At 33.0% G+C, this 288,358-nt stretch overlaps 2 protein-coding genes and 2 non-coding genes across 7 annotated transcripts in view; all 4 read right to left on the bottom strand.

Annotated features, from left to right (window-relative positions):
- LOC125068889 (breast cancer metastasis-suppressor 1-like protein) overlaps nt 1–113,767 on the bottom strand; it is a 120,685-nt gene extending 6,918 nt beyond the window's left edge. The window contains exons 1-3 of the mRNA XM_047678249.1: nt 113,476–113,767; nt 112,657–112,807; nt 111,398–111,491 (exon numbers count right to left, since the gene is read on the bottom strand). Of these exons, the coding sequence (XP_047534205.1) occupies nt 111,398–111,491; nt 112,657–112,807; nt 113,476–113,677 (447 nt within the window). The 5' untranslated portion in view covers nt 113,678–113,767. The remainder of the gene's footprint in view (nt 1–111,397; nt 111,492–112,656; nt 112,808–113,475) is intronic.
- Nucleotides 7,624–7,695, bottom strand: Trnad-guc. The gene has a single exon. It is a non-coding gene; the product is annotated as a tRNA-Asp (tRNA).
- A 4,144-nt stretch (nt 113,768–117,911) lies between the features above and the next one.
- Nucleotides 117,912–284,635, bottom strand: LOC125068892 (protein PALS1). Of its 4 annotated transcripts, none has more exons than XM_047678253.1 (20): nt 284,016–284,635; nt 283,646–283,761; nt 271,158–271,215; nt 252,334–252,467; nt 246,613–247,073; nt 202,886–202,998; nt 196,611–197,266; nt 192,949–193,074; nt 126,099–126,288; nt 123,208–123,431; nt 122,726–122,896; nt 122,347–122,455; nt 122,041–122,138; nt 121,570–121,774; nt 121,364–121,496; nt 121,008–121,174; nt 120,594–120,758; nt 119,942–120,073; nt 119,269–119,450; nt 117,912–118,754 (listed from the first exon to the last, which is right to left on the bottom strand). In XM_047678253.1, exons 1-20 carry the CDS (start codon nt 284,149–284,151, stop codon nt 118,572–118,574), a joined length of 3,759 nt encoding a protein of 1,252 aa, XP_047534209.1. In that variant the 5' UTR covers nt 284,152–284,635; the 3' UTR covers nt 117,912–118,571. The 4 variants fall into 4 exon arrangements, with proteins under 4 accessions (XP_047534209.1, XP_047534212.1, XP_047534211.1 ...); XM_047678256.1 differs by having other exon boundaries at nt 192,949–193,071; nt 197,175–197,266; nt 284,016–284,628; XM_047678255.1 differs by having other exon boundaries at nt 197,175–197,266; nt 284,016–284,626.
- Nucleotides 284,636–284,956: 321 nt separating this feature from the next.
- Nucleotides 284,957–285,028, bottom strand: Trnaq-uug. Its single transcript has one exon. It is a non-coding gene; the product is annotated as a tRNA-Gln (tRNA).
- Between the last annotated feature and the right edge of the window lie 3,330 nt (nt 285,029–288,358).

The following is a 288,358-nucleotide window of genomic DNA, read 5'->3' as shown; positions in this document are numbered from 1 at the left end:
TATTGTGATGAGAAGAAGGTTATTCTCAGAACTTGCACAATGCCTAAATCAATTTATTGTAAATACATAAAATTATTTAAAAAAATTCAAAGACATTTAATGTGGTATTCAAAATAGCATTATCAATCTTTACAAAAACACTATCAGTGTAATTTGACCTTATAAAGATTTAAAAATAGCACATTTATATATAGATTACATTTACTATATTTAATATTAACGATCATTTTGAAAAACGTTGAACTGAAGATAATTCAATTATTTTAGACATTCACGAAGGTGTAGTTGGAGTCGTGGGCGAATGTAAATTCAGACCGAGTAGCGAACATCCGATACTGATGTTTATTCATTGTTGAACTAACCTTTGAACTTCGACGAGCGACTCGTGTTAAACATCAATATATTTTTATACAAGTACTAGCACGCTCGCTTCGATTAATATATAATAATACTTTTTTGGGAGGTAACAAGGAAACTGCGTTATGACCTCCAGACTACCTTTCCCCACTTTCTGCCAACATTTTTTTATATAAGGTTTTATTTAAACTATTTTTTATTACAGTTTCAATACATGCGGGATTTTTAGTAACAATTTTATTTGATACATAATAGGTACATAGCGAAATAAATGTCGTTTCAACCTCACACCTCTTGTTTTTGGAACGAAGTTCTTTTGCGCGGCTTCCAATAGAGTGAACTGGCAGAAATGTTTACGTAAGGAAAGCGTTACGCCCTCTCCAGCCTTTGTCTCTCTTGTCTCCATCTTTGTCTATATATTGTATATAGTTTTATATAATATTATTCAAACGTATTTTTTAGTTGCTGTTTTAATTCACACATAATTTTAATAACAATTTTGTCTTTATATTGTAATAATTCTCAAGCATTGTTAACTTATTTTATTGTCTCTTATTTAATACATATAGAAAGCAACTTCGTTGAAAGCAGGTGTAACATGCCACCACTCGTTTTTTTTATTAAGGTTAGTGATATTCTATTCTATCGTCTAAGTCTGAATTGACTTCTATACTTCATTGGAGCAATCGTTAGAGCGTGATTTCGTTACAAACATCTGAAACCCATTTAATTTATTATTATATTATAATACTTTGATGCACAATCAAAGCAATTTAGCAAAATTGTTATGTTGAATTTTTGTTATCATTAAAATAACAGTTAGTTTATACTTAAAAGTCTTATATACATTTCATGCATTTGTGTATATTTTGTTAATGATTGAAATTTAGACAAAGTATTTATAATATTTTTAAGAGACAGAGATAATGTATATAATGTTTCCAATGTTTTCCATATCTTCAATATATAAACATTTTATACAGTATTATCATTTAGTAATTGATAACATTTATGAATAAAAATTGGTCTAAAAATTAAAAACTACCACGGCAGAAACCTTTACACAAGTGCAAAACTAACAATTGTACAAAGTTTAAACACAATCGGTTCAATGATGCATCAAGGCATGTTACGCGAACGAAGACAAGAATTTATACTAATACAAATACACGGAAGAATTTGGTATGAAGCGAGATTTAGTTCCAAGAAAGGAAATACGCTTCTTTGTACATAAGCCCTATGTCCGACTGTTGGTCGAAGTCCTTGCTTTCCTTTTAAAAAGAGCATCTAAGTTTATATAATTATATAAATTTTATTAATCTAATCGACCGATGGGATGCAAATAACTCTCCAATGGAGATATAACAGGAACACGACTAATGGCTTTAAATGGCCAAAAATCTAAAGCCGGCTCGCTTTAGAGTATAACATTGACGACCTCCGTGGTCGAGTAGAGTGTTTTCATGGGTACGCCACTCTGAGGTCCCGGCCGAGTCGATGTAGAAAAAGTTCATTAGTTTTCTATGTTGTCTTGGGTCTGAGTGTTTGTGGTACCGTCGTTACTTCTGATTTTTCATAACACAAGTGCTTTAGATGCTTACATTGGGATCAGAGTAATGTATTTGATGTTGGCCAATATTTATTTATTATATATATAATAACAGAAAAACTCCGATACGTTTTGTTTCTTGATTACAGGATTATATACCTTGCCACGGCTCGAATAATTATATATAATTTCGTGCAGTTGTGTGTACACAATTATATATCGAATAAAAAATTATGATTTTTTAATTGATGACATATATCCGCAAAATTCATAAAATAGAGATTATATTATATTTCGATATTAAATTCAATTCAAATCTTAGTTTAATGGCCTTTAGTTGTAATTTCAATATTAAATATATACATATATATGAAATTCAATGACATGACAGTTTAACGGGCGGCCGTGTTTAACGTTTACGGGTGCGTTGAGTAAGTGTGTTCAAAATAATAATTTCGTGCACGGTAGTTAGTACATTTATATATGTTTAGTCTTATTTATTTTAGCCGGGCGAAGCCGGGGTTTCATTTCGTTATTTAATAAATATAAAAAATATTTTATGTAAAGAGTACATAAAATAAATATAAATAGTACATACTTCGTTTCTGAAGATCAGAATAACTACTTTCTGAATTATAACTAAAATTACAGACTTATTAAGTTTTTGATAATCGATGCTTATGTTATAAAGGGCTAAGAGTGTTGGATAAAAGTTTCTTATCTCGAAAGCTTTAGAAATGGGGAAAAAGACATTCAACAAAACCTCATACATATATCGGATAAAATAGTTCCATAATTTCATTGAAGACCAATTCATTATGAATTATTTTATGATCGCGTTTTATCATTAACGCATGTATAATGGTACAAAAATAAACTTATTATAATATATGAAATATAAATATAATACAAATGACAAATTCTATTAAATTAATAAAATTTTACTATTGTATTTAATATATGTTCTTATTAAATTCATGTTACTTTTATATCAATTCATTTATTTAATAAAGTAATCATCAGTGCTAACAAATATAAATGATAGGTATCATTATTCGAAAGATGGGATGGAGACTCCTTTGGCAATACCTTGAAAATAAAAACAAATGTCAAAAGAAGTTTCATCGACGACTGTGACATGACGTGTGTTGTCATTGGCATAATAATGACGTAAACTACATATGTTTCATATTTAATATGTACAAAAGTGTGTATCTGTGTGTCTGTGTGTATAAAAGTATATATAGTAATGTGTATAATAATTTATCTAAATGATTTTCTAATGGATATAATAACAAAAATTAGCTTTTTGCACTTTATCTCCATGTGAACTTTAATTGTACTAATTTACATATTCCTCCGTTCGCGTAATTTTTGTAAAAAGGGGAACAAAGTTTTTGCTTCAAGTATTGATAAAGATGCCGCGATTTCGTTATTGTAGAATGAGTGCCACAGAAGTATACATTAAAATTATAGGTGAATACATACATAGACAAGATACTTTATTAAAATTATAGAAATCTAGCGACCCGCCCCGGCTTCGCACGGGTGCAATGCTGATACTAAATATACTACAGAATAGGCATTCTGTACAATATTCACAGTTTTTCAGTCATTAGACAATACAAGCCGCTATGCCCCTGTGTTTTAAATCTGTAATATCTTCGAAAATATTCATTCAAATTACATACTGTAAAGGGCCATATTGGTCTATATTAAATTCACAATGTATTTAAGGTAACTTAATTGGATAAGGATTAATGTTGTATTGCTTAAAATCGCTTCGAAAATAAGCCATTATTTCTTGTAAAAATAAAAGGATAAAAAATAGTTGTTGTGGGCTTTCCTTAAGAGATAGACATATACTATCCCACTGCTTTTTAAGGCGTATAATACTGTAGTACATTATTTTGATCTGTCTCGTAGGGTTAAGCCAGCGTTTGCAATCGAAGCGGTGCTTGTTTTATTCTAAGCAAACAAAAATATTATTTAGTTTTATCACATACGTAACTACGCAATGAAGATTTCAACCAACAAATTCGCGATTTCAATACCTTAATAACTGCGAAATTAATCAAGTTCAGTCGAGCGTAACATAACTGTAGTAGGGCTTGAGCTACTCTGCGCGGGCAAATTCAAAAAACGTCAACCGATTTAAAATTATAAAGTTCCGGGTAGATAAAACTAACTCATCGGGTATTCCTTGTCAAAATAGAAATACTTTACACTATAAAATAGCCAATATAACTACAGCCACAAGGGATCTTAAATTCCGTGGTAGGCGCATCGAGTGAGTTTCTTGCCACTTCTTCTCGGTAGAATCTACATTCCGAACCGGTGGTAGCTTTACGTTAAATAGTTTGTTAAATGACGATTCAAAAGTGCTTGTAAAAGCCTACTTGAATAAAGTCTATTTTGATTTGATTTGACGGTATAAAATTATTATTTCTTACACCGTCAGTGTGCGGAGACCACTAACTTTCAGGTGGTCAAAATAATTAAATATCCTGGTCTCTGTGGGATTTGATTTATAGCCGGTTGTATTAACCCTTGCGTATTAAATTGATTAACAATAAGGTAAGTAATTTCTTAGTAGATACCAAACGTATCATGTTTATAAAATTAGTCAATATTCGTTTGACAACTTTTGTAATTTAATGATACCTTAACGGTAGTGCCAACAATAACTGCACCAAGATTTAATTAAATCTTTTTTTTGTATATTGTATGTAGGAGAATGGGAAAATAGTCCACGTGAGTAGTAACCACCGCTGATAGACGTTGGCGCCGTAACAAATATCCGTCCTTTACGTCGCCAAAACACCACCAATCTTGTGAGCTAAGATGTCCTTTGCGCATTTACACTGGCTCACTCACTTCAAACCGGATCATCAACAGCAACGCATGACATGTGTAAATAAGCATTCATTTATGTACATAAGATACATATCAATCAATAGATCGACGAATGTAAATATATTACGATAGGAAGGAAATATTATACTAATACAGGAGATGTTACTTGTAATGCCTAACTGAAAAAAGCTATTAAACTAATATATATAAAACTTAAACCAGAAATGCAGCGCGTTCCAGAGAAGGTATTAGTGTATAATATTATTATATACATAAGTACGATTAATTGCGCTCCCTTTCTGTCTATTTAATACTATTGTAAAATTTAAAGTCATTATACGCTGCAACGATTATAATAAGATATAATTTATCTTTTATTTAAAATATCCAATAACACAGAATAAACACGAAGGAGCTCTGCCATCACAAACGCTGATTCTATCTACAGACAGTTTAATAATAATAGCACTTTTTTTATTGGACTAATGCATACGATGTACATACCGTACCAAAATACGTACTTTCTGATTTTAAATTATAATCATACAATTTATTTTTGTTTATTTAGTGATTTAAACTTTTAAAGTATTAAATTAATATTTACACTCAAATTACACTTCGCAGTTTAATCCGCTTTGAATTTAATCTATATAGAATTTCAACTTATTAAAATAAATAATTAATATTAGACCTTTATTAAAGATCTGATTACGTAAATGATATTTTAAATATTGCTCACGTAATTCTTGAATACATTTTCTACAAGGTTTTTACGTAACTCTAGCCAACCTAAGGTTTAAAGGAGGCGAAAATAGCTGCCGGCGAACACCTGACTACTTTGTACTTGCCCTCAACTCTGCTTTTTTGCCTTTACCGTGACGTTATCTTCTCTATTTATAGACATGACGTTGTCTAATTCCTTTTTTTTAAAACGTAAACTGAGATGGAATGTTAAGGAAATTGAATAAAATGTTTTACTCAAAATACTTATACAATTTAAAAATAGATTTATATGTTTATATATAAGTAATGAGGAAAGATAGCATTAATATTAAAAAATAAGATAAAATAATTTCATTTCATTATTTAAATATGATTATTGTTACTTACTTGAATAAAGTGTCTGCACAACTTATTAATAGCTAATACTGGATATTAGTTATCATACATGATTCAAAAAATGTTTCGTTTTGCTTACAGACGATAGGATTCTACGAGGCGTAATATAAAAGCGTCGTTATAAAAAAACGTTTCATAAATTTCGAAGTCATGTATGTGACTTCTACGGCTCGTTAATAGTAACTCCAAAACGACAGGTTACTATACAATGAAGATTAGGTGAATATATTAACCAGAAATACTTATATGGGTATGTAGCTCACTCAAATTAATTTATTAAATATTTAAATCTGATATTAAGGTCGATAAATTTAAACAGTACAGTACAGTACATTTTACATTTACAGCCTGTTAATGAGCCCACAGCTGAGCTTAACCCTCCTCTCTTTCGTTTGGAGCTAATTCCATCACGCTGCTTCAATGCGGGTTGGTGAATATACGTGTGGTAGACGATGTTTTCCTTCACCGCCAAGCAAGACATGACTAAAAAACACAATTTAAGTACATGAAAATTCAGTAGTGCTATAAAATATAAAAATCGTATAAATTCCCCCTCATATATGTTAATCGAGATTCTTGCAACCCACATTTGAACAAGGATCATTATTTAAAAGCTATGTTAGATTAATGGACGCTCGTGGAGCTAACTGTGATCCAACTATTTGTTTCATTTATCGCATTAATTAATCGTAATTCAGTTGATCATATTTTAAACTGAACACTGATTATTTGTATGTATACATTTATTAAATCACCAATAAAGTAGACGTTTAAACGAAACATATACAAAGTAATAACAATAATAATCACAATGAATTAAAAAATAAATCTATGACTTTTAATAAAAAAAGACAATCGCATTTGAAACCATTTATATCTTTTACCTATTTCATCTAAACAGCGGAGCTTAGTGTTCTTGTGATCCGGTCTGAAGGGTGAGTGAGCCAGCGTTGGTCATATCACAACAGGCACGTAACATTTTAGATCCCAAGATTGGAGTCGCATTGGTGATGTAAGGAAGAAATAAGTGTCGCTTATAGGGCTACTGTCTATGGGTGACCCATTACCAAGTCAAAAAATAAAACTTTATATTAGTGAGCTCTTGAAAGGACCTTTGAATTAATGTAAAGTCCACTAGTTCAGAATTTAGTCTCCATGGAGAATATCCGACATAAAACTCAGTAGTTATTCTTTTCTATCTAACGTGCGTTACATATAATAATGATGTATATACAATTTAATTGTTATATATTTGATCTTATAAGCAAATTAAACGATGAGGTCTGGTCAAATTAAGACGTATAGGACATATACCTAACACCTTTTTAAACTCACGCAGATGAAGCCTCGGTCAAAAACTAGTATCAAAGATCATATAAGGAAACAATAAAATCAAAAATAAAGGCGTTTTAAATTATTATAGCAATTCTAGTTTGGTTTCATCGTTACACATAGTATTACAAAAATACAATTCTATATTTACAAAAAAGCTCCTTAATCGAATTCGAAACCGTAATCATTTTTCGAGATGCGCTTATTTTAGACTATTCGTCAGTAAAGACTGACGATGAACTACCAAACCAACGTGACAAATGCTAATGTCGATACAAGTTCAAATTAAAATTGTTGTCATATAATAATATATTTATGTTTTTTTCGCTTGGTTATATGTATATATAAAAATATTGTAAGATATTATTGAAAAAAAAAAATATACTAAAAAAAATAATGGCAAAATTAAACTCCACGGCGGGGAATCGAACCCCGGTCTCCCGCGTGACAGGCGGGGATACTCACCACTATACTACCGAGGATGATGTACGTTGAGCTAAAATACACGATCCTTATCAACTTGCACGAATAATATATCCACGTCATTTATCGCAAGCCAGACTCGCATCATTTAAATACTATTAATATATTACGTATAATATGCAACATTGTAACTGCTTTTACATCCACTAAGTGTTATATTTATAATATATATTTACACATATAAAACATTAAACTTGTATTTATTACTTACTGTTTTAAGTTATGGAATTTTTAACAAGTATATATAACTAAGAAATATAGTTAAAAATATACATACTTCAGATATCAGGAGTAGCAATTTTGTCGTTTAAAATCAATATAATAAAATATTGATTCTCATATTAAATATATATATATATATATATATATATACTGTATCATACTTCTGGCACACACATATGATATCCATTGAAAACAAGCGTTGAGGTATAACTCTCAACATAGAAACGACTTGTAGCCAATTCGTTGCGTAACACTGCGCAATAAATCGGCTATAACGTTAAACCATAGAACTAATTCTATATTTATTTTAAAATAAATTATTAATTTATTTTTATTTTATTTGTATCAAATTGGACTGCGATTTAGATGTCAACATCTCATATACAACCAGGCTATTAATAGCTTTACGTTAACAAAATATGTGAAGTTAGATTGATATCATTCTGTTTCTAAGTATTGTTTCATGTTAGTTCCAAATTTAAAAAATTTCAAGAACTGTACTTTACCGGTCGATGATATTTGGTTATAGTTCCGGCTGCAAAAATAAATAATACAGATATATGAATACACTATATATAGTTCCGTGTTATTTATTATGCAACTGACAACGTCGGTCTGAAAACAGGATTAGCGCGGCGGAGTAAGCCCAAACCCTCCTCAAATAAGAGGCCTTCATTAATCTGAATTGAGTCCCAATTATAAAGTTCAATTTTATTTCAAAGATTAAAATTACCTTTGTCAATACCTTAAATATAAAGTATTTCTTACTACAATAGTCATCTTGAAATTAAGAGGTGTTTTCTTTCTAAAAGTATTTCATGTAAATATTATTTTATTATTTTGTTTCACGTATATATAACTTTTCGACGGATGAGAAAAAAGTTGACTCATGGAATGACTCATAACATTTCAAAACGAGTCGGAAAATTGAGCTATTTCACGGTGATTATTCAATTTTTTTTTCCTCTAATGCTGACCTGCCTTAGTCAAGAATATAATTTAATTGAAAAATAAAAATTGGTATAAATAAAATTCTGTTTACAGAGCGTTGTTTAGTAAGGTTCTACTATTCGACGTGATTTATTTTCTGTTGTTCTTGACATATATTTGCTAATAGCAGGAATCATATACAAACTAGGTCACCTGACGTCAAGGTTTTCTCCGTCCACAGACATTGGTGCTGTTTGCAATAGAGAATACTTTTTACATCATTAATAGGATCTAAGAATGTACTTGGTAACAGGTCTTTGCGTAAGCACGTCTGAGTACCACCAACTGCACATTAGGTATCTACCCCCAAGGTAACGCATATTTAGTATTGTTGTTTTCGGGTTTGACGGGTGAATGAGCCACTGTAACTGAAGATACGAGGAACACACCTTAGTTCCCAAGGTTGCTGGAGTACTTCAAGGAATGGTTAATATTTCTTACAGCGCCAATGTCTACGGGCGGTGGTGACCGTACTTATCCTTAAAACCGAAACACATCAACACAATTTACTTAATTATCTTATGAGTATATCATGGTATAAGAAATGTATGAAGTGTCGACAGAATTATTTCTGAACAAGGACTATGCAAGACATGTAACAAAAACTTTTTCTTCTAATAGTTTTTCTTTGTAAAACCGGATCATAGAGTACTAAGTATCGATGTTTTCGTTGGAATAATTGATGAGTGGGACTACCCAGACAGGGTTCCACGAAGCTCTACCCAGCTATATATATATATAGTCATTTATATTTTACGAATTGCAAATATAGTTTTAATTCATTAAATATCATAAAAATCTATACGATGCCGTTTTTGGTCTATGAGTTCACACACAGTTCTAATAATCAGCTTCTTATTGTAAAAAAAACACATTACCAAAAACAATGACCGCATCGGTGCATTCATTGTGTGTGTGTGCGTGTGCCAATTGGATTATTTAGCAAAGGGTAAATATACATGGGGGTTCACTTAAATCGTGTCTCATGGATGTATATGGAATAAGATTAAGCATCAATTAAAACTTTTTAAAGTAATAAATCCAGTGTTTAATATGCCAATAGACGGTATGAGGTAAAGCGTGAGACCAATTGAGTATTTTACGCCGTGCCTAATTAATAATGACTACGGATCGTGTGACTAACTTCACAGCCGACATCGTTCGCTAGAATGGGAGCAGAGAACTTACTAACAAATTAAAAGGGGTAGCGTATGAACGTGATTCAACTACTTCTGTGATATTTTATTATATTATAAATGTGATATCTGTTTGTATTACGATTATAAACAGTGACGGTCATTGTAGAGATCACTAACACCTAGACCGATTTAAAGGTCAATACATCCTTCCTGGGGCATGATACTCGTATTTACTCGTATAAAACGATTCCACGGTAATTTTAAGTTGGATTATTAATCAATTTAAATGAAACTAAAATACATTGACATATAAGGCATATTACCCATTATAAGACTATAGTAATGATAAAAAAAGGCGTATAGAGTTAGTATTTGTTGATTTCCAGGCAGGATATACATATATAAATATAATTGTGTTTGATTTACATAAACTCTGTAATTTAAATGCGGGAAAAGAATAACTACTGAGTTCCTTGTCGTTTTCTTCCGTTCTCATTGTCAGCAGAATCCACATTCCAAACTATATTCCATATCATGACGATACAGAAGAGCTTTAAAGAGTCTTTGCTTGAACATAGAATATTCTCATTTTGAATAATTGGGTTGATTCTAATGAAAAGTATCGACGTTGAGTTACGTCGTAGGTTAGGTTAGGTTTTTTTATTTATACTATAAAAAAGGTAGAAGGAACTTCCTGCTCGTTTGCCACCAATAACATTAAAAGAAATGATGATTGAAATAAAACTAGTTTTTTAACGGATTTAATCGCGTATATTAATTATTTTATTTTAACATCCCGACGTTTCGAGCACTTTGCAGTGTTCGTGGTCACGGGCAGACTCAAACCGGCGAATTTTATTTGATGTTTCCAGTCCGTACTGGTTCACATAATGTTGTCTTAGATTTTCGCGATTATTACACATTGAAATAAAACTAGTTTTTTAACGGATTTAATCGCGTATATTAATTATTTTATTTTAACATCCCGACGTTTCGAGCACGTCAGAGTCTGCCCGTGACCACGAACACTGCAAAGTGCTCGAAACGTCGGGATGTTAAAATAAAATAATTAATATACGCGATTAAATCCGTTAAAAAACTAGTTTTATTTCAATGTGTAATAATCGCGAAAATCTAAGACAACAGAAATGATGATGCCTATATAACAGATTTTGGCCACCGCGGCGCTATTTTCAACGTATACTCTGCAGGACACATTGCAGTGTACAAGTACGTGCATAAACACAGGTTCATTCTCTATACCCTTACTCTCATAGTCTGATAGGACGGCGAATTCACATACACACTTCCAGACCTCCAGACAACGCTACCCGACAGAAAACCTAAATCATTTTTATCAGCTTGAGCTCAGGACCTCAAGATATGCGGCTTTATATCTTTTATAGGAATGATTGGAAGAAAATAGAAAAATTTGAAGTTTATACCGCCTCACTTCTGTGAAACATACATATTAAATGCGTTGAGATAAATTTGTACTGTTACGTACATGTATCTGTTTAATGTTGTTCGACGGTATAAAAATGCCCATTTTTATATAATGTACTAGCGATCCGCCCGACTTTGCTCAGGTGCAATGCTGACACTGAGTATATTACAGAATGTCTTTATATACAACTTTCACGCTTTTTATGTCATTAGACAATACAAACCATTTTGTCACTGCATTTTAAATCTTTAAAATCTTCGAAATTATCAATTTCAATTATATGCTGTCCTTTACAGCATAATGTATTTAAGGTACTTAATCGGATAAATGCTATTGTGTTTAATATCACTTCGTAAATAAGCCATTATTTCTCATAGTTTACACACAACAGTAAACGATAAGAAATGGTTATTGTGGGTTATTCCTAAGAGATAGACATATCCCAGTCAACCAGCGTTTGCAAGGTAAGCGCAAAAAAGAAGTGTTTATTTACGACATCACATTAGAAACCTGTAACATACCAGTGTTTCTCTACTATATTATGCATGTGTTATACATATAAACCTTTCTCATGAATTACTCTATAATAATGTATAACCACATCAAAATCCATTGCGTAGTTTTAAAGATTAAAACATACACAGGGACAGGCAGCAGCGGGAGCAACTTAGTTTTATACTATGCGATGCACAAATATATTTTAGAAACGAGTTTTTTTTAAACATTTCTAACAAATTACGATATTATATTGTGTACACTTAGTTGTGCCAAATCTAAGCTTAAACAGTTGGTGTGGAATTGGTTTAAAGATTAGTCGTAAGATTGGACCCACACATACAACTGGCGAAGATAAATAAAATCTTGCAAAATCAGTGTTAATATAAAACAGACTGTTTTCATTTCACAACATTTTAAACCTATTCATCACTCTTGTGATTCACGATACGTGAACGTGTTCCGTATAAAACTGTGAGTCAGGAGGATTTACGCAGAGGACTCGACTCAGTGCAATGACGTCAGAATTAAAGATATCTCACCTTATTATTTTAGGGGTGTAATAAGACGCCAGTGTATATTTTATATTGTATTCATATGTCCCAGCCACAAGGGACATGACATCTTAGTTCCCAAGGTTGGTGGCGATGTAATTAATGGTTAATATTTCTTACAGCGCCTTTATCTATGGGCGGAGGTGACCACTTCCCATGAGGTGGTCCATATTCTCGTCTTACAACCTCTTCTCTTGAGGAGAAGCTTTGAAGCTTATTACACTACGCTGCTCCATTGTAGGTTGCTGGATATAGATAACACGATGTTTTACTTCCCCGCCAAATACAGGACAAATTAAGAAAACTATACACGAAATAAATTAAAAATAAGAGCTTACGGTGCTCACTAAAGTTTGAACCCACAATCTTCGATTATGGTTCGTTTATTCTAATCAACAAGCTATCTCGGATATCAAATAATTTGATTTACAAATGTATTTCTACATTATATAAAATTTACGATGACGTGTTTATTAATTTTAAAACATTATAATTTACTAACTAATATACAAGCATAGTTTTATTCACGACTGTTGCACACTTGATATAAAACTTAAGTACCAAATTTATACGAGTAGCTAAAGGGAAAACACTTTGAGTTAATTACTTCTTAACGTTTAATTGACTCAACTTAAACGTTTCTTGGATGTTTAGTGAATCTCTCATTCACTCATCATAGATTCTCCTCAAAGTGCAGGGACATAGCGGTGCTATGTCCCTGCACTTTGACTCGGTCAAAAAGCTATGAATCTTGTATATAATGACATTCTGTAGTATATTTAGTATCAGTATTGCACCTTTGCGAAGCCAGGGCGGGTCTCTGGTATTGATTTAAAATTTAATCAAACTCAATAAATAATGTAACCATCATTTCAATTATCTGTCTTATAAAACCATGTAGTGTTCTCACTCAAAGGGGAAACTTCAAGGCATCTGGGAGAATAATATATGTAAAATGTAGGCTTGCTAGTATAACGTAGTTTGCCTCATTTTTTAACAATCTTTATAACGTCTGGCGGCAATAATGGCCCACGTAAATGGTCTGGCAATAATAAATATCAATTTTTGATAATATTCTTAAAGACATCTTGAAATATGACCCTTTCTACTTTAAGTTACAGTAAGGTTTTTACACACTTTTAGTTCGCGTTACCTGTGAAAGGGCCCCGCTTTCGAGTTAGTAAGTACTCATACTGTCTTAACTACATAGTAGATTAGACATCCTCAAAATATCAGCTTTGCTAATATTTTGTAGGTCTGGCGGCTCTGGGATCTTACTCTATAATTGACGCTACAGATTTAAGAAGTTTGACGTGAATTGGTAAAAATTTATTCACGCGTATTATAAGGAAACTTACATATTGAATATTTACAAAGGCTTATCAGTAACGGACGTGATATCAGAGGAGATCTCGATACATTATCAGATATCATTATCTCTTGAGTGATTATAACCTGCTTTATCCGACGTAGTTCGTTTTTTTATAGTTTCGTTACGTATTCAGTCATTATTTTTTTTTATTATTAAAGCGCGACACGTGTTTGTTATATCGTCTAATTTGTGTGTCGAAATGATATGCATTAATTTATCTTCTTTATCTTTTTAATGTAGTACCTAAATGAGATATAAGTATATAAGAGAAATAACCAATGTATATAAAACTTATACTAGAAAGCAAAAATTTTAGTATATAATATTATTATATACGATTGCTGCACCTCGCAGTTTCGCCCGCTTTAAATATATGAACTATTTTCATGGCAAGCGTCATGAACGTTTTTCACGAAATTTATTTTATGTTATACGCGACACTTAATAGCTTAATGATTTCTACGATAAATATGAATACTAAATTAACTAATATTTCAAATAATATTATAAACATAATAATTTCATAAATCGTTTTCATTGATTTTCATGAAGGATGTATAAATTATTGATCTGTATTTCAAGTTGAACTAATAAAAGTGAAAAAAGTCTGCAAATGCCTCTCTTCTTGAAGTTTAGAACGTATTCCACCTAGCTGCTTGTGTGCGGTTTGGTGAATATACGTGTGGCATACATTCGACACATGCAGGATTATTTACGATCCTTTCTATCACCGCCGAGCAAGGGATGGAGTATATACAAATGAAAGCACAGTTTTGCACGGATTTGAATACGAAATCTTCGGTTACGACGGTGCTCGAATCACTGGACCATCTCAGTTCGGCAAATTATATAAAAGACATCATATAAAAAAATCTTAGGACTGATGATTATTAAAATGACATTATATGTAGGCCACAGGGCATTTTAGTCTAATTATCTGATTCACATTACATAATTTTGGAAGAGATCGTTTGAGTTTGAATTGAGTGGTATCTAATTATAAAAGACATGTTCCTTTTACGTTTAATTTTATTAAACTTGTTACATGAAGATTCAAAAATGTTTTCATACCTCGCGTTCACTGGAGTGAATTTAATTTAAATCATGATTTACATTGCTGTAATAATAAGCCTTACTTGAAGACACTTGGGCAAGTGCTTTCGAGTAGTCAATGAACGATTGCGCGGCGGAAAAGACAGGGGTTTTCAAGAGTACATAATATGTATTTAGGATTCTTTATAAATTTTACTCTTTACTACTTTGTAAAGTTAATGCATGTTTTTATTCATTTTACGCGATTTTCCGATTCCATTGATTTTGTACAATTGTTACTGGCGTTAAAGTCGGTGTAAAGTTTTTCCAAACTATCAACGTTCATATTTCAGGTTGCTTTGGAGAATTTCTTAACAGTTTTATGTTTCGAACTGGCACAGAATTGTGTGTATTATTGATGAACATAGCTCAGTGTTCTGGCGATCTCTCTAATTTTAAGCGATTTATATGGCCCAAGCCTTGATCCGGACATTCACAACGCGCGTCGCTCAGGTTCTACGCACTCTGTCCTGAATAAGCATATCTGCTCATATGAGCTAGCTTTAAGGGGAAGTTACCACAATAGTTTATTGCGTTTATTTTTGATTGTTCGTATGTCATTTAAAGCTCTTAACCTTAACAGAAATATAATCAATGTCACAATTATTTAAAGTTCGTCCATAAACTAAGTTAGCAAGAATCAATATAGTATATCGATCTTTGTTTTAAATTAGTCGATTGTTTCCACGTTTGTATAGAATCCTTATTGTATAACTTTTCTAAATTTAATAAGAAAATGTTTACAGTTTGATAAATTTTCCTTAATTAAATATTATAACGAGATTTAAAAGTGAGACTTGAGCGTCTATTTCGATTTTAAGGGAACCCGTTTACGCCTTTTATTCTTTTCAAAAAAAGAAAAATTTTTTACAGGCTCCGTATATTTTAATTATTTGTTTATTTTAGTATAACATTGTCTGTATGTAAAATTAAAAAAAAAATACTACGCAAGAATTTCAAAAAATCAAAATAATAAATTAGTTTTTAATATTTTTACTAAAATTGTATCTTACTTAAGCGTACATATGAATTACATTAGTTATAGTCATTTTCTAATTTATGTAAATTACCATATTTTCTACGTCATTGAGCTCGTAGCACCGGTTAAGCTACGAGACTGCTACGAGCTACGAAATTTATCGATCATTATTTTTATGAACGCAATAAAGTTGCATTTCATATATTTTTCATGTCATAAATATAACGAAAGACTATCGGAATGTCATATGTTATGACATTCGGATAGTCCTATAGTAATAGGGACGGAAAGCCATGCGCTAGGCTCCAACTTCAAATCGAAGTACGACTTGAGTCGATCTCATTATATACTTATTTATTCGTAATTATTTATCTATCGACTTGAATAATATATCGAGATATAAAATATTATTTCTGTCTTCCAATGTTATATAGAATAGCAACAACATAATACGCTTTAACTTATGCAAACAAAGTCAACGATTAAGACAAAACAAATTACTATATTGGCATTTATTGTTGCCTTACTCTCTCCGCAAACGGTCGTAGCGAATAACCGTAAAGCGAATGTTATATAGCATATAACCTTTCTCATTATATATTTATTTTAGAAGTTTTTGAAGCGATAATTCTTTTGGCACGTTTTGAAAAAAAATACGGGTGAATTTTATAATACGCGCGCACTGGGGACATAGAAACTACCTGAGGAGTACATGAGTTCCTCGCTAAGCTGTGAATTTTCGCTCGAATAAACATCTTCACATCTAATCTTATTTATTAAAGTTTTATAATAAATTCATATATATGGATGTTTTAAAGTGTGAGTGAAAAAATAATAATAATTTTATTAAGATTAAGTACATTATTATTGAATTGTAATTTATTATTTGTATTAAATTAAAATCTATTTCCTATTACACCGAAAGAGTAGAACTTCTCACACGCGCTTTTTTCTCGCTGGAAAAACATATTACGCGTTTCCCCCACGTGAAGTGGGTGTTCGCCGGTGCCCAGGACGACCCTAGTACACCGGAATACCCACTAAAATTGAAATGCCTTACCCAAATAGCAGTTTGGAGTAATTAATGAGTGGATGGTACCATGACTCACGTGGTCAAAGCAACAAGTGAACGATTTATAACTGGTAAAAAACAACTGTACATTAACTGGAAACACCAATTGAAGTATAACTTTAGATTTCAAGCACTTTTAAATCGTCATTTTGCAAGGCTTAATTAAATTTAAAATCAACCGATTCGTCTGTACAAATGACAACGAGAAAAACCGCCGAGAGGCTCAGTAATTCTTTATTTCCATCAATGAAATGACATGGGTATGTTATTTTAATAAAACAAAAGTTATTTCATATTATACATGAAAACATAATGACTACTGTTCACGTTTTTTTATTTACGTAAATATGACGGCGCATGCGTAACGCCATATGTTGAATTACGTCGAAACTTGATTTGACAACTACTCGTCACTGTCAAAATCTAGGGGATGTGCGTCGTGTAGATGGTTAGCGCAGATATAATGGCGGCATTCAACTGGGAAGAGAGTCATCGTAAACGTACCACAAATACGACGAATCGCTTTTGTTCCGTGTAATATACGATAGTTTTTGTTAATTTCGATTCACTTGTTATATAAAGTGATCATCGTGACTCCTATGCGATTGCTTCCACAAGTCATAAATCATGGTTAATCCTGATAAAGGTTATCTCTCGCCTTTATATATTTAGGTATAGAATATAACGCCTGATTCGTTATGTCATGCTAATCGACAGAAGCAGTTTCACTCATCGTATATCATGTCATATTGGTATCGTCGTTTATAATTCACAGACATTTATTTTAAGAGCAATTAACTAGATCAGGTAACTGATTTTATTTATATCTTGGCATCATATGCTATATGCTCTTATACGAGCGACGCACTAAATCACAGACAAGTAGCATAAAATGTCAGTTATACAAGTTTAATCGCTGTCTTTATTGCTTTTAATTATTCATTCTTAAATTTTTGATTGAACAAAATTACACTACAACGCGCAGAAAAAAATAAGTTATATTTAGATTAAATGTGCCCGCGACTTCGTGAGCGTTGTTTGAATTTAAGTTATTTGGATATTGTAGCGTGATTTTATTTTTATTCTATTTATAATTTTAAAATAAAAGTAGCCTAAGTTACTCCTTATTACATCAGCTATCTGCCAGTGAAAGTCCTGTCGAAATCGGTTCAGAGAATAGCCGGAACAAACAGACAGACAAAAATTTAAAAAAATGTTATTTTGGTATATGTACCGTGTATTGTATACACGGTACATATAAAAATGAGTTTTTTAAATATTACGAACACACTCAAATTTCAGTAGTTCGGGATGGCAAAATAAAATTATGTTTTACAATGATGTTCCAATCTCTCTATATTTCTTTACAATCATCCAATTGTTTTCCTTATGACAGCTCAAACATTTTTAAAATAAGAAATAGTGTTACATGCCAGTATTAAATGTTATTCCATATAAAATAATATTAACTAAAGTTTTATAATATGTAATAATAATAATAATGTGATATTATTAATGATATAATTGATTATGATATTCTATGACGTACCACCGTATTGGAGGCTAGGGCTAGTCTCTAACATAGGTAATCTAAATTAGAAAAAAATAAAATAAAAACAAATACATGCAGACATCGCCGTAAGCAATCGCTAGTATACATTTAAGGGATCGACTTCGACTCGTATATGCCACAACTTTGTTTATACAGTACATAATATACGCAGAACATCTGCACCGGGCGTTACGCGCTTGCGCGGTTGTCCGATCGATTCGCTCCTTTAAACTAATTCCAAGTTATACATATTCGTATATAAATATTATAATTTGTTTTTGTGTACGCGATTTAACATTTCAAGGCATCACTTACACGAAATATCTTTATAATACGCTATTACTCCTTTACGTTAGTAAATATATATCTGTGAGTATAATTATTGTTAATATAAAATAAACTAGCCGAGATGGCCCATTGGTTAGAACACGTGCATCTTAACCGATGATTTCGGGTTCAAACCCAGGCAGGCACCACTGAATTTTCGTGTGCTTAATTTGTGTTTATAAATCATCTCGTGCTCGGCGGTGAAGGAAAACATTGTGAGGAAACCTGCATGTGTCTAATTTCAACGAAATTCTGCCACATGTGTATTCCGCCAACCCGCATTGGAGCAGCGTGGTGGAATATGCTCCAAACCTTCTCTTCAAAGGGAGAGGAGGCCTTTAGCCCAGCAGTGGGAAAATTTACAGGCTGCTAATGCTAATGCTAAAATAAACTTAAACGAAGATAGTTGATGCGAACACTTTAAAAAGTTTCGACGATAAAGTTTTTATTTATCCTGTAAATAAGCCTTATTATATGTATCTATAAAATAATATATCTGTTTAACCTAAGACCATATAATTACAATAATGCTACTACAATAAATTTTACAAATTCTGTGTTATTTATACTAGAACTATAAATGTATTAAGGGTAATGTGAAGCGATACTTTTTATACGGAACACCCATTAACTTTAATTACATGTACTTCGAGTTTGACTCGGCGTGTCGGTAAATAATCCAATTTCTCGTAATGAGTTTTAGTTGTTCATTCTTCTCGTCATAAATACGTGTGAAGACATTTAAAGTTGCTCTTGTATATTAGCTTTTGAATCATTAATAACGAATTTCAGCCAATATGACAGCAATATTATTAAGCGAATAATGTTTAAATAATCGCATTTATATAAAATATTATGCCAATAGCTTTCTGTTGTTCCTCTTACAAGAGTGCTGTTCCGTTTTTACCCAGAGTATCGATTGCGATTCAACAGGAATGGTACTAGCATTCTTGCCACCATTCCACGCGGTCCAAATTTATACAGTAACTATTTTTAATTCATATTTGTATATATTTAAGAACTTAATGTTAATTATTCTTATGTAAATATATTATTAAAGTTAAAAGACAAAATATATTAAATTCACTACTCCTAACGTAAAACGTGTAAAAGCAAATTATATTTTAAATAAGGATTATCTGACGTTTTAAGAAAAACAGAATTCCATGCTATCGCTTTATATTATATGCGAATAGATTGGCTAGCAGAGTCAGCACTACAACCTTCGTAGTTAATAAAACTGGACTGGACTGATGTTGATACGGTTCGCTTGGTGTATTTTAGTTATTTCCGTTGTATAATGCCCCGTGATCCACTCTGCGGAAATGCGGAAATAAATTTAACGATTGTCACTTTTTAATGACATTTTCAAATCTGCTTGATACTGTTATGAATGTATGCAAAAACTAAATATTTTTCTAGATATTATGTTGCACATACTTACTACTAACACTGGGATCTTGTATAAAATCATAACGCCAATTACTCGATTATAAAAGGCTAGTAGCTCTTTTGTTGGACAAAGCATACTTTTCTATATCAGGATCCTTCAAAAACGTTCAAAAACATTCAATTGAAAAATTTAGGAGAACTGATAAGGACCGTCAGTGTACTAAGCCATATTATTAAACTAATGATTTTTTCAAGATAAAAAATCATTAGTTTAATAATTTGGCTATGGAACGAAACGATCACCACTAGGCTATTTCAAATAAATAGGTATAATTTTACTATTGTATGAAATATATAATTGTAAAATATTACGTAAAAAAATCGCTTAGTTTCTTTCGCAAGTTCTTGTCAAGTCCGAGGTGTTTATTTTGGAACCAGTGGGTGGATTTTGACAGTCAATAAGCCTGTAACGCTTCTATATATTTAATAAAGATTTTTGACTTCTTTTTTTACTGTTTACAACACTTATTTTCAGGAATTTAACTATAAGTCAACCATATGAGGATATGTTTTGGTAAGGATTGGTTTTACACAAGATCGCTTTGTAAAATTTATAACTATATATATAAGTTTAAATGTAAATGACTTTGACCTAATGAGAATAAATATTCATTAACATATTCATAACAGTAGTTTACAAACATTGAAGTAGAATTTTCCCTCGATGAACGAAAAGATTTGTGTGTCATGTCAGAGCTAGTCGTATAGTGTTAAACTTACAGGATACTGCAAAAATAATTTTATTTATAAATTGTCCGAATACGCTGTTTAATAAATATTTTTTTTTATTAACATTACATTAACAGCCTGTAAATTTCCCACTGCTGGGCTGAGGCCTCCTCTCCCTTTGAGGAGAAAGTTTGGAGCATATTCCACCACGCTGCTCCAATGCGGGTTGGTGGAATACACATGTGGCAGAATTTCGTTGAAATTAGACACATGCAGGTTTCTTCGCGATGTTTTCCTTCACCGCCGAGTACAAGATGAATTATAAACACAAATTAAGCACTTGGAAATTCAGTGGCGCTTGCCTGGGTTTGAGCCCGAAATCATCGGTTAGGATGCACGCGTTCTAATCACTGGGCCATCTCGGCTCCACCAAATGAAAAAAAAAACGGTAAAATACCGTTTCAAATACTTATAGTAATAAAAATAACCATGCTAATTTAAAATCTTCTTTACGATGCAGTTATTTATTAGTCCACCTAAATTCATCAGAGCACCATGTAAATTAATTTGGAAGCCAGAAGCTATTTTTTTTACGAGGGATAGTTTTTGAAATTATGAAAAATCTTATATATTTTATATTTATTTATATACTTATAAAATAACATGTCCTGACTGACCGATTTATCATCGCCGAGCGTAAACTATTGAAGTAAGGGTCATGAAATTCGGCGAATAGGATTTTTGGAAATTCTACCCTGAAACTTTATATTTTGGGATATTGATTAAAAATGTGTAGATATGTATTAAAGCGTTTCTGCATAAGGGGCGAAATATTCACCAATATCGTATACGAAGTACTTAAATTAACGTAATATTTTAAGTTAATCTGTAAGTATATTCAACTTGCACGCTAGAAACGCCGCGGGCAACATCTAGTTAGTTAATAAAATAGTAAGTCAGCGTTATATATTTTTTAATGTAAATTTATAAATATTAATTAGCGACTGCTTTAAGAACCTACATCGCGAGTGACCATCATAATTCTCTAACAATGAAGTGTTGAGAAACACGTTGAGATCTTTTCTTATCTTGTTTCAGTTCCATCCGATTTTACTATTATTATAATTTTCATGTGAACATAGGATTTAAGCAATTTTGTCAATATTTAATAATATTTAAAGATAAACAATATAAATAAATAAATAGAGTCGTGGCAAGGTATATAATCCTGTAATCAAGAAACAAAACGTATCGGAGTTTTTCTGTTATTATATATATAATAAATAAATATTGGACAACATCACATACATTACTCTGATCCCAATGTAAGTAGCTAAAGCACTTGTGTTATGGAAAATCAGAAGTAACGACGGTACCACAAATACCCAGACCCAAGACAACATAGAAAATTAATGGAATTTTTCTACATCGACTCGGCCGGGAATCGAACCCGGGACCTCAGAGTAGCGTACCCATGAAAACCGGTGTACACACTACTCGACCACGGAGGTCGTCAAATAATTATATTATTTATTTATATTTTAATTACTGATATTAATATTAAAATATTTAGTCGTTTATTAAACGTATCATTATATATATCATTCGACGATTAACTATTATTGAATCGAAAAATGAATTTTTCGATTCAAAAATAGTTAAATAAATAAATAGTAGAATAGATTTTATAAATTATTATTAAATATACGTTTTGTCTTCTTTTAATTCCAATAATAATTTAATTATCAGTGTTTAAATTAAATATCATGAAGGAATTCCATAAAACTAAAACCATACACGTTATAAACGCATCTTTTAATCACATATATTTGTATATAACATGTTCGCAGCTTTGCGGTAACCGCTCAATCGATTTGTACGATTTAAGTGATATTCTGTTAAGGTATGTTCTAAAGTCTATCAGACATTTTTCTTAATTATAATAAAGCTTTCGTTATTATTTTCAGAAAATTGGTTACATATTATGGTATTAAATTCAAACAGGAGGTATTCTGATATAGGTATTCGGACGGGCAAATGGGCTATCTGATGGTATGTGGTCACCACCGTTCACAAATAATCCGCTGTAAGAAGTATTAAACATTCTTTACCTTTACCCTTGGGAAGTAAGTTGTTATGTCCCTTGTGCCTGTATATTGGCTCACTCACTCATTTTAACGATAATGTTAAAATAATAGTTGTTTTAATCGTATGTGGCTAAGCCAGAGACTGCTTGTTAGCTTGCATGTGAACACAATCATTTAGAATTTGAAGAGATATCTTAAGGAAATTTGATAAATGACGTGCGTGTATATATACATATATCTGTGCGTCATATGAGCCTAGTGACGTCACGAATGATGATAACGACGGTCGGCATCCAGCATAATGTTCCTAGGATCCTATTAATGGAACTTGATAGTTCTTTGTTACATTTCAATTAAAAACTTTGTAAACGAATTATGTCAATCCGATACTGTATAAATTTCACATTGAACAAATGCTTCAACTGCTTTTCATATCCGTTTCGAAAACTTTTACAATCAAAAAGTGATTCATAGGAATAATATTACTTTTAAATTACATAATTATAATATGACAATTGACCATCGAGTAATTACTTAAAAATGTATATTTTGAGTTAAGTTAAATAAAATTTTGGTGAAACTAAATAAAAAAAGCCTTCAATTTCATGCATTAAAAATTAACCAATATACATTAAATTATTATGTATGAGTAATTATTGTAATTACATATCTACAACTGAAATAATTTAATATAAAAAATATTTGCCGACACAGGGCTATAGTATCGTATAGCTATAGTACGTGACATCGCCGACAAGCTCCAAGAAAGCTGGCTGTCCTGGTTTGGGCACATCAGAAGAAGATCTCCAGAGTACATAGGAAATTTAGTGACCAATATTACCGTTACAGGGTCAAGACCCAGAGGACGACCTAAAACCAGATGGACAGATGAGGCCAGAAAAGATCTTAGTTAATTAGTTCCTGCAATGTTACTGAAAACGATACGTCAAATAGAGCGAAGTGGAAGTGGAATAATAAATGCACAGGAGAGAGAGAGAGAGAGAGAGAGATAGAGCTGTGATTTCATATTTATTACGTTATTTTACTTTTCCAATAACGATATGGAAACATAGCTCGTGTCAAATGTCAGCTGTGATTAATATCACAGTAAGAAATAATACTTTATCAACTCCGTTGAAAATCTACTTACGGTGAAGCGTGTATACTTTAATGTTATAATTATTATGGACAACGTCTTGTATCATATTTTGACCTTAAACGATCGACGATCGTGTGTTTTGAATTTGTGTGACAAATTTAACATTTAATAAATTTCCATTTGGTAATCATTAGAATTCAAGTTCTTTAATTATCTCGATTACTGTAACCACAATTACCGTGTCATGTTAAAAATGTGTCGGTTCGCAGTCCAGCTTCAAAGTCCAAATATAAACACGAAACTCTTTAAAATCTATAAGTTTGGGTTGTTTGTCCAAGTTTTGTACGTTTTATAGGACTGGTGTGTGTTCATTGTAACTTACGGGTTTTCATTATGTATAGTAATATATTTCTCTCTTTAATTGTCATTTCTATATACATACATATATATTTAAAGATTAAAATATTCGGTACTCAAGTACGGACGCGAAGGCTAAACGCTTTCAAATGATCACCAGTATATCTAAGATTTAATTAGTAACCAGCAAAGACCGACTATGTGACCGCCGACAACAAAGCACAATAAATTTATTGCTCGGACTATATAAAAAAAAGTCACAAATTTAGGTCGATTCAAAGATTCGTAATACAGATTCAAAAGCAATAACTTCAGTCTACGCCTAACATCTTGTAAAAACAAACGAAAAAGTATTAACACGTGGTTAACAACTGAGTTACACCAACTACGTGGCAATTATCCCTGGAAAGCGTCAAGTATGAGTGAGTCAATTTAATTACCAAGGATATACCATAACTATACATGATGTAATGGTTTTTATCAATGCCAAACACAAACGAACTGTTAAAGTGGGGCATTTCGTAATCTGCCTCACTATTTAAAAAATGTATCTCAAAACTTTTTGAATCAAAATCATTCTACATTTAGGGCACTCTACCAAAAAAAATAGACTAGACAAAAATCAGAGCGTTGTATCTAAAAACAATAGCAGTTTTTATCACATAGTAATCAAGTTCACAAAGGAGAACAATACCGACAGTGACGTCACTCGACCCCATAGCCCAGTTCCGCTAACGAGATATCGACTGAAGGATTTACGTTTACGGCAAACATTGGACGAATTGTATAAGGAATTACCTTATTGTATAGTTTATAATTTATATAATATCCGTTGGTGGACAAGCAAATGGGCCATTTGATGGTTAGTGGGCGCCACCACCCGTAGACATTGGCGCTGTAATAAATATTAACCATTCCTAACATCACCAATGCACCACCAACCTTGGGAGCGAAGATGTTATGTCCCTTGGGGCGTAGTTACACTGGCTATACTTAGCCTTCAGACCGAAACACAAAAATATTGCTGTTTGGCGCTAAAATATCTGATGAGAGTTTGGTATCAACCCAGATATTAATCCGTAACAAATATTATAGTAAGTTATTATAATAAACTACCCTGCACTGATAAGATGGAAGCTTTACAAAGTTAGACGAAGTTCTGAGTATTTCAGACGAAGATATTCTTATTTATCTCGGGTTTTGGGAATTGGAAGAGTAACAAGGTGTAACGGAAAGTACGTAAAGAATTCGGTACTGTATTTGACCTCCAGTCGTAAAGGATTTTTGTTGTAGGTCGTCAAGGAAGAATATGACAGTGTCGGATACAAGATTGCATTTCAAATTTTTATTTACTGAAAACGGATAAACTGGTGGATTAATACCGTGTGAAAATAAATTAAAATAGATTTCATATACATTTTTCCCATATAATTTTTTTAAAGTTACGTAACCTTTAACCTTATCAAATAAATTACACTAAATACTAAAATAAATTATTTGCATTTTTTTCTCTTTCTGGCTCGGGAAGAAAGTACTAAAGTCGAAATCTTGGTGTAACAAGTTAATGTTTATGTTTATCTTGTATGAAAAAATGACTGTTTTCAGTGAATACTGTTTTCGCTAACCTTTGCTCACAGTAAAAGGTTGATTTTTTATTCATCCGTTAAGAAAGCAAAGTGTTAGCCTGTAAATATCCTACTGCTAGACTCCTTGATTAGAAGGTTTGGAACTAGAATAAGCTCGGTATTGTTTACGGATACGAAGAATTTCATTGAAAATAGACACATGCAGGTTTTGACAATATATTTTCCTTAACTTTTTTTTAAGGAGGTGTAAATTTGTGCATGAATTTAAAGAGTTCAAACCCGTATAAACACTACATCTTAAGGTATATTTAAAATACGTCTCGTGAATATGGCAAACAATATAAGGAAACCTATATGTATCGGATATAATTCTACACGTGTATCCCCACTAACTAGCACTGGAGCAACAACTTTACAGGCTACTTTATTTATTTTTAATTTGTTCGGTATTTCTTTTAGTTTAATTTTCTTCAATGCATTAATTATTATTATTAAAGGAGTACAATTTAGAAAATGATTGATATGCGAAGTTTAAACGAATGAGGTTTATGCGTTAATCGTTTGAAGTCGTAAATAAAAGGCAACGACGACACCCTACCGACTCATATACGCTCGTAACGAGTTCATTTTTATGTTAAGCTGTTATGGTAATTTATAGCCACGTAATTAGACTTGGGTTCGTACGTACGTTCATTGGTAACAATTTCTTGAGGGCTTTCATTGAGGTCTGTATATGTTCATACAATTTTATTGCCTGCCGATTACAATATATTTTTTTATTTTTATTTACAATCCTAGTTAATAAAATTACATTACAAAAATCCAATTCGAGATTTTATCATTTACCTAATGTTGGGTAAATATTATTATAATAAATGATCACACCGTCTTATCCATATCTGACCACAGATAAGATAACATAATTAGAAGCAGGTTAGATGTTAATAAAAAATATAAGTAGACATAAATCAAAACCGACTAAATATTTTTTTAATATCGTACACTATAGGTCAGAAATACGTACGGGCCCGAAGAAATATATAAGATATACGAGAAATATATTATTCTAATTTGCCCATGCGTTGTCAATCATGGAAATTAAGATGTTAGGTATTTTTTGCTTGTATTTAATGACTCACTCAACCTTCAAACCGGAATATAGCTATTGAAATAATTACCTCACCGAAAGCTAGTAACTAAATTAAATAGAACAAAAATCAATCCATATACTGTCAAATGCTTACCGGAATCACTTGCAATTTAGAATATGAATTGGATAAAGTTTATCGTTATTGCTTTGTTGCTAAGACTTCAAGGTACAATAACTACAAATTTATTCAGTATAAGCCTTCAACGCAAAGGACTCTCTTATATCTAGTAGTTACAGAAATCAGCTCATTAAGGTTCCAGTTAAACATATACAAATATAGATATAACATTTCCAATGTATAGATATGTTGAAATTCTTACTATTGTTATAAATGCGAAAGTGACAGCTGTTCGACCAATCATGATGAAATTTTTCGTAGCTGTCGTGATATTGCTCCAGCTCAAGATCAATGGTATCACTTGTCGTCTTACAAAGCACGATGTAATATACATTTACATGTGTTTCAATTTACAAGTGAGACACACGCCGTGCACCGATCAACATTACTTACCCGCACGTGAGAGCGCTCCAATACATACAAAGGTTATTCGTACTCATTCGATATGTGAAACAATTTAATCTCCTCAACAACTAGAGTTTCATAATTTTTAAAGATATTTTATAATATCTTTGAGTTTTAAGCAATAGGGCGGCGGGCAAGTCACCAACGCCCATAAATAATGGCTCTGTAAAGGTTATTAAGTATCCCTTGTGCTTGAAGTTCCACTGGCTCAATCACCCTTCAAACCGTAACACATTTTACATTACATCAGCAGCCTGTAAATTTCTTACTGCTGAGCTAAGGCATCCTCTCCCTTTGAGGAGAAGGTTTGGAGCATATTCTACGACGCTGCTCCAATGCAGGTTGGTGGAATAATTATTTATTAAAACGCATGCATCTAAACCGATAATTTCGGGTTCAAACCCAGGCAGGCACCACTCAGTTTTCATGTGCTTAATTTGTGTTTATAATTCATCTCATGCTCGGCGGTGAAGTAAAACATCGTCATCATCGTCATGTGTCTAATTTCAACGAAATTCTGCCACATGTGTATTCTACCAACCCGCATTGGAGCAGCGTGGTGGAATATGCTCCAAATCTTCTTCTCAAAGGGAGAGGAGGCCTTAACCCAGCAGTGAGAAATTTACAGGCTGCTAATGTTTACATAACTACTTATACGGATGAATCCTTAATCTTAGAAAAATACATATAACATTAAATTACATAACGTATTTATAATATTGGAAACTCTATAGACATTATCAATATAAATATGGATCCTGTTTGGAAATGTTCGATTGATTCAATAGTTCGCTGTGTCGGTCTCAAATCAAATCTAATCTAACCTTCGAGAACATTTAATAAGAACGTCTTTTAAAAAGAAAAATGACTTACTACTTTCCATTACCGGTAAACTATTTATAAATAGCTTATTATGTATTTTAATTCCAAGGTAAGGTCTGTTTTTGTGAACGAAATAAACATTATTATTCTTATTAATTGGCAAAGCTAAAAGTGTCTGTGAGATTTTATTATAGAAGTGAACATCTTGCCTAAGGCAATATGAATTGGCTTTTGTGGAGGCCGAAACTCGGTGGTACAAGTTTATCTTGACTTGGCGTTTAAACAAGGTTTGAGTCTCGAGCTCGAAGACTATTTACAATCTCCCGACGAGTTTAATAAATGAACCAGTATTGTTTATATGTACAAATATAGCATAACCATAAATACCACAAATATATTAATAAATATTGGACAACATCACATACATTACTCTGATCCCAATGTAAGTAGCTAAAGCACTTGTGTTATGGAAAATCAGAAGTAACGACGGTACCACATACACCCAGACCCAAGACAACATAGAAAACTAATGAACTTTTTCTACATCGACTCGGCCGGGAATCGGACCCGGGACCTCGGAGTGGCGTACCCATGAGAGCCGGTGTACACACAACTCGACCACGGAGGTTGTCAAACAGAGTTAACGTCCGTTAGCTGTGTGACTTACTTTTTGCTACCTACGTATGTTGCGGAGCTATTGTAACTCATTTACGTTCCCTCGCAGGTAGCTAGGGATGACAAATGAGAATTTCACGGGAGCGTTGAAATCTCTCAAAGTGTGGTATCATGAGCTTTCATTATATCGTCCAAGGTGAAATCAAAACGCTGTTGATTTAATATTAAGCACGGTAGACAGTAAAATTTGTTGTCTCAGCGTTAAAAACCAATGTAATTCGTGTAATCTTTGTACCGTTGATAAATACCGTAGTCTCAAGGAACATCAAGAAAGACTTCCATTTAATTAATATAAAAAGGACATATAAATATATCTTATATTCAGAATATCCGAAGTTAAAAGATTTTTAACAATCTATAAACATGCGCTAAGCTCTTCTATTAGATAAAGTTTTTGATTTAACATAAGTTAACGTAGTCATAATGTAAGCTAAATAAATATTGATCCATCATGTCAGGGAGTGCCGACTAACTAGCCGCTTGTGTGCTACAAATAGTTCATTTTGACGGTCTAACCTAGCAAGTCTATATCAAATCGCATGAAATTACACTTCATTCACGTCGTAAGGAAAATATTTATCTTTCATAACGTGCAGGAACATATGTGTTATATGGAAAAACGAGATATGAACGAGGACTAGATATAAAAATGAAAATATTGATTCGAGTTGTCATTTATAAGAAATTTAACGCTCTATTCGATGTACATCTTCACTCTTTTACACCAATTAAGTTACATGGTTTTGTAAAATACAATTGAAATCATATATCCTGCCTGAAAATCAATAGCTATGAACTCCAAGCTTTCTTATCATTTAGTCTTTTGAGAAGTAATACGCCCTTTTTTGTTTCAATGAGATTGAATAGCAAAGTAATTAAATTCCAAAATTAATTTTTTTTAATTTATTGCGACTTTCTTTAAAAACTTTCTCATTACGACGACATTATGAGCTTTGACTAAGCTTTATATCCTATAGTCTTTATAAGACTAAATTTTATATACCTACTTTTACACATTAAAAATAATTTTTTTTTTTTAATAATTACGTTTGAAATAGTTCTCGAATTCCGCATAAACGAATAACACTATTAGTGAGAACTGATCGCAAAGCTATTTTAGCTTAACAACTAGTAGCAGAGAATTAGTGTTTCGTTTGTGTAAAATTTGAAAAGAGGATAATTCATCCTCGCATCAATTAAACTCGTCAATTGAATTCCGGTTGAAAATATTAAAGACCATATTTGCTTACTTTTATCACTTATGAATATCATTTAGTTTTTATATATTAATTTGCGTTCATTTAAAGTATTGTTGAAATATTTCATTAACATAGCAAAAGGTACACCATGTTGTCATTCAAATAACATATTTTTAACATTCATTGTTGTAATTACCACTCGTAAATATAAAATAAAATAATTAGTCGATGGGCGATTCACAATTAACATAAATTAACAATAAAATTGTCGACTGTGTCAATTAAAATATATAAAGGAATATGTTAAAAATGCATTTAAAAGCGAATTTAATTTTGATAAACATGATCAAGAATGAATATTAAAATACGTGTCGAAATGTTAATTCGTTCGTTTAAAACGCTCAGACACATTACTGTAATTTAATAAGAATAATATTTAAATATTTATTACATAATTTTAAAAAAAAACTTTAGTTATACATATGTATCCTATGTAAATATTTTTTTATCTGTGGTCGTAAAATCGAATAAAAAAAAATCTAGAAGAGGTAGACGTGATTTGGACCCATTTGGGGTTAATAAATAAAGGACGATAAATTTTCTATAAACGCAAACAGAATATTACATCAAAATGAACGCGTATCACAACAGTAGGACTTTATGTGTATTTAAAATCCATCTCGTGCTCAGTGAAGGAAAACATCATAAGGTTGTGCACGTGGTGAATGAGAAACTGTCACGTGCATTTATCAACCTACAATTGAGCAGCAAACCTCCTCCTCGGAAGGGAGAGGACTTTTGTCCAGCAGTGATGATGTTTCCGTCTTATTCGCCTCGTCTACCAAGTATGAGACGACTTGGACCATATTGTGCACAAATGTTCCAACCCACATTTACTCTATTAAATATTTTAAAATTTAAAATAGAATCTTTACAGTCATTTTTTTATATTTATTTTTATAGTTACCCTGTTATGTAATGTTTATCATTTTAATGTTACTCTACTGTTACTTACTGTACTACTAAGTACTTAATACTGTTTTAGTTCTCGTGGAGATATCAATTCAAGTTACTTAAACTTTTAACTTAGGTCATTTTTTTATTGTCCGAGAATGGCGTTACAATCCTGGGCAATTTCGACACCTAAACAAACAAACTTACGTGTTGTTTCCTTGTACTAATGTGTTTATACATTGCCTTTATCAGAGACTTTGGTGAATTATTGTTAGCAAAGTTTTTGATTAGTTAGACGATGCATTGTTTCCTCAATAAGATGTTTTTATTAGTTTCGATGAGGGGAGCGAATTTAGTTAAGACGTCAGGACATCATCATAAGATCATATATATATATATGTATAATACACATTCGTTTTAGAGATTTATGTGTATTTTTTTTATATATTAAAAGTGTATTTAATTTACACTTTTTTTGTTAATCTTATCTTAATCTTCTTCTTGTAGATTATCGAAAAATTTTGAACACCGCATACTGTTTTTAATATAATATTTTAATTAAATTATAAGCCACCTAAATTATTATAAGCAATGGAAATTTAATGCGTTTAACAGTATGTATTTGATGGCTTTATGCAAACTCTTTTGGGCTAGTACCACCCGCTCATCCTATATTGTAGCATCAAGCACGGAAACAGTATTTTTGTGTTCCCTTTTTTTATATAGTGAGTGAGCTAGTGTAACTACAGGCACAATAAACATAACATCTTAGTTCTTAGGGTTGTGGGCGATTTGGTGACTATGTGAACAGCAACAATGTTGAAGGGCAGTGGTGATCTGCCAAGAGGCCTATTTGCAAGTTCACTTGGCGGTAGGCCTTTGTGCAAGACCGCCTGGTTAGATACCACCCACTCATCAGATATTCTACCGCCAAACAGCAGTACTCAGTTTTGTTGTGTTCCGGTTTGAAGGGTGAGTGAGCCAGTGTAACTACAGTCACAGGGGACGTAGCATCTTAGTTCCCAAGGTTGGTGGCGCATTGGTGATGTAAGGAATGCTTAATATTTCTTACAACGCCATTGTCTATGGGCGGTGACCACTTACCATCAGGTAGCCCAATTGCTCGTCCGCCTACTGATATCATAAAAAAACGTCCGCCTGGTGAAACGACATTAAAAAAAATGTTTACATTTATTATATAGTAACAGTGAATACAATTTTACAGTGACATATATAATAATTTATCATTTTTAAATGAACGTTATTATGTACATTTAAATACTCATATTAACTCCCACAAGTTGAAAGAAATCTCTTACAGAGATTAGCTATGCTTTGTAAAACAATTCTCGCTTTTTATATTTTTAAGAATATGTTAAGTACATAAATAATAAAATTGACTGGATTATAAGCCTTAATACGGATCATGTTCAAAAACGATGACGGAACCGGAAAAGAAAAGGCTTTACGTTTAAGTTAACATGAAAATAGCCCGTAAGTAATTGGAGTAATTATGTTAATTAATATATGTTATCTTTTAATTTTGTTTAAGTATTGGTGGGCATTAAACGTATACAATATAATATGTGTTTTGAATAAAATTCGTCATCATGACAACATATATAACGGGTCAGTATATTGGTGAACATAGTTTTAGATAACTGTATTATGAGAAATAATATTACCAAATATACATACGTAGTTAAAAATTTGTGTAAATCGTGTCCTAAATTTAGAAAAAAAGTATACATAACAAAATAACTAGTATTAATATTTAGTATACTGCTATAAATATAAATAATATATATATATTAAGTACGTTGTTTATATAAAATAGTAAATAATAAACTAATCATTATTCGTTCACTCTTATTGTATTTATGAGGTGACGACGTTTTGTTTCAGCTGCACGGAAAAGATTTGTCTGACTTTACGATCGCACTATTGCCCGACTTCAACACTAAAAGGTGTTTTTAATGGCAAATCTTATAAAATAATTAATACCATTTTACATATGTCCAATGTTATTCATAAGTTTTAAATTTCATCATTATATAAGACTTTATTATTCTGTCACTTGGATTTCTAATAAGATAACGTAAAAACAAAATGTACCCGAGACCGAAAATTGTTATCAGTTCACAATACATAACTACTTGGCTATATATCTTGATCTCTCATTCAACAAATGTCCGCGGAATGTTATACTTGATTACTTCCAGACAGGATATTTTATATAAATTGATTTGTATTTATATGTGATAGATTTGATTTCCTTTGCCATTTTTTCTTGGTACTGGAAATTAACCGATGAAATAAAAATTAAATGAGAACACTCTTTACTGTACGCCAATAAAAACAAACGTAAGTCACATTCAAGAAAGATACACAAGATGCGGCCTTATCGCTGAATCAGCCATATATTCTAGGCAAACTTGAGGGTAAAGGAAAGAAACAGAGGTAAAAAAGGTAGCGATGGTAGCTGTAATTATTTGTTTAATTAAATTTAAAACAAAATAAATTTAATAGAACTCTGTAAAGTGACTATGAATGTAAATAAGGCTTGCAAGAGCCTACTTGAAGTGAGTGTAATTTGATTAGATTAGAACGGAGAACGGTCGAGTGTTCAGATATTTACTTGGTGCTTTTGCAATTGTTTTTTCATTAAAAGTATAATATTTTAACATTATGACGTCATTTATTAACGACTTTCCTTCCATATGAGCCGAAAGAAGTAAACAAGGAAAATTACAAGGATAAGTATTAATAATGTGTTGAATTGGCAAAACAGTTACAAATATAGATTCGATCCACTCCTTCCCCACCCTTATAGTCAAAATTAAGCCCTTTGTGAATGTTATATGTTTCTAAATTTAGATAAAATACTCAAGGGGAAGAATACTTTCAAATAATCATTATGAATTTTAAAAGTTAGAACTTTGATCAATTAAATGTAATTATGACATATTGTATTGACATTTATTGTAATATAGTTTAGTTAATAGTATTTTAATTTATGTATAACCTTTTAATTCCGTAGTATTGAACTTCCCCTCGTGTTTTGACCTTCTTCCAATGACATAACCTTTTTCGGAAGGAAAAGGTAAGCCTGAATAAACAAGTGCCGTAGTTTTTTATAATAAGTTATTTATTAGAACACTAATATGATGGATATCAAAACCGTTTTTAGGATTGTTATTTTGTAAATTATGAAATACACCCACCCACGAACAGCTTCCCATGAAAATTATCTTTAATACATTATAATAAACTTATTAACACTTCCTAGGACAGTAAACGCGTATATACGTCATAACGAATTACATATCGTGTCTAGAGCATTAAATTACATTAAATGCTTACCTATCGTGTCTAGAGTTAATGCAACTGAAAATGAAATTATTAAACGATTTAAAATAATATTCAGTGTCGTACTGGAAACATTGATATAAACGCTATTCTAACAGATCAAACTAATATTTTAAATACAAAAATCAAATTCTGTTTTGTTTGTTCACGACTAAGCCAATATACAGATAGTAATGTTTGACATAGAGATCTAGAGACTGCATGGACCTACTCCAATACGGGGATATACGGAAAAAATAAATTTGACGCTGTTCGCGATAAATACTTGGTAGCTATCAATTGCATTCTTAAATGAGTAAGCTCAGGATATTTCTAAATTAAATATATACACATATATTTAACTGAATTTATATAAATATAATGATAATCACACATTAGTCGAACTTCTCTCGTGTTAGTCATAGTTAAGTTTTATGTTTATCTAACATTCTGATTATATTAAAATTTACATCCACCAACGAAGTAACGAACGCCATCTAGTACTACGAACATAATTTTGTGATGGCTCATAACTCAGACAGCACATCAGGTACTATAGGCGACAACGGATAATTATAATCAATTTAAATTGTAATAGCCTTTATAGCGAAACGTTTAAGAGTCATTTTCGTATCAATCCATCTCAGTTTATGTATGTAGGTGATCGAGCGAGACGCGGCGCGCCAAGTTAATAATAATAAAGAAAAAAACACGCGTCTGTCGAGGGGTTAGCTTTGCTCGTTGTAAATAGACACTACGTGCGTCTGAATACGTTCATACGTTATTATATTACCTCGAATCAAATGGAATGGATGCACAAACTTTCAAATATCACAAATTATAATTTATTTACTGTGCAGTTACGGGCAAATTGAATTGTAAAATTTAATAGCGACGTATTTGAAATTCATAAGAACGTGTTGATTGATGACCGTTCTTTGACTCTTGTGGCGGTCGGGCGTCTTCGTGAATGTCCGCCGGCGCTCGGCTAGCGGCTCTTTTCCCTGCGCGGGCGCACTTTCGCTACAAAAATAAACTCCTTGGCAGAATATCAAGGCGAGCCTTCGTTTTTAACGATATTCAACGATGTTTATGGGCAGCCGCGTCCATTTAGAGATGGTATAACGTTATTTGATTCAAATGGCAGTAGTTTGTGGCAACAGTTATTATATTCACCTAACATATATTATGAGCGCAATGAATTGTGCTATCGATAGTTTTTTGAATACCTATAAGATAAAAATAATTTTACAGCAACGCATCACACATATATGTTATTCTATATAAGTACTAAGTAGGTATATAAATAACGATGAGTTGGTTGTTAATCTTTATAAAACAGGCAGGTATTTAGGTTTTATTTTGGAATAAAAAAATACTAATTTTCATTCCATTTAATTACCTAACCATACCGTTTGTTCAGCAACGTTTTAAATTATTCTTAGTATTTTGAGTCATGTCAACGTGATGCATTTTACATTCCCAAGTCTTTACTTAGTTTAGTTAGTTAGTTTTTAGTCTTCAAGTCTTGCCTTTAAAATATTTATCGAAATATATAAAACGATTTTGGCATCAGATTTCGTAGTATTAAGTATAGCATACAACATTGATTCTAATTAAGCCATGTCGTCAAATATCTGTTCCTTGAAAATATTTACATTGACCATAAAATTAAATGTAAGATAGTTTTCCTTTTTCCACGAAAATCGACATCCACGATTAAATACATATGGAAAGAATTTCTAAAGACGAAAGACGAGTAGCTGCTGCTTCAACATATTTGTAACAAAAGTAGTAAATGTGATTATTAAAAAATCAAGGTAAGGCAGTTCTACATCATTTTTAGCATTTTCTATCCTATGTTCGTATTTATTTCACACTTGATTGTGTACGTGAAGGCTTTGATACTCCACCACAAGCAACCCGTTTGTTACTCCACCAGAATACGAAACGATCATTAAATATACTTTATGCAAATAGAGCCTACTAACAGACATTTTTAGATTATTATATTACGAGATCGAAATAAATGTGAAACTGCCACCGTTTCGAAATGTAGTTTATTTCGAGAAGAACCGGCAAAAAACTAAGCTAGCATAATATAGATAGCTGGAACTTACAGTAATATTATGCGAATTACAATTTACACAACCTCTAAAAAATTTATGTACTTTTTTATCATTAATCAAATTTATTAAATAAAAATAAATACGTTTGTAAAAAAATGTGTTAGGTTTTAAATAATATACTATGTATAATAGTACATATAAAAAAATCAATGTTTTCACGCATCGCTCATTCGATTGAATTGAAATTTTGTATAACTGTTGTATCGTTGAATTAAAGTTGTTGTTGTTGAAATATATGTCGTTTAATAGTTGTAAGTAAAGTTTAATCATCACTGTACGAATGCTTAAAAAATTATAATATATAACAGTTGAAACTTGGTAATGATGAGAGAAATTACAAGTTATTTATATACATGAGCAGCCTGTAAATTTCCCACTGCTGGGCTAAAGGCCTCCTCTCTCTTTGAGGAGAAGTTTTGGAGCATATTCCACCACGCTGCTCCAATCCGCATTGGTTTGTGTTAGTTTCCCGCGGTATTCGACAGTCTAGCCTTATATGTCAATATAAAACTAGTATTTTGGTGTTTGGAAGTTTCCAGCGTTCATACTTCCTATGTCTATGACATTTGTCGTGTTCTTAATCAGTGATTCCAACTCTTCCGTAGTATTACTGCATTAGCATTAGCAGCCTGTAAATTTTCCCACTGCTGGGCTAAAGGCCTCCTCTCCCTTTGAGGAGAAGGTTTGGAGCATATTCCACCACGCTGCTCCAATGCGGGTTGGCGGAATACACATGTGGCAGAATTTCGTTGAAATTAGACACATGCAGGTTTCCTCACGATGTTTTCCTTCACCGTCGAGCACGAGATGAATTATAAACACAAATTAAGCACATGATAATTCGTGTTATTTATATAATAGCGTGAAAATGGAGCCTGCGCCAATAGAAAATTATTATTATTTATTGAAAAGTGAGGGCGGATATATCGCTTGATGATTGTGTAATACTTCATTCTTCTCATGCGAAGTCGGACCATTACAGAGCTTAAAATAAATGGAAATAGCAGTAATGGTTCATTCTGTACTCTTAATTTCCTGCCTTTATCCCAATTTTATTTTATTTTCTTCTATACTTTTCCTTATGATATCGTTTTTCAAACAATCCATCCATCGTTTCTTTGGTGATCCCCTTTCTCTATACATCCACGTTCATGCTCAAGACCTTCCTCACAACATGGTCCTCATTCCTCCGCATAACATGCCCATACCACGACAGCCGGTTTCCACATAGCTTCTCGGTTACCGGTGCCTCAGTTCATTCTGTACTATAATTTAATATTATTAAGGATCCAAGTGACTAACTGCTCAAAACATAATTTGTATTGCAAAAGAGTACGTCGAAACAACAGTGTACTCTTTAGTATTAAACATCCCCCAAATTCGATAGGATAGCAATCCGACACGTCTGGGGTTCAGACACAAGACCAACAGCTTTAAGTGCTTGACAATGTAAACTGCTCAAATCCGCTCTGCTACTAATAATTTCTTGACAGAAGGATTCGATAATTTTTTTAATACATGGTACGTCAAAAAACCATTTGTGTTCTTGTTTATTTATTTTTCTTTAACGACTTTGACTTCATATCTTATCAGCCTCATCTGTCTTATTAATATGCTTAACAATATTAGTACAAAGACAACTTTATTAATAAAACTAAACTCAATCAATGGTACAGAAATAATTTGAAAAAAGTCGTATGTTCGTTGAATAGGACTCCTATAATCAAAAATGTATGTAAGCTTCGTGCTGGTAATGTTAACGTCATTAGTTGGGGTCGAAGAAGGTTAAGACTAAAGTATACAGCCGCACGCAGTATTGGAAAAGGTTGAGGAGTATTTCTTAGTATACAACTGATATTATAGGATTTTAGGGACAAACCGTCCTAGATTTTAGGACATTCAAGATTGACTGTTTCGAAATATTCCATTGTGTTTAGAGGGCATCTTGTAATTATATTTTTTTTTATTTTATTTATTTCCTAATATCAATGACTAAAATAAGATGTCTGTGCAAATACTATATATGCCTATGTATATATTTTCGCTACAACAAAAATAAACATTAAACTCGATTTCCTATTTATTAATAGTAATTACTAATATATATAGTATTAAACATATATCAAATATAGTTACTTGTATTAAAAATTGTTTTACATTTTCTACTTTTCATTCATCTCTGAAACATATGAAGCCTACAAGTGAAGCAATGCTTTTTATATATCAAGTTCACTTGTCCGGCTTTATTACAAAAATAACTTGAACGTTACTTAGATAAATTTTAATCATAATTTTATTTATTAAAATCATATATAATTGTCTATCACACTAATATATATTTCATATGAATATGGATTATAAAATGCACGTGAACGTACACGTGAAGTGTGATGCATTGAAAAGTTTGTATTTATCGTAATTTATTCTAAAAAAATCAATACTTTTTCATCTAAACGAGACAAAAGTACTAGGTATTTATACTAAAAACTCCCTTCAAAAATTTGCCTTCATGTACATTTAAAATAAAAATGTCTTTTACTCGGAACAAAAACAATCAATAAATAGGTTTAACATATTTTCATAACAATTGACGACATTTGAACAGCCTTTTTGAAGTCGATTAATTTATCTATTAGACGGTTGTCTGAAACACAAATTCATATACATATGTGTTGAATCACGATAATTGACAGACAATAGGATTATTTAAAAGAAAGTTTTAAATTAGCATTAAATGGCGGAAAGGCTGAAATGATAACAATAAACGTGGGTACGGCCATGAAATACGAAGAGATGATTGACGCATTCTAAATACAATAAAGTTGATTAGGGAAGTAGATAGCTACAGAACAAGAGGCAAAATAAAGAGATAAATTCTATTCGAGGCAGAAAATGTTTCAAAAACGACCAAGCGAATCGAACATGTTGACGTTAAACGAAAATCGCAGATGTTAAGTTTCTGTTTATCATCAACAACATCGTGAGAAAATTTGCACTTGTGTGATGACATTCCTCTACATATGTAGCCACTGACCCCAGCGGAGTAGCATGGAAGGAAACGCCACAATCCTATCCCCTTATATGACGGGAGACTTGTGCCTAGAAGTGAGACATTTACAAATTAAAATTTTTTTTATTTTTATTTCACTATTTTTCTTATAATATCATAAGCGAATTTTACTATAGTTCTATGATTGATAGATAAGGATCTGATTGATGTCTTTCACACGTCTAGGTTGAAAACTATGAAACTATTCGGACTTAAAATAAGAAAATATTATATGTAATATTTTAACTTTTTAAACTATTAAAACGTTCATATGAATAAAAATGTTGATATATTTTCCCATATGGTTTCGTTTTTTCGCTTACTCACGTGACATACGTGGTATGACAAATCAGTGACGTCAGAAGTTTGCTTTGTATTTTATATAACAAAGCTGTTCTCGTTTTCGTATACTAAATATATATGTAGTTATTTCATACACTTTTATTTTATTCGAGCGAACACAGCGTGATGTAATGAGGTTCAAAGCTTCTACTTAAGTGGGTAGAAGACGTTTGTTCGGATATTTTTTATATAAATATAATTGAATATTCGCGGGATATTACTATAAATAGAAGATAAATTGTCCATAAAAGAGACTACAGGAAAAATCTGTTAATGTAAAGGGTTTAAACTTTGACTGCCCGATACAAATGATTAAAGTAACAGATTGAAGTAGACTTATACTCTGAGAACAAACTCGAAACGCCTCAGAACACGATCAGTGCGCTAGCAGAGATTACCAAGATGGCGTTATATATAATTGTTTTGGGAACAAAGGTAAATAAACAAACTTCTCCGTGCGGTTTCACATGCTCGGCCGCTGTTTACCGTAGCTTGATGTTACTTTTGTTGGATATAATCTTTTCAATGAATTGACTATCTAAAGAAAAAAGTTTCGTTACAATTCGGATTAGTTGATCGTCAAATAAGCGCGTACGAACGAAAAATTTAATAGTATAGACTAATATCATCTTGCGTCAGAGCGAATATTCTAGATAAATGATGATATTCAGTAACATTTGAAGGCTACTGAAACGAGAGCGAGGCTCATGCGAGGCATATCGGGGGACCAATACGAGCACGTTTCATATCGAACGGAGCAGATGCAATGTGTACAACGGATATTGAAACGTTTTTAAAATTAAGTTAAATAATTTATTCACATAATTTAATGTCCACTTTTCATAACAGCGTTTTAGTATTTTTTCCCAAATATAGGATTCAACATATAAGATAGAATTCATAGACAAAATTTGCCAACATTTAATTACACTACAATTATTAAGACATTTTTAACTTTGCCGTTTCATAAATTCAAATCAATTGTAAAAAATACATTGATAAAGAAGGCATATTATTCGATACAAGATTATATAGATGATGAAAAAGCGTGGAGTTAATACTTGTTGACTTCCAGGCAGGATATATTGCATAGACATACAAATGTATTTAACTAACATGACTGTATTTTTAAATGTTGAAAAAGCGTAACCTACCGAGTTTCTTGCCGGTTCTTCTCGGTAGAATCTACAATCCGAACCGGTGGTAGCATAACTTAATATAGTTTGTTAAATGACGATTAAAAGCCTACTTGAATAAAGTATATTTTGATTTTATTTATGCTCCGCTATATAGTTTTAGGCTGTGTATGGTTTATACTTGGAACTATATTAAAAGTGATTGAATTTTCTTCCTATCAGTAATACTACGGAAGAGTTGGAATCATTGTTTAAGAACACGACAAAGTCATAGACATAGGAAGTATGAACGCTGGAAACTTCCAAACACCAAAATACTAGTTTTATATTGACATATAAGGCTAGACTGTCGAGTACCGCGGGAAACTAACACAAAATCTGCTCAGCGCCGTGTGTTATATAAACTTTGATTAACTTTATTTGAATAAATGTGTAACTTTGTAATACAGTAGGGAATCGTTCGTTATACATCCGTATAGTAAGTCAGACTGCACTCCAATTGAAAGTTTATTTTGTTTGTTTTATGAAGTCGGATACGATGTTTGAGTTAAGATCTAATGAGTCTACTTGGATTAATTTTACTAATTTAATTTTCATCCACGTATAGGAAAATATATAATGTATGTTGTATGTTTTTTCGCAAGCCTGTCTGAGTAAGTACCAATCACTCATCAGATATTCTACCGCGAAACAGCTTAACTTTAGCTTAACTTTAACCGGCTTAAAGGGTAAGAGTTACTACAGACACAAAGGACATAACGTCGTAGTTCCCAAGGTTGGTGGTACAGTGGCGATGTAAGGAATGGTTAATTTCTTACAGCGCCAAGGTCTATTGGTAGCGGTGAACACTTACCGTCTGATACTGGTTGAGTTAATTGAATAAGAATTTGCTTTATAGGTTTTTGGACAATGATCTTTCTCCCGTTCCTATTTCTCTTGACTCCGGTACGAACATTCGGAGATTATAGTTTTTCAGATGATAAAGAAAGTGCTTCTAAATATACTACTGTGCTAAGAATTATTCTATCTAACTAATAATTCTATCTTTTTGAGTTTGAGTTTGAGTTTGACAAGTAGGATTTTAAGAGTACTTTCGAATCGTCATTTACAGGATACATGAATTTAGCATAACTAAGGAGTTCCTTGTCTTTTCCACCAAATAAATAACATATATTTATTTCATGTATCCTGTAAACGACGATTCGAAAGTATATGTATATATAAGTATTAAATATACAAGTAGGATTATATGTATATCTTATCTGAAAATCAACAATAACACCCAAACTTTTGATCATCTATATAGTCTATGGTATTTTTATTATTTAGTAATTGGCAACATCTTCGGATTTATTTTATAGAAACAAATTCATTGATATTTGGTGCATTTATATATAAAATACAAAAAAGAAACCTAATTTAGAAAATAATTAAACACAATAAATATTTACCTTTCATATGAACGTAAATTAAATCAGCTGTAAGAGAATTATGAACAAGTAAATATTTGGACAGCGAAGAAAATTAAAGGCACTCATGTGTTTACCTTTGTAAAAATTATACTAAAACATGTAATGTATCGAACTTATTTACATTAAATCCTTCTAAGACCCAAACGGCTGTGTTGTTGATCCACTTTAGAATGACGTCATTATGCTGTTGGTAAACCAATATACAATTAAATCATTGCACATTGTAGATAAGCGTGGAGACAGATTTTGTTTTACGGCAGTATATAAGTTCTTGTTAAAAATAGTTTTATATGAAAACTCTCATTGATTAGTATAGATAATCTTTTAAAATAAGCCTGGAATGATGAATATTTTAATTACAATATATTCAAGGAGGCTATTATATACGGTATTCATGTGAAAACACCATTAAATAGATCAATTAAACAGAATTGCCATATTAATTCAATGCGAATGTCGATCATATTAAAACAGTCCAGATTAGTAACGTCACATCTAATATTAAAAACTGTTAATAAAAAAGAAAGATCAGTATAAGACAAAAAAGTTATTACAACATTTAAATTAAAATAAATCTGTTACGATAAATTGTCAAAATCTGGATGTAGTTTTTCGTTTATTATTTAAAAAAATATATCCAAATGATCCAAATTGAATCATTAGACAATGTAGACAATGAAATTAAAAACTGTTTATGCCTCAATCATAAATTACCAACTATCAACTTAATACAATATTAGTATTATTAGTAGTAGCGTTAAATAATCTTAAACCAAATATCGGACGTGACTCTATGCCACATAGGAAGGACGTGAAAACTATCTAAATATCATCTGTGGTAACGAGGTTTAATGTTCAAGACGAACAGAAATATTTACAGGCCAGCGTGATAGCGCAGACATTCTTATATTATCTGAGTAATTATTCTTTCAATTTTAAGTTACTATGTTTTATGAAGTATAAACAATATTTATTCACTTATTAATTTACAACAAAACAAATAATCATTCAGTACGAATTATATTATAATTCGAAAACAAAAGAAAAATAATACAATAAAATTAGCAAACCTAATGAAATTATGGTTAAATGATTAGCTTACAAGTGTCTATTTTCAGATTCAACGGGTTCGGAATATAGATTCTATCAAGACGAAACGGCAAGAAATTCGGTAGATTCTGTTTTCTACCAAGTTTTTTTAAACATAGGCCTATCAATTAGAACACAATTAAATTTATACGTCCTGCCTGAAAATCCACAATTACTAACTCGACGTATTTTATATAGTCTTTAAATTTAAAATCTTACATTGTATATACCATTTGTGTAAATAAAATTTAAAATAAATAATGGGCATGTAAAATTAATGAATATTAGAATTAAAAAGTTGAAATAAATTATTCAAATATTCTGACTATCAAAAAATTATAAACATTTTAAAAAACAATTAATTTGTTATATAAAATTAAATATTGTATAATTACGTACGGTGTCCGTCATGATGCAAACGCGTCAAAGTCAGCGACGTAATTTCGAAAATTATTTTATTTTTTCTTAAGAATAATTATTCAAAATATTTTTTTGTGTATGTATATTTGTTATACTTATATGACATATCGCAGCATAGAAAAATATATATTTTAAATTTTATTTTATATATATATAAGCGTTGATAGAGGAAAGTCTTTAAAAAAACGTTAAACTAAACAAACCTAGTAGATAGTCACAAACATTAGCATCATCATTTAAGCGATTATAGATTACATTTATATTTTATTGTTATCGGAGTTTGATCTTTCGTAGAAGTTTCATTAGGGTCATATTAGCACACATAACAAGTGACCTTTACATATTTTTTAGAAATAAAATAACATGCATAACACGGAGTAATTATTTAATTTGTTACGTATTCTAATTAACTTCAATGGAATGCACATTAAAGAACCGCATTTGTTATTAATTTAAAAGATAAACAAATTAAGTCACCCCCACATAAGTTAATTGATACTGTAAGAATTAACCAATCGTTACATGGTGGACACACCATGAGACTCAAGATATTATTTTTATTGCTTATTCAACTGAGACATTATTAATATTTAGTTTATAACTGACGAGGATGGTGATTGACCACTAATCATTTTTGTAAGACTTATATATTACAAAACAATATTGGATTTTATTATTGTACATAGTTACTGTACTGAACTCAATGGATAAAACTAACATCTTGCCAATCTTTTTAATCTAACATACGAAAAGTATATCGAAATATATACCTGACATTTTTTAAATATTACTTAGCAGACGAGCGCATAGGATACGTGATTGTCCAACTTGTCAATAAAAACTGGCACTTCCGAAAGTTTGAACCCTTAAATTACACCTTAAATACAGCTAGCTGCGGAATTTAAAACGTACCTATAAATACAATGACATACTCAATAATCAAACCGTAACACAGTAATACCCAGTATTGAATATTTACGAAACCCATGGAAAAAATTGTTTATCTTAAAAAGTGTGTGTGTGTGTAAGTTGGCAAGGCTTACGATTTAAGTTATGACACAATATCAAAGTTTGTACCTACGTACATGTTAATATTATTTCAATGACAACGATTGTAAAGAGCGTGTTTATTGACTCGCGGGAGCGGAGGTCAAGAATTTTATCGGATGAAACATTATCTAAGAAATGACTACAAAATTTATTTGAAACATAATAGACGTTATTGCGTATTTTCTGCTGTTATTGGGGATTAAATTAGTTGCAGAATGCTTGTAATGGTTACGTGAATACCACGAAAAAATGAGAACCTTATTGGTAATGTTGGGGTACAACCTGTCTTAATCTGCATACCGATAAGCTTTCAATCTACTACTCATATACCTTATAACCACAGAGTCAAAACTATACCTATTCTCCTACCTTGACTCTATAGTGTGTGCAGAGCGATTCTGTTCAAATTCACTTCGTATTTTCACTCTTGAAATCTTGACGACAACTTTACGATGATACGTCAATAATACGCGTGTAACCTATATTTTTTCTAAGTATAAGAGTTAATATCGCTTCTTATTACAGAATAACTCAACAGTCGTTAGAACAAGTTACTCTTAACCAAAGAGTTCAAAAGCTGGCACAAATCCGAGCTAGCACCATTAAGTTTACAATTAATTCTAATCAATATAATATTATTTATTTATAAATAATATCGTGCCATCATGACATCATGATATTTTCTTTTAATGGCGACATTAAAAGAAAATATCATGATGTCATCACCTACATAAATAAACAGCCTGTAAATTTCCCACAGCTGGGCTAAGCCCTCCTCTCCTTTTTTTTTTGAGGAGAAGATATGGAGCACATTCAACCACGCTGCTCTAATGCGGGTTGGTGGAATACACAAGTGGCGGAATTTCGTTGAAATTAGACACATGCAGGTTTCCTCACGATGTTTTCCTTCAGCGCCGAGCACAAGACGAGTTATAAACACAAATTAAGCACATGAAAATTCAGTGGTGCTTGTCTGGGTTTTAACCCGAAATCATCGGTTCAGATGCACGCGTTTTAAGCACTGGACCATCTCGGCTATCACCTGTCATCACCTGCATGTATCGAATTAAAATCTACTCGTGAACCCAGCTTTCTGTATTGGAGCACCGTGTTAGAATAGGAGAGGAGTACTGTACTCAGTAAGACATTACAGTCTAGTAGTATTTTTGTACTCGTAATTTCTGATATTTAAGTATGGAACAAATATTGCAAAACATAAATAAATGAAAAGGATCACGTGATTAATAAATTGAAAGGACATATAACGACGTATTTACTTTGACAAAGATTTAAGATCCTTTTAAGGAGTGTCTCATAGTTAGTTCAATGTAAGGAGTACGTTATGCCTTATATAATCGCTATGTCTATTGCCAGATATGAGCTGCACGTGGATCAACCACCTTCCTGTTTTCTACCTTTAGTTATAAAAAATAAAACAATCAAAATGAGAAACGAAGATATATTCGTAGGTCTTATCAGTGAGAGACATATTCATTTAAAACTATTGAACACTTTTTTTAATAAATGAATATTATTAGTCTAATAGTATAATAAATTTATATTAATCTCATAGTCTAATCTATATATCAAATATTTTCTTTTTTATTCATAAACTACCTTCCCTATGGTAGAATTTAGGTAGTATTATTATTGAAATTATATATATTATTATAGCATATATGTATATGTTTTAGATTGAAGAAAAAACATAACATGAAAGATTATTTTTGTTTTCCGTCTATGAAGTTGAAATCCTCGATTGAAATTTTCTCTAATATAATATGCATGTGTTATATGTAAACATCCCCCTATCACCCAGAATTCCCCCTTGAATCGCTCTGTTTATTGACGAATATCACAATAAAATCCGTTGCGTAGCTTAAAAGATCTAAGCGTACAGACGGAAAGCGATTTTGTTTTATACTATGTGGAGATAATAATAATTCGATTGTAGTTAATTAATTATCTACGTAACTTAATTGCTGGAAAACAGTAACTTCAAGTTATTAGCCGGCTCAGGTTCATTTCACATGTTTAATGTTTACACGGCAACGGCTAGGCTGATTTGGATAATTTCGATATATCTGTATCCAGAAGGATCACCAGATAGACCCAAAGTTTTTATTGGAGTGTGATTCATTTCGATAACTTGAAATGCGTTACATAATATGATCATTAATTAATTTTAGTCTTTAAGATCCCATTTCTGCTCGAAATCCTATCGTATTTTTTGGTACGATTTTCTTTAAACCGGATTCTATCTATTTAATTCCGACTGTTTGCATAAAGTTACAATCTAATGAAGTGTAATCATTCCGATATCGAAAAAAAAAAACACCATAAATGTTTAACTTTACATACATATTTCGAGAATAGAAAATATTATACTATTGGCTAGCTTACAGTATCGTCTGACGTAAGTTATACATTATTATTATTCGTATGACGAATTGCTAAAACATATTACATCGTAAAAAGGGATAGGTCGAAGCTAAGCTTAGCTTATTATATTACAAATCTTACTATTTAACCTCACATTAAAACTTTCATTATTATTTACTAATACGGTCTAACAAAGGACGCGTTAAAATCGTGTCACGTACAGGATGGGAATCGTCATCGTCCGAAAACATATCATATCTCGATAAATACCATTAATTAATCTGATAATAGAATCTGAGTGCAGATTATAAAAAAAAAAAACGTGTATATTAGTTCGTTTACCTTAAATTTTAAACTTAAAGTTGTATGCAATGTTAAGTTCCAATGGTGGGTCGAGCGGTTATTCTCCGACCGCGTCAGATTGACTTTAGAGGGCTATTAATCTGCGCTGGGCAGTATACAGAGCTTTCAATGATATTTAGATTATCATCTGAATGGTAATCATCCGAATAATAAATATGTACGTCCAGTCTGCGTCACTGCTGTGACGGATAGTGAGTGGTCTTGATCATGTTTAGTAAATTTGTAACAAACGTACCTATTAACTCAATGATAATGGCAATGGTTAAACGTAACGATTCAATGAGAGTTAAAACAGTTTAGGTATCGTGGTTCTAAAGGTACAGACAAAAGCAAAAAAAGTAGTCTTAGTAATCGATTTCAAAACTTTCAATCCTTTGGGTAAGAAACACAAATGTATAGCTATAATTTTGTACTTGCTGCCAATCTTACTACATAACTGAAAGTCAATTTAATTTAACAACCATTTCCAATATTTCAAAGTTTATGAAATAAATATGCATACAGTTATGCATTCTTTTTTAATTGTTGCAGGAGGCTCACCTGGTGGAAAGAGACTACCAACGCCCATGGACATCTGCAACACCGGGGGGCTTGCAGGTGCGTTGCCGGCTTTTAAGGAAGGAGTACGCTCTTTTCTTGAAGGTTCCCAAGTCGTATCGGTTCGGAAAAACCGCCGGCGAAAGTTCCACAGAGTGGTTGTGCGAGGCATAAAATGTCTTAAAAATCGCGCTGTTGTGGATTTTCGGACGTCTAGGTGGTGCAAGTGTAACTTAGAATTTTGACGAGATGTCCAAAGGTGAATCTAATTGTATAAAATAAAAATTAGACGTCTCATTAATGACAGTACGAAATTTACAATGAGTGAATTTATTACATAAAAAACTATTTATCTTAAGAAAAACATTCTGGCTTCACCTCATTTATAACAAATTAATCATAGATCGATATTGTTTATTTTCAATATAATCTTGAATATCGAAGAGCGTTTAAAACTACATCAGTACCGTACCTCAAGTTACTTAAGCACCAATAAATAATGTATATTCCTTATGATAAGAGTCTTTAGGTAATAAAATATAACTATGTATTATCTGAGACAGAGTCGTTACAATAAATAAACAAGTGAGTACGATCATCAGTTTTTATGACACCGCTTATTATTGCCGAGATCAAAATAAAACGTTAAAACTATTCAGAGAAACGACTTTTTATGTTTCCTTTACTTTACTTTAATTTCTTTGATTTGCTTTTCTATGCTAGTATTTCTTTGACTTTGTTTAATATCAAATCAAAGGAAACAAAAACGAAATTTGAATAATAAAGCTACTGAAATTCTGTATTTATCTACGTTTCGTTTCATAGCTTACTAAAAATTAAAAAAGAAGCTTATGAATCTGAATTCAATTAAATATTTTTTTTTTCGAAAAACGTATTTATAAATATTTTAGAATTAAGATACTGGCTTATATAACTATGAAAAATTATATGTTATGAAATTAAATAAAAAAAAAATACCAACAAATTGATAACTAGGCAGCTCGGTGTCATATAAAGCGGGATTATTGATGGCAACATTGATAGATGGAGAACTATTGTTCAGCTTGAAATATAATTTGCTGATTAACCTTTCATTAACAAAATCGTGAACAAGAGGTGACTAGTGACTTGGCGGTAGGGCTTTGCGCAAGCTCGTCTCGGGAGGTACCACCGACTGATCAGATATTTTAAAGTTTGTAGTTACAGCAATACTTAATATTACCGTGTTACGGTTTGAAGAGTGAGCCAGTATAACTGCAGGTACAAGGGATATAAAATCTTAGTTTCTAATGGTGGTGTAAGGAATAATTTATATTTCCTGCTGCGCTAATGGGCGGCGGTAACCACTAACGATAAGGTGGCCCGTTTGGCCGTCTGCCTTACTTCTTCATAAACAAAAGACAATTGCATAGAAGATATTAATCCACACTATGAACCAAACCCTTACTATGAAAAATCTCGACAACTCTAATAAAAGGACACAATCAGGCGCAGAATCAAAGGCATTGATTGTAAAACTGCTAAAGTAGTATGAAAAGCTTTTAAGAAGGCTTTAAGTAATTCAATGACCAAAACACGACATCTTATACCGCGTTTTAGGATTTGCTCGTCAGGTGTAAGGCATAAAAATGTAGTTTATGTCTTTCTTTGGAGTTTGTCCTTGCTTCATACAAATTTAAATCAGACAGACAGACGGAGTTACTTTCACGTTTATAATATTAATAAAGGTGTTACCAATAGATCCATTACGAAAAATAGTATATTTTGTCATAATGTCTGAATAATTATGCCCTGTTCAAGTCAGCTTGATCTTTTTGACAGACGGGCTAGAGATTAGAAACAGAAAATATAACTTTTTTTTTTACTTATTTTTACAAAAAGAGTTATACCGGCTAAAGGGACCCGAACCACTAGCCAAAGAAACCCCAACCAAAAAGGACCCCTGTTCGTAACAATAACTTAACAATGATCTTTAATAAGGATTTTTGTAATCGATATTTGTAGCTAGCAGTTACTGCCTGTTATTCACGTCCCTACTGTCCGATGCAACATTGCACAAGCGTCTATTTTTTCAGTGTTTCTATTTAAATTTTACATGAAAGCAATAAAATATAATAGAAAAAGTCTTAAAATTTTCGGATAACGCTTGAATCTTTTGGAACTTTTGTATTATAATTATATATTTTATTAATTATTTTTACAATTTTTAAAATCAATAATAAATTAAGAAAATAATATGTTCGTCATTGCAAAGTTATGTCGATCAGAAAAATTTACATCTGTCAGAAAGATGCTAACTTGTACAGGGTATAAACAAGACAAATTTGTTTTTAATTCTGAGGAAAGAATAAACGATATTCGTTTATTAATATATTTAATATATTTCACAGGATTATATAATAAACTTCATATCTCAAATCTAAAAATAAAAGACATTCTTAGTAGTATATATGGGCACGTATCAGGTTGATTTCTAAGTTAGACCACGATAATATAACCTTTCCGCTGCCATAAATTAAGTACGATTTCAGAAGATTTAACAGTTCGTTATCCTTATCTGCTCGTGATAAGGATAACTCATGATAGTTGACGATGACAAACAGATCTATACCGTATAAAATGTTAAAAACTGTAAGTGGGATTACGTAGAAATAGGAAATCATGAATATATATATGATGAGGTCATGCAATTGATAATTTTGAAAAACATTTTTTTTTAATAGAAATCTATGTTACATACAGACTTTTTATATGTAATATAAGACTAGCTGAACCTGCGGCTTTATCGGCACGATATTTATAAAACTTAACCTATAGCACTCAAGCCGTCTCCCCCCCATTTTATACCCTCGATGGGTGAATTAAAAAAAGGTAGCGTATATCATTCCCCGGGACGCAAACTAACTATGGAGTTTCGAGTCCCGGGTGTGGAATGGACCAAGTTTTATCAAAATTTGATATGCGTTATATAATTGAAACACCCGATTAAAAATAACTATTTAGTTTATTTAAAAATAACCAGAGACTTGGGACTGCGTGTATATTAAAAATCTTATCGTTGTGTAAACACGAATTGTATCCCTTAGAATTGAAACCAGGCTAGGGCACTTAGTCTATCAAGTTAGTAACTATATTAACGAGGATGGTTGATAGTAAGTATGCCTACTGGTAAATCAATCGTAAGTGTTAATAATATTATAGAAATTATTCTTATTTACGTGTCTCTTCACTCCTGACGTTTATAAATACTGAGGCTCTTTTTATTTTCAGGTGCAACCTACGAAGCCCATTTTGGACAATTTATATATTCAAATAAGGAATATTATTAGAATTCAAGATTATTTTTTCCCTCAACTTTGCCCATCAGAACCAGTAGCAGCAACTAGTGCCAATCATGCCTAAGGACGTGGCAACTATAATAAATTACTTATATATAAGTGATAACTTAACTAACAGTAATCGTATGATAATATACTTTTATATATATAGTTAAGATCCAAACAGACTTAACTATATTGTATATAGCTGTATAGTATATCAAATTGTATGTTTTTTTTTTATTTTATGCTTAATTCCTATATTACTAATAATTTCGTACGAGAAAAGCATATTCAGCTATTTAATGTAAAGTATTTATATATTAAATAAGCCAAGTAAATCAATAACTTACTTGGTGGTAGGGCTTCGTGCAACCCCGTCTGGGTAGGTACCACCTACTCATCAGATATTCTACCGCTAAACAGCAGTACTCAGTATTGTTGTGTTTCGGTTTGAAGGGCGAGTAAGCCAGTGTAACTACAGGCCCAAGGGACATAACATCTTAGTTCCCAAGGTTGGTGGCGCATTGGTGAAAGCAATGGTTAATATTTCTTACAGCGCCATTGTCTATGGGCGGTGGTGACCACTTACCACCAAGTGGCCCATTTGCTCGTCCGCCGACCGATAACATAAAAAAAGTAATTTATTAAGTAGGTACTTAATAAATTACTTTTACAAAAGTATTTAAACCGACGTACCTACAGTATTCGGTGATGCGCTATTTTGGTGCGCGTATGCCTTAAATGTTGTAATTAATCATTTTAGCGATTATCGCGCATCACTGACATTTCACGATCGTGTACAGTTATCGTTTTCGCTCAGAGTGCTCCATGATATATTTAAAATATACTACAATTAACATAACAAAGCTATAATACATGGTGGAAGAACTTTGTGTAAAGCCGGCTTAATGCCACCCACTCATCAGATTGTCTACCGCCAAGCAGCAATACTTGTGTTGTCATGTTCTGGTTTCAAGGGCAAAGGAGCCAATGTAACTACATGTCCAAGGGATATAACATCTTAGTTCCCAAGGTTGGTGACGCGTTGGCAATGTAAGGTATGGTTTAAATAAAATCCAGCAACAGTGTTTATAGGTAGAGGTGACCACTCACCATCAGGTAGCCCATTGTCTCGTCCGCCTACCTACCTATGTATTGTATAAAAAATAAATAATTTGAAAAATAATTCAATATGATACTGTCTTTTGGTGTATTAGGACACTTACCATGAAGTGGCTCATTGATCCGTCTGCGTTCCAATTTTAAATATATATTTAAAAAAAAAACCTGCATATATAAGCCTATGCAGATAAAAACCGATTTAACAAAGTATAGTAAAAAAAGTAATCGTTTTTTTCCTGTTTAGCGCAACTTGCAATATAACCGTGTCAGCTAATTCGGGTCGCGCTAATGGTGTCGCCAGCCGACAGATTTTCAACTACAATGTTCTGGTTTTCGTCACAATTTTTCCGGTACGTGAATCGGAACAGCACTTCCATACAAATCCAGATTGTTTAGTATTATATTCGATTTGTACACGATATGTGTGATTCCAGCAGAGTAGAACATAACCACTCAAGTTCAACCCGTGGATGTAGTAAGAGAATTTTTACCTAAATACAAATATCGAAGCTCGTCAGCGTTTCGACTAGGTAATTGACGTCGGGTTTTCCCCGCATGAAGAGTTGAACCCAGATAGTTAAACGGGTAGAAATATTTTGCCCTTCAACAATGCTTGCTATGCTTGCGGATAGTACCATGTCGCCCGGACGCCTGGTTTGAAGGCCTCCTTTTTCTCAGATACTCGGAGCGCTTTTAGCTTTTGGAATATGCCAAATCCTTTATATGCAGTTTATACACTACACTCTTCCATAGACACCATTATTGTACACGTAATAAAGTGGAAATTGTATACATATTTTCAGTGAATTGTGTATTTAATAATACAGTAACGTTATCAACCTAAGACACATCAAAAGAGGCGTTTCACCAGTATTGTTTAAGCCATTACATCTCGATATCTGTCACGTCAGCCTTAACAATTTTCCAGCTCACCAAGCAATACCGTCTGACCAACAATAGTACTGGCATGTACTGCTCCTCATCTTGCTTTTGGACACCATTGTTGAACTCAGAACCTTGCACATAATCTCGTTTATTCATCCCGCACATTTTAGACTAAGCGTTAACCAATTCCCTACGTCTTGTAATTTATTTCTACATTTTCAAAATATTTCGTTGTTTATTATTATTATTACGCATTGATTATATTTGTCTTTGTTTATTACTATAATAAAAAATACACTACAATACATCTAAATAAAACATTTTTGTGGTGTCTAATTGAATAAATTACGAAACCAATATACGTAACTTATGGAAATGCAGCGCTTTTCGGAAAAGGTATTACTATGTATGTAATATTATTATATAAGAAGAGTGACTAGACTATATACGTGACAAAGTGTGTTTCAATCAATACATATCTTCCTTGGTTAGTGACTATGTTAAATTTTAAGAAACCTTGAAGTCTCTTCTTATCTATCTAAATCTTGACCGCCTCTGTGCAAGCCCGTCTAGCTAGGTACCACCCACTCATCAGGTATTCTGCCGCCAAGTAGCAATACTTTGTGTTGTTGTGTTCCGTTTTGAAAAGTGAGTGAGCCAGTGTAGAACAAGGGATATAAAGGACATAACATCTTAGTTTCAAAGGTGCATCACCTCGCATTGGCGAAATGAGGAATGGTTAATATTTCGAACAGCACGTCTATGGGCGGTGGTGACCACTTAACATTTTGCCGAGCCGCCTACTTATATAATAAAAGAAACTTAAATATAAATAACTATGATATACTTATAACATTCGCTCGGAAATCTTTCCGCTATCAATAAAGCAATAGTACATATGGCCTAATTATTACTGTAATTAAACGTATAATGCTAATTGATTAGATACTTTTTGTTTACTTCGTTGAATACACAGTAGAAACGTATTAAACAATTCGTTATAAAAATGCGCTCGGTTGCACATATAACATAATTTCAATTGAATATCCCGATTGTGAGCAAGAAACATATTGTTTCTTATTACTCAAATAAAATGAAAAATAAAAAAAAAACACAAAAAAACTTTATGAACCTATTTGAGTAAAATACATAGTCGTATAAGTATAAGTAAGTAAGTATCTGTATTTATTTATATTATATAACAAATAAGTAGAAATAATTATATTTTATCTAAATCGCTCGATTACGTCACGCAAGGAATGCAGGAAAAAAAATCATTACGTCTTATATGAAAAGTCAATTTGCCTATATTAGTTACTAATAGAAAAGTTTAGCAAAGTCATCCTGTCTCACTGCGAAGGCTCGTAAAATGCAAATCTTCTAACGGAATCCATCTTGTAGAATGTTGATCAGCGCGAGCCTAGTGTCGCCATCTGTCGATTCCTTCCGACAACGAGCGTCGATTTATTGTATTTTTTATCAATAATTTATCTGTGACCTGTTTTATTCGATTTTCGAAGTTTTGTTATTTGCTTTACAAATTGACTAAATATCGTCATTTTTAATACACTTAAAAAATATGAAACAAGTACATTTTTTTTTAAGTAGGTACTACAATGAAATATTTTAAATAAATGAAATTACATTAACAAAGGTAGCCATTTTCTTATTGGTAATAGTTATCACAAACGTAAACAAACGCAGGTTAAGTACTTATATCAAGTCAAATTTCTAAATCAAATGATTGGTAAAGAAAATTTAAAAAAAAAGAGTAACGAGTCTGTATTAATAATAAACGTAAATTTTCTCATATAAAACAAAGTGATTAATTACTTTGCAGTCACATGCGAGTTGCAACTTTCATATGACCTCTAAACGATACAATCGACACACGTGAAATACCTACATGAATATAAAAACCACGCTGCTATGCTCAAATAATTGACTATAAATCAACGAAGACGGTTTCGAATCTAATTAATAAACAAAAAATTTTTCCTCATTAACCCTTTCATTTAAATGTAAAACTTGAACATATTCCGCACGTGTAATGCTAAACGTGACTCAGATAACTAGATTATACCAACCTTTCATATAAGCTAAAAATAGAACGAATACGTATGCAACGATGCATTCAATAAAAATAAAATATACAAGTTAAACAATATACAGTCCAGAATTCAGTAAAAAATATTTTTACACGTTTCCTCGTTCGAAGGATTCGAAAACGGAACGCGTTTCATACCATCGGGAGTATATAAACAAAATGGCGGATTCGGGTAGCCGGGCCGCCCAATGCACTCGTATTATCGCCCGCCATATCGAGAGGCGACTTGGCAACGCAGCGGCCGCATTCTTGCAGATGCGCGGCAACGTCGCAAGCGCTTCGCTCAACCCGTGTGCCTTTGTGATGTGACGTCACTTGATAAAACGTTCGCTATGTGAAAATGTCCGGTTTCCGAGCGCTAAATGCGATTTATTGTGGATGAAAATCGACCATCAGCGTGGATCGCTTGGCCGATCGTTTCGTCTACACCCATACACGACACTGCGGGGGTTGTTCGCTTTCTAGATTCCTTTGAAAATTAGAAAGCGTTGCAACGCACAAAGCGGCTGCATATACAATGGAATTTATTTATTTCGCAGTCCTATAATGTATTGTCTGTATTTTAAACAGAGATCTGTGTTTGTATGCGGGACGCGACTCGGTTATCTGGACGTATAAATATCAAACGCGATTAGCATAATATTGTGACGTTTAACGTTTACGTATTATATAACGAAAATAATTTGTAACTATGTGAATTTACTTAATGTAGACGACATCTAATAACGTTTTGTTTCTTAAGACTATTTGTTAAAAATATACCATGAAATGTTATCTACGTTAAATATTAAATACGTGTGTTTTAGATCTAGAACTAGATAAATATTGTATATAATAATAAACCAATAATAATATTGAAGATAAACTTACGCATTAAGAAATGACATGGATCGAAATGGATAGATATTAACATATGTAACTTGTTAACATATTGTTGAATTATATAAAAAGGAGCACAATGATGTACATTATATCGTCATTAATTTTAAATTTCATGATCATCGTATTCAACTTCGTCAATTTAAGTCATATAATCATAAAACATTAACACTGGGTTCAAACTGAGAGAACAAGACAGAACTATATCCTCTTTGCATTAGAAACGTAGGATGGGCCCAACGGAGTCACTGCATTTTTTTAAATTAATGAGAAGACGCAAACGTCTTTATCACACCTCCGAGTGGCTAAGTCAATCTCTAAGATAAATAGATAGATTCATTAATAATAATAATACAAAGAGATGGATGGATGAGAGTGGTGAAAACGGGTGCATCTTAAGCGATAATTGCGGGTTCAAACCCAGGCAAACGCCACTAAATTTCCATGTGCTTATCATTAAATTGTATTTAAAATTCATTCCGTGCTAGACAAGAAAGAAAGTAAAGAAAAACTTTGTAAAGACATCTGCTTAAGGCTTAATTCAATGAAATTCTGCCACACTTATATCCACCAACACGCGTTACAGCTTGTCCTCGAAGGAAGAGGAGGTGTTAGCCCAGCAGTGCGACATTTACAAGCTGTTATTCTAAGCAGTAAATTCTTTAATATTATTATCTAAATCTAGAATATTAAAAAAAATCAAAGAGAGTTTTGTTTCCCGTTAAGCTTAGGATCAAGGTTCGTCAAATTTGAAGAATATTTTAGACTAGACTATGTGACAGAGGTAACGTTTACAGTTATGAACCCGAGAAAGAATTAGTAAATTATATAATTAAGATATATACGTATAAAGTTTACAGATGCAATATAGATTATATACAATTTTATAGAAAACATTTCGCATTGTCGATAAGGATATTTTTTTCTTCAATTTCATAATTTCTGCTAAGAGAACCTGAATAAATTTTCATGTGAATTAAACTAGGGTTAAAGTGATGTTCAAAATATTGTACTCCCGTATCGTTAAGAGTTTATAAAAATGAAGTGATGCAGAGGAATTACGTATATCATCAAAATGACAATACATGATAAGTTTGTACCGTGATGGAAAGGTCCTGCTGGAGCGGGACGAAGCGAATTTTGTACAGAGAAACTCTCGCATGTGCGTCGTATATCATTCATTGCAAGGAACAATACAAATTAATACTTTTTTTAATTCACCTCTCGAGAGGTAAACTTGGGGATGAAGGTTTCTGTGCTATGAAGTTTTATAAATTCACGCAGGTAAAGCCGGGACTTCAGATAGTACTGTATAAGGAAACAATTGCTTTTTTTTTGTCGTTAAACATGTTATTATGAAATATTTGTTAAGAAGTAACAGCCAGGTAATCCCACGGCTGGACAAAGGCTACTGTTAATGAGAAGCTTCAGAGCTTAATCGACCACGCTACTTGAGTAATAAAACCTAATTTTTTACCGTGTAATTTAAAATTATTACTTATAACTTTTGACTTTGCGACAATCTCATCTTCGTTTATATTTACTTTTCGCGTTTATATGTTTGTTTGTTAGTTTGTTCGAGTAAAATCTTGCAAGTTGAATTAGAATCATTTCCTCTTATCCTACAGAATTGAAATTTTACATATCGGTCCAGTTCCGATGATAATGCTTCTTCATATTAAGCATGAGCCGATACATTCAGAATTGACTCCAGGCGAAAGAACTCATCAACGATCGATGTAGACTAAGCTAGTTTTAAAAAACATTATTTCTATTTATTTTTCAATCAGACTTATAATATCAGACTTCTTTTCTTGCTTGGCAAAAATAACCCGAGATAAAGTTAGCAAAGATAGATCCGAAGTGCTTATATTTTAAAAACTTCAACGATAGTGGAGAATCTATTTCATGAATTATATCAGTTACGTCGCGATCTGAGGACAAAGTTTCTTGAAATGTTAGAAAAAGTTGAGCTGAAACCTCTGAAAATAGATACGTATACAAAGTCCACTCTTTGTGCAATTAAATTTATAAAAGAAAAATGTTATCTATACTAATATTACTTAAGATATAAAGTTTGTTTGAATGTACATAAATATGGATCCATTATATTTATATCATTGAATTTTCTTTATTAATGCAAGCCAGGTGCTAGTTGGAACATAACAAGAAATGCTATTTAAATGAATGTGTTATCAGCATTATGACCTACCCATATTTACTGAGAACTGTTTGAAATGTTTTTGTTTTCAGCGGCAGCGGTGCGAAATCGAATGATCGAAAAATTATATTAAAGCCAAGTTAGTTAATAGGCTAATTTTATTTTATCGCGGTTAAAATTAGTCCGAATATATGTACATACATATATCAGATTAAATTATATGGAATAAACGATTTCTGGATCTCGTATTAATTTATATTAATTAAAATGTAATTTACCCAATGTTCAATCTTTCTTTTTTTATTAATAAAATATTCTATTTTTTTTGTGATATATCAAATCACATCAAATCAATGTAATTCAAGTGAATCAATTTAATTAAATTTATTCAAAATTAAAATTTTGAATCGTCGATATTTAGATACCGCCACCGTTTCGAAAAGCAGCTTCCAGCGAGAAGAAAAGGCAAAAAACTCGCTTAGTTGCTCTTTTCAAATAAACAGATTTGCAATGCTGTTTTTTACAATAATTAGTGTCCTGTGCTGGAACCCGAGCCTAAATCCAGGCGTTTTTTTACTAAAATATAATAGTAATAAGTAGCCACCACTGGACATTGGTACTGTAAAAAATATTAATCAATAACGCGCCACTGAACTTGGTAGCCAAGATGTTATGTCCCTATTTAGTTACACTAGCTCACTCACTATTCGAACCGGAACACAATAATACCAAGTATTACTGTTTGACGTCAGGATATGATGAGTGTGTAACAAGTCCTACCCAGATGGGCTTGCACGAAACCACTAGTAAACTTATTTAACATTGTTAGTTCTAATAAGTATAAAATCAATTTTCCTTTGTTTTGTCTTGATTCGGATTGCCGTTCCATCAGACTATGAGGGCGAGACAAAGTAGAGTGCATCTGAGTGAGTCTACGCACATATTAGTAAACTATAATATTTAATTCAGCGTTAACTAGTCTAGATTGAGAATTCCCAACTAATTACCTCCCGGACAATTTATTACTAAAAAAAAAATAACTCACTCAACTGGTATTCAATTAGTGTGCTTAAATTAGTGAGTCGTCAGTCGTAGCCAATTATAATAAATATTCTACGGCGTAATTAAGTGTTTATTTTTTTTTAAACAAATGCACGCACGAGTATCCTTCTTTACAGACTGTAAGAAGTATCTTATATATCTTATATCAATATGTTTATTAAGTATTTATATTTTTAATATTACAGGAGTACAAACACACACACATCTAAGTTTATAATACAAACATATTTTAGTCTTCCAAAAGACTGTCCAATTATAATATCACTTTAAAATTCATTTGTAATAATTAAATATTGATTTTAATTTTTGCTTTAAATTAAAACACATTAATAATTATTGAATAGAATATTTTCTACCGAATATTGGGGTAACGCTACAGACTGTATTAATTCAACAAAAACAGATCTATTTATAAACTCAGAGCTCACGACTCCCTTCGGGATGTTTCTTAAGTTCGTATAACTACGGCTACACCAAAATATAACATTGTTTTTTCATATTCAAAGTGATATTATGATAGAAACACTGTTTCTAAAGAGGAAGAGTTTTGACAAAAGAGTTTCAATAATGTCTTGTTTCCTCCAGGAAGTTTTAGACTCTAGAGGAATGGTAATCCATTCTATTGTAAATGAAAATATCAGCGACTGTTACACTACTCAAGAAACTTTGTTACTTATTTTCAATGTTGTATAGATCATTTTTGTTGTTTTATAAGATTCATTATTAATATTTATTAAATAAATTCATTGCTAATAATTTTAATCTTTAAAAGAGTTACACACAAAAAAAATAAAGATTTTTTTTTTTACAAAGATTTTTTTAAAGTCTTGAAATAGACTATGAAAGTTACAAAATATTTAACGAGAACATCGTGACGTCACATCCTTGTTCTTAATTGAGCGACGCCATTTAACTTCAACTAGCGCTAACGTGTCGAGATTGTCGCTATTGCATTAAAAGTGACGCAAAAGTTGCAAAAATAGATAAAGTCCAAAGTTCCTTTCTATTTAGTATTCTTAGAAACAATCACAAATTGTGACGCATTTAGCCAAAAGTTTTATACGGTTATATTGTTATTATTATATACGTGTACAGCAATGACGAATTTTGATTGTGATTTTTATACAATCATATATATGGTTTCAAGATCAATATTTCATTCTGTACCAAATCTCTAAATTTATTTCGATTACGATCTTTCATCATTGAGATGTTATACTGAATTTCCAAAGTTAAAGTATTATTATATATACAACACTCTTTTTTATTTGATGTATGGGACTCGTCGTAAACTAACATAAGCTCAACTAAATATATTGGCACCCTTTTCATAGTTCTACTATTTCACATACCTACCTATCCTTACTACATCATTAAATCTGCTCAATGTTACAAATTATTGTACGGTTGTATTGATAAGTGGTCACCACCGCCACCGAATAGACGATGGAGCTGTAAGAAATATTAACCATTCCTTACATCGCCATGAGTAGGCTGCTGTTTAGCGGTAGAATATCTGATGGGGAGGATGATGTGGTAGGCTTGCACAATGTACCTACCACCAAGTAAAGATATTAGATTTGCAGTAAATATTAAGTTAGAAGGAATTAAAAAGTATCGTTCATTTCACGATTTCAGCCACGACTGTTAAAGTACAGACAACTACGTAATAAACGATACAATGCATAAGTGTAAGCAAACACAGGTGCACTCTCTATTTCCTCACTCTGTTAATCCGACGGGACGGCCATCAGACACGTACGGGGAAATTTTATTAAATAAAAAATTAGAACTTTATTAGAAAAAATCGACGAATGAAGTAAACCAGTATTGTTTCAATTAAATTATAATGATAAAAATATATTGTAAAAAAACAATGCACAGAACATTGTGATCCATGAATTTAGCGAGTTACAAAAAAATATAAATAATAGTGTTAAATGCATGTATTCGTAAATATGACTTGCGTGTGTATGATGTGTGTATATTTGACTTATTTTTTTTTTAAATAAAAAAACAATACACGGAGAAAATATTTCCATTAATAACAGTTATTGTATAAAATTATTAATTATAAAACTTTATCATTCAATCAATGCGACATATATTTTGTTAAGGAATTTTTCATTTTATTCCACTTGGTGGTAGGGCTTTGTATTATATTCTAACACCAAAATGTAATACTAAGTATTGTTGTGTTCCGGTTTAAAGGGAAAGTTAGCCAGTGTAACGACTGACAAAGGGGACATACCATAAGAACAAGTATTTTATATAATACATTTAATGTAAATATATGTACTAACTTTGTTTATTAGTGGTTGTTCGACAGAATGTATATGAAATCAAATACACTAATATTCACCACACAAATTGCTAGAACGAGTGAAGTTTAACCATAACGGTGAAACGTTAATCTAAATGACCTCCTATTCCACTTAACACTTATAAGGGTTTGAGTATTGGGTATATTCACTTCACATTGAGTCACACGTAAGTTGCAACGGTTACGGCTAACTTTGTATTTAACTTTGGATAAATGTATTAAGGTTGGAATTTAATTGATAACAATTTGAACATTTGTTTTAGCATGTTAGACGTTTTTTGTTTTACAAATGGGCCACGGGTAAGTGGTCACCTCTGTCCATAGACTGGCGTCGTAAGAAATTTAAATCATTCCTTAGATCGTCAATGCGCCACCTACCTTGGGAACTGAAATGTTATGTCTATAGTGCTTGTAGTTACACAGAATCACTCATAGATCGTAAACTCATTTGGAATTAAAAACTGGATAATAGATTAAGAATCAAACATAAACATTTGCAATCACTATAGGATAAGGTTTCAAAAAGATATACATAATCTGTTCGGTAACTTAGAAAACAATGTAAGCCTAGTATGTAGTAATAAGTAAAGAAAAAGCCGCTAAATATTCCACTGCAAGTCTTAGACATCTTCGTTTGAAGATAGAGTTACAGAAGATGCAGATAGGTGGAAACAGATATGGTAGAAGTTCATCCAATAGATGCATAATAAAAATTAGCATATTAATGAGCACTAAAGTTAACACGTGAACATTCAGTGGTGCTTGCCAGGACTTGAACCAACAATCTTAAATTAAGATTCAGATTCAGGTGTTCTACCCAATGGGACGTCTGAACTCTTAAAAGGTTAATAAAATAACCAAAATGTGTGTTATAGAATAAATATAAATTATTTACTTGACTTTATATTAAATACCATTTTCAAAATTACCTATTTGGATAGATAAACCGATAAATAGTAATAATTACGGTGAAACTACAGCAAGGCACGGCCAATCAATAGTTAGATACGGCAAATTTACGAAAGCGTGTTATTTTCCGCGACAGCTGATTTTTATTAATACTTATACTACAAAGAATTGTCACATTTGACCTGATGAAACTACTTTTAGTTTTACAGATTAAATAAATGTGATATTTCGACGCTGCCTGCTTGGCTATTGTAGTTTAAGGTCTTTTTGGGTGACGTAAAAATGTCGTCTTGACTTATTTCGACCACGGTGGCAAATCTCAACGGACTAACCAACTACGAAGGACATTATAGTGCACACATGTGTACGGGTGCACTCTCATAATCCAAATGAATGGCAAATTCGACACGAATGGAAAGAGATGATACTTTGTACATATTTTCAACTTCCATACTCCTACTGACTGACTTTGAGAATTTCTCGAATGAAAACTCAATAACTTTCTGCTCGAATAGGGGTTTGGACTCATGACCTTGGGATATGCGGCTTTACATCTAGCCACAAGACCAACGAAACAGGCAGGCTAAAAAATATATGTTACGACGTAAAACGAACTTTTAATTTCCTTAACTTACTTTTATAATTCGCTTCTAGAAACTACCCATTAAAAATGAAAGATAATAAAGATAACGATCGCTTACAATAGCGAATGTTACTATTTGCGTATCATACAAAATAAGTCATTTATAGAGAAAAAAAATACTAATTTCCATTTCAAGGTTTAAAACACAACTCGCCAAACAGGACGTTATGGTTCGTTTTTACACGACCGCGAGACGTCGAAACCGGATATTGGTTTAATAAGCTCGTAGACTTTAAGTCAATAATTTTGACGAAATAAATGTCGATTATTTTTAATAATAGTCATTTTGCAGCTTCTACTAGGCTGTATTTTACGGCCGTGACGGTGTACAGGACGGTCAAATGGTTAACCTCATGGTATGTGGTCACCACCGCCAGTAAAATTTAAGAATACACTATTAGTACACTATTACAAATACTTTATAATTTGCTTTAAATTCAGGCAAAACTTTGAAACGCTGGCGATTATAAAATTTGTTATTTAATCTGTATCTTGAACTTTTATTTTCATTTCTTTACGATATGCATGATTCGCTACATAACATTTAAAATATATTTTATAAAATATAATATGTACTTTTGGGATATGAAAATCTCAATTTTTTTTTTTTTTTTTTTATGTCCTAAGGTACAGTATATATATAGTTATATATATAGTTTATGTATAGTTTCTCAATTCTTAGAGATACTCGTATACGTGTATCAACCCAATAAAAATGTTTACACGACAAGGGGCGTTCAAGTATGTCATCCACTCATCCAGTCTCTGACAAAAGAAATCGGAAAATTATATTTAATAGGTACTATGATTGAATATAAGATAACAAAAGCCCAAAACAATTAGGTATTTCTACTAAATATATATTGTTTAATATAAATTTATCTATTTTTATTGTACTACCAAATTTCATTAATTATTTCTTTAGATATTTCCAACCATAACAGGAAAAAAGGCAAATAAACAACATTTGACAGCAAATTGACGAGATATCGTTAGTCGAGTCCTTGATTAATCTATGATATTCACTATGAATTTGCGAAAAATATACGTTTTGAACGTCGACGAAACCGTTATCGGAATTTTGGAAGTAAAATTAAAATTGAAATAAGTGGTTAAGTGCAGTAGTGTTGTATTATAAATAAACATATATAAATCATAAACTCTTAGTGCACAATATAGCTGAGTTATTAGCAAATCGCATGAAATACGTAAATCTAAGGTTTGTTTATCTTTTTCCTTCTTCCACTGGAATAGTCTAGTCGTATGGCCTAAGCCATAGGTTTGGTAACAATTTTCATAATTTTTTAACATAGGATGGGGAAAGTAAAAAATAACCAAAATATAAATTACGCTTTACCTGAACGCCTTCACACACGTAATTCTATAAACATTAGATGTTGGAGAGGACGGATTATCACCTACAGCCACACAAAACATAAACATATTTAATTACGTAGACTACACTGCACTGAGTTGTCCTTACAACATTTGATGGATGTTATAAATTCATTATGAACTTTAGTATTTCCCTGCCTTGTATACTAAATTACAACAAAACATTTAACGCAGTAATTTTTTTTTATATTTTGTTTAATCATTGTCTCCATAATTTCTGTTTTTTTTGCATATTTTCTATTTGAAAGAATATTATTCGTTTTTAATTAATATTTGTTAATATTTGCAAATTAATGAAATCTTATGATAAAAAAGAATTAAATAAAGGTACACACAAGATTATATCATTACATAGTATAAAACAAAGTCGTTTACCGCTGTCTGTCTGTCCCTGTGTATACTTAGATCTTTAAAATTACTCAACGGATTTTGATGCGATTGTGCGTTTTTTTAATAGATAGAGTGATTCAAGGGGAAGGTTTATATGTATAATACATGCACAATATAGTAAAGAAGCACTGATCATTTTAGAGGCTTCTAATGAGATGTCGTAAATAAACACATTTTTTCGTGCTTACTTTACAAACGCTGGCTGAACCCTACAAGATAGATTAAAATAATGTAGGTATTACAGTATTGTACACCTTAAAAGGGTCTACAAAAATCCGCGATGGTATATGTTTATCTCTTAGGGATAACATAAATAACCATTTTTATCCTTACTTTATACGTGAAATAATGGTTTATTTTCGAAGCGATTTTAATCAATATAGTATTAAGCAACAGCTTAAATACATTGTACATTTAATATAGATAAATATTGCCCGTTACAGTATATAATTTAATTGCATATTTTCGAAGATATTACGGATTTAAAACGCAGGGACATAGCGGTTTGTATTTTCTAATGACAAAAGGTTTGTATATAACGACATTCTGTAGTATATTTAGTATCAGTAGATATTGTACCTGTGCGAAGCCGGGGCGGGTCGCTAGTAGATGATAAAAAGCTTGAAGTTAATGATTATTGATTTTCAGGCAGTGTAAATAAATTTAGACATAATTGATTACCTATTTATGTTACTAAGTTGGTTTAATAAATAACTACTAAGTTTCTTGTTTGTTACTCTTCACATATTTAACGTATATTTTTGTTTAACTAAATAAGATAAATGTTTTATCTAAATAGGCGTAGGCAAAGTTACTCAAAGTTCATTACGAAATTGAACGAGATTATAATGTAAATAAAGCTGAAGCTAAATCATTTTGCAGAAGCGGCGTAAGGCGTGGGTGATATTAGTTACCGCCCACGGCTCGGCGCCCTAAGGGACCCCGTACAGAAAATGCTTGTGCCTCAATTTTTATGTTATATAAATACCAAGGCTACATTTATTTGTGACGTAATGTTAATGTCAATAAACCTATTAAGTCCCACGTTGTAGAATTTAACAAAAGATTTCGAGAACATCTTTGTGTTATAAGTGATTAGGAATTGCTCCATCGCGCCCAAAATGTTCAACTTCAAATATAAAATTATATTATGTGTAAATTTAATTTGTTCGAAAAATTAATAGTCTAGTGGAGATTCTCTTCAGCCTTCTTCCAACGTCTGAAGCCAAGGCAAATGGGATATGTAAATCTTAATTTTATTAATCCTTATGCCATGGCTTTAGTGGTTATCATTCCTAGGTTTATATACATAAAAAAACACACAACAGGACGTTGTGATTCGCTTTAATAATGAAATAGAAAAGTTCAACTGTATTATAAATTCAACATAAGCTTTTCCTAAGAAATAACGTTAAAAAATCTCACGTCAAAAATGGTGTATTCTCAGATCAAGTCTTTAATTTAAACACTAACTAGTAGAAACGACATAATTGATTCAAACATGAGCTCTTGCAATTAATCGTAGACTTTGGCTCTTACCTCGATTTCATAACATCATATAAATTTACGTTTATTAATACAAAGCTATATGCGCACTGCGCAGTCAAACGTCTATGAAATTAGCAAAACGGTCGAATGACCATTTAACGATAGAACGTCTTGTGTTTACGAAGTAGAGTTTTACAAAGGTTTATTTAAAGGTAGGAACACGAAAAGATTATATACATTTTCAATTTATTTTAGCATCTTGTAATTGGTTTTTAGGGGGAGACGCACTCTTTCGATTCAAAAACAATTGATGTGTAGGTTTAAGTATTTAAATTTTAAGCACACAAATTATTTTAAATCGATTAATCTGTTGTTGATGTTATCAGTGCACTATGGACCATTGTTTAAATTTTACGTATACAATATTTATGCTTACTTTTTCTTATTTCGATTATATCTTGTTAGTTAATTCAATTAAATGAAAACTTTGTACCTATCCACTCATTATTTATTCTATCGCCAAACAACAATACTTAGTACTGTTGTGTTCCGGTTTGAAGGATGAGTGAGTCATTCATAGTACGTACCATAGAGTAATCATCATCATTGACTTTTGTATATAAAGATATACAAGTTACACGAAAAAAACACGAGGGTTAATGTAGCTTAAAATACATTGTTCAGTTTTTGTGCAAGCGGGGCTGCGCTGTTGCAACCTATTTCTATACATATATATAACATACTCTTATATAACACATACTATATATTTACATAACATAAATACGTTCAATAACAATGCGTCAATCTACAATTTACAAATAGTGTAATCTAAACCCCAAACATTAAGTTTTCAGTTAAAGTAACCACGCTTAATGACATAGGTATTAATTGTCCAGGTACTTTGATAAATAGAGAATATATCTTACTCTATGATACTAGAATACAGCATAATGAATAGTTATAAGGACAGCAACATACAAACAGAGTACGAGAACAGAGGTTTCTTAGAAGAGTGGTTTGGAAATTGTTATTGAAACGTTGTTTATGAAAACAAAACGACGTGAATTTCTTTGATATCATTTTATACACTTTTTCATTTTATACAATTTTTTAAGTATATACAATATAAAAAATCGCCGCATTTCAACGTCTGTCTTTCTCAAACGTAATGAATAAAATTAAAATATATACTTTATTCGAGCACTTTTGAATCGTAATTTTAAAGGATTCTATTAAATTTAACTACCACGGGTTCGCAGTGTAGATTCGACCAAGAAGAACTGACCAGAAACTCAGTACTCTTTTCCGACAACCATAGACTATAAAAAACAACAATTGAATTATTGTAATAATATTACTTATCCCGTGTGGAACACAACGAATACTGTGACGGATATGAGACTACATAGTATATTTTACGACCGATATCCTAGGAAACTAGAGCTTAAGATATTTAACATTGACATATACTAAGCAGTATAAGTCCCACTCGTAATAAACTTTGTAAAGTGGGTGTACGTATCTATACACATAGTATCGTACTCTTTTTTCGAATGTTAAATTCCCGATGTCAGAGTGAAACAGAAAGATAGAATTCTATGTTTAATTAATCACTCAGTACACGTTTTGATAGCGTAACATGAGGGTCATCTGATGGAAAGTGACTACCACTACCGTTGCCAGTCTTTAAAAAACGAGTTGACTCTTTGCCTTAAAAATCGCACTGTTGTCGAATCGAGGTGATAGGATTATATTTGACGCGATATCCGAAGAGGAAGTTCACATTTCTTTTTATGATATAGCTAGGCGTACAGGCAAGTGGACCACTCATAGGCATCGTTGCCTATGAGTGGTAAGAGCGCCGTAAGAAATACTTTTTTTATGGCATATGTTGGCGGATGAGCATATGGGTCATCTGATGGTAAGTGATCACCATAGCCTATAGACAATATTGCTGTAAGAAATATTAACCATTCCTTACATCGCCATTGCGCCACCCCCATGAGAACTAAGATGTTATGTCCCCTGTACCTGTAGTTAAACTGGCTCACTCACCCTTCAAACCGGTAAACAACAATACTGTACTGCTGTTTGGCTGTAGAATGTCGGATGAGTGGATGGTACCTACCCAGACGGGCTTGCACAAAGCCCTACCACCAAGTAAGGGTTGACATACTTTTATGATATACAATAACACAACTTGTTTATAAATTATATATGGATTTTTATAATGTTTATAAAGATCCATTAGTCATCATAATACTTCGAAATCCAAACATACAGTACAAAGAGTTCGCCTTTTAGGGAGATTCTTATCTCACAAAACATCTTGACCTTTCAAAGGAACAAAGACACATCGGATGGCCGTTTGTCAATTGAAACGTGTTTCAAGGTGTTTATAACGCTATGATAGATAGATTCGCTAATGGCGATACTTTCAGTACTTATCATTGAACCTACACGACACATAAGTTAAATTAACCTATATTAAGGTAACCAGTACTACTCGTCGCGGCATCGCCCGTGCATATATGTTAGTATAAAAGAATATTTTATCTTTGTCTACTTCAGAATGACAATCGAACGGACAAAGTTCTCCTTATATGTCACGTCTATGTGTGTTAGGGTTTTTGCATTAAACGTCATACAATCGGGCCCTCCTATAGTTAAGAAGTATCTGCTCGCGGTTTTGTCCATGTATGAGGGGATAGGGGCCACTGAAATTTTGACTACGTGTTATTCAACGTTCATAATAATCGGTTGAGTAATTAAGCGCAACAAACAATTTATCTTTGGCATTTTAAATATTACTTAGCATTATTATAAATATATACATAAAACTATATAAAAAAAAATGCATTAAAATAAATTCGTCCTGCAATTAAATTAAATATATTATAATACAAAACAAATGTCAAGAAATATGCAAATGTCAGTTACATCACTAGTCGATGTGTTTTCAAGTAGTAAAGTGAGTATTATTGCTTTAATAACGTTATATACAAAGTACATTGGGTGACTATTGCTCTCGGTTTTGCAACGAGACTAAGACGAGACTGACTCGAATATCAAATTTAATATTTACTTAGCACTAATTACAGAAAAATATTATTTTATGGAGGCAGTGGAGTTCAAGAAGGCAAGTTATTCAATACAAAATGATTAACAGCATTTGAATAATAATTAAGTATTAATTTACAAAGAGATTCTGCAAATCAACTTTAAATTTGATTATCTTAAAACGGCAGTATTATAATGAGCTCATGAAAATAATTTGGAAGAGAGAAATGTTTCGTACGCAATTACTTTAAAATTTTTAGTTAAACGATCAGTTTATTTATGGATACGTACACTATATGTTTGGGTTTTAATTTTCAACAATTTAATACAAACGAATTGTCCTCGTCATTACGGGACACTTGGTCACCGCGCTATTACTATATTATTCAATAACTTTGTATGCAATGTTTCTGTTTCTCTCTTAAATGTTTATTTTAAGTATAACAAAACATACTACAGAATAAATTATTTTTTATATCATAATTTTTAGCATATTACTTATTTACTTACTAAAAGCCACGGATTATTATACAAAATATAAAGTTAGACTATAAATACAAAGTTCAAAGCGTTCAAAGACAGCTTGATTAGATAGTGCTAGGTACGCTAAATTGGAAATAATACAATTCATTATAAAAAGAAAAAAATATGTAATACTTAATGTGTGTAATTATTTAAACAAAAATAAAAAATAAAAGTTCTAAACGAACATAATGAACGAGTATAATCGAGTGTTAATAAAATAATAATGGAACATACAATAACTTATATTTATATTAAAAAGACTCTCTATGTTTGGACGCGCTTATCTCTGAAAATACCAAAACGTTTTGAATTACTATTTTTCCCTTATCCATTTATTACTGACTAGCTTGAGGAATAAAACTTTAATTATTATTAATAAATGCAAAACAACATATTTTACTTGATAATACGGCTCTGTGCGAGCCTATCTAAGTACGTAACAAACACTGATCAGTTACTCTACCGCTAAACGTCATGACTTGGTATCATTGTTTTGATTTAACTGGTGTGTGCCACTGTGATTACTCTCAGTTTTCAAAGTTGGTTCCTTAATTAAAAATATAATTTAAAATTCTCATATTTTTTAACGTTCAATAGATTTTTAGAAAAAAGTAAGAAAAAAGTAAAAAGATACGGCTTAAAAAAAACAATTATTTACATACGTTATTTTTAATTTCTATAAAAGATTATGCCCAATTAACTTATATAGCTATGATGATGAGTTTTATGTAAATTTTACATGTATATTTTATTAAGTAACTTGCAAATATCCATTTGGACGGCCAAGTGTGAGACGCGCACGAAGGGTTCAGCACCATTATCTATAAAAACGGCAAAAAATCTTGGCTGTTGTATGGGCGCACCACTTAAATATATATATATATATAGCGGCAACAGAAATGCATCTGTAAAAATTTCAATTTTCTAACTACCATGGTTCATGAGATACGGCCTGACGGGCAAGTCGACGGATGAACGGACAGTGGAGTCTTAGCAATAGGGTCCCTTTTACCCTTTTGAGTACGAAACACTAAAAGGCGGTTATCATGAAATCACGGGCTGACACTTTAATTTTATTATATATATCTCTGTATATATATATGTATATTAACGTGAAGTTGTATAGTTTGAAACACAGACTATACAACTTCACGTTACGACCCTAACGAGCAGGTCGGTAACCATAAACGTCAAATATAACATATTTAACGGCGCTGTAACCGCGGAGCACGGCGAGGTCTAAAATAATTGTCATAATTATAATTTCGCATTGAAGAATAACGCCTATAACCATTTCTTTATTTTTATTCATAGTTTATATTCAATGAACAATATAAACAGTATCGTTTTTTATTCTTACTAATATTATAAAGGCGAAAGTTTGTATGTATGGATGATTGTTACTCACGCAAAAACTATAGGTATAACACGAGTATGTCTCATTTTAATGAATACGTTTTATTTAAATAGATCAATTATTGTCAAAATATCTAGTGACTTTTTTAGGAGTATAGTATCACGGTAAACACTTAGAAGTTAATATGGGTTGATTTTCATGCAAGATATATATGTATAAAAATATATGGATGTGATTAGGCACGTAATATGATGGATGACATTTTTTAACTATTGATATATTCTCGGTAGACTTTAGCTGGGAGCTTTTGGTTATTTAAAAAGTACTCCTAAGAGCTCACTTGAGTGAAATTCAATGGCATACGATCCAAACCTCGGGATGTATCCTTATATATCCACAAATAACTATGCGAAGTGAACTAGGCCGTTAAAGCCATAAAAGTTGTTTCCTTGCTATGTTATATATTGACTGCTTCGTTGGTCATTAAATTATGGTATTATGATAAGGGGCACAGGCTTGGGGTACATGTCAGTCACCTCCTCGTGGTGTACCCTGGGCAACGGGGCCGGCTTGAGCTTGCTCGTCGGCCACGGCTAAGACTGGCGGGAGGGATGCCGCGGGGCTGCTCCTGGTACGTCCCTGATCGGCGTCAGGGCGGACCATGTGAGTGGCCTCGTTGGCTAGGAGGGAGTGGGAGGGCTCGCTACTCGAGCCTCCCAGGTGTTTTACACCGGCGGTCAGCGGCGGAGCCTACCATCTTATCCGCCGCAGGGCGTCAGCTTCGTTGACGCCCAGCCTCCAGTGGCGGACTCGGGGGAGTTCGCCACATTCCCGCGTGGAGGATGAGGGGGAAGGCGCGCACTAGGCGCGCTTTCCATGAATATTCAGCCGCCTTACGGCGGCTGCCGCTGTTGGGGTCGCGGTTGCATGTCCTTGGCGATCCCGTTGCCTCACCACTCGGCGGCATGGTGGAAACCCGAGGATGGTTTTAGTGGGTAGGACAGGGCATTAGCACTAGCGTGCCCTGGCACGGGGCATTAGTTCCCGGTTGAGTCCCACATACCCGTCGCGGTCCCCCGACCGGGCGGCATGCGTAAATGCATTTCCTCCTCGTTAAACAAAAAAAAAAAAAAGGGGCACAGGCTTGATAAGGGGCACAGGTTCCTAGGTTCTGGGTTCAACCCCAAGTCGGGTCAATGAAAAGTTTTTCCTTCAAAAAGTCTCAGTAATAGCCCGAAGTCTGGAAATTGGAAGTGTGTACACTCCCGTGTCTCGGAAACTACGTAAAGTCGTTGGTCCTGCATCTGAACACTTTCCAGTCGTATCGAATTTTTTGATCTTATTATGAGAGTGGCTTAATTGCGAATAATATGTCCTGCGTGGTTAGCTGGTCTCCCATTAGGTTGGCAGCCGTGACGACTTCGACCGGACGATATCACAATATTAGTATGGACAAACTGACTTTCACGTAAATGACATTAGTTAGTTCAATCGATTTTATCATATAACAATAAAATCAATTAATAAAGCAAATGAGATTAAGCCATGAATATTTTCGATCGTTTCGTGCGATTTGGCTTAAAACACTGTATTGTAATTATTTGTCAAAGAATTTCGTATGTATTCTGTACTTATCTCATTATTAAATTTGTACATAATACGCGCAATTGTATCCTTTATCATGACAATTAATATCATAGATATGTACGGAACCCAACCAAATCTAAACTAATATTATAAATGAGAAAGTACTCTGTCTGTCTGCCTGTTGCTCTTTCAGAGACAAACCACTGGACTGAATTTGTTATAAAGCAGACGTGAACTCCAAAGAAGAGCGGGACAAACTTTTTTATGACTAACTCCTAACGACCAACACCAAACGATCGTAGTGGTACCAGCTCCAAAGACCCTCAAGAAGCTAAGAGGCTTGTGTGCAGAAGTGAAACATGCAACTGTTATTTTTGAATTATACGATTAAAGTATATTAAATAGATAATCGTAAATACCGTTTAGAGTCCTGAATGACAACAAACTAAGAAGAACAGTATTCTGTATCAGATTTAAAATGTTTCATCGTGAAAGGTCATAATAGATTATCGAGTAAAAAATCGCTTAAAGTGATATTTCCTCTCAAGTGACCTCAAAGCTAACGAAAAAGAATTCATATATGGTATTTCAAATTTTAAAATCAAGTTATGGTATTAAATATTAGTTCTTACAACATGATGTTCCATCGCTTTCCATCGGAGTCATTTAATCACTCGTAACTCGTAAGTGGCGCACAACGGTTGAATAACTTCTTAGAATGCGTGAGAATCGACGCCATATTGTTTCTGTATATACCGTATCGTTTTGGCATAGTTTTGATAGAGAGATTATTAAGTTCAATAATCTGGTATGAAGGATCTTAATAACTTAAAGTAATCTATCGCTTAATAAATAAAGCACTTAGCTTAGCACTATTGAATCGTTATTGTACACAATTTAAATGACTATAAAACTACCACAGATTGAAAATATATGTACAAATACAGAATAACAAGCGAAAGCAACTCAATAGAGACTCTGTTTTGAAAATTAAATAACAGTACTTTGTATTGTTGCGCTCCGTAGTGCGATTCTAAGTAGTAAGAATTCACTTCTCACTCGTGAAATGAAAATCGATTTGCAATGATACGTAATTTAGATTCGTGTATCCTTTAAGTTTTATAATTGTTGTCGTCAATGTCGCATATCACATTCCGACATTTTACGCTCGTGTTCTGAGGTGAGTTTCGAGTTTCTTCTCACAGAGTAGCTCTACTCGTGTGTAAGAGTTTGAAGCGTATGAGAAGTGAACACCTACTCCTGGAATAATTTTTAGAGGAACAAGATTTCGAATTATTTTTCATCAGGCTGCATTGCTTTAGATTTTGTCTCTTTGGAATTTCACAGAATACGAGATGAAAATACATATTTAAAAAAAAACGTGCATAATCGAATTTGAACTTGTTACATTCGGTGAAGTCCATGTGTTTAAACGTGTTATAATCAACAGCAAAACAAACAAAGTACAATTCGCTATATTAAAATATATTCTTCGTTTAACAAAATTAATCGAAATAATGAAAAAGAGTAACTACCGAGTTTCTTGCCGGTTATTCTGCGGTAGAATCTACATTCTCAACCGTTGGCAGCTTTACATTTAATTCAACACTATATGACAATTTAAAAGTGCTCTTATAAGCCTACATGACATACAACAAACGACAAATTCAATATTGCGTTAAGTAAACTATTTTAACATTCGCAGTACGAAATAATTATTATGTTGGAGTAAAAGGATTGTAATTTAAAAAAAGAAACTTCGTTACATCATTTGAACAGACCATGGCATAGGCAGAGTGCGTATACCATTTGAGTTTCACTTTTGATTACGACGACGTATCACCTACCATGCATAAAAATTCGACGACACAAGGATGGTAGGCATGCGGATACAAATTTATAAGGGTTGTTATTTATTCGAATTACGATATTTATGCAAGAAGTGTATTAAACGTTTAAAAATTACAAACATACTTAGTTATAATTTTGGGATCGAAAAAAATCTGATGCGGAAAGCATCAGATTTTTTTTTAATAATAAAATTATTAATCGATATTATTATTAGCAGAATATACCAGGTAGGAATAAGCTTATTTGTTTTTATATACATATATCGAGTTTCATCGCGTTCGGTTGAACGATATAGGAACGTATGTGTTGCACCACCATCTAGCGGAGACTTGCACCAAAGTGGATAGCAATACATTTGTCTACATATATTATAGTTTACTCCAGAGTGATTCCCAAATCACCCATCACGGTTGGTTATTTTTAAGAGAAACTAGCCAATTAAGTATTGAGCAAAGCATATTAAAGTACGCAAGTGTGTACGCAAAAAGAGGTGAGAGTTTAGGACCAAAGGCTTTACGTGTTTTCAGAGGCACGAGAATATCAATACTTCTAAACACTGAGCTTAGAGTTCCGTCATTATCATCGCCAGTCCGTTTCAGTCCACTGCTGGACAAAGACCTTTCAGCCACGAAACTGAGCTCGATCTTCCACTCTCCTCCTCCAATCGCTATCCGCTGCTTTGGGAATATCATCAACCCTCTTAGCGGAAGTCACATGTAAGAGAGAACTTCCCGAAAGAAAATCTCAGCACCTTTAACTAAAAAAACATTCGAAATTTGAATACAGTACGTCGAGAATCGAGATCAGCAAACCTAAAAGCAAGCCAGTAGACTAACGAAGTAGTTAAGTTTTTATAAATATAAAATTATACTTCAATGCATCATAACCGTAAGATATGTACGTATAGAAGCTCTTTAACAAAGGATAGTCCATTAATGATAATTACATTAACGTTGGACAATCTAAATTACTTATGTTTATGTTGCGTAGAGTAATAGTCAGCCAATATATAGGATTTATAACTTCACTTATAAATAATTAATACATTATGTATTTTAATTGGTGAAAAGTAGTTTACTCTGGATTTTCTAACGAGTTCTTTATTTAATTTAAATTACGAATCGTCGGTAAGTTTATATAAAAATAAATCTTGTAAAATAATACATAACCACTTTTAAATTTCGAAAATCAATTATATTTCTTGTTATAAACCTTCTTGATCAATGTAATATTTTAATAATTTTTGGATTCGGAAGGCAGAACAATAAAATAGTCATCTGGTGGTAAGTGGCACATCTCATTGCCACTACGCAGAGATTGAAACCACGAGATCTGAGATGTAATATCCCTTGAGCCTATAATTACACTGACTCGATCTACTGACCGGAACATAACAATTATTGATTTTTTGTGTGTAGAATAAATTATATATAAATATCTTCCCTAACCTTTCTTCGAGACCTTACACCGTGAGCATAGTATATACTATTATTAGCATTAGCAGCCCGTAAATATCCCACTGCTGGGATAAAGGCCTCCTCTCCTTTGAGGCGAAGGTTTGGAGCATATTCCACCACGCTGCTCCAATGCGGGTTGGCGGAATACACATGTGGCAGAATTTCGTTGAAATTAGACACATGCAGGTTTCCTCACGATGTTTTCCTGCACCGCCCAGCACGAGATGAATTATAAACACAAATTAAGCACACGAAAATTCAGTGGTGCCTACCTGGGTTTGAACCCGAAATCATCGGTTAAGATGCAAGCGTTCTAACCACTGGGCCATCTCGACTCTTATATTGGTATATACTATATATAACAATTAAACCCATAAACAATTATTTAAATAACCAAGCAGTTTCTCGTTACAGATTACAAGGGCACGTAACTATTAACTAATTGGAGTAATAAGTACGAGTGTTACGGACACTTGAATGAAGCGAAACGTAAAATACGTTTAATATTGAAACGTTACGTTTGAAAACTCGAACAATGAAATATAAATAATTTATTCTATCCTTGAATCTCAGCTATACTTGTTTCTTATTACACAAATAATAAAGATGTATATTTTGTTTGTTTGTCTCGCAATTGTCCAAAACACTAACTGATTTGATATGGAGCTCTTAGTATTAAGATACTATAAGTAGTATCAAGACCAATAGTCTATATAGTATTATCGTTTTTGTATTCTTTGTTTCATAGCTTGCCCTGTCGATTTAGTTGTAGAAAAAATGGCAGAAGTTAGGAGCAATAAAATTGTTTCTAATTTATCTCGTGTTTAGCACGGAAGGAGAACATTGTAAGGAAATCTGTGTGTGTTGGTTCTGTCGCAAAAACATTCAGTAACCTTTACTAGACCAACATTGAATAATGAGCTTTAGCGCTTCTTCTTGTAAGCGGTCCTTTTGTGTTAGAATTTGACGGAATACCTTTAAAGTCCCCACAATCTGCGTCAGATGAACCAATGTGAAATAAAAATGAAACTCCCGTTGAAAACCCTTTTGTATGACTAACTGGATAAGAACATTCCTTTAACCAATTACTCTAGCGCTAAATAGGAATGTTTTGCTACGTTCCGGTTCGAAGGGTGCGAGGGCGGTCTAATTACAGGTACAAGAGACACACAACTTAGGTTCCACGGTTGAGAACTCGTCGTTAAAAGATATATTAAATGCTTCATACAATGACATTGTCTTGTAATTGAAAACAATTATCTTGTACCAGTTCTTTTGAAAATCTAGTTAATAAAATCGCTTTTTTGATTTACGCTGACATAAATAGCTCTGTGGACTTCTTACACTATTTTATTTAAGTACTTAAGGTTAAGGAATTAGATATGACTTAATTTTAAAATAGCAGAAGGTTCGAACCTGAGACTGCCATAGTCGAACGATAGAAGCTCAGGTATAAAACTATTTTTAAATGAATATCTTGTATTAGTATAAGAAGGACAATTTTTCTGTCTGCCTCAACCGAACGTCCCTATGTTTGAAATGCGGATACAATTGAAGGTATATGAACGTATAAATATAATATCTTAATATTTAGGAATATTCTAAAATAAACAAAATATTAGAGGTGAGCTTACAATAATTCGCAGAGCTGAAAATGGTACAGGTTTTAGATAAGTATACTATTACAAATGCAATATCAAAATTCACCCGCCTGCTTTTTTTATGTTACAGGGGGCAAACGAGCAGGAGGCTCACCTGATGTAAAGTGATTACCACCGCCCATGGATATCTGCAACACCAGGGGGGTTACAGGTGCGTTGCCGGCCTTTAAAAACATTCAAAATCAAAGGAGATCTTTTTTAGTATATGTTTTTTAACTTTTTCTCGTAACCTCGTAATATAATACAAAAAATAAAGATCAATCCATCCACTCAAGCTTTTTAAACTATCACAGTTCTGGACAATAGTTTCTTCCAAGGAACATGGGTTTTAGTCTAAAACTACGCCATATTACAATTTGCAGGTTAGTGGGCATATGTACATAATATGGAAGAGTTTCATGCGTAACCAAAAATGCAAACAATCGGAATTGCAGGCACAAAGAACACGTTAAGACTTAGGGTGTATGTCACCCATCCCACACTGTGAAGGTAAAGTAACAGTGTGGGATGTAACTGTACTGATGTTACACTTAACGTATGCGTTTACTTCGCAAAATATTTTAATGCACCATAAACGACAATGTATGTAAACACAGTCGTAATTCGAGCTCCCCTCCACTCGGTGTGGAAGCGGGCTCAAGGAAATATAATCACAGACCAAAAAGGGATCAGGTGCATGACGAATGATATACAATAAGATTGAAATAATCCAGGAGGTTATTCAGAATTTCTTGCACAAATAACAAAAAAAAAAAAACATTTTTTAGTCTAACCTGGCATTCGAACCAATGACCTTCGCCATAATACCAAAGAAGCAGTTGCAGCAGACAATATAACATAAAATATTTCCTAAACGTTTAACTTGTAACATTGTATCATTAATATAATAACTCAAGTATCTTACTTCAAGTATTTATCTATTCTGCAACGGCTAATTATAAGGTTCGACCCTTTACTGCAGCCGTACTTACGCAACGCAAATCCTAATTTCAAGTCATTCGTGAGACTATCGACCTTGAATCACAGGCAAGGGAATTATACTACAAAGATACACGAAAACTTTTTTTTAATATAAGCTGAAAAAAAAAATCAATTTATTAATTAAATTTGTTAGTAAATACGAACAGTTCCATATGCAAAAATTAATTAAAATTTAAAAAATAATATTATTACATAGTGACGCTAATACATATATGAACGTTTAATACAATAACATTCAGATCCAAGTTACAGTTGACACCTTGACAAGACAATGCTGTATGTGGCTTGAACTAATGCAGGAGTATGACGTCACGGCTAAGTACCATCCTTAGTACTAGGAGTGCATAATTACCAGCCAGATCATTTGTTAAAAGTAGATGTTATTAAGCGCTAGTGTGTCACTACAGGGTTAAACATGACAAAGGAGTATAACGTCACGGTTGATTAGCATGTTCCGTAGGTACTAGGAGTACATAATTATACCAGCCGGATCATAGCTTGAAGGAAATTATAAATTACATAATGTGATCGGTGCGGTAGGTTAAAAGCGACGAGAAGTGTTACGTCACGGCTGGGTAGCATTGGATGTACTAGGAGGACATAGCTCAATAGAAGCATTGCTTGAAGCTATGACATTATTTTAAACGTCAAGTGACATGGTAGCATGGCTTACAGGTGGTTTGAAATGACACTTGGATTTAAACGTAAAAAAATAATATACGAATATTCAAGAAAAAAAAATAAACACGAATTGATAACCTTCTCCTTTTTGAAGTCGGTTAAAAATCAGTTTTACTTAAAAGAGCACATAGAATATAACACAGATTTCCAAGTCTTTTACAAAACATAAATACGAATAACATAAAAATTCATAGAAGAAATACTTTTTTTTTTCTATATTCGACGAATTGTCCGTTGTTAAAAGTACATATTTAAATTATGAAAAGAACGCGGTTGTCCCGTGGCAACTAAGTCGGTACCGCTATCACCTCTCTGAACAGCGACTCAATCACGGGGTTAGGTAAGCGCTGGTTCTTGCCTAACTCGGAAACAGGGCCACATAAGTCTTCTAGATACGTAGGTACACGTTAAGACGTGTCAATTTATTTTAATTCATTTAAATATTTAATTGCAAATTTTACGTATACTAAATACCTACGTAAAATTTGCAAGTACATGTGACAGAGATGATTTGATTTGATGATTGATATTTTTAACCCGAAAAAGTTTTACTAAAACGTTACACGTTTTACGTTGCATTCAAAGACGAGTTTATTTCAAGAAAATGCGTTTGGACAGTTTGAATTTGAACAAATACAACGCAACAAATACAATAAAATCACATCGGTTGATAACACAATGCAACTATTGGACAATCACAATACTGGGCTCAGTAATTATTACTGCTCAACACGATAAATGTAACTTGATATACCTTCAAATATCCAAACACTCATAAACGCCGATCTGCGAAGTGAAATCATTATTTTAGATCTCAATTAGAACATATTATTCTGCGTCAGATTCAACAAATAAATTATTCCGAAGGAAAACTGAAATAATGGAAAATATTGAACTGACTGTGTCCTGGTTCCCCAAACCCCTAAAACCCTAATATACACTGGCTTTGAATGATTAAATAAGAATCATTTGAAGATGATGATGACAGATTTATCTATTTTAATTTTGTTCGATTAAGTTTCGTACCGTAATTCTTATTATTATTCATTGTGATATAGAAATAAATAAATATTCTATTCTTGTTTGCGTCTCTCATAGTCCAATTTTAGTCCCAAAAATATATATGTATTCCACAAATATAAAGCTAATGGCAATTATATTTTGGATAACACAATTATTTGAGGACTATTTATCCCGCACACTATTGGATCTGACCTCGTTTGCGTTAAAAAATCAACAATTAAATGTTTGACGATAAAAAAGTGATTAGAGAATATAAAGTAGCAATGATTTATAGTAAGGTATCTTTAAGTTACATACATTCTTAACATAAAGGTAAGATACAAGGAACATTTAAAATAAGAAAATACTAACTAATATATATAATTAATTTAAAAAAAGAAACGATATAGTAACAAAAAGTCTTTGTTTTTTCGCTCCGTTGGCCAATAAAATTAATTATTATGTACATATATACTTTTTTACTTCCCGTCTTTGTATGAAAGCCTTGAAATGTGGAGTAAGATTTAAGAAAGCTACGCAACCTTCGATTACAATCAGCTTATTGAAAACCACGATAACTCTTTTCCTCATGACCATTTTATGTAGTAAAGTGATATATTTCATACTCAAAAATATAGGTTTTTTAAGTAAATTCCGTCTTTATGAGAGATTGTTGATTCAAGCGAATTAAGAGTTTAAATTGTATTTTTTAACCAAAGAATTCTTCAATTACATTTAAAAACCACACAAATAATCCTGCGTTTTACGCTTCGAGAACGCTTTCTCGATTATTTCGCAATTCAACTAATAACTCACTATGCCCAAGCACTGAATTGAAGTGCATTTCAAAACGGGTAGTTTTTTTTATAAAATAGTTTGACCACTGACCATAGACATTAACGAAATTATAATCATTCTTTGCATCGCTAATGCATCACCATCCTTAGGAACTAAGATGTTATGTTCGTTGTGTTTATAGTTATACTGTCTCACCCACCCTTCCAACCGGAAAACAACATAAGATTATTTTATTTGCAGAAATCATTTAAAATCAATATGTTACATTGTACGGAAAACACTCAGAGGGACTTTTATAATATCAAGTTATCGGGAAGTGGGCAATACATCACTGAGTGATAAAGTAAACTAAGAAACTGCTGAACGTCTTTTATAAAAAAATATGCAAATTAGCCACAAAATAAAACCCATCAAAAGTGCAAGGATGATAGTTCAATAAACATATTACCGGATTATCGGAAAGAATATACATTGAGAGAAGAAAATATATGGACCTCCTGGAGACTATGAAATTATGAATAGACTAAAATTTAAAATATTCAAATCGAACGAGCCGTTTTCGAATAATCATAGAAAATAAGTATATATATCTCTGCCATTTAAAGTCGGTTGATAAAATATGTCTATAATAAAAACTGTTATCACTCACCACAAACCACAGAACCATTTCCCTACATAATAGTGCATCGATAAAAAAAATCAACTTTTATTTTAAACGTACGAAAATGTGCTTAAACGTGACGAGATCAAACTGTATTATTTATTAATACATATTAAGTAGGTAAATTACTTTGACAATAGGACATGAACAAACGAATTAATAGATGTTTATTATCTTTATTAAAACAACATTCATCTTGATATATGGAAGTATATTGATAAGACTATTTATTCTCATAAAGTAAATACGTACACAAATACATAATATAAGTACTTATATAGGTATTATATTCGGATAATATAACCGCAATGGTATTTATCAATCGAAGCTATTAATGATGTTTTTAATACTTAATAATAATATTATTATATTTTCCTTAAAAAACCATGTAAATGAATACGACGGATGAAATAAAAAGAAAACGATTCGCAAATTGGGACAAACTCGTTGCGCGAGCGCACAATAATCATTCATGTGTGCGTGGCGAGGGTACGTCACCTTGACACGAGGCCCCACGGGGTACTATATCTGTCCCACTCCCGCTGACGCGTAGCCGAGGCACACGAGCGAGACGTAAACATCCCGTAGACGGACGCTTTCAGAAACGCTACGCGCCACACGGCCGCCATTTTGTTGTTCCTTTTGTTGATAGATTATTTTAGGAGCCTCTTCAATGACTTTTTATTTTATTTACTTCACGATGATGGGATTTATGGGTATAGCTTTTATTTATTTTTAGTTGTATACCTGCTGTTAATATGGATAGTTACGTCATTCGCATCGCTTTTCGATTAATTGATTATTCATAGTCCAATTATGAATACTTGAATGCGTACAAGAACAAACGTGGCACGTTCAAAGCGTTAGCTTGTAACATTTTCAATCGTTGTCATTTTACAACTTACTCGCTTGCTTAACTTTACTCTTTACCTTTATTTGCTTGTTAACTTTTGACCTTAAAATATTACAACAATTTCCCAAATGATAACAATCTTCTTATACAAAAATATATTGTTAGAAACGGGTATTATGCAATCGTACCACGCTTATGATATATCATACCTACATACTTATATAAGTATATCATTTGGGTAACAAAACATAATATACCGCTATCGTAACATTTATCTTACTACAAACACGAAACGAAAACTTCAGTAAATCGCGCATTTAAATATTTTTAGATATGTCTAATTTTGTCGCCTGAAAGAAAAAAAAAACAATAATTATAGAAACTTTTTTCGATACAACTAACGCCATCTAGCGTGTAACTTGGTAAACGGGCGCGGCAAGGTTACAGACCGATGTCTCTCGTCCGTATTTATAGCGTACCTAATGTAATTTGCGTCCCAGGTTCTTTATATTTAATTATGTCAACGTTTATTTCGGTTTTTAATGGTCGTTGAATATTTGCTTGGACGTTTAAACAATTGCTTTAGATTCATGTCGCTTACTCTTTGCTACATGAAACGTGTTTTTTATTGTATGTACTCATATATGAACTAAATCATTGTGTATATGAATATAAGTTAAATGTTTAATCGCCAAATGAGCAGCTAAATACTCCATTTTATAATCCTTAGCATATTTTCGGTAATTTTTTAAAATATATAGAATTGGTCAATGTAAATTGTAATGAATATTACTAATGGATATTTTATTTCATTTTTCAAATCATTTATAAATTTTTATTAATCGAGGAACTTAAAATATACATTTTGCGCTAAGATAGTATTTTAATTGTTGTGTTGTGTTTGACATGTTTTCTAAACAATATTACCAATCTCTTAACTTTTACAGGTCCAAGTTTTCAATGTACTTAACAAACAGTTTTCAATGTACTTAAAAAACAAACTTAATAATAAAAAAAGAGTTGTTTTACGGTTCGCTAAAGATTGTTTCACAAGGAGAGTTTTTAATTTAAAGAATTAAGTAAGTATTTCGTAAGTGTTACGAAACATTACATAACAAGTACTCGTATTCGTTATCGTCTAAATACAATTTGGAGTTAAAACTTAATGGGTAATTCTATTTAAAATGCCTTTTATCAGAAATAATCACGTAGCCGACATGTGGCTCCGATACGTTTATCGGAGCCTTGTTGACACTGATGTCATACATTAGTAGTATGTTGTGATGAACGATGAACCTCGCCCTGCCCTTAAATATATATATATATATATATATCTAGCCAAAAACATGTCTACATTTCTCTCGATCATTTTGTTTTAACTAATATTAATTTCATTATATATTGGAATTAATACAAATTAATTACACATATAAACTTAGTACAATTATATAATTGTCCTAAGTTTATTAATTAATTTGAATACTATCTTAACACTTGTAATAACGTAATTTCTGATTATCCTGTAGATTAAATGTAAGAGAAGGCTTTCTAGTAACGAATATTTCACCGCTAACACAATTTTAATGCATAAAGTTTTATAAACAAATACAATAATAATATCTTGAATATTTGGTCCGTATGAGAAAACATTTGTTTCAAACAAAGGCCGTTATACTTCGTTTTGGAACTCGAAACTCTGTTTTGGATGTTTTTAATAAAATAGGAATACTTACCGTTGCGTCATAATGTATGTAGGTACTACAATGTTACGTATACATTCACAAATATGGATGATTTTAATAGAAACAGCGACATTCATTGTCTCGAGAAGTAAAGGTAAGTTTACACTTCAAATTACCTACTAAAGAGTCAATTTTTATCCTCCCTGGATCAAGGAATTCGTTTCTATAAGTCAAAATACAAAATCAAAATATACTTTATTCAAGTAGGCTTTTAACAAACTATTATAAAGCTACCACCGGTTCGGACTGTAGATTCTACCGAGAAGAACCGACAAGAAACTCAGTAGTTACTCCTTTTCAATGTCTAAAAATACAGTCATGTTAGTTAAATACAATTATATTTATGTTTGGTGGAATATGGAATATGCTCCAAACCTTCTCCTCAAAGGGAGAGGAGGCCTTTAGCCCAGCAGTGGGAAAATTTACAGGCTGCTAATGCTAATGCTAAATATTTATGTTATGCCTCCTGCCTGGAAGTCAACAAGCATTCTCCACGCTTTTTTTTTCTCCTCTTTAGTCTCCGTAGACATTTTTAACCTTTACTATCATTAATTTTATATCATATGTTAGAAGTTCGTATTGTTTCTACATACAGGACATATAAATTAAATTGTACATACTTGACGACGTAATTAATTTCAGAAATAAAATAACTATGGAGAATCTATTGCTGGTTCTTCTTGTTAGAATCTACATTCCGAACTGGTAACTTTACTTTTAATACAACATAACGATTCAAAAGAGAAATTTTAGAAAGACTAAAAGTCTTTTCGTTCACAATCTTTTCTTCCTGCGATCGAATTTCTAAAAAGTATATAAAAAAATTCTAATTTACAACATAAAACCAAAGTAGGGTAGACTGACTTCGAATGAAAGACGCGATATTTTTAATGAAAACATTTACCATGAGACCATAATTATTATTGATACTTTGGTTAGGACCTTTGCGAGCCCATCCGGGTACAACCCACTCATCAATTATTTTAAAGACCGCGATCAATACTTGAATACAATGTTTCACTAAACAACACGTTGTAAATACAACTTGTTGACATCTAGATCTCATTTAAGGGCACGCATTGACAGTATCAGAAGAGTTTTACGCTTTCAAACCCAGGCAGGCACCACTGAAATTTCATGTGCTTAATTTGTGTTTATAATTCATCTCGTGCTCGGCGGTGAAGGAAAACATCGTGAGGAAACCTGCATGTGTCTAATTTCAACGGAATTCTGCCACATGTGTATTCCGCCAACCCGCATTGGAGCAGCGTGGTGGAATATGCTCCAAACCTTCTCCTCAAAGGAGAGGAGGCCTTTATCCCAGCAGTGGGACATTTACGGGCTGCTAATGCAGGGTTAAATTATTATTGGGCGTTGGTGAAAATAAATCCTTTAACCATACAATTTTCAAATGACTTCCCAGATTGAAAACCGATAATTAGACAGATTTTAGAGTACTAGTAATGTGTGGTCTTAATATTTACTTAATTTCATATCACCCCTACTAACCGTTCCACCTAAACATTAGGCTGGTTTGGGTATAACAGTTCATGTCCACAAGGGTCAGGATTGATACTGCGGCTTCATAATTATTTTTGTTCTGAGGCAATATGACAGCATTAATACCAAAGATACTGCTAAGTGATATGACTTATTGTTTGAACATATTTAACCTATAAACTGACAACTTCCTTTGTTAATAGTGCTTTACAAAATAATTATGAGACCTTGTTTCGTTCGACGAGCTAGGAATAGAGTCACCCCATCTCAAGCCTTAGAAGTCGTATTGTAACTAAGCGCATCCGTCAATGGTATTAGAGCTGGGAAATTGTACCCAATCCCAGAGCAAAAGCATCTCCATATGGTACGTCAGACAAGCCGTTCCTATAAGTCTATTTCCAAAGAGTATTTCGTTATTTTTATTTGATCGCAATATTGGGTTCTATCACCACGATTATTGAAAAAAAAAAAACAATAATTGATCATAATGAGTCAGACAATTATATATCATCACATGACACTATCGAAACCTCTTTATTGTAGTAACTTCGATAATAATTATACGCTAAGAAAACATAACACTCATAAACGTATGCAACTAAAGTAGGTTGTTATGGTATCTGTCATCAGTAGACGAGTTTGCCGATTTATGCTGATTCCGCAAAGCAATACGAATAATTCATGGATCCAGCTCCCTTTGTAAGTCAAGTTGAGTTTTACTTAAATTTTTAACCATTAGTAGTTCTTTGGAAGTGGATTTATTTTAGTATACTTGAAAAATTTAAGAAATATATTTAATTCACAAGAGTATAAATAAGCGTTAACAGTGTTGGCCGAGCGATGATCGATGAGAGTCGCAAGTTCAATCTTGACCTCAAGCAAAATAAACTAGCACAAGCTTTAAGCTCAATTAAAGGTTTAAGAGAAATAAAGAATTTCCTTACAAAAATTACTGGTATAATTAAAAAAATTATAAATTATAGTCTTCTTATAATATCGGTCTATATTTTGGTCACGTCGTATTAAAAATTTTACGACTAGGAAAAAACATCCTAGTTTCTTTGATTGAAATTTTTTTTCAGATATTGGGTTTTTTTGTATTCGCAGGACATAAACTTAAACAAATATGGTAGTCCGGATAAATACATAATAAATATAGATAAACGAAGAAGGAGGCTAATGAAGTTATATTTAAATCCCAGCAAATATTAGCTAAAGTAGTAAGTGGTCACCACCGCCATTGACACTAGAGAAATATCAAGCATCCCTCACATCGTCAATTCGCAAGCAACCTTATGAATTAAGATGTTATGACCCTTGTGTGTGTAATGACGCTGGAGTAACTACTAAATATGTATTTGGAAATAGAATATGTGATGAGTACCCAGACAAACTTGCACAAAGCCCTACCACCAAATAAAAGTTTGTAAAGACGATTCTAGCACATTTATTCAAACATAATTATTTAAATAAAATTTGGTACGATGTCAGAGCTATTGTTTTGTTGATTTTGATGTAAAACAATACCTAGTATCTCCTCCGAATAAATTTTGATACTATTCATGTAACTTGTATAACTACTCTGCTCCTCGCCCTCAGTAGGCTTTCTTTCTTAACATTTTTCAATAAATTGTTCTCGTAGTTACTAAGGCTACCGATTTGAAACATATAAACTCTTCTTCTTTATTATATAGATTATAATTTAATTATAACCTAAGAACATATCTAATTATATAACTTTTTTTTTTTATCTTACGAGGAACTTAACAAATAGTTCCTCGTAAGATTAAAAAACTCTTGGCGTACACGCCAAATTAAAAAAAACACTACTTAAACAAGTTGGCATATTGCAGTACGAAGAAATATTAAAAAAACATACAATTACAAATACAGATTTTTGTGTAATGTTTTAATATGAAACTTGATACAATCAATAGAAAAGACTTGATAGATATTGTAAGGCTTCGTTTTTCTCGGAACCCTTAAAGTAGCCCTGTTTCGTGGAAGCGATGTGAAGCCATTCCTTTCAGAGTTATGTGATGAATACAATTCCTATGTGATAATATTTTAGACTTTATTGTAATTTTATTTCATCATTAGTTTTTGCGCCAATCCGGGTAAAAGAAACGAAAATAACCTCCTGAAAATAAATCAGGTATTCCTTTATGGTTTAATAAATTTCGGATAAATTTAAAATTTAATCGATTTTCAGAAGATACAAAATTAAAATAGAAAAATAATAAGGCAAAGCTAAAAATGTAAAAATACGATAGTGACCGCAAGCAGTCTGTCTATCTATGGAATGTCACAGAGACGTTCAGTGATAACCACATTTTGCTAATAATAGTTGACATCGATAGTGTCCACGCTGTGCAGTAGTTTGACTGGTGAACAGGTAGCCGATCTATGTAGCTTCTCGGCTTTCAATAAGAGTTTTGAAATTTTATCATAAGTATAATTTTAACTAACAAATCTTCCATGATTTCTTTTTTTCATAATATAACTAGCTAATATAATAATATACCGGGTCCGGGTGACGTAAAAAATATTTGCATTCCGATCGCAACACCACCTCCAGTAGGTGATCTAAGCCGAAACTCACTCAAATACACACCAAAAAAAAACCATCGAAATCACATACTTTCATAGGAGTTCAGTTATATGCACACGAACTTATTAAGTTACTGAAGAAGAAGGTTATAAGTTTATCCTTACCGCTCGTATTTTTACTTTATGTATGTATTATTATGGAATAAAATAATTCGGTCTAGTGGCAGTTTAACAGTCTCGGAATGCACTTTCTTGCGCTTGATCTTACTCCGCTGCGGATTAACGTCCCACGGTCATGATCATGAAAGTTGTAGAGTAAACTTTATATGCACACGCCTGCACTATAACGCATCCGGTGTAGTTGATAGGATACAGTTATATATAAGTATATAAAAAACAGTTGGAAAATATTTAGTACATTGCTTCCTTACACCGAGATTAGAATCCATCCTTCAAGAATGCTTCCTTCGACTCTGTAGTGTATTTACAGTATAAAACTGCCACCGCAGGAACTACTCTTTTAAAATCTACATGAATTATGAAAACTTATGGGTTTTTTCATTAAAACACCAGCGACCCGCCCCGGCTTAGCACGGGTGCAATGTTGATACTAAATATACTACAGAATGTCTTACAACGTTCACAGTTTTTCAGTCATTAGACAATACAAACCGCTATGTCACTGCGCTTTAAATCTGTAATATCTTCGAAAATATTCATTCAAATTACACACTGTAAAGAGCCATATTGATCTATATTAAATTCACAATGTATTTAAGGTAACTTAATTGGATAAGGATTAATGCTGTATTGCTTAAAATCGCTTCGATAATAAGCCATTATTTCTAGTAAAAAGTAAAGGATAAAAAATGGTTATTGTGGGTTATCCCTAAGAGATAGACATATGTCACATACCATCGCGGACTTTTTGAAGGCCTTTTTAAAGCGTACAATACTGTAGTAAATAATTTTGATCTATCTCGTAGGGTTCAGCTAGCGTTTGCAATGTAAGCGCAAAAGATGTGTTTATTTACGATATCACTTCAGAAACCTTTAAAATTATCAGTGTTTCTCTACTATATTGTGCATGTATTATACATATAAACCTTCCTCTTATATCAATCTATATATTAAAAAAACCACATCAAAATCCGTTGTGTAATTTTAGAGATCTAGTGTTGTGTAATTTTAGAGGTAAGCGACTTTGTTTTATACTATGTAATGATGATGATGTGTCGTCGAACGAGCAAAGGGGCCTGATGGTAAGAGATCACCACTACCCAGACACCAGCGCCGTTAAAATTTTAACCATCCCTTACATCACAAATGTTCCTTCAACCTTGAGAACTAAGATGCTAATGTTATGTCCCATTGCCAGTAGTGTGGTTACAATGGCTCACTCACCCAAACCGGGATACAACAGTACCAAGTATTGCAGCTTGGCGGTATAATATAATATGATCAGTCGGTGGTACTTTCGCAGATGGGCTTGCCCAAAGCCCTACCACCAATATTAATTATATTTATTACAGCCATAGACCCTAAATCACTTGTATGTAATGTAATGTAATGTATTTGGGTTGTTTCCTTTCATTGATTTTTCTAATTGAGTATAATATATATAATTTAAATTAATCCTCCCTTTCTTCAAAAATATGAAATATTTATAATATTATAATAAATCATTAAAAACTGTTTTCTATTACTGAAAATATATCGTCAAGCGTTAAAATGATTCATTTGCGAAATGCGTTTTAAAGTTTTAACTTTGCACTGAATATATAAAATTTGTATCTGTATTTTTTAAGGCGTGTAAGTATAGTAAGTCTGCAAATATTTTACTAGTGGACAAAGGCGTACGTTTCTCGTAAAGGAAAGGTTGCTGTTTCAATGGGTTTCCCATCCCAAGCCCATTCAAAACACTTGAACACACATCGGTGTTTAATCGGATTTGAACTCAGAACTTTTGTCAAATTAGATTCACGTTTACTAAAAAGGTATATATAGCTTTATGACAATCTACTGGGAACAGATTCAGAGCTACTCAATGATTCTGAATAGTTGAAATCTACTCCTACTATACGGTAACTATGTGTTAGAATCATCAAGAAAGGCAATTGTTACCTTTTTGTTAGTTGGTAACTGTTAAAGACACGAAGTCTGTTACTATATATTGTATTATACTTTACAGAAAATTATCAAGTCAAGAAATTTATATTCTATTACTTTTTATAATAAATTTTATATATTTCGTAATATATTACTCCTTCTTTATCTTATTAATTACTTTTGTAAATATTCATTATTGTTGTTACTTGTTATTAGTTAGTAGAGGTCTCGGTGTAAGGCATCAGATATTTAAAATCAATGATCGTTGATGTGTGCTTTAATAAACACTGAATTAATAAAGTTAAACAATATTTTTGTATTTTAATTTGATTTCATAACATATATGCTATATACAACAAGATTATTTTAAACTTTTTATTATATTGCGCGCAAAATATAGACCGGCACTTACGATTACACCAGCTACACCCACGCACATTTATAATTAGCTTGATTTTGAATGAATAGTTATAGCAATTATATTGTGCGACAATATATATAAAATATGCTTTCGTAGAGCTGATAACAATTTTCTTGAAACTATTTTTACCCTCTAAAATTTCTAGGAGTACATATGTATGTATGAACTTTAAAAGTAGAAAACGAATGTTGGATCGATACGAAACAAATCGAAATACCTAAGCGAAATAAAAGTAATCTTGTATTTTATGCAGTCGTTTATATTTATAATTATAGTATGGCCCACTACTGGGCACGGTCAGATCTCACATACCCTGAGCCCTGTATTTGGGGGAAGTGCTACAGGTATTTTCAGCACCATTGTGCACTGATCTATTTCACAAAGGGGTTCGTCATTCGTGATCGGGATTTACGAGCTTCAATTAAAAAAAAATACAAATATAAGCCGAAGGTTCCCTTGGTGCTGTATTATTTTAGCTGAGCACGTCATTAAAAAATCTTGTGCAAGATAACTTATGAACAAAAAATATAAACAAACTATTCTTTGCTTATTTATTTGAAAACGATTACCGAATAAAAAGGTTTTAATGCAACTCAAATAAGGCCACTTTATTTACACTCAATCATTAAACAATATAGGTAGATTTGAAGTTTTATACATACATACCCTGTTTAAATAGTATATAGCATTATAACATAGCTTTAGCTAAATTTAAGTAAATACGAAAAAAAACCTATACCTCAAATCTAACCTTTGTTCAAAAGCATTTTACAATAACTCGTACGAAACTTCGAGTCATCATTCTACAAAATAAATTAAATATAAGCTTCCTACCACTCAATAAATATAATATATTCCACCAAGTCGAACCGAGATGATATCGTATATATTCGTATATAATACATGAAAATAAACGATTTCTAACTCCAAGCTTCTTTAAAATCTACACGCTCTATACATACATATACAATACTAATAAGTCAATACTATAGACAATACTAATCGAAGTAAACATATAAGCTTTCATGCATGGTCGGTACAATATATTTTAATATGTTATAAATATGAATACGAGAAAATTAATCGGTATTGATGGAGCTGCAGTTTTAATACAGTCATACCATGTTCTGAAAACGGTCGCACGGCCCCGGGTCTGTTGACCCGTCGCTTGGGCGTTGAACCAGCCCGTAACGCGATCATTCACTCTTGGGGGTCACTTTTATTTGGCACGATGTATGCCTCGTAGTATTTATATAATTCTTAATACGTACACACGTAGTTTTACAATTGTAGAAAACACATATTCATAAATACCTAAGGCAAGTTTCTTTAAAAGGAATGATTCATCTCTAATATATGTAAACTTTATCAACATATACATACATATTTAAGTTTATCATTCCCTATCGTGACTAAGATTAAATTAATTTTTTATTGTTTATTATAATTTGATCAGTCATCGATTCCTGTCTTCATTTGTTTTGTGTAGTCATAAATTAGTTTTATATAAATAAAAGATAATTTTTAGATATTAGTTATTTAAAATTTTTCAGACATCGATTTTTTTCCGATATAAAATCGAACCGAACTCTTATGACAATATATAAGAAATTAATAAGCTAAAGTTTATTACGAATTAAAACAGAATAACAATTAAAAAAATATATTAAATTTCTCGACCCACGTCCGTGCTGCCATCTATCGCCAAACATCTAAAGTTGTAAGATATAATAATAGCTATACATACATTTGACGATTAAATAATAATATTACATTTTATTATATGTGATTAACAAATGTCATACCATCGATGAAAAAGAGTTACCTATAAGTAACAAGTTTCATTCGGAACTTAGGTTACATTTGACTTATCTTATCTTATAAGACGACATTTTCAAAAGACACGTGTTTGAATGGAATACCATCTATAGTAATGATAAATGAGGAAGTAACTCTGTCTGTCTTTCTCCCTTTCACTACCAAACTAATGAACCGAATTTAATGAGATTTTGTATGAAGCAAACTTGAACTCCATGAAAGGACAAGAACAGGCTACTTTTCTTGCCCAATACATGACAACCAACCCCTAAAGCGCGAGCGAAGCCGCGAGGGACAACTAGTATTACATATTTGTTTGTAATAGGAAACACTAAACGGTTATAAATAACTGGATTGAATTCAATTTATAGTGACGTTATTGCTTTCGTACGAAATATTTTATGACAATATTAACTGTGGCGGGAAAGAATAAAAAAATAAAGATATTTTTTTTATTATATGTATATATATATATATATATATATATATATATATATATATATATATATATATATATATATATACATATATATATATTAATATATACATATATATATATTTAATTAATTATGAAGATCTGTGCTGTTTTGGAAAGAACATTTATTTGATTTATACTAATATGATGACGGCCAAACTACTGAACCGAGTTTCATGAGATTTGGTGTGAAGCAAACTTGAACTCCAAGGAAGGTTACGCATGACCAATCTCTAGAAAGCGAGTGAAGCCGTGTTCTACAAGTAGTTATTACATAATTCGCCACTTCCTACCCTTACCGTCTGGGTGGGTACCGCTCACTCACCAGTAATTCTACCGCTAAATGTCAGCTCGTAGAACAGCTCTGAAGAATGAGTACGCCAGTGCAATTAATTTTGCAGATTTTGCAACTAATTACAGTTGCATAATATCTTAGATGCCACGAACCACGGTTCGTCATTGCGCCGTTTATGGTGTAATAATCCTTAATATTATTGTAAATGAAGTGAGGTTGTTCGTTTGTTACGATTTCACGCCTTAACTACTTAAATAATCATGATGAAATACCGTTTCAAGGTTACAGAAAACGAGCATACGGTACACCAATCTCATCAGCGGAGATAAAGTGGTTTCTATTTATAATTTATCATTTTTTTTTTATGAATTTTATGGTGCCCTAGTTGAAAAATAGGTTAGGCTTTTTTTTTTATTCCGAATAAATAACGATTCTATATTAAATAATGGTTCTTGAGATTATGTTCAATATGATAAGATTAATAATACATATCAGTCTTTTTGTACATGTCATTGTTATTTTAATGACTATTTTGTTACAACTTTACAAAGCTGTAAATTTACAACTTAAATTTACCATGGACGAATACGCATAAACATTGTCCCTATCAATTAGATAGACGCTTAACGTGACAGATATACATATAATAAGGTATTTAGTATTAACATCATCATCTAGAGTTTGAGATAGAGAAGAAAAAAAAGACAGCTATACAAGCAGCAGTTTAAAGTAGTAACTTTACATTCAAAAGAAAGAGACAAAGTACAACCGTGTTTTAAAAGGGGTACGTAGGGACACGACCAAATGGGCTACCTGATGGTAAGAGGTCGCTATTGGTCATAGACATATTTTAAATAAGCGATATAATTTGAAACCAGCTCGATTAAATCTACGTTGACATATGGTTTAAAAAACAGACGTAACATTACTCTAGATTCTAGAGGAGTCTTTGTCAAGTCGAAATTGACATAAATTAAGAATTTATGTAATTTAAATTTATGGCTGTAAAATGTTATTTATAAAATTTTATATATTTTTGATTCAGTTATGTCAAAATTAATTGTAAGATAAATTTATAATACTGCAAGTATTGGCGTAAAGAGTGAGCCTGAGCGTGTGTCAACGCCAACCGCCCCGTCCTGGGCCCAACGCCTCGATATTTTCATAGTTCTCTTTAACGTAAGATAAAAAATAGTTCTTATCTTCGGTATTTATATATATATATATATAATATTCTGACGGCGGTTATTTAAAAAAAGCCTGGACGCAACCGCCAATCATTAAAAGCCATTAAAAGCCGTGAACGTTTTTAACGTTTTTAACATGTTACATTAAACCATAAATTAATTAACGAAAGAAGCGTTAGTTTAAAAAAAAAAGAATTCTATTAGAATTTATTATCATACCAAAGAGACTAACTAAAACTATTGAAATACGTTTAAGTAATGGGTCCGCAAAGATTCGACAATTGTATCCATTAAATCAGCTGCTGGATTAAGAAGATAGTACTTAGCCGTAACGTTTTGCCCTAATTAATTAATTTTCTTTATGTATATAAATATATTTGTGATTTGAAATTCGCGTGGTTAAAGAGACTTGATAGAAATTTGCCGTAGTTGACAGATTGTTTACATCGCACTAGAATTCACAGTGCGGCCATAGTCGCCTTTTACTATAGACATTTTTGAGATTAACAAATCTGCCCTAGAATAGTTTTCCTGTATTTGTTTCTGGGACTATTATCTGTCGACATTAGAGGCTATATCTCTAAAACTAAGATAACCTAAGTGTGCGAAACTATAATAATGACTAAGTACCATTTCAATGGGATATGCAGATTTGTGTCAATTCGTTAAAAATAGGTAAGAAAAACCATGCAATTACTGCAAATTATTGAATCAATACTAAAAAAGAAGAATACTATGATAAAAACACTTGCACAATTGAAGGTCAAGCTCACGTGGGTAGAAGCTTGATAATTCACCCTAACTGCTTACCATTTAAGAAATAGAACTGAGCAACGTTTATAAGCAAATTAATTGCATATTTTTTTATTTTGAAATTTACAATTATATAAAAAAAAGTTTGATTAATAGACTATAACCAATGATTAGATATTCAAGCTTGTACAACCGGTATGAACCGGTTTTTTATATGCATTTTGTTACACCGAAGATGTTCTAAGTACATCTATTAAAAAGTAACAGAATATGTACTAAAAAGTAAAATAAAGCTCAGTAGTACATTTTATTCAAAGATTGTACACAATTTTGGGATAATACTACAATGTGCAGCCCAGGGAAAGTAGGGTCCTATCGCGCCACAAATAAAAGCCATATAAAAGGAACTGCTGTATGTTTCGCAATATAAATAATTTAATTATTTAATATAAATGGTGACAGATTGCCAGTGGAGAAATAATATACACTAAAAGTCCCACCTACATAGTACAGTAATTTGACAGTTTCACTTGAAAAGTTTTCCGGGAACTTGTCAGGTAAAAAGTGGAAACGCAAAGTTCATCGAAGGAAACTTTCCAGTTACCCGTTTTGATCAGCAGATAACTGTTCTATTAGTCTTAAAATAAGTTTGTAATTCAAATGCTTAGTAGCGACTTCAAACAATTTTATAGTACTTATAAAACCTTATAAAAATTGAGCTAATTTCAAATAATGAATCTATTGTGTGATATGGTAAAATTATATAAATGTTATTGAGTGTAAACATTGAAACAATTGTATTGCGTTAAACTCAAACTCAGCTCAAATTCCTTCATTCAATATGGAAGCATTACACTTACTTATCAATAGTCAAATTAAACACTACCACCGGTTCCGAAAAGAAAATACCCTGATCTGAGAACCGGCGAAAGAGACTCAGCGGGTCTTCTTTTGTCAAATTTATTAAATACATATATTGAATATGAATAGAAATAGCCAGGAGGCGATCGTTTAATTCCCAAGCTAAGAAAACTGTTAACTTAAGCTAAGAAAACTGTTTAATCCGTAACATAAAATATGATAGTGAAGTATCAGTATAAGAATTTGAGTTAACTTATACCAGCTCTTAGTAACGGACAACATTGAACGAAATTATAATTTGTAGGACCAAGTAAATTATTTCAAAAATAATCATAGTAAACATACATTTATGACATTGTAATACACACGGTTTTTCTGGATTCACTGAAAAACTCTTTGCATGCACATATAGCTGTTCTGGACGGTTTCACCTACTGGGTTAGCGTTACTGCCGTTACTCCGCCCCATCAAAATCAAAACATTCTTAACTCAAGTAGACTCATAAAAGCACTTTTATCGTGACGTTAGAGTGTTGAATTAAATGCAAAGCTACCATAATAAGCAGGCTGTCAAATGCAAAAAGGGTTATCGAAATCGAACTGGTAATTCCTGAGTTAAGTTCGTTCAAACCAATAAAGTCTACAGCTTTTAAGAGCTTACAATAGGTGAGTATGCTAGAAACACTAATAATTTCACGCACAGATTATATACAGTGACATATGCTAACGATCTAAATGTAAAAAATCAGCGATGATAGATAACATAACTACTACGATGAGATAAAAAAGATACTTACAATTAGTGACAGAAATTGTTCAAACTACCAAAAGGTTGCGACATTGGTTCTTTATATTTGCAAAGGAATCATATTTTATTTATCAATCTGGAGACACGGCCTTGTCAACGAGCCAAGCGAAGCGCAAGGGCACTATTGAACATATAAAGTTTTAAGCTCTTATTCTTTCGATTTTAATGATATATAAGAAACCCAGACCTCGTCACTGATGATCATATAAATTATTAGGGTATTTCCGAATTTCCTAGACATTTCATTTTTGGTATGTATGCTATTATTAGTATTTAATACTCTCATACAACTTATCCGTCCAAAAATAATAAAATAACAATACTTTATCTAAGTCCGAACACTGCGTGATAAGGATTCTTAGATTGTATACGGTAAGAATTGAACCCGAGACTTTCACAACGCTAAACGCATAGAGATCTAAACGGTACGTAGATACCAGATAACGGCATACAAACCCGGATACCAGAGCTACGGTAAACAAAAACCGTTGAGCTATTGCGGCTTAGAACATAAAATATTTGTGTAGAAAAATGCTAAACCAGTTAACACAAGGGCGACTCTGGAAATAAAATTACAGGCACAGGGAGTCAAAATATGACACAAATATGAACCAATAATTGCTCAATAACGTAAAAATTACTAATTGCACGTATGTGATCTTAACAAATTAGTAGATACTTAGATTATGAAGTTATATTTATTTAAGGACTTCGTCTACGTGTTACTTAAAATTGCTATTAAAATTAAAACTTCTATCCTACTTGATATTATTTAGATTTTAGAGTCTGATTTGAAGGTGCATATATGAATATTGATATATATATATATGTATATGATAATACATTGTTAAATGACAAATAAACAGTCACGTTTAGAGAATTAAAAACATTTTTCTTTTTTTTTTAATTTAAAAGTGACGTCCCAAATTTGGGCAACGATTTCCTCTTCTTTTTTAGAAGGGAATTTTGAGCTAACTTCACTACAACACGCTCCAAATGCGGATTTGTGGGAACATGTCCAGCACGATATAAGTACAAAATGAAGCTCGTTATTTTAGTATTTCTTGCCCCAGGTTTATACTCAGAATCTTCGGTTTAGATTTACGTGTTTTAACCGCTGGTCCAATTTTAAAGTTGAGAGATTAAAACAAATCATAGAAAATATATAAAGTACGCTGTCTCTATTATACGAGAGTGTTCATTGATATACGACCAAAGAGAAAAACACGCATAACCCTGTAGGTGCTTTCCGTTAAACGCAATAGTGACGTTGCCGATTTCCATCGAGCTTCTATTGACAACTTATAGACGGAATTAATATTTTTTTGAACATCACATAATGGTAGGGCTCTGTGGGTCACGTACTACCCATATATCCTACCGCCAAGCAATACTTAGTATTGTTGTGCACCGAAGATGTTTTGAAGTTTGAACGAGCCAGTGTGACTACAGACACAAGGAATATAAAACCTCTGCTCCCAAGGTTATTGGCGCGTTAGCCACGTAAGGTATTGCTAAAATTTCTTACGGCGCCAAATTTACTGGGCAGTGGTGACTTACCGTCAGTTGGTCAACCTGGCTACCTATGTATTAAAAATGAACCCCGAGCTTATTACGAGACCAACGCGAAAGAAAAGTTAATATAAGCTTACGTACAACAACTGCCAGTGTACTTGTATGAAGTTTAATTAAATTCGGTTTACTCGAAGCACTTACTCAAGCACGATACGTTCAGACGAGAGCTTATATTCAAACAAGCTTAAGTGTAATTTGTATACAAATCGGAATGGTTCCGAGGGACAGATAAGACATGAGTTCTGTCGGTTCCCCCACAGAGCTGTGACATTACTTATTCATAGAAACATCGTTATAATTAAGTTAAGGGGGGATTAGATTGTTTGGAACGCAATTTCGTCTGTGATTTCGTTTATACTTATATTTTAGTAATCAATATAATCAAACGGCAATACAAGTGTATTTAAATTTGGAATATAATTTAAAAGATTTCCTTTTTAGATAGTAAATAAATAAATAAATAAATAAATAAATATTGGACAACATCACATACATTACTCTGATCTCAATGTAAGTAGCTAAAGCACTTGTGTCATGGAAAATCAGAAGTAACGATGGTACCACAAACACCCAGACCCCAAGACAACATAGAACACTAATGATCTTTTTCTACATCGACTTGGCCGGGAATCGAGCCCGGGAACTCGGAGTAGCGTACCCATGAAAATCGGTGTACACACTACACGACCACGGAAGTCGTCGTTTTTAGATAATCTTTAACAAAAATATTTTTGCTGGTATTTTCGTTGCTTGATGTTTTGGCTTTATGCAGATTCTGATGAAAGCCTTATTCTGTTATGTTTTACAGGCAGAAGCAACATAAATACCATTTTAGTCAACATCGTTAGCCGCGCATTTGCGGAGCCTCACATGAATTACGGTGACCACGAGTGATCCATTTTCCCATATATATAAAATCAAAATATACTTTACTCAAGTAAGTTTTTACAAGCACTTTTAATATCGTCATTTAACAAACTATATTAAGTGAAGCTACCACCGTTTCGGAATGCAGATTCTACCGGCAATAACCGGCAAGAAATTCAGTAGTTACTATTTTGCAACATTTAAAGCTACAAAGTCATGTTAGTTAAATACACTCTTATACGTATATTATACATCCTGCTCGGAAGTCAACAGCTCAGCAGAAGTATTAGCTCCACGCTTTTTTATCATCTATATAATCTTGTATCGAATAATATGCCTTTCACCAATGTTTTTTTTACAAATGTTTTGAATTTACGAATCGGCAAAGTTAAAAATATCTGCGGAGATTCATGAAAGAAACTGATACCTTGCCGCAAGAAGGATTAATCGACTTTATATATATAAAACAAGTTATCCAATTCATGGATTTCGGGACTAAGAGCTGTTGAGAAATATTAACAATATGTGATTGACATCGTTAGAATCGTCTGTAGTCATTTACTTAATACCTTTCCTTGTTCTGTACAAGAGCGATTTCATCCACGACAAGGACAACGAAAACATTAATGATTCATGGTATGATTACTTTATATGTAGTGCGGTATATACTTTTATTTTATTAACTTTCAATCTCCCAACCTCCATTATGTAGACCATAACACACCTTTCGTCGTCTTTGGCGTATCTTTAATTAATTTAGCTAACTTTTTGTAGTTAATGTCACAATTTTAATTGCCTATTATTATTATTTGCGTACATCATTTTATTTTATTTTATTATTAAGGACAACTTACAAAACATACACCATTTATAGTTTAAAAATAAAGGTAATTACATTTTTAGCTTAGTGTTGTTTCAATTTAAAGTTATCACGGGATGGAAAAGGACAGTTTTATCTATTAAAGGACAGTTTTATTTGTTAACGCTGTGTTAGTTGCGATATTTATTTTGAACAGTTATATTAATCCCTTAGTTAAATAACTTACAGTTAACACAACAGGAATGATTCATTAATTTAGTCCATTAAGCCTAAAATACCCCAAGGTAATTTATCCGTCGCCTTAAAATTTATACCAAAGAACAATAAACTGCATCTGAATACAACAAACCTTCGACATAAAGCATTAGCGGACGTCTCGTGTCATCGACACGGGCCATTCATGAAGTGTGACGTCACATCCGGCGCGTGCGCATCACGGCCCATGGTAGGTACGGTGCAATAAACACGATACGAGTTATATTTATGAAATTATGTTTTAATTGAAACAAATTTCCGATTTTAAGGATACCTTTTTATGTAACATAGTAAATAAAAGATTATTTTATTAATAAATTAATGTTTACTTCTAAAGAGCAAGTGTCATATCGCTTGTAACTCGATAATATATTAATACCAAACCCAATTTTGCACTTTTGGTACAAGCTATAGTTTATTTTGCCTAAATCAAATAAGGAATATAAACATAAGTATTATTATAATAAACCCTCCGAATAATTGTTATATAATGTAACCGGTGGTTAAGTGTTGCTTGTTAAAAACTAAAACGTATTAGGAATGTTTACTTCGGTAATCAGTAAATATCGATTATTATCTATTGTAAGTACGTACAAATAAAACTATATTCGTATTAAAAAAATGTTACACGATAACAATCAATTGTTTTAGTAAGAACGAGATGAAGAAGAAAAGCTTAATTGAAAGACGAATATTTTACAACTGACAAAAGTACTTAATCTAGACATAAAAAAAAATATAACAAAGAATAAAATAAATAAGAAACAATAACTGCAATCGTATCTCAAGTAGATGTAACATTCATCTTCCGAGGTTTGTTCCAAACCCAACGCTGATTTTTAATGCTACCCGTTGTAACTGTGACGTTATCACGTTAACGACGATACGACGACGATATTTCGATATAACGACGTTAGATGAATAAGCTTAGCCCGCATAGAAAATTATTACAAACATGAGAAGCAAAGATAAGCTTCCGTCACTCTCAAAATGCGATCAGACGACAATCCAAAACAAAAGGATAGAGATCTCTCGCAGTGTCGCGGGCTTGATTTTGAGCTGCTAAGAAGAATGTCGAAGAAGAGCCGATATGGTCCAGTGGTTAGTACGCGTGTATCTAAACCGATAACTGCGGGTTAAAACCCAGGCAAGCACCACTGAATTTTCATGTACTTAATTTGTGTTTATAATTAATCTCGTGCTCGGCGGTAAAGGAAAACATCGCGAGGAAACCTGCATGTGTCTAATTTCAACCAAATTGTACCACATGTGAATCCACCGACCCGCATTGAAGTAGCGTGTTCCAAACCTTCTCCTCAAAAAGGAGAGGAGGCCTTGGCCCAGCAGTGGGAAATTAACAGGCTGTTAATATAGGAAGAATGTTAAAACCGTTAACTCACGATCCATATACACTAGAATAACCTCATAACAACAGCTATCTAACTGCACAAGCAGGACATTCGATTCTATAATTAAACAAATTAACCAAATTGTATGTAATTGATAAACTGAAATTAATACAAGTGATGACTGGGTCATGAGCAATTGTTCTCGATAAGATCCACATTCCAAATTATTAAACGTAAATATAGTTCGTAGTTTTACGTTCATATAAAGAAAATGTTATCTGAGCCTCTGAAGAAATTATGGTAAGTCATCAAGTCACCATCTTCGCCGATAAATGTTGAGACTGCGAAAAGTGTTTCCAACTTTTTATACTGATGATGCGCGCCGCTAAATACGGGATCTGAGATGTTATGTGTCCCTGTAATGACACTGGTTAACTCATCATTCAAACGAGAACATTGCCATACTTTGCATTGAATAACGAATAGATTTTACTCACCCAAAAAACCCCACACAATGCACAAACTCCCCAACCCATAAAAAATCTGTCTTGTGTGAAGTGATGATTTAAAATTGTTTATTTGAGTGAATATAGTATATTTTTGATTTAGTAACAAACTCAAAAATAATAAATGATCGCTTTTATAAAATAGGTTGGCAGACGCAAATGGCGCTTCAAAAAAAATATCAACCATTCCTTACATCGCCAATACGCCAACTAATTTCAAACCAGAACACAACGATACTAAGTATTGTTGTTTGTAAACAGCTACATACTATATACATACTACTTGGAATCTATGGAGCGAGTGCTACCTGAGTGGTAACATACACAGAATTGAAATTAAATTAACCAAGTATTATGATCTATTTGTACTAAAAATCAATAAATATCCCCCTATCAATCTTATCGTTCGTATGTAAAGGATCCTGTTTGTTTATCTTTTTCGATTGGTTATAGTTCAAATCAATATATATTTAAAGAAGGAACTGTAGCCTGTATTATATTACATATAAGCCTAAATAAACAAAAAAATCCTTTATATTAATTTAGACAAGATTTTACCCCAAGACATTTGGGTCTTCAGTTTTGTGACAATTAGATGAACTTCTCTTTGACTTTGATATCTACGTAGCCAGTTTTCACTGACTAATTATGATAGGACTGTGGCATTTATGGCAGCTAAAGCCATCCTTGGGTGAAGGTTTCACATACAGGCTGTAATCCACGCGGATTATGTTCTAAGAGACTACAAACTGTGTAGCCAACGTCACGTAGATCGGGAAGACTCAGGCGTTCAATTCTATTAGGTTATAAAAGCGAAAATAAGACAGTCATTAAAATCACTTCCAATAACAAAACGTAAGAAAAGTTTTTATTTTTAATAGAGTGACGTCACATTCAGAGCAAACATTTTGCGTAAAAAAAATTGAAGCCATTACATATTTATGATTCATTACATACAATCGGCATCATTTCCCCTTTATTTTTCATTAAATTAATTTCATGCATGTATGAAATAAACAGATGCGTTTCATTGTACGCATACGAACGAGTATTACTTAACGCATTTGTCCTGTTTTAAGAAGCTCTTAACCTCCGCGAATCGACCTCTTTGTGACGTCAGATTATTGCCTGATTACGAACATATAAGCCTTATTAGCTTTGTTTGGTTTTTATTTGTTATTTTATCTTCTCTTTCCTCACATAACTGTTTGTCTTTGTCTTCTGAGACAATCAGGTTACCTTTTTGTAAATTATTACTAATACGTTTCAGAGGAACCAGATATGTTACGTTCGATAAAACTCACATGAAGTCACGAATCCTAAAATTGTTATCATGTTAATAGATTCCTTAAAATAATTTAGGAGTTAACATAACCTTTCTTGTATTTTAATAATGATTTCAATTACTTAAAATTGATTTTGTTAATTTACAATACGAAAATTTTGAATTTATATTTATTGTTACACGACTTAGTACTGTCTAACTGATTAAAGGACAAAATATTCAAGATTCTTGTTGATTCTGAGCAATATCGTTACTAGATCGTAACGCTGACGGATACTAAAAACGAATACATTAAAATAACATTAATACAAATTATCAAATAAAATATGTATGTTAGAGACACGGCCTGTTCCTCTGTGGAGTTAGAATTATACGAAAATCGAAAACAAAGTTAGCCGTAGAATGACGTGACGTAACACGGCGGTACTGGCAATTGGCATGCGTGTCAGGCGTGCTACACAAACGCATTTGCTTTATCTGCAACCATTATTAAACTGCTATGTTTGCCCAAGTTCAAATCTAATGAATTTGTTGTAAAAAGTTTTGAGCATGATTCAGACGGCAGATCTGTTGTTATGTCATCTTAAGTATTCCGAGAGAATATTAAGTGAGAATGAGATAATTTCGTTTACAAAAGTGGTTAACCCTTAGTAGGTTTATAGCCCAAGCAGGAATGATTCTATTCTGGAAAAGCGTTACAACTTAAAATATAAGTTTTTTTATTATTATCCATGATTTCATAACGAACCTTAGGTAAGCTTTAAACTGATTTGACGTAAGTATTTCACACAAAGAAATATCAAGGTTCCCTAGTCTTGAATATATTGAGAAGTACCGCCTAACGTGAATACACCTACCAATAGAATGTCTAATATGTATACCTTATAAATATACGATGTTTTTTTTTCTTTGTACGTCGATCCCGTGAAAAATAATGTACGTATCGGTATAAGAGTATGATCAATCGACGCGGAATCGTCTGTAGATGGTTACAGGCTATACATTTTCCCCTAAGAATTCCGTTCATCCCTCCTCCTTTTTAATTAAATTCCCAGCGTAGCGGTCGGGTAACAGCTAGTTGCTACTAAATGTACTGTAAAATAATATAATACACTTTTTACTTAACTTAAATTTAATATTTGTCGATGACTGAATATTTGACTGTATGTAGTATTTAAAACGGTTCGTATTAATTCAAGTTTCATAAGTAACTTATTCAAAGAAATAATCACCACAATGATATTACCATAATACGTAATGAGCTAAGAAATTACATAAGGTAAATAATCCTTTGGGACAGATAAAGCGATACTATCGATTTAATACGGATCTATGCTAAATTATATTTATAATTAGTTTGCAAAAGTATATTTTGATTTTTATTTTGAATGAACTTGACATGAAATCAATTGAAACGCCTACCGTGTTGGTCATCCAAACAATAATCAATATACCCGACGGGATTGTAAGGGGAACTCTCGATTGAAACTAAAATGTAATTAACATTCGGCCTCGCAGACAGGGGCTTGGGGACCGAGGTGTAGTATTACGTTTGATCGTAGACGTATACACGTACATACATGGACGTGTGTATCGTTGTTGTCTGATCAATGTTATATTAATATATTGAAGTGTACATTTAGGGATACTAATTGAATTATAAATTATGGCTCATTGGCTACAAGACGTGAATCATAATGGATAAGTTCGAGTTCAAGCCCGCGCAAACACCACTGAATTTTCATGTGCTTAATTTGTGTTTATATTTCATTTCATGTTCGGTGGTACCGGAAAACGTCTTGAGGTTTTTGGATGAGTGTGGTAGAGTAAGCTCTAAGGCTCCTCATCAATCTCTCAAACTACAGCTTCTCCCTTACTTAACACACTGATATGTATCTAATTGTAACTAATACGTAACGAAACAGTATCGTCTGATTATGATTTTGACCGCCCATGGACATCTGCAACACCGGGGGGCTTGCAGATGCGTTGCCGGCCTTGATGGAAGGAATACGCTCTTTTCTTGAAGATTCCCAAGTTTTAAGGTTTATTTAAAGGGATTCGATTCATTCGTCTCATAACTGTCAAACTTTACAAGTGATATATATTTAAAAACACATTCTTATGATAAAATCATATTTTTGAAATAACACTTCTTTAGACGCGTTAGTAAATATTACATATAAAACAGAAATGACGTTAACATTGTACACTACGAATTTAATTGGGAAAGAGTAAAGTACATTCGTTTATAGTTATGTAGACATAAAACTCGTACTACGTAGAAGCATAACTTTTATCACGCGTGCAGACACACTATTTTTCTATGAGATTTAAATAACAAGTGTTATTCATGGAGCTGGCCGTAGAAAGTAAGATACGCGAAGGATTAATTCTTAGTATTCTAGGCTCAGTTGTGAAATTCGCATATTTGCATCTATCGCAGATTTCAGAAAAGGCGCATAAAGAAGTCAAAATATTTTTTTTAGATAAAAGTTAAATATTTACAACAAAGCAATTGTACTAAAAATATATATTTATCGATAATAATTCGAATTATCACACATATTCAACAATACACCTATATTTTTGCTACACTTAATTCTATTAAAGCAACATTATTCTAACGTTCTTTTGTTTCAATCTACGTTCGTAAGACGTTCTATTTTAGCAATGAAATAGACAATAAACTTACTGACGTCTCCAGTTGCCCAAGAAAGACATCAACGCAACGCTAAATCAACCATCGTTGGTATTCCTTATAATCATTATACTAGGGAAGGAAAAGTTCATCAAAAATAAATAGTCTATACATATATAACAATACGTATGTATGTAATGGCCAATGGGCAGGTGGCCGCGAGTGTTAAGTTTTCGTCTCTTTGGGGGGTGAATATACTTTTTGCTCAAAGAGAAGATATTTTGATGTTGACGAAGGGAATTTCGATAATTTTTTTCTCGAGTGAGTCTTAGCTAGGTTACCTAGGCTAGGTACCTACTTTCTTTGGATGTCGTCAAGGGATCGCTTGCAAATGATACCGTGACTTTAGCAGCAACTTTATGTCAAGTTTTTCTTTTAACTTGGTAAAGAAATTGTATGGACAAACACGTGACTCATTTGGAATCTCTAGTTAAACCGATCTAGTTGGTATATTCTTATTTGAAATAGCGCTTATTTTTCTTTAAAGGACTAATTTTCAGTTTCATTGATTATTTTTAATAATATTTAACGTTTTCTTATCCACTGGGTTAATAATTATAGCACACAAAGCGAGGTATATCCTGAGTAACACTAACAATTGAAGTATGCAGATGGCAAACCTCATTTGGTTCTTTTTCTCTATGTTATATCGTTTATTGGCATTCAAAGAGACAAGCGGGAAACGTAAATGTATGTGTACTTACCGTTGAAGTCCCCAAACGATCCAAAATAAAGTATATAAACATGGCGACAGTGTTTACGAGCAGTAAGTATTTGCAGAGCTAAAAAAGCAGTGGTAAAGCTTTGTGCAGGACCGTCTTTAAGGATACCACTTGATTGTAGGGCAAGCTCAAAAGGTACCCACTTTACAAGCACAAGTGACATAACATATTAGCCTTCAAGGTTGGTGGCAGGTTGTTGATGTAAGGAATGGTTATTATTTCTTATGACTCCAATGTCTATAGTGTGAGTGGGTCAATAGACAGTCCCTTAACTTATTATATACAAATCTCCGGTCTTCCATAAGTAAATAGAAAAAACAAAACATTTGCCCTACGCTCTTCGCTGTCGATAAAACGTTAACGTGATTTATAAACAATTCTTACCATCGACTGATCAAGTAAAAAATAATTAATTTCTAAGAGATATTCTGAGAGATATATCTGTGGACTTAATTTATATGTCAAACTTAGAATCTATTTTAAATATTACACTTAAAAATGATTCAATAACGCTTCCGAGAGAAAATGTGCTGTTCAAAAGCGAATGATATTATAGTGTATAGCAGGTATGAACTAAGATAGCAAGCGTGATCATCAACGTAATTTACAGTATCGAGCTGAGAAAACACAACTTAATTCGTTTTTATAGTTTATCTCTTGCTCGGCAAAATCAACCACATGTTATGGAATAAAAACTCAAATCGTCTTCATAAAAGAGCAGGCGATTGTCTATCAGTGGAACAATTGTAATTGATAAACACAATTTACTAATTACGTAACATATTCTCAAGTAACTGAACCTGATGATGTTCTGATTCTAGATCATCAACTTCCGTATCACGAGATATGCGAAAATGTTTTATACTTTTTCATGACAGAATTTATCAAACTGATAATAGATGGCGCCACAAGTCGTTTAAACTAGTGTTAATGTCTTTACGAGATTTGGTAAAGCGACTTCATTTTATTCAGTACTATCGACCCGCCCCGGCTTCGCACGGGTGCAATGCTGATACTAAATAAACTACAGAATGCCTTACAATATTCACAGTTTTTCCGTCATTAGACAATACAAACCGCTATGTCCCTGCGTTTTAAATCTGTAATATCTTCGAAAATATTTAAATTACATTCTGTAAAGGGCCATATTGATCTATATTCAATGCACAATGTATTTAAGGTACTTAATTGGATAAGGATTAATGCTGTATTGCTTAAAATCGCTTCGCAAATAAGCCATTATTACTCGCAAAAAGTAAAAGATAAAAAACGGGTGTCTGTGGGCTAACCCTAAGAGATAGACATCCACCATCTGGACTTTTTTGATGACCTCTTTAAAGTGTACAATGCTGTAGTACATTATTTGGGTCTATCTCGTATAATTCAGCCAGCTTTTGCAATGGTTAAAAAAAAATAAAAAAATATATCCCGCTGAGTTTCTTTCGCCGGTTCTTCTCAGGTCCGAGGTGCTAAATTCCGAACCGGTGATAGATTTTTGACAATCAATAAGCAAGTGTAAACACTTCTATATTGAATAAAGATTTTTGACTTTGACTTTGACTTTGACTAATGTATGCGCAAAAATGTGTTTATTTACGACATCACTTCAGAAACCTCCAAAATTATCAGTGTTTCTCTACTATATTGTGCATGTATTATACATATAAACCTTCGTCTTGAATCAATCTATTAAAATAACCGCAACACAATCTGTTTTGTAATTTTAAAGATCTAAGCATACATAGGGACAGACAGCGGTAAGCAATTTTATACTACGCCGATCACTTAGCTTTCAGGGTCTTTGTGAGTGAACAGATCTTAACAATATTATAAATGTAAAAGTTTGAATGGATAGATTTTTGTTTCTCAATCACGTCATCGACTGAACAGATCTAAATGAACTTTGGCACAGAGATCGATTTTGTTCTGGAGTAGCACATAGATTTTTTATTTCGATTAAATGTAAGTGACATCTTCTATTACAATATAAATCTCCTTTATGACCCTAACAAGCGGGCGAAGCCTCACGTACCTATTTACTCTATTTCAATACATAAAGAAAAAAGCGAAGCAATAACAAAAAACTTTCTCGTATTACACTAAGCAATAACAAAGAACCTTGCTCACATAGCAGCAACAAGTTAAGAAGTCCTAAAACTATGTAAGGCTCCTGCCCTGAGTTTACACGAGGTAACATTTGTTATCGTACATAAGATAAAATAATGTAACAAACATTGCAATTTAATACAATAATACTTTGTCTCAATATCATTCATCTATACTAATATAATAAGTGGAAAAATTAGTTAGTTTGTATGGACGGAGTAATCTCCGGATATATGATTAAATTCAAAAAAAATAATAATGGTAGAAAGCTGAGATATTATGGATATGTAATTTCGGATCTGGATCTGGATATGTGAATAATATCTTACAGGTTTCAAATACGGTTACGGATATTAAATTATTTCGGTTTATCCGATTGTATCGAATAAAAAATTACAAAGTAACAGTTTGACAATATTAGTAGGTTTGTTGTATAATCACAGACTAAACACATAGCTTTAGAAAACAATTTCAGAATTTTCATAAACAATCTTTTTTTTATTGCATTCGGTTACGGATTGATTTTTATTTCGGATATCCGATAGTTTCGGTTACGTTTCGGAGCTCCATAACATCGTTTGTATAAAGCTATATTATTCCTGAGTGCTATATAATACTAAATATATTTATATCATATTATTTTATTTCTTAACAGCTTGCACGCGTGGAAGCAGAGGCGGGTCGCTGGTAAATTATAAAAAAACTTACCCTAAAATTCTGGTGCGCGGCCTGCTCCTCAGCGTCGTACTTGTGTCTGATATTCTCAATCCGCATCTTCTTCAGGATTCCAGCCACTTCGATCCTGAAACAGATCCAAATATATTTTTTTAAAGTAAATCCTTCAATAGTTAAAAATATTTAAATATATTACCTGATATATAATCACATACAAGATATGCTGAGGAAAAGGAACCTTAATCAGATATAAAAGACACATTACATTAGCAGCCTGTAAATTTCCCACTGCTGGGCTAAAGCCTCCTCTCCCTTGAGGAGAAGGTTTAGAGCATATTCCACCATGCTGCTAAATAAAGGACACCAAAGGATATTATTTATAACATTGTTAGGCAGACAGGCCAGTGGTCACCACCATCCATAGACAATGGTGCTGTAAGAAATATAAACCATCGCAGATGCGCCACCAACCTTAGAACATCTGATGAGTGGCTGGTACCTATACAGACCGATTTGCACAAAGCCATAACACCATATTAATGGTATCTATATATTTTACAATAATTGACTTCAAAACAATGGCCAAATATTTGATTAATTACGATTGAAAATGGGATATATATGTTTTTTTTTATACAGTAAGTTTTTCTATTATCTACATTTTGGACATTTGTACTTGCCCCTAGATGTCTCTGCAGACTAAAATTTTTATACAATTTAAACAATCCTCATGATACAGACTGAATGTCTATCAGCTTTAAATTTTTAATCTCAATTTCAAGAATTAAGTTAAATTTTTCAAACTTTATCACATATGAGGTCATTGCTCTTTTGAGTTCTGAGAATGAAATTAAAAACTCCAATTAAGTTAGACAGGCTAATTGAATAAGCTTTAATTTGACTGAAACAAGTGAGCTAGTTTTTCGTCCGGTGATTTGGAATGTAAAATAAATAAGTATTTCATTATTATTAATTTCATAATTTTATTTTTTCGCAACATCTAATTAATGAAAATTAATATTATAAATGAGTTAAAATTCACTTAAAACAGTGGAGTCTTGAGTTATTTTTATTATTGGCAAGACTTTACCAGAACCGATTTAGAAAAATGTTTGTTTGATAACTAAATTAATCACTATGGTAGGACTTTGGTCTCAGGTTTGACGCTATCCAAACTTAATCAATATAAAAATAATTGTAAACCATCTTCACCTTACAATATTGGACTAACTTTCACTTGAACCTTGATCTATTATAGATATAATTAATTATAGGTAAACATATTAACTAACCTAACTCTCATATTTTCCTGCAATCGGCGCAAGGGGCCGAGGTACTCCTGTGATCTACCACCTTGGACTTCAGTGAGCTGATACTTGACATGCTTCATTCTTTCATTGTAGAGTTGCTCTCGTAGCACAGTGAACTGCCTCTCCAAATTAGCTGGAATTATTATATAAGAGACTTATTAGATGTTTATTTACTAATTAATGAGAAATTTAAAAGATTTGTTTAGATGGTATTTAAACAAATATGGATGACATCATGACTTAATAAAATTTATGATAGTAAATAAATATCAAATATACTTATAACAGAAAGATTTTGTAATATCATCCTGGTTACATAGAGTTACTGTAAATGTAGATAAAGAGTTATTTTTTTGTGAAAGCAATTGACGTAAAATTTGGTCCCAATATTGGCAATGCAAGGTATGGATATTATTATAATTTTCAATGTCAATGTTGTAAGGTGACTAGGGTGACTTTTTAATTTGGCAGATTATTTAATATAGAAAAATTAAGTGGTGTTATAGATTTCATCCTTTAATTAATTAGGAATCTAAGTACCTATTCATTAGGTAATCAGTAATATTTATTTTTTTTAATTTTGATATACTATGTGCAGAATGCATAAAATATTTTCGATTGAATATATGAAAAAACAATTTTCAATGTAAAGAGAATCATTTACAAGTTTCTTATTCGATTTAAGTTTATTGAATAATCATAAAAAGATATTTTATTTATAAGGACATATGCACATAAATATTAAGGTTCAAATTCGCACATATGAAAATTTGTTTGTAAACATAACCTATGAAAACCAACCTAAGTTATCCAGGCATTCGTTTCTCCGACGCTCGCACTCGCTTTCATCCATTTCTGAGGAGTCATCAGAATCTGGTTCATCGGCTTCCTCAGCGCTAGAATCACGATCAGGGCCTCTAGACGAGCCCCCTGATCTTTCCGTATCTCCTCCAGACATATCCCCGTCCCCATCACTGTCTCCTTCTACTTTCATCGAAGGCATTTTGCTTAAAGTAAAAATTTATGAAACAACAATTATACAATTTTGGTTTAAATATTTATCATTAAAAAGTCAGTTTTCGCTCCTTTCCAATTGTCCCAAATAAAAACACGTAACGTCAACGTCAAACGTCAACCATTTAGTTGCCACAGACTATACATTACGTGATGTAAACACTTAAAGCAGAGTACAATAGAATCAAAATATCTGAAGCTTACAAGTGGCATATGAAATGATATTTTATTGTTATTTATAAACGTATAAGTTTCGTTTTAGTTTCCTTTGAATATATCAAATTCAGTTTAAAATAAAAATGCAATACCACGCCACGCCATCTGTTGAAGTTTGTGTCATCTATAAATAGTAGTTTTTTTTTAAATCTAAAGTTGATCTAAATGCTCACTCAATAGCTAATAAACTGAACCTCAGGGGCTTTTACTCCATGAAAAAATCTCTTAAATTTATTTTACAAAATGGCAAAAAATTGTTCGCAATTATTTGCTTCGACATTGCTCTTATAATAGAGCAATGTCGTGGAGTAAGTTTGAAATAGTTCTTCACAACTGAAAACTGGAGAAACTCACCAAAAAGTTTACAGACTGTATTATACGACAATTTAGTTCCTATTCATATGTATTTCTTGTTAACACCCTTTTATTTCCTGTATGTATTTCTTTATATTATAAACTACAGATTACAGACCAGAAGACATTTTTAACGCAGACGAAACCGGACTTTGTACAATAGGCTATTTGACAATGCGAAAAATAAAGTGTCAATTTTTGTAATAAGTATATATCATGAGTTTAAAAATCGTTATTTATTTTTTAAACGTTTGTCACGTGACACAAAACACTACTGATTGGTCGGGTTTATGATGACGTCACTTGCTTGTTAACCTCGTTTGCCTACTGTATGTAGATTATATGTGCCACAGATTACAATACAGGCAAGTAACGTCACCGACCCCATTGCAGCGCCATATTGTCAAAGTAGCGTTTTCGCGCGCTATTTAAATATTGAATATTTAATTTGATTATTTTCAGCAACTATGTATTAGAATGAAAAAAAAACACAACTTTTACTGGGTTCCTAAACCTCTACTAAATAATATAAAATGGATTTTAAAAACCAGTCAAATAGCTTATATGACACCAGACATGACTATAAGACTCGAAGAGTGAGTGAGCCCAGTGTAGCTACAAATACAAGGGTTAGTATAGCTAACTGCTTAAAACATGCAGGATTTAAAGATCTCATAACAATAACCTCAGATTATGTGATTGATGATGATGAAGCGGACAATTTTTCTTCGTCCTAATTTTCCCAAAATTTACAACCTGAATTATCTTCTACTGAAGCAGACGAGTTAATTGATCTAGATAAGTCTATTGTAATTTGTGCACTTGCTACGGAGGATGATATTGTACGAGAAGTTCAAAAGGAAAATTACGAACAGGAAGAGTCTGAAGAACAATTGACAGTGCCAACTATGAATGACGGTCTCAATGCTATTAGTGTTTGACGAAATATTGTTCTTTTTAATAAACATTTTCAGAAACATGCTCGTTTTATTAAAATCTAACGTAAATAACTCAATGTGTATGCACGACGTAAATGTTCCAAATATACTTAGATTGTAGATTCATTCAGAAAAATGTTATTAGTCGTTCATATTATACGTTTTAATTGAAATAAAAAAATATAATTTAATTTCATACATGATTATATTTGTCCTATTAACCTAAAACATATGGATTAATACCTACATATTTAATAGAAAAAAACGAGAACATCATCGGTAACAACTATCGGATTTTGCGACTAAATATTAGTGGTCCCTTCGGTGTCGTTATAATAGATTTTGACTGTATATGAATTATATAAATATTGGACAACATTACATTATTCTGATCCCAATGTAAGTAGCTAAAGCACTTGTGTTATGGAAAATCAGAAGTAAAGACGGTACCACAAACACCCAGACCCAGGACAACATAGAAAACTAATGAACTTTTTCTACATTGACTCGGCCAGGAAACGAACCCGGGACCTCGGAATGGCGTACCCATGCAAACCGGTGTACACACTACTCGAGGTCGTCGAATATACCTATTATATTGCTATGGTACCTATTATACTATTATATTGCTACGCGTCCGAAAGACTGTAATAATTATCCTTTATCCAACTGTTTGTGTTAGCAATCAGCTATAGTTTTTGGTACATACGAGCGCATTTTAAGGCTGACTTGATGAGGTCTTTTGAATATTAAAAGTTTAAGACCTTTTAGTAATATAAAACAAAAAAAATATATTGCATAATCTATTGCTAAGGAAATTATAATACATAGGTACTATAATATTCATTGATGCAAAACTCGTTTTGATATTGGATGGGTATTTAATATTCATATATATATAAAAGAAAAACAAATCAGAAAATGCAGCTTTTCTTTTTGTAGAGTTTAGAAGTGAAATTATTTATTTAATTTTTTCCTGAAACTTAACTAGCATTAGTATAAAATAAATCAAACAAACTTTGTATCTGATATTAAATTTAATAGGTACTCTATTATTTACATTAAATTGTTCACTATTAACATGGTATTTATAATATTTCATTGCTACGTTGTCAATATATTTTATTTACAGGACTATTTATAAATTATATAATAATATCAATACTTTGAAGTTTCGACAAATCCACATTCAACTGTTAGCGTGAGTGAAAAACGTTCGATTATTCTTCATTGCAAATGCAACAACGATACAATAATAATATTGCTATAATCAAACATTTCTCAAACACGAATATACCACGAACTTAGACACACGTAATATGACAGAACAAAACAAGTTTACATATTTTAGCACCTCCACAGGTTACATAATTATAATTATATTCAAACAACTTACAATACGAATATTCTTCTCGAATAAAAAATATTACAATACGATACTTCAAAATCAGCACACATTATAATGAATCGTTTAACATAGGTTATAAAGGTACATATAAAAGATTATTTTATTAAACAATTGTGATTATTAAAAAAGAATTGATAGTGACACCACTTCTTATGGGCGTTTTATTTAATGTATTTGGCACTAAATCATTTGGAATGCACAATGCTATCTACTTACATGTAAAGGTAAATATAGAGACTAATTTGTAATGCATGCTAGTTTTAAAACTTTGGGTTTCGATGAAAAATTAATTATTATCTGAACACTCTTTTTTTGAAATTTGGCAACATTATTTAAATATTGAAATAAGATTTCATTGTAGGTTTTCTAGGTTATCATTCCGGTATTGTCTTAGTCTCGTGAATAAAAATTCAAAAAATGCTGCCATGTCACAAAAAGTACATTGAATTGGGTAAATAATTTCCTCACCAAGAAGCGGATAACTCTCGATGAATATTATGTTTCTAAAGGTATATTAAAATCGTAAATTTGACAAAATTGAGATTTTGGCAAAAAACATTTGCTTTTAATAGGAATATTATAAAAATTAGATATGTCATAGTAAAGTGTGTGATACGGGTTTTAAATATTGCTTTGTCTACAAACTATTTAAACTGTTTTTTAGATAACTTGTTTCATTTTAATAGATTAAAATTCCTATCGTCGTTTTAAGAAATTTTCGACGAGGCTAGCTACGGGAAAAACTTTTGAAAAATTCCTATTTTTTTTTTATAACTACGGTACAAATTTGGCAATAGAGAATAATTTTGACGTTATTCTTCGTAGTTATTTAGTACTTATCCAAATACTTATGTAATATAATTGCAAAATATAAATTCCTTTGCATTATTATTATATTAACATATTAAAAATATGGTTTTGGAAATGAAATATAGTGTAACGAATTCAGACAAAAATGTATACTTACTATATAAAGCAGAGATATTTAATTTATCGTTTTATATATTTTATGTGTAGGTTACAATATTATCATAAACGTTCTCTGATTTTAAAATTGATGTAAAATTGAATTAGTTAATTATTGTTACATAATATACTGTTAATTCCAAATAATGAATCTGTAATAAAAAACTTTATCATATTAAACAATTATCTATTTTTTAAATATATGTTCGTATATTTTGGCAAATTTTCTTTATTATTTATAATATATGTTATGAGTTTTGAAAATTTTAAATAGATTAATATATTTAATTCATTAATTGTGATTATTAAACCGTTATATATTTTTTATTAAAATTGCATGAATATTAAAGGTTTTAACATATACGTAAATATATATTTGATTATGTAGTCCGAATTAAAATGACTGTATTCTAAAAATAAAATTTGGTCTCCTGTTTTGAAATATGCACATTTTAAAAATAAAATAAAATAATTATGAATAATATTCATCATATTTAACATAAAGGAATGTGCTTATTACGAAAGAGATTTTTCGTAAACAAAAGAAAAAACATCCGTTTTATTTTAATAAATAAATCCTTCAACTAATATTATGTAGCCGATCTCTTTTTATAAACTTCTTTAAAACCTTTTACATTTGAGAACACATTTCTAAATTCTATACTTCTGTCTACAGCTCCACGATTTAACACGATTGCATTACAATTATTAATACCGTTTTCATTATTTTTTTCATTTCTCACAGATTTCAAATTAAAGTTCATCTTTTTATCGCAGGCGTTTAAAAAGTAAAATAGCAAATGTAAAACCATTTGCGTGAACAGTAACATAATTTTGGCGCCAAACGTCGCCATCTTGTTACCTTCAACGCCCGCCATTTTGTATATCACATCGCTTTCGACTTTATCCGTTAATTTCATATTAGATCGAATGTTTTCTTGATTAATTTCGACTCGATTCAGTCTTTTAGCTGCTAAGGATGCAACTTGGAGAATTTCCCGCTAGGTCTGTTTGAGCCAGTGCGCGGGTACCCATTGCGGTTCGCGTTCTAAGCTGTTTATTTCGTTCAGCAGCTGCTGGTAGGCACGCTGCGTGTCGTTATTGATGATGATCATGTCGAATAAATGGCCCCATCTCAGCTCCATGTCTCTCGCCGTCGCTATAATCTCCTTCAGTTCTTCTTCCTGCATTAACAAACATTACTCATAAATTTGATATTAATAATGTATACAAAATACATCATAGTTTATATTATTATCCATTTTTAAATTTAATTTCAGGATCGCAAGACAAACAATTATTAGACATGAGCTTTTTTATATAAAACGAAGACATTAGCAAACACTACCTTTATTTATATTTTTATTAACCATTTATAGTAGAAGGCACATTTCGTTTTCGTATTTCTAAAAACCTTAAATAGGTATAACTTGGTCTAATACATAAACAGTTTTTTTTCATGTGAATGACTTTTCCAAATTTAAACTCTCTCTCCACTCATTTTTAATCTTATCACGAAAATAATCGTACCCTCATAAATATCTAAAATATTGGTGAAGAAATCCCGAGCAAAAGACAACACGTTCTATTGTCTCGCGAGCTTCCACTCCAGATTGGTGACGCTACGCTACGAACCAACCGCCTGTGTCTTAGTTCCAAAAGGTCGCAATCTGATCGATATCTAACAAAACTAATAACCTTAAAAGCCTCTGCGTTCCTGATTTTCTTCTGCCGCAGCTTCTCCAAGCTCGGCGGAGCCACGAACACGGTGTACGGTTTTAAGTCTGAGTTACGAAGGATCTTCAGCGACTGCGGGTGAAGGTTTAGAACACAAATCTTTCCAGAATTGACGACCTCCCTTATCGCTTCTAGGGATGTACCTGGAAATATACAATAGCTAAATTAATATAAAGTTTTATGTGGTCATATTAAAATAAACGACGTAGTATTTTTACTAGGTGTAAACATTGGTACCAAAAAAAAAACAACACAGGATAATATTTCTCTCGTTATAATATTTAAATGAACAATGTAAGATTATCGTAACATAAGTACAACATAATGTTACGTTACTCTTGTTAACTTACTCCGACTTTCAACTTGAATACAAGAAGATGTACTCATGCAACTCATGCATTAGTTAAGTATAGGTGCAATAAAGAATAAATAAATAAATACGTATATTTTTAATTAAATTAATTAAAAAATTAACAACGACAACCTTATTTTTAAATCATTCATATAGAAAAACGAAAAAAAAATTTTTTTTAATGTCGTTTCAAGCCATTATTTTATTGTTACTTCTGTTGAATGTTCTGAATAAATAAATAAGCCATCGTCTCCAATAGACTATTAAAAATAAATGTCTCACCATAGTAAGCCTTTTCGTATTCGCCGTGTTCCACGAATTTCCTGTTGAGTATGTCCGCCTCGAACTGCGCCCGCGATATGAAGTGGTAGTCCTGGCCGGCCGCCTCGTGGTCCTTGCGAGTGCGGGACGTGTCTGTAACGTTCACGTTTTCATTAGTTATGTAGTAAAAATATTCTATCTCTTTTTATAATACTTATCGAATAATTAGCCTTCATAAAATATTTATAGGTATTTTTGTGTTTGGTATATTTATTGTCTATGTATTCCAACCCCAAGAGGACAACAGCAAAATAAACAACATTTGACAGCGAATTGACGCGATTGGTTGAAAGTTTGAGTAATCCATGCTATTTAGTACGGATTTGCAAAAAAGATGGCGTTGTTAACGTCCACGAATATACTATTGGAACTTTGGAACCAAAATTAAAGTATAATAAGTTTAAGTGGAATAGTGTCGTCAAAGACATATTGATCAAGAAATGGTAAGCAGGGAATATCGAAATTTAAGGCTTGTATGTATATCTGTATTTCTTTTTCGATTGGAATAGGGTATGTCTACAATAATAATAATGTAGTAGATCATCTCAAGAATAGACGTTTTTCTCATCAGTTGAATATTCACTTCAGAATTCCTATTATTAAGTAGACTCACGAGGTACGGCCGCTGCGAACCGACTGCTGTCCTCCATGAGCCTCTGGCGCAGCTCGTGTCGCCCGATGTTGGGGGGGCCGATGAGCACGATGGGCCTCTTGTGAGAGGCGCGCGGGTAGTACAACGCCACCTCCTCGTACGTCAGAATCTCCTCCTGCTCGTACTCTGAAATTCGGAATTTTGAATTTAGTAGAGTTTACTTGATTTTATGGCAGTCGTCACATCAGATTCTTCGTTTCATATACGAGTAAAAATATATTCAGGATTCGCGGGATTCGTCGAATGCAAAAAAGTATCTAAAAAAAAATCTACTTTGACAGTGTCATTCTTCATTTCAAAATATAATGAGTCAATTTCTTTACTTCCTTAAAGGGGCAGGAGACGAGGGAACGAGAAGTAACGAAACACGCTCACCGTCGGCGCCGGCGGCGGCGTACAGCGGGTAGCCGGCCTCGCTGGTGGGCTTGCGCGGCTTGCGGCGGCGCGCGCGGCCGGCGCACAGCAGCGTGGCGCCCTTGCGCGCGCGCCGCGCCTCCGCCTCGCCCGCCTCGCCCGCCAGCGACTGCTTCATGGACTCGCGTCTGCGGGCGCGCCCACATCTCTTAGCGTCTATGCAAGCTTTCGTCGATTATAATTTTATTTCCGTGCGGGCCGGTGTCCCCGGGGGCCGACTTTAGGTCGAAACGTTGAAAGAGATCGCGAGACACGCGCGAGGCGTTAACTTTCCGAGTGAATAATTTCAAATAATAATTACAAGCGATTTTACTCACTGATGCTGGAAAGCTTGACTAGGTATCAGCCCGGCGAGGCTCTGGTCCTCCTCCCCCTCCCGGAAGGCCTGCCACCAGTTCGGGTCCTCGCGGCTGATCACGTGCAGCACGTCGCCCTTTTGAAAACTTATACCTGGAATGAGAGACCGAATGAGTGCCACCTGGGCCGGAGCGAACGGGCCGGGCGGGCGGCGTGTGGTGCGCACCGAGCTCGCGGCAGGGGATGTAGACGTCGTCCTCGGGGTCGTAGTCGAAGTGCGCGCGCACGTGCAGCACGCGGTGCGCGGGCGGCGGGCGCGGCCGCGCGCGCGGCGCCAGCACCACGCTCAGCGTGCCCGCCAGCCCGCCCAGCACCTGGCACACCTCGTGCACCGACTTGCCGCGCATGCTCACGCCGTTCACCTCCAGCAGCTGCGGGAAAATCGCTGACTGTTTGTAATCGTGATTACACATCACACAGATAGAAAGATTACGTCTTAGGCGGTGAAGAAGTGTGCATACTTGAATGTGTTGCTGTTATTTATCTATTTCACTACATAACAGGAAGTACCAACATTAAAGAAATTCTAACACGAGTTGTAAAAGGACCGCCACAGGGAACTATTTTAAGCCTTATTTTATTTCACACATCTACCGTTCATTATTAGAGGATGTTATGTTTAAGTGACAATTCATACCTCGTCTCCTTCATGAAGAAGTCCTGACTTCTCCGCCGCTCCACCTCTCACTATCCTACCGATGATGACCGCCTCGCCCTCGTTTCTCACCGTAGCACCTATAACAAACGAACAGATCGACGACTCAATAATATAATAGAACAAATAAAACTATTTAAATGATTACATTTTAAATTTATTTTTAAAGATAGATTAAATGATTTTTAATAGTTTTAGATAATAATTTATATTGGTTAAAGGATTATGATTTAAATATTGATCAAAAACCTAGCTCGTAGCGACTGCGTCAATTATCCGATGACTTACCAAGTGGTTCATTAGTTTTCTCAATTTTTATAATTTTGATATTTTCGCTGGTATCGTCAGGCGAGTGCGGCAAATACTTGTCATCGCCCTTGAAGTTATTGAAGCCAGTCTGGAACAACATACGTTGATTTAAAATTTGCTTAATAGCGTAGAGAAAAAAGAAATATCTACTTGGAATTATAAGTATTCGTGTACTTTTGTATTCAAATTTCATATTATCATAATTTGTCTGCCTTATACTTTATACATTCCTCGGAAAATTTATGCTTTTCCATAACTAGAGAGGCTTTGAAGCAGTTACTTGTACATTTGAAAATTAAATCGGTACATTCAAATGATTGAATAGCTTTTGTAATATACGCATATTTTGTTTCTATACCTTATTTCTCTTCCCTCTCGTGAAGCAGGACGGGTCCAACAACGCAGCGGCCTGGTCGTGCGCTTGTATCAAGCTCTCCAACTCCAAGCCTCCCAGTATTGAGAGCAGTTCCGCTGCTAACGCCGACGTCTCGCCTCCTGACGCCGTATGCGATCCTAGTACATCTATACACTGAAAATACATAAATAATAATATTAAATTTACATTACATTTTATTTATATTACGGTTAAAATTTTAATTTAAATGTCTCTTTTTGATGTGTGATTCCGAAAAACCAGAATAGCGAACATCACATAAGTATCGTAAAAGCCGACTAAGAAAATTGTTACTAGCATTAATACCATACAGAGCATAACACGCATAATCATTGCCAAGGAGTATTGGCATAAGACTATCCTATTTTAAAGGCCCCAAATAAATGGGATAAACAAAAGAATGATCAATATTTAATAACAAACAAATTTTAAGTTTCAGAACGTACATCTTTTAATCGATCAGTGGCCCGATGTGTCTGTGGAGGCGAGAGGCCGGTTCGTTTATGTCTCACTGCAGTGAGGACAGCCGACCTCGTCGCTAATGCCGTCCGAAGCGCGGGACACAGTAGCACGCCAGCCGCTCCAGCTACCCGAGCAGCAAGAGCGCTTTCACCGCTCGAACTAAGCGCTTTTTGTACCCTCGACAGCGCTGCGCATACTTCTTGATAATCTGAAAATATTTTATTAAGAGTTGAATAAAGCACCTCAAGTAATTGAGAAGTCCTTTTTTATAGCACACGTAGGCGGATGGTCAAAAGTACCATCTTATGGTAAGTAATCACCACGCCCATATAAATTGGCGCCGCAAGAGATATCAACCATTCTTAAATCGCCAATGTGCCACCAATGTTGATAATTGAGATAATATTTCCCTTGGCCTTGTAGTTACACTGGCTTACTCATCCTTTAAACTGGGACACAACAATAATAATAATTACTGCTTCACGATAAAATATACGGGTGGTACCTATCCAGAAGGACTTGTTCGAAGCTCTAGCACTGTTATTTTTATGTATGTTTATAATAATATTAAAACCTAAGATAAATGCAAAGACTTTGAAGGTAAAATCCATAAGTCAAAATCAATTTCAAGTGTTTACGATTATAATAGCTATTTTTTGGTAACTATTAATTGTACATATAAATATAGTTTATATACATCTAGGTGTATTTTATATTACTCGTAGTTAGTTATCAAGCTAGCTTGAACTTAAGCATGCACTTAGTTTGTCTTTAAACAGGAAAATATATCTCATACAACTAAAATCCCCTCAGAAGTTAGAGTACCTACATATATTTAAACTAGTTGTTGCCCGCGGCTTCGCTTGCATTTTAGGGGGTTGGTTGTCATGTTTTAGGCAAAAATAATAGCCTATTTCCTTCATTGGAGTTCAATTTTGCTTCATACCAAATTTCGCCAAATTCGGTTCATTGATTTGGCAGTGAAAGAGCGACAGACAGACATAGTTACTTTCACATTTATAATATTAGTATAGATTCTCCTCATTTCATGGCGGATTATTTTCATTGCGATTTATTCTTCAAAATACCTGATATTGTTGGAAAACCATTCAGTGCTTTCGAATTCGTTCATCACAAAACTTTGTTTTATTTCGTACGAGTAATTTCATTGGTTGCATAAACAAGAGTGTTTAATTGATTGGATAAATTGTATCCCTTATAGAGGCACTAGGTCGACAGGAGCTAATATTAAACGATCGAACTATTGCCACGTGGGGTGGAAGTAACGCGGCCCTGCGGCTCAGACTAGTTTATAATTGGTTTATATAGTTCCCTGGTTCACTTTCCTGTTAAATTTATTTAAAACCTTTCACAGCCAATTGTGAAATTTATAAACAAAACTTCCATCTGGTAATTATCACGTAAGAATATAAAAAAAGGGGCTAAGCTATTTACATAATACATTTACTTACCAAGTTTCAACAGTATAGTTGTAATGGTTTGGAAAAAAGTGGCTCTAACATACGGACGGACACACAGACAGACATGACGAATCTATAAGGGTTCCATGTTTTGCCATTTGGCTACGGAACCCTAAAAATCGATTTGATGAAACATTCCAAATTGGATCATTTGCTGTTAGGAATTTCGTGTGAATTCCACAGCAGATGAGAGCCATTAATTTAACCTATCGATAGTGTAGTACTCGGCAACTTTGTTTTATTATTAGTACATCTTAAATTAAATGGTAAACATACTAACGATTCGGAATTTAGACTCTAACATCAACTACCATCAAGAATTTTGATGGTCAATCTTTTTCACGAATCATATAACATCATTATATAGAAATAAATTTATAAATTATAATCTCCTTAATTTCCAAATAAACGAATACGCACTCCAAGCCTTTCGTTTATTATATATTGTATGTTTTGCCACTATGACTAATTCAATAATTTGTTTTTAATTACCTTTTAATTTTTTTTTAAATATAGAAACGTTTATTTTGGACCAGGGTAGATGATGATGCGACTTTAAGTCGTAATGTTGATTCTACCAAGCGGACAAAAACTAATTAGTTACTTTTTAATATAGTACAGTACGTTGATAGAGAGAGAAAATAAGAGAGAAAATTCTAGATTTTTCTGTCTTTCTTATATACTAACATACACAACACTACATTAGAAATACAAGAGAATTATAGTTCACGTAGGTATATATATATATAATATCTCCTAAATTACGCAAGGTGAATTTAATCTTATTTAGTAGGATTAGCATAATTTTCCGACCCTCGCTACAATAATGCTGAATAAGTTACGACGTGTAGTTTACGACGGACAAACTGTTTCTGGACTTGGAAATTTATGTGGCTATTAACAGCCGATCTGGAGTGTCCAGAGGATATAAAATTTGGGTAATATCTAACATACACGTTCCGACCAGGCTTATATCTGGCCCAGCGGGTAAAACATACAACACTGCATCTTAACCGATAATTGTGGATTCAAACCCGGGCGATGCCACTGAAATTTTACGTCACTATTAATTAATCTCATCATAAGCAGTAAAAGAAAACCTTGCAAGGAAACCTGCATATCTTGAATGAAAATGTCTACCAATGTCTATACAATATTTTGTAAAAATAACGCTAGTCTCAATATTTGTATTTACTTAAAATTACCGACCGAGAGACAATTTATAATACCTTAAATATTATCTCAAAAATTTTGCTACCAAATGAAATATTGGTCTAAATAATGTAATTGTAAAGCAGGCCGTTTTAATTAATGTTTTTTTTCGTCGGCGAATGCTTTTTGAACCCAGAACTTCAAGTACCCATGACGAACAACATACAATTTAAGTTACTTACCAACAATAGCATACAGCTGTGCAGCCTCGTCAGTCGCATCTTCTTCGTATGCATCGTTGACGAAGGCTGTGCTGGATGGTGGGTTGGATTCTAACGCTTGTAGCTTGTGAGAGCCGCGTAGCGAATTTCTTAAGAATTCGTTTTGCGCCGCAATTCGTTCCTCAGCTTCCTTTCGCTGGCGGAGTTGTTCCTGGAAAAGAAAATAAATATAAGTATGTTATAGGTAAAGAAAATTTTAATTATAGAAGACAACAAACAATTAAACGAGTTTTTGATTATTTTATATTTCTGTGTGTGTATTTTTATACATTTGGTTGTAATGGAGTTTTGTGCGTGATTATTTATGGCTCACATACAATGTTTTTTCGGCAGTTCCTAAAGGTAACAACTGGAATAAAATGCTTGCAGCATTAAACCCACACAAATAAAATAAAGTATTGAATAAATAAACGTCAACGCGAGAGTTCAGTATTAAACAGTCGGTAAAACCGCAGCCAGTTAAATTCACTGAGGAACCATTTATTTCCACAATCACTTCCAATTTGAATTTTAGGAATGAAAGCGGACCCGCCATTTCGAGGGGCATTCAATTTAACGCGCCCTAGGATTAAATCGCTTTGGAAATTGTGTATTGACTCAATCTGACATTTCAGAATAGTTTGATATAATAATGATATAGATCCTATAGAATACATTCGTTTCACTCAAAGTCACAATAAAACATATAAATATAAAGAAACTAATGAGTTTCTTGGCGCTTTTTGTCGATTATACATTCCGAAGCGATGGTGTGTGACTTACTTTAGAATATTAAAAGTGCTTATAAAAGAACCTACGGAATCATTTGCGATACAAAACTCAGCTGTGATACGGAATGGTCTATAAAGCTGGGGTCATATGTGTGACCAACGTACTGTAACAAAATTGCTTTTCCTTGTGTCGTCACACAAGTACTGGATTTAGAGCTTTTATCCGGACCGAGATCGCTGTTTCTTTGCTCTCGTGCAATGCTATGTGAACTCAAAGAAAATTATAAAGTACATATCAGATGTGTACGATTGGAGTTGATACAAGGTTCGGGTACCAACCTCATCTGTTCAACCACCAAACATCACAAGTCAGTTGTTTTGTTCTTTTAAAAGTCAGTGAGCAAGTGTAATTACTAGGAGAATGAGTATAGACCATATAGTTAAAGCATTGTTTAACAGCGCACATCATCAAAGCCAAAAATGAATTAGAAACTAAAAGTAGCTCAACGCCTAGCGATATAATACTCCGAACGTTAAATCATCCCCTTGGGCTATTGTCGTCCGCACTCATATACAATTAATTGAAAGAAATAAATGGAATACACATAAATATTTCTTTGAAAGCAGACAATCTTGGTTTTATAAAAAAATCAATTTGAATGAATTATGAGGTTGCTCATACTAAACTTGCTTATACTTTCACGTAAATCCTATGTAAGATTCACTTATTCATCGTTTATCGTTGTGATTAAATAACCTAAAAATTGTTATTAAGGTTATTAACGAAGGATAATATACATTATTATTAACTATTATTTGAACGTCTTATAATTTAAAAAAGAGCTGATATAGCCTAGTGCTGCACGTAGAGGAGGCGACGGTTGAATCCGGAAAATTATCAATTTTCATGAGCTTCATTTATGTTTATAATTTATCACCATGATGAATAAACGTATAGAGGAAACTTGGTGAAAGATGGTATAAGTCCCAAGCCTCAACAGGTGAGACCTTTGCTCACCAGTGAGCTCAGTACCACCATGCTCACTATTTCTTTACTTATAATAGACTATTTAAATTAATTGGTTCTTATCCTTATATAATTCACAGACTCAAAAACCCTCTTCATAATTTTAACATTTTTCCCTCAACGGATAATATATATCATTACGGAGTTCATAATTTTTTTATTATCTGTTAAATGGAACAACGTTTTCAAAGAACTTGCAGAGCTAACGACAAAAGTATACATATCTAGTGAATAAACATCTAATATAATTCAGGATTATCAAATATTTAACGTTGGTGATTAGCATAACAGAAGCTAACTGAGTAAATATCGTAAGGCCTTGTAATCTGTTGTTTCATGCTAAGTATATAAGGCCGTGCCGTGACACAAACAGGGTTGCCAACCTTAAGTTTCCAAGCTTATATTCTTCAGTTTGAAATCAGTTCCGTATATTAAAATCTGCCAATCAAAAATTTAAATATGATTATTCAAATAGGCTAACAAAAGCACTTTTGGATCGTCATGTTACATTTTTGAATTGAATGTAAAGCTACCAAAGGTTCGGAATGTAGATTCTACCGAGAAGATCCAGCAAGAATCTCAATATTAAATAAAGAAATAAATATTGGACAACATCACATACATTACTCCGATTTCAATGTAAGTAGCTAAAGCACTTGTGTTATGGAAAATCAGAAGTAACGACGGTACCACTAACACCCAGACCCAAGACAACATAGAAAACTAACGAAATTTTTCTACATCGACTCGGCCGGGAATCGAACCCGGGACCTCGGAGTGGCGTAGCCATTAAAACCGGTGTACACGAGGTCGTCAATAACTTTTTTAACCTACCTCATTTTTAATAACAGAGTCTGTCAATAAAGTGCGATTAAATATATATTTATGTCTTGCCTGGGATCTACAAATACTAATTCCGTGCATTTTTTTATTAATATAATTTTTAAAAGGCCAAGTTAAAAGTAACTGGAATCTTATTATCGATTAACGAATACCGTTCCCCTGCCGTGCCATTATTAGTTTACCTTTCCTCCTCGGGTCTATACAATAATTGTCACTGTTTGTTTTAAAAAGATCGAGATTATTGTGAGTATACATAATATTGTTGCTATCATATTTTGAAGAAGCCGAGATGGCCCAGTGGTTAGAACGCGTGCATCTTAACCGATGATTTCGGGTTCAAACCCAAGCAAGCACTACTGAATTTTCATGTGCTTAATTTGTTTTTATAATTCTTCTCGTGCTCGGCGGTGAAGCATCGTGAGGAAACCTGCATGTGTCTAATTTCAACGAAATTCTGCCACATGTGTATTCCACCAACCCGCATTGGAGCAGCGTGGTGGAATGTGCTCCAAACCTTCTCCTCAAAGGAAGAGGAGGCCTTAGCCCAGCAGTGGGAAATTTACAGGCTGCTAATGCATATTTTGAAGCAACTGTAAACCCACTTTATTAAAAACATCCCGAATCGAGTCTAGATATTAATTTAAATCATAAGTCAGTGTTATCTCGGTTCCCAAATGTGGACCTATATTCGGAAAGATCAAACTTTCGATTCGACATATTACTCAATTGAGAAATGTCAGTAAGTTCTATGCATTATTCACTCTAGTAATTATAAAATTTAAAGGAGTCGAGCTAAATAAGCGACGTCACGCCGTAAATCATCAATTTAATTTAGCATCGAGAGTCAAATTCGTTTCGGACGGTATAGCTTTTCTTATGTATTATGTTTCTGATTGTATAATCGTCAAACAGAAGCAATCACAATCACGTTTAAATTGAAAGCAATCTTGATTACAAGAACAAGCCTTCGGCTCCCACTATACCTGGTGAATGCAAATGCTTGACAATTACCTTGCGGGTGGTCAAGTCAAATACGCTGTACCGCCCTGACACAAACTAAAAAGTTCGATAGTTTCTCTTGCAGTCATTTATTTATTTATTCTGACAAATAAAAACATATAATAAATAGGATGTGCCGTTAAAACGTCAAGCGGTTTGCCTTAGTCCGAATTAAATTATTGAGCATTAATAAAATCAAAGAAAAATAAATCACGCAGATGACCAATCAGTGCGATTCATTTATAAAGTACGTAAAGTTTCATTGGTTTATTTTTCAAATAAACCTTTGTCGGTTTTGTCCTCATTAGTTAACACGTGTTACGCTGTTTTTCGAAACACAGAAGGACAATAAAAATACGCCAACGGATACCGCATGTCTTAAGATAGTCTAGTGATTTTTCTTGATGTGGATATCAGGTATGTATATACGACCAAGTTAATTGAGACCCACATTAAAAGTAGTTATTGTGTATATTGTAGCTTCATTATGGGTTTATTTATTTCGTTTTTTTTTTTTTTGTGTTTTTATACACAATATAATGATATTAATGAGAGATGATAACGTAAGTTGTCTGAGAAAATATTTTAGGAGATTCTAGTGGGCAAAATTGGGAGGTCAAATTAAATTTTGTTTCATTTTAATCGTACGACTTATAATTAAAATGAAACAAAATGTACCACCTAATGCGTTCAAGACGGATTGCGATGATATTGTGTGGAATCCTTGGAATACGTGCACACGTTTTTTACTCATTATATCTGTGACGTAAACTAGTTACATAGAAAAACATACTCATACTCATATTATGATTTCTCTTCTAAATCTAACGATAATTGACATCCGCGTACAAACATTTAAATTTCCAAACATCAATTATTTGATTTGTGATTCAATATTGCATAAGGCTTGTCCACCTTCATTTATGGGTAATATTTTCACGTGTCGCATTTTATATCACTATATAAGCGATCGTTAATTTCAATTAGATAATGTGTAAAGGACCATCGATGATACAAATTAATTTCTTTTGTAACAGCAGATTTTATAATGAACTCAAATTTAAGAATTGGTAAATAAAGGTCGAAATTTACACATATTATCGAATAGGATAAACGGGCAAAAATTAGTATCTAGTCTATTAGGTATGAAAAATTATGGTTGAACAAAATCTTAAATGCATCTCAATCATGCGAAGGCGAGAAATTATCCGATAAGTCTCGCGCGCCACCGATTGGACCGATTTGACGGCACTATGTCAAATCCTAGTCCAACGTGCCCAGAACTGATTACTTTAATCAAATTAACGAGACTTTAATAAGATATTTTTTTTATGATTACGGTAGGCGGACGAGCAAATGGGCCACCTGATGGTAAGTGATCACCACCGCCCAAAGACAATGGCGTTGTAAGAAATATTAACCATTCCTCACATCACCAATGCGCCACCAACCTTGGGAACTAGGATGTTATGTCACTTGTGCCTGTAGTTACACTTCCCTTCAAACCGGAACACAACAATACTGAGTACTGCTGTTTGGCGGTAGAATATCTGATGAGTGGGTGTGTACCTATCCAGAGGGGGTTGCACAAAGTCCTTCCACCAAATAAAGTAATTATAATAATAACCACTAGAAAGGTATCGGGTTTTTCTATTAGGAAATTCTCCGTAGCGTAGAGTTTACATTCTCTCTGAATCACCCCGCCGTGCTTCGCAAAGCATTCCGCAAACATGCTTCGGAAACTTCGGAAAGCATACCGCTGGTCCTGCGCGTCAATTCTCGAAGATCGTCGGCTCGAATTTTGGAGTTATAACCGCAGTGGATCAGTCAGAAGAACACAATTAAAATGAGAAGCGAGACTTTATTTACAAAATTTGAAATTGTATTAATTAATGAGACGGTTATTTATGCAATATACTCTTTATAATAATAACTTGGTCGTTATGACGATATTTTCTTTTGTTAAATAAATTTCATTCATCCAACGAGCCGCTCTAAAGAGAAACCGGTAGAAAAGAAACTCCGCTTTTATAATAAAGGTGCCTTAGTAAAAGTTTTATATTGAAAACACGGGGATATATAGCTTTTAATTCTGGTATACTATCTGTTAAAACCAGAACCGGTATAATATGTAAGAAATACAAAGTTGGAAGAAAAATATTATTGTCCATGGTTTTAATTGTATTAATTTTCATAATGGTACTGTTCTATTTGATTTTACTAGTTGCCGCCCGCAACTACGCTCGCGATATGGGATTTGTCGTCTATGTCGTTCCTTGGAGTTCAAGCTTGCTTTATGGCGGTTCCGTGGTTTGGCCGTAAAAGAGCAACAGACAGACAGACAGACAGATACTTTCCCATTTATAATATCAGTAAAGATTATGTAAAATAAACTATGGAATAGTGTGTCTTTTTGAAAAGAGTATAAATTTGTATACACAGACTAGAAGTTTTACGTACGGTTACTAGAAGTGCCCTGCCTCGGTTAACGAAGAAATGTATTTATTTATTAAATAAATGAATAAAGACTTTTTAAATTAGAAAAGTTTAGACATAGAGACTGTATCGTAATTATAGCAGTGTATTCATATTTTATAAAATATCCTACTCGTCGTTTGACAAAATTTCCAGCATCGGTGTTCTATAACAAATCTTCGTTAAAAAATTTCTATTCCAGAGATATTTTTATATTGAAAAAGAATTTAAATAAAATAAAAAAAAAATGTTTTGCAGATATTCACATATTCAGTTTAATAAATACTTTTTCAAGAAAATTCGAGACTTTTGTATTTACAATTTAGTTTATTTTGAGATTTTAGTTACCTATGAGAGTCTATTATTTTATTTAATAATGTAATTTAGATATATTTATGTATACTTGCAATTTATAAGCTGCAATATAATAGAAATAAACTAATAACAAACAAATCGAAAAATAATCTTATCTGCCGCCGAATTCTTACGCAAGGTTCTTGACGTCATAGTCCAGGGGGACTCCCCTTCCTCCCAGGAGGGTGTCGACGTATGTATGACGATGAAGTGTATGACGTATTCATGCAGAAACAGTGTTACTCGAGTTCAACTACATACATATATGCATATGTATAGACATATTTTATAACTTCAATGATTCGACACACAATACACACAATGGCATGTTATGACCTATGAAAAAGTTTTATAGACATAGCTTTTATCCAACGTCATTGTAAAATATTAAAATAAAAAAATATATCGCTGATATGTAAAACGTCAGCTAAAGCGTATATAGTTCCAATTAAAATAACTACAATAGACTTATCAAAAACATCTATATTCGTATAGAATATAGGTAAGTATCAGACGCCACGACCGTGTATTCACGTAAAACAACTACATCCTAAACAAAGTCCCCGCTACGTCTGACTATCTTAACGCGATAAACTCGAAAGCTGCTGAACGGATTTTCATACGGTTTTTACTAACGGGCGAAGTAATTAATGAGGAAGGTTTAGGTGTATAATTCATTGGGATTTTTTATAAATTGACTTAAAAAATAACGATGTCGGAAATAAATCTTGCTCCGTGTCAAACAATAGACTATAACCAAAATGTCTTACGATATACACGCTTTAATATTTTACCCGTGCAAAACCGGGTCGTGAAGCTACTATATTATAAGAGTACATTATTAACGACCTTAAACATTAATGTATGCCACCATTTAAGTACTTCAAGTGATATATGACGTCATATAAACCAAGATGGCGAATTGTATTTTTAGACAGCGAACAAATTGTCGACCATATGGTAAGTTGTCACCGTCATACAAACTGTCAGAAGTATAAATACTCACATTCTAAGTGCTTGTCGTTTGAATTTGTAATTATACTGGCACACCTTTTAAATCATAGTACAGTATTGGAATTTGTAAAGGTTTGGGGTTTGAACACATTGTATCCACTCAGGTGGGTTACAAATACAGAAATTGCCAACTATATCAGTATACAATTACAAACATACTTAATTGCACGTCAAAAATTAAAATAACATACAATGATGTATGTTTCAGAGGTATGTACATAAGTCGGCCTTATCTCTAGTAGTAGAAGTTTTGCTGACGAGTTGTACGTCCAAATAATTTCATTGAAATACATTCATATTCGAATCGCGACTACCCCCGACCAGCCAACTTAAGAACTATATTTAATCCTCGGTAGTTTTATCATTATAAATTTGTATAACTGCAGTAAGGACAAAGGTTTCTTCGTTAAACTTCTTCACGTGCTAATTAACAGAAGCTCAGTTGAGCTCTATGAAAAGCCACGCGAATAAAAGATGCCTTTTTTACCGCGACGGATTATCCGAAACTGCTTCTATATTTTATAAACTAAATGAATAATCCCACATGAAATAAAACTTAACCATTTTCAGATGTCATTTTGTAATTATGATTTTTAAAACATAACGGTATTTTGATTTTTAAAATTAATAGTAATTTTTGATGTCAACTTTACCTAAAATTTGAGACTATTTGAAGAACAATAAACATTTTTCATCTTTAATCAAATACAACAAACACTTCCAAATACAACAATGGTTTTCTTATTTCTTTATGCTAAGTGTCAGACAGTCGTCATCGTGAATAGAAGTTGTTATTCCATATTTTATTCCACTACATAACCATTTAAGTCTTTGCTCGGTTAAGCGACTGGAAATTATGATGTTTACGTTGAAAATACGAAAATATATCACGCTATTAACTTAGCTTCGAATTAAGAAATATTAGGCTATTCTGTAACAAGAAACTCAAACTCACTCTCAATGCTGTATTGGACAATTTGTATAATAATTGTAAAATTTATAGGACACACGTATCAAAATTGCGTATCACTGTACTGGTTGTCAATATTCCACAAGTGAGACATGAAGTGAATTACAGAATCGCATTGCAGACCGGCGTGTGAAAACTGTTTTAGATAGAGTGTCACCCTACAAAAGAACTAAAACAAACGATGTGTGTGTACTTAATGGTCAACTGTTAGCCACTATTTTAGTCAATTGATTCTCAGCTTTGAATGTCTCTCTTGACATATATAATAATCAAAGCATATTTTGTTAATATTGGCCATTAGTAACATTGATTTTTTACTTTCAAGGAAGTACCAATTTCCCATTGTTCCACCAAGTGTGTATCATAACATAAAATGTTATCAACAATACTGAATTCAAATAACACTTTGAGAAAATAAATTATAATTTAAATTCGAGCTTATTATGGATTATTGAGTATTTTATAACAAGGGGTGGTATTTTATTCTTATATTTCTAATTAAAATGTCATCAAACGTAAATAGCCAACCAAACAAAAAAATCCAAATTGGTTCATCGATCACGGAATTCTGAGGTAACAAAACTCAAACTCAAACGATCGCTTATAACTGTTTTAAAATTTAGTTGCAAAGTTTCGCCCATAACTAGACGTATATAACAAGTGAAGTTAAAAAAGTTGCTCGTGTCATGCTCTGGTCTCTGCGCACTATTTGTAAACATGACAATTATTAGCTTAGCCATGGACATTTAAAAAGTAAAGTAGATTGTAAATGTTTTATGCAGAGCTAAAGCCTCCCCTTTCTTCGAGAAGCTTATTCCACTCCGCTGCTCCAATGTGGAAACTGAACTAAAATGTTAAATTGAATTTGAATACAGTGCGTTTCAGTTGTATTGTGTTTAGCGCGCTTATTTACTTTTACGTATGTTTATACAAACATTCAAAACCCCCTTAATTTTTCTGGAATTTTATTATCTTGGTATGAAATTATTTATCAAACTACAGCTCCAAGCTGCGCAAAAGTGTGTACTATACCATACTAGTTTAACAAAAAAGAAAACTTGTTCATGAGAACTCACCGAATACGCCTTTATTCTTTCTGGGTCAACGTCGTGTTGCGAGCGCGTCTGCGCGCGCGGCGATGACGATACCATGATCTATAGATCACGAATCGCTCACAATACACTAACTATGTCGACACATATCACTAAAATTTCATTTGAAAGTGTTGAATGGCTCAGACATAGTATGTTAACTGTATTGTCGTATTTCATATGCAAATAACTAATATTAAAAAAACACGGTTTTGTCCGAAATAAACGTTCCAAAAAAAATCTTATTGGACCTAAAATGGAGAAATTCAGTAGAGTTATATAGTTCGACGGACACCACCTCTCCCTGACTCTACAGTAACCAACTAGATAGAAACAAATTATTTTATCAACATCAGAATTGCTTATTCTTGCACGGCTGCAAGTCGATGCGAGAGTTCGAATAACTTTTATGGATTTGCGTGTGATGTACAGACGCCGTCCGACACGAACATCACAGTCCACGAAGTACAATAAATTAAATATGCAATCACGAAACAACAGTGAAAGGAAAAAGGGTCAAGTTCGCGTGCCGCAATGACTGTGTGTTTGTAAGGTGTAATAAATAAAATAACGCGTAGAGAACGTGTGTCTGTGTCTAGCTTTATGGTCTTGTAGGGTTAGAAAACTGCACATACTGAGATACGCGGTTGAAATCCCAGATCGATATTAATAAGTTATTGGGTATTCATAACAAGAAGTTATCAGTAACGGGTTGGAGTTTTGAAATTGGAAGGGGTTACAGTCTCATACCTCACAGGCCCTGCGTCTGAATTATCTCCGATCACATCTAATTGTGGTCATTTGTTTATTAGGATAAGGAAATAGAGATTACTAGGCGAACTCCTATGTCTATTAATCTATATTTAAATGAAATAAATTACTTTAATTTATACGAAAGTAAGTATTATGTGTTGTAGATAGATCAATGTAATCGACGTTGCACGTATGAGTGTTATCTTTCTCAGTCGATATAAACACAGGATTCATACATACAATATTGTTCTAAACCTTAAACGAGTCGATCACATCAATCAAACTCTCGAAGCAATTGCCATTTTTATAAGACTAGTATAATAACGAATCTTATGTATTAAATATAATGTTTGTTTATGATCGTATTCAGTGAATCATGGATCGTTTATCCGATTGAATTAAAGCTGTGTTGAAATCACAGTTGGCAATGACGTGAAAGTTGAGCCACATCATTAATTCACCAGAGTGAGGCGCGTGTCGTATCGAATATTTGTTTACAAAATAATTTACGATTACACGCAAGGTATGGCCTCAGTAGGGGCTACCGCCAACAGCATTAAGCATTGTTGTGTTCCGATTTAAAGTTGAATGAGCCACACAAAGGCCACAGCAACTAAGTTCCAAATGTGATGTGAGGACTGTTTAAAATGTCTTACGACACTAATGTCTATTTACTGTCATTTACTTTAACCACAGCAATTAAATTTTACAATAATAATAATAATAATTGGGTATTAACCAGCACTATAAAACGTAAACTACTAATACCAAGTATGTTTGAAGTCGTTTAAAACTAAATCGTATTTTATATAACGATTTATATTATCAATATCCAATAATGACATTTAGATGACATGTACAAAAGAAAAGTAAAAGTTAAAAGTAACCACTACTAACACGTGGTCGTTTCCTAAGACAATGATGTAATGTATAGCCTATTCCAACGTAAGTAGGAAAAAAGATAAACAAACCTATATTACGTATTTCATGCGATTCGCTAAAAACTCAGCTATATTGTGCACTAAGAGTTCATGATTATTGATTGATACAGGATATATCCTTATTTATAATTTTACTTTAAAATTCTGATATCAGTTTCGTCAACGTTCAAAACGCCAATTTTTCGCAAATCCATAGTGAATATCATAGATTAATCAAGCTCTCAACCAATAATATCGCGTCAATTTGCTGTCAAATGTTGTTTATTTGGCTTTTTTCCTGTTATGGTTGGAATAGAGTATGCTAATATAATTTTTACCTCGGTGTAATAAATATCGAAACTATAACGATACGGTTGCTTATAATCCATATATAGTCTAAAAACTTATGATTATTATTTATTTTCTTCTGAATTACCAACGGAACCTTAACTTATTTATATTTTATTAATATTGCTAAAGTAATCATCTAGTACTGTCTACGTCGTCTGTGTATTGTGTCATATTATCCAACATTTTAATTATAGAGTTTTACCTTTTACTCTTGGTTAGCCAGTAGCATTTAGACAGGACATAACTAACGTCACGTATCGTCCGAACGTTCCGACATCCACTTGTTTGTTCGGTACGAAGCGACGAGCGAGTTAATCACGAAGAGTTTTACGACTTTGTCAATAATAAATAATGTTACGAACAAACCGGCTTCGTGTTGATCGAATACGTTACGTTATGTATCTATTGCGATACGACTGTAAGATTGCGTCGCGGTACACGGTTATGTAGATGTAAACTATTTGAATGATAATTAAGGTAAAATCATTATAATTCTACGTAGCAAGCGCGTTATCTGTTGTAATTACATATATTTATATCTAATAAAAATTGATGTTAGTATATCTATTTGAGATTAAAAGAGTTCTAAAAGTGAATAGTCTATGATATTTCTTTATGGATTTTCGAAAAAAGTGTGTTATGAACGTCGACGAATCTATTATCGGAACTTTGGATGTTGAATATAAGTAGTTTAGTTGAATAAAGTATTATAAATAAAGAGATATTAGACAAGAACTGTCAATGGTGTACAATATAGCTGAGCTAATAGAAAATCGCGTGGCGTATGTAAATCTAAGTAAATATATGTTTATATTTATTCCTTCTTCAATTGGAATTGGTTATGTATTGTTTCACGGCGAACAACATAGTGAATATGTAATACATTAAAAGTAAACAAAGTACAGTAGGAGCGTTTAAACTCGACATCGACTCGACTCGGTTCAATCACAGAAATAATCAATTATCACTTTCACTTAGAGTTGTATTTTGAGTGCTATTCGCATCTCCAATAAGACCTTCTACTGAACCGCAGCCTCGGAGATAACACGTATGAAATGGTCAATGTGAGAAAGTCGTATAGAAGGAAGCTTAACCAAATGTAAACATGTCCCAAGTTATAGGGAACGACGTGAATTGGCGTACTTCGCTGGAAATCGTATTATCGTGATCGTATTAAACGTGTTATACTTTATATAAAGAAGCAATAACTACTTGAAATGTATAAAATAACCATACAATCTAATGAAATAGGTACATAATAAAACGATAATAAATGGTATGTACATACAATGTCGTCAATCCGGTCATAAATCATTCTATAATGATACACCCAAGACCATAGTGATTGCTTCAACTTATTAGTGTTTGATTGACATTTAAAAAAAAACCTAGTTTTCTAACAACATGTACATCAATATTATAAAGCTGGAGAACATACTGTTATGTTAATCGCTAAATACCAGTCCGATTTAAAAATTATATTCTTTCGTAAGATATAACTGAGCGTTACTCATAAAACGTAATATAACTTCACTCAACGTCCCTCAGGAGCCGAGCAATAACTATAAACGTCACAGTCGAACTGTGTGAAAGAGGCTTGTAAATCTGTATAATATAAAAGCCTTGGGGCAGAGCTAGTTTTATTTTAAATTAAAACATGACACTTGTGATCAATCAATAGTAGACCAATGGTATATAGAACCAATAGTAGAATAATGGTGGTGTTACGCGAATGGATAGAGTAAGGAATGAGTACATAAGAGGAAGTCTGAAAGTGGTACCGATAGAAGTTATGGAAGCCGGCTGTCATGGATGTGGATGGATAGGGGAAGGGGACTACTAAAGAAAGGTTGGATGGATTGTGTGAAAGATGATATGGCTGGAAAGAATGTTACTTGTGAGATGACGTCAGACAGAGAATTATGGAAGACCGTTGCGCCGACCTCAAATAAAATTGGGATAAGGGCAGGAGGATGATGATGAATAATGGTAAACATGAGCCCCGATGCCTAATCATTTAAACAAATCTTAAAAGCTATGAAATATTTAAACATAACACAGGATAGGCAAAACGCTGCAGATCCTTAAAGAAAAAAATAGGAAAATCAACGGCATATTTTACTATTCTACTGCACGATAACGCACTTATCCTGTTTTTGCGTCTGAAAATGTTTTTGACGTTCAGGACATCAAGGAGCTAATCTAGAAACTCACCGAAGAAAATGGTCGTGGAATGTCTAAAAGTGTATTGCGACATTGACAACAATATAAGTATGTTTTACACGCATCAAAATAGCGTAACAACATTGGATGGTGTCGTTAGATTGTTGGAGTATGTCTATCAAAGCTAAAGCTTAATTGAATATGGCAGACGGCTCCAAGAAAATAAATTGTAAAAAATGAATCGCCATTTTCGCCAGGTCAGCTCATGTGTTTTTTGTTTTAATCAATGTTAGTTACGTCGTTAGTTAACGAGTTTATAGTAGATTCGGCTGTTACATTAAAAAATCTTAGTATACTACACTAGATAAAACTATATTAATTATTGCTATACAAATTTTACAATTAACAAATTAAATTTGATTTGATGATTACATTCAAAACGAAAGTTATAATGAATAAATGTAGTGAATTTGATTGGATTTTTTTTTATGGCATTGGTTGGCAGACGAGCACATGGGCCACCTGATGGTAAGTGGTCACCACCGCCCATAGACAAAGGCGCTATAAGAAATATTAACCATTCCTTATATCACCTATGCGCCACCAACCTTGGGAACCAGGATGTTAGGTCCCTTGTGCCTGTGATTACACTGGCTCACTCACCCTTCTAACCGGAACACAACAATACAGAGTACTGTTATTTGGCGGTAGAATATCTGATGAGTGGGTGGTACCTAACCAGACGGGCTTGCACAAAGCCCTACCACCAAGTATTTGATGTTAAACTTAAACATAATACTAGATTTCTCTGAATACTAAAATTCGATTTGGTCAACATCTGCGTAATACATTTTCCGATTTTAATAAGAAAGTAAATGTGGAAGTAGGGTCGATAGTAGAAAGGGTGAATCACTTACGACCACACACATTGGTTGGTAGGACAACTAATATAGCTTTTATTACGCTGGCTAACTCACCATTAAACAAGATCACAGTTACAGTAAGTAAACAGTAATAGCTGTCTCTTTTTATATATAATTATATTACATAATATTCAACACAATATTATATAAATGATAAAAAGCGTGGAGCTAATACTAGTTGACTTTCAGACAGGATATGTTATACAAATGTAATTATATTTAACTAACATAAATTTGTATCTCAATTAGAAAGAGTTTCTTGCCGGTTCTTCTCGGTAAAATCTACATTTCGAACCGGTATTCGTTTTATATTTAATTTCTCATTTCAATCAACTAAATAGAGTAAAATTTGATATTGATTTTTAGAGAAGTTTTGGACCTTGTTGTCCACACAGCACTATTGCACATGACATATACATGTGTCAGTATATCATTCGACACATTCCGCTTAGGTTTAAAATGACGCAAAAATAAATATCATGATATTAGACATATCCAGTGTTAAGAGTAACGTAACAGCGTTCGCGCAAGGTTAAATCAAATTAATTCGATAAGCGAGTGAGGTTGCAACAGCGCTGCAGAGAAATATTGAAAATACGTGAAAATCGGTTAAAGTGTAGCGTAAACCTAATAACGGACGACGATACGAGATACAAATTGATATTCAAGTTGATAAGCCTTTTATACTTTAACTTGCCTATTAATAAATTGAAAGTTTAAACAAAAACAGAAGTAGAAAACTGGGGGAAGGATTAAAGGGATTCAAAAAATAGCCAATCATCTACGGACGACGGACGTAGATGGACGTTCAGTAGATTTCCCGTTACGACCAAAAAGGAAAAAAATGAGATATATATATGTCTCATTTTTATTATATTGTTATGATTTTCATTATAGCTTATTGTATGTATGTTGCTAAGCAACCTATCCAATTCCCTCTTGAAGTTGCAATTGCCAAAATCCTACAATAAACCTATAAGAATCAAATTGCTTATTTCGAACTTTTAACGTCCACTGTGTGATATTTTTAATGTAAACTTAAATACAGTAAAAGTTTTATATCGCCTCGCATTCATGCTCAACAAAAATAAAACTGGAATGTTTGTATAACAAACAAAATTAAATGTTAACAATTTAGTTTATTTTCTCAAAACTTAAAGCGTGTTACATTTCTCGCTTTTTCCTCTTACATTAACAAGATATACTCGTTGAAATTTTAGAACGAACTAACTTAAAAGGAAACGGCTGAAAGCGGCTGCGGAACGAAGAATCACTGATTTAACAAGTTTTAGGTATGTAAAGAGAAAACTATGATTTTGAATGTACATAAAAATCGCTTTACAATATAAAGTAGGATTTACCTACAACGTTGAATATAAATCTTCAATGAATAAACAAATAAATTAATAAGTTATCTATACTAGTGCTGAGAGGTAAAATTTTATTTGTTTTTATTTAGAGTTACCCCTAGGAATTAAGGAATCGATAAAAAAAACACAGGTTGAAATGTTGATTATTCCTGAGTGGAGATGGGGGGGTCATTATTAATTACTCTTGCGAAGCCGGGTTGGCCGCTAGATCTATATATAGAAAGTATATATTTTTATTTATAGCTAATGTTTTATGTTGTATATATACAAAAAATGATGCACCAAATTGCTTCGACACACTGCGTCTTATTGAATTTTAGCGAATTGAACAAAAACCTCAATGGCAATCGGATATAATCACAGTAAAAAATATATCTCATAGATAAAAATATTATAAAATTCATGCCTGAATTAATTAAATATAACACATAGATACGTCGTCCGTTAACTGATGTATGTTAGAGACTAGCCCTTAGCCTCCAATACGGTGCTACGTCATAGGATATCATAATAAATTATATCATTAATAATATCACATTATTATTATTATTACATATTATAAATATCTACAATTATTATTGTAATTAATTGATCAATTATTTGTACAACTTCAGTTAATATTATTTTATATGGAATAACATTTAATACTGGCATGTAACACTATTTCTTATTTTAAAAGTGATTGAGCTGTCATAAGGAAAACAATTGGATGATTGTGTGAGGATTGTAACATCATTGTACAACATAATTTTATTTTGCCATCCCGAACTACTGAAATTACATGTATTTAATCGTAGTAGCATATACAAAAACGAGTACATAGCTCCTCGATACTATACTTCACGTTACTGTACCTAAATAGCGTATATTTTTAACCAACCACCTATAAATCATAGGACCTTAGATGTCTCTGTTTCACATGCAGAGTAGTTTAACGGTTTGATCAAATAATTATTGAAAGTCAACGCTTATACAACACTGAAGCATCATTGATTACATACGATAGATTTGGAAGAGTATCGAATAGAAAATTACTGACATAATTATCTTGTAAGAGGTCAAGACAGAAGCTACAGGTAACTTAAAATAGTAAATACCTAGTACTAATTACTTTACGAAAAAACCCATTTTTTAAATGGCGTTTGTCGTCTTCTAAATATTCGTATAGTGGTGAGTGCATCACTTTTTTTTTTAACTTGTTATTTTCAGGACGTTAAACAGAGGACGATTTTCTACGTTCATTTAAATATAGTATAAAGAGTCCGCGCTAACACAAACTCAGGTTAAAAATAAACACTCGCTTATTTATCTTTAGTTTAACCGGCCAAAGGATTTTCCGGATTAATTAATGCACATTTCACAAGATTAACTTTTTAATTTCGACACTACACTGCTATGTCAATCTAAAAATCCTGTATTTAAAAACTTATTTATAGATTTAAATATATTTGGAATCAACACTAAGACGGAAAATGAAAACGTTACAAATTTTACAAAAATAGATTATATTTAAGTTGGTGATAAATTTCACAATAAATGAATTCGTCTTCAATTTCTATTTTCAAAAAGTTTGTAAATAAAATTGATTATTAATGTTAACCATTTAATATAACTAGGTTTGTTATAAGTCTGTGCACGTTTATCTTGTAAGTGGTCGTTGCGGTTTTCCTGATAATACATAAGATTTCCCTGACCAACGTGTCACGAAATTATTGATAACTTATAAAATATTCCATGGAAAATTTAGTACTGTTAAACTTTAAGAAAAATAATAGTCCACGATATCTTAATATTCGTAGTTTTATAACAATCATAAATATATAAACAAATTTTCTTTATTTTCTTCATGAAAAGAAAAAATCATCTTAATATTTTTTGTAACTGAAAAAGATTTTGTTTTAATACCTACTTCACAGATATTAATAGATATAGTTTAATTTTTTTATATATTCTATCAAAAGTACCTTATCATTATTGTTATGCGAGATATCGATAAACAAGAATGCGTTGTCGATAAAATTTATCGATAAGCGAGATAAATATCTAACATCAAGTGAATGTTATATCGAAAAATTTAAATTAAATAAGTTTATGAGTCATTTTTTTAATTCGACAAATTTTGAACAAGAAAGTCATAGATAACAATAAAATTAAATACTTTTAATACGTAGGTTCAATTAAAACAGGAAGTAATTGCGGTATTTTATTAATACATATGCATTCGAGAAGTTTTTGTAAAAAAAAGGTAGATCATTAGTTACTATGGTGTCATAAAACGTCACACGAGACAATTGTTTTCATAAAGCACTTTGTAAGCGCTAAAAAATAAGGATACATTTAATAAACCATAAATATTAAAACGTATTATATTCTAAATTACATTATTAATTACCTCATTATCGCCTTGATATCTTCGGCATAAGCAGAAATGTTTCAATCTATCGACTGACATGCAACATTTCGATGTATCCAATAGATACGCGTTCAAGGTCTGAATTATTTTCGTCATTGTACACTATACAATATTTTCAAATAAAAAAATAAAAACGTTCACTCATATTTTATCTGTCACTGGGATACGTCATATCGCGCGGGAGTTTTGGCGCGCTTGAGATATTTTATAGGCCACACTCCTTTTTTTTTTTACTATTTTTTTTTCTTTATTATTTAATAACTGCGTGCAGGCTGTCGGAGAGGTTTATAAACACTGTGTTATCAGAGGCTGGTTATCTCGATTCTCGAGTTTGTCACGGCAGATATTGTTCAGTGATGTTGATAACCGCCTGGTTTTGCAGTGGGCGTATTTCGTCCATTTTTTTCTTTTGTTAACATACAACATCTGCAACTCTTTTGTTACGGAAAATATGAATATTTTTATTCATTGATTAGTCATATGTGAAGGTTATTTACAATCTTTCTTAACATTTGTTAAAATAATTTAATGGATATTCTTAATTGTAGTATAATTAAAAATGTATTCAATATCGGAATCATAGCTAAACTATAAGCTTGTAGAACTAAATCTTGTTGTAACATTCAATAATTTACTTCACAAGTCGTATAATCTATACGCGAGTCAAGATGTTCAAGGTCAAAAGTCAGAAAATATATTTTATTGGAAATACATTTTTTTTAATGAACCATCATTTTTTTTACATGTGCCCTTAGACAAGGTCATGATTACAGTTTATTGCAACGAAGTTCTTTTACGCTGCTTACAGTAAAGTGAACTAGCAGAAATTGTCACGTAAGGTTTTTCCTTATGAACCCTCCAGGCGATCTTCCCGTCTCTTTCTTTTCTCTCTGTCTCTTTCTATCATATTAGTTTTATCTAATATTATTTAATCTTATTGTTTTTATTAGCAAGGATTTTTTAGTAACAATTTTATTTCTTTTCATTTAATTATTGTTAAATATTGTACGTTTATGTAGTTGTATATTTATACGTTATGCGAATACTTTGTCAGCTATTTTCCAGGCACTTTAATACTGGCGGAAAAATTTAGGTTAAAATGCTATCCACATTACTCTGTGACATTATCTTCTTCATCTCGTAACATTCAATATAAAATATTTTTCTGAATGCGAGCCATTTTTATGTTTTAACTTAATGGTTAAGGAACGAAATGGAAAACATTCTGAATGCTACTTCAGTTTATCTAAAATACGTTCTACGAATTGAAATGTCAGAGATAAATTTTAAACAAATTTCAATGAAATTAATGTTTAAATTTATCATAATACTGCGGTTTCGATGCACTTTTCACTTAAAATTGCATTTTGGCAACGAAGTTTTACGACAAACATTATTATCGTATCATTGCAACGAATACAATGAGTTTCATTTATTTACAAAAGACTTCAAATATATATAAATCAATACAAATAATATCTCCAGTGGAAATCATGACCGCGTGGAATGATTGTAAGAAGCTAGCAGCATTTCCCCGTTGAGTTGCAATCCCGATCCTCTGGGCGAAAAATTAACGACCCTCCTGTCACCAGTGGAGGCAATAAGTTGTTATAGTTTTAATTTTGCACTATTTCTCATAGGTTATTAAAATCCAATTTAAAAGTTGTGACTCGAACAAGAAAGTGGTCAATAATATATGACAATTAAACATACACGCGTAACATCGAATCGTGTATAAAAACAAGCTAATGCACGTCTTTGTAATTTGATTGTGTTGCCAGTATGGTGTCTTTTTCCGTTCCTCGCATATTTGCATAACTTACAATTCTTAAATCTTAAACATCCATTAAATTTTCGTGCTCAATCCCCTGTTCTTTATATACATATATAACAAAAATATATTCATTTTATAAACTAAACGATATGTTTATATATTGTTTCATATTCATTTGTTTGTTATCTTTAATATCCTTTTTTTATTGAACACCAATTTTTTTTTTCACATATGTCAGACGTTACGTGACTGGTGCATATTTTTGTCGAAAACCTTCACGCGTACCTAACGACTAAATAAAGATTCAACTCAATTGGCCGAATAGTTGGTAAGCGGGTACGACAAAAACTAGGACCAGCGATAACGTCATCTTAACCATCATGATAACAGGTGATGTCATTAATGATTTAACAAAATATATTTGGCTTAAACAGGTTGATAGATGAAACTTTAAATATGAAAACGTAAGGCAATAATTTTCAATCTTACTTATTTTATAAATGGGAAAGGTTATATATTGGATGGATGGATTGTGTGAAAGACGATATGGTTAGAAAGAATGTTACTTGTGAGATGACGTCCGACAGAGAAGTATTTAAGAGGAAGACATGCTGCGCCGACCCCAAGTAAAATTGGGATAAGGGCAGGAGGATGATGATGGTGATGATTATATATTAAACAGATTTCAAATTTGGAAACAAATTCTGATGAAATTAAATATAAAGGCCGATTATGTCAAGCAAATACATTTTTATCATTTAAAAATATATTAGATACGTTTTGCTCTTAAATAAATAGCAATTAAGTAGCATCTCTGGCTGTGTTCTATTAAAAAACAAGGCACACTTCAGTTGGTATTTATATCGCACCGGCCCCACTTAGGTCAACAGGTAAGACAGGTGTGAGACATGGGTACATTTGTACCCTAGATAACCTAACGTAGTCTCGCCTTGTAAGACTTAACGAGTTTGGCTTACAGCCATATGGTTCAATTCTTGGAAATTTTATTTCTAAATTACAATTTACCAGTTTAATATACAATAAAAAAAAATCAGATTTGACACAGACCTTGACTTTTGTACGTAATATTACATATGTAACAACTCTATTAATCTAAATAGCTGTGATTAAGTGCAATGCAAAGGTCATAGAACATAGTGCCATAATACACTACTAACAAATATTTTAAATAAGTATAACGTTCCATATTTTCTTTATATCCTACTAAAGAGGTTACATAGTTATGTATTTCCTTTATGTATATATCAACTTTTAGCATAAACTGTCTGTCCCAATTAAGGCGTATTTAGTTGCGTTGAAATGTCCCAATTAAAATAAATCATATGACGTCACGAGAAATTCAAAATGGCGACTGTTAGAAACCCATATTGTAAAAGTAATTTGTACCTAGAGCATGCTTTTGATAGATTGTAAATAATGTACTCTTAAAATTCGCATCTTTTTCAGGTAGCCGAGTGAAATTCGTATCATCCCTCGTAAATAAAGCCCTTAGTCACTGACCTAACTTTTTACGTTTAACGGTTATTGGACCAGTATTTGGGATACACTTTTATTTATATTCGAAGGTCTGAAAGGGATAAAAGGTTTATGTACAGCTCAGAATAATTTATGATCCGAATCGAGTTTATGTTTACGTGTATTATTTTTGCCTGCTGTTCGGAGATTGTTTTGTGACTATATAACTGGGTTAGGATAAAATCCTTTTGTCAGCTATCATTGGAGGTTTAAAATAATCAGCAAAAGTACGTGGGTTGCGAATGGTGCTGCCTGGTAGTCACAACTGCCCTTATATTGGCACTGAAGTAATATTAATCAAACCTAAAATCACTAACGTAACACCGAGTGAAATTACTAAGAGCGCTTATTCAAATTGTCCCTCGTCTATTTTAGTTTACAGAAATAACATACAACTCATTTTTGGGGGTGAAAACAGCGTTTAAATCACACTGAATCGCAATTTTAGAACACATGCATTTTTAACAAATAAAAATTTAAATCAAATAAGAGACTAAGCTTTGGAATAGTATTTTTTGTAAGTAACTGAAAAATATTTGGCTCACAGTCCTTTTAAAAAAAACTCGGACAAAACTCTTAATCAGACATAAGCGCTCTTAAATATTAATATATATATATATATGCTATTATTAGTTGATCGAAATTCTACTAAAAAATCTCGACCAATCCTTTATAAAAAATCAATTGAAAACTTTCATCATAGAATTAATCCAATTAACGGAGCCACGGATGATACTCGATGTTTGAACTAAATTCACAAGTCAATTAACGGTTTACAAACCGTTTAAAACTCGAAGCTAGAACAAGGCGATATTATACTTAAAATATTGCTGCGAGCGAAATGTCTTCAAAACATATTTTTTTTGAAAGATGAGAGATAAGCGAGGAGATTGTCCACTACAAGAGAATCTGGTTTTTAAATAATCTTCTTCAAGTGGTATGATAGTTAACTTTACAAGTCAAAGGATGCGACGTAACTTTTCCGATGCAAAAAGGTTCCAAGCGTCTATCTATCATAGGTAGATGTTTCAGTGTTAAATGAAACATAACATAGTTACGGCTAATGCATTATCTACAAAATAAAAGTGTTTCCAAAGGGCCATTAACGACCCATATAGAAGAAACGCATCTTGAATCGCTGTCCCAAGAAATATACAAAAATAGCTTCTTATAAAATCAATGAACTTCCAGCCACGTCTATCATCATGAGCCTTATTCTCATTTGCTATTCGAATCGAAGTACATCGATAAAAACAATCGCTTTCTAGAGGTGGAATATCTCTTGAGCTGTGGTAGCAACCCAGTCGGGCCTCTTAAAAGCCCCACCACCGGCACTAACATTTAACTGTTAATTATTATTGACATTTGATTATCTGTCCAATCTCTTTCTACTTAAGAAAATATATCATAGACATTACAATGATTAACACCATTAAACCATACATTTATCTATGACACACGACTACTTGACAAGAATTTGGAAAAATTATCAAATCAAATAAAAATAATCTTTATTAAAGCAATTTTAAATCGTCATGATAGGCTGGTGAATTGAATGTAAAGCTACTACCGGCACCGGTTCGGAAAGTGGATTCTAGCGAGAAGAACCGACAAGAAACTCAGTAGTTAGTCTTGTCCACGATTTCCACAATAAATACTAAGTCCATTATTAAAATTTAAAATAAATAATTAAAATTTTGTAAAAATTAACCCTTTTTTTTACATAAATAGTTTCGTAAATTAATAATATTATTCTGTATGTACGTTACCACAGATAATTACGATTCCAACCGATTTAATAAAACGAATTGTGGTTGAAAATCGATATTGCCGAATTAATAAAATTTTATCGTTGAATTCTAGTCATATCTGAGTGCCATGAGCCATTGATAAAGCACCACCAATAAATGTCAACAGCCCAATGTTGACCATTAAACGGCATAACACAATAAAATCTTTTAGTGGATCTCTGTACATAATAATTGATTCCAGTAATAGTATAATTTAGTTTGTGATGCTGAAGACAAAAATATGCTGACGTCACGATCCATTTTCAAAAATAATAATAAAAAAAAAAATCACAAACGCGCCTATTTACCTATATTTTGACACAAAAAATAAGAAGAACATTTGACTTGTCTTTTGTCGTCATGCGATTCGGATTTACTATCTTTTTTTTAAGGTTCTTTAAAAAGCAAGGAGGAAACGAGAGTATCCAACTGGTTGGTTGGATCTCAATATAGCATTCAGTAAGATGTCTTTTTATAACTGATGATTTCGGGTTCAAACCCAGGCAGGCACCACTGAATTTTCATGTGCTTAATTTGTGTTTATAATTCATCTCGTGCTCGGCGGTGAAGGAAAACATCGTGAGGAAACCTGCATGTGTCTAATTTGAACGAAACTCTGCCACATGTGTATTCTGCCAACCCGCATTGGAGCAGCGTGGTGGAATATGCTTCAAACCTTCTCCTCAAAGGGAGAGGAGGCCTTTAGCCCAGCAGTGGGAAAATTTACAGGCTGCTAATGCTAATAAAATAATTATTTACATCTTCTTTTAAATTACTTATGTGTTAGTGAAGAAATCAACCGGATTTTAAACACATTACGATGTCCAAAGAGATGTAGACATTTGATACATTATTCGATATAAAAAAGTTTAAAAAAAAAATGATAGTACAGAAGTGTTTGATAATAACAAAATACAAAATCACGCTCTAAATAATATTTCTTAGCTAGCCAAGACAAAAAAAAAAGTTGAGCGAAACGATTTCAAGATCAAATGTTAAATATTCACGTTGCATTCAAATTCCCTTTAAAACTCTTAATTCAAAAAGTTTTATAATAAAAAAAACATTCGTTTAATCATAATAATCGCTTTCGAATCGACGCGTTACGAACACTGCAGTTGCCACTTGGGTAGATGTTAAATATTTACAAAAACCCAGTCAACTAATATTGATATTAATTAGTATATATTAACGCTGCGTTTATTTGTTGGGCCGTGTAATTACAAATTAAACGAGGGCCGAGTAATGGAACGCTTTGTGTACTTTTTGTTCGGAACAGTACACTGAATGGATTTTAAAAAACAATTGCATTGCGAGTGAAATTTCTGCAAGGTCGTCCGTTTGTATTTAAATATGAATTTGCGTTCTTATGAATCTCGTTAATAATATGTACTATTTTGTTGTATTAATAAGACAAAAAATAATAATTTAATTACTTTTTTAACAGTAAAATCTCAAGGTCAAATTTATAGTCAATTTTTTTATGTGAAACGTTTCTTACGTATTCTGACGTTTCGTTTTATTACGTCATATTATACTATTATAATTATTATTATATGTAACAGATATTAATGCCACTTGACTCTTTATTTGTTTATGTAGCAATAGTTCTGGTATATCCTTAGGTTGTCTGGTAGAAATTGTTTGGCAACGTCTATTGCTACAAAATATATTTCTTTTAGTTATATAATTGTGTTTAAATGGATCTCTGTATCTGTTTATTTAAAAAATAGTAAAAGACAGATATTTTGGATACTTAATTGGTGGGCAGGTACCACTCTCATAATATATAACGCGAAACAGCAATACTTAGTACTGTTGTACGTATACAAACTATCATGGTTACACAAACGAAAACTGCAATCAAATAATTAGGAGTTAATAAAATGAGGACCATCAATAACAAATACGGAAGCCCACTTCCTAAAACTATGTTGAAACTGTTAATTAAATTTCCGAACAATGTAACCAGTTTAACCATTCTCAACTAGAATATTAATTACATTTTTATTCATACTGATTTTATTTATCTACGTCTACACTAGTTATTGGGTATTCGTAGGGCCTTGCTAAAGCCCTACCACACAATAAAAACGTAACGTTCAAAATCAAACCGCCAACTTTATATGAAGCACGAGGAATGCACGTTCAGTTCAATATAATAATGCAATTCACGTCTACTCGATGCATATCACATCATATATTGAAATCAAGTTATATGATATCACTAAGCCAAGTTTTATTAAAATTCAACCACTGGGTTTCGCTCGATGTGCATTATCGAAAACTTTTTTCTAGGTCGCTGAAATGAACGTTCCATTTCTAAGCAGAAACCTCCTCTCCCTTCATAGATGTTTGGAGTTTGTCCATGCTGCTTTTTTTATGGCATTGGTTGGCGGATGAGCATATGGGCCACCTGATGGTAAGTGGTCACCAGCACCCATAGACAAAGGCGCTATAAGAAATATTAACCATTTCTTACATCACCTATGCGCCACCAACCTTGGGAACTAAGATGTTATGTCCCTCGTGCCTGTGATTACACTGGCTCACTCGACCTTCTAACCGGAACACAACAATACAGAGTACTGTTATTTGGGGGTAGAATATCTGATGAGTGGGTGGTACCTACCCAGGGCTTGCCAAGCCCTACCACCAAGTAAATGCTTCAATACGCATAGGTTTTTCCCCAAAATCTATACTAATATTATAAATGCATTACAACTCTGTCTATCTGTCTGTCTGTCTCTCTTTTACGGTCAAAACACTGACATGAATTTAATTAAATTTGTATGTAGCATACTTGAACTCATAGGCTACTTTTTATGGCCAACATCCGACGATCAAACTCTAAAAAGCGAGGGTAGCCGTGGGCGACCAAAAGTGAATTATAAATATTTATATTAAATTTATGTTACTTGTCGAAATTGAAAGCGCAATATTCGTGATGTGGATGAGATACATTTACTGGACTATTTCAACTCTCGAAATATTACGAACATAATCCGAGTACATCCCTACGAATATTCAAAAAGGGTAAGTAATTGCTGCTTTGTCCGTCTTTAACTCTGCAACGAAGCAACGGTTCGACCTGATTTCTGCGTTGAGGGAGTTAATAGGCCGGAGGCTACTATTTATCACGATAAATACGAAGCCTTAGGTAATAATTTCGGCTACATTCATTACTTACAAGGACTAAAAAAATGCACAGGAGATATAATTGTACACAAGTGCGTCCACACATGCCTGTTTATTCCCCCCCCCCCCTGTCATACTTCAATGGGAAAACAAAACAATAAACAAATGATAAATGATTATAAGCACAATCTGATTTATGTACGTGCTTGCGTTCTCAGGCACGATATAGTATCAACTTCCTAACTTCGAGCTGAACTTAACTTCATAGACAAACCCAATGACTATAATTGGCTCCACCTGGAATTTGAATAAAATAGACAAACTTGCAAGTTAGAAAAATTTACATATATATGTATACCCAGTTCATTTAGTTCAGAGTTAAAGTAAATACGGCACTTTTCTTTTTGATTTCTTTAACATTACGTAACGAGAGGCCGAGTGGAGCAAACAGCAAAGCCGAATAAAACTTCTAGTCTTTCATTTATTTGTAACAAAATCAATGACTCCTGTTTTTATGCATTATTATTCAATCATATATAAATTCTCTTGTATTACAGCGTCATAAGAATGCTAGTTTAAAATACTTTTATTCGCTCCGATAGATAAAATATTCGCAATACAATAGATTTTTCCAATACCTAGAATAATAAGAGACTCTATTGAAATTCAGAAACATATGAACTTCAATAAAGGATGGTGGGATTCTTTCTATCTAGAAACAACTTATTGAATCTATAAAGTCATAAGTCCACTTCGCTGCGCAGAAAAATAATAAGTTCATTTATACAGAATTCCGAAACAATGAACTTCAGAATCATTTGCCATAAAGCTAAAAATAATTTCTACGTCTTCTGCTAGACTATAACTAGCTACCCGTCTCGACTTCGTATGAGTAAAATAAAAATATATCGATTTCTGATTAAATTTGATACGAAGCTGAAGCGCAGAAGATCAAGCTTGAAGCCAAAGGACGGACATTTTTCCACGCATTGAGTAAGTAATGTTAGGGATAAGGGGTTGCGTTCACGTTATTGGAGCATTTTTGTCATAATCTGAATTCCACATGGACGAAGGTTCGGCTTGTATATTTGTAAAAAGATAATGATTGTTTGTTTTCATGCGCATTCTATGCATTTATAATTCTCAAGATTAAGTTAAAACTTTATAAAATAATTATGGCACCGATGTATTTGGTATCTCAATGAACAGCCGACGAGATTTTATTTTATTATATACGATGCAAGAGTTATCTATTAATAAAATAGGTAACAGCCTGTGTTATTGCTGTTACAGCATATAAAACATCAGCGTCGGGATAGAGATCGGAACCAGTGGGTCTATTCTATAATAAGAAACTCGAATCTCACCCCCGAATACGAGTGTGAAATTTCCTGAATCAAAATGGCGTATCACTGTCATTTGTAAACATTTCACGAATGAATTACGGAAATTGAATTGAATTATTGTAAACCGCTCAAAACATCTCGTGCACACGAACCTTCGAAATGTAATGACTTTGAATAAATGATAACGCAAGTTCATTAACTATTACACGCTCCGCACTCCGCACTAAGCGTAGCTATTGTAGATAGAAATTGTAATGTTTTAGTCGACTTTGTTGCTGTTATATAGTACATTCTTCGTAACTCGTCTGAGTAGTTTCAAACTTCGACTACGTACCGGTATCCTACTTTAAGAACATGGTTTTTCGAATTTAACTTCATTAATTAAACTACAGACTACACGATTTCTTTGTGCTTCTTTATATTCAATGTATGTTTTAAATACAAGTTGCTCATATAAACTATATCGCATTGTTTTTGTTTCGACACAGGCAAATTCTTCGATAGACATCACTTCCTTAGAGAAAACGGTTTAAATCCTTTTAACAATACTAAGTATGCAAAATTCAGCTAAATCCGTTTGTGGTACACTAGTTTAATTATTTGACATATATAGATAGAAAACAAACAAAATCTTTCAAATACATATAATATTACTTTGAGGGGTGATTACGATTCAAAAATTTAATTTAACTGACGATTAGTTGAATATTATTCTTCAATCTCAACCTTACTTATTTTCAAATGATCGTATAGCTTTCTACAACAACAAATATTTATTGTTGCAAGGAGTTTGATTATGTATCAATCTCCTTTGTTGCAGTACTAACCAGTTATTCTGCTGTCAACCAGATATATCCTGTAGTTCTGCCGATATAGTCAGTACAACTCACGGTCTAAATGTTATTGTTAAATATAGTTTTTCTTGTTGTAGCTTTGTTTATTTATATATCCTAGAAACGAACTAAAATAAACAGGCCAACTTTATTATCTTGGTGTGCGTGGCAGCTACTCTTGACACACACATCATACTAGTTTACGAGTGTGTGTGTACTATTAATTTTTTCGATGCGTTCTTAGCTTTAACAGTCTCAATCGTGCGACAAATTACAAGATCGAAATTTATTCTAATTAATTTCGTCACTGATTATTAAAATTATTAATGTTAAACGACAAATACTAAATGTTGAGACGTATATAATTTAGCTTATATATTCCGGGCATGATAGGTATAAAGAAGATAATTATTTTTATATCCGTTTGATGTTTTTTATGTGTAATGTAATGTAACATAAATTATCATAACTATGCTGAGTACGTCACAAATATAGCACATTTAATGACTTGTGTCATCTGTAAACACATTTTTTCGCAGTAAAAATCTTTAGCAAGACGACATACATAACATACATACATACATACATAAACAGCCCGTAAATTTCCCACTGCTGGGCTAAGGCTTCCTCTTCCTTTGAGGAGAAGGTTTGGAGCATATTCCACCACGCTGCTCCAATGCGGATTGGTGGAATACACATGTGGCAGAATTTCGTCGAAATTAGACACATACAGGTTTCATCACAATGTTTTCCTTCACTGCACGAGATGAATTATAAACACAAATTAAACACATGAAAATTCAGTGGTGCCTGCCTGGGTTTGAACCCGAAATCATCGGTTAAGATGCACGCGTTCTAACCACGTTCAAGCAAGACGGCGCTATGAGAAAAATATATATGGTTTTTACCCACTCGATTCCTTGTGTTCCGTCATCGCCATGGACCAGACAGACTACACGACCATTCCCATATTACGTATCAGTTGAAAACCAAGACCAAGAAAGTTTTTAGAAGTATTGAAATATTTATCATGAAAAATGTCCCGATCTTGACAAATCACAACCAAATTATTCAAGTGAGGTCATATGTAAGGTCTAATAATACCTATGAATCGACATGTTATACTAGGTTATATGTTTGATGAAATTAAATGTACTGTAATAACATCGATTTGATACGACTCTATCGAGAGAAACCCCAAATAACTCAGTAGTAATTTCTACTCGTTCCCACCGATTAAATTACATATGTAATATTCCTTATTATAGTCACATTAGATTATAACACGCAGTCGTGTTGAACTCAAATAAGGAGCGTATGTATGTACTTGAGTTTATTTGTTCCACTATAAATTTTAAATGACTGAATACGAACAGATATGGATTAACAGAGTATCGTTAGAATCCGAATATTTAGTTAATTCATTCATGAATTTAGAACAGTTGCTTCCTATATTTTCATAGTAAAAAATGTTTTATTTATGTGTTAAATATATATGTAAATGTCTAAATATACATACATATATACATATTTTTGTTTTTGCTATCAATACACTTTTGAATATTACTGGAGTTTGAACCGTACAATAATAAATAAGTACATTTTTATATGTTTTCTGATTTACTGTTAAATAATTTATTTCATTTTGTGAAGACAAATCAAATATTAAAAAACCGACACTATATGAATATAAATAACTACCTAGGTTATTATTAAATAAATAATTTATTAATGAAAATAATCTCAATTAATTTATACTTGTTACGGTATTACTTCATTGTTTATATAATACGCTCTTCCATAGACTTAATACGGGGTAATATTTCATCTTGATACTTGAACGAACCCTACTTTCAAGTATCAAATAAGAAACATTTCGCTTGTTAACTATAATTATATAATATAAGATGAAATCTGATTTATAAATATACGTTTATTTCAAGGTTAGATTCCTTGATAAAATCTCGTAAATAATTTTAAGCTCTACTAATTAATTTGAATATCGTGAATAAATAAGGCATATAAACACAATATTCTATAGTTGATAAGAAAGCGTAGGGTATTTTATATTATAATAATTTATTAATTAACTAAATTATACACATATACGTTGTATGTTTTTCATTTTAAGGAATGTTTTTAATCTTTAATTATAAAACTATAATTGGGCAGAATGTTTAAACTTCTGAATACAGTTTTGCCAACATGAGGTGTATTTTTATATCCGACAGTATAAACTAACATATTAAAAGTAAACTCCATTTTTTAACTATAAACAAAATGTAATTCATTCATCCATTCATTCCTCGTCATTAATCATAATTAAAGCAGTTCCACCATTTTATTTTAATAGGAATATTTACGAAAGAAAATTCTTAGGTGTGACTTTTATTTTCTTGGTTTACATGTATGGGAAATTCAAATAACAAAATATTCGTAAACTACGTAAGCGTTACATAATCGATATTAAGTATCCACAATAAAAGCGAATCACCTGCTGCATCATCTTTCTCTCTCACATTTATAAAGTAACAAAAGGTGTGAAAAGGACAGAGAGCATTGATTCATCACTATTGTGTGGTATTGTCACCATAGCGACAGCCACACAAGCAGTCACGTACTTCCCGCTTCCTGTCCCAATGAATAAATACTCTTTATTTCAATAAGCAAGGGCACGGACACACGGACAAATTGAATTAAATAAAATGCAGCTCTGTTCAATTAGAGTCTTACAAGCACCGACAGAGAATATACCGAGAAAAACAGCTAGCAATTAAATATTACCCTTTTTTCCTGTATATAAGACACATTTTAATAATATGTTCTGTTAATAAATATTTATTCTCTAAATGATAAAATTCTATGAGTTTTTGTATTTTTGTGACAATTAATATATGGAGTTTCGTCTAAGTCGACTTACGGATGAGAGAACGAATTGAGTACGACCATAAACAAACATTATTTTTATACATAACATCTAACGAATTATATACCTTGTCTTTTAGTAACTTTAAATAACTTATAACTTTACGATATATAAAAATAGATATGATATGTTTATATAAAACACAAACCAATTTTAAAATAAATAAAGAAATGTAAACCTGAAGGCACATTTAATTTATTAAATATTTAAGTCATTCTTTCAATTAACATTTTTCCAACAACTCAGAAATACCGCAATGTGCTTCAATGTTTAAGCCAGAGCTAATTAAATTGTACATTTAATTTCATTAATCTCGCTCAGGCTTTCGACCGTTTATTCATCATAGAATTTCATTTTCAACATCCGACCCGATTTATTTACGATCGAATTTCATCATTTTTCAAACTTACATTAACTTACCAAAACTTGTTTAACAATTTAAAAATATTTTACAATAATTTTTCACATCAAATCTTAAAATAATAATTTTATTTTCTTAGTAATTAAAAGCGCAATGGAAATTTTATATTGAAAGAATTTTTCCCATTTACAAATACGCGTTTAGTTAATATGAATATTAATAATAATAATACATGAAGCTGTGATATGTAAAAGTATATCGTCCGTCATCATTCGTCTTGATAGATTAGTCTTTAGAGCTTAAGATGACAGCTGTCAACTTATCGTGGTGTATTCTGTGGTCTAATCTTTCTTGCATTTTGTCTTATAAAATGACAATGACATTGACAGTAAATATGGCGCGAAAATAACGGATAGGATTCCATTTTACAAAATGTGTTGAGCAAAGAAATTAATTAGAAAGAAAAGAGTATTTGATATTTTTTCCGTAATATTTAAAATTCTTCAAAAAATGTTACGTAACCGTAGAATAGAATATTCACCGAAAATTTTAAGAATTTATGTTTTAAAATCACGCTTTGGAACAGCTTTAAAATATCTCTGCTATTTTTCAATGGCTATAAAAATAGACACGATTTAGGTATAAATATTATGTATCAGAATTAATTTAATTTTCCTTTAATAGAATTTCAATAATTTCAATTAATGTGTCGAAGTTTATTGTAGTGTTTATTCATTCTTAACTTGCATTACATTCAAATATAGAAAAAACCATAGCACAGGATAAACACTATATTAAGGACTTAAAAAAGTGGTCTCTTTACACCAATCTCTTCCAGACAACCTTAATTGTCACAAGACAGAAAGGAAAAAATTTAGTTTTAGAATTAAAATTTTGAATTATTCTTATAGTTCAAATTATAAAATATGGAACATTGTCGTAAGCCGATTTTAACGCAAATAGGTTTTACTTTTGTCGTGTCAACGAAGTTGCTGTAATTTTTTTCACCGTCAAATAAACGTTTATGCAGGTTCCCTCGAAATGTTTTCCTTCACCGCCGAGCACAAGATGAATAATCACACATAAGCATAACGCACATTAAAATTCAATAGTGCTTGCCTGCGTATAAACTCGAAATCTGCGGTTAAGATTATCATTGTATAACCAGCGTGCTATATCGGTTTTTTCATTGAAAACAGTTATATCTATTGATTCGTTATTACGAAGCAAATTAATATTCCGTAAGCCAATACCATTGTGAGTTTGCACAAATGGAACTCTACAAAGCAACTGATAACCAAGCGGTTTCCAAGCACCGTTCGCTCTTCGGCCGCAAACTGTGTCGACTGACTGTTAACTGCATCAAAGTTTTAAACAATTGTGTACATTCGGAATGGAGATGTAGGTTACTTGTTAAGTACATTCTATCTTAAACTGAGATGATTTAATTGGTAAAGTTTGAAAACAGGAACAAATTTATTGTGATTTTTTACCAGTATGCAAAACATGCAAGATAAATATTTTTTATCTGTACTAATAAGACGTCTCGTCTTTAAACCAATATACATGAAATGAAAATATATTGAACGTAATAAGATTAAGCTGTAAATTGTTTTATGATTTTTATTTTATAATTTTTTTATCTAATGCCTTCAAAATTAATTTGAGCCTGTAATCTCGACCGTACCGATAAATCTCTATCGTGTCTTCTCCATCACACGACATTGGCGAAACAATCTGTGCCTTTTTGGCACAAATAAAAGCCATAAAAAAAATATACATGAAAAATATACCGGATGATGCAGTGCGTTTCGGAGATTTTAGTATGTAATTTTGTTGTTTATTTATTTACTCGCTTGGAATTAAAACTTTTAACGTGACAAGCGTGAATTTCTTGTTCTTGTTAGTTTTTATTGAAGTATCAATTAAAACACAATTAATTTCTATGTAGTAGTGTGTATATTTCTATCTAGTATGTTTTCGAAATAGTCCAATGTTCATGACATTGGACTATTTCGAAGACTACTTGAAAGTTATGTCAAGCAATGTCTTATAATTTAGCAAATACCTCTCGAGTCTAAACCTAAAGTATAAAGCACAGTAAAAGGCCGTTAATGTCACACTGCAAAGTCCTTTCCCCCTTCCCTTTTTAGGAGAAGTGTTAATCCAGAACGCTGCTCCAATGATACTCTCACGATAACGTTCCTTGACGATACTTGATAAAAATATATAATTAATGTAAGTTAAGTGATTACCGTCGTTCATACACATTGGTACAGGAAGAATCATTCTTAATAGCGTCGATGTGCCGTCTATGGTTCTCAAATGTAATGTTTCTAATCTCACTCAACAATCAAACCGAAACAGCAATGAAGTATAAATGGGAATAAATTATAAGTGTGTAGTACCTACGCAAAGGGGTCTGCTCGACTTACTACCAGTATAAATAGATAGTGATGCGTGTTTGATAAAAATAAATGAATAAAATATACCTACTTGTGATATAATTTGGTAATGATTAATTTACATTACAATTTAATTAAAATGTAGGTATGTTAAGAAGTAGGTAACTAAATTCAATACGCAACGCGACTCCGAAATGAAAAACACATATTTTTGAATGAATCTTAATTATATTTCACTATGTGCCTGGCAAGGAAGACAATAAGGTTAAGTCGCAAAAGGTAAAGGCTTATATTTGGAGCTATGACAACGCTGGTTCAGAGAGTCGCTGGATTTATACGTGGATGAATTTTATCACGCCATGTATGCTATGCTTACGATGCCGGCGGGGTCGTATATGATTTCGAGAGAAGGAACACCGTGGTGGATTGAGTCGGTAGGAGTCCGACATAATCTTCCATTATCTTTGAGATGAAGGGTATTCTAACGTTTAACCCCATGAAAAAAGGAGGAAGAAAGAACCCACGACTTTGACTATGTTGCAAGTATTTTATGCATTGAGACATTGTAGGTCATTAATTCGTATGTATTAAATATTGTTTAAAAAATAAACATTATTTAATTAAATAAATACTTTGAAAACGTTAAATATGGTTCATAAATAGTTTTTATTAACATTACATATAAATATGTATTTAACAAGTACTCAACAATACTTTGCGCATTTTGTTCGCTTCATTTCCTTGAAAACTTATTTTACGTCGTTCTCTAATGGGAAACCCAAACGTACATAACCGAGAGAAAAAAAAACATCACACAACAAAGACGTTTACCGCTTTGTGTTAAAGCTCAAAATCGTACAAAATATTTAAGATATTGTTCATCACAAATTCCCACGTCACGTATCGATTAACAATTGATGTAGTAACTTGCATTTCTGCGCCATCGTGTTGACGATACAATCGCATTGCTCGAATATGCGACAACATTTATTAATATGTAACACCGACACGAGACGGCCCTGTGTTCATAACATGAGAATCTTAATCGATAATTTCTGGTTCAAGCCTCTTCAAGCGCCACTGAATTTCCACGTGATGAAATTTGTGTTTATAATTCATCTCGTGCTCGGCGGTGTAGGAAATCGTGTTCCTTCCAAATGTTTCCATCAACCCGCCATCGAGCAGTGTGATGGAACTATCTCGAAACCGGGGTGTAATACATTCATTATAAATTGGTGTCGCGAGAATGTAAACACACGTAGTTCTGCCGGTTTGAACTAACTCCTCTCTCAACTGCACAGAGAGCAAAGCAAACGAACTAAATGGAGTTGTATTAAATTCTAAGCATATGGAAACCATTCCATTATAGTATACATATTCCATTAGTCTCATTGGAAACTATGATATAACTTCTACCTGCTTATTTATCCTTAAAAGGCAATCACAATAACACCAAACAGTTTTACCGTTCGGTAGAATAGCTAGTGAATTGATGGTACCTGAAAAGGTCCACCATTGTGCATACCGCTGGAAAGTATTTAAAACATTACTTGTTATTTTTTTTTTTAATTATTATCTGTGAAATGAATATTACGTTTATGCTCGAGATATTGTGGGTACAATATTAGAGGATCGGCCTGAATTAAACCTTCAGAGAGTTGAACTGGAGTTTGTTACGCTTGTAAAACAATATACCTAAAATAATCGAGTAATTGCGTGGTTGCAATCCAACAATTTGCGAACGCAGAAGCCAATCGTGACTAATTTCTTACAGGTTAACTTAGATCGCGCATAATTTGTAATTGTTTATCTTACAGCATCAACTGCTGTTTGTGGCTATTTACTTCGAATTTTCAAAATAAAATGAAACTATTAAAAAAGATTTGCTAAACCGTGATAATAATAACATAGTATAAGAATAATGCGTATTGCTTCTGTATTGAAGTTTAGCTCATAAATCGTATCTTGAATTATTGTATGATTATTTTTAAAGATCCTTGAAATCTAAAAACTGTCTGTTATTTTATAAAAAAAAAAAAACGTTTTAAAATCTACTAACTAATTCTTATATTTCAATTATTTCAATAAAATGCTTCAAAGCGCTCGACGCTAAATCATTATTTATTTATTTTTTTTATTCAATAAATGGCAATCGGGCATGAGGCTTACGTGATGGAAAGTGGCTATCACCGCCCATTGCCATGTGGAAAACCGGGGGGATTACCGACCTTTAAGAAATGTGTACGCTCTTTTCTTGAATATTTTGTTTTACAATTATTTCAATATGTTAGTATAAGCCAACACAGTTACAGTTTGAAAAAAGAACACCTTCAAAACTAGAAATAAAAAAAAGGACATATGATAACATTAAATTACATATAAAAGGATGTTTTTAAATGGCTTCTTAATAATCGAAACACGACGAAAATTGGCGCCAACTGTACACTTAGCAATAAAAATATTTTCTCTTCCTAGGGGGATAATATTCCTCACGTCGAAAGATATGACTTTCCTCGGTTGATAAAAAATAAAGATATTTTTTTTATCTATGGTAAGCATTATATATTATTAGAATTCATTATTATTATTATTATGGACTACATCAGTTTCACTAATATTTATCGAGATGTGACATGGTGCGAACTTTTGTTTTAAAACATGTCGAGCTTTCCTTGATAAATAATGTACCTAAGTAAAAATTAAATCAATAATAATATGAACACATAGAGTTCATTTATAAATAATTTAATAAAAAGTTCAAAAGAAAAATATATTCACTAATATTATGACACACTTGGCGCTTAAAGATTCAGGACTTTGCTCGTTACAACCCTCTTAAGCCAGCCTAAAGCTCGGATGGCCTCCATTTCACTTTGCGACGATAATCTATTGAGGATCGGCTTATCTAGGCATAGAACGATCTAGTTCTCATAGCGCATAGGCGTTATCTGAACACATTCCTCTAGTACATCAATATTATCTTTTAGACGATATAAAATAACAAAAGACATACTAAAAAAAAAATTTCCGCTATACAATACAAAAGTACTCTAAGAGTACGTATTTTGTTGAAAAATAAACTTAACTCGGAGTAAAATAACGTGCAGTTACAACTTTTTCGAAACGAAAAATAACGATTTTTCAAGTTTAGAAATAAGAACAGCGGAACTAATTTGCTCTCCGCAAAAGAATATTCTTAATTTAGTTGTGAATAAAAATTATAAAAGTCTTATCAGTATTATCGAACTACTTTATCAATTGTAATGTCTCTCTTTGTCAGCCCAATTTTTTAAAATTTTGATGAAAAAATTTGTATTTTTTTCATCTCATTGAAATCAATCGGTTATGTAAGTATTGTTTTTATGTGATGTTTTGTGATATATATTTTAATTAATTAAAATTGCATGCCATACCATGACGGATTGTTGTGACAAACATTGTATACAATCTGCCATATATAAATGAATTAAATAAATAATTATACAACTGCCAAATAGAAATACTGTGCATTGTCTTCGGTTTCATGGCTGAGTCAGCCAGTGCACAACAAGCACAAGAACACAACATCTTACATTCCGTAGGTTGACGTTGACACTTTTACTTGGTCGTCTGGGTAGCTACCATCCACTCATCGAGATTCTACAGTCAAACAGTAGTAATCAGTATTGTTATGTTCCGGTTTTAATGGTGAGTGAGCCAGTGTAACTACAGGCACAAAGGACGTAACATTTCAGTTCCCAAGGTTGGTGGCGCGTTGACGATGTAAGGAATGGTTAATATTTCTTACAGCGATATTGTCTATAGGCGATGGTGACCACTTACCATTGCTCGTGCGACAACTTATATCATAAAAGAGACAGTTTATAGATTTAGAATGTCAAGTCTGTGCCTCAAGGTATGTTCATTGATCGTATCACGTAATCCATTTGTTCATAATAATATAAAATACTTTTACTTATAACTACTACAGATCTTACGTCAGTATCTAAACTTGTATTTGCAACGTCACATTAAGACACAATCTAGAGCCGCGGAAGAAATCTCTTATAGAGATAAGCCTTTATTTGCAGCACAATCTTTTTCGCGTTAAAAATTCGTAAGAAAATCATTAATAATAATACATAATATAATTTACAAAAACCTGTTTATAATACATCCCTTGCAGTACAAGGAAGGAAAACATCGTAAGAAATATTAACACAGGCAATAAATTAACTTTGCCCAGCGTTGTAACATGAATTTTAAATGTTGGAAAAGAGTCACTACTGAGTTTCTCAACGGTTCTTTTCGGTAGAATCTACATTCCGTACCGGTGGTAGTTTTACGTTTATTACAGTTGTGCATACTGACGATACGAAAGTTTTTTTTTTTAAATTTAAATAAAGTATTCTTTAATTTTGTTTGGAAAGATTTTGAGTATTATCTATACTAATTTTATAAATGGTCAAGTAACACTGTCTGTCGTTTCATGACCGAAAAACTGAACCGAATTGACGACATTTGGTATGAAGCAAGTTTAAGCCCCACGGAACGCGACGCCACAGACGACAACTAGTTTTTTGAAAACAAGTGTAGTTGATTGGTATATTAAGAAAGTCGGAGGGGCGGTGGAATCTCTTTAAGGGAAAAGCATGCATTTTAAACTTTTGTATCTGTTACCTTCCTGATCCAAACAGTAAAGTCTCAAACGAACAAATCGATTTATAATTTGGTAATCTTCGTTGATTGCACAAGAGACATGAAACATAACGCTCAAGGTTTCTTCGACTCGGGGATTGTAAATTTCTCGAATTCAATTTTCAGATATCGAGTTAAATTTGAAATTGTATATTGTACTTACATTAGGCAATCACTATTTCTTTATCATTGACATTGTGATCCGAACTGCGTGCAAATTAAGTTTGGGGAAAAACATGAAAAGTCTGAAACATTAGCTTGTATGTTTTTTTTTTATGGCATTGGTTGGCGGACGAGCATATGGGCCACCTGATGGTAAGTGGTCACCACCGCCCATAGACAAAGGCGCTGTAAGAAATATTAACCATTCCTTACATCACCTATGCGCCACCAACCTTGGGAACTAAGATGTTATGTCCCTTGTGCCTGTGATTACACTGACTCACTCACCCTTCTAACCGGAACACAACAATACAGTGTACTGTTATTTGGCAGTGGAATATCTGATGAGTGGGTGGTACCTACCCAGACGGGCTTTCACAAAGCCCTACCACCAAGTATGTAAAAAACCAAATTCATTTTATATTTTTAATATATTGATGTGATATCACCGTCACGCAAAAATTAAGACTGTTTGGTATATAAGCAATTCCTTATACTGTCAACAAGGTATCTAAGATGATACGACTCTTTAGTATCCTTCAAACTGAACACAAACTCCAGGAAGATTGCGCACAGCGTTTCAAAATTTTAATGTGTTCTTAACACATAAATATTGACCAAATTCATGGCAACCTATCACAAATATTATTAATTCAATTTATTTTAAAAGGTTACAAAAGATTTAAACTGATTGACAATATGATTTCAAACTTTCTAGCTCCAACGTCAAATATTTAAGACAGGTCATTGGCACTGTTCTCGATTTAATAAATTAATAATTTATTTATAATGTAGAAGTACCTTATTGTCCCCTTTCATTTATTTTAGTTACGTTTTCTACATCTTTAACATACGCGTTGTTTTGGAGAAAACTCACGATATGTGCATTGAAAGCGTGTAGTCGAAGAGCATTACGTTCCAAAGTTTTTCTACGCTAAACATACTCATATCCTATATATTGTATTCCATGTTTATGAAATAGCAATTAAAATAATAAACAGACTATCATTAGATCACACAAATATAATTTACATTATTATCTCGAGCGCAATATTTAAAATAAACCATTTTACAGCTCTAGAAGACACGTTATCTCTTTTAAAGCGAAACAAGTGAAAGAGATAGACCAATTTTTATGTGTGTGTACAATATAGTCCGCAGCTCTTGGGCTTCAAGTCGAATTGACCGAGCAACAAGTGGTAGGTTGAGTCTGACCGGTTTCAACGGCAACCTGCGGCTGACCTACTCTGTATGTTTCTATCACGCGCGCTACAAGCATTGCCTACATAACTATGCTTACTCGCTGTAGAAACATCTAAACTTTTATACATAAATAAGTAGTGTACAACAATCTTACTTGTATCATAAATGCGAAAATTGAGCTTGGATGGATGTTTGTTGATCACGTCAGAAAGGCTGAACGGATTTAAATGAAATTCGGCACAGGGATAGATAATAATCTGGAATATCAAATACTTTTCATCCCTTCATACAAGTAGTATTATGTATTTCATAACAACAGTCGTTGTTTCTGACTCCGATAAGTCAGCACATCCTGAGCAAGGTGCCGTCCGCAGGTGTTTTGGACATTTTTCGGTACTAAAATATAACCTATGTGGAGTACCAGACTATAATCTATCACTGTGACAAATTTCATTCAGATCTGCTCAGCCGTTCTGACGTCATCGAGTAACAGACATCCATGCAGACCTTCACATTTATTATATTATTAAGATTAAAAATGCCTTATATAAAACTAATATAAAATTTTATGGTATGCAAATACCACCCATGGAATATTTTTGCAGCTGTTTTCGGTAAGGATTTTGAGTATCGAATTTCCCGCATACTTTTTTAAAACTTGAACACAATTTTTTACTTAATTTAAAACCACTCAAAATCGCATTTGTGTCTCAGTTGATATTAATAATTAATTCTAATTTGAGGCTGACATTCCTACAACAGTATGTAGGATTGTTTTGTACGATTTAATGTAGGATATTTATTTCTGGCATCGCGGCCCATATATATTTTTAGCAGGTTAAGTAGTACAAGGGCCTTCTGATAGCAAATTGATCATTTCACCTTTGCTAAGTCACTGGCACTATAAGAGGCCACGCCTTACGATTCAAATGCGCCATGTTTTAGTTATCAAGTAGACAGTTTGATGGCATTAAGAATGCCACGAGAGAAAATACTTTTTAGTATCGTATCACCCGAATGTAATCTTTGATTCTCTACAAATAAAAAAAAAAGTCTTAATAATATATTAATAAATCCAATAAAATATGCCTTTTATAAGGCTATAGCTAGACGGATTGGCAAATATTTAGATATTGGTTCTTTAAGAAATATTAATAATTCCTCATATAACTAAAGCGCTACTAAACTTCGGAAGTACCAAAACTTTGAAGTTTGTTTGTGAGGATTTTTATAAGTCCGTCGGGGTAGGTACCACCCACTCATCATACAATCTACCGCTAAACAATAATACTCAGTATCTTTGGGTTTTAAGGGTGTGTGACTAAGTGTAATTACAGGCAAACGGGACATAACATTTATGCATAACATACCTATGCCATAAACAAAAGGAACTTAGAATAAAAAGGCGAAGAAGAAAAGGATTTCATCCAGCACACCCAAGAAGGTATATTTGAGACATGTATACTTCAATAAATTAACAAAGTAAACGCTTTGATACTAGGAATATAATTTGAAACGAGTTCGCATTGAAAGACCTAACTAGTTTTGATACATTCGATACAGAATCGACGAAACAATTATGATTTAACGCAATGCAATGTTATTCAAGCAAAAACAAAATTAGTGCATTTGTACGAAAATTTTATATAATTTCACTGTATCTAATAATTTTTAAACTTGAAACGATACAGCCCAATGGACATAATACATAGAGCATCGAAGATCGGAAGTTCAAATCCATTGATATATTTGACGTTTGTGAAACTCAACGTATGCTTAATGTATGTAAGTTAACATTGCAAGGAATAACTTATGTGCAGGATGAAACTCTGCCACCAGTATACATCAACAGCAATTGGAGCAGTTTGATGGCATAATCACTAGACTACCGAAGGAGGCTTTCTCCCAGGTGGGACATTAAGGGGTTGTCCCATTTATTTACATTATGTTAGACCAGTATGATGCAATTGTTTTAAATCTGTATAGCATATAACCGAAAAGTTTTTTTTAACGGAGGATATTGTGGTTTCGCTTGTAATATATACCCGATGGTAGCTGATACAGAATGGGTGGCTTTTATGGTTGTACGAGTTGGTTGAGGCTTCCTGTTTGACCAAACCAATAATGCGAATATTAAAACATTTGTATTGTTTCATCTGATATTTCATTTGTCCACCTCCTCCCACCCCACCTATTAAACAAAGTCACCTTGTCCTACATGATAAGACTCTATCATCTAAAATGTTAAAATGTTAACAGTATTTACACCGACTCACTAAATCCGGAGCACAACAATGGTGATCAATGAATCTATAGATAACCCCACAATCACCGAACTATTGGTGAATTATTTATTTTATGATATAACTGGGCCATAAAAAAGAGCGGGAAAATGGGCCATCTGATGGTAAGTAGTCAACACCGCCCATATACTATGGTGCTGTAAAAAATATTAACCATCAAGCATCGCCAATGCGCCACCACCCTTGAGAACTATAATGTTATGCCCTTGTGATTGTAGTTACACTGGCTGACTCACCCTACAAACCGAAACACAAAAATACTGAGTACTGTTGATTGGTGGTACAATATTTGATGATTGGGTTGACCCAGACAAGCTTGAAAAATACTTTAACACAAAGTAAGAAAAATTTTGTTAATTTTTAAATTCTCAAGTCTTCTTTTCTTGGAAAGAGATGAGTACATATTTCTTAACAATGAAATATTCCGTACCAAAAACTACATCTGAAATTGCATTTCTTTAAAAATTTTTATTTAAATTATTTAAGCTCTACTTTAAAGAGTTCTAAAGAAGTTTGAAGAATATTCCGCTTTGTATAAACGAGGAATTTAGAGTATTCTCATTAGGAGAAGTGGTGAGCATGGAGCTCTGGTTTAGTTAGACGTCTGACATCGAAATACAGGCGTTTTTCTGACCCTTAAGCTATTAATGTGTGGTCTAAGTTAGAAACGGCTGCAGTGTCATGAGTATTGAAAACATAAGTTTACTCGTATATATTTTTTAATTTATACGTTATTTAATAAAACTTCTTAAATAAAGTTAACTGATAACAATTTATTAACAAACTAAAAGAATATCCAAAGAAAAAATATTTAAGTGTAGTCCGTCATCGTAAAATAAATCTTTTTTTATTCGACGTTTACCATTGAAATCATGCCTTCGTTCAAGTTCAACTCGTATCGATAAGTTAATGAAGGTGAAACGGAGGCCAAGGCGATAAATATACTTTGTTAAGCATCTCAACTCGCCATCGACTTCAAATCTATCTAACAATCTCTTTAGTTATAAATAGGGAAATTGTACCAACATATTTAGGATGGCAGGAGATTACTTTAAAATGCCAAAACATATAAACCATACTATGGTAAGAATGGACCATCGCTCGTATGCACCAGCACTTAAGAAATTTAAATAACTTCTTGTAATGTCAATGCCGCCGAGATGGCCCAGTGGTTAGAACGCGAGCATCTTAACCGATGATTTCGGCTTCAAACCCAGGCAAGCACAACTGAATTTTCATGTGCTTAATTTGTGTTTATAATTTATCTCGTGCTCGGCGGTGAAGGAAAACATCGTGAGGAAACCTGCATGTCTAATTTCAACGAAATTCTGCCACATGTGTACTCCACCGCATTGGAGCAGCGTGGTAGAATATGCTCCATACCTTCTCCTTAAAGGGAGAGGAGGCCTTAGCCCAGCAGTGGGAAATTTACAGGCTGCTAATGTAATGTCAATGCACACCTTGAAATCTAGATGTAAATATCTTATAGCTACATTTACTTTGGACACAATGATGTTTGGCGATAGAATATCTGTCGGTAGTACAAAGTCAAAATATTTATTAGATAAACAAAATTGGATTGAACACTTAGTAATTAATTTTCTTTTTTTTTTTATATCGGTAGGCGGACGAGCAAATAGGTCACCTGATGATAAGTGGTCACTACCGGCCATAGACAATGGCGCTGTAAGAAATATTAACCATTCCTTACAACACCAATGCGCCACCAACCTCGGGAACTAAGATGTTACGTCCCTTTTACCTGTAGTTATACTTGTTCACTCACCCTTCAAACCGGAACACAACAATACTGGGTACTGCTGTTTTGCGGTAGAATATCTGATGAGTGGGTGGTACCCCAGACGGGCTTGCTTGGCTTTACCACCAAGTAAGTATAAGTATTATTCGTCAATTTAATTCAAAACTCAATTTAAAATCGTTTTGTATTTCGTAATGAATAATTTATTACAAACATCCTTACTCTACTCAAGTTGTAGTCAACAAGGAGTCGTTATTGTCATAAATGTTTGTTCTCATTCGTTTTAATACGTAAAACATTTAAGTTACAAGTTGTATTCAAAGATTAACGTCAATAAAACGAAGCATACGTTTAATATTTTATATTATATTATGTTACGAACATGATTTGAGTGTTCATCTTTACGAATTTATGACAAACGGAATTTTATAGCATAAGCAGATGTTTTATAACGTGTACTTACTGAATTTACGGCTTCGTCGTTTTCTGTTATTTACATCACACAACAACACGGAGAGTTGCAACTACTTGGGGTGTGGCGAGGGAAAAATATTTTAAGATGGAATTAGACTGTGAAGTTCCTGTAGTAATATTATGTCGACCTGACCGAATTTCAGTCATAGCGCTCAATATCAAGGTTGTTCGCAAAAACAGATGAACTCTACATTATCCTACTTTCAGAAAGCATTCAAAATTCCTCTGTTGCCAAATTTAAAGGTTATTTATATAATTAGTGAGATTGACAGTCCACCTTGGGAATGAAACGATCGCCTCCTGGCTATTTATTTTCATATCGAATATATAAAATTGACGAAAAAGAAAGACCCGCTGAGTTTCTTTCGGCGGTTCTTCTCAGGCCAGAGTATTTTCATTTCCGAACCGGTGGTAGTGTTTCATTTGACAGTTAATAAGTAAGTTAAATTCTATATTGAATAAAGGAATTTGAGTTTGAGTTTTAGTTGAGTTTCGTAATCTATTGGTACGGCGATTTGACACAATCAGATTTACTAAAACTAGAACTACAAGATTTGTCAGGCAGTAAGTATAATTCTAGTTGTAACACTTACTAATTTCGGGCTAAAAAACTACTTCAAAAGCTATTCAATCATTGGAATTTCAAACCCGAACCTCGGGAACTGCAGCCGTAAAAGCTAGCCATTAGTCTAACGAGACGCAATGTACGTAAGTTTCAATACGTTTGAGTAAAATCGTTCTGACGGTATGTGAATTGGATGTTCTTTTTTAACCCATCATTATATATTAAATTTCTTCTGTAAACGTGTCACTAAACTAACGACTTCTAAACGACTGGACTGATTTAGATGAAACTTTTGGTAATGTTTGATTCCCTGATTAATGTGTATAGAACCGCACAGAATTCTCTAGGTCTCCAGATCGGACCGGTTCTCAAGATATTTTTTTAATCAATAATATTAAGTTACTTCATCTGTGTGACGTCAGGACAGATATCTAGTATACATATATAAATAAATAAGATTAGCGGTTTACGAAATATTTTTTTTTATTTTTACAGATTGTTTTTGTATACTCGGGCCATACAGCACTACGCTAGGCTATAGATATTTCTGTCCAAGAATGAGGACGTCTGTCGTTACGTAACAGCGGATTATGACCTCTTCATACCCTCCGAGGTCTTAAGATATTTCGGGACCCTATGCGACACGAACGCTAAGTTATAAGAGGGAAATTATCCTTCTCAAGGAATAATCATGTTGGGTTTATTTTCGCTCCAATTTATTAAATAAATTATAATAATTGTATTATTTCTAAGATTTTGAATATATAATTATATTTTTATAAATGTAGACGTATCATCGAAGTGAATTAATTAATGACGCAATAGACCAACTTTATTTAAGTCTCAGTCAGCTGATCGGCAAGCAATTTGTTTCAATTGATAGAATGCGTGTGCAAATTCTAACATTAGCACTGAGAGAAATTTTAACCATTAACGTGCCAACGTTATGTACCATGTGTCTGTAGTTACACTGGCTTCCTCACCCTTCAAACCGAAATACAATAACACAAAGAATTGTTTGGCGATAGAATATGCGCCGATTGAGTTGTACCCACCTACGCTTGCATGAGACGAGATGGCCCAGTGGTTAGAACGCGTGCATCTTAACGGATGATTTCGGGTTCAAAGCCAGGCAGGCACCACTGAATTTTCATGTGCTTAATTTGTGTTTATAATTCATCTCGTGCTCGGCGGTGAAGGAAAACTATTGAGGAAACCTGCATGTGTCTAATTTCAACGAAATTCTGCCACATGTGTATTCCAGCAACCCGCATTGGAGCAGCGTGGTGGAATGTGCTCCATACCGTCTCCTCAAAGGGAGAGGAGGCCTTAGCCCAGCAGTGGGATATTTACAGGCTGCTAATGTATGCATGTAATGTACGCTTGCCACCAAGTAATACTTTGAAATTAGTTTTAAAGTCATTGGAATTTCAATGTTCCTTGGCAGTACGCGCCGACGTGTACTGGGCTTGTATTTAATTGTGTCAGAGATAATGAGGCGGGCGTTATGTAGCGATTGTACGCACAAAGGATTTGTATTCTAGCGAATAGTTCTCATTAGTTGTAATTACTAGAATCATTTATTAGACCCGACTTTCCGTACCCGTAGCTCGTCCAATTTTAACACAAGAACTCTATTCATTGTCAGTAATGTAACATTGTTCTTCGTTTGATGTTTAGAGTTCTTTGACCAAAAATAGTCTTGTATTGTAACCTCTACTTATTATGAACCCACGATGCAAAAAGAGTTATAGGTATGTCTGTGACATCGTTGCTCCAAAACGGTTGAACCGATTATGATTAAGTTTTTTATTTGTTCGTAGGATGACTCACTCGAGCTTCTTTTCTGTTATGTTCTGCTTTGAAGGCTATTCGATTTTTTTCTCGTTGTTGAGGGGGTGTGAGAAACTTCTACTGCTCTGATCGATTCAAAATGTATTATTTAGCGAGTACTGTAACTTCAATTTTAATACTATTTATTTTATATACGTTTTAAATATTTTATATATAATATTACCTAGGTATTTTACACAATACCAAATTATACAGATTACCGGTACCACATGTGTTTATTAGGTTTTTTGTTAATTGAGTTGTTTTTAAGTTAAATATAAGATTTTATATTTGTAAATGTACACACTTTGACTATGTACATTGTCCTTTCAAACAGTACGTGACGACGCGACGTCAGGTACAAATCTGTAGAAACGTCGAGCAAAATAATAATAAGGGGACGCGGTAAGGGATCGCGGTTAAAACCCGAATACAATGTATGAAATGATATTCTCTATACTTTTGCAACAAAGATCTGGCAACGATAGCCTATAATGATTATTATTCGTTAGCCCCTTGTACCTTTTAACGCGTCGGCAGTCAAGACTGATGATAAAAGGATTCGCCAACGAAAAGTCAACCGCTTACTTTACCCTAAACCTCCTCGGGATCGACTGGTGCGTTGATACTCTATCACAATTGAGACGCTTACGTTATTTCTCGATTCTACTCATATTTATCTTTACTAAACTATTAAGAGAAAAACGAATATAAAAATGATCGAGGTAAAACTAACTAACAACATTCACAAAATTTATTATATAAAACACATTTAATAATAAAATCTATACACATATATTCAACAAATGAAACAATAAAGATTTTCTTAAGATTGAGAACCAAAGACTACTTTAAGTGAAACTTAAACTTTTAAGGAACTTAGGCAACCAATTCATTTCCTCTTCGATTTTAGAAGATTCACTCAAACGTCAAAAGTGATAGCTCACGTAAATTACTTGCGGTAGTGTTCAAAGTTATGTAAGTATCTTTTTAATATTATAGTATTTTTTTGTTTGAACGCTATAAATCTAATTTAACAAAAAAAAACGCGTTTGACGTTTCATTTACAAGTAAAGTTACAGATTATAAAAATGACGTTTAACATAACTTATCCTGCATGGAGCAGTACCCAAAATTAAAAAAAAAAAGTAATGTAAGTAAGGCTTGCTAATTAAAAGCCGTGGCTTTATAATTAGATCACTACGTATTTAATTATTGCATTATCTGAATTATTTAAACTGAACAGGTTTTAAATCGATACGACGGTTAGAAGTATTTTATTATCGTCCCCCTAGACTTACTTATTGACCTCGACTTGGAACTCCAAGTGAAGCGATTATTAAGCGCGTAAATAATAAAATATTACTTACCTAACTGTAATAAAGATATTGTTTATAATTTTACTTAAACTAAATTCACGGCATTTGTGACGTTTTTGTAGTTGAAGGTCTCGTGTTTTATACTCTACACTTTAAAAGTGAGATGCAACCATTCCATTTTTCCCCAGTTATAATAAGACCCTTAAACGTGCAATTTAGAAGGCAATACCTAAAGCTCCTCAAGTATCAACTAAGAATGGGTTTTATGAACTTAAAGGGTGACTAGGGATGACACCGTCAAGGTTGAATAGGTCTCTAGATTTCTAAGCAAATAATATGATTGAAACCGTATTATTTACAATAGCACACATAGTTAAATAGTTATTGAGAGTTTCGTTTAATTAAAACTAGTTTATAAGATTTTTTTTTTTCAAATCTTGAAGTTGGTCGTACATATTCAATTAGTTTTAATTAATAATTAAGAAACCAATTAATATAATAGCAAAATTCTGTGGGATATTACCACAGTAAAGATATTAAAGCAATGTAATGTATTTCTAAGATATTTCCCAACGATCGCTAACCTTCGAAAGCGCCGGTCCAAGATATGACCTTAGAATTACGATAAATGTTATCTGTACTAGATATTTACTTAACGAGCAATGCTGAATATTTTTCTTAAATAAACCTTCAGTGAAAAGGAAGAAAGGCATAAGCGCCAAAATGGTACTTTTGGGAAATGAGTTTTAGAGTTACGTTAGTAAGCATCATATTAAAACATACACGTTCTTCAGTCTCAGAAGTGGTGTTTAAGTTTCAAATTTAAACCAAACTGACAAGTACCTACATAAAAAAAAACAACTGAATTGAGAACCTCGTTCTTTTTTTGAAATTATAAATTGCTACAGACGTACATTTGTTGTTGTTGATAATACTATGACTCGCTGTAAACATTCCGTACCGGGTTATAAATAATATATATTCAATAAAACACAAGTTAAGAAAATAAACGATGGATGTAGTTATGAATGTGGCGTTACACGGTTGCATTTATGATCCAAGAGCCGGCGGACGATTTAAGTGCAGTGTTTTACAAATACAATTTCATGATTATCTTTGTATCAAGAGTTATTTATCTAATTCAGAAAATTGTAAGTTTTTTTTCCAAAGCTAATACTTTTTTTATGTATAATAGAAACAAAAGACTTCGCCTCGACATATTTATTGTTACAAATGTAAACAAAAAAAACTTTCTCCACAAAGTTTAATTCGAATACGTTCAGCACTTGATTAAGTAAGCCCACTTATAATATTTGTGGATGAGATATATTTAATTTATTGCTACAATATAGGTCTGTTACCAAGGATCTAGCGACCCAATCCTAAAGTTTATAATACACTGACACATACACTGACGAGCAAATGTATTCAAAATGCCATCAATCCTGATTGCGAGAGTACCGTAGGAACGGAATCGTCTTCGATTTGTTTCATATCAAGCAGATGATCGGGTTCGTCTGCCATTATGAATCGCTACTGTTGCTCCAATTCCAAAAGGTCATATGTAAGTACAAAAATTAAGTTTTTTATATCAAACTGCAATAAGTCGTATATAACTGTATCGATCATACTATGAAACAAATGTTTTAAAAGTAACGTTAATATTTTAATTATGAAAACAAAAGAAAGAAAAAATATATAAAGGCGACACTGTGTTAGCGATGTGCCATATGTATGTCGCACGAATAAAACAAAAAAATATTCAGTGGTTTTACTCTTGTAAAGTTCAATCTGACATATGACCTTTGCTCTAACAGTAGCGAAATACGTAATGAGTACGAGTGAGTTAAATCAACAAGAGCCAGCAATATACGACATTTAACAAAGTAATTTTATCTGAGTCATATCGACTACCGGCTCCTTGTCTATCACACTTGACAGGTTTTTACGTAATGGCATCTTCGAAGTTTAAGATCGACAGTTTTTATTAGGAACTCGTTTGAAGGACAGGTGTAAGTAAATACGGCAGGCGCTAACCTGAAGTATTTGCCAATACTATGTTTTTATTTTCGAGACATAAGATACAATTATCTATCTGATATCTCGGAAATATAATCCGTTTTTATTAACATCTTACTAAAAGTGGCTTCCAAGATTTTTAGCATATCGTGATCCTTTTTCCACTATGTACTAATCTAGGTAAATCTCATAGTGCAAAATTGTGTACGCAAACACTCACACACAGGTGCACTGTCTAGTATTTAACATTTATAATACGATGGGACGGCAAATCTGAAACGACCGGCGAGAGTTCAAGCTTTACGTGCTTTCCGAGGCACGGGTGTGACCACACTTCCAGCGTCCAGAATTTCTGAGAATTATTCGACACAAAAATACAATAACTTTTTACCGTTACTTGTAAAATGATCATTGGCATTGTTGAAAATGATCGGACCGAAATCGAGGCTTTACTGGTCTTATGTCACGGAGTTCAAACGTCAGTCGAATATCTCGTGATTCACTAAATGATTAATGAGAGTGATCAAACGCGGTCGGATCTCGCTGATAAATTAAACGATACAGCTCGTAGTGAAGTAGAATTCTCTACGTTATACGGTTAAGCAACCAATCACAGAGCAACATAAATTAAGGTTAGAAAGATGAAAAGGAATGAACTTTTGTGATATATTGATTTTTATATAACAATTTCGTTTTTTATTATTGCTTCCAGATTTATACCAGAAGTTACTTTACCTTGTATATATGTTACAAATACTCCAAATATATATCGAGATTCGACGTTTCGATACTTTTATACATTTTTGAATCATAATACATTGTAGTAGATATGTGTTTTATTACTTAATATAATAGAAAACGTTAAACAAAAACATATTATTGCCACTTATATTACAAGGTGTATCTGCGATTTTACCCGCAGGTAATTAATAAAACTTTACCTATAGCAAAAAATCCTCCTTTTTACCCTTGAGAAATGAATTAAAAAAGTCGACGTCCTTCCCCGGAACTCAAACTATCTCCATACAAAATTTCATCTAAGTCGGTTCAGCGATTAAAGAGTGAAGAGGTAACAGAGTTATTTCTTCATTTACAAAATTAAATGAAATTTAACAATTGTATTAAAGCAGCATTTTACCCCCTATTTACGACCTTAGTTTCACAGTGTGGGGCCTATATTAGGAAACCTGTGTCGTATCTGTCTACTATAGATACTACGACACAGGTTTCCTAATATATCATCTATATAATATAATAATCTTCCATATATTATATTGACAAGTAAGAGTCTTAAAATCTCCCACAGCTTGAGGAAGGTTGAAGCATATTAGAGAAAATAAAATCGTGACAATATTAAAAGTATGAATACAGTATCGATTTTATTCTAATTCAATCTATTGTACAAAGGGTACATTTTATCCAATTTCTAGTCTTTTTACAAGAATTCTTTTGATATATAAGAGACAAATTTGGAAATAAATTTAACCTAATACGATAAGGGTGGACTTTGAAGAGGGTGTTACCCGACAAAATAACTCGTACTATTTGCGGTCTATTAACGCTGCTGGAATATTACTTTGTGAATTTTTTCAAGAGCATCGGTGCTAGTCATTTTTAATTTTATATAATAACGTCGTATGTTCACATATAACGCTTTAGTTCGCTTTATAATCTAATAAATAATTAACGATTAAAAGTGAATAAAAGAACTAAAAATCCAACATTAAAATTTTCCGGTTTATTTTTACTATTAGTTTTGTTGTTTTTATAATTTTGACATAGAAATAATGCATAATTCTCATCAATAGCACACTATTTCACCTTTCAGTTCAGTTCAGACCTTTTGGAATAGAGCGTTCTATGACGTCAACTGACGCCTTTAAGTACCGTCAGCAATGTCATCAAGGTTGTTTATATAATATTAATTGATTTATTTTTCAATCAAAAGTTGTGCTTAAATATGAGACAATTGTACAAGCAATTCTGTTCAAAAAACCCGGTGTACCTACTGTTTAAAAAAGGGGCAGGAGAAGTATGGAAGAATGCGATTATATATTTATTATTATTTTGATTGAATTAATATAATACCCTATTTAATTGTACATACATATTGAAATTAATTTCAATAATAAATTAATGCAATTGTTTTTCTGACAGTACACACAATCACTGCTTCGTAATTCAGTTATAAAAGGTCCTATCGTAACAGCATATAGATGAGATACCTAACATTTTCAAGATCGACGGCATATTTATATAAAATAATTATTCAATTAACAATCATAGGCCACGATTAGACTATAAGTATAATTAATTGTCATTATACGAAATTAAAGCCTCATTTGTGTCTAATTCGCAATCCAATTATTAGATATAAACATAGTGTTTTATTATTATTATAGCTCATAACTATGTTGATCATACCTTCATAATATGTAAAACAACTATATCTTTTACATTAGAATTACTAATATTTTATAATGTAGTTTATATTAGTAATGTAGTTATATAATTCATTATATCTAATATTAAATTAACATATCTATCTATTTACTAATTTAATTGCTTGAGTTAAGTATTCAGTTTATCGTCGGTTCGTCTCAACATAATTTAAGCAAATTTCAACGTAATCTTTTAAAAGATTTAAAAGATAGATTAAATATCGAACTTGAATACGAATGTTTTTTTTTCTTATATAATATATTAATTTAAAAGTTATTCATTTCCTTTTTAATTTATACCGATGACAATGATTATAAACCTGATCTTGGTCGACCAAGGCGGCTTCTCGTACACTAGCTAATCGCAATATGTTAGACTGCACAAGTTTGTGCAATCACTAACGCCTCAATCTTGACCGGAAAGAGTTCCGGTGGAGACAGTTGAGGTGTAAATATTGCCAACTTTCAGACTCCGCTGTACTCGCTCAACCCGGAGTTTGAACCTATCACTTCCGAACTGCGGGACTTTAATCCAGCCACAACACTGACGAGTTAATTTACACTCTTCTACCAATAAGAGATTTAGCTTTATTCGTTACCTTAACATCTTATAAGAGAGTCCATGGAACAATATTATATAATCCTTTCGTGGCAACCACACGGCGTCATTTATCGTTAGTCTTGAACGAGAAACATTTTGATATTTCACCGAAGTATCTCTAAACATCACAAATTTCCCGCGGGATAACCGTAAATTGAGATCTTGTTTACATCTATTGTGATAAGCGAGCGAAGTTATTTCACACTAACAACGTAAATATGAGTATCGATTTATAATCAACATAACGATAAAATTAATAACACTCTCCATCTTTACGTTTGTTTTGATTCAAAGCCGACATCGGTATATCTGTCCAAAATGTCACAAATATATTAATTTTACATAGATTTTATGAAAGGCAATGTCGTGTAGATTATTATGCTTTATAAACTTTTGAATAACGAATTTATTCATCATAATATCTGTATAAGAGACACGTTTAAACAACCGTCACAATGCCATATTAAAATATGTCTGACCTTACAAAACAGTCGTGAATAAAATAAAGACTTATTTTCATAAATAAATACAAACACAATCGAATTACGTATGTACGTTCGTAAACACCCACACGCACACAAAGTATGATGAATTCGACAAGCAAAACGTTTAGAAACAAATAAATTTTATTTCAAATTTTACGAACCATTACCTTTTATTTAAAAAAAAATCTCATTCAAATATAGGTATACCTATATTTTTTGTATTTCATGTATAGTCAGCAAACTACTAAATCTAAATATTTACAAAACTTCTTGGTAAACATTTCGTATACACAGCACGACACTAAAAAAATGGCCATTCAACACTTTCAAATAAAGAACACATTCGAAATGGCAATTAGCACTGACACTGCCGAACTGAAATTGGAGGCAAAAGTGACACTAACTTTTTTTTAAACTCACGAAACGTCACTCCAACGCAAAGTATCGCGGCATACTACCGATTCCGCCTGTCGCCCGGCCCTACGCGAAACCTAGTTACTCGTACAGTCGGCCGCAGAAGTGAATGAACAAAGGAGAGTTTTGTATAACTGAGATACAAAAAGCAGTGTCATAGCGCACCAGTTTTGTAAATATTATTTCGTTAATTTCTTTTGTAGGCGACTGTGTAGGCGTTCTCTTGTCTTAATAAATCGAAAGGTGACAATCACCGAATATTTGCAATTTACGATTTGTGCTATTGTTTAATTTACTTATTGGGTCTACAAAAATTTACTTGGAAAGTACAAAATAAGTTCCTTTACCCATCCAACAATAAACTCAAGTCAAAGTAACTAAGCCCGCAAACTCCTTAAATATTCGCTGACGCAACCAGACCGCCTCACCTACTACTGTTTACTGGAAATTATGAAACAGTGTGTATTAAACAAGAGGCAAATAACCGCATACGTTACGGCTTCCCAGCGTTATAAATATTAATTGAACGTTCATTATTTCGTTTCAATCGTAACTTGTGTAAAATTGTATTTACATAAAGTGAATTTTATATATCATTTATTACGTTAAATAAGTATGAGACTAGTGAATAATAGTCGAATGACAGGAACTTAGATGATAATAATTATTAAGAAACTATTTTGAGTCATTTATATGAATACGAGAAGATTAAAATTTCAAGGTCGAATTTGGATGCAACGTTCATATGTAACGTAAATCGTTTCTTACAAAGGGATGTTTCACTACTGTCACTTATATAAGTAAACAAAAAATAATCAATGGAATACGAATAAACGAACAAAGAAACGACTATGAAATTTATCATTATTTTACCCTCACGTAGAAATAGCTAACGACCGAGTTACGAATGATTTGAGACAAAAACCTTAAGATTAATGAGTTTACTTTTAATATCAAAACATTAGAATTGTTAAATGATGTCGTTAAACGGTAAGAGACGAAGAAACGACCAGTCGTTATTCGAAGAGATTGGAGCACGCTTTGCTTTTGCTATGAAGTGGTGATAAGATTTCGTGCAACCCCGCTGTGTAGATACCACCCACTTGACAATTGTTCTACGGAAACCCTTAATTTGAGTTATTTCTTGTAAATTACAAATACGAGGTATAGGTGGTCAGGGTAAAGTTACGAAACAATCATTAAATTAAACTATCTATACTTTGTTACCTCTTCACGCTTATATCGATGAACCGATTCAGTTGAATATTGGTATGGAGATATTTTGAGCCCGGGGGTAGGACATAGGTTGCTTTTTAATTCACTCCTCGAGGGGGTAAAATTAGAATGGGGGGTGACGATATTTGTGATACAGGTTAAGTTTTATAAATTTCAAAGTAAAGATTCACCTAAAATAATTCAAGACAAACTTCATTCGAGTATCGCTTGATACTTTTAAATTAACATTTTGGACTACATCATATACATTACTCTGAGCTAAAGCACTTGTGTTATAGAAAATCAGAAGTAATGACGTTACCACTTACACCCAGACCCAAGACAACATAGAAAACTAATGAACTTTTATCAACTCGGCCGGGATCGAACCCGGCACCTCGGAGTGGCGTACCGATGAAAACCGGTGTACACTCGACTCAACCACGGAGGTTTTTATTTTATAATGAGATAAATTTAAAGTTACTGAAACGTAGTAAATGAACTTATATGGTGATATGATATATCTCTATAGACAATGATACCTGATATAATCTGAGGCATATCTGGCATTCCTAGCGTTACAAAAGCGCTGCAAACCGTGGGATATAAGTTTATATGCGTCTTGTGCTTGTCAAGTTGTCACTACCGGAAAACAACAACATTAAATTGTTATTAGACCGAAGCATAATCGGTATGTGCGACATTTAATACCTTAACAAATATTAGTATAATCCTGTGTTTCCCAAAGTTCATCGAACCACTACCCACCTAACAAAACACTTTCAAATTCTGATTTAGTTTTCATGCCGAAAAGGGCATAACTAGAAGGATGTATCAACTTTAATTGTAAACAATTTTAATCGCAACGAATTTCAAAATTTGAATTTATTTTTAATATTAATCAACTAAAAATCACAGTCATGTACCTACTCGCAACCCACTGGTGCAAGTGCGCTTTCTGTAAGAACTCTTAACTCACCGCAGAAAACGAATTTCAGAAACGTATTAATCATTATAATATATACATGCTATATAAAAACATTGCACGGCGAAATCTTATCACGAGATGCGAAGCGAGTCTTACATAAAGACACTAGTATAATTCGTCTACGAACGTAATATTTTGTATTGTTAAGCAAAAAGATAATAATAACATTACAAAAAGTAAATTTTAATTATGTATTATTAATATTTTAAAGCTTATGCGTAATCTTTTTTTTTAATTTTAAGAGTCTATAATTAAAAAAAGTTAGATAGTCTTCGTAAACATGGTAGCGAATTAATTGTTATGAGGTATATACGCTTTTACTGCCTCAGAAATATTAAAACGAGCGAGACCGCGCGGAGCCGTTAGTGAAAAAAAAGGGAAGCTTACATAATTCGAAAGGTATTACGACAATGAAATACAAAAATAAAACATTTGATTCTTAGATATTATTAATAAAGTTTGCTTCCCATTGTAATTCTACCAACGTTATATATTGAGAATACTCGGCGTGTTTTGGGAGTCTGACGTCATCGGGGACGTCATTTTATACTCCATGACGATGGGAATCCTAGTCTTCCCCGTAATGTGTCGACCCGCTCCGTTCCGTCGATGAATTATTTTCGTTAAACCGGAACAGATATTAATACTTTTATTTTCGTAATAGCCGACGGTATTTTATTTATATGTTAAAAATATCTTGTAGTATATCCTCTAGTCTAGTCTGACAATCTCGCAGACGGGAAACATAAATGCTTATTGATTTCGTGTAAGTATAGCATGCATCTCGAGCTGAGTTGGTCCCGTGGTTAGAACGCGTGCATCTTAGCCGATGATTTCGGGTTCAAACTTAGGCAGGCACCACTGAATTTTCATGTACTTAATTTGTGTTTATAATTCATCTCGTGCTCGGCAGTAAAGGAAAACATCGTGAGGAAACCTGCATGTGTCTAATTTCAACGAAATTCTGCCACATGTGTATTCCGCCAACCCGCATTGGAGCAGCGTGGTGGAATATGCTCCAAACCTCCTCCTCAAAGGGAGAGGAGGCCTTAAGCCCAGAAGTGGGAAAATTTAATTGTATTTAAACCACTTTGTAACAGCAAACAAAACCTAAGTTAGAAGAAGAATTTAATATATTTGCAACTTATTTTTTTTGGGTAGGTACCAAGCATTCTTCAAATTATATACTACCGCTAAGCAGCAATACTCTGTATTGTGTTCTGGTTTAAAAGAGGAGTGAGCCAGTGTAACTGCAGGCATTATTTCATTATCAAGGTTGGTGGCGCATTAGCCATGTAAGGAATAGTAAATATTTCTAAGAGCGCCAATGCCTATGAGCGTTGACAACCCGTTTATTTATCCGTCCGCCTTATAAAAAAAACCCATATTAACAAATTTTAGAATTTTTTATTTTTCAACTTTTAGTATTCAGAATATATTCTGAATAAGCTTCTTCATACTCTTAACATGTAGAGTACACGACTTGCGAATTCTTCTTGAAACATAAAACACTCCTTTACTGCGATAAAATTTCACGTTATCCGTATAATAAAGCTTATCCTCGCAAAATGTGAGGTTCTAACTTCTATCCGTGTGCCCTGAAATAAATGCTTAAAGCAAACTTGAAAATAAACTCGGACTTCCCGAACAAATAACAAGGGTAGAATCCTTTTAGCGAATTACAATGTCATTTATATATCAAATTTGTTACTTCTGCGTGAATACTTACTAATATTGTAATACGGAAATATAACCGTTTTTATTGTGATGAAATTCCGTATAAATATGGATGAACTATGAGGATGGACTGCGATTTTTTATAAATAGCTAGTTCCTCTATACTACTTACGTGAATTTGGTGAAGTTTGCCGTTTTTCGTGTTCGAAATATGGAAATTTGTTCCAATGGAATATCATCAGGTACACGGCTGTCTATAATTTTTCTCAATATATGGGCTATCTAACACATAAAACATTGGTTAAATAGTCTAAATCGTACTACTAGGCTCTTATTAGTCCGTTAAAACCAGCACTCTTCTTCTCTCAACTTTTTCACTTCACGTGTGAATAAAATAAAAATACGTTCTATACAAATAAAGTCATATGTTAAGACTAGTGAAAGTTTTTGTGTTGGGGTAATTGCAATTCAGTCACGCGGACCACTGGACGGATTTATAATAAAATTTGGATCAGGAATCATATCGTGGAACAGATAACACAAGAATTCGAAATTCAAATCATCTAGATTTAAAGGTAGTCAAATACTAAACCTTCTTCGAAGCGCGCTGCATCTTTTGGTATAAGTTTAATGTACCATTATTGGTTTAGTAGATTTTTTAGTAAGGTATTGCAAAAAAAAACGTTTCCTCGTTTATTAGTAACTACTCGTTTTTTTTCTTCAAATTATTGTAATAAAAAAAAAAAAAATCTTGATTTACGGCGAATGTTTTATTTTCAATCATTCAAAAATGCTTTACATTGATGACAAATTCTTACGCATGTACACGAGGCAGCAAGTATTCTTTGATCTATGCACTGACTTAATTAATTATTAATAAAATAAATTTAATAAATAAAGTATATTTCGTTAATGGTTTATAAAAAGAAAAACAGGAACATGAATTTATCATTCGCTTGTCTCATTTATTCGGCGCAGTATATATAAGAAAAGGATTTGGCAGTCTGGCAGGCAGATGGACAGCCTTCCTTGAGAATGCTTTTACTGGTGAATTGCGCTGAATATAATCGGGTGGTTCGATTGAAGCGCTTAACGTTAATACCCTTGTATTCCCGACACCCACGGGTTCGCTCCAATCATAATGATATCAATGTCAAATCATCACAAACAATTAGAAAAATACAAAAGCTAGATACATGTAAAGATTAATGACATTTGACATAGCGCAATAAAAAATAATATTTACTTGGTGATATGGCTCTGGGCAGTCATCATATATTCTACGGCTTAACAGCAAGGTTGAGTTTGAAGGATGATTGAACCAGTGTAACTAGAGGTACAAGGGACATAACATCTTAATTTCCAAGGTAACGCATTTGCGATGTAGGGGATGGTATTTTACTACGGCGCTAATGCGGCACATTTTAAGAGCACTTGTGGCTTTACCATAAAAATGATGTACTTTGCCATAAAAATCCAAACACCCAGTGGTCCAGTGGTTAGAATCCGTGACCGATGATAGTTCAAACCTTGCCTGCTTACAGTTTTATTACAATAAAACTTAAGTTTAAACATTTTCCAAACGAATTAACTTCGTGTATTTAGAATTTTGTTTTAGTCTTTGAGACATATGTATTTAAAAAAAAATAAGATTAATCCATTACACAATTCAAAAGAAGTAGGCAGAGCGTTAAGGTGAGATCGTTATCGCAAAGGAGTTCCGAAAACACTTCAAGTATCTCGCATCACGACCATGTCAAAGACACCGACGTCTACGCCTTGCCCATTTGCATACTTGCAATACATGAAAACAGGACAATTTTGAATACTTCACTCAGATAAAAATATACATTCAACTAACACGAACTTCATAATAGCTACGAATCCATTCACGTCGAATATTTACTTTTGCTATCCAGTATTTTCCCGCGAATTATGTCAGCAAAGTACCCACAATGAGCACCCGTTTAAATCCGTTACTACGAATAACGAGAACAATTGGCTTTAAATACAACTATGAACGGGATTATAAATACCATAAAATTTTACAGATTTTTTTTTAAAACAACCGTTAAAAATCGTAAAACTTAAAATATACACTGATAAAAAATCATTATGAATGAATGTTGAATTGGCATAGTTAACATTTATATATATGGTAAATCTGTAATGGATCTGTGTCACTGTAAAAGATATGCATATGTACATATATATATATATATATATATATATATATATATATATGTATATTTACACATGAATACAAAAGAAAAAATCACAATGTATTCGAATATTTCCTGTCTGTGCGTCACGTCACACTATGATCTAAAACTCGTTATGTTGATTTATTATTTGTTATAATATTCAATTCTATATATGTAGTAAAATTTGCTTTCTATTTTAAGACTAATAGAAAATATACAGAAAAATAATTACGAAAACGAATTACAGTGGTCAGCGGTGCTTCGGACATTTTCAAGGCAATCATTATAATAAAGTTGACCAATGAGGGTGAACGAAAGCGTAACTCTTCAGCTATCCTAATATGGACCGGGAAAATTAATGAAGAAGGAAGGATGGAAGTTGCTCACTACCCAGAAGCAGAAGGGCGTAGCATGCGCGAACTATCTCATATAAACGCCCCACTATCGTCTTTTATACTAATGAGAACATACTCGAGGAGATATGGCGACTGTTTTATTTGTTGAGCCTAACTGAAAAAACTACTAAACAAATATACATAAAACTCACATCAGAACATGCAACGCGTTTCGAAGAAGGTTTCATTATATACTATTATTATAAAAGTATCCGCGATCGTTTCACCCGCTTTAACTAATTTCTTAATGTTACAAGCGTAAATTTCATTTTCTAGTATTTTATAAAATTTATGCATTTATTTGAGCATACAACCATAAGTGAGAATATTCTCGATAAAGATCAAATCTGTCGAGGTCAAGTCGTTTTGATTGACCTGATTACATTTAAATTACTTGGTAGTAAAGTTTTGTGAGGCTGAGTAGGTACCCACTCATCAGATATTCTACGGTTATATTATTTTATGGTTTGAAAACTGAGTAAGCAGGTGTAACTACAGGCATAAGGGACACAAAGTCTTAGTTCCCAAGGTTAGTGGCGCATTGGCGATGTAGGGAATGTTAATATTTATTACAGCGCCAGTATCTATATGCAGTGGTGACCACTTACCATCAGGTAGTTCGTTTCCTCATTCATTGGCCGCCTTCTTATATTATAAAAAAAACAAAAACTATAGAATAAGTCGCTATGATTGACCCGATTACATATAGAATGCTTATTATATATAAAAAATATATACTGGGCATTTATTTCCAGTTTAAAATCCCAAACGAACGAAATTCATATAATTTAATTTACAACTTTAATATGCCTACGGGAATTAAATGTAAATACAAATGATAATATAAGTTGTATGTAGCAATACTGACTCACTCGCCCTTCAAACCCGAATAATAGAATCATTCTAAGCCTAACGTAAACAAAGCCGTTATTGCAGTGAAATCTAACAAATCGCACGAAAATACACCGAACTAAATCTAATGGCATGTTTTATGTACAAAATGTCCGGCGTCAAAACAAGAGGGCAAAGCGCAGGAAACTCGATACAAAACATTAAATAACAACAAAAGAGACGCGTGACGTGTCACACACACATACGCAAATAACACTGTATGTGTCAAATTATGTTAGTGTGTATTATCATTATTATATTCAGAGTTTTCAAGTTAAACAAAATATAATATAGTTATTAAGTATTGTGTTATTGATTATTAATTGGATTTTTGAAATATTATAAAATGTTCATGTTAAATGTTGTTAATGTTAAGCTAATCCTAGACACACGATAACGCTAGTACAAGTACATTGGTATTGAGATAAAAGAGTATATTAAGAAGATCGACTTAATTTCAATGGGATTTATTTTTTTAGATAATATGATAACGAATTGTTCAGTTTCGATTTGATGGAAAGTGAATCAGTGTTATTACGTTTGTATTTTAGTAAAAGTAGGAAAAAGGATAAACAAACCTTAGATATACGTATTTGCTAATAGCTCGGCTGTATTGGGCACTACTAAGTTTTTTATTAATATATCTTTATTTATAATACAACACTATTACACTTAACTACATATTTCCCCTTAAATTTAATTCCAACATTCCGATAACAGTTTAGTCGACGTTCAAAACGCCATTTTTTCGCAAATCCATAGTGAATATCATAGATTAATCAAGCTCTCAACCAACGATATCGCGTCAATTTGCTGTCAAATCTTGTTTATTTGGTTTTTTTCCTGTTATGATTGGAATAGAGTATATGCACAAAGGTGAAATTAGGCCTTTGCTCATATTTTATCAAATAAAAGAAATAGCTAATCTCATCGAACGAAATATCTTACATAATTATTGTCCGCCTTAACTTACAAATGAGTTCGTTTGATCTTTTATAAGATACTTTTCGGCGTTGAGTTCTCGAAATTAGAATATATTACAATTAAAGGAGTCGTCTATATAAAAATATATTTATACAAAAACAAGTCACTAGCAAATATATAATTTATTTACTTGATATTCTTTAAGGATTTCTTTATCTTAATTTACGAGTATGTAATATATTTTAATTTAGATATTGTCTTCAGAAAAATACAGAAGGAGCGCGTGGAACATGACAATGAAGTAACAAAAGTAAATACAAATTAAAAAGCGAATACTAAACGACGCGGTCGTATACAGCGCGTCGTTTGCATTTGTTCGGGTTGATATATTACTTATAGGGAAAGTTTCAGTAGGCATACAAAAAATCAAGTAAGTCCCATAAATGGATAGATTAATAAATTCAGATAATAATTGATTTTTTTTAGTGACGAAATAAAAAAAGTAAAGTAAAATGTAATATTTTTATATTTCATTTATAATCGTTCGCTTGTATGATGTGTACGTTAATTCCAATCCAAATTAACAGTAACAAAATAAGACTGAGGACATATTAAATAAATGAAATCACTTTTGTTTATGTTTTTAGTAAAACAATAATGACGGTACATTATTTATCATTTTAAAAACATATCCGGCATAACAAGCGCCTGTTCACCAGAAATACCGCGGTCCGTTTGGTCGGAATGTAAAGAATTTTTCAATAACACTGCCAACGAGTTCTCTAAACTTTGCGAATTACATTTTAAATTATTATTTATCACATCGTATTTTTGTAATGGCTATTGTTCGTAACAATACATTTTTATGCCCTTTATATGAATGGGTTTTATTAGAAAACAAAAATAAAATTTCATTGTACCTAGTTTACGTGACGTATTGCTGTCACGGTTTGCCGTCGTTAGTCTACATTTAAAACGGTTGAAACTTTAAAACGAAGGTATAATGTATGTATACTAAAACCTTATCCGAAACACGCTACATCTTCCGGTACAAGTTTTGTATATGGCTAGTGGCTTAGTACTTTTTCCTGTTAGGCATTACAATAAAAACGTCCTCTTTGATTAGTACAGAAGAACTAGGATATTATTTACTACTAGCAACACCATTCCGACTTCGCACGGATTCAAATTATTAATTAAAAAAAATGTTATAATATAAATATAATTCATACCCAGTAGTACTAAGGAAAAAATTTACCAATGTCGATTAATTGAAAAAAAATAAATTAGATCATTAGTTTTGGACTTTATACCCCACATACTATAAAACAAAGTTATATATTACTTTATATATTATACTATATTTTATTTTGGTATATGTATACACATACATATACTTGCATTTAGTAAAAAAGCAGTTATTTTAATATTACAAACAGACACTCCAATTTTATTATATGTATAGAAGATGAATACAAATTTGTACACCGATTGAGCAAAATAAATTAATTTCCAAAGTGTTTTTGAAATCGATTCCAGATGTTTTACCATACCGATATGACAGACAGTATTTACCAATATATATAGAACTTAGGTTTGCTGCTATGAGCGCATTCAATTTAAAAATAAGGAATCTAGAATCAACCGTGAATAACCAAACTAGTACGAATACTTATGCTTTTCTCACCAAAGTGCATATTTGCGTTAATAGTTAGTAATTCTAAACATTTTAACTTTGAATGCAGGTTTCCTCACGATGTTTTCCTTCACCGCCGAGCACGAGATGAATTATAACCACAAATTAAGCACATGATAATTAAGTGGTGCCTGCCTGGGTTTGAACCCGAAATCATCGGTTAAGATGCACGCGTTCTAACCACTGGGCCATCTCGGCTCTGCATGTGTGTAATTTCGATGAAATTCTGCCACATGTGTATTCCACCAACCCGCATCGGAGCAGCGTGGTGGAATATGCTCCAAACCTTCTCCTCAAGGGAGAGGAGGCCTTTAACCCAGTAGTGGGAAGTTTGGAGTGGGAGCTGCTCATGCATCATGCTCATGTAACTTTGAATATACATAATAATCGTTTCGTTGCTAAATATGAAAAAAAAAAAACATTTTATTAAAAGGAATTTCGGACGTAACAGTGTTTATTTTACCAAAGCATAGCGTGATTCAGGAAATAGAATAAAGTGAACAACGCCATCTACAGACCCTGTGTTGAGTTAAAGTCTTTTTTTTTTAATTTTGTAAAAGGCAAATGTATAACTATCAACGGATATTTATAATATAAACGAATACCTTGCTTAAAAGTTTGGAATTAATAATTCATAATAATAAATTAATCCCGCTCTAAGCCTTGGAATATACCATATAAGGTCAGATGAAACCGGTAAACGTTTGAAATATTTTATTATTAATTATAATAATTATTTTAAATACATCGACCGCAATTTAATTAGCACATCACAGGTATGTCATTAATGAAAACTGGCTCTATAAACTGTACGTAAGTCAATGGGCCTGATTTAATTAAAAAATAAACAAGCCCGAGCAGACCGATATGAAACATTTTCCGTCAGAATTAAATGTATTACCAACATTCAGCATTTATTTATAATCTGTGAACAAAATTTAATATACGTACTTCACACGATAACTTAACTTCGTATTAGTTTAAAATTAGTTTTTCTATAACTTTTCGCATCAACAACATTTTTTAATCATAACTTATAATGAACACATGAACTAATTTGAATTTAGTTTTCCAATTTATATTACGTAAACAATGAAAGTTTTACTTCGTTGCTCATATATTATATAATATATAAATATATGTTGCTAATATATTATGGATTTTTATAAACATGTGGATTTGATATTGCGAACAAGGTTTGCTCTCGTATTTACAACAATTCTCGAATAATATATATGATAAGAATAATCAAAGTCAGATTTACTTATCTGACTCAATACTGAACTCTGATTGGTCGCTTATTGCGTCATCGAATGCCACCGACCAATGAGTATTTAGAGTGATAATTCATTAGTGCTACTGCCTTTACATAACATAACATAAGCAGCCCGTAAATGTCCCACTGCTGGGATAAAGCCTCCTCTCCCTTTGAGGAGAAGGTTTGGAGCATATTCCACCACGCTGCTCCAATGCGGGTTGGCGGAATACACATGTGGCTGAATTTCGTTGAAATTAGACACATGCAGGTTTCCTCACGATGTTTTCCTTCACCGCCGAGCACGAGATGAATTATAAACACAAATTAAGCACATGAAATTTCAGTGGTACCTGCCTGGGTTTGAACCCGAAATCATCGGTTAAGATGCACGCGTTCTAACCACTGGGCCATCTCGGCTCGGCTACTGCCTTTAAACGGCGATTAAAAACGACGTAATTTTTTGTCAGAAAAGGGCTATCAGCCTGCAACTTTTATGCCGTGAAGTTTACCAAGACACAATTAGTGTTCCTGTCCTACCGGCTACTTAATTTATCAACTTATTCTTACTATTAGATAAAAACGTGCAGTTATGATTCTTGTGAAGAATATTAATTTGATATTTTACATGTATTTTATATGTACATATATAGTCATACACACGTACAATTTCTAAATAGGACCATTAACCACCGCGGTGCCGAAAAAATGCATTATTATGCACAAAACGCAATAAACAATTATTATATTAATTTGTCAACCAGGTAACAGCTTTTTATATAATATGTCCTTAATTAAATAAATTTCATTCATATACTACACTGACCTGATATTTTTTGATGGAGTCGATCTGGTCCCTCGTGATGTCGTGCGCCGGGGGCCGCGGTGGCGCGTCCCTGGGGGCCTCGCGCGGCGGCACCGCTGGCGCTCCCTTTGCTGTGCCATTCACCTGCTAATATTGACATAATGGAATGAGCATATAGTTAGTATGATGATTTAATTAAAATTACAGAGAAAGTATGAGACATTTAAATAAATTTAATTTTAGAAATATACTTTTGAAATGCTTTAATTAGTTAATTGAAGCTTACAACATATGCATCCATATGTATAATCGGCTTAGTTTTTTCGAGAAAACATACTACATACAACCAATCAACTAGCTCGTATATGACAAGCTTTATATGTTTTATTCATTTAAAATATTTTACTTTTCAACAGATTAAAAAATATCATTAATAATACTTTATATTTAGACCCTATAAATAAAGTTATTAGAAGTTCATTTATAAATAATGGTTATAGATTCAAAATAAACACAAATTTGTCAAATTTCTGGTCCCAAATACCCACGTTCCAAGACAGATCTCAAGCAGGAATATAGTTAAATACAGAAATTACATAAATTTACATGTTATGTATAATTACAAATTAAATTTCTAATATAAATTATAATAATGAGATATTTTTACATATAAATTAAGGACATGCTTTAACATTTACCAAAAAATACATAATCATCTTATTAAATTAAATAACATGCTTAGAAAGTTCATCACTTAAACTATATTTAATTGAAAACTCACTTTAAAAGTAGAGTTTGGTTAAATCACATTAAAAAACGAAAGTAATTCTGTCTGTCTGTTGCTTTTTTACCAAATAACTAAGCCGAATTGGATGAAATTTGGTATAAAGCAATTTTGAACTCTTATATGCCTAATATTAACCCTTGAAACGCGACCAATGGAGTATTTAAAAAAATATCATTTTTGTTGCTTAATTAAACAATTAAAAAAAATACCAACTAGAAAACGTGTGTTGTTAATATTTTTAAAGTGAGTTCTCAAATATATTTAATTATACATAACGTTATAAGTCTTATATAAAAATATAATTCAGTATATAATATATAACCATGAAAACCTGAAAAGAAAAAAAAACTGGTTAAGAATTAATCTGAAAGGAAATAGACCAGTTAGATTTAGGATTATATTTAATAAATATATAGTTAAGAGAGTATTCCCGAAATAAAATATGCTTAAATAATAAATAAATTAAAAAAAATCCATATCTTTGATTATATATATGTCTAGATAGACTGTCAAAACTGAAAACGCGTTGATAAAATAGTGGCCAAAAGTTGTACTACGACACTAAGCACCCGCACACTAGTAAAGTACTATGACATTTAGAGAGTCTCCAGCGTAGCTTAGCCACATAAAGATAGTAAAGTTGGCAAAGTTTTAGTTCCTGTGTAGTGCGACAATCTATCTAGATATATATATAAATAACCTGAGATGTAAAATATATCATCTAAATATGTTAATAAAAGCTATTTTTTCTTTGATGACAAATATCAATGTCATAAATATATAATTTTAATCGATTTATTTAAAGAATCGCACAGATAAGCCAGCGCTATTTTGTCCATAGACAATAGTTAGTTGATGGTTTAACTTTATTTTCCTTTTATCATTTGTAGATAAATATCAAGTCGTTGCTGTATGAAAGTTAACACTTTCTCAAAAAAAAACATTCTATAATTTACTAAAAATATAATTTTATACGTAAGCCTAATTGTCCGGTTTTATTACCGAGTTATCTCAGTTATGAGTCACTTCTTTGCAAACCAGTGGTAGATTGTTAACGATTAATAAACTAGTGTAATGTTTTCATATATTAAATAAAAAACTGTCTTTGACTTGACTTTGAATTAGATAATGTGGGCAGATTCGGTTGTGATTGTCAGTCACTTTTAATTAGGTAAATAAAATAAATAATTTCTATCGCTTAATTAGATCTCGTTACCGCGGACAGTAGCTTAGTGCAAGAAGCGTGAATGATACTATAATGTTAATGAAAGTGAAGCAAGAGAAAATACAGTAAATATTTAAAATCTTGATTGTTTACGATAAAAATGGATTATAATTAATTATATTATACAGCCGGTTGAACACGAAGATTTGAAAATAAGGTCTTAAAAAATGGAAATCTTACTACGATTTCCAGTACTGTGTTTCATCTTTTATTCCAGGATGAAAAAAAAAAACAACGTGATGTTATTCCGCCCTATATATCAAAACATACTGCGAAGGGCTTTGCCCAGCGGTTCGTCTTATTCGAATGATGAGGAATGTTGTCTGATATGGGCACTTTAATTAATTTAGTTTCCATTGAATATTTTCTATTCCATTGGATATAATGAGTAAAGGCCTACATATTGTAGCTTGAATTTTTGCCTGAAATAGGGAATCGGGAATTCTTTTTTATGATTTTTATTACGTATAGATTTATTTTTTAATTTTGTAAATTCCACCCACTCATCAGATATTCTAACGCCAAACAGCAGTACTCAGTATTGTTGTGTTCCGGTTTGAAGGGTGAGTGAGCCAGTGTAACTACAGGCACAAGGGACATAACATCTTAGTTCCCGAGGTTGGTGGCGCATTGGTGATGTAAGGAACGGTTAATATTTCTTACAGCGCCAATGTCTATGGGCGGTAGTGACCACTTACCATCAGCTGACCTATTTGCTCGAACGCCTATCGAATTCATAAAAAAAAAATATCCTTACTGAAATATTTAAGTGCTTGTCTAACGGATACGTGTGATATCTTGGCAGATAGAAATATGAATAATTAATTATTTTATACAGACTAAAAATACATTTTTACTTTCTTTTATTTCTTATTTGATTGTAAGTTGTAATAAGCTAACTATTTATTCTCAAAACTGTTTTCATTTTACTCCTGAAGCTTCTTTAAATACTTCAGCTTAAGGGACATATATTTTCAAGAATTTTAAATTGTGATTTTTTTAAATATTATTCACCGTATTGATCCCCCAGTTTATAAAATATAAATATAAATAATTAAAATCAATACACATCGTAAAACAATTATTACATAGTTATGATACTGTAATATTAAATATCTTATTAAATAGTCTCCTCAATAGTTGTTTCAAGAATGCAATAAATAGATAAATCAAATCTTAAAAGTTTTGTTAATCCCAACTCCACTTTATATGAGCAATGCTTGTTGAAATACTTAAATCCATTAACGTCATAAAAACTTGACAAGATGTTCAACAGTAGTTTCCTTTTTTCGAATTTATTTACATAATAATCATTGTATTATAAAATTTATTATGGCCTGAATTATATATAAATAAAAAACAAGTCACGGTACTAATCACGGTCGCGTGGGATGGTGGCAAGAATACTAGCAGCATTGAATACCCGTTGAATCGCAATTCAGATCCTTTGGGCAAAAAATGAACCAGACCTCCTGACACCAGTGAAGGCAATAAGACGAAGTGTTATACTTATAAAAGAGGTAATCTTTTAAAATTTCGGAGTTACACTTCAGAAATATGATTTGTCTTATTCGCCTCGTATCTCAACAAGCAGTACCTTCGTGCACCAAACCAACCTATATCCGGAACTACCCATCCCGATGACACCATGAATCATGCGCTCGTGTTTACCTGCAGCGGATACTTTTTGTCCGCGGTACCGGGATACTTGGGTGTACTTTTGACGATTTGCACAAAACTGTCAGGAACGTCGACCGCCACCTCCCTCCCAAGCAGTACAGGCGTCGTGTCAAAACCAGGAGGCAGGTTATAAGAAGCGTACACCGCCTCTCTGATGAGTACGGAATCAGTTCTCGCAGAGTAAGCCACGCCCACCCTGCAGTCTAGCAAAGAATCCTCTCCATTAGAGATCAACAGTTGTATTTTATGATCGCTCAAATTTTGAGTCACGTTCGACGCCACGGATTCCGATCTTTCTGACGTCAAATCGCACTTCGCTGTTTCTGACGAACCCTTACTTTTCTTGCTGCCGAAACTTACTCCGGAACCGTCTGAACTCTGGGGTAAGGAGAGCAGTTCCATGGTGCTGTTGTTTTTGAAACTGCCTGACCCGTCAGAGCTGGGCCCTGATATGTCTATATTGCTTTGAAGTACGGTGCTCTGTTTACTCCCAAAAGATGTCCCAGAACCCCCGGAGGATAGAAGAGGTTCGTCATCCCTTGTCCGGAGGCGTACCTGAGGAGGCCGAGGGGGCGGGTACCGGGGTGGTGTCTTGTTCCTCGCGATGAAGCTGTCCGGGACGTCCACCGCCATTTCGCGGTGTGGGCCTGAAATGAGAAAGTACAAAATAATAAAAAAAGTTATATCTATTTTTGATTATAAATTGGTTTGATATTAAACACAAATTATTAATTTGCACTATTCCAGCTTTAAATCAAGAACTTATTCGCTAAAATCAAGATAATATTTATGTGATTCTACAGGTGCCTACATCACCTATCAAAGGTGCACTTCTTTGTAATTCTTCTTCTAGGGAGAATCGAAGTTTAATTTGAAAAAAGTGTTTAATGAACCGGAGAGTAATGTATGCTACATTTTATTCCGGAACAATGCACAACCGAAACCGCGAATAAAAACAAGTTACTTCTGTTAACTGTAATTTTATTCGACTAATAAAACATAATAAACGTCTTTTAATTTGTCGGCAATCATTTAAAACACGACGTATATTAAGAACTGAACATATTTCTATTACAAATAATATTATTGATTGATTTCGAATCCTTAAATAAAAAAATCTATATTAATAATGTTGGAAAGTTTGTATGGCTGATCTTGGCTTAACTGCAAGTCCGATGTTAATAATTATTTTTAAATTAGATAGTTAATTTATTGAGGAAGGTATATTACTTAACGTTACGACTCTACGTAGTCGAGCAATAACCATAATTTTAGCCAATATGACAAACTGTGAAACACGCTTGTATAATCTATATTTAACGAGGGTTAAGTAGCGGGCCAAAGCTAGTATTTATATATGTAGGTATATAAACACTTTCAGTTATTAAAATTGCACCGCGTTATGACATAAATTTAAATGATGTAATTATTTTTGCAAGGAATTCATTTGATGGTTTTTACATTAACAGCCTGTAAATTTCCCATTGCTGGGCTAAGGCCTCCCCTTTGAGGAGAAGGTATGGAGCATATTCCACCACGCTGCTCCAATGCGGGTTGGTGGAATACACATGTGGCAGATTTTCGTTGAAATTAGACACATGCAAGTTTCCTCACGATGTTTTCCAATGTTTTCACAAATTAAGCACATGAAAATTCAGTGGTGCTTGTCTGGGTTTGAACCCGAAATTACAGGTTAAGATGCACGCGTTTTAACCACTGGATTTGGATGAACTTGGATGGTATTTAGTTTTATAGATTTTTCCGAATTCTAAGTAAAATGAACTATTACAAAATGATAGACAATTAATTTATTAATAATTTTCTAGCGTATTGCGTACACACTTCTAGGATTCGAACTGTTACTTAGAATTTGACGGAAAAATCATTAACTTTTGGACAAACACGGGTTTTACACACACAGAGATCTGCATATACAAATGTACCAACGACTCAGTAAAATAAGTACTCATTGATATAATACGTAGATTGAAATCGTCTTGCATCGTTTGAACCTTGAAACAACATTGGCAAGATCTCGTCCCACTCCACTGAACTGTGACAATTTTCGCTTTGAGACACGGAAGTACAATTCCCCTTGAATTGCATGCATCACACGTTGCAATCCACAGATGATAAAACTAAAGGCACATTAACGTGAATCAACAAAAGCGAATACATAATCAAAAGCGAGTGCAAATTCATCATCATGCTGTCACTTTCATTATTGAGGTATTCAAAATAGATGCAACAATTCGCACTACCGATAATTTGTATTCGCTTTACTACACTAAAATGTTCGGCGCGCACCTTTGTTTTATAATCATGTCGCAATAATTCTTGCCATTAAGTAATATTATTAAGATCTAGTTTATCTTTTAAGCTTATCCCACTGTGGTAATAACCAAAACACAGTATGTAATTACATGACATCAAAGAAAGATATCCTTAAGTGTAGATTTCGGGTTAAGCCGGAGAAGCATCTATAAATTTTAGCGTAGATATAATTTGTATTTATAATTCAACTCGTTCTCGGTAAGAAAACTTATCTGTGTAGTGTGTATCGGATAAATATTTACTACTATGGTAAAAATAGTTCTCGAACTTTCTTCGCAAAATAATAGGAAGTTTTAGTCTTAGCGGTGAGACATTTACTGTTACTTAACAGTCAAGTGGACCGCCATTAGCATGCACTTAAGGTACTAAATTATGTATTTAAATTCCGTAAATTCAGTCACTGAAGTATGAACTAAAGTCTCTTGAAATTAATTTATACGAAGCATCACTTCGCGTGGACTTTGGACGAGTGTACCTTATCATTCAAAATATCTCACTTTCACAGGATAAAAAAAAGTAATGGTCATAAAATATAGTACGGAGTAGTTTACGTCAAATTGAATTAAATACATTTAGCTATATGTAGGTGCAATAAATTGTTCATTCGACTATATTTACAATAATGCTTAGTAGCCATTTTGAAACAATATAATTTTTAAATAAAAATAATCACACGCAAAGCATATATAGGTTTCGTATTGTATAATTAAAAAATACGACTAAACTAGCGACATTCACCTAACATTACACTAATTATATTTAATATGATGGTTTTATATAATACATACCAATAAGATACCATTCAATTGAATTACAATTTTAATTTTGTACATAGAAAATAAAATAATTTAACTTTTTAATCTATACCGTAATATGACCAAGAGGCATTCTTATAAAGCCAAGAACGTTAGAAAAAATATATTTATAAGAACGTGATGTCATTAAATAATAATTAAAAAGAAAATAATCTTAAGTATTCATGTAATTAACTTATATTAAATAAATTTAAATAGTAGAACATTTCCATTTTTAAATGCATTTTTTTTATTTTGATGTGATATTGTATCTACTGTTGGTTGTTGTTGTTGTTGAACGAAAATAAAATAAAATATGTTTAGATTATGTAAGTTAAAATAATGTGTTTCAAATGTACATTATTTATTTATTTTATTATACTTTTCACTTTTTTAGGCACAAATACTCACTCAAAATTATTCTTAACACTAGCAGGCACTTTAAAAAGTCATTTAACGTCAGTCTAACGCTCATATATTTCAACATCCCGAAATGTAAATTACTCAGAAAAGTACAGTAGTTTTGCTTAAAATAACAACTTTTAACAAATTTAGTAGTGGAATAAATTTAATTTTAATTAAACGTTTGTTGATTTCTAAAGATTAAACCATCATCATTTATATGTAATGATGTCCGTCTCTTAAGCTGTTTTTCGATTAAGATTTGTATAAAATGACATGTCTATATGTAAGAATAGATAATAAATTATTTTCAATGTATTTTTACAGTGTAATCCAATCAAAAAGGTCTATAGGTATGAAGTCTAATCTTATTTGTTTATTAGGTAATTTATTTTTATGACCTTCAAAATATATTAAAAGCACCGTGTTTGTAAGCTGTTCCGAGGAAAATGGTGAATATTTTAGGGATTCATAGGGTTCTATTTTTAAACAATACCCTTCTTAAATATATATTTGTAGATGGTAACTCTATTTTTAACAATAATATATAATAAAAAGGTATGTCAGGCAGATTTACGGTACATTTATAACTTTTTAATAAAAAAAAAAATGAGTTATTCTTCACTTTTCGGTAAATTATCTGTGACGATTCTGATGATGATGATGAGTCATGATTATAAAAAAAAGAGTAAATATTCTTTCTTCTATAATTTATTTACACGCTATTAATAATCCAACAAGATCGCATTTATAACCGGTAAATATATTCATAATCGACGCAATGAAAAAAAAAAATGTTAAGAATACACTTAATTAGCAATACGGCACAATATTTTCCTCATTTTTTATTTTGTGCATTGTTTCGCGAAGGTCGCTCGAAGCACGATATTGTAAATCACTCGAAAAACACGCAATATTAATGTACAATTAGATGACTTTGATTCTGAGAACTCCAGACAATTGTTTGGATCATAAAACGGTATTACATAGCTACATTCACAGGTTAGTTTACTCTATTAGTGTAAAATGTCCTCAACTGGGTTTAAGTTTTTTTCCTTTTAAGGACAACAATGTAGAGAATTTACTAGGAAAAATTAAGCCTATTTTTATCATTTTTTTTTTTTATTTGATATAGGTTAACGGTCCGATATATGGGTTATTGACCCCACCGAAACATTGTCATTGTAAGAAATACTAACCATCGCTACTGCACCACCAACCTTGGGAGGTCAATAGGAAGTCAATATACGAAGAATAACTAAGATGTTATGTCCATTGTGCATGTCGCTTCACTGATTCACTTACCCTTCAAACCGCAACACGACAATTATGAGTATTAAATGATGGTACATACCCAGACGGGTTTACACAAAGACTAAATAAACCAATCTGGTTAATAATCACGTCTTTTATTCGCTGTATCATCTCAGCTCTTTTTAATTACCCCTGTGTGTCATAACAAGGGTTTCAAATTCATGTTTAATCCAGTTTAACACATTGATTTTTTTTTAAACTTAGCTTACAAAACAAAGTTATATCAAAGACGACTTTTGATTTGTCATAAAAAAACTGGCTTTAAAGGAATTGACAGTTACCACTGCAGATAAAAAGAAAAATATTTCAACAGACTGGAAGTTATTAACACTTTTTCATATTTTTTAGCAACCTCAATATCAGTTGTGTTGTATGAGTCAGTGTTAGATATTCTTGCCACGAATGCTATTCTCAACGGAGAATAGGCAATACACGATATGTTATAGTGCTTGAGTGTGTGTGTGACCAACACAGATGCACTCTCTATTTCCTCACTATCGTAATCCACTGGGACGGCAATCCGATACGACCCGAGACAATTCAGGCGCAGGATCGGCTTTACGTGCGTTCCGAAGCAAGGGTTGATAACCAACTTCTTAACTTCGTGCTGTTTCAGAGAATTTCACGAAACAGGAACCCAACATATTATCGTGGGTTGCCTTGAGATCTGCAGCCTTATAAGCCATAAAATAAGTAATTTATGAGGTACATATTTTTAAAATACATAAAGCAGATTCTAATAATAAGTCGTAAGAAAGAATAAACTAAAAAAAAAATCTCTGCATTTCTTATACAGGTAACAATGACTTTGATCGTTAACAATACAAGCGATTTGGTACCAAATGTAGTGCAGTCCGCTGTAACCGTTGACGAGAGCAGTGTGAAGCGCTCTTTTAAACCTGAGTGAATAAAAATAAAACACGCCGTTCGTGAGTGGACCATATTTAAATAACACGTGTTATGAATATTCAATAACATATTTACTTAAATGTAAACTGTAGTGTATGTGACGTCATTAAACCTGCATACTCGAAGGCGTCTCTAGGTCATGGTATCCAATCGCCTACTACGCTGAAAATTAAGTAGTGAAAGAAACGTGCGCACGCGCCGCGTAGCAAATCCATTGTGTCGAAAACCGGTAATTTGACACATAAAGGCCTACTTCGAATTTTTCGTTCTCGTAATAATAATTATGATTTTGCATGCTTTCATTTCATTGTGTTATCATATTACCCATAATTTTAATATGTTCCTCAATATGTACGTAGCTTATGTTATCCCTTGCTTCAAACTTCCTGTGTACTAAATTTCATCAAATTCGGTTCAGTAGTTTATCCGTGAAGTCTTAACAGGCAGACGGACAAATTATTCTCGCTATTATAAATATAATACAGACTATTGATATAGTTAAGGATTACAAACCGGTGTCTGTGAGTGACAGCATAGTGAGCATGTCGGCCTCGTCATCCGGTGGCGGGCGTTTCTCCTCTTCAGCGCCGAGTACCACGATACTGGAGCCCGACCGCCTGCGGGGTCTGGAAGTTGAAACAAATGGAGTTTTATAAAAGAACAACAATAATTTAATTATATTTAAAAGCGTTAATAGCGCAATGGTTTACGGGTAAAACAATCTATTTCTCGTTGGAGCAGATTGGTGGACTCAGCTCCGAACCAGGATCACATTTCATCACTAGCGAATGACCTCAAAGGGGGAGGACGCCTTCGCCCAGAAGTGGGTAATTTTCTCGCTGTTCCTAATAAAAATTTCCGTTGGTTTTTAATATCAGGATACACCTTACCGTCTCTATTTTCAAATGCTCACAAAAACTAATTTCTTACTTCTAAACGAAATTTTTTTTTTTTTTAAGAAACGTAAATAAATGATTTTACTTTCAACTAAACAAACATATGATTGCGAGGGAAAAACTCAAAATGCACATCATATTATAAAGATGAGACGAAAGCGTCCCCTCCCGTGAATTTTCTTCGTGAATCTTATCACAATACAATAAGGTTTAAAATGTAATGTTTTATTTACTTTTCGTTAGTTTGGAGGGCGAAGATGTAACTCGGAGGCGGCGACGCGAAACGACACGCTATGTGCACACGACTTTATGTAACGGATTTATAATTCGAAATTTAAATATCTAACGTGTTGCCATATAGAATTGTTTGAATTTTTAATGTGAAATGGGGTTTAGTGAAATATCGTAAGAAAAATTAGAAACCGAAACAAAATTCGTTTAAATAAATAAATTATTAAAAAGTTTGCGAATATTCATACAATTGCCAAGACGTTTTTTTGTTAAATATATTCGTACAAAACGAAAATGACAAATGTTAATAATAATGATTGATTAATTTATTTGTTATTTCTACTTATATCTTCAATAATAACTTAAAAATTATGTGCCGATCAATCTTCTACGTGTCTTGTCTATCATTAGTGATGTCATTAATGCCTGCATATGTATGCAGAATATTTTAACTAAAACAGACACCATAACGATAAAACAAAACAAGGATCTAAGAAAGAAATGTTGAAATATATCAACGAGAGAAACGGTTAATTTCCAAAAATATATCTTTCTCTTAGAATTTATTAAAATAACTTTCCTTTTATATTGGTATCTATACTAATAGGTATTATAAAGAGGTTCAATTTGTTTGTTTGGTAATCTCCAGAATCGAATTCAAAATAATATTTTCTGTAAAAAAACGAAATTATTCCCAATTTGCTATAGGGTTTAAATTATATTTTAAATATCATATCGTTTTCTTAATTAATAAATTGCACCCTTGCCAATCCAGTTTGTTTTTAAAAAAATATGTCTATCGCCTAATCCAATCGAAGTAGGTATAAAGATAAACAAACAACAACAAAAACAAAGTAATAAATCTTTATTAATAAACAACACTATTACACTTAACTACAAAAATCCACTTTAATTTTACTTTCCGAATTCCGATAACAGTTCGGTCGACGTTCAAAACGCCATTTTTTCACAAATCCATAACGATTAATCAAGCTCTCGAACAATTATATCACGTCAATTCGCTGTCAAATGTTGTTTATTTGGCTTTTGTCCTCAAGTGGTTAAAATAGACTATAGAAATCCTTCTCTATGAATAAATACATATGTCCTGTTAACTTGTATAAAAATGAGTCGAACACCATCGCATTCGATTACTCTAAAACCGATATATAAACATATACTATATTTTTATTTTTGTTATATTACAAATATTTCAATGGTTCAACAAAATTTATTTAAGATCAAATCAACACTATGATTCAACGTTGAAACAATTTCAACGCCCACAAAAACGTAATCTCGTTCCTTCTACAAAGCCGTTCAAATTTGTAACTGGATTATTAAATTGTTGCACTTTATTTACTCAAGGGAAACAAACAAGTCGAAATACGAAATGACAAATGTTACAGACGGTGACATTGGCTGAGCGGTTTTTCCTTGGATTAATCTCTACCGTTCATAAAAAAAAAAAACTTGTAAAGTGTCAAAATTGAAGTGCTTTTAAGAGCATAGTTGGATTAAAAATTTCAATATTGTTTGTAAAGATAAATGCTATTTAGAAGTTGATCATCCCAGCAGATATTCATATACTGTTAATAGAAATCATAATTAATTAAGTTGTTATTACAGGTTTGACATACAATGTAAGGATTAAAATTGAAAATAAATTTAACTAATTATTATTTATTTAGTTGTTAAATTGTTTCAACACTTTTAAGGAGAGAACTGTTTCTTGAAATATAGATAACCTAGCTCAGGGACAGTGCGTTTTATTGTATATTTATAAATGAATCATTTTGTTCTCACAACTTATATTCTTTTATTATTTAAATTATACTTTAGTAATGTAATTTGAGATTTATCCAATGAAATTGTAAAGTTCCTATAAAAAGATAATTATTATATAATGAGATTTTTTTATATACATAATTTCGAAACAAAAAGGACATTTGTAAATAATGGTCAAACGAAAGCTTATATCAAAAAACTTCAAGATAGCCAATCAAAAGCAAGAATGGCGCAATTTACAATAGAAAATATTATACAAAAGTTCAGGGCGAAAATAAACACACGCGGTATGTAGTTAAAACAAACTGGGCGATTTTTCCGATTGCCGGCTAATCTCTCCACAACGAGCCAGCTTTGTGCCAATCGTCTCGGCGTTGGCGAATAAAACTAAGTGTAGGTATGGCCTAGATTGCAGACGCAAGCGATACCTACATCAAACGATAAAAAACCTATACTTAAAAATGTGCAACTTGTTCAACAATGTTCTAACATACGTTAAATATATTTATATAAGAGCACAATTTACAAATTAATAAAGAACCTCCTTCTATTTGAAGTCAGTTAAAAAAGTTAAATAATACGTCTATAATTCAGTATTTATACAAATCGTTTTAAATGATATAACACTCGCCTTCCCACCATTAGTGACGGGAATCCTCGGCAAAAATTTTTTTGCCGAGGATTGGAATTGCGATTCAACGATTTGGTTGCTGCTGGCTTTCTCGCCACCCTTCCACGCGGTCATGATTTGTACAGTAATTTAATAATTATTTGTGTAATAAATGCCTTAATTTTAATAGTTATTATGTACATTTTACACATATTAAATTAGCGAGAGGATTTGATATTTAATTATAATTATTTAAGTAACAAAGGTAACTCTTGCTGAGTTATTGTCGCCGGTTTTTCTCAGGTCGAAAGGCTTTACTACCAAACTGGTGATATATTTCTGGCAGTCAATAATGAAGTGTTTACCTTGAATAAAGATATCGATTGGGAGACTTTGTGTGAGTGTGTATTTATGATCACGTTAATCTCAGTAACCATTTTGGATATTTTTATACATTTTCAACAACAGATAGATTGATTAATGAAATTGATAGTGGCTTAAGTGGAAAAATCTTGCCGCCTCACAACTTTTCTGGCGTGTACTGAATAAATGAATAAAAGCAAAAATAATGAACGCTGGAGTTGTTCCTCTTAAACGCTTTCGAAAGGCCTACAACACTTTATGTCTCTATTTGTGCAATCCCTGCGAAGCCGGGACGGGTTCCTTTATAAATAAAACTTAGTCGCAAGATAAGACCCATAGAATAATAAATACATTGATGTTGAATAATAGTTAGTAATCGGGTGGTTCGTTGTGCAAACTAGCGTCGTGATTTGTAATCGATAGCATTTTTTCTGAAGGTAGAAACAAGTTCAAACACAAATATTAGTAAATATAAATTTACTTACACAGGAAAACGTCGATTTGGTGTAGCTCTAGGTGTACATATTAATTCCATTTCTAGGGACCTCGAAATACAGAGGTTTTTAAAAATCGAAGCTGTGCAAAAGTAGATAAAAAAGCGATAAAATGCTTTTATTAAAAAGTCCAATTTGTTTTATTTACCTAAAATCTATTTGCTTATTGAGCCGTTCACTCATCCACATATTCACAATTTCTGTAGCAATACGAATACACAAAAACAGCTCTGGACTAGTGTGGCTACACTTTGTATAACTATATTGGACGTACGCAATATCTACCAGGCGCTCATTCTAGTACAAACTTCATAAAAAAAATACCGAGAATTTTGGAACAAAAAATTAAAAAGTTCCATTTTTAATTTTTTTTTTACAATGGGTCTTCTTACACTGAAGAGGTACAAAAAAGAGGTAATACTTTTACGTTTCACATTCGTTTTTCTATAACGCAACATTAATAATGACGATAATATTGTGAAAAACTATGATACTTTTCACTTTTTAATTTCGAGCGACTTAGGTCGAGTTTACTAAAATAACTATCCGCCAACAAGACATTAAAAACTACCATATTAAATATCCCCTACGCTAATATATGTTATTTAGACATTACTTTGTCTATGAATGCATTATTTATCTCATGATAAAGTTTAAGATATAAATGTATCCGAGCAATGTTTGTGGTCATCCCACCGCCCAACTCACAGCCATTTGTGGATCAAGAGCTCAAAATTTATACGACACTCGTTTAAATGCTGGATTTTCTGAATTTGTCAGCTCTGTATTAAATAAATAACAGATTTTATAAACTTATCTCATGCAAATGTTTTTACATGGTTGAATGTTTTAAGTTAAATTCTATTTTATCCGTTCGTCGGTTGTTTTGTGGTTTTAAACCAATATGTATAAAAATTATATAGATACCGAAAGATGGAGCGTATTTCGGAAAAGGTTTTATTTTCTAATATGAAGACATACATGTATGTAACTACTGAGTTTCTTGCTTTTCTTCTCGGTTGAATCTACATACCGAACCGGTGGTAGCTTCACTTAATATAGTTTGTTAAATGACGATTCAAGAGTGTTTGTAAAAGCCTACTTGAATACAGTAGATTTTGATTTCGATTTTATGAATACTTTTCTGTATACCATATACCTGTGTAACGTTACGCATTCGTAGGGGACATTAATACACTTAATATGATAAGGCGTAAACCGTAGGAACCAAATAATAAAGTACATATGTACAGCCTGTAAATTTCCGTAATTTCACCGCCGAGAACGAGATTAATTATAAACACAAATTAAGCACATAAAAATTCAGTGGTGCCTGGGTTTGAACCCGAACCCGTTGAACGCGTTCTAACCACTGGGCTGTCTCGCCTCTAATGTACATATACATATGTGGATTGTAAAAGAAAAATATTAATAAGGGTGAACAGGTAAGCAAGAAGGTCTTAAAGTTAAAAGTAGAAATTCAGATGAATGCTTCCGTGTCTTCACAATTGAATGGGTTAAAGTGAGATTTTATTTTTTATGTTATACGAGCGGGAGGCTCATCTGATGGAAAGTGATTACCACCGCCCATGGACATCTGCAACACCAGGGGGGTTACAGGTGCATTGCCGGCCTTTAAAAATTGTTTGTTTGTTTGTCTTTGACGTCTTAACTACTCTATCTAACCGATTATCATGGAATTTTGCAGACTCGTTGTGTGTCCCCGCTCTAACAGCCGAGCGACGCGCGGAAACCAACAAAACAATGAATGATTATTTTATTTTTAATCTATATAATCAATAACCGCAGTCGGATAATTCAGCCACTGTTAATTTTAAGGTCGATCAAGTAGAACAATCCAGCAATTTTATTTAAAATCGTTCTGTGGTCCGATTCAATTTATTTACTCGTAATTACAGTTTTTCAGCATCGACGATTTTGCGAATTGAATTCAATTTCGTGATTAATACGATTACTCCATTATAATGAACATTCAATGATAATCATTCGCAGTGTTACTTTTAATATGCAATATGTTACACGAAAAGCCCTGAACTCTGATGCCTATAAATAAAATCCTACAGCCTATAAATAAAATCAATGATTGCTAACCACATATTTTTTATATATTTTAGTATTGTATCTAGTTATTTTTAGTGTTCCGTTAACATATAATTTAGGTTGATAATAGTCAAATACGTGAATGAGATATAGGGTTATTATGAGATGAGACATGAACACACACAATAGAACTACCTGTGTCTCCACGGACAGGCATTGTACACGTGTAGACATTTCCGATCTACCGGCATGATTGGTAGAAAGCGATACAGTTTAATGTTTTACGAGTATTCCCACTTTTTACTATGGAAATCTTTGTTTATTTTTTTTTACAGTTGAACTATTCTGTAATAATATCTCGAAACACAGCGCAGAACCCGATTGTGTAATTCCAGAAAGTAACAAGCGAGAATAAATGCAATAAATAGAATTATTTAAAAATATACTTTTGTTTTTATTTATTTTTTTATTCCTAAGATTCTGTATTTGATATTTTGTATTGTACAAAAAAGTATATTAACATAATGTTTCACCGTCAGTCGGTTTCGAATATTTCATGGATCGTTTTAATAATGTCAAGTCTACGTGAAAAATAGTCTATGTTGACTATCGAGAAAATAAAAAATGAATAATGTAAGTACATGAAAACAGTCATAATATTCACGACGTTCAATGTATATGTAAAAAAAATAATAATTGTAAAATATTTAATTGCAAGTCTCATTACGATTGTTAAAATTTAACTTATTTGTATTTATAGATACTCACTCTTTCTTTCACATCTGACATGGATCAGAAGAAGATCATCATCTCACACGAACATCGTCTGCTTATCAGCGGCGGTCTATTCGTATAAAGAAGATATTCGTATTCCCACAAAGGTACACTCCACACTAAATTATCGACGCGCATTGACACGAATGACGTTCGAGCTTGCAATAAGTGTGAGACTACTAAAACAAGAATAAATATTGCAAAAAAAATACAAATTGGATTATATTTGCTAATACAAGCCGATAATTCAACGTGGAGGACGCGCCTTCGTGAGCAAACAGATCTATGGACTTGCAAATTCATTGTCAAAATAATGATCATACACTCAAAAAAGATACCTCAAACCTGAGAAGAAACGAAGAAAGTCAGCGGGTTAGATTATTGAAATTCTTTGAAGGCGATCGTTTCATTTCCAGTGTTATCATTTAGATAGATATTCAAACATCTTGTATTATATATTTATGGAAGATTCCAGATCTCATAGTATATATATATATATATATATATATATATTTGCCAATAGAACTGTGTAGTTGTAATAATTAAAATTGCGCAAAAAAAAAAACAATTTCTAATGGACAGCAAGGTACGGCGCTGTCATGTTTGGTTACCCTACATCGGAAGTGTCTATACAATGGCTACCTGTTCTCAACGTGGGGACGCGACAGGTAGCGCTTTGTGAACATGTAGGGAACGTGTAACGTCTGGCTTGTTCCATTGAACGATGCCAAGATGTTATATTTTACGAATTGTTCCGGTTAGCTTGTTTTGAATTAGGGACGTGTCCGAATTCAATAAAAGATTGATATCCATTATTTTATCCGAAATGAATACGTCTATTTCGTTCGTTTGATTCTATAGATAATTTAACCACCTTCAAAGTAAAGTTACTTTTAAATTTTTGAATAAATTTTGGGTTTAAAGTTTTAACTTTATGTCTCATTTTCTTAAAGTACTATTATTGCTTAAGAATTTGCTTTCTTTACACTAATAACAACAGACTCATTCTGTCCTATCTCCGTATATACTTTTTTACAATATAGTTCGGAAGTTCGTTCTTTGTATATATTTTATTTCAATTGGTTAAAATTTTCTACTAAATTGTTTATCATTTGACAATATTCTATGTTTACAAAATTGAAATCAAATATCAAATGACAATAGCGACTGTTATCAGAACACATCACAATTTGTAAACTGCGTCTGTTTAGTTATCGTTTTACTAAAACTAATCTCATATTTAAAACGTGGTACAGAATTTCGTAAAAAAAATAAAAAAATCATTTCATCTACCAACGATTATTTAACACAAATTGTTCTCAAGTGTTAATCTAATTGGCTTTTTTATGTTTTTAATAAAATGCTAAGTTCGCGTGTAAAGCTATTAACAACAACGTTTAATACACTCGCAGGCTATTAGCATAACTGTCTCATTAATCCTGTGCCTAAGTTGTATAGATGATGAGGTCTCGAATGGCCCGGTCACTTATTAGGTTTTTCCTCCGAGAATTTTTATTAACTAATTTTTTGTACTAGATAGTAGCCGGTATTCCCTCTCAAGACAACACGTTGACCTATCCTGGTCACTCTCCTGTCGTATTTGATCGTCAAGTGATTTCCATCCAATCAGGCTGTGACAGTTAAGGTACACCGAGAACTCCCTTGTCGTCGAACAACTGTGTTGTCGCACTATTTCTCCAGCGTACAAGACTTAACATTAAGATTTTGGTAAATTCAAAGGTATTTAAATTAGCCCACTAGAATAAAGATTTTTTTGATTTTTGGATGACAAAATTTCAAGAGAAGCAATGGTCAAGACTATTTTTACTACATTTATGTAGAGATATGGTTCTTAGATTTTGTGAACCAGCTCCTCCTTCGCCTTCTGTCGCCAATGGCAATTAGACAGAGTGTTATATGTTTTAGTAATGTCTTTGCACTTTTCTGCAAGGTTCAAGTGTTTCAGATATGAACATTTGGACCGTTTGTTTCGTTTCAGAATTATACACTACGATTCAACCCCTTTATATTTCGTTGATATGGGGTAGGACAAATGTAGCACTCAGTAGGGTTGTTGTTCCCGGGGATATAGTTCCATATCAGTTCATCACGTTTGGTTTCAAATTTGAAGTAAGTAGGTGGAATGGCAATGTGCGATCTGTTGCTCTAAGTAATCATCACCGTCTTTAGACATTTGCACCGTAAGACATTTTAAGTATCGCCTACAACCTTGGAACATAAAATGTTACGTCCCTCGTGCCCGTAGTTGCACTGGCTCACTCTCTTTCAAAGGCTGAGTACTCTTAAACTAAAACATAACAATGCTCAGTATTGCTGTTCGGCGATAGAATATATATCATGTACTCAGCCGATCTTAAACAGAGCTACCAATAATTTTTCACCGTCAGATCTTTTGAAAAGATCACGACTAACTTTAACTACAAGTTACTAAGTTTTAAGTCGAAAACTTGCAAAGGATGAAGCGAGGAAGCTTATAAACAACGGCTAAGACATTAATATTTACCAAACATTCTTTACAATAGGCATTGTAAGGCACAACATCCTATGTTTGTTATAAAGCGAGAAGTTAGTATTCGTTGATTTGCATACAGAATATATATATATTTAATAATGCAATTTCTAAAGAAAAGGCAGTGTTCCTAAGCGTTTAAAGTGAATAATTTAAACGACACTTAAGTTCAGTTTAATGTCTGTATACACGTACATCTCTCTTAAAATAATGTTTATAAAAAGTAACAACGTCAGTTTACGCTACAACATATAAAACTCATAAATACAACTTAAACTACGGTTCGACATACGATTTCATTCTTTTTTAAACGATACATATAGAGGCGGACGTCCAAATAGATAGTATCCAATATGATGGTATGTGGTCCTCATTGCGCATCGCCAATGCGCCAGTAACCTTGGAAATTAAGATGTTATGTCCCTTGTGTCTGTAGTTACACTGGCTCACTCATCCTTCAAAACGGAACCTAAAATACTAAGTATTGCTATTTCGGAGAAAGATATCTTATATGTGTTTGGGGGGGGGGCGATACTTTCGAAGACGGACTTCTACAAATCTCTATTACTATATAAAAATTGTACTCAAAAGTAATTAATCCTTCGTAACTGCATAATCCTTAGCTTAAAGTACAGGAGTAACTCCGTTTTTAATTACGAGGGCAATATTAGCAAAACTAAATATCATTAAAAAATAATGAACTGATTTCAGTCAATAAAAATAATATTACAATTTATAATTAACCGTTACGAAAGACCTTTTCCCGTTAAGCACCGTAATCATCAATGTCAACAACAAAAGGACGGACGACAATAGAAGTTAGCTAAAAACGAATCATTCAGGTTTGTCCGGATGTATATAACTCTGGTCACGTGACTTCCGGGCACACCCGACCGACCTTCGACTCAGTTTAGACATTTGGAAAATAATTTATATTTTATTTATATCGTTTAGTTTCTAGATAAGAATGCGATAGAAATTTTACCCTGTGACATGGACAGAGTCTTAGGATACATTTTTTTTTATCCTATTTACCTAACATAAATAATTTAGTAAAAATATTTTTTTTTAATGTTGCCCCTTGCCTTCCCGGGCTTTAGTACACCCCCAGTATCATTGTCTAAAAAGTACAGTAAAGGCTTATATCGGCCTTTCGCGGGATTCGTGTGCCTTTATGGAAAATACAAAAAAAAAATCTAAGTTAAAAACAAATATATAACATGAGTAATTAAATCTGTAAACTAGTGCATATGACAAATTCGTGATCACTGCAGTATACTGCCACAGGAGCTAGTGAACATCCCTAATTATTATTATTCTCTAAATAATTTTTTTAAGGCAAAGGAGCATCAGTTTGCTGCTTACTTCTTATAATACAGACAGACAACACATCGACCATAACCTATTAATATGAAGAGTGCTGATAAACACGACATACTTTTATTTATTTATTGTAAAAAAAAAATTATTGTAATTTATTTTTATGTCCACGACTTCTTAAGAATAATATCGAATAACAATGTAGTTATTAAGTAACCTTACATTTAATTCCATTGTAAATTAGCATAGAGATAATTAAATTAACTAATTGGATAATCATGAAACCTAATGTGCCTCTAATGCGAAGGATTTTGCCAATTTAATTCATGAAAAACATTTATTTAATTCAACGATACTTATCTATTCAAAAAACACAATGAGTTATAATAATTTATTAACCACTAATAAACTCATTCAATAATGTTTTACAAAAAAAAAAAACAACAAACCTTCACATAGATCCTCAAACACAAAAAAAACTTCACATTCGTTTAAAAAAAGAACACTAATATTAACCTAGAAACTGAATAAAACGTAAAAAAATATATAATTATATCAAAAAGTGGGCGTTCTAATTTCGATTTCAGAATATAACAGCTAACTGTGACAGGTACGTCAGACTGACTAATTGTTTCACCACAGATAATGTAAACGATAAACAAAATACGCGCCAATGGCTTGTGACATGACGTCACGTTCAATATGAATTGTCGCATTTATGATGGATTCATTGTGGATTTATAGGAAAAGGAAAAATATATATTTTATTTCACTATTTTTTTATGTATGTTGGCTATAAGTTTTGCGTCCATGTATATTAAACTGAAGAATATTTAATTTAGTTATATTTAATACCAAAGTAGAAATGTATTAATTAAAATTAAAAATTTCTTGAGAGTCGTTATTTAATACAATCTTTGGTTTGTTTTTAATTCAATATTGATTGCATTTTTGGCATTAACTAATATGATATTCGTATGTTCAAGAGTCCGTCCCGGCTTTGTACAGAAAAAATCATTCAAAGTTTTTCCTCCCATTTACCTCACTGACTCAGTAACTTAGACTGTGCGTAGAAAGTCAGTCAGAACAAATGATTATATAAGTATGTAACATTTACAAATAATTAAACAGTAGACGATGTTGTCTATGCTTCAATTTATTTAATGTAAAATAAAAAAAAAATAAACAAATACAATATTCACTCACACTTAGCAGACTTATAGGCACAAGTGACATAACATCAAAGTCAAGGTTAGCCCCAAGGTTACCCAATGCGCCGCTAATTTAGTTGGTTAAGGGTCGGTTTTAAGAAATGGTTAATAATTTTTACATAGGTCCTGACTATGGGCGGTGGTGTACTTACGATCGGGTGACTATTTGCTCGTCGGCCTATCAATGTAGTAAAAAATGCTTTCAGCAAAATCAACAAAGACCATAGCAGCATAGAAATAGAAGTTTTTAAAATAATTACATAAATGACACAGTATTACACAACACATTGTTATCAGTGACGTAACACACAAGTGTGAGACTCGGGAGAACATCCAGCGGTTGGAGAGCAATGATCCTCTCATTAGAGCCGCACGATTCTTGTTTCTCAAGAGTCACTTCGCTGGAAGGGGCTCGTTTGCAAGCAGGAAATCATTATAAATTCTTTTTTTTAAGCTTACATTTTCTAATTGGACATAACCATAATGTTTTTTTTTCAAATGACGGACGTGCGAATGCACCAATCATTTCGACCGGGCAGACAGCCCTACACTTTCTACAGAAAGCCCTACCACGGATCAAAAATCCTTTAAACATTTTGTTGCGCGCGGTAACACAAATATATACTATGTAAATTTTTTAATCCGCAATCTGTACCATCAACTATATATCTAATATCTATATATCTAACTATAGTATCTAAAAATACCTTCTCGGGATCGTTTGCTGATAAGATGTGTTTGGATTCGCGACTTTCTAGCCTTACACATAACATAAAATTATCAGCCTGTAAATTTCCCACTGCTGCGCTAAAGCCCCCTCTCCCTTTGAGGTTTTGGAGCATATTCCACCACGCTGCTCCAATACGGCTTGGTGGATACACATGTGGCAGAATTTCGTTAAAATTAGACACATGCTGGTTTCCTCACGATGTTTTCCTTCACCGCCGACCACGATATGAATTATAAACTCAAATTAAGCACATGAAAATTCAGAGGTTTGAGCCTGGGTTTGAGCCCGAAATCGTCGGTTAAGATGTACGCGTTCTAACCACCGAGAGCGAGATGGCCCACCATCTCGGCTCTCGTTATACATAATCAAAGAATATTCAAATACTAATTTAATTGAATGAAAAGAACAACTTCTCAGTTTCTTACCGGTTCTTAATGGATTTTACATTCCGGACCTGCACTAGCTTGACATTATTATCATTACATAGTATAAAATAAAGTCGTGTACCGCTGTCTGTCCCTATGTTTGCTTTAATCTTTAAAATTACACAACGGATTTTGATGCGGTTTTTTTTAATAGATAGATTGATTCAAGAGGAAGGTTTACTCGTATAAAACATGCAATGAAATATAGTAGAGAAACATTGATAATTTTAGAGGTTTCTGAAGTGATGTCGTAAGTAAACACATCTTTTGCGCTTACATTGCAAACGCTAGCTGAACCCTACGAGATAGATCAAAATTATTTACTACAGTATTGTACGCTTTAAAAAGGCCTTCAAAAAGTCCGCGATGGTATGTGACATATGTCTATCTCTTAGGGATAACCCACAATAACCATTTTTTATCCTTTACTTTTTACTAGAAATAATGGCTTATTATCGAAGCGATTTTAAGCAATACAGCATTAATCCTTATCCAATTAAGTTACCTTAAATACATTGTGAATTTAATATAGATCAATACGGCCTTTACAGCTTGTAATTAAATTAATATTTTTGAAGATATTAAAACGCAGGGAAATAGCGGTTTGTATTGTGTAATGACAAAAAGCTGTGAATGTTGTAAGAAATACTGTAGTATATTTCTTATCATAATATTATATTATCATACTTGGGGGTAGGGCTTTGTGCAAGCCCGTAGATATTCTACCGCCAAATAACAGTACTCTGTATTGTTGTGTTCCGGTTAGAAGGGTGAGTGAGCCAGTGTAATCACAGGCACAAGGGACATAACATCTTGGTTCCCTGTGTGATGTAAGGAATAGTTAATATTTCTTACAGCATCTTTGTTTATGGGCGGTAATGACCACTTACCATCAGGTGGCCCATGGGCTCGACCGCCAACCAATGCCATAAAAAAAAAATCTGAATTGCGAAGCCGGGGCGGGCCGCTAGTTTAATATAATCCCGTAAAATGACGTTTCAAAAATTCTTATGCAACGACAACTTGAAGGAAACCAATTGATATAAATCTAATTATATTTTTGCAAAGCAGTTGCTCGAGTAATATAATCGCCCGCAGTGTCATCGCACCGCTAAAACTATCCTTTACGTTATCATAATAATTGTCGACCGAATAACTTCAACGCTTTAACGGTAATCACTGCTAGAATTAGATTTGGGAAAACCTAGATTCTATTTTAAAGCTGATAATGATTGCATTTCAAACGGCTTTGTATATTATGCCATAGACGCCTTATTGACGTAGTCGACTAAGTGAGTAATTGAGTATCCTAACGCATTAAATTCAGATTATAAATAAAATTATTTATTACGGTAGCAGTAATCTGAGAGACAGAGACGACCTCCGTGGTCGAATAGTGTGTACACCGGTTTTCATACGGTACGCAACTCCGAGGTCCCGGGTTCGATTCGGGAATCGAACCCGACCCGGGACCTTGGCCGGGGGCCAAGTCGATGTAGAAAAAGATTATTAGTGTCCTATATTGTCTTGGGGTCTGGGTGTATGTGGTACCATCGTTACTTCTGATTTTCCATAACACAAGTGCTTTAGCTACTTGCATTGGGATCAGAGTAATGTATGAGATGTTGTCCAATATTTATTTATTTATATTGTGTAAATAATTAAATATAATGTAAAATACATGAACGTAATTTATTATTAAAACGAAATATTTTTTCGACAATTTGACGTTTAGTATGAACCCACCAAACTAACTGAAAATGTTTAACATGTAATTTTTAGTCGAGAGTTTAATATCGATAAACCCAATTACTGTAATGTTATTTACTGTTAAACAGACACTGTGATATTTGAGCACTAAAATTTGATTCAACGACATAAAATCCAGATTTAAAATATATTTCAAACGTAATTATATATAGAAATGTAAAATGGAAACCTAGTGAACGTTACTGCGAGCTATTAAACACTCTTTTCCCGTGCAAATGGCGAAATTCAAACAGTTCCTAGCTTTCCGTGAATTAATTAGTCCACACAAACTATATAAGTACCTACATATGTATGTAGGTACATGCGTATGTAGGTAAGCTATGTAGCTTGGCGTATGATAATTAACCAGATATACTTTAACACGAACTTTACTCGGTGGTAGGACTTTGTGCCAGCCCGCCTCGATAGGTACCACCCACTCATCAGATATCCTACCGACAAACAACAATATTTAGTATTATTGTGTCGATTTGAAGGTCTAAGCCATTGTAATTACGGGTAGAAGGGACGCAAAATCTCAGTTACCAAGGCTGGCGGCGTATTGGCAATGTAATAAATGATTAATATTTATACATGTGGCTACTAACCATAAGTTAGACGATTTGCCAGTCCACCTGCATATATAGAAATAATATTTAAAGAAACAATTGAATTAAAAACGCAACCGCATCACTCGGGAAAAGACAAATTCCATCGTATCAACTTTATGAAAGCAGAAGCTTATTAGACAAAGGAATTGTCAGGGATTTCAGCAAAGCCAGTGAGTAGTGACCTAGTTTCCCAAGTAGACATTTACGTATATTATTTTAGCTTCAGCCGGAGGTTTGAACCACGCTTAAATAAACTTGTTATACGCAAATAACACATTTCTATTGATCATTATAGAGCACATACTATATTTATTTATTTATATACAATTAAAAATATAGTTATTCGACAATCTCTAATATAAACCATGTAAATATCCACCTGATTAAAAGTGGCCACCACCGCCCATAGACGCTCACTGGCACTGTAAGAATAATAAACAATTCCCTATATTACCAATGCGCCACCAACCTTGGGCACGAAGATGTTATGTCCTTGAGCTGACACTGGCTCGATCTTCAAACCGGAACACAACAATACTAAGTATCAGTATATGGTGGTAGAATGTCTGATGAGTAGGTGGTACCTACCCAGACGAACTTTCACTAACCCCTACCACCATGTGTAATAATAATACGTTAATAAATATTTAAAATTAGTAACACGTCGCGTCATTTCTTTTGTAATAAATAAAAATATTAAAGTGGAATGTGTCGAGCACTATCGTAACGAAATAGACGACATTTAACTCGCTGAAAAACAATTAAAATCAATTGTAACTTGTAACAAAAATAAACTCTGAATCGTTCGTTTGAATGCAAAATTAAACTTTTTTTTTTTTTGGTTTTTATTAGTGCCATGAGGGCACAGATTATTTCGCCAATGTCACGTGCGATGGAGAAGACACTTACGAATTGATAAAGAATTCTAGGTATATCCTATTCGTTGACAACGTTTGTCATTTTTTTTTAATTATTATTGTGACGTTGACACTAACTTTTAGTTTTACAATATTAGTAAGATCATGTTGGTCATGATTTTCTCATCTTATTCCTTTTCTTATTGTAGTTTGTAAAGTTTTGTATAATCATTTTACCAAATTCAAGTTATGTTTTGTAAATGAAATGCAATATATATAATAAATTAACTCAAGTATCCGAACGTCGATAAGCTTAAGAAAGTAAAGAAATCGTCGTATGTAATCTAAAATCAAACCATGTGACGTTGCATCGAGACACCAGCGAATTATAAATGTTTCGCCATTACAAACGAATCGATTTTCATCCATTATTCACGTGTCTTTTTTTAATTTCCGTTGGATTCACGCGTCGCCGCATCGAACTGCCGATGCAGATCAAACAGTTACGTTCACATCAAAACAACAAATATTTACGCTTTATGGATGGTCTGTCAATTTTAATAAGTCGTTTAGCTTGTGTATGTAAACATTGTTTTTTTTTTTTAAATCGTATATTTATGTAATTAAATTTAAACAGCCCAGATATTTTACCTTCGTCATATATATTTGAACTTGTTTTCGCTATTGGATTCGCACGCGTGTTAGGTTACTAGTTTTATGGTCAATAAAGTACCCTATGTACTCATACAAAATTTCCTTAAATACGATGATTTAGCCGTGGAAACGTAACAGACGTACTTTCGCGTTATATTTAATATAGATAATTAAAAAGTATAAACATCAGAAGACATATTTTATTTTACAAAATGAATATTATTATTATTATCCCTGGCTAGATATACGAATAATACAATAGCAGTATATCATAGTTCAATTTGAATGGATTGACTTTACGTATGTTCCCAAAACCACAATAAATTGTGACCCGTCCAGGAATTCAAACCCGATAACTTACTATCTGCTATATAAACTAGCCACTAAACAAGAGAAATGATAAATGATGAAACGAAATATGCGAAGCACTATATCTCCGTCCCGTTTCAATTTTATTATTTACAAATAGAATAATTGAACTAATATTCTAAGTGAAGTTGTTTGTTTGTTACGCTTTTACGTCATAACTGCTTCATAACCATAAAAAAAAATGTCAAAAGATGACGATGGTGATCATATACAGCCAGTTAGACAATTTAATTTTTTTTTTTAATTTTAAACTTTATTTTAAACAAAGAACATACGAAAAACGTGTTAAATTAACGGCTCGACGTCACGAATTATGTTGAAAGTGTGAAAGCAAAGTGCCTATTTGTGTTTTACCAATTTTTGAATAAATATATGCGGGCGATAACACTTTTGGTCTTATTTAACACCTAATTACTATTACTCCGACCAGGTACACATTTATTGGCATAGTTCGTGCTATTAATTTAGCTTAATTAATTACTTATTGAGCCGAGATGGCCCAGTGGTTAGAACGCGTGCATCTTAACCGATGATTTCGGGTTCAAACCCAGGCAAGCGCCACTGAATTTTCATGTGCTTAATTTGTGTTTATAATTCATCTCGTGCTAGGCGGTGAAGGAAAACATCGTGAGGATGCTTGTGTCTAATTGCAACGAAATTCTGCCACATGTGTATCCACCAAGCCGTATTGGAGCAGCGTGGTGGAATATGCTCTAAAACCTTTTCCTCAAAGGGAGAGGAGGCGCGCAGCAGTGGGAAATTTACAGGCTGTTAATGTATGTAATGTTAATGTAATTATTTATATCAATAGGTTATTATTTAGTATGGTAAAATAGTTAAATAAAGAAAAACTTGCAATATATGGATTAATATCTGGTGTTGTATGAAACATTAGAGCCGACTTAGAGAGTGACTAAGCCACGGATTAAGATTTAAACAACACTGCGAAAATACCTTAAAAACAGACTGCGAAGAATTAATTCAGTATCTAGCTTGGTATGAAAATGACTCAAAATACATAACAGTACAATCACCTGATTCTCATAACTCACTTTAAATTTAATTGAATAGAATATCTCACTAACAATGGCCGTCAATACGAACAATTATTTGCACACCCCGTGAAGACGCTGCTTATAAGAAACGTAATAAGGCGGTTTACACACGCACAGATATACTTGCGAATTATAAAGGGAATTAAAAAAAGTCTAATCTGTCCATTTAAAAAACCTTATCATGACTGTAATTGTGTGTGTGCGTGTAATTATTTTGATTTGATTTATATCGATACAGTACTGATATAAAACATTTTTTTTTGCGAATATTATTGCAACATTCCATAAAAAATAATTAATTTTTAAAGGCATCTGACTCAAACAATGTTTTTTATGAATTTATAATCCAAGTACCATTGAAATTACTCCACACACGACCAAAAATGCACACTAACAAGTACTAATAACGTAACACGTTTAACAAACCCACACACACAAGAACGCCACGTTTACTATAGAAATATGCGCCCAAGTGCTCAACTTGATTGTCAAAATATTAGCATACATATTTCTGCGGCTGTATTACAATGGATATTATTCTAGAGTCTGCAAGCAATTGCTGCCATAAGCAATGGATGTGAGTCAAATACTAGAGTACCGCTCTACGGTCGCTCTTACGATAAGAGTACAACAGCTACAGAGCAGACATTACAGCTGTTACTCGGAATACGAGATTACAAATTTAATACAAGAACTTGGCGTATTCGTCTGTATGATAAAATGATGCAGATAATTTTGTCACTCTGACAATTAATAAAATAAACGATTATGTATGTGTTACTGTAAAAGCTCGAACTAAGGTAAAACTTAAGATTTTCCAGTAAAACCAAGTTTTACCGACATCAGTTGGTAAATGTAATTATTTATTATAAAGGGACGACTTTTTTGGGCTTTTACCATTCCAACCTAACCTAACATGTAAATCCTTAGATTTACCAAGTGAATGATGGTAAAAGTTCGAATCCCAAATTTTTATGGACATTTATCAATTATGATCGGTAAATCTTAGGTTTTACTGGAAAATCTTAAGATTTACTGTAGTTCGATCTTTTACAGTAACATATATATGTGTCTTAAATATATATAATAAGATTTAAAGGATATAAATAATTATGTTTGCATTGGATTGATTAAAATCTACTCAGTTTCCTGTTCACAAATCCAGCAATGTAGGTCTCATTAAAACAACTTTTAGAAAGACACTTCTAAAGTAACAACACACGCCCACGCGAAAAACGTGCGTACAAATAAACATTGTGTACATGCCCTATTACTCGGAAACATTATCATGAGTACTAAGCTTAAAACCCATACCGCCCTGTCCCGTTGTCTGACTGAATAGCGATGGAGTACATCTTAGCTCAGCTACTCACAATGGCCGTGATCGCAAACCATTATTGGCACACCCTTAAAAGGCGCGCCGCGTGGGAAGCTTCACTGCTAAGGCCGTGTACACACATACACGTTACTATTATAACGCGAAGTAAAATCACTCATATCCTTCATTAGTAAGTGTTTTGATACAATTTTCGTCGCTTTAAATAATGGATATTTTTGCAGATAGTTCGCACATTGAAAAGCCGTTGAGGTTTTGTGTCTGATCGGGGCTTCAGTTCACCTCGTTAATACTGTATGGGTTTTATAATGTAATCGATATTTAAAGACCGACTTTGTAACGTACAATAAAAAGACACTAACACAACAAAAACTATGTTTACATCACGGCGAAAACTATACTCCGAGGTACCGGGTTCGAGCTCGGCCGAATCGATGTAGAAAAAGTTCATTAGTTTTCTATGTTGTCTTGGGTCTGGGTGTTTGTGGTACCGTCGTTACTTCTGGTTTCCATAACACAAGTACTTTAGCTACTTACATTGGGATCAGAGTAATGTATATGATGTAGTCCTAGATTTATTTATTATAATTACTTTGTAATGTTTTTTTCGGTTGTAGAGACAAAACATACCAGTTCTCAAGGTCGATTAACGACGTAAAGAATAGTTAAAATTGGTTACAGCGCCGATGTCTACGTACTGTGGCGGCCCATTTGCCAGTTCTATAAAATCATCATATTTAACAGAGTCGTACAAGCAAATGAATAAGAAATAAATATCGTGCCGTCGAAGTTCACGTCTAATGAGAAACGTATCAATGCGTCATTTCGAATTAACACCGTTAACGGTGTGAATGGCTTTCAAAAATCACACCGACCAGGTAAAGAGTCTGACATTTGTATTTTCTATCATTAACACACATGCATGTGAGAAATAATATCTCAAAGTCCAAATATATCTTGGCAGCAAAGATATTCTAGAAGAATTAACTTCGTGTTTTTGGGTTGGGTTGTATTTATACGTAGGTTACGTATAAATACAACCCAACCCTTAATTTATAAATCGATATGGTTTTTTTTTTTGGTAAATAGTTACTTCCTCTTTTGTCCCATTTAAATTCGAAGAAAACATTTGTTTTTGTGTGTGTGTTTTTTTTTTAATACATCTGATATTATATTTACACGCTACTTTGACGCTAGTGGGATACCCACACAAATGTAATAATTATTTATTAAAGTCAATATCGCATATCACTTTACGACATTCCACAATCGCGCTCTGCGGTGAGTTCAGCTTGTTGTTACAGAATAACTCATCAGTTAAAAAAATGCCACAACATGTAATGAAAACATTGAAATAAAACTAGTTTTTTAACGGATTTAATCGCGTATATTAATTATTTTATTTTAATATCCCGACGTTTCGAGCACTTTGCAGTGTTCGTGGTCACGGGCAGTCTGCCCGTTAAAAAACTAGTTTTATTCCAATGTGTAATAATCGCGAAAATCTAAGACATTTCCATATACACGTAAATAAAAAACGAAAAATAACGAAAATGATTACCAAGAAATTATTATGAGAGATGACAGGAATCAAATATACAATTGTAAACCCTATATGTGAACTAAATCGCCCCTCCCACGTCTATAACGTTCTTACAAAACTAGAAAAAAAAACCTATGTAGTAGTGTAATTAACTAAATAAAATTCAATCACGAAAAAAACCGCTTTTATACATTTAAATCCGCTAAACTCTATGACAGGTAAAGCTGAAAGGTAGTGTGATGAATTATATTAATCAGAAAGTAAGTAAATAAGTAATTGATGATACGGCTAAATATACCTCAGGATATAAATAGAATATATGCTTAAGTAAATTAAGAATATATGAACAGCTTGTAAATTTCACTGCTGGGCTAAGACTTCCTCTCCATTTGAAATGGATTGGAGAAAAATCCACCAAGCCGCAGCGTGTAGGATACACATGTGGCAGAATTTCATTTAAATTAGACACAGGTTTCCTCACGATGTTGTCTTCATCGCCGAGCATGCCTAATAAACATATATTAAACACATAGAAATCCAGTGACACTTGCTTCGGTTAAAACCCACAATCATCGGTTAAGATACACGCATTCTAACCACTTAAAGTTAAATTGATTATATAAGCCTGTTGGCATACGTAACTTTCACGTGTGATAGCGAAATGATGTCTTTTCCTTTGTGTAGTCCTTGTCTGCAAGATCTCGAGATTAACGCGTGCGAAAGCATATTTAATTTTAATACAAATAAGTATAGATAATTTGCTTTTTATCATATCGATCGGATTGATTGATATTATAATTAATATATCAATTAGCACAAAGTAAAACAATGCCCAAGTTTAAAATCATTCAAATTATTTGGCCATAAATGAACGCGATTAAAAATGGACGGCTATTTTCCTTAAAACAGCTGAGAATAATGAATGTCAAAACACAAGCGGCTAAAGCCGTTAATTAAATAATTCTGAGATGACAAAGCTATTTAATGCATTTGTGGAATAAGAGTTTATATACAAGATGTTTCTAGAATTTTCAGACATACAAAATTGCAATTTATTTTTATTATTTTTGTCTAAAAGGCGCCACAGTGGGTGGTTCAGGAGTTTGGATGTTGATAACGATTAAAATCCCGCGCCTCAGGACAGGACGTTAAGCCGTTAATCTTCAGTCGATACAATAGAAAACACGCATCACTATATGCATTATGATCGGAGATAAGTCCCGATTTCGACGGAGACATTATAATTATACAACATTATAAAAAAAAATGGCGAAGTATAAACCTTACTCAATCAAAATGAGCCGAGATGGCCCAGTGGTTAGAACGCGTGCATCTTAACCGATGATTTCGGGTTCAAACCCAGGCAAGCACCACTGAATTTTCATGTGCTTAATTTGTGTTTATAATTCATCTCGTGCTCGGCGGTGAAGGAAAACATCTTGCGGAAACCTGCATGTGACTAATTTCAACGAAATTCTGCCACATGTGTATTCTCCACCAACCCGCATTGGAACAGCGTGGTGGAATATGCTCCATACCTTCTCCTCAAACGGAGAGGAGGCCTTAGCCCAGCAGTGGGAAATTTACAAGCTGTTCATGTTCATGTTCAATCAAAATAGCTGAATATTCATATTAAGAACCTACAGAATTAAGCAAATGAGATTCAACAAACAAGAACGAAAACTTTTCTTAGTTTTGAAAACTCGTGTAGTACGAATATAAACATTTTCATCCTAACAAATTATATAAAATAATAATAAAATTACCATCATATATTTTCTTAACTGGCAACACTAACAAAAAAAAAGATACACCAAAGCACATGTGCATAGGACGTACATAATATTATACGGAATAAACAGTGCAAGTGTCTGTGAAAATAATATGTAAAACGTTGAATTCGTTTAAAATTCTACACAAGTGCATTTTGTGTAGAATTACAACAATGGCTTGTGTAACGGCGAGAGAAAGTAAAAATTGCGAATTAATTCATACGGGCCGTCTCATTTCTCCGTGTGAATGGTACTTCTAAATGTTTTATGCGTGCTTTCTTTTTGAACGGTCACGTCAGTGGAAGCAGAGCTTACAGTACAATAACTCATAGTTGTTATGGAAAGAGCGTGTTTCCACTAGTCGGGTATCCGGTACGTCAAAACGTCGGATGCTCTTGATTGAACGTGTTCGAATTGTTCGTAGTTATTCGACATCGATTTATTGTTGGGTTGTTGTGTGTCTGTTTTAGTTAGACCTTTGACTCAGTTATATATGTATTATTAATTAATTATATTTACTAAATTTAATTACTGTATATATAAATTTTCGTCCTTGTAGTATGGCCGTAGACTCAGGAACGAGTTCTTTTTTTTTTAAAACATCTTACGTCTTCATCGGAAAGGTCGAACTTCCTGGTGGAAATAACGTGCCGGGTGGTATGACAGTACGCACGGTCGACCTAAGTCATGTCGGATGTCGCGCGCCTACGATTGACTTATACTAAAAGAGGCATCCAAGACTCGACTAATGGAAACGGATCGTGACAATTTGGCTTTCAGATATGCTTGAGTTTTGCAACGTCAATTAGCTTGATTAAAAACTACTTTTATAATAATTCTCAGTGGTAAAAAGCTCATTTATGAGATTTATTTTAGAGTAGGTTAGTTTATTCTTTATTAACACAACCATTTATAACTCAACCACAGATAACAAATTACCAAAGACAATAACAAAAATAAATTGTCCAAGGTTTAACTGCCGGACGCTTGACACTAACGTTACTTAGGTCGATCAAATAATAGGTTGGGTTCCTCTTAGGCTGGCTCAATACTGACTGACTATTTGTAGTAAATATGAATTATATAACAACCAAAATTACCAAAATTTAGTTCTAATTGCTTAGAGATATTCAATACAATCTACTAGATGCGTAGAGAAAAAATCAATATTAAAAGAAAATATTAAATTTAAAGTAAAGTCGCTGACATTAATTTCCCACGTGCGTTAAAGTGTCTTCTTTTGAGGAGAATGTTTGCAAGTGGTGAAAAGTGGATACAATTGGAGCAAAATTTTATCAGAATCGTGCAATTTTTTCTTTCGATGTGTTCCTTTGCCTCCAAACACGAGGTGTATTGCCATATAAATCACATGAAATCTTAGTGGTCCAGTATCGGATTAACCGCTGGGCGATCACATCTCCTTTTAACACGCCGCCTGTTTAGGTAACGTTGTATATGTTAGATTATTTTAATACCCAACGTACATCAGCTTCCATAACGTATTGTATTCTATTAATATTATAAGATAAAATTTGAATAGCAGTTCGGTTGTAACCGGTGATCCTATGAATATGTCATTATAATTTTAACCTTTCAAGCTCATACTTCTAACATGGGTTTAATCCGATTAAATTTAAGCAAACATATGGGACACTCGGAGCGTTTTTTCTATCGGAGTATCATGTCGAAGGATTTTCATGGCAGATTACAATTTGTACTCTCTGACTATAAAATATAAGTCAAATTTATTTGAACAAAAAAAACATTTATCAATTATAAAAAATTGTCGCATTTTGTATGATGTTTCTGAACGTTGCCGACAAAATATGTTTATATAGTTATGTGTTAGGAGACAGAATACGGTATGGTTCATCTTATCTTTATTTTATTAATGACTGCCTAATGAATTTATGCTTTGCACTGTATTTTCAAATATATTTACCATATTATGGTACATAGATGGGAACTGTAGAAAATTTAAACTCCGTTCAACCTGATGAAGGATGCGTGATCGCATATAATACGAATTAAAACAAGCATTACTTTTTGTATTTGATACTTTTTGTACTTTTTGTAAAAGATTTTAATCATTTGGAAAGTTGCTATTTATATTCATAGATTAAATTACAAAAGGTAATGAACGAAATAGAAAAAAAAGAAACGTGTTTGACAGTTTATAAGCTTGGGAAGCTTCTATTAAATTATAACCCATTGTTTTCACAAATTTACTAATGTACAACAATTTATTCCATATTCAAAAAATAAACACATTCCTGAGATGCACTTAGATTTTACTAGAACATATTTTATTGGTCCCCACGCAACGGTTTCAAGATGGCGTCGCGTCGCCTTTCCCGCCACCTGACACGCGCGTATTGCGTTACGTTACACGATGCGTTGCAACCTGCTGTATCTCTTACAGCTGCCTCGGGTAAATCAGACTGTGACTTTAGAGACGCATGACGAGAAACTTGAGTTGGACTTCTTGGCCCTTTCCTTGGCCCCATTTTCTATTTTGTCGTCAACCCGTTTAATTCGTAAAATACTTAGTCCTCTATTTTTAGGTTTAAACAGTAAACCATTTTGTGTTTTGTCTTGTCTGACAGGTCAAAATGTAATCGTATTGTATTTTAATTTTATTTAGAATATAATTTTGAAGTAAACCGTAAACCGATTATTAAAATAAAACAATAATTTTGAGCTGTAATAATATACAATTTGTATTTATTTTTTTATTACTTCTACAACGTGGATTTTAAATGTCGAATCTTTGCTAGAGATGTGATAAACTTACCGGGATAAGTAATTTCATCAGTTATTAGAAATATATTTGAAAATCAATTAAACACTGTAATAGTATAGGAACGTTACCAAAAATCGACTATAAACCCAGGTGACTAATAGCCCAGCTATTTGAACCATCAAGTAACAAGCGACCGATAAGGCTTTGTTTACCGTATTATCGTGTGAGCACGCCTTAATCTCACTAAGGAATTTTAAGTCTGACCGTCCACCGAAATTGATGTTGCGCAAGGAAATCTATCTGTACATAATCTTTAAACATTTGTAAGTTATGAGTTCAATACATCACGTACAACTGTATTAATTCATATATATAGTTTTACATACATTTATGTAATACGTGATAATTCATAAGTATTAAAAATATAATGATGATGTATCTATCGGACAATCTTTGCCTACTTAGTATCGTTAATAAATTAAAAAAAAAAAAACTGTTATTAAAATAATTGGCGACCTCCGTGGTCGAGTACACCGGTTTTCATGGGTATGCCACTCCGAGGTCCCAGATTCGATTCTCGGCCGAGTCGATGTAAAAAAGTCAATTAGTTTTCTATGTTGTCTTGGGTCTGGGTGTTTGTTGTACCGTCGTTACTTCTGATTTCCATAACACAAGTGCTTTAGCTACTTACATTGGGATCAGAGTAATGTATGTGATGTTGTCCAATATAAAAAAAAATATATAATAATGACTTATTTCAAAAGGCATTGTTGTTCTGTATAATGGATGTGTAATGGAATTTACATATGTATGTATGTAAGGTCTTGGAATCTGTTGAGTGAGCTATGCTTTAAAATAACTGCGTTAATCTGAACTAATATTATAAATGCTGTCATACTCGTTCAAGGATTTTCTGTACAGAAAAGCAAATAAGGTACCTAACACCTGTCATCCTCTCTCACGCATCTAGTTTTAATATAAGCTATACTAATATTCTAAATGCGAAAGTAACTCTGTATGTCCGTCTTTCTGTCTATAACTCTTTCACGGACAATACTGAACCGAATTTGATTCAATTTGGTATGAATCAAGCTTGTATCAAGCAAGCAACTACGAGTAAGTATTTGTTTTCTTAAGAGCGCTTAACGCACCTACAAGTCCTCTGGTGCGCCTCATATTTGTTTAACAATTACTCCATAAAAAACGACAAGGCTACTTTTTAAGATCTTATACTTGACTAATAACCCCTAAAATGCAAGCAAAGCCGCTGACAGCAACAAGTTTTCTGTATTTCTAACTATTTTGTTTGTCAAATGTAGGTACATTATATATAATTTCGTTAAACAATAGCATTGCAATGTTTCAAAGAAAATTAAGTGCGTCAGTAATTACAACGGACGTACTTGAATGACGTGTTCGACGACGTATTGTCTATTTAAAGAGTGACCATTGCCAATGGCTCTAATTTTCTACATAAAAAAATTAAAAAGTAATTTATATGGTTCACTAGCAGTTTCTGCCCGAATGAATTTGAAATGGTGGATTAAACATCCATTAATCTTCAAATATTCAATGAGAATTCATACAAATATAATATTTACTGTCCCGTTGGTCTAGTGGCTGACACATTTTATCCTATTTATTTTTTATGTGTTCTTTGTATGAAAACAAAAATCGTAAAAAATTACATATAAAAAAGAAATCTCGCTAAATTTCTTTCTGAGTTTCTTCTCAGCTCCGAGGTGTTAATTTCCGAACCGTTGAGATTTTTGACTATCAATAAGCAAGCGTAACACTTGTATATTGAAAAAAGTGTTTTGACTTTGTTGGTGCGCGAACAAGCAAATGGGCCACATGGTGATAAGTGGGTACCACTGCACTTGTTACTTTAAGATATATTAAACAATTCTCATATCACCTAACACCACGGAGCATAGCACTCTGGACTATATATAACGTATAATATAAATAACGTGCAATATAAACCTACACGTTTAATGTCTAAGAGTGTAAGTGATTGCACATATATTTGGGTACACACTTGTGCACTATTAATGCTACCCCCCCGGATTCGCACGGATGCAATGCTGATACTAAATATAATACGATATGTATTTATATACAACGGTTACAGTTTCTCAATCATTAACCAATACAAACCGCTATGTCCCTGCGTTTTAAATATGTAATATCTTCGAAAATATGCATTTAAATTACAGGCTGTAAAGGGCCATATTGATCTATATTAAATGCACAATGTATTTAAGGTACTTAATTGGATAAGGATTAATGCTGTATTGCTTAAAATCGCTTCGAAAATAAGCCATTATTTCTCGTAAAAAGTAAATGATAAAAAATGGTTATTGGGGGTTATTCCTAAGAGATAGACATCTACTATCGCGGAATTTTTTGAAGATCTTTTTAAAGTGTACAATACTGTTGTATATTATTTTGATCTATCTCATAGGTATATTAGGTATATTTAGTCAGCGTTTGCAATGTAAGCGCAAAAATGTGTTTATTTAAGACATCACTTTAGATACCTCTAAAATTATCAGTGTTTCTCTACTACTACTACTGTGTATTATACTTATAAACCTTCCCCTTGAATCAATACATCTACTAAAAAAAACCGCATCAAAAAACGTTATGTAATTTTAAAGTAAGCGCGGCTTTGTTTTATACTATGTAATGACAAATCACCCGCTGATTGTCCGAAGATTAGATAACCATCATTATTGTTATTATTATCATACGAAATCTCTAATACACAATTCGTTACGCTTTCGCTTGTCTCCCATGAAGTAATGGAAGACCAACTTTAATCCCAGTGAAGAATGTTAAGACGTTATTAAGTTCGGAAGTTCATTATATAGAAGGCAACGCACAAGTTGTTTCATATAAAGCGCCTTAGCTTCGTTACAGGATACAGGAGATTATTGTAACTTGAGCGATGTAGTCGAGACTGTGGCATCTTCGGTATTTATACATGAGACGAGGCAAATGGTCTCAGTTGGATTAGTGGTAAAAATTGGGAATGTTAGTTGAAGATTCGAACTGGAGTCACTATTACACTATTTTTAATCATGAACTTAATTTTAAATACATTACATACATTACATTAGCAGCCTGTAAATTTCCCAATGTTGGGCTAAGGCCTCCACTTCTTTGAGGAAAGTTTGGAGCTTATTCCACCACGCTGCTCCAATGCGGGTTGGTGGAATACACTTGTGGCAGAATTTCGTTGAAATTAGACACATGCAGGTTTCCTCGCGATGTTTTTGTTCACCGCCGAGCAAGAGATGAATTATAAACTCAAAATTAAGCACGTGAAATTCAGTGGTGCTTGCCTGGGTTCGAACCCGAAATCATCGGTTAAGTTTCTTATTCGGGATAGACACAGATTTGGAGTGGGTTCGATACCGCAAGCCGACCAAGCGTGCCCGAAGTTTATACTTTGCACTACCTTGACTTTAGTTAGTGCTCTTGTAATTGTGTCGTTATAAACTGTAAAAACTCTTCTAAGGTAGTAAACCTAGTGAATTGAGATATTATCTATCAATGGTAAGTAATTTTATTGCTCAATTAGCTGTCTAATTTTAAAATACTATGATGTTCAAGTATGGGTGGCCTGATGTCACCGTAGGTAAAAGAAGACACGCCCGTTTTTAATACCATATTATCAAGAACATGCGCTATCTAGCTTATTTAAATCTGTGGTACCACCTAATTTACGTCGTATTTATATTTTACCTACAAAAGTATAATTGTTAACGGTAATTGTAATATCAAATAAACTCTAAGGCTCCATTCTCAAGGGCAAGGGTTTATTCCACCACACTGGTCCAGCGCGGCTTAGTGGATCAACGATGCCAACGTTCCGCAAACTATATAACGATGCCTTTGTTGTGTAATTTATCATGTTTTATCTTTAATTATGGTGGTCTGGTTTAGTGAAGCTGCAGATTCCGGGGTTCAATGTTCGTTCGGGTTTTTGTTGAGATATTCTCAGTAACAAATCGAATTGATCAACAAAAGTTTTTGTGTCTGTTTTGTTTTTTAAATAAACAAAAATTACGAATAAGTATCATATGTGTAATTAGTAGTCTGTTGCAGTTTGTATGCATATTATAGAAATTATAAGTTTATCTTCTGTTCCGGTAATAACTTAACTATTATTTTATAAAATTACAGCTTAATGTTCTTTTTTAAAAGTTAAATTTATTTTATGATGCACTTTGTTTAAATAAGGCTATTTCGGACAATAGATAATATTTATGACGCACAGTCTCAATCGGTGCTTGCTGATTTTCCTTAAGCCTTGAACGTGTTTTATAAACGTAATTAAACAAAAAAAATTGAAAATTAAAAACATGACAACCCTGAATATATGAATGAATTAATTTATAGCCAGTCACTCAGGATGATGTAAGGATTCATCATACATCAAAATCATACATACAATTTAATTTTATATACAGGCTTTATTTTTATACTTGGGACGCATAATTAATACATAGTTACTTAACGGTTTTCTCGATAGAATCTACATTCCGAACCGGTTAGAACTTTACACTGAAATTAATCCTTTAACATGACGATTCGAGTGCTCGTAAGAGCCTACTTGAATGAAGTATATTTTTATTTGATTAAATAAACAGCTGATATGATATTAGTTACAACGCATGAATGTTAAGCGAAGTTTGCGGGTTCATATGCTTCATTTCTGTATATATTCATGTCATGTTCGGCGAGCTATTAAATCAGCGTGTCGGAATGAGCTCCAAATCCTCTTTAGCGGCAGTGAGGTACACGCTTTTATTATTATTATTTTATTAAATAGATTAATCTGGAAGCGATCTCATAAATAAATTTAAAAAACCGCTACTCATCAAGAATCAAGCAAACAATAACAGAGATTAACTGAGATGTCTTTAAGATAAGCAACAATAGAATAAAACCTTCGCAAAATGTTACCTGGAAACTATAAAATCCGGCGTTTCTCACGAATGCCGAAACGAAAACAACAAAGCGTAGCCTCGCATTCCGAAGTAATCGCTGGAGATTCCCAAAAAAAAAAATACGTCCAGGTAGGCCGTTTTCGAAAATGACGTAACTAACCGAGGAACCTTGAACTCACGTTTTGTTTCGATTTATTTGGAATACCATTTTGAATTAGCCGTTTTGCTTTTGTCTTATTTTGTATTGTTCTGTAACATAATCAACTTCCGTGATTGTTGAAATATGAATAATTATTCTGTAATTGTGGTTATGTATGAGGGTTGTTATAAAATTAAAAGTATGTTATTATCCTTCAAGAATCATTACATATAATAAAATAAAGTCCCACCGCTTACGCGATAAACTCATAAACTACCAAACGTAATTTTTCTTTATCTAATGGATGGAGTGGTTCATGAGGAAGGTTTAAGTGTATAATTCATTATGATTTTGGTTAAATTGGCGGAGTTATGTTGATGATCGCTTTTTTTAAATATTTTATGAAACGGCTACATACTTAATAGCAACTTTTGTTAAGACATAAATAATAGACCCGAAATGGAACAACAAGTTTAAATTTAACATCGCAAATTGCTCTGAAATTATTATAACGTGTATATATATATATATATATATATATATATATATATATATATATATATATTAATTTACCAACCGAACGTTGTATTGTTTCAAGTCAGACAAGTCACTTAGCGTCAAGCGGTTTCAAATTCGAGTATTACTTATAAAAAAAACCTATCTATTGAAAAAGTACAAATAAAAAACTAAAGACACAAAATGTGCATAACTTTAAAAGGGCACTTGTGACATGCGAGTGGTTCCCAATTTAGCACTCGAAATACTTATCGGTTTCAAGTTTAATCGTTTTAAATTAAATGAAACTGGTTCAGGCTGATAATTGCTTTCGTATTAACGACACTGCTGAACCAATTAGGCTTACAAATTAAAAGTTAGGTATAGAATGATGTCATCGATACTATTATAACATTTTATGAGAAATACTCCCGTCACTTAGATTGCCTCTATTTTAGTTTCTTGTCATAATTTTTGTACATAAATAAAGTTATCAATAACATATATGATTATTTTGCAACTAGCTACCCGCCCTGACTTCGCTCGTGTGCATTTTATTAAGAAAATTATATCAATATAATTTATATGCTATAAAACTTTTTTTTAGAATTGAATCTTTATTCCAAATACTATCAATTGTTACCACTATCTAATATAATATATAATTCGGACATGTTTTATTGGGTTCAACGAGACAAGCTATGAAAATGAAACAGAAATCATCCTAAATATAACTTTTATGACATTTTAGGTTTTGACCTTATATACACTGCCTGTTAGGACACTGTCCTTACACCAAACATCAGCTATACTGCAGCCAGCGTAACTTCTATACCGTTCAACTAACCACCAAGGTAACTTGTATATATATACACAGACAGAACAACTACTATCTACTCGGTTATACTAATACACTAAATACAGAATTAGTAAACACAGAACGTTAAGTATTTAAAGATAATTATTATCCATAAATCTCATACCAGAAGCGACGCGTTTGGGAGAAAGTTTTAGTAAATAATAGTAAGATACGTATAAACAAAGCATGTGCACTTTGCAGTTTCGCCCGCTTTAAATTTAGACCATGACTTGACAAACGTGAATTTCATGTGCTTGAATATATAACCATATAGACACCAGATAAACATACAAAAAAAATTAATTTATTTTGTGGACAAAAAAAAAATAATCATATATATCTACATAATCTACCACCATTATAAACTAAACCGGTTTATTAACTATTTAAACCGAAACACAGCAATAATAAAACGATTTGACAATAGATTAACTGTTGTTAAGAAAGAAAAAATTTAAAGGCGTACTTAAGCTAACATCTCGTATGGAATGCCACGATACGCTTATTATTATGTAAATGTTATATTTGTCAATTAAAATAAAATTATGAGTAAATTATGAAGATATTATTTAAAATAATACAACCGAATTAGTAATTTCTCGTAAAATACGTTACGGAAATACCGTCAATTATAACATATGAATATATTAAAAGTTTACTTTCAAATTTTTTTCACTTGTATCAATAAATGTATATTTATATGAGAATCGGTTCGAGAAACGATTTCCGGAACGCATCCAGAATCCAGATTCTATAATCCTACATACATCGAATATTAACGCGATATCGCGGGAAATCCGAACGCATACGGAATAAAGATCTGAACCATACAGCCATTGTCTCCGTAAATCTATGAGAGAAATATATATACAATGAAATATGTACCTTATCGTGCCACCATAAATTCCCTATTCACTTAGCTGTAATATAAGTTATGACGTCTATAAAACCTGGAATAAGATATGATAGTTCCCGTCCAGTAGACACAGCTAAGCTATGATACGAATTTTAATACAACATTCCGCTTTTAAGACCTGTTACAGGTGTTAGATTATGGAAATTGACTGTCAGACTACGGTTGTATCTGTCAGGTGCTGTTGCTTGAAATATGGGAGACAAACAGGTACGTCAATGACCTCGCACTGTCAACTGACACTTTGACAGTTCAGTTTGCAAATAAATATAAATTGTAATAGTCCAAATGAGCGTCATATTTTATTACATATAGGTTAGAATATTAGTGTAGTTCTAGGTTAAGGATTAACAAGGAAATTTTTGCTACTATACTTGTCTTAAAATTTTATTAACTTATGTCAACCGTACCGACCAATCTCATTAGTTTCTTCTCCATCCTACATGACATTGTCGAAATAATCTTTGCCCTAGAAGCAATTAAATTACAAACAATATTTGTTTTGCTAACCCTATCTTACTTGTCAATATTTTGCGAAACGTAGTCTATGTCCTTATTTGCATCGCACTGTGTTAACATTCGCTTTCAACAACATATAATATATTATCGTATTTGTCTTAGTCTCTCAATAGTCATGTCATGCGATATATTTGATGCGCATTTTGTTATAATAAACAATTTAATATTTTTTTAAAGCATAGCATTGCATCTTAGTGTCGATGGATGGCAGGCCGATTCTAAAAATGCCTTTTCGGAATGTTACGTCGTCAGTTTTGTTACAAATTTTCTTTATAGAGTTTTGTCATGGATGTCTCGTTCAAGAAATTTTACATTAATGCGCCGGAAATTATTGATTATACGTGCGTCTGGATAAGATAATAGATTAGTATTATAAAGGCTTTGAGAAGTCATTATTTGGTACCTTTCATAATATTTTGGATGGAATAGGTGATGTTGACTAGATTTATTTTATAATAATTACTTTACAAACTCTTCACTGTTTCTAAGAATGACAATTGATCAAAAAATTACAAATTTATTTAGTAAAATGCTTCTTAAATATCTAAAAAACCCTGATGTCATTTTACCTTCGCTTTGACATTGGCATGGGGCATTCGACAAACCTTGACACTCAATGCTGCCAACCGTGAGACCTAAAATGATTTGTCTTTGTAATGAATGAAAAACAATACAAATCTTTGCTCTTAGCCTTATTTACTGACTGATTCTTAAATTGAATACAATAAATTACTTTAAATAAGGAATTCGAAAAATTAATGTTTCCCATGCAATTTGCAGTGAAAATATTAGTTAAGTTGAAATTATAATGGTTGTCGAAATCCGCTTCGATAAAAGAGAAAGTCAATATAAATTGATTCGTAGAACTCAATTATACACTAATAACAACATACCGACAAAATACTCAATAATTACCAACGAGTTTTAATAATGGCTGTTAGTATTATGAAAATCGCAGGTTTTTTTAACAATATCAAAGAAATTCTGGTTTCTTGAAACTCAGCAAGTAGAAACAATGTAGGACCTATCTGCATGGCTTTACGCCTACCCTTCTTCAGAATGCGTTTTCTGGTAGGTAGTGTTTCCGCCAGCACACGAGTTAAGGCGCCTACGTGCTTGATTATTATTAGAGGCACGTAACAAAAGTTCCCTCACTACACCCACGAGGTGGGATGAGAGGATATATTCCACTCTGATAATGGTTAATACTAAATATATACAAATTGAACACAATAGTCAAAGATAAAATCAACAATTAACCGAAAATTTAGTCCTTCGTCCGCTTGACATTTGAAAACTTTTTCGAAAAATTCAGTAAATCAGTATACATCAGTATATTAAAAATCTTAATACGAGACTGCGTGTAACTTGCGAGACGCAAAACCTCATCAAGGTATGTTACATCATTTACTCCATCGTTCCTGGTTATACATTTGTATGTAGATCTATATTCGTTTTAATTTTACGTGTTGGCTAAAGGATTTCTTAATAACTTAGCTTAGTCGCTTGCTGTTCCATTGCGGATTGGCAAATATACCCACAAGTCTGCGAATTCCCTACGAAACATAACTACCTAGTTGGCCAGACTTTAAGTCAATATCAAGGTCATCTTTTTAGCTATTTGCTCTTCAGGGCAGACGATTTAATTGACGAATGAATATTGTAGTGGCAAATACAGAAAGTCTTATGAACTTCGCATTGCGATTGTTTAATCAGTACTTTTTGATTCTTCGATAAGATTTTAAAAAGAGTACAGCTCCATATCGAATTGTAAAAGGACACATATAATGAGTAATATATAAATTTTACTGATAATTTACTATTATAGCTTTGGAGAAAGTATTTTCTCTCTGAAATTTTAAAGCATAATTTTATTACGTGATTCATATCACACCCGTTATACTTAATCTTCAACAACAAATCGTTAAAATAATTTCAATATCATAACAGACCATTCAAATCACAACACGATTACAATTAGAAATATAAACAAAAAATAAGTAGGCTCTGTAATAGCAGGTTGGTTGTCGGCACTAAAGATCGCCCGCGGCCTCTGCCATCAGTTTCCCATGCACGAACAGTTCCATGCACTCTGGCGCATCGCATCGTGATAGACAATACCATTGCGTACGTGGTTCAAATAGATAAGAACAATTAGAACGTTAGAATTATGTCTTATAATCAAATTATCGAATATTTACTATATAACACAATAGAAATAAGGATTTCTTCAATTGTCAGTAACCTAGTAGAATTTTCAACCGTGGCCACAGAATACATTGCTTTCTCATTGATAAACGTAATTTTATTGCAATGCAAATGCAAATTAAGCAATAACGCCAATTGAATCTTGTTATTGTAACGTACCTACGTTTAAATCGTAAAACAATCCATACTTTCGTGTAAATAATACGTTACCTCTTAAACAGTTTGTAATGCATCCTTTTAGAACGTGATTTATTCACATTTCACAACACAACACTATCACGATTATTATATTTATTATTCAAATTCACTTGTATTTTTAACACTGAAACACGCGACACAACCGCTCTTGAGCAAGATAGAAAAATTCTAATTTAAATTGAAGAAGTGAAGAAGAGCGAGCGAACTCGTGCGCGTGAAAGAGACGGATATAAAACGGGTCTCGGTGCTCCGGCGCACAGGTGGGGGACAGGTAACAACCCCGCGTTCTCGAATAGACTAGGGATTTTTTTTTTAATAATTCAAATAACGACAAGTGTCTCCGGGGGTCGCGTTCGGACTGACTATGAATCGGAAAACCGGCGTGATGCCGAGTCAGCAATATCATCACGTACAAGTCTGAGGCCACGCTTCGACGACTGTAGGTACGGTTATGTGTACGATAATAATATAAAAACGAAGAGATAAGAACTTTTTAACTATACGTTGCAACGTTTAATCTACTGAGATTTTTAGGGAGAATCCATATTCCTTGCTGTTGGTAAGGTGTCGTTTTAATGACAGCTATATAAAAACCCTTAAAAGTATTTTTATCATTGATATAGATTTATTCACGCAAGAAGGCACCATCACTTTAAATTAACAAATATAATGTAATTTTTATGTCTTTGCTGTCTTTATTCTTAGTCGTCTCACGAACACTAAAGTATATCTTATAAGGAATAGAGGAGAGGGGCGCGCCATCATTATTAAATAGTAGAGCCTCAGATCATTATTAAATAGTAGATCCTCAGATTAGTTTATATATCTAGACAAGAGTGTCGCACTAAAGAGCTAAAACGAACGAGCCAACTTTATTACCTTAGTGTACGTGACAGCTATGCTTTACACTCACCAAACGTCATACCAATTTACTAGTGTGCGTGTTCTTAGTGGCCAAATGTTGCCCACTATCTTTTTAGACGCGTTGTCAGCTTTGACAGTCTTTATAGACGCATAAATAATTAATTTAAAAGTAATTCTAACTTTAATAAATCTACTTGTAAACATTTTAAATTTTCCTTTAGTTGTTGATTATTTGATCAATAGTTAAATGCATTTAAAACATCACCTAAAAATAAAATTAAATAATACTTAATTGGTGACAGTTTTTTTTTTAAGTTTGCTTAATGATAACCCATCGCTTGTGTTTAATAATAAATAAATTGCGAATTTATTTACAGAACTGATATGAAACGACAGGTAAGGTATTATCTCAATAAGTACTTTGACGACATAATTTGTTTTTTTTTTTTATTTGTACAAGTAAAAATCAACATATATTTCTTGTGAAATAATTATACAGCCAACGATAATGACTCAACTACATAAGCTAATGTCAATTGTAATCAACATAACTTCGTCTGCTTCAACTCGGAATTTAACTCTTTGGTTATGTATTGAAAATAAATAAAATCGTATCGGCTTCTAATGGTCAGATTGAGAAAGAAATATATTAACTTTTTAAATAGTATGTACGTCAGGGAGTGACACAATAATGTATTGTGTTGACTACGGGGCCGGATCTACCATATGACTTTTTGGGCTTCAGTCCAGGTCCCCGTGGATACAAGGGCGCCCCAGCTAAGTCAAGCCAAAATCAAAAATAGACAATAATGCGAAATAATCCATAACTTTATTAAATTAAACAGATCGTTTGGTTTGCAGCCCTGCGAGTCCTACAATTAATCAAACCCATTCAATTAATTTAATTAAAGTTTACGTTTAGATATGTCTTAGATGGGTCCCTAAGAAATATTAGCCCAAGGCCCCCTAAACTTAGGTTCGGCCGTGGTTGACTGTATATTGAGTCATTTATTGCGACTTTACTTGACGGTAGGGCTTTGTGCAAGCCCGTCTGGGTAAGTCCCACCCACTCATCAGATATTTTACCGCCAAACAGCAGTACTCAGTATTGTTGAGTTCAGGTTTAAGAGTTGAATGAACCAGTGTAACATGCAGGCATAGGCATAACAATTAGTTCCCAAAGTTGGTGGCGCATTGGCGATGTAAGGAACGGTTAATATTTCTTACAGCGTCCTTGTCTATGGGCAGTAGTAACCACACACAACAACAGGTGGTCTATTCGTCGACCTAACCAAATTAAAAAAAAAAATTCCATAACAATATATTACTCAATCTTTTTAATATAACTGCAATATGTTTCTAAGCATCATTTCTAGACAGGAAAAGTAACCGGGTTTTTACTGTGCTTAGAAAATACATATAACTGTGTTTCGCGGTCGGCCACCACGTTGATTGTTGAGACAACTCGGGTTGAGATCATTCTATATATAAAACCTAATACAATATCATACCTGTAAATATTATATTTAAATGTTTGAGTAATGTTAAGTTAATAATCTATCGTAATCATTGAGAGTGAATTTGTTTATTTGCTCGTTTGTTACGCTTTACGCCTTAACTAAAACCGATCAGCATGAAACACCAAAAAAAAAAAACATAAGGTACCTAATACCTGGAAACGAATACACGGATACTAATATGTACAAATATCTAAACTTAGTGTTACAATTCTTGTTGCTTGTATTGTAATTTAGTGTAATAAATATCCATTTATCTTGATTTCATCATCATTAGTTTTTTTTTAATCATTTATTTTACTTACATCTTAAATCAAGCCGTAAAAGGTACCAGTCTTTGCCTTTCCAAGAAAAAAAAACAAAAAAAAAACTGACGCAAGTCTTCATTTCAGATCAATAACATTATGTTTTCGGTATTTCCTAAAACGACTTGTGTTTGTAAACTAATTGCAATGTTCTGAGGTCATCGATACATCATTATTTCTGAGTAATTAAAATTAGTTTAATATAACCGGCTGGAACCGGTTGTTGGTTAAAAGTCAGTTAAATAGAATTGCACGTAGATTTGATGGTTTTAATTTAACTAAAGTTGACCTTGAGAGGAAGTGAATGTAATAAATTAGTTAAAGAATTGACGATTGAAATTGACGAAGTATTAGTTTTACTGTTTTTAATCATCTGGACTGAAAAAATCTTATCGTTATCAATTATTTCTGACAATAAAAAAAAAAAAATTAATTCACTGCTGGCAACATTGTTGAATTACTTGGTGTTAGTTTGTATTGTATTCTTTTACACATGTGTGAGTGCTAGGATATATTGGCAAAAAAGTTTCGTTAAATTAATGCTTATATGCCTTATCAGCGTAGTTTAAAGTTAAATAACAATAATAATCATTTAAATACGTAGACGGTAATGGAACAATTCCTCATTGTTACATATAAAAGTTATCGTTATACAAGCTTAAGTATCTTTTCCAAACACAGGTGCAGAAAACAATAGCCGAGCAAATAAAAGAACATGTGCGCACGCGTGCGTTTATTTCCCTATCATCTGTAATTATTTTGAGGATGTGTTCTTTAAATTACGAGATGGAATATTCTTATACGTCTGCAGTCGAAGTAATAATGACCGTGGCCAGTTCCGATCCGAGGACGGTTTTAATGCAAAGGCAATTATAGCGGAGGAACGATTCAAACTCGTAAATATTTGATCAAGATTGTCATTCATGTCATGATCGATTCTATCCAGTCAGATTTTGACGACCTCCGTGGTCGAGTAGTGTGTACACCGGTTTTCATGGGTTTTCGATAGTCGATGTAGAAAAAGTTGATTAGTTTTCTATGTTGTCTTGGGTCTGGGTGTTTGTGGTACCATCGTTACTTCTGATTTTTCATATAACAAGTGCTTTAGCTACTTACATTGGGACCAGAGTGATGTATGTGATGTTGTCCAGTATTTATTATTTATAAAAAAAAAAGGTTTAATGTTAAAAATAATTTTATCTTTTGTGTGGTGTGTACTGAAATAAATAACTAATTAGAAATGAATATTAGAATTTTATTGGAAGTCAATGCCAAACGAGAAGACTGCTAAGTTAAAAGAAAGCCCAAAGCAGGTCTGTATGTGTGTGTGATGCGGTGCGGTGACATGTACAAGGAGAAACTAATTAAATATAACACTGGTTATAGCTCCTTTTCTTGAAGTCAGTTAAAAATATTTTACGAAATAGCAGATGTAAGTATAACACGCAGATAACTGTATAAGACACCATCCTGTCATCCGTTTTCCTTGTATTGAAAGCAGATATTGAAACTAGTTTTTTAATATCTCGATTTAACGCTCGTTTTTAGCGTCTGTAGTTGAAAGTGGTTAATTAATTTATATGAACAGGCGTGGTGGCTTTTTATATGTATAAATTATTCTTACATGTACATAAAAGTGAAATAAAATTAAGGCCTGTTAATGTACCAGCTCGTCTGTGGCCTTCCTATTTCTTGAAGAGAAGGTTTTGTGGATACATATGCAGGTTTCCTCAAGATGTTTTCTTTTCCGCTTTTAGGGTTGCTTGTCCTTTATTGAAGCCGCAATCTTTTATTAATATTCACGTGTTTTAACCGCTTGATCATCTCGGCTTATAAATTGCAACCCACTATACTATGTGAGAGAAATGATTTATTGCATTAGCAGCCCGTAAATGTCCCACTGCTGGGATAAAGGCCTCCTCTCCCTTTGAGGAGAAGGTTTTGGAGCATATTCCACCACGCTGCTCCAATGCGGGTTGGCGGAATACACTTGTGGCAGAATTTCGGTGAAATTAGACACATGCAAGTTTCCTCAAGATGTTTTCCTTCACCGCCGAGCACGAGATGAATTATAAACACAAATTAAGCACATGCAATTGGTGCCTGTCTGGGTTTGAACTCGAAATCATTTTGAATCGGTTAAGATGCACGCGTTCTAACCACTGGGCCATCTCGGCTCACTGGGCCATCTCGGCTCATGATTTATTGAAAAAGAAATATTTTGTAAAAATATATGTTATGTTTCAACGAGTCCTTAATAATTTGAGGTGTATTATCTTTAACATTAATTTACATCCCAGATTACAAAAAAAATGAAATGGCACGTGAAGCTCACGGAACAAAACTTTCATTCGCAGTTTTCTTTTCGCTATTATTGCTTCCCTATAAAGTTCCGATCATTCCGATGTCGAAGTTAGTTAAAGAAAAAATATCTTTAATTATTATTTAAAAAAAAAAAACAATCTACTCTAATTCTAAATTTGAAAATTAATGTTATTTATATATCTATACCTATAATAAATCCTTAATAATAATTAAAGACAAGTAAGTAAGGACGCCTATTTTAAGGATTCAATATCGATAGATAAAACCAGACGTTATGGATATGTCGTTTTGGATCTAGATATGGTTGCGGATATATGAATAATATTTTATCGGTGTCAGATACGGTTACGGATATGAAATTATGTCGGATTATCCGATTGTTTCGGATAATTTCGGCTACGGATATTACATTACAATAATGTAATCTTATATATTAACAGCGTAAGCCGATTTTTGTCCCAGTGATTGTTATAGGACGATAGCTGCACATAAAAAATCGGTTGTAGTCTCATTTTGAAGAGCTCTGATTCTTGATTGAAATTTATTAAATTGTTATGATTTAACAAAGAATTAATTTTAAAGAGCGGAATAAAATTACTGGCCACTTAGAGAGCGGCGCTATGGCTGTATAAAAAAAAAAACAAATGTAAATCGTGCAAAAAGACGTTGTCTGTTTACAATAAAATAAAAAACTTGTCATAGGTTTCGAAATTTGTAAAAATCACTTAAAAAAAGGAAAAGTTTCGCGTGCGACCACTCGTAATAATAATTTATAGAAAAATTACAAGATTATAATTTAAATTTATTTGCTGGTGTATGTGATGGTTGCACAGAAAAAAACTAATAGATTGAAAATACAATAAGTTACTCTCTTCAAGTAAAACACTATACATGAACAAAATTCTAAAACTTATATTTTATCGGATACGGTTACGGATAGATTTTTATTTCGGATGTCCGATATATTCGTTTACGTTTTAGAAGCACCGTAACGTCCTCAATAAAAACGTTCAGAACAAATCGGTCATCAAAATAAAACATAACAAATGAAATTGACCGATATAAAATAAAATTCATATAAAATGTTGCGACATAACAGGCAAGCGAACACATCCCAATCGCAGACCTTGAGCGCAATACACCGAGTTTAAATTCCGCTGTTGCAATTTGTAACATTTTCATAGTCAACTTTTCTATTACTAATTGTGACTATATAAATACAATATTAGACAAGCTATTTCAAATATACAACAAATTCCTTTGCAATTAAAACCCTGCCAAATTTGCCGCTCGTTTTTACACGTCTGTGCAGGAAAGGAATGTAATGTTTCAGGGTTTATACCTGTGTGTGTGTATTTCTTTAGTCAACCATAACTTATAAATACCTGTATGAGTAATCACAATCCTTTCATCATCCCGAGTCAATATAAACTCATCCATGATAGTCGTGTTTTTTTTTAACATAGTTATTTTAAGATATATCAAACCGTATAGGTTCAACTTTCGGCACTTTGCGTGCAAAGATCGAATCAGAATGATTGTGATAACTGATGTTACAGAAAGCTTAGTGCAATCGCCCCTGGATACATCCCAAGGCCTTGTATTGTTGTAATCCGATTATACTCGTATATAAAGTGAGCCAGTTTACATACAGTTTGAGCTTCACAGGGTGGTACATTTTCGGTATTATTTATAAATTGCTTGAGGCACTAGAAAGAGCGTACAGAATATTCTAGTGGACAAAAAATAATAATGCTGTCACTTTAACTTTTAATCGTTGACGTATAAAACAAAAATACATCATTCGCATTATTGGGCCTTTGTATTCGTCTTTACTTTTGTTGCTTCACTTTAATGTTCTGCGCGCTCCATCTTTCGCAAGTTTTCTAATCTGAGTTTAAAAGATGATCAATTAAGCTAGCACATAAATTAAAACAATGCTGTACGTATAAACACACATTTTTTTTCTGATCGTACTCACTGTTAATACTTTGTTGAATTAATAAATCACACTCACTTTCCTTAGAAAATGACACTATATTTTACATATTTATTGTTGTATTCGGTTATTCAAGTAAATACAAGGAACCAGATTTCATTATATATTGCGACTTATGATTATTTCCAATAATTATTCAAATTAAATTTCATTTCAACTCTTCAACTTTTTTTTCTAACTGTACAAAATATTAAGCACACGCTCTCTATGGAAATTGAAATGACGTTTATAAGCATATTGTTTATTAGTACGGGTTATATAATATATAAAATGTGCATCGTAAAATAAAACCGACTAACGAAAATCAATAACATCAATCGCCAATCGACTTAAAATAGGTAATCAATTAGATCACGAGAAAACCTTGAACGATCGCGATTTCGTTCTCACTTTTTACAACGAATAAAGATTTTATGAAATTGATTACAATTTATTTGTATTAAATAAGCAATTTCTATTTAGAACGACAGAATCAATATATTTTAAAATAAAAATCTACCATAAATTTTAGAGAAAAAAAGAACATTATCTGGCGAATCTGAGCTACATATATTTTGGTGTCCAATGTCGGTTTTGATTTAATCCGTAGTTAATCGTTTACTTCAATATTTGTCTTATTTAAAATGCTAGCACCACTTTTTTTAAATCAAACTTGATAATAATTCGTAGAAGAGTTCCTAAACAACTTCATTATTTTGCTGTTTTCTTGAGTATTTCTTCGAAGTATAAAAGCCCGAGATCGACTTAAAATATCCTCATTTTCCCACAATTAAGAATAAAATTAACAATCTAAAAGTCTATCAATCAACAACTTACCCTTTTTCGCCGGGTCCTAATTTATTATTCTCAACGACAGCCGTCGCCCGGATCCTGTGGTCGGGCTGCTCGCCCAGTAGCTTCTCACATCTACCGTTGTTTAGTTGCTCCCTTACAACATTGTACGCTTCACTTTTATCACTTATCACTTCACTTTCCTTCACTTCACTTTCGACAACGACTTTAACACTTTTTTCACTCGAATCCTTTTCGTGTTTCTCTTGTTCTACTGTTATTTCTACGACTTCTGCCTCTTTTTTCTTATCTATTTGAATACCGTTGGCTATGATTGGAGCCGGTTTTGCTTGCAGTGATTTAGGTTGAGATTTTGGTGACGATATTGTCGGCTTGCTCTCAATAGCTCCGTTTTCGTTAATGGACGTTACGTACACTGTGGAGTTGGCGATGTACCCGTTCAGTTCTTGTCGATTCTCGGGCTGTGTTCGTTTTCTTTTATTTAACTGAAAGAAAATCAAAATAAGTCAAAATTGCACACAAAGTGTTAGCTTAAGTTAAATCAAGCTTATGTTATACTTATACGTATAAAACCTGGTATATATAGTTTGTATTGTAATCAGAACCAAATTTAAAACTGAAATGGTTGCGAGGAACTAGTTAAAAAATTTACTTGTCACATTTAACGCACATGAAGTTAAATAAATTCTTGAATAATCTTATCTAAGAAATTGTTCTTTTATTACTTTTGAGATTTCAATGGGATTCAAAAGAGCTACCATTTCGCACTGAAAGTAATGTCTTTATATTTAAATCAGTACAAAAACCTGTATCGAAGTTGTCCAATATACAAATTACGTAACCGCTTAACCGAAATTCAGCTTTTGTAGATACAAAACTAATTTTAAACTTTGTAACTTGACGCCACAAAATTGCATTATAGAGCAGTTATTATAGAGGATGTTCCACAGTCGGAAAACATGGTCAGAAATCCACTTCGGAAGTAATTATAATATACCAGATTTGAGGAAGAGCCGAGATGGCCCAGTGGCTAGAACGCGTGCATCTTAACCGATGATTTCGGGTTCAAGCCCAGGCAGGCACCACTGAAATTTCATGTGCTTAATTTGTGTTTATAATTCATCTCGTGCTCGGCGGTGAAGGAAAACATCGTGAGGAAACCTGCATGGTAGACCCATTTCAACGAAATTCTGCCACATGTGTATTCCGCAAACCCGCATTGGAGCAGCGTGGTGGAATATGCTCCAAACCTTCTCCTCAAAGGGAGAGGAGGCCTTTATTCTAGCAGTGGGATATTTACGGGCTGCTAATGCTAATGCTAAAAATGAGGAAGTAATTTTTTTGATAAATTCAAGTCTTCAAGTTCCCAGTGTTATAGTCTTTATAGTCGAAAAGACCTAATCTTTTTGTTTGTGTACATAGTTTACTGCATGTATATAATCTGCCGGATACTTTTGTACAAATTTATTAACTAATATTATATTTAATTACAAGATGTTACACGTATTAATTCTTGATTGATAAAGCCAACTTCTTTAAAAGTTTCAAAGCTGTTTTAAAATAAGTAGGTATAGGTACGTACTCGACAATGAAACGAGATAATTATAACGACAGGTAATCAAAAAATATATATATATTTGAATGTTTTTATTGTATTGTTTGTATGCGATCGATATCATGACTTATTTGGTCACAACACTACGACTGTCAAATTAGAACTATCATCGAGAAAATAAAGAAATGGAAATAGTATAATGATGTTAACACTAGACCAATTTCCGAAGTGCTGGAGCCAAATTCTTCCTGTTTAACTGTCATTTAAATTTCATGTTCAATATTTTATATCGTATAAAAATGAAGGCGATAATGCAGATCACCGCACCCAGATGAGATTTAATGTTTTTAGTTTATTTTTACCTAGTGGTAGGGCTTGGTGCAAGCCCGTCTGGGTCAATCACTCATCAAATATTTAGCTTATGTTCCGGATTGAAGGCTGAATGAGCCAGTGTAACTACAGGCACAAGAGACATAACATCTTTCTTCCCGAGATTTAAGGAATTGTTAATATTACTTACAGCGCCCTCGTCTAAGTGACCACTTACCATCAAGTGGCCTTTTTGGACGTCCACCTACCTATACGATAAATAAGGCAATTATTTTTATTTTTATTACGGGTCGGGCTTTTTTATTTATTTGCAGATTTGCAGGTCCATCGTGATGGGTACCACATGCTCAGCAAACAGAAAGCGCCGCCGACACTGCATGGCGGCGGTGCATTGACGATGGTTGGTATTTGTCTATGGTATTAGTCACGATTACAGTAATGTGGATTTATTCGTCTGCCGTCCCAAAAAAAAAAAATCATTACGCGATGTTACTAAAATATCGAATAAAAAAATTATAAGTGAAGAGTAAAAACGTTTTTTATGACGTTTCTTATCACGTTTCCAATTTTATCTAAATCATCCATTATGTGAAGAGAAATTTTACAATTCATTTGGTATCGTTATCAACTCTATTGTTAGCCAATCAGAAATCACTTTTATCTATTTACCTTTGTTGAAAGGTTTGTTTAGATTTAAGTTTCTCATTTGTTTATATTTTCCCAATTTTAATATCCGCTTAGAGATATGTAAGTTACAAAAGGTTTTAATATATTTATTTATATAGGTACTATGATCAACAATTAAAATCAATACATTTTACGTTAAGCCGTACATCACAGATAAAAAAAAAATTATAACTATCTAGTTATAATAAATACGAAATTATTGTACCTCGTCTCACGAAGCCTTTATACTCTGTGCTAAAATACCTACCTATATGTGCAAATACTCCTAAAGATTTACTCGTCAAATTTATTTTTCTTTATACTTTACTATCATTGCCATCGCTGCTGAACGAGATAAGTTCAAAACATTAATTAAGTATATAAAAAAAATCAGAGGTTATTAACCTTCTTGTCTAGGTCAAGATACACGTTTCCCATACACGGAGCCATCTTAATTACCAAGATTTAGACTTAGAGCTTATAACGGTTATTTTTACAGATCTTTCGTTGATTGTCTTGGTAAAAATAATTAATGGGGCTTATACCAATTATGGAGGGTATCCTTAATGAGCAATAAAAAGTGTAATGACAAAAAAATTTACCAACAAGTGGTCCGTTCTACAAAACGATAATTGTTTCGTGTCGGGAACGAGATACGTGAAAAACAGTTTCAAGTGTACGCCATTATGTCAGCGTCGGAGCGAGACTTATTATGAAGTTGAGAAATTTTTACATTTTTAAAAGCAATTAATTCCGTTTTTTCTTGTTTTGACTAGGGCCTTTTGTAACCGCTTGAAAGCAAACAGCGTGAGAATTTTCAAACGAGCTGATCTCTAGGATGAATCTCAAATTTTAAATTATTTTGGTGATAGTACCGAAGTAGTAGAGGGTCATGTGAATAATGATGTTGTCATCTCGATCGATTTCGGTCACGTGGCAAATATCAAGGGAGACCAGCCAACTACGCAGGACATATTACAAGTAGACAAGTATGTAAGTGCGCAAACACAGGTGCGTTCTGTATTCTGTCACTCGGACAACAAATGGGACGTCAAATCCGATACAACCGCAAAAAGTTCAGGAGCAGAACCGACGGCTTTATGTGGTTCAAACTTCCAACAGACAATTTCCTGACTTCGGACTTTACTTGGTGGTAAGACTTTGTGCAAGCCCGTCTGGGTAGGTACCACCCACACATCAGATATTGTACCACCAAACAGCAGTACTCAGTATTGTTGTGTTCCGGTTTGAAGGGTGAGTGAGCCGTTACAGTGGCTCACTCACCCGTTATACAGGCACAAGGGACGTAACATGTTAGTTCCCAAGGTTGATGATGTAAGGAATGGTTAATATTTCTTACAACGCCATTGTCTATGAGCGGTGGTGACCACTTACTATCAGGTGGCCCAATTGCTCGTCAGCCTACCGATATCATAAAAAAAAAAACAATTACTGAGAATTTTTCCACAGAAAAACCCAATAACTTTTATGGGCACGACGGCTTCATATCAAGCCATTATCCCAAGTTGGCAGTCACATAATATATATATATATATATAATATAAAACACTTTCTCAGTTACGTAGTTGTAATATTAATCTTATAACATTTTTAATTGTTTTTTTTTTTTTCGACAGCCGGAAATTTACGCTTTATTTATTTTTCTTTAAATGTCAAGGAATAAGTGGGAAAAGGACCAACTGATAATACTTAGTAACCAGTGATGTGTAACTCGCATGCGTCAACCTTTAAGCCGGAACACAGACGCACAAATGTCGACTGGATTACCGATGAGCGCGTGGAACTTACTCCCACGCTTTTTCACAGCCATTTCTAACTTTGAGTATATATTGATTTTAGTTGTCCCAGTTGTAAGCAAACGTGAATTTTAAGAATCTGATTAAACACAGGAAAGAGACCGAGATTTTCATGTTATTAAATTGTAATTGCGATGTCCTGCAGGTGTCCAATACTGACACATAGATAAGTCCCGTAGAATAAACTTTCACCTTATTTTGAAGGAGAAGATGTCTTGACCCGGCGCCATGTTATATGTAGGCAAGTCGACAAATGAGTCACCTGATGGGTAAGGGTCACCACCGTCCTAAGACATTGGCGCAGCAAATAGGTACTTACATCGCCAATGCTCCATAAACATTTGAAACTAAGATGTCTTATGTCTTTTACCTGTAGTTACACTAGCTCACTCAAATTTAAATCGGAACACAATAATACCAAGTATTTTCAATTGTTTTCCAATGGAATATATGATGAGGAGATAGTACCTGCCCAAATAGGCTTGCACAAAGCCCTATCACCTAGAAAATGTATTTTTGTAAACGTTGTACATTTCATGACATATATCTAGTTCAAGTGAAGTATTCAGAAAGAAAATCCTCGCTCCTGGCTCTTATGTAATACATATAAAGTTACACATCAACCCTTCAGCGTAATGTGCTCGTTATTCTAGATTGCAGAGTTTAGGCCACAGCTCAAAGGCTTTAGAGGCTCCAAAAAGGTATAACGGAGATAGTAACGTAGTGTGTTTCACGATATAAAATACAGCGAATGCTTGAAAAAGTAATTCGTTAAAAAAAAAACATCAGACTTAATTAATTGGTGAAAGAAAGTGCCCGTTAACTTAAGAAATAATGTTAGTTTACTAATTACTACAAAAGAAATAAAGAAAAAGCTGAAAAAGAGAAACTAGTAATGAATGAATGAAATGAATGAAAATCAGAAATAGTCTATTTATTGCTTATCTCGTTTACAATACTTTCAGCTTTTATTGATTTATTACTGCAATGACAAATTTACTAGCAGTCTGAGGAGGTTTGAGTCTAGAGCAAACCCGAGAAGCGGAGACAGAACAAAAAAACGGTACGTTTTCTGATGTGTTGCAGAAATAGGACTACAAATTCTCTTACTGATATTTCCTCCTCTTTAATTGCACGTTCCAGATATGCATATCTATTAACTATATATTGCCCAATTTCAACTATCCACGTAGTTTAAAAAAAAATGAAGGCATTCGGAAAATACTAAGGGCAAAAAAATCAACATTGCATTACATGTGTATAGATAGACTCTTATTTTGTCATTGATAAAAGATTATCTTATAATATACATAATTATTTAAACTTTCAAATGTATAACTACCTTTATAATGTCAACTATACAATATATTCACGTACCTCTACAGATAACTTGGACATATCGACTGGAGTGATCCGTTTGAGCGCTGACAGCCGCTGCAAGCGCTGCCTCGCCTGTTCTTCGACCGCGATGAGGAACGCATCTTGAATTATGTTGTGCCCGATATCTGATACTAAAAAGAAAATATATATATAAAGCAACGTAATTTAAAAAAGTATGTATTCTTTTTTTAATTTCAATTAGTTAAATGTACCCAGAAATGGGCCACCTTATTTATGAAATGGTCACCCCCGCCTGTGGACATCGGCCTTATTAATTATCCCTTACATACGTATCATCAAAAAGATGTTATGTCTCATCTTCCTGTAATTACACTGACCCACCCATTCTTCAACCCGGCACACAATTAGTATTGCTGTAGATACTGCACTACACTAATCCTATAGAGCTGTCCAAATCGATGTCACCACACATTTGTTAAACGTTTCATTATCAGGAAATTATATTTGATTATGTCACAGTAGAGCCCAGGTGGTACAGTATTTGGAACTCGTGAATCTTAATCCATGATTGCGGGATCTTATTCTATGCAATGGCTAATACAACTTTTTAAGAGAAGAAAGACTTCGTCTATTTATTTCATTTTTAATTGAATGAATATAGAAATGACATTTCTTAAGCAACAATCATGGGACACGTTTAAACATATTTCGTTATGTGAGAGAGAAAATAGATATGAATAAGGGAGGAATATCCTCATTCCTCCCATATTCATATCTATTTTTGTTCATGTTGTGAGAACGGTTTTGAGAATGGATGTGGATGGATATATAGGGGACGACCAAAGAAACGATGGATGGATTGTGTGAAAGACAATATGGTTAGAAATAATGTTACTTGTCAGATGACGTCCGACAGAGAAGTATGAATGAAGAAGACATGCTGCGTCGACCCCAAGTAAAATTGGGATAAGGGCAGGAGGATGATGAGAGAGAAAATACGTATGACGTAGAGAGAAAGAGAGACAGCAACATATTTAAGTAGTTTAACGTCTGGCATTAGCATAGTCCTGTAAGCGCTAATGTTTTTTTTTTATGTTTGATGACTTTTATTATTGATGTGAAATTAATTCCGATTGTCTATTTGCTACATTGTCGGGATTAAACCACTGAATAGGGCCCCAATTTTACTAAGAAATTGTCAGTTTCAATCGTTGCCGTTCAGCCGAGTGCATATTCTACAAACGTGATCCAGTTGCGTTACGGTAAAAGTCTAAATATAATTGGGATCGTATCGTAAACAATATAAATAAGTACAGTTGTCCGCAATTACGATTGAGATTTTTTTAATTTTTGTGATGAATATTCAATTGGGGTCGGAATAGAATCAAGAACATATCCTTATCGTTATATGCTAGTTTTGTCACCCTACTCATGGAGATACCCTAAAACTTGCATAAGGAAATAATAAAAGAAAAATAAATTGAACTTAAAAGGAGTCGCGGGAATCTGCACAGCTTGTAAAGTAAGTATATTTTCATAGTCGGTCGCGTCGAGTGAAAGGCGTTCATTCATTTTATTTATTTTTCGTATTCTGTATTATATTTCAGATAAATAAAAATATTTTAAATGCACATAATTGTCAAATTTTAAGACCGCTATTTCCGCGTTTCATATCACCGAGGCCATCTCAATATTTTAATGTATTTTTTGATTGAAATAAACTATTTTCGTACCCGTGAAAAGGTCACAGTTAAAACGGGATCTTCCAATATTAACACACGCCATCTTGACCCGGTTAATATTAAAATAACCTTAGAATTTAGCGTTAATATTACATTAAAAAGTTATAATAAATATTGCATTGTTTTCCTATTTTTTATTGTTGGTGTTTTTTTATTGTAATTTATGTAAGCGATCCACATTTGAACAAGATGATTGAAACTGTTGATGATTCAGGTACATTGGTCTCCTCTACAGTCCAGCGCCGTGATTGCCCAGTGATTATAACGCGTGCATCTTAACCGATGATTTCGGGTTCAAACCCAGGCAGGCATCACTGAATTTTCATGTGCTTAATTTGTGTTTATAATTCATCTCGTGATCGGCGGTGAAGGAAAACATCGTGTGGAAATCTGCATGTGTCTAATTTCAGTGAAATTCTGCCACATGTGTATTCCACCAACCCGTATTGGAGCAGCTTGGTGGAATATGCTCCAAACCTTCTCTTCAAAGGGAGAGGAGGCCTTAGCCCAGCAGTGGGAAATATGCTGCTAATGTAATGTAATGTATGGTCTCCTCTACAATATATGAGAAAAGAGCCCAGCATTGGGACAATTACAGCCAGTACATAATAACAAAAATAGAAATATAATTGTTACTTAATTTTAACTCTTACTATACTTATCGCATACGTAAATAAGACAAGAGAAAAAATTATTATAATATAAAATATATTTCATACGTAAAAATTTTACCAGCACTAGTAACGCCTACATGCAATGACCATTTAAATATTTGGTCATCTCGGATTACACCTATTGTACGTTGATACTATACGAGAGCATCTTTTCAACTTACAATGATTTAATAAATACGGCACATATGTATAATAAAACATTAATTTATATATATATATTATAATATAGGTACGGACAAATGGCCCAACTTATGGTAAGTGACGCCATCGCAAATAGACATTGGAGTCATTATAACCATTTCTTACAACACCAATGCACCACCAACCTTGGAAGCCAAGATGTTATGTCCCTTGTGCCTGTAGCTACACTGGCGCAATAACTCTGAAAACCGGATTACAACAAAACTAAGTATTGCTGTTTGGCGGTAGAATATATAATGAGATGAGATATAATAAATATTAAAGATATTATTAAAAGTCTAGTGAATAGACCACGGTAATCGTTTCCTTGGAGTTGACTTATTTGCAATTCACATTCTACAGTGAAGAATAACATCGCGAGGGAAGACGTTTCGTTTCACGTCTGTGTGCTGTTTAATTTACATATGTAAACAGGTGAGTCCTAAATGAGCCATCTTATGAGAAGTGCTAACAACACATCTACACCGCCTCTTCGGTCTAGTTCTCGGGTTCAAATCCCGATCCAATAAATATAGTTTATAGGTTTTCCTGTCGAAAGAAGCTGAAGCACGTACAGTCATTACCGTCTTCACCATAGGGTACATGGGGCACGTGCCCAGGGCCCCCATCTTAAGAGGGCCCCGAAGAACCAACAGTTTACAAAATTAAACCAAAAAAGATCTAGCATTAGGGCCCCAAATTCATGGGTGCCCAAGGGCCAGTATAGCTGGAGACGGCTCTGCGTACAGTCCGTTGATTCCGTTCTCTTAACGAACTTGTCGACATTGTCATCTCATCCGCCTACGAGAGTATTTCCTCGCTCTCATGATCCAATGAGTCGACAAATCTGTCTCATAAAATAGAGTTTACTTGTACTGCACACACCTGTTTATAATATGTATTGCGCAGTTGATTAGTCTCCTTTGAGAAAGATCGCTGAGGTCAAAATATGTCAGGAGGAATCATAATTCCAGACATTGAAATCGAAGTGGTATAATCCTATTCTTAGGGTACTACACTGTTTGAGGTCAATGCGCTGTCAAGCATGGAATCTACGACGCTATATCTCTTATGCTCGTAATTAGCAGTAGAATAGACGAGTGGTGGTTAGTATTGTTTCAGCTCTAACGTCAATGTGAGCTGGTGACCAATTAACGCCAAGTGTTTTCCAACAAAGAAGTATGTTCCCAGCTATATTACGTGTTATATTTACAAGTTCACAGTAATTAGATTTAGTCAACATTTAATTGACCTCAAAGAACAATAGCCTTGTGTAACTAATCCAGTCTGCAGCCGGTCGCTGATGTTAAGTAACTGTATCGCCTGCTTTCTCTTACATAACGAGCAGCATACCTATTATAACTATAGATCATATTAATATAATGTCTCATAGAGGAATAACATCAGAACTCAGAACCTCATTTTACGGAGTATCGTTTTAAAGAAATCTTTAATTCTGGTGAAGACATACCCATGTTAAAGAAAATGTTAGGTATTATGTGAGTGCAAAAATAGATGATATGATACGATTGATGGAAAGTGAGTAACTTCCAAGATGAACGGAACAATTTAGATCTTTTAAAATTAAGATGTAAAAATTGCGCATGTGTTGTGTTAAGATTTTGAGACGACCATTGTCAGGAGTAATAGAGATGAATTGAAGACGAAACCAAATAAAATAAATTAAGACATGGTTCACATAATGTTGTCTTAGATTTTCGCGATTATTACACATTGAAATAAAACTAGTTTTTTAACGGGCAGACAGTCTGCCCGTGACCACGAACACTGCAAAGTGCTCGAAACGTCGGGATGTTAAAAATAATTAATATACGCGATTAAATCCGTTAAAAAACTAGTTTTATTTCAATAAATTAAGACAACTCGAGCGAGCGATTAGTAGTTGGATGTGTTCCATCTGACATCTTACTTTGTTAATAAACAACATTAATACTGACTTTACTTGGTGGTAGGGCATTGTGGTACCACCCACTCATCAGATATTCTACCGGTGTAATTACAAGCACAAGGGGCATAACATCTTAGTTCCCAAGGTTGGTGGCACATTGGTGATGTAAGGAATGGTTAATATTTCTTACAGCGACATTGTCTATGGGCGGTTGTGACCGCTTACTATCATATGGCCCATTTGTTTGGCTGCCTACCTATAAAAACTTGACGACCAACTCAATCATTGTGCGCTTATTGGTCAAAATAAATAGCGCGCGCAGTTCCGGCTTTCCATTACACACTTCCGTCTATTTTCAAAACTCCCACAGATGGCAGAAAAGTGAGAGGAAAGATGTGAAACATAAAAAAATCAATTTTCACTTAATTAGTCTAGATTTTTAACAATTGATTCTCGCTGTCTAAAGTGAAAATATTCTTAACTTTCTGAGCATATTATTCGACTCTACAAAGTCAAATAAATCCTTCAATGAGATCGTTTTCTATTAAAAAAATGCGCAATATTTTTAACTTTGTCAATTTAAAATTTAAATCTTATGTTATAAAATAATTGTTACATAGGGAATTTTGCTCAGTATTAGACAATACGGAAGGAAAAGTGATTTTTTAAATAAAATATGTACTTTGTTATTTAATTAGTGGAAAATTAGTGAGTTATTTGTCGGTTACATGCGATGTACTAAAACAACAAAACTAAAGAACTCTTTTGTTTGTTTTAATTCTTATCTCAGGAACTGCGAGTCGGATTTGAAAAAATATTTCTACATCAGATAACTTTCTTCTGGAGTAAAGATATAGATTATTTAACGTCAGAGAACACAATAACGATAAAGACTATTGAGATGGCGCGACCCAGCTATTAAAATATATTTGACATGAATATTTGATAAAACTATGTCGCCATTACATTACAATGAAACATACTGAGTACATAATGTATTTTATAATTCATATTCAATCAGCAATCCTAAATTCTTAAACTGTCTGAGCAATGACTCAAGTCTTTGCAAGGACCGCCTTAATAACGTATAATCAACTTTATAACAATAATGGTAAGATTAAAATTTGAATAGTATATTTAGAAATTGTTGTCGGAAGTTAAGCAATGGATGATTAAATATGTGCAAGCAACTATTATCCTTTGTAGTATGCGATAACAATCAGAATTGCGTGCATGTTAAAATATGCGAATGGGCAAAGCGTTGACTAATGTAGGTATTGTAACGCCCTCACGTGGAATACTAAGTAAGTGCTCTCATACACGGGATGTTGTCTGTTTAACGTTTTAATTTCATTGAAACAGTATTTTTTTATATCATACAATCAATTTATTTTTAAATAATGAGATTAATTTAATTTAATTATTAGAAAGATATTTTATTCAAGTAAACTTTACCATAAAGCCTTTTTTAATCGTCAATATTTCAAACGGCAACAAACTCGCACAGGATTTACAATTATGTTAGTATTCACCTTTTTTTTCTTAATCCGTCCTGTGTTTGGAAGCAAGCTTGAACCCAAGGCTTCTATCGAAAGAGTATTATTATATTAATGAAGGATAAGATTTATTCACTATGTTTTTCTTAATATTTTTTATTTAATTTATTAAATTTAATTTAATATGTTATTTTATGATTCCAATATGCCTGTCTGTAACTTTAAACTTTATTAAAGGAAATTTTGACTTTGTATTAGTTTATTTTTTTTATAGAATCGGCAGACGGATATAAATTAACCGATTAAAAAAAATAATAACACTTCGCATTTCGTCTCGTTTGCGTGAGAAGAAAAAAAAATGTATTCGGTTTTTAAAATTTTTTGTTAAGTAAAATTTTATATTTTTAGAGTAGCAATGGCAACACATAGTAGCTAATATCTTACTGTGCATATCGTTAAGATTAAAAAAGGGAATGTAACACAGATGCGCCGTTAATGAATAGATTAACTTGATTTAATATTCCGTTTGAGTCTTGAGTACGGCAAATACCGCTGAAGTTACTCTTGTAATAATTTTAATGGATTTTTTATTACGATTGCGGCTTGCCTTGTGTATACATAATCAAAATATACTTTATTCAAGTTGGTTTACAAGCACTTTTGAATCGTCATTTAACAAACTATGCAGAATGCAGATTCTACCGAGAAGAACCGGTAATAAAATCAGTAGTTCCTGTTTTTCAACATAAAAATACTATAAGTAATAAGTCAGGTTAGTTAAATATAATTATATATGTATGTAATATATCCTGCCTGGAAGTCAACAAGTGTTAACTCCACGCTTTTTTATCATCTATATAATCTTGTATCGAATAATATGCCTTTAACAATGTATTTTTTACAAATGTTTCGAATTTATGAAACGGAAAAGTTAAATTAAGTTAAAGTGCGGTAAAATTAAACATTTAAATACGTTAATAACAAAAGAATTATTTGAAAAACTACTTTTTTACGACTGATTATCTCAATACGTTTTAAATACTGTCTCATATGACATATTATCATGAACACGGTGGTAAGGCTTTATACAGGCCTGTCCGAGTAGGTACTATATTTAGAATTGTTGTGTTCTGGTTGGAAGAGAGATTGATTCAGTTTAAACAGGCACAAGGTGTGACATCTTAGTTCTCAGATTTGTGGTACATGAGTGATGTAAGGAATGTCCATGGTCGGTAGTAACCACTTACCATTAGATTGCCCATTTCCGCCTACCTATATCACAACAAAAAATCTGATTTAAGTTACCTTTGAAAGCAAGAGAACAGAAAATACAACTGTGTTTTCGCACACACGTGTGCACTATTTGTTCAGTAGTCTGTGTGTGTAACTTTGACATCGAAATTCGATCATTAGCAGCCTGTAAATTTCCCACCGCTGGGCTAAGGCCTCCTCTCCCTTTAAGGAGAACGTTTTGAGCATATTCCACCACGCTGCTCCAATGCGGGTTGGTGGAATACACATGTGGCAGAATTTTGAAATTAGACACATGCAGGTTTCCTCACGATGTTTAGCTTCACCGCCTTAAGCACATGAAAATTCAGAGGTGCTGGGTTTAAACCCAAAATCATCGGCTAAGATGCGCGTGTAATAACCACAGGGTCATCTCGGCTCAAAGGAAATGAAATGAAATTCGATCAGGAGAATATTATTATTGTAACTGCCCAGATTCGAATTCGTAGTCCTTAACTAAGCCGGTCCATTCTATGAACCAAAGCGGTGTCATTGACTGTAACATTGTAGTCTGTTCCATATGGCTTCAACACAGTCGAAGCCTTTGAAGTGCAACCAATGTTTATCCACTTTTAATTTAGAAGATAGATAGATACGCACGTTGTTTTTAGAAAAAATAAGACACGTGGGACACCCGGTTAGATAAAACTTACTTTTGGTATATATTATATATTGAAACGATCGCCTCCTGGCTGTTTCTATTCAAATACAATCATGTATATAATTAATTTGACGTAAAAAAAAGACCCGCTGAGTTTCTTTCGCCGGTTCTTCTCAGGTCAGGGTGTTTCCTTTTCCGAAATGGTGGTAGTGTTTAATTTGACCATCAATAAGAAAGTGTAATACTAATATTAAATAAAGGAATTTGAGTTTGAGTTTTGAGTTTATTAAATAACAGACGCAATGTATAGCGTCAATAGCGCAATGGCTTACGGGAGGCTTAGGGAAGTTCAAAGTCGCAGGATTGATCCTGACCCCTTGGACTATTAAGTGATAAGCGTAAAAGAAGGGGAATTTAATTTCTAGCATTGCTAGTATTCTTAGCAATATAAATTATGAGAAATCAATTTTTAACTTAAAAATCCCGTGGGTATTAAAACAATTACAAAAATAATTTTAAATAATGTTATATACAAAACATGCCCCCTGGAAGCGTAACGTTTCTTCCTTACGTGACGATTTCTGCCAGTTCTGTGAGCCGCGTACAATAAATTCGTTCCAAAAATATCTTCAAGATCTAATAAGAATTCAACTTCATAAATTATATGTGTAAGTATTTCAAAAAAATATTCCTGATATACATTTTTATTCATTAAATAAAGACAGATTGAGACTTTGTACCTTTTGGAATAAGTGTCAAAGATAATGATTACTTCTACCCAGAAACACACACACAGCTAAACTAATTTTAACTTCACAAGCCTTAGGAAACTGTTATTGCATACGTACTGCAGTTACTTTATCGAAACTTTTTTTTAATTTCAAAATAGGAAGACGGACTGATAAATTTCCTTTAAACAACAACACAACAGTTAACTACTGAATATCTTACCAGTCTGCGGTACCTATCAAGGGTTTGCATAAAGCATATATACTTCCAAGTCCAATGTTTAGGGCCTCTTTGCACTAACACTCCTATTACCTTTTTATATACCATTAGACGTACTACATACTTATAATACATAATCTATAAAATCTGTAATTATCATACCTCATTCTTACCTATTTGGAAACAACGGTACCATATATTTACATACCTAGTAGATAAATAAATATGGTAACTATACAACAAGTTCGCAATTGTTTCCTCAGCGCCCAGGCGAACCGGTATTGAGTCACACTTCTAAAAACATAATGTAGTCAGGAGCCGTTTTATCGATATTAACATAGTATGTGCTTGTTTAATTATTATTTTAATTAGACTGAAAACATTAATTCAATAAAATATTTACATTAAAAAGATTCCAATAAGTATATTATGCGTTTTTAATACGAAAACTTCGATCATTTGTTGATCGAAGTACGAAACTCTTATCTATGGCTCTACGACTCTATAAACGTTAACTTGAAATTCTTAGAGCAAGTGACTACCATTACCGATGTCTGTATGTATGTGTGTATGTATGTATATGTGTGTGCGTGCGTGTATGTATGTATGATTGCTATAACTTCATTAAAATCTCCTTCTCAAAAGAAAAGGCCTTTCACCTGTTGAATCTATTTATTGTCCCATACAACAAATCCTTTGAAGTGATCAAATCTAATTCTAATAATAAAATACTATACTTCTTTGATTATTTATGTGTCTAGATAGACTGTTAAAGCTGAAAACGCTTCGAAAATAGTGGCCAACGTCGTAGAATGACGTTTAGTGTAGTGGTAGCTTTACTTTAAATAGTTTGTTAAATGACGATTCAAAAGTGCTTTTAAAAGCCTACTTGAATAACGTATATTTTGATTTTGATTTTTTGTTTGGCGAGTGTCAAACGCACACAACCAGTAAAATTGACTCGTTTGTTTTAGTTCTTTAGTAGTGCGATATCTAGATACTTATATATAAATAATCTAAGCTTTATTTAATATAGTTTAACATAATTTCGGAATAACGAACAAAATCCCGTAATCTGGTAGATAAATTTTATTAGCCATTACAAACGGCTATAAAAACGATTGTCATTGTTATAAAGCGCCGGGTGAAATTCAGAAAGAACAGCCCAATTGTGGACGGGCAAGCTTTATTGCCGAACACGAATCGCTTTGGAATCTCTTGTCTTGGAAATTATTTACTAGCAGCGCCGGAGCGCACGGTCATTCGAAATCAGGGGCATCCTTCTTATCTTTTTTATTATATGTCAATATGATACAATAAATCTATACTTCTATACTATATATAATATTATAAATGTGAAAGTACCCTGTCTGTCTGTCTGTCTGTCTGTCGCTCTATCACTGCCAAACCAATGAACCGAGTTTGATGAGATTTGGTATGAAGCATTCTTAAACTCCAAGGAAGGACACAGACTACTTTTCTTGCCTAACATCACAACCAACCCCTAAAATGCGAGCAAAGCCGCGGGCGATAACCAATATTATAATTTGTTTTTTGTAATAGGTAACACTAAACGGTTAAAAATAATTGGATTGAATTCAATTTATAGTGACGTTATTGTTTTCGAACGAAATATTTTATGACAATATTAACTGTGGCGGGAAAATATTGTCACAGATATTTTTTTTAACCTAATACTGGATAGAATCACACGAAAAATATACATATTTTAAATTAATTATGAAGATCTGTGCTGGTTTGGAAAGCACATTTTTTTTTGCTGTTAAAAGGAATGAGACTGTTTCTAATGAATTTAAGATGTTTGTTTTCATTTTTAATAAATTATTTAGTACTTAGAACCACGAAGTAAAAAGAGGGTTATGATTTTAGCAATTTATGTATGTGTGTTCCTATACAAATGGAAAATTACATCACCCTCGTACTGCTGATTGTAGAGCGCCTTATTGCAATATAGTAATTAAAGAATTCTAAATTGAAAATCGCGAATTTCCCTTCGCGACTCGATCGAGAGTTGCGAGAGTTGATAAAAAATAACTCGTAACTTGAGTTAATTACTTCATTTTCTCGACCTACATTAACTTATTTTTCTGTAGTAAAGGTTGCTTAATATACTAACTTTGACAATTGCACTTAATTTAAAAAAAGAAAAAACGATTGCCATTATTTAGTTCTCATTTAGTACAGAAAATCAAGCAAATGTTACGGTAAATGATGACCAAACTCTCAATGGAGGGTGCAGAGGCTACAAAAGCGACAAGGGTACAAAATGGTATCAAGTCTGACACCACTAAAGATGTGCCCCAGAAAGGCTCTTAAAAAATTTTCGCAGGGAGAGGGGATCAGTTCAAAAAACTTGCTGAGCGCTTGTTGCGCTTGAGACGCGGTTGGTGAATTGTCCGCTATCATATATGTCCCTACGCTGTCAATGCACCATGAAATTATTTTAGGAACACAGCGGTTCAAATTATAATATGTGCTCGTATATTAAATTATTCCACGTGTATATATATATAAGATTTTAAATTATCAATTAATCCTATATTTTAAGTAACTATTAGGAACACGATAAAACATCGTTATAATCAAATCAATCAAAAAATATATACAAATAGCTTAATTTTGATTTTTAGATAAAAACTTTATAACAAGAAATTACGAAAACCAATGAACAATATTAAATAAAAATATTAGTTTTTCACCCAACTTGATTAGTTAAAATTGTGTCACGTTCCAAATAAAAAGTCACAAAAAATAAACTGATTTCACTGACCGTATTAATAAAAATTAAAATAAGAACGACACTTAAAACTGATACCGCAAACATAACACGCTCTTAAAATCATTTTTTAATACACTCTCGATACAACAATCGCTACACATGTATTTATATACGAAAGATAAACTTTAATTGTATTAAAATAAGGTATAAATTCCTTCACGCTATCATAAACGATGATAGTCTAGTGGCTATCTCAGCATCGGAAAGAGATCTTATCTATTTAAAAAACGCAAAGAGAACATTATGTAATAGTTATACGGTTGAAATTGGCGTGCACTCAAAAGAAATGTTGGTCACTTAGTGCCCGCTAAATGCGGAACCAGTTCCTTGTAGACCTCCGTTTGGTGTCTTATTTGAATTTCACACTTAACACCATACAATTAAAGGTTATATCAGGTAATTTTTTTAAAGCCGCGTGTGGTACGTTTTACATTCCAACCATGATAGAACGGTACACCGGCCGTAGGGTAGTATAGGTGTACCGAAATGATGTGTCTAGACTCAAGACTGCATTCAATTTAATTTAAGACTTTTTATGTCATGTTTTTATAATCAAGTTTTGTTATTTTAAAATGAATTTGAAGTTTTTGCTTGATCCATTACAATAGAACATCTAATACATTTATATCATATATTGGAATTAGTTTTACGTTACCAATAATTTGATTGTTGATTCTCCGAACTCGGAACTCTTCGAACCGATAATAGGTACAAAACAATGAACAAACAATACTTCACAGACGATAATTATTTTAGAAATATAAATAGATATGCTTAGAATTGTAGTGGTCCGGTTTGAAGGGTGAGTGAGCCAGTGTAACAGGCACAAAGAACATCTTAGTTCCCAAAGTTGGTAGCACATTGGCGATGTAAGGAAGGGTTAATATTTCTTAGTGGCAATGTCTATGGGAGGTGATGACCGAATCGCCGTACGTAGGGCGTCGTCGTTAAGGATGAATAAAATCTTATTTGAGGAGAAGAGATCGCTAGAGCACTGTTAATACCCGGGCGCTTGGGCGCTGATGGCAATTGTCATACATGTGAATAGGTAAAATATTTTAATTTAAATAGGCTTTGCATGTCAAGCAGAAGCATACTATAAATATTATTTATTAAGTATTATCTCAACAGAACTTTTGAAGTTTTTTGTTACAGGATTATGTAAAGCTTACCTCATGTACAGCTACCACAGGTTCGGAATTTAGATACCATAGAGATCAATCAACTAAACTAATCTATGAAAAATTGCGTTTTATTTATCGACGAAACTGTTATCGCAACTTTGGAAGTAAAATTAAAGTGCATGTAAGTTGTTAATTGGAATAGTTTGATAAATAAGGGTTAATTGATCAACAACTGTTCGTGCACTATATAGCATAGATTATCAAATCGCATTAATACGTGAATCTAGGTTTGTTTAGCTTTATTCCCTCTTCGTTTGGAATATACTATAGTTACTCTTTTACTTCTAATGAAATACAACTGTCAGATATAAACGAATATAATTTGTCATAGTGTTTAATCCAATCAAGAAACCTTGTGATCAATTTAAAACTAACACAATAGAAATTAAATAGAAGCAATTTTTTTTTTAAATTATTGTAACTGTACAATATTCTTCACACACACATACAAAACGTAAGACAATATTCACACATGGAAAGATTCAACGGTGTTCGTGAGCAGTTATATGACGAATGGGTGTAATGACAATAGCATGACTGCATCGTATGTGATCAACGTATTATGAATTATCCAGTATATTACTCAAGATTGAAGATACGAGAGAATTATTCTATAATTCGTAGGATATGTCGTAATCATGTTTTTACCAGGTACATAGAATAAAGCAAAATCGCTTCCCGCCGTCTTTTAAACTACGCAGCGGATTTTAATGCCATTTCCATTAATAAACATCGTGATCCAAGGGAAATGTTTATATGTATGCAAGGTGGATATTATAGAGGAGAGAACCCAAGAACTTCAAATTTCCTAGCCGGGAAAAGAATAAAGATTCGAGATTGCCCAGTGGTAAGAATGTGTGAATCTTAACTGAAGCTGTCGATTCAAATCCAAATATCACATTATTTAAACATTTAAATAATATAATAATAATAAATGAAAAAATAGCGAAGTGTTCGTTTGTCTAGGACTTTTTAAATATTAAATATTGAGAGAAATACATTTCTGACGATAATTGAGCTTGAAATAATATTCAATGTAATGTGCTGCAAACCATTATTGCAAAATATTGATGTCCCTAAATTCTAAGGAATCATTAAGAAACAATATTGAAACCATCAAGGATTCAATAGTTATATTAAACACGTCAATGGTGATATAAATATTTTTTGCATAAAATATCAAAATTGTATCGCATTTGGTAGTCGACATGACCGAAGATCGAAGATAGAAATCTCATCGACTCGTTAAATATTTAAATATTGTTATATTTGTTATATGTAACGTTATATACAACGGGAAAATAAGCCGTGCGACTAATGAGATTAGAATCAGGAAACGCTTGAAGCCTTAAAGTTAGGAATTAGCTGTTTACGAGAAATGTTGAATGAGATCTTTATTTCGGAAAACGTACGATAAAGTCACTCTATTGCATTAACCAGCGCTGATGCTAGACTTTAATGATATACTCGCTGTCCGTTTCGGTTTCGTACGAATACAAGTCATACAAAAATAATTGCCCTATAGGCCTCTTTATTGGTGAAATTTCCCAAAAAAAATCTTGGTCAGTCAGAATTTTGGACAGCATACACAAATATTGCTTTCCTTGCAGTCCTTACAATATGAAATAAAAATTAGATTGTAATGATTATTTTTTTAAAGTTTTAGTCTCAACTTGTCATTTGAGGTTTTAGTTGAGGATCCTAAAGGCCTATTGACTAAAAATTCTAAGTTGTTACGAAGAACGGTTATTAATAATAACTTGACAATATTATCTACGTAAATTAAGATTATTGATGTAGTCTGTAATAAATTATCTTCTTCTCTTCAGACATATATTATATATAGCTATAGGCTCTACTTTTGTAGGGTTGAAATTTATAATTTACTACATGATATTCTAATATTATTATAGAAATTAGAGATAATCTACTGATATTATAAATTAGGAAGTTAAGACGTTTGTTACTTTATCATAGAAAAAAAATTGGATTTGAATTTGGAATGGGATTACACCTTATACTTCGACTTAAACATACATTACCTAACACCTACACTCTCTATTCCGTTACACTAATAATCTGAGGGAAAGTAAGTCCAACGAGACTGGAACGAGTTCAAGCGCTGGACCAATGGCTTTGCGTGCTTTCCGAGGTTCGGGAGCGTACACACTTCCAACATCCAGACTCCGGGATGCTACTGATACTATTACTGATACTTTTTATCGGCACGATCTGTGGTTTGAATCCGAGGTTCTGTTTCCTCGGGATCTGTGGCTATATATCCAGCTACTACACCAACGAGGCAGTCATGAGTGTAGAAACAGATACCGATACTATAAAATTGAATATAGAAATGGCAAGTGTGTATTGAACTTGAACAATGAAATCATTAGAATTGGCCTAACTGGATTTATTTGCTCAGTATGATATTCTATCCCTCAGCTGTCGTGGTTCCAAATGTACATAAAGAGTAGTTTCTGGATCATGATTACGAATGCTGCGTTCTATTTATACGAATCGAGTTAGTGTAATTTATGCATAAACTTGACAATATTGTTCACAAAAGTGTATACTACATTGAATTTACGATGAGTATCAATTTAGAGTTTGAATCGTAAACCAATAATCTAACCCATGGAGTGTGCTGATTGCCTTGATTTAAAGAAGTTTATAAACGTCCACTTCTGGGAAAAGGTATTTGAGCTGATGGATGACTTTACTAGTATAGTTCACGTGTGATCCTTCGTCACGTTTTGGGATTATGATACTTATACCACCGAGCAGGAATTAAAGGCAAACATATGTTAAGGATATGTGAAGCTTAGATTTGAAACCGCAACCATTGGTTTCATGAGCTCTAACCAATGGCACATCTCTCTGTGCTCCTTTATAATTATTATCATTACACTGACGTGGCATAATGATATATCACCAACATATAAATAATAAATGTTAACGATATATCCTACGAATTGTAGAATATTTTTTATTGGTTTGTATATGCTATCTTTGGTTACGATTTACGTTTTGACCATTGGACTATATCGCCTTGTAAAATGATCAGTTGGTCATACTTAATATATCAAATTGGTGTCTTCTAGAGTAAATCAAAAACTTTAGGTTATTATTTTTTATTCGTTTTCTTCAAAGAACATAAATATTACGTCTGCCGCGTGTTATAATGCATACCTCTAGAGGACCTTCACAGAAATCTAAGATCTTGTTCTTACTGCTCATTGACCTTTCCGAAAGAATTTTTATGGGATAGACTGACGTCTCGCACTGGGATCTCAAAAGTTACTTTTACTATATAGAAAAGTTGTCAAGCGAGTCCGTGTCGAAGAAAAATTTAAACCATATGAAGCCCACTAACTCTGTTCGCTTCCAAGGTTGACTGGTTTTTGCGATATGATTATTATTTTTTATAAGCCGGTTCCTATGTATCGGTAATTCGATTTTGGCATCCGCAATTACGGAACAATTTTTTTATTTTTTTATTTGAATTCAATGGAAGTATTTTTAGTTTTTTTTCGGAATAAATACGATAATTTAGTGTTTTTTTTTTCATTATAGAGATCAGCTCGTAGTATGAAATATGTATTTATGAATGTATTTTAAGATAAATAGGAAATATAAAATAAAAACACGTCATTGATTTTTTTCTTTGACATTTGTGAAAATATTTTTGAAGAATATAAAAATACTGCTTACCAAGTATTATAAATAAGAACTTTATAACTGTCAAAGCACTAACACCAAACGCAGCGCTGGTGCCGCCCGACCTCAGTTCACTCACCCCGGCCTGACCACTCACTTTCTACCACTTCACCACTTCACCACCGAGCACCACCATTACCGAAAACTATATTTTGCGTAACTAAACACGGTTAATTTTTCTATATTATTTTACAAACACTAAATTACACCGGTTAGCTACGTCGCGGTGACTCGACAGTGTTTTCCGTCTTGCTCACACAGGTTTTTGAATGGTGTTGCCGTGTAGTAAATATGTAATTCAACCTACGCTTAATTAAAATAAAATATTTAATTTTTACTTTAATATTTATTTAAATTTTTAATCTTGTATTACTGAAGGTATAGGTTTATGATTTAGACTAAAAGTTCTTATAATTGATGGTATTTATATATTTTTTTAATATAAATAATGTATCAATTAATATTTAATCTTCTTAGGAATGAATATTAGAAGATTCCAATAAGAATAATAATAAACAAAATCGGAACCCTTAAGTTAATGGAACTAGTTTTATTAATAGAATAAAGATTTAAGGTTTGTAATAATATTTATGAATACTTTAACTATCATTGCAAAATCTCTTAAACTATAAGATCATTTTCTTTTATTCATATTTCTTTGTATTTTTAAAGAGCTATAAGGCAGTAAACAGGCATGACACCTAGCGATACTGAGTAATTTTAATGTACCTATATTAAGATATTACTATAGTATATAATGTATGTATGTAGTGCAGCACACATGGCTTCCCTATATTTTTGGTTTTATTTCTTTCCTGAGGAAATATAATTCTTATTTTTAAAAATGAAAGTAGCCTTAGTTCCTCTTTGATATATTAACTATCTATCAGTAAAAATCTTGTCCAAATCGGTTCAATGGTTTCAGAGATTATCCGGATCAAACAGACAGACGGACGAAAATGAAAAAAAAAAACCTGTTTTATGTTTGAAAGTCATGTAAATTCATACGTATTTATTAATACTGTATTATTTTGACATTACAAACAGATGATTAATTTTTTTTTTATTTGTATGGATTCACAGATGCTGTCAAACGAAACGATGGCGTGGAATATTGGATGATGAAGAAATATGTCAACTTGGAATAAGAGATATTGTTGCTTTCTTTGATAATTAATAAAATGTAAGTAAATTATTAAGTGAAAAGTGTGACTATTGTATATTTTGACAGTTTTTCTCGGTAGATTCCAGTTAATGACACACAAAATTACAAGACCAAAGCATTCTTACAATCCAAGTTGAAAAAGTTTATTTTAATTTTAATTAACAATGTATTTTTGTTTTATTGAAATTTTTAAAAAATAAAATAATATTAAACATCAATAGCCAATGTATTTTTAATAAAAACTTCGTATATTATTCCTTAAACAAAGCTAATGCAATTAACAGGCAACACCGCGACGTAACCTCAAAGGCTGTGTCCAGCGGTAACGTAGACAGGTCGTACTATACTTAACTCGTTCCAGTACTTTGACAAAGTTGTAATTAAACGATTCGTCACCGACTTTAGAACTCTGTCACATAAAATAAAATTCTTTGTTTCACTTGCATTTGATTTGGATAGCGCACTGTATCCAATTTTCCGATTATTAACTGTTATCCTATTATAAGCTTTAAGGTGTTGTCTTTAAGGTGTTTCTTGTTTGTTTTAGTTATAGAGCAGTACTCGTTGCTTTGAGGAAGCCATTCTCCGTTCTTAATCACATTAAATGGGAAAAGCGCTATGCAATCGTATTATTGAACGGGCTTAACAATCGTTGTGTAATAAATTTTTACTTAAAATTACACCTGTGATAATAACAATTCACTCGTCATTGCCCGATTGCGACGCTGAAAAACTGTGTAATGAATTTATCTAGAGTATTATATCCTATAACGTCGTGTCGATCTATTATATTGAAATTACCGAATCGTATTTCTTGAAATATTAAATATTAATAACGCATTAAAAAGTCGACGATAATAAAGACTAGATTGTATGTTGAAGTTAAAATACCGCGTTAGATTACATATCACGATAATAGCACGAAATATATTATAAATACACACTTAAGCACATTAAAATGCTTGCCTAGATTTTAACCCGCAATCAAATTAAGATGCACGCGTTCTAACCACTGCGTCGTCCCGGCTTATCACAAGCAAAGTTCCATACCATAAGTTCAGTAGTCAGTGCCTTATAAACTTACTACTTTAAAGATTCCTGTCCACCCTATCTATAATAAAGGAAATGTTTGTAATTATGTATGTGTGACTTACGTAGTTTTGTTTCGCTCCGTCTCTTCACTCGCAGTTTGATCACACACGACGATATACACTGAAACAAATTTAATATATTAGTATAAGGTAAAGTACAAACAGACAAGCCAGAACAGAGCTCTCTGGCGCAGACGTACAAGGAGACCGACAGTTCGACCGAACCCGGCTGAACTGGGAAGAGGGTTTTGACAAAGAAGAAAGAAGGAGAAGAATTTAACAAGATAATTAAGAGGCTAAGGATGGTTTAAGCTGGCATTGAATTTATAGCTTCTTAATATATTGTGAGCAAAATTACGAATGTCCGATGAAACTTTGTCACATGGTTACTAGCAACTCATGTTGGAGTAACACGGTGAAACACCCAGCTCCAAAACTTCTCACCGAGACAACAATTTACATTTTAAAGTAACCCATACATGTCCAAACGCAAAAGCGTTTTAGTAATTATAAATTCGAACCGATCACGCTTTTCATGTGTAGTAATTTCCTCCAAATCGGCATGGAGTTTTCCTCGTGGTATTTCCTTCACTACTGTACGTGTACTTTTACAAAATACATTATTTATTTTAACCGGTGCCTTGATCCCCGTACTACGATCATTGAACCTCCTAGAGTCTTAATTAGGAATTATTTATATGAACGAGAACAGAAGAACAGAACTTTATTAGATATATATAGACAGAACTGTGTTCAAAAGAAATATTAAGAAATAAACCGGGCGAGGGCGAGTAGGACTCGCGCACGAGGAGTTCCATATCAACGACAAAAAACATCATGACTTTTGTATAGAAGCCCTCTTAAGTATTTATTGTAATCTGTTTTTTAGCATTTGTTGTTATAGCGGCAACAGAAATACATCATCTGTGAACATTTCAAGTGTCCAACTATCACGGTCCATGAGATACATGAGATGAGATCTGGTGACAGATGGACAGACGGACGGAGTGAGGAGTCTTAGTATTAGGTCTGTTTTTCCCTTTACCCTAAAAAGTAAAAACTCCAAAAACTTTCTTTTAATATATATTAACTTATTATTTAATATATTATCATTTTTAATTATAAAAAAGGAACTCTTTCCGTGTGTCTGTCTATCTGTGACTCTTTGACGGCCACACCACTGAACTGAATTTGATGCCTATTCCTAACACCTAGAGACCAACCCCTAAAACTACTAGTTTTATATATATTCTCGAAGCAATGTGATTCTCACTGAGTAGATTAGAACTATCTCCGTTTTGGTCAATTTAAATGTTTACTAAAACCCTTACGTCTTAGCCACAACACGAGTGAAACTCAACCTGAACTGTGAGTATCGTAGAAGCGAAACCAGCACCTAGTTTTGCTTCTTCCGTACCACCTTCTCTTTATTCTTTCGCAAACAATAATACTCTGTAATGCTGTGCTTCGGTTTGTGGTACAATGTGGTACATGTGGGAAATGCAAATCTTCAAGTCATAAAAAATAGGGAATTAGACTCAAATTATGAATTAGGATTTTTAACTTTGTCGTTTAAAATAATATGATTGACTATAGGAATTATTATATTATAAGTAACAACTATCAATATTTTCCATTCGATCGTTGATTCATCGTTTATGAATTCATAACAGTTAATTGTATTGGATATTAGAATGACAATTGCCATTTTCGACGAAATATAATGATACTGTTCCTGTATTAATATAATATTAAATACACGTGCAGTACGTTTTAGCATTCAATATTTTCAATTTCTTAGGTGACAAACGGGCAGGAGGCTCGCCTGATGAAAGGGGCCGGTTTAAGAAGTGTGTAGGCTATGTTAAGAACAAGACAAATTAAGAATCTAAAGCTGCTATCATAGAGCAAAAATAGCGCTGTTGTGTATTTTAGGACTTCGAAGTAATAAGGATGATACTGGAAATCTGACGCGAAGTCCGACATTGAAATTCAGCAGCCGCGATGAATCCAAACAATTCCTCGGAAAATTCCCCGTGAAAAAAGCTATATAAGATGTCCCAATACCACCAAGTGATCACCTCATATTTAAGCCCAGAACCTCGGGTAGGAGCTGAAGTTTCACAAGCCGCTTGACCAACAAGAAACTTTCGCATACTTTCAGAAACTTTCTAAATCTTTTCCGTAAGTATATAGACCACAGAGAGTGTCTTTAAAAACTGTAGTCGTTTCTAGAATAACTGCACAAATGTGCAGTAACTGCACAATACATATAAACATATATATATCCTTCTTTTAGAGTAAATAATAAATATATTCTAGTAACCAGTTTCTTTAATTTATTAATTCAAAAAATCACTGTCGTTTATAACAGTCAGCTCAGGCAATTTAGACTTAATTTAGTCCGAAAGCTGGAAACGACTTAAATATTTTCCATTTTGCTCGTAAAAATTGTTAATTGAAGTTTACAACTACCTGTTTGTGGGGTGTCAATTTAATTTACAATATCTGATAATAAATAGTTTGTCAACACGACACTAAACGGGTCGAGAGTCCCGACTAGACAAAATCGATCGAATGAATTTATTAGTTACTTATTGAACGTCAAATTTTATGAAGTTACTTTTATGATGATGATGTTTAAAGATGAGGTATTAAAGAGATTTTTTGTCTAAAAACACATTGTTTTAGATTTATTAATAAAATAGTTTTCGACCGCGTGACGGATGTTAGGTAAGTCTTTTTCTCCAGAAAATGAGGAAACAAAATGCTTATGCTCTAATTGTTTGAACAGTAGAACATAGAATCTTTCTTGTTTTGCATTGATCGCATCTTTATGAGAGGTTCAAAGAAAATTGCACTAAAAGAAAATACAATTATAAAAAAAACTTTCATCTTTTCCTCATAAATAACTCATTAAAATATGGTAAGCGTCTTCTTTCAGCTCCATAAAGATGCATAGGAATCAAGAGCAATATCTGATTCATGACAATGTGTGTACATTAACGGTAATCCATTGTGTAGATAAAACAAAGTTTAACGAATGAACAAACGCACTGTCTCATTAGTTTCATTATTAATAAAATTTGTACAATGAAAAGTGAGACATTTTGGCCCTCATCTAGTACAAGCAGGTAAACAGGTACAATTAACACTTTTCGGGTGAATATGAAAATTAATACCAATTTAGCTTTCCGATAGATTGTTGACTAAATCCTACATTGACTAGCCCACGTATTAATAAATAATTCTATCTACGAGACCTTACGAACAATGATCAAATCGCTACAAGATCTAGGCAATAAATCATCTTAATTTTAAAGATTATGATCAGATAAAATCATTTGTTTACCATGATAATATAACCTTCGCATACTTTCCGACACATAAACATATTTAAAATATAGTATATGTCGTCATATATAAAAGGTTTTTATGAATTAATAAGGTGCTCTGGCAAATATGCCACCTGATGGTAAATGGTCACCACCGAACATAGACATTGCTGTTGTAAGAAATATTCACCATACCTTACATAACCAAAGCACCACCTTGGAAAGTAAGATGTTATGTCTCTAGTGTTTGTAGTTACACTGGCTCACCCACCCTTAAAAACGGAACAAATCAATACCATCCTACTCTGGGGTAATGCAGCTGACATTAATACTATTTTTGTACTGCAGAAGAGGGCTATTCGTGCAATTTATAACCTGGGCCCAAAAGATTCGTTAAGAGGTAAATTTAAAGAAATTAAAATAATGACTGTCGCTTCTCAATTTGTTTTTGATAATGTTATGTATGTACGCAAAAACATAAATGATTTTCCCAGAAATTGTGACGTACATTCTGTTAATACTAGGAACAAGAATAAACTTGTTACTCCAAGTACCCGATTACACAGGGTTAGTAACTCTTTTTTGGGGCAATGTATACGTTTTTACAACAGGATCCCACGGAAAATGGTTAAAAAAAAAAAAACAATATATCCCGCTGAGTTTCTTTCGCCGGTTCTTCTCAGGTCTGAGGTGCTAAATTCCGAACCGGTTTTAGATTTTTGACAATCAATAAGCAAGTGTATACACTTCTATATTGAATAAAGATTTTTGACTTTGACTTTGACTTTGACCAAGTATAACGGTTTGACAGTAGAATATATTATGAATGGGAGGTAACTACCAAGACCAAGGTTTTTTATATAGTAAGTACATAATTTACTATTTGTAACCCATTATGAAAGGCTAGTTTTAAGTATAAGAATTAACTGATGTATGCAATATGCATTGTAAATGCTTCTAAATCTTAGTGGTAGTAATTCGGATAAAACCTTACGACCTTCTCTCACGCCTTTGGGTCATTTTGGCTCAGCAAATTCTCGTTTAAAAATAGCGTCTCAACAAGATTTTTATTAAAAGTTTTTCACAATGTAGCGGCATCCGCCATATTGATTTCCGGTAACATCGTGTGTTCTATTATACTCGGGCAGCTGTAGAAATCTAAAAACTTATTTATGCTCTAATTGTTTGAAACTAGAACATAAAAAATATACATATCATTCTAGCGAAATTTTAACTCCCTAACACGTTTACATAACACTAAAGGAAAATACAATTATTAATAAAATCTCGTCTCTTCACCTTTTACAAAATAAACCATTAAAATTAATAAGTATACTCTTTCAGCTCCATAAAGATGCATAAGGATCAAGAGTTATTTTTAATTAATGACCTAATTCATCACCCGACGTGATACTGTAACATCGGTCTTTTGCTTATAAATAGAAGCCTAAACGACGACACGTACAATATTTTATTTCTTATTTTACCCTTTTGCGTGATGAATTTTCTTTTTATCTATTACTGATTAACAGATGTCCAAATACCCATTTCCATTTTTCAAACATCAAAAACAACGAATTTCCGTACAAAGTTTCTTTTCAGCTTCCATTTAACCAACTTGGGAAGTGAATTTTGAAAAATCCTCTAGTAGTGCTTAAGAATAGAAGGAATTCTTTTGCAAAATTTCATCATGTTAGACCCACCAGGCTGTGCGTTGTATGTCCGTTTGTCATTTTAAAATGTTACATCTACCTTAGATGTTAAGAAACCGGACTTAACTGATTGTTAGAAATAGTAAATAAGCTTTTTCTGGAACAATTTAGTAATTACTGCTACGAAAATCTCCTACTCCATTATTTATTTAATTAGTTTAAGTAAAACTGATTATTATGAGCGTAAGCAGTGGCAGGAGCGGTTATGGACACAGCCTTTCTGGGAAATTATCTTAAATGGTTATTTAGATCTTATACTCGAAGTTATCTGGATAACCAGTATCTGTACTTAGTGCATAGCTAAATTGTACTAAAAACAAATGCTCAACGCCTTTTCTCGAGGCTCTTTATTGTATAGAAGTGTAAATACCCCAAAATCCCAACCATTTACTCGCTTTTATCCTAATTATTTGAAGACTATTTTTTCTCTTCCACTGTTTAATACATATGTACATTTATCACTGTATCCTCTCATACTTATTTTTTGTATTACTTTTTATACGCATCATTTTAAATGTTTTTTTAATCAATATAAAGTCAAGATAATTTATGAATTGTTTATTTGTTATATCCTCAAATGAACCGCCAACAATAGCCATGATATGTAGGTTATTATTTTCATCGTGCATGAAATTTTAATACTCCCACAACAAAGCTTTACTACTAGTGGGATTTATCAGATTAAATTTTTCATGTAATTTTCTGGGTAAGGGTTTTATTGCAGCTGCTAGCTATTTTTTTTTTCATATTAATATGATATTTTGTTTGGATACAATCTCAGAAAATAGACAAAAATCTTGGACCATGTCAATTTATAGGTGGCAAGAGTGGTCGAAGTAGCACAAATGGAGTCCGTTGAATTTATAAAACTTGTTTATGTAATGCTTCGTATTCTCTACCAAACGTGAATACAGAGCTATAACTCGTAGCTGTAAGTTTTTCAAACAATAAAACTATGGGAATTATTTTAATCAATAATAGTCAAACAACTATTGACAAAGAATCAAATACTTCCTAAATACTTTACTTATATATAATGCTTTACTAATAACATATACGATGACGTAGTTACATGTTTGATTAGAACAGAATTTCACCGAATCATTCTGAAACAATTCATATGCTCAATATTATTGTTACCAAGTATCGCCTCACCGAAACTATACCGATATCATTTCAGCGAGGAACCGTTCTTTCGGTTGGCTCAGGCCCAACACAGCGTGTCTAGTTCACAAGTCATTTGTGACAGAGTTGCAGTCAATGCAATAATAATATATGAAACTCTTAATATCTATTATTCTTTAGTAATATTATAAAGAAATTAACTCTGTCTGTCTGTCTGTCTGTCTGTCTGTTACTCTTTCACGGCTCTTTAGCCGAATTAAAAGAACTGAATTTAAAGAATTTTTTTACCATGTATCCTTAAACCTCAAGGATATCGGATATTTTTTATATCTAAAACCTGACGACCAACTCCTAAAACGCAAAGGAAGCCGAGTGACAACTATTAAAAATAAGAAGATAAATTATCTTACTTATTTTTATTGAAGGAACATAACGTACAGCTAAGAGTACTACCTAGTTACTATTTGAGTAAATCTAAAATATAGATTTCATAAGAAGAGAACGCTTTTGTTTAAATGTGTAGGTACTATACTATTAAGTTCACTTTACATATACCAAAGTTTGTGAATTGAAATATTACCAAAAAGTGTACCAAAAGAAAAAAAGTCACAATCGCTTTAGTTTTTGTTTTTGCTGATCAGCAATTCCTTAGATCGAGCATTATAAGCTAAAAATTCGCTGCCCTGGAGAATTTTGCGCGTGTTAGTGGCAGTTATACAAATGAGACATACTTCGGTCTTTATTGGTAGCAATTTTAATAACTTATCCAAATGAAATAGGAATATAAGAAATATAATTATCGGTTTGTATTAATGGCCATAATATTAAGATTCAGTGAGATCAGGTATCAGCTATTAGCGGGGACTTTGTAAGATATTAATCTTTCCCTTAGATAATTTGCCAAAAATGATTGATTTGTAACATTCCTGTATTTAACTAGTAATTTAATTTTAACGGAGAGTAAAAATGTAATCACAATTTCTTTATGAAGTATTATATGTAGAGGAGCACTGGAACGCAATTTATATTTCGAGTTGCAAGTGTGATTATTTTAAGAGTACAAAGGCCATACGCTTTTGTCATTAGACAATCATTTTAAACACCGGAGTAATTTATATTCTTTAAACTTTTTGCGGGCACTGCGATGAGTAATACATTGTTATAAAAAGGATATTATAATATAATACATTTTATCCCGGCTCAAATAATGAGCCAGATAGTAAATACACAGTTATTACGGTTGGCTCAAGTCCAACCCCAGATGTTGGCTCCACAAGTCATTTGAACAGGGCCAATGTTGTGATTGACTGCGATCACGGGACATTAATCGATCCAAATTTACAATACTAATGACATATGTTCCGTTAATATTACTTGCCTAAATGTAACCAATTCTAGTTCGTTTTAATTTGATTGACCGCGTCTTGAGTTTGGACATTTTGTTTTGGTTTGTATATCATTAATCGTGTAATAATTATTGGTGACATCTCAGAAACCGGAATATTTTCCTAAAATATAAAAAAGTTTTTAATCATCTGTGGTTCTGCCTATGCTTTTAATTTTACACGTTGATCCGTATAAACCAATAATCAATAAAACGACCAAAGCTTCACTTTTCTAAGTATTGTAAAGTACGAAAATTTGCACTATCTTTTATGGTACGGATTTCCGAAAGCTATTTTAGCTGGGTTTGTGGTAAAGGATATTCCAAGGGTATCCCATTTAATTCTTAACTTTCAAATTGAGTAATATCGATACACACAATCTTATTTAACTTGTATAGTTGTGAATTAAAAAAATCCTTTCTAATATTAGATAGAATCGATTGCGTAACATGAAATCAACGATTAAATTTATTACATAATCTTTAAACCTTAATATATATTTTCATCTTCAAATTGTTGTTTCAGTTTCAAAAGAGTATCTACTGTTTTTCTTGTTGACTCTTCTCGATGAAATTAATATTTCAAAACGGGAAAAGAATTAAGATATAATTAAATGTATGTCACGAAAAATATGCATCTAAAACTTATTAATTCAAGTTATCTCTTACAAGAATGGTAACAATGCCCCAAAATAATTAGAGAATTCCTAATATTCATTTTTACCCCTCCTTTTAAGCTTATCACTTGTGTAAGGAGTTGATAACAAATAAGCGAACGATTTTTAAAACTCGACCAAAATTAAATACAAAGTTACCTTGTTCTGAAAAGGCAGTCAGCGATTGCTGTGGAATATATCAACAACTCACTAAACCAAAAGAGTTAGAGAAGAGGGTAGACATAGCTTAAAGTACCACAATATCTACAGGCGAAGATCACCGCTTATCTTCGAGGCCCATTTGCTTTTCAATCTTCGAAATATGATAAAAATAGAATCGTCATACGGTTTGCTAGGTGATATCCTGGGTAGGTTTCTATGTAACCAAGTAACCAAGTACTTATCAAGGTGATGTTTAATTAAATTCAATCGTAATTTTAAATGTGCAACTACACGACTCGTTATTCTTGAAATAATGTTTTACTTATTACAACTGTATTTTACAAATAATCAAGAACTAGGTATTTTCGGCCATAGAGGCCTTTTTTTTTTTTTTTTTTTTTTTCTCGCTGGAAAAACGCGTTACGCGCTTCCCCCACGTGATGGAAGGTGGGGGGGTGTGTGGGACTCCCCGGAGCCCTGGACGCCGAGTGCGCCCAGGTACGCCGGGTTTACCCACTAAAAAACCAGCGGTACCCTCTCCGTCTTTCGGCGGGCGCCACGGGATCGCTTGCGCATGCTACCGTGACGCCCTGACGGTCGGCCCGCCTATGCGGGCCTCCAACACCTAGGGGGGGTTCTCGGGGTACTGAGACCCCCCCTAGTCCCCGCGACGCCTATTGAGGCGGGGGGAGAAGGTGCGCGTAGCGCTTCTTCCTCCTCCCCGGTCGTCTTCGGCGGAGCGGGTCTGCAGCGGCATCCTCTTCCCGCTCCCGCTCTGCGGCTTCCTTCTGCGACATCACGTTTTCGCAGAAGGAGCGCATCTCCGACCAACACGTCTTACTACCGAGCATTTCGTTGACGATGCTCGGCAGCGAGAGGTCTCCGCCCATAGTCGCCGCAAGGGTGTGCCTCTGGGGCCCCCACGCAGCACACTCACTCAGGGTGTGGTGCGCCGTGTCGACTGGCGCACCACACTCGTGGCAGGAGGGTGACACCTCCCGCCGCGCTATCCCGTGCAGGTATTTACCGAAGCATCCGTGCCCGGTAAGTACCTGCGTCATCCTGAAGGTGAGTGTGCCCTTCTTCCTCTCGACCCAGCGACTCAAGTGGGGCCGGATCGCCTCCACTGTCGCCAGGCCCGCCGTGGGTGACCCCAGATCCTCCTGCCATCGGGCGATCAGGGCTCGCTGGGCTAGAGCCCTGATCCGCCCGACCTCCGCCGACCCTGGACGGTCGCCGCGGTTCCTCGTCTCGACCCGGAACCGGTACACTTCCGCGAGCACCTCCGCCTGGAGCTCCCAGGGCGGATCGCCCGCGAGAAGTGTCGCCGCAGCCCACGACACCGTACGGTACCCTCTGATGCCTCTCACCGCTATGACCCTCTGCGGCTTACGCAGCAGGGCCCGGTTGTCAGCGGTGAGGGCGTCGACCCAGATCGGGGCACCGTACAGCGCCATCGACCTCACTACGCCGGAATATAGACGCCGGCATAGCGATCCCGGCCCCCCCACATTCGGAAGGAGGCGGCCGAGAGCGGCGGCGGCGTTGATGAGCCTCGGGCCGAGATGGACAAAATGCTGCCCGAAGCTCCATCGACCGTCCAGGATGAGGCCCAGATACTTCATCTGGGCCTGCACCTTGATCACCGTCCCCCGGACGGTGATACTCGCCCCTCGTGGGGGTCCTTGCCGTGGACCGTGGAACAGGAGGGCCTCCGTTTTGGATATGGAGACCCTCAAGCCCAGCATTCCCATACGGTCCACGGTGAGAGCCGTTCCGACCTCGGCGAGGCGTGCCGCCTCCCGAAAGTCCCGCCCAGTCGCCGTGACGAGGGTGTCGTCAGCGTAGCACAACACCCCCATCCCGGGAAGGACGGGAGCTCGCAGGAGCCAGTCGAAACCGACGTTCCAGAGGATTGGGCCGAGAACCGACCCCTGTGGAACGCCGCAGTCCACCCGACGCCGGACCAACCTCCCATCGACCCCCGCCCAGAGGACCTCCCTGTCCTGGAGGTACGCCTCCAGCAGCCTCCTGAGATAGGTCGGCACCCCATGGTATCGGAGTGCCTCCCGTATCGTCTCGAAAGGGAGACTGTTGAAGGCGTTCGCCACGTCGAGCGACACCACCAGGACGACTTGCCCCCGGGCCACCGCTTCCGTCGTCCGAGTCTTCAGGGCGTCCAGGGCGTCGACCGTCGACCGGCCCGCCCTGAACCCGTACTGAGCCTCTGAGAGACCCGGACCGACCTCTTCGAGGTGCTGAACGAGACGGGCTGCGAGGACCTTCGGCCATAGAGGCCTATCTTAAGGATGGTGTACAAGTGCGTAAATATGTGTACACTTTTTATTCCCCCACTTTTATAATCTGACGCCATTGAAGAGATATTAGGTGCAAGGTACTGTGTGCTTTTCTAGGCCCCGGAGTGATGATAATTTCTTACCAATAAAATCAATCGCTCGCCTAACGAACTAGACTGACGATCAAAATCCTTTTATATACGCAAAACACGAAAAATGCACACATGCACGCTTGTACAATAACGCGTTTATTTATTTGGAAAATAAATAAATCAGCGGAACGTATTGGAATTAATTTTCTAGCGGTAGCGGCGCTGGCAGTATTTGGATATTAGCTAGAAGAGCCGTAATGGTACGGTAAGAGATGAGAGCAGGGCCAGATTATTCAGTGAAAATGTAGGTAACTAGAGTCCCATATTGGCTAGGGACTTCAATATGATGGCATATCTGCATCAAATAGTATTAAAAAAAATCGTAATTTTGAATAAACTTGAGTTGTGCTGATAAAACTATATAAGGAAGTCAAAAAAGGGGGGATTATTATACATTATTTAAGGGTACTTGTTTAATTCCGCTCTAAACAAGAGAGATAGTTTAATAGTTAAAACATCTGATATACTTATGTAAATGATTATTTTGCGCTTAATGTGTGCTAGGGGATAATGTAAAACATCGAAAAGAACCTATAAGGATTGAAAGAATTGGTGCCACAGATATCGAAATCGTATTAGAGCAGCCTTGTGGAACAAATCTCTTTCTTAAGATCAGAGTACATAAGTAGTCTTAAACTAATTTATTTTCATATGAAACATCAGCCTCTTCATGGCCTCTGTACAATTATTGTAAATTATAGCAAAATAGGAAATATAATGAATGATAAATAAATTGGAAATATAAATAAGCAAATTATACATAATACTCAACAATGGCAAAACTAATGTCGTTAAGATTTAATTATTACATAAGATGTGCTCGGAGTTTTTTGACCGATAATCGTTATAAGATTAATTATTCGGATAATTCTTTATAATGCCACGGAGGCTGTACACTACATCTCAAAGTGTTTAATACATTTTTTCGTAAGCAAATAGTATTGGAGGTTTTACTCAAATTATATATATGGATTTATTATAGACTGGTATTTTGTGAACCTTTTTTTAAAGAAATAGGAGATAAAGACATTTATTTGAGAAACTGGCTTATATTTATATCAATACAAGGTGTAATATTTACAAGATTGAGTCAAATGTTAACAATAAAATCATGTAACAACAAATGGCAAAATAATGAAAAAAATTTGAAAAGATCCTTTTAATTCTATATTGATTACTAAAATAATCTTGTGAAAAAATACCCACAGATAACATAGGGTATCTTTTGATTTCTTCTGTCTATTGGCATTAGAGCAGGATGGACGATATCGTTTTGTATGAAGACAATTTATGGGCTTTTTATTTCAAAAAAGTCAAAATGAAAAATATTTAGTCTAAACATTTTATTGATTTAAATGTAAAGAAGTTTATGACGATGTCCTGACGATTATCTGTCATAGCTGCCACTAAAGGAGATTATGCTTCTGGGCGGGACATATTTTAGCGTACAATTGAGTTCTTAAGTCCAAATGCTTACTCTAATAATTTGTTTGAATGATAAATCAGATACAACTTTAATAATCACACACAAGAACCATGACTTTTCGTTCTTTTCAGGGCTCAGGTGTAAACACTGCCATATTTGAAGGCGCTACTGAGAACTTCTACTAATAACTTTTTTACTCGACCGACCCAAACCTATCTAACATTATATATATAAATAGATATAACGAAATTATGTTCTCATTTTCTCTAACTTACACCCTTAAATGATTATTATGTGATTACCTCGTGTATGTGACTGAGGACCTCAGTACGAGTCATATCCTCAAGTCTTGTTTCGTTCACGTCCATGATTTCATCCGCCAACTCCAAATTTTCCCAGTTTCCAGCTGAAGGGGATCCTATAAAGTAGTTTTAAAATTTTAATACACTTAAAACTCAATAAAATCATTTGAAAAGCTTTATTATCAAATATTCTTTGGAAAACATGTTTTTTTAAGATATATAAATATTTAAAAATAATTAATATTCCATTTATTAATTTAAGTATTTCAAAATTTTTAGGAAACATTTCGTTTAATATTTTTTTAGAAAGCAACGCAACTACTTCTTTGGTAATAATTATTAATTTTGAACAGAATAAGTTATAACTTACCATATAATTTAATTTTATTATCCTTGGTTTGAACAACTATAATAACATATCCTTCTAAATCGACCGATTTACATTTAACAGTTGTCATTTTGTCGATCGCATTGATCTGTGTTGTGGGTGCGTTAAAAGAATTCATCTTGAATATTTTATAAATCAAACCGTACACATAAATAACCTAATGATCTCTCGCGACACCATAAAAAACCTTATTTATTCTCACTAATATTTGGTGTTAATTTTTTCTACTATACCAGCGTTTACGCCAACACCACTTCAGCCAATATCTCTTTAAAATAAAACTTTTGGAAATAAGCATTTTGTTGATTATGCCCATAATCTACACATTAACCCGGCGTGGATAAATCAACCATTGTATATTATTTTCACGTTTCCGAATTTATTCATAAACACTTCATTTAAAAACTGTCACCTTCACTTAATTTAAATTGAGGTTATACGTAGTTTTTCTTCTTAATCACCCATTTTCTAAATTGTAAGCGTGTTAGCGAAGTGTCTACGGAATTTTCATTGGTTTTTCACTATGTCATGTCACGTTTTACACTTTTAAGGTTGTTTTGCACTGTTATTTGTGTAACATTACGTTTTTTTGAGATCATTTGTCGATGAATATAATGGTGGATATATTTAATTGGTATTTTGGTTTATTAAACTAATATTTTAAGGCGTTTAAGCGTTATTTGAGGTTGAAAATCGGTCCCACGTCCCGCGGGCTGGGTGGTCGCCGCGAATGGATACAGCCATCCCATTTTCGCGCGATCAATAATGCTCCCTACCCAGCATCCCTAGTCTGTCAATGAGATGTGAACGAGTAACTTAGTACTATTTCATCTTTTGAGTATTTTTAAATGTTGTTAATGGTTATTATTTAGTAAAAAATGTAAAGAAATAAATAAAAGTTTGAATTTATTTGAAAAAAAAGCAGGTCCCACCGAGATTTGAACTCGGATCGCTGGATTCAAAGTCCAGAGTGCTAACCATTACACCATGGGACCTCTTGACTATGAGGTTGAAATAACTGTTCAAATTGTATTTTTTTTTATTTAGCAATAATTATCTAAAAAATATTGATAATATTTAATGTGGCTTAATTTCTGACATAGCTCTATACAAGAAAAGAAAGATGAACAATTAAAAAAAAACAAAATAATTTTAGATTACAACGTCTCAAATTTGTTAACACGTTGACGGACAGTACTGCCTGTAGGCGTCAAGCCAGTCAGAAGTAATACGACAGTACGCCCTTCGACGTCGATTTTTTGACTAGTTTAAACACAGTACGTCATAAGACGTGAAATTTTACAGGCATTCATAAGGAAGGGCATGTTGTACTGTCACCGAAGATATATTTTAGAGTTTGTACTGTCACCACACAATGTTTAAAAATCTGTTCAAAGAAAGTACCTGCACACACACATCCACATTTTTTCTGCACCGCCCTCACACACACTACGCCCATAGCCGTCGTGTTTTCATACATTTTGTTTAGTACTGCGCCACGGCGATGCGCCGACAGGTCGTTACGTGATTTCGCGCGCAATTATTTTTTCCGAACGTAAGCATTGTTTGTTTTTAACGTAATTTTATTGTTTTATGAATATAAAATACTAAAACTAGTATATTTGTATATGCAAATAACTTATTTATGTTGCTAATGTATGTTTTCAATACCATTTAGTTGTAATACATTGTAAACTAATATTTTTGCAGATGGCTTCCCGCGATTCATATGAAAAAGAACAAAAGCGGATTCAGGACCTATTTGACGCTGCTTTAACTTCTGAATCTAGTCATGACCCCTTTGAAGATGATGGAGAATTCGGATCCGATGCCGATTTTCAACCATCTGGTGAAGTATCTTCGAGTTCCGAGGGTGAAGCTCAGGCATCACAAATGAGACACAAACAACATAGAACAGCTGCAGTATCCTCTGGTGAGTCTACATACTATTCATCTAGTGATACAGATGACCTTGATGAACTTAGTAATCACATTATACAAAGTTCTGAGATCTCTGTAAACCAAGAACCTGCTCCATTGGTACCTGGTGTGTTTGTAAATGACGAAGAGAACACTAATGTGGATCAAGTCACCTCTGATCAACCGAACCCTAACAATACGAGTCCTAGGGTATCAGACATACCTCTTGCAAATGAATCATGGTCTCACACAATTGCCGAAATACCAGATTTCAATTTTGATAGCTCTCAATGTGGTATAACCGTAAATGTTGATGACATGAACGGAGTTCTTGATTTTTTCTACCTTGCATTTCCGCAAAATTATATAGAATACCTGGTAAACTGTACTAATAGTTATGGGAATGCTTTATGCAATAGTAATAGACCTCACACCAGACATAGCCGCAAAATGGCATACCGTGAAGTCACTTCTGAAGAGATTATGAAATTTCTTGGACTTAGCCTACTCAAAGGTCATATAAAATGTCCTAAACAAAGAAAACTTTTTTCATTATCCGATCCACTATATTATCACCCCATATTTAGTTACATAATGTCAGGACGAAGATATGAGCAAATCCTACGCTGCCTTTATGCATCGGAATTGGAAGCCAAAGGAGAAAATAAGGTTGTAAAATTTATTGATATGATGACTCTAAACTTTCGTAAAATTTACAATGCTGGAAAAGAACTATCATTGGATGAGTCGCTTCTACTGTTTCGAGGTCGTTTGCACTTTCGTCAATACATCAAGTCGAAAAAGGCTCGCTATGGCATCAAATTTTATGAACTCACCACGTCTGATGGCTATGTGCTAAATATGAAAATGTATTCAGGTAAAGAAGCACCTGAGCAAAACTTGGGTGAAAATGGGTCTAAGACAGAAAAACTCGTATTGCGATTAATGCGTCCGTATTTGCTACATGGTCATCATCTTTTTATGGATAACTACTATAATTCTGTGAATTTATCACAGAAACTGATTGATTTGAAGACCCACTGCACTGGAACCTTGCGGGCAAATCGTAGAGAAAATCCTGTATATATTGTAAAGAAAAAGCTGAAGAGAGGTGAGCACGTATGGGCACGTAAGAATAAAGTTTACGTTTCAAAGTGGAAAGATAAACGTCCAGTAATGATGATTACCACTGGCCAACATCCTTCGATTGTGGAAGTGAGTAACAGATTTGGCAAGAGAAGACAGAAACCCGCAGAAGTGGAACTTTATAACAGGTACATGTCTGGCATTGATAGGTCCGATCAAATGATATCTTATTACTCATGCCCCCGAAAAACTATAAGGTGGTACAAAAAGGTATTGTTTCACTTGCTAGATATTGCGGTATGGAATGCTTACTTTCTATATAAAAAATATAAGAAAAACAACGCCTCTTCGTATCATTATATTAACTATCGAGAGGAACTGATCAAGGTGATGATTGGGATTCATGATCGAAATATCAAAGGAAAAGACATGGTCAATCAAAGCAGCATTTATGATAACAGACGATTCCGACCAAGCACATCATCTGCTCCACAGGCAGTCAATATTTCTGGTACTGAAAATATCACAACTGGTCATTGGCCAGAACAAATTTTATCTAGACCTGGTACAGCAAAAAAGTTTGCTTTCCTAAAGTGCAAAGTTTGTACTAAAAAAAATATTCGAAAGGAAACGAGCTATCGCTGTAAAGGATGCCCCGATAAACCCCCATTGTGTCCACCATGTTTCGAATCTTACCATAATAGTATTGACAATAATGAATAATTACACTGATTTTTAGATTATGAAACTGATTGTGATATCACGTTCCTTACGTACAAAATGTAAGACTGATTTAAATATAATTATGTTGATTTTTGAGAAGATTTATATACATTTAGTTTATAAAAATTGTATGCCATTGCAATAACTGTGATTGTTTTAATATTTGTAATAAATAAAACTTAATTTTGACTGATGAAAGCTTTCTTTTATTTTTTACTATCACATAGACATAGACGCCTGAGGGCGTAAGTGCACAAAGCATATACTTAGGGCATATAAAATATGACACTACGGATATAGACGTTTACGCCTCAGAACGTACTGTCATATATCTACAAAAATACATAACCTATGTGACAGAACGCCTTATGACGTTCACGTCTATATCCGTTCTGTCATATCATGTGTTATTCTAATAGTTGCGCTGTGACGCTACGCCTATGGGCAATGTATGAAAAATAGTACTGTCTCAGCAACCATAACATGTGAGAGAGTACTGTCCGTCAACGTGTTAACCGTATACTAGATGGCGTGACAAATCCTCAAATCGTGTTGCACCATTCACGCCAGTAGCAGAATTTCTAAGACGATAGCTC

Source organism: Vanessa atalanta, chromosome 14, assembly GCF_905147765.1.
Source record: "Vanessa atalanta chromosome 14, ilVanAtal1.2, whole genome shotgun sequence".
NCBI classification, from domain to species: Eukaryota; Metazoa; Arthropoda; class Insecta; order Lepidoptera; family Nymphalidae; genus Vanessa; species Vanessa atalanta.
Note: the sequence above shows the minus strand (reverse complement) of the source record. Positions and strands in the feature narration are given on the sequence as shown.

Excerpts from the sequence above, each read along its gene's own strand:
- LOC125068892 (XM_047678253.1), bottom strand. The coding sequence starts at position 284,151 with ATGAATTCTTTTAACGCACCCACAACACAGATCAATGCGATCGACAAA. Across the intron at positions 121,775-122,040 it reads TTCTTCATGAAGGAGACGAG|CTGCTGGAGGTGAACGGCGT; the intron begins GTATGAATTGTC and ends ATTTTCCCGCAG. Across the intron at positions 119,451-119,941 it reads ATACGAAAAGGCTTACTATG|GTACATCCCTAGAAGCGATA; the intron begins GTGAGACATTTA and ends GTATATTTCCAG.